Source organism: Phaenicophaeus curvirostris, chromosome 2 (assembly GCF_032191515.1).
Source record: "Phaenicophaeus curvirostris isolate KB17595 chromosome 2, BPBGC_Pcur_1.0, whole genome shotgun sequence".
NCBI classification, from domain to species: Eukaryota; Metazoa; Chordata; class Aves; order Cuculiformes; family Cuculidae; genus Phaenicophaeus; species Phaenicophaeus curvirostris.
In genome coordinates this window covers 28,202,495-28,490,852 of record NC_091393.1, presented here as the reverse complement: position 1 = coordinate 28,490,852, position 288,358 = coordinate 28,202,495, and the positions used below count along the sequence as shown (strand labels likewise).

The 288,358-nt window shown below is 42.9% G+C and overlaps 6 protein-coding genes across 9 annotated transcripts; 2 read left to right on the top strand and 4 right to left on the bottom strand.

Moving 5' to 3' along the window:
- Nucleotides 1–60,365: 60,365 nt before the first annotated feature.
- On the bottom strand, nt 60,366–137,513 carry RNASEH1 (ribonuclease H1). 2 transcript variants are annotated; one of them, XR_011336935.1, is made up of 9 exons: nt 137,372–137,513; nt 137,166–137,272; nt 135,929–136,123; nt 135,242–135,341; nt 134,700–134,754; nt 133,622–133,706; nt 131,753–131,877; nt 130,797–131,010; nt 60,366–60,375 (listed from the first exon to the last, which is right to left on the bottom strand). XR_011336935.1 is itself a non-coding variant. In XM_069851602.1 (8 exons), exons 1-8 carry the CDS (start codon nt 137,479–137,481, stop codon nt 130,924–130,926), a joined length of 864 nt encoding a protein of 287 aa, XP_069707703.1. In that variant the 5' UTR covers nt 137,482–137,513; the 3' UTR covers nt 130,548–130,923. The 2 variants fall into 2 exon arrangements, 1 of the variants encoding a protein (XP_069707703.1); XM_069851602.1 differs by lacking the exon at nt 60,366–60,375 and having other exon boundaries at nt 130,548–131,010.
- COLEC11 (collectin subfamily member 11) lies at nt 67,408–110,222 on the bottom strand. Of its 2 annotated transcripts, none has more exons than XM_069851603.1 (7): nt 109,953–110,222; nt 90,629–90,784; nt 84,017–84,088; nt 72,958–73,029; nt 72,184–72,237; nt 70,374–70,469; nt 67,408–70,226 (listed from the first exon to the last, which is right to left on the bottom strand). In XM_069851603.1, exons 2-7 carry the CDS (start codon nt 90,756–90,758, stop codon nt 69,817–69,819), a joined length of 834 nt encoding a protein of 277 aa, XP_069707704.1. In that variant the 5' UTR covers nt 90,759–90,784; nt 109,953–110,222; the 3' UTR covers nt 67,408–69,816. The 2 variants fall into 2 exon arrangements, with proteins under 2 accessions (XP_069707704.1, XP_069707705.1); XM_069851604.1 differs by having other exon boundaries at nt 67,408–70,208.
- On the bottom strand, nt 118,870–127,772 carry RPS7 (ribosomal protein S7). The gene is made up of 7 exons (XM_069851607.1): nt 127,651–127,772; nt 126,072–126,153; nt 125,445–125,516; nt 123,110–123,253; nt 121,527–121,591; nt 119,589–119,739; nt 118,870–118,985 (listed from the first exon to the last, which is right to left on the bottom strand). Exons 2-7 carry the CDS (start codon nt 126,144–126,146, stop codon nt 118,908–118,910), a joined length of 585 nt encoding a protein of 194 aa, XP_069707708.1. The 5' UTR covers nt 126,147–126,153; nt 127,651–127,772; the 3' UTR covers nt 118,870–118,907.
- A 1,279-nt stretch (nt 137,514–138,792) lies between the features above and the next one.
- On the top strand, nt 138,793–145,415 carry ADI1 (acireductone dioxygenase 1). Its single transcript, XM_069851536.1, has 4 exons — nt 138,793–138,929; nt 140,024–140,143; nt 141,914–142,093; nt 144,061–145,415. The coding sequence occupies exons 1-4, from the start codon at nt 138,810–138,812 to the stop codon at nt 144,193–144,195; spliced, it is 555 nt and encodes a 184-aa protein (XP_069707637.1). The 5' UTR covers nt 138,793–138,809; the 3' UTR covers nt 144,196–145,415.
- A 9,768-nt stretch (nt 145,416–155,183) lies between these two features.
- Nucleotides 155,184–199,830, bottom strand: TRAPPC12 (trafficking protein particle complex subunit 12). Of its 2 annotated transcripts, none has more exons than XM_069851587.1 (12): nt 199,777–199,830; nt 197,353–198,569; nt 195,109–195,225; nt 189,169–189,282; nt 188,177–188,315; nt 180,668–180,780; nt 174,678–174,750; nt 170,276–170,349; nt 160,171–160,269; nt 158,090–158,190; nt 157,237–157,324; nt 155,184–155,530 (listed from the first exon to the last, which is right to left on the bottom strand). In XM_069851587.1, the coding sequence occupies exons 2-12, from the start codon at nt 198,562–198,564 to the stop codon at nt 155,288–155,290; spliced, it is 2,373 nt and encodes a 790-aa protein (XP_069707688.1). In that variant the 5' UTR covers nt 198,565–198,569; nt 199,777–199,830; the 3' UTR covers nt 155,184–155,287. The 2 variants fall into 2 exon arrangements, with proteins under 2 accessions (XP_069707688.1, XP_069707687.1); XM_069851586.1 differs by lacking the exon at nt 199,777–199,830 and adding an exon at nt 198,752–198,770.
- A 96-nt stretch (nt 199,831–199,926) lies between these two features.
- On the top strand, nt 199,927–278,822 carry EIPR1 (EARP complex and GARP complex interacting protein 1). The gene is made up of 9 exons (XM_069851592.1): nt 199,927–200,027; nt 213,221–213,304; nt 219,585–219,717; nt 239,344–239,500; nt 251,531–251,630; nt 256,843–256,979; nt 261,657–261,824; nt 263,620–263,787; nt 276,783–278,822. The coding sequence occupies exons 1-9, from the start codon at nt 199,986–199,988 to the stop codon at nt 276,955–276,957; spliced, it is 1,164 nt and encodes a 387-aa protein (XP_069707693.1). The 5' UTR covers nt 199,927–199,985; the 3' UTR covers nt 276,958–278,822.
- Nucleotides 278,823–288,358: the final 9,536 nt, after the last annotated feature.

Here is a 288,358-nt window from a genome sequence, read left to right as displayed (position 1 = left end):
GCCATGAATAAATCTACCCAGTGGGACACTGGGACCTTGCACATCATCTGCATGGAAAAAAATGCAGTTTTGAGGCTCTGATTCAGACTGATATTGCACTTCCTTTTTTGCTTATTCTTCCAGCTGTGAAGCTACTCTCAAAAAAAGCTGCAGAACAGCATCCTGATGCATAATCTGAGCTTTAGCTCCTGCAGGGACTGGTGTTTCCTCACTAAATGGGTTTGCATAAAGAGATGTTCCACTTGGGCTTTTGGGTTGGCTTCTGGTTTTTAACAGACAGGATGCTTTCTAAGGTATCCAGTGTGAATTAATGGGAGAAACAAGTCAGTTATTTTTGGAGACCATTAGTGAAGTCCTTGGTTAAACAGGAGGAGCTGCATGTGAAACACAGAAAGTCTGTGGTGGGTGATAGATGGGAAGAACATTCAGCACATTCTGTGGAAGAAAATACAGAGCACTATCTATCAAAACTCACGCAAAATGCAGCTCAGACCAATGGCACTACATGAAATTTGTTAGTGGTAAGGTATGGTCACAGAGCATGGAAAAGATTAAATGGAATGTCATTTCTATATTATTTACTTTAGTTTTGAGGGCTCCCAGGCAGACTGCTGCTCTTCCGAGACTCACACTCTTAGTCCTGGTTAAATCTCCGTGAAAAATGCACACAACCCCTGGCTCATACCTTTCCTGCCCTTGAAAGCTTCCTGAGAAGTGAAAAGATAACTCATCCCTGATTCTATTTTGAGCTCAGAGAGTTTATATATACTTGCTATAGCCACAAGAGAATTTTTAGAATAATGTGGACTAGAATAAACCTTTAGTTGGTCATTAATACATTCACTTCCTCCATCCTGTCAGTGGCAATTACACCATTCCAAAAAGAAGATTCCTCACCTTGCCCACCTCCTCCCTCCTCATTAAACTGCTTGTTACAGTTAATTTCTACCAATTATAATATTTAGCCTACATATTTTCTCTATGGTTTTAAAACTTTTCTTCTTCAACCCTCATCTGCTAATGGGAATAATTGATCCTCACTCTCTTCCATGCATTCTTACATGCTTTGTGACAGCTGTGTTTCTTCCCTGGTTATTTATTCTGAGGTTCAAAGACCATAACGAGTAGAATATCCTGACAGGGAACACTAAATCATTAGTATTGTGGAAATCCTGATTAAAATACCAGTCCTGCAAGGTGTTGCATAACTTCTACAACAGGTAAAGTGCTCCCAGCTCTCCTTCCACCTGTCTAGGAAGATTTAGAACTGTTCTCCACCAAAGATATTTTTCTTCTATTCAGAAATTTTTTATATATCTGTTCTGCATCAAGAATGTCTTTCCAAGGTTAGGCTCAAATTTATATTTATAAATTTTGGGGCATCTTTGATGATCTTTTGATGATGTGATTGAGAGCGGCCATGCAGAGAATGACTTGGGGTGCTGGTTGATAAGAAGCTTAACATGAGCTGGCAATATGCGCTTAAAGCTCAGAAGTCAAACTGTGTCCTGGGCTACATCCAAAGCAGTGTGGCCAGCAGGGTGATGGAGGGGATTCTGCCCCTCTATTCCTCTCTTGTGAGACCTCATCTGGAGTATTGTGTCCAGTTCCGGAATCCTCAGCATAAGAAGGAGATGGAGCTGCTGGAATGGGTCCAGAGGAGTATACAAAGATGATCCAAGGGCTGGAGCACCTCCCATATGAGGACAGGCTGAGAGAGTTGGGGTAGTTCAGTTTGGAGAAGAGAAGACTCAGAGGAGACCTTTTACGACCTTCCACTACCAGAAAGGGGCTACAAGAAAGGTGGAGAGGAACTGTTTACAAAGGCTTGCGGTCGTAGGTTGAGGGGAAATGGCTTTAAATTGGAAAGGGGAAGATTTAGGCTAGACATAAGGAGGAATTTCTTCACCATGAGAGTGAGACACTGGCCCAGGTTGCCCAGAGAAGCTGTGGCTGCCCCATCCCTGGAGGTGTTCAAGGACAGGTTGGATGGGGCTTGGGCAGCCTGATCCAGTTGGAGGTGTCCCTGCAGATGGCAGGGGGTTGGATCTTGAAGGGCTTTAAGGTCCCTTCCAACCCAAACTATTCTATGGTTCTTTGATTCTCTGATCTTGCAAAATCAGATTAATGGATTCAGATAGATGAACAACGCCTATAGTGATCAAAATCACTAATAATTAAATGAAAATATAATTCCCATGGCCTTTCTTCAAGCTAAAGAAGTGTTTTCACAGACATTTATTGTGATAATCATTTTTTAAAAACTAATTGTTGTGGCAGGTTGCATAAGAAATATTCTCATGTTTAAACAATCTCAGTATTATGAGATTCAAAATACATTTTCAATTTGAAAACATAAGCAGGAAATCTGTAAATTTTAAAATATTAACTCAGAATAAATTGTGTTTACAAATTTTAAAAATCATTTTGAAACAGTTTGATAATGAGCCCTTTTTAAATATATCAAAAAACAAAACAATTCTTCCATGTAGCATTCTTTGTGGAAAGAAAAGGTTTTCATCCAGACACGTCAGAGCACTGTATTCAGAGTAACACGTCACCTCTCAGATAAGGTACTCCAAAAGACCATTTATTCAGAAATCTTTCACGATTTGTGGTGAGGTGGTGAAGCCCTGGCACAGGCTGACCAGGAAAGTTATGATGCCACATCCCTGGAGGTGTCCAAGGCCAAGTTGGATGGGGCCTTGTGCAGCCTGATCCTGTGGGACGTGTCTGTACCAACGGCAGGGGGGTGGAATTGGAAGGGCTTTGAGTTCCCTTCCATACCAAACCATTCTATGATTCTATAAGTTCCTACAAAATCATTTAAGTTTATTAAAATGGCATAAAAGAAACATAATACATCATAGAATCTTAGAAGTCCTAGGTTGGAGAAGACCTTTGAGATCATCAAGCCCAACCGTACCTGTCCACTACTAAATCATATACCTAAGCGTTTCACCAGCCTGCTTTCTAAACACCTCCAGGAATGATGAATCCACCACCTCAGTCACTCATCATCATATAGACAACTTCACAAACCAGCCTCCTAGACTCTGTTCAAAACCAGCCTAACTTATGACATTATTTGTAGTTTGCTTATGTTCTAGACCATGGAATTATTCTGCATCTGTATTAAATTTTACAGTAGTTATCAAATTGTTGGAGTACAATTGGAGTTGGAGTAACTCAGCCTTGTCATCTATTCTTGTACATGTGCTGTGACTGGAGCAATTCATAGCTACTTATTAATTGCAGCAATTAAATCATTCTGTGTTGGTTTAAATGATCCCAATCTACTGTATGTCACAATATCTGAACCATGTTTGTTAATTAACAACAGAAAGAAAGTCAGGATGCTAACATGACCACAAGCAATGATCAATCTCACATTAAAAACACACCATTTCTTGAAATCTGTCACAAACCCCAGAAAGTTACATAGTTATTTGGATTTTAAGGGAGCTCTGAAGACCCTCTGGTCAATCTCTTACTCAAAGAAGTACTAACTTTGACAACTGATTCCCAAAAACACATGGGAAAGGACAGAGAAGCTTTGTAAAATCATACAATCATGGAATCACAGAATCATAGAATAGTTTGGGTTGGAAGGGACCTTATAGATCGTCCAGTTCCAACCCCCCTGCCATGGGCAGGGACACCTCCCACTGGATCAGGGGCTCCAAGCCCCATCCAACCTGGCCTTGAAGCCCTCCAGGGATGGGGCAGTCACAGCTTCCCTGGGCAACTTGGACCAGGGCCTCATCACCTTCATAATGAAGAAATTCCTCCTTATGTCTAGTCTAAATCTTCCCCTTTCCAATTTATACCCAGTGCCCCTCATCCTATCACTACAAGATTTCGTTAAATGAATCAACCCAATGTATTTTATCCCAACTACACAGGAGTAGGGGAAGAACCTGAATTATTCTATCACTCTACACCTTGACTGTCTGTTAGCAGAAAGGCAGTGGGGTCAAGCCAGTCTACCCAAAGGGACTTTCTTTCTTCAATGGAACTTTCTTTCTTCAATGGGACTTTCTTTCTTCAATGGGACTCACCCAGGACAGATCTTTCAGCTGGCAAAAGGGGCAGGCTGGAAGACAGCTTTCAAACTAGTCTCACAATATTATGTGTTCCCTCCATACAGGAAACTGAAAAACAAATTGTTTAGAATACTTGAAAATTGTAAAATTATTTTGAAAAGCTGTATTTAAACACTACCAGTACTTTAAGGAATGGGGATACTATCCCTACTCTTGTCTTATAATGGCTCTGTACCTTCAGGCCTGTCACAACGGTCCTGGCATCCACTTAGGACCCAGGAACTCACGTATTGATTCCAGTCAACAACACAGGGTGACAGGTTATGCTGTAAAACTGCTTCAAACGAGTTTCTAAAAACTGAAGAAAACAATCAGGTTATTTGGCATGGATCTTCTGTCCTAATATCTGCAGATAAACAAGAAGCATAACATGGTAGCCCAGTTATTGAAGGTCTTTTTACAATCTTTAGAAATAAATGGAGATCTTCAGTGAATGATTTAAATGACCTAACATCCAAATCCTTCTTTCTTTTTCCACAGACATGGTGTTTCTGCCCCTTATTTAACTGAGACACCTGAAAGCATAGGATTAGGTGGCGTGATATTATTATTAGGCGTGATAAGGACTTTGCATCTATCCCTGAATTTTTATGGGAGTTGTCTCCAAGCTGTTATTGTTATTACAAGACAAGTTAAATCATAATGTTGATAATGTAACAAGCATTAACATAAAGATCTCTGAAAAGAAGATACAAGAAAATCATTACGAACTTAAAATATCCTCTGGAAGAGTCCATGCCTCCTTCACATTTTCACAAATGTTTTCAGATCAGCCAAACATTTTGGCTTCACTGGGATTTAATTGATCCTCCTTTTGGTGGGCAAAGCTCAGTGCAGTATTCTCCAGCCTGCAGGATCATCGCTGTGTCATGACAGCAATCCTGTGAGACTGATTGCCATTGCTTTCACTGCAGAATATCTCACACTGTGACTGCAGAACCACATTTACCCTCTCCCCTTCACCTTATACCCCTACCAAGCTTCACCGTGTAAACCTGTTTCAGCTGTGGCTGCTAGTGCAAATCTCCTAATTGAGTTATATAACTAAATTACAGAAGAAAAAAAAAAAAACTGAATCTTCCATAACACCTTCACTTTTCTACCTGAATTTCCCTTCCTAAATGAAACTGGAGGGATTTCTGTAGAAACTAGAAGCAGGAAATAATGCAGTGGTAAGCCAGGGCAAAGAAGTAAGTAATTTGAATCATTATATATTTAAGGAATTAAAGAGCCCATCATGCACCCCAAGCTTCCCCTACACATGTAGCTTTTGCTATTAGATATTTTATTCCAAATGCAACCTAAACACAGATGGAAAACCTGGGATTGATCTTTAGTGCAGGCGATAAAGACAGCTGGATTGACTTGCATCATGTTAAAAAACTGTTAGTTTTCCTTTAAGTAATTTGTGATGGATTTCTCTCCATAGCAATGGTACCGTGGTGTGGAGGCTTTAGTGCCGAGTACTGCCATGAATAACTACCAGAGTAATTCCAGGAGATATAAATTATTACTAACCCCAGGCTACTATAATTAATGAATTCTAAAGCTTTTTAATTTAACATGCATATTTTATGTATTTGAGGATGAAAAGCACCCTTTTTAGACTGACTCTGTTTTGATTTACACCCTTAGGACCATGACTGAATTCACACACAGAGGGATGGAGATCATGACTGAATAGTATAAATATTGTATATATTGATGATCAGAAAATAGATGGGTTTTTTTTACATATTATGTATTCCTATCAGTGCACAACTTCAGATATTTGATAAAAAAATACTAATTGAAAAGAGTATAAGAGGCAGTTCAAGATACAACATTTATATAAAATTATTATGACTAAGTGCAAGAGGTATAAACTTGCTTTTGTAACTTGACTGAATGCTAATGTTAAAATATGCCTAAAAACAATGCCTTCCAGTCAGACGATGATTGTATATGGCGCAGATGTTGTGAAAAAAGTCCCGATTACACCAGAAAAATGTATCGAGGTCATTCAGATCGCAATAAATTTAATTGACTATGATTATTGTTTGGAAGGAAATAAAGCTTTCTGCCATGAGAAAATTTCTACTCCAAGGTAGTACAGGAGAAGAATTTTTAAAGTATTTAGAAGTAATTTTTTTTAAATCTTTACAATTTGTAGGGTTTTATTTAAGTCAACACAATAATCAATGCTTCTATAATAAACACCACCCAAGTTCTTTATACAAAATGCCTGAAAAAGAATGAGGGATTGTCCTCAAGCTGCTCCAAAGGAGGTTCAGATTGGACATCAGCAAAAACCTCTTCACTGAAAAGGCACTCAAGCACTGGCAGAGGCTGCCCAGGGAGGCGATTGAGTCCCCATCCCTGGAGGTATTTAAAAGACTGACAGATGAACTGCTTAGGGATATGATTTAGCATTCGGCAGGTACAAAGGCAACCCAGGAACACCAGAGACCTATCTTAAATGTGGACTGAGCTCCCACTTCTTTCACATTCTTCCCCAGCATCCAAGCAGAAATCTGTGTAATTCCAACACAATTTCTTCTCAGCCTTCAAACGTAACAAGGACTTTGTTTTTCCACCGTGCAGGGTTGTTATTTCCATAACAGATTTTCACCATGACTTATGACTTCTTTGAGAGCAATGAAAATATCTTTCCATAGCAGAATGAGACATGTTTGCATTTGTTGTAAAGTGGATTAACAGCTTGGTTTATGGCTAGTGGTTTTAAGCTCTCCAGTCACAAATACACTATTTTGATAGCATCCTCTCTTCTGTTCCCCTATTGATTGTAATAGCTTTAGACAACACACAAAGTCATCAGAAAGAAAAAGGGAAAAAAGCATTATCTGTCAGGTTTTGATGAAAAGAAGTTGTTGATTGCAAAAGGACTTGCAATAATTTCATTCTTTATCTCAGTAATGCCAATGTTCTACATCCTGCTGAAACAACAATGGATGATCCAACCCATAAAGTGGGGAAAGAAACATTCAGGGGCTTCAGTGTTTAAATCTGGGTAAAAATAATTCAGAGATAAGCATGCACAAAATGTCCTTGTGTTCTGCAGTTTCTCAAATTACCACCTGTCTGGAATAAGGACCGTGCCTTTGTTGTGGTTTTCACAAAGCATAACGGCACAGTGACACTGAATGAGGCCTCCAGGCATGTAATTTTATTTAAATATAAATCACAATTAAACTTATGATGGTGATGCCTTTCACTTTTTGAGTAAATAGCTGAAATGAGCTCTATTCTTTACCTGACAATGGATTACGACATTTCATTTAATGCAACATTGTGCTACCCCATCCTCGTGTTTCTGGTAATAGGAATCACAGAATCACAGAATCACAGAATAACCAGGTTGGAAGAGACCCACCGGATCACCGAGTCCAACCGTTCCTACCAAACACTAAACCATATCCCTCAGCACCTCGTCCACCCGTGCCTTAAACACCTCCAGGGAAGGTGACTCAACCACCTCCCTGGGCAGCCTGTTCCAGTGCCCAATGACCCTTTCTGTAAAGAATTTTTTCCTAACGTCTAGCCTAAACCTCCCCTGTCGGAGCTTGAGGCCATTCCCTCTTGTCCTGTCCCCTGTCACTTGGGAGAAGAGGCCAGCACCCTCCTCTCTACAACGTCCTTTCAGGTAGTTGTAGAGAGCAATGAGGTCACCCCTCAGCCTCCTCTTCTCCAGGCTAAACAACCCCAGCTCTCTCAGCCGCTCCTCATAAGGCCTGTTCTCCAGCCCTTTCACCAGCTTTGTTGCTCTTCTCTGGACTCTCTCCAGAGCCTCAACATCCTTCTTGTGGTGAGGGGCCCAGAACTGAACACAGGATTCGAGGAGCGGTCTCACCAGTGCCGAGTACAGAGGGAGGATAACCTCCCTGGACCTGCTGGTCACGCCGTTTCTGATCCAAGCCAAGATGCCATTGGCCTTCTTGGCCACCTGGGCACACTGCTGGCTCATATTCAGTCGGCTGTCAACCAACACCCCCAGGTCCCTCTCCTCCAGGCAGCTTTCTAGACAGACTTCTCCTAGTCTGTAGCTGCTCAGGGTTGTTGTGCCCCAAGTGCAGGACCCGGCATTTGGCCTTGTTAAACCTCATGCCATTGGACTCTGCCCAGCGGTCCAGCCTGTTCAGATCCCTTTGCAGAGCCTCCCGACCCTCCAGCAGATCGACACTTCCACCCAGCTTAGTGTCGTCTGCAAACTTGCTAAGGGTGCATTCGATGCCTTCATCCAGGTCATTGATGAAGACATTGAACAGGGCTGGACCCAGCACTGAGCCCTGGGGAACCCCACTTGTCACTGGCCTCCAGCTGGATTTCACACCATTTCCCACCACTCTCTGGGCCCGGCCATCCAACCAGTTTTCCACCCAGGAGAGTGTGCGCCTGTCCAGCCCAGAGGCTGACAGTTTCTCAAGCAGAACGCTGTGAGAAACTGTGTCAAAGGCTTTGCTGAAGTCCAGGAAGACCACATCCACAGCCTTTCCCTCATCCAGTAGCCGGGTCACTTTGTCATAGAAGGCGATCAGGTTAGTCTGGCAAGACCTGCCTTTTGTGAACCCATGTTGACTGGTCCTGATCACCCGGTTCTCTTGCATGTGCTTCATGATAGCACTCAAGATCACCTGTTCCATGACTTTCCCTGGCACTGAGGTCAGACTGACAGGCCTGGAGCTCCCTGGGTCCTCCCTGCGGCCCTTTTTGTAGATGGGCACAACATCAGCCTCCAGTCCAGTGGGACTTCCCCAGTCTTCCAGGACTGTTGGAAGATGATGGAAAGGGGTCTGGCCAGCACATCTGCCAGCTCCTTCAGTACCCTAGGGTGAATCCCGTCCGGCCCCATAGACTTGTGACTGTCCAGTCGGGCTAGCAAGTCTCTGACCACCTCCTCTTGGATCATGGGAGCCTCATTATGCTCCTCTAGCTCCTGGGTTTGTACACAGGCGGAACGACCCTCCTTACGACTAAAGACTGAGGCAAAGAAGGCATTAAGTACCTCAGCCTTTTCCTCATCCCCTGTTACTGTTGTCCCTTCTGTGTCCAATAGGGACTGTATGGTCTCCCTAGTCCTCCTTTTATTATTTATATATTTGTAGAAAGATTTTTTGTTATCTTTCACTGACTTGGCCAATCCAATTTCTAGCTGAGCCTTAGCCCTTCTGATTTTTTCCCTACACAATCTCACTTCCCTCCTGTAGTCCAGCCAAGAGGCCTGTCCCTTCTTCCAGAGGCCATAAACATTTCTTTTCTTCTTGATATCCCTCAAGATCTCTCTATTCAACCAAGCTGGCTTTCTCCCCTGCCGGCTTTTTTTCCGGACCACGGGGATGGCTTTCTCCTGAGCTGCTAGGACCACCCCTTTGAAGAGCTCCCAGCCCTCCTGGGCTCCCTTGCCCTTGAGTACTGTCTCCCATGAGACTTCACCAACCAGCCTGCTGAAGACATCAAAGTCTGCCCTCTGGAAATTTAATGTTACCGTCTTGCTAACCACCCTCTTCACTTCACCTAGAACAGAAAATTTTATAATCTCATGGTCGCTTAGTCCTAGGCGTCCACCTACCGCCACATCCCCTACAAGGCCTTCTCTGTTCACCAACAGGAGGTCCAGGAGGGCACCTTCCCTGGTTGGTTCATTCACCAACTGTGCAAGGAAGTTATCTCCCACGCACTCCAGGAACCTCCTAGACTGCTTCCTTTCTGCTGTGTTGTACACCCAGCAGATATCAGGCAGATTGAAGTCTCCCACCAGAACGAGAGGCATCGATCTAGAGATTGACCCCAGCTGTTTATAGAAGAGCTCATCAGCTGCTTCTCCTTGGTTGGGTGGTCTGTAACAGACTCCCATCACAACATCTACCTTCTGGTGGGCTCCTCTGATTTTGACCCACAGGCACTCAACCTCCTCATCTCCACAATCCATCTCAGTGATGTCCAAGTCCTCCCTTACAAAGAGGGCTACCCCACCTCCTCTCCTACCCTTCCTGTCCCGCCTGAAAAGCTTATACCCCACCATAGCCGTACTCCAGTTATATGAGTCGTCCCACCACGTTTCCGTGATGGCAACAACATCATAGGCCCCTTGCCCTATGACAGCTTCCAGCTCTTCCTTCTTATTTCCCATGCTGCGTGCATTGGTGTAAATGCACTTCAGCTGAGCTGCCGAGCCTTCAGCCCTCCTAGAGGGAACAGGGTTCGTTCCCAACTGCCTGGTAACTGGAGTAGTTGACACCAGAGTGCCTGCATCTCCCTTAACAGCCCGAGGTGTGTTCTCCCCCACTTTTTGTGCGGTGAGGTACTGGTGGTCCTCGCCCGCGCACCCTCTCCCAATCACCAATTCCCCACATCCAGGCTCATTCCTGTCTAGCCTGGGCTCAACCCCCTCCCCCTTCACATCTAGTTTAAAGCTCGATTTATGAGCTTGGCTAGCTTGGAAGAAAGTCTTTACTGTTTAAACAATATCAAATGTGAGAAATAGAACGTAAGCATATGTCACAAGAGGAAAGGAGGCAAGGATGGTCCCTTGATTTCATAAAAAAATAAAGACGTACTTTCACAAAGGTAGTTATACACTTCCAAAGGCAGTTAGATATCTAATTTTCCTTGTAAAAAATGGAAAATACGTCAAGTATCTTTAGTAACCTGGGGTTGACCTGAAAGCCTCATGACTCTGCTGTCAGCTGTGACTACTTCTACTGAAATGGCTGGGGCTTGTTTAGTACAGCCCGTAAGCCCCAGTTCAACTAATGGTCTTGCTGAGTTACTGTTGAATCATAGAATCATGGAATGGTTTGGGTTGGAAGGGACCTTCAAGCCCATCCAGTTCCAACCCCCTCTGTGAGAACCGGGGACACCTCCCACTGGATCAGGCTGCCCAAGCCCCATCCAACCTGTCCTTGAACACCTCCAGGGATGGGGCAACCACAGCTTCCCTGGGAAACCTGTTCCAGTGGTCATTCTCATACATGGCAAGCCTAAGATTAGAGCTAAAAAAACCTATATCTCGTCATTATATACTTTAATGAGGTGAAAAGCACGAATGCACCACTCTACTTAGTGTCGTACCCTTCTTTAGCAAGGAATAAATGACAGCTGCATGAATAGCTAGATACAACCCTGACTTGAAGGTGGCCCAAGCAGCAGACTCAGCTAAGACAAGGGACAATCACTACAAGGGTCAACAAGAACCTAGACAACCTCCTTGTATGTTAAGGATCTGCCCACAACACAGTCAGTGCAAGGAGGCCACGCTGCATTATAACAAAACATTGTATAAGAGAAAAATACCTCCTGCAAGCACTCGAGCCTGGTCTTCCTAAGCCCTGGTCTGCAGTGCAGCTGTGTCTCATGGTCAACTTGTTTTGCAATGGAAGAACAAAAAATCTGAAGCGCGAACTTATTACACAACAAAGAATCTATGTTGGAGACAAACTTTGATGAACGAGTGGGTTTGTTGACACATAATAAAAGAATTAAGTTCAACGGAAGCTTTTCCTTGCCTGGGAGGCTACCAAAACATGTAGGGCTTCAGTGTCTTTGAACCATACTATCCAATTTACTTGAAATTAGCTATTGAGTAAGGAAGCAAAGGCAGAGGAACAGATGTGAAGACATCACAATCACATGTACTTTTTTCTACAGAAAGTGAGGCTAACAAGCATAACAATCCTTATGAATTTGCTTTTTTAAATAAATCGTTGCATTTTCCTAGTGTAAATATTATTTTTAATATAAGTCATTATCTATTTACACAGCATGAGTTATTCCCAGAATTTTTCAAAAGGGAAGAGTAAAAAGCTGAGCTGCTGTGCAATAGATAAAAAAATATTTCAAATGTTTTTCAGTATATTGATTTTGCCTTTGAAACTGAGAAACACAGTTTATGAGGATCTGTCTATTAATTTGAATGTGGAAATAAGAAAAATGTCTCATGATTCCCTCTCCCCATAAACTAAAGTATAACCATGAATTTCTGAGATGCAGTGTTTTATATCTTGATTTCTTCTAACAGCCACCTACTTCAGAAATCTTATGAAAGCCTCCTAACAAAGGCTAACCTACAGATTTAATAGGGTAGTAAACTTTACAGGGCAAAACCGTTAAAAAATTACAAGACACTATAATTTGATATTATTTCTCTATAACACAGTTAAGCACATAGAATCTATCTTGGCAGCCTCGCTAACAACCATCATTCATTTCATCACGCATAATAAAACTAAACATGTGAAAAGCAGTCTAATTAAAAAGCTTATGCTCTTTTTAAGCTGGCTGAGCTCTTAGTTTCCAGTAGTGACTGGAAATTCATTCCCATAAATTCCCAGAATTAAAAGGAAAGCAAACAGTCATGTAAATTACCTAAAAGGTCATAGAATCATAGAATAGTTTGGGTTGGAAGGGACCTTAAAGATAATCTAGTTCCAATCCCCTTGCAGCAGCCCACCCGGGACAGTCACCCCATCTTCTACACCTCTCCTCTCATGGTTAACCAGGAGCTACAGAAAAGTCTCTTGGGCACACACAGCGCTGCACTCAAACAGTGCTTGAAACACAAATATAAGTGAAGAAGTCAGTCTTTGCAAGGAGCTTTTTTGTTTATGCAAAGTAAATGAGCAATGGTAGATCAGATTTAAAACTAATATAACCGAACTCCCTTATTCTCAGTAGTGCTTCCCTATATCTACAATGAAACAGCATCTGACTTTGCCCAATGCTGCTGCCCAAAACTTCCAGGTCTTCTTACTCTTAATTCTGTGATTATTCTGTTTCAAAAAGGTTTTATACAGCTACTGTCACTATAGCATCTAAATACTGTCTAGGGAGACATTTAAACAACATTAATACTTCCTCTAACATACACTTTGTTCCTTTTTTCAGTGTTTCCTTGGGATAAGAATTGTGTTCAGTTTATAGTGTTTGGGTTGAGATCTGGTTAGCAGCATATACTGCTAAATATTTGCACTGAAGAGGGCCAGTCAGCTTCCACTTTGAACAAAAAGGTGCTAAGTATTGGGTCGTTAGTTACATACCCAATTTCAACACACCTTTCTCTAATTTTACCAGAAATCATTGTTGTCACACTTAAAACAAACCCTTTCTTCACAGGAGTTGGACCTAGACAGTCATCCTTCACAAAGGTCTAGCTGCATGCATGGCAAGTTCAAAACAATTCTTTACTCTTTTATTTTCAAACAGCATTGATACAATATGCTGAATATTTTGAAACTTTGAAAAGTGGGATATAAGTGGAATATTTTGATTTAAGCTGAACTACAGTTAATTTTCATCTAAGCAGTTGTGGGTATTTTGACGGTCAGACGGGATGTCCCTCTGATAGAATGTTTTCTTTAAAAAGGTTTTTGCAGACATTGTTCTTTGAAGATGCTAATGCCTTGTGTGAAGTATGATCTGTGCTGAACACTTCTCTCTTCTTCTGCAATCATCTTTCTGCAGTACTTCCTATCTTAAAGCCAGGCTCAAGCAGAGAGCTGGAGCCAGCTCCAAATTAGCACGAGTTTTGACTATTGTAACATTCCATAACATTAAAATTAGACCTTGGAAAGTAATAGAATATGCATAAGATTTCTGGGAACATTTATACACATGCATGTAAGTGGGAAATACATTCTGTACCCAGCCTTTGTCTTGTGGCACATGATTTACGGAGATCATTCCCTCAAGTTGCCCAAGCCTAGTAAGGGATACTTGATTTCTAAAATTCCAAAGCAAGTCTTGGAGAGTTTTAGTTGCCAGTATTTTGGTATCAGTATGGATTGCCTGTTATTCTTTACAGTTCTGCTGTGTGATGAGAGATTTTTTTCCCATCAAAACATTATGTCCTTTAGATCCTGTATTTATCATAGTCCCACTTCTAAACATCATACGACAAAAAGAGGGGGTTTTACTCCCAGCAAAAGGGTTAAAGGAGAATTCGTCCAAGTGGCCCAGAATTTCTTCTTCACTTGTATAGAATCACAGAGCCATAGAATATTTCAAGTTGGAAGGGACTGGTACGGATCATTCAGGCCAGCTCCCTGCCCCTTGCAGGACCTGAAGCATATGACAAAGAACATCATCCAGACCCTCAACTCTTGACAGTGTCAGTGCCATGACCAATGCCCTGGGGAATATATATATGTATGTATGTAAGTATGTATATTTGATTAACCCTCCCCAGCTGGAGAATCTGGCACTTGTTCCTTTTAAACTTCATACAACTGGTGATTACCCAGCTCTCTAGCCTATCCAGATGCTTCTGTATGGCCTCTACCCTCGAGGGAGTCACAACTCCTCCTAAATTACTATTGTCAGCAAGCTTACTTAACCTACATTCAATTCCTGTGTCCACATCATTTATATAAACATTACAGAGCCCTGGCCCTGTAATTGAGCCCTAGTAGGTAAAACCAATCTGGTACTTTTTTAATTTTGTCCTGCGGAAGGGCAGGCTTTTGATCCCAATTACATTTTCTTTCTTTGGGGTGTTTTTATCCGGTGAAGCCGTGACAACCACAATAAGCCACAAAGCACCGTGCCAGCAGTATTTGACAGCAGAAGAATGAAAGGCTTATCCAGTAATTCTTATGTAGGCAAAACTCCTGTGTTGTGCAGCAGAACCTTAGCTTGAGTGAGGGGTCATGGCTTTTATGAAAAGCCCACTGTAGACTGTGGCATCTCTTCTCCCAAGTGATAGATGATAGGACAAGAGGGAATGGCCTTAAACTGCCTCAGGGGAAGTTTAGACTGGAAATTAGGAAAAATTTCTTCACTGAAAGGGTTCTTAAGCACTGGAACTTGCTGCCTATGGAGGTGGTTGAGTCCCCATCCCTGGAGGTGTTTAAAAGAAGTGTAGATGAAGTGCTTAGGGATATGGTTTACTAGTGCACAGGTGTGGTTGGGCTTGATGACCTCAAAGGTCTTTTCCAATCAATGATCAGCACTAGTGAAGTGAATGAGGGTTTAGCCACACCCTCTTCAAGGAATGGAGCTGAAATATATAAACCTAGTCAGATCAAGACATACATGATGCAGAATCAAGGGTTTCTTCTTTTGTATAGCTGAAGTTGCTACACCGTGTGTACCAAATATGCTCTGCCAGTAAGAGAAGTAGAATGATTGTCTAAGTCAGTGACTGAGGCACTCTGACTTAAATTTCATTCCATATCCCAGTAGATGTTTAAGAGTTTGTGGAATAGTTCTGACCAAGGCTGAACCATTTTACCAAACTGTTTAAACACCCATGCCATGGTTTAGCCCCAGCCCAGGGAAATTTCAGCAGCTAAAAACAAACAGTTGGACTCCCATTGTCCTTCCCACCACACGCCTAGGGAAAGAGGAAAGGGAAATGAGAGGAAAAAATGCTTGTGTATTGGAAAATAAACTAAAAAAGTTTTAATAAAAGAGTGGTAATAATAATAAAGAAAGAAGAAGAAGGAGAAGAAGGAGAAGAAGGAGAAGGAGAAGAAGAAGGAGAAGAAGAAGAAGAAGAAGAAGAAGAAGAAGAAGAAGAAGAAGAAGAAGAAGAAGAAGAAGAAGAAGAAGAAGAAGGAGAAGAAGGAGAAGAAGGAGAAGAAGAAGGAGAAGAAGAAGAAGAAGAAGAAGAAGAAGAAGAAGAAGAAGGAGAAGAAGGAGAAGAAGGAGAAGAAGGAGAAGAAGGAGAAGAAGAAGGAGAAGGAGAAGGAGATGAAGAAGAAGAAAGTAGTAAAATATATACAAATATATACAAGTGTATAACATCATGTCCCCACCCCACCTCTTCATGACTCTACGTCACCGCCGATGCTGCAGAGCCGGTACAGGGCAGGTGATTGGCAGGAGGGAGGGGGACCCAGGAACTGGACTCAGGAACACACGGATCCAGAATCAGAGGCAAACAGACGGATGAGGACCTCACTGGACATCAGCAACCACAAAAGAGAGCAAGACCCTTGTGATCTCTCAGTTTTACACCAAGTATGACAAATACGAGGTGAAATATTCCGTTGATCAGCTTGTGGACACCTGTCCTGTCCACCCTCCCTGCAGGTGTGACCCTTCTCTGTCTGACTTACGGCCCTCCACCAGCTCAAGGATGACCTTGGTTACTAAAGGAATAAATACAAGCATTGGTCTTTCTGCATCCCAGTGTCACACGTTATCACTTCTAGAGAGAAAACGTCTGAAAAACATGCTATTTACTTCCAGAAAATGAAGTTACTTAGACGAGACTTAACTGAAGTTAGAAAACTGATTCTACTTTAGGTTAAGCCACAACAACCTATCAGATCACAGGTTTGAGAAAAGGAGAAATACCTGGGCTCTAGGATTGGATAGGATTTAATGGGCATGGCTCTTGGGAGCAGATACCCAGGTGCCTGTTCAATTTTATGAATAAAAGCTTTGTTAGTTATAGCAGCTGGGAGGTTCCGAGAAGCTAAACTTGCAGTTCTGAACCAATGTAACTACAGTCCCAAACCGATTTGCTTAGAGTCAGATGTGAAGCAGGTAATGGACCTAAAATCTTTCAAGACAGAATTTAATGCCCCTGCTACCAAATTATTTCCTCTCTCTAAACATTTACTGCACGTAGTATTGTTAATCACCCTTTGCTGTAAAGGCATGACTAATCGCTTCCTCTGAAAACAGTAACTTCTCTCAAAAACATCATAATACATACAGGACATGTGGAATATGAGAGAACTGTGATTCTTCTAAATATACATTTCTACATTTCTATTATGCCTCGACAGACCATCTGCTAGGCCAGATGCAGCCATCCACTGCTGTTTCTCACATGACAAATCACATGGCCATATATATTATAGATGAGCTGGTATTTTTAACTCGCTCTGCAGGCAAAACTCATAGGTGTACACACAAAGTTCCCCTCGCGGCTTTGCAAATTATGCAGATACCAGGTATTTTTATATATAAGAGGCACTAAATATTTTTCAGACAAATAGCTTCCTAGTTAGTCATTCGGATAGCTAACTTTAGTTTAAGGAGAGGAATGACACGTCTGGTGCTTGAACCTAAAGTAAGGATTATTTGAAGCCTTTCAACTAGAAAGGAATCCTTCCAGTCTAGTTCTATATCTGCATTATAACTTAAGTAATATTTGCCTCTTTCACGGAAGAAAGCTGAATATTTGTAATATTTCAAAGCTGACTTTTCCTATCAATTTTCAGTGCTAGTATTTCATGTTCTTTGAAAGATATTTGGCATCGATGACCCAGAAGGCTGAATTCACCCTCCTTGGTATAAATGTTGCAGCAGCAATGCAGGCTCCTTCATACTACTATATAAATTCATTGGAGTTCAAGTTAAGAGAAAAGCCATTTTTCAGAGGTTCACCTGAATACTGGCAGTAAATTGGTTACCCTCACACTAAGATTTGCCAGAAAAGCAAAAATTTGTTCAAGGTGCTGACAGGTGTGGTAGTTGTTGGGGGGGAGGGAGTTGTATTTTTTTCTTCAGCAGTATTTTTGTCCACCCTGATCTATACTGTTTGTTTTGTCTGTGATTGAGCTAGAGATCTTGTTATAAGTATGCAATGATGTATCTGTCCCTAGTCGCAGACTGACAGGGTTCTCAGTCACAAAACAGCCCATGTTTGAACTGAGTTAAAATGAAATACACATCACTGAGCAGGACCTCTTGTATGTTCCACTTCAGTGGCTTTATCATACTTGAGATTAATTGGCCATTTGTTGAACTCAGTGTAATAAATGAAAATATCTCATTTCCCTATCTTTTCTAGATAGCAGTAGCTCCTCTTTAATTTAACTAGGTAATTGGTGACTTATATGTTTGTTTTGTCCCTTTACTATGCAATATTATTAGAACATGGCCATCTTGGTGTGTCTGAGGAATACATCCATTCATCATTGCACCCTTAGCAAGTTTGCAGACAACACTAAGCTGGGTGGAAGTGTCGATCTGCTGGAGGGTCAGGAGGCTCCAAAAGGATCTGAACAGGCTGGACCGCTGGGCTGAGACCAATGGGATGAGGTTTAACAAGGCCAAATGCCGGGTCCTGCACTTGGGGCACAACAACCCTGTGCAGTGCTACAGACTAGGAGAAGTCTGTCTAGAAAGCTGCCTGGAGGAGAGGGACCTGGGGGTGTTGGTTGACAGCGACTGAACATGAGCCAGCAGTGGCCCAGGTGGCCAAGAAGGCCAATGGCATCTTGACTTGGATCAGAAACAGCGTGACCAGCAGGTCCAGGGAGGTTCTTCTCCCTCTGGACTCGGCACTGGTGAGACCGCTCCTCGAATCCTGTGTTCAGTTCTGGGCCCCTCACCACAAGAAGGATGTTGAGGCTCTGGAGCGAGTCCAGAGAAGAGCAACAAAGCTGGTGAGGGGGCTGGAGAACAGGCCTTATGAGGAGCGGCTGAGAGACCTGGGGGTGTTTAGAATCATAGAATCATAGAATCACCAGGTTGGAAGGAGACCCACCAGATCATCGAGTCCAACCATTCCTATCATTCCTATTAGCCTGGAGAAGACGAGGCTGAGGGGAGACCTCATTGGTCTCTACAACTACCTGAAAGGAGGTTGATTCACCTTCCCTGGAGGTGTTTAAGGCACAGGTGGACGAGGTGCTAAGAGACATGGTTTAGTGTTGGATAGGAATGGTTGGACTCGATGATCCAGTGGGTCTCTTCCAACCTGGTTATTCTATGATTCTATGATCATATGCACTGTGATGAGAGTTTTCTATCCCTACTTTTTGCTAATGTCTCCAAGTTAATATGAAGTTGCCATCCAATGTGTTTTGTGACAATGGCAAACTACCAAATGAGAGACTTTCTCACTGAATTTTGTGAGAATAAAGAAGACAATTATACCTAATCTAGTCTATCAAGCTTCTGCTCAGAAATACCTCCAATCTCTGAAGACTGACTGTTTCCTGTTAATGCTATAAGTCAACTGGGCACATCGCTTTTAATTTGTAGCCTTTACAATGCATTAGAATTTCAAAAGGAAACTGAAGGTTTAGTTCTAACGCATTCTTAACTGCAATAATAACCACATACCAGTATTTCAAGTACAATGAATATAATGGGAAAAGATGAGACTATATGAAAAAATCCTTTGCCTTAACTACAGTCAAAGGATTCGGATTAAAAACTGTAAAGGTTAAGAAAGTATAGTAGTAAGGACCTTCAGAAGAACTCTTATTTCTCTAATGCAGAAATAAGATTTTTGCGTATTCCACTCTAGAGGAAGACCTAGTAGTTGCTGCACTGAAATACAGAACACAGGTAGCCCTGGGAATGAAGGAAGCTCATTACAGTGAAGGAGGACCAGAGGACTCACTATCCCATGGTCTAACACAAAACAGAATCTCTGCTGCAGATATTTCTGCCTTCTAACTAACCAAAGGAGTTCATTTACCGCTAGAATTTCTGCTTGAGGGGGATCCATTTCATCCCCAAGAACACCGTGAGAGAGCTTTCAAACACAGATAACCCCAAGCACAACCTAGAATCGGATTTAATTTCTCTGCATATTCATGGGTATGAGTAGGAACAAACAGGTCTTGCAAAATTATTTTGTATTAAGAGAGCCCTTTTGTATTAGGAGAGCCCTTTGAAGAGCTATGACTTCATCTGGATTCAATTTATTAACACACAGGGAGAGCTCCTTATGCCCTTCTACTGTTTTTCCTTATTTCTACTTTTAAAAGTTCATGTCTTTTATTATGGTCTAGGTTCTTTTAAAGGTCTTCCTGCATATTCATTATACTATAATGTATATTTTTCAAAGTCAACATGCCATTTCCCTCAGCACCACTGTGCTGCTGTTTCCTCTTCCCTGAGTATTCTTTTATTCAATAAACATGAAATAGTTAGCAGGACTGTCCCTGTTACAGGCATTATCAATAGCAGACGCAGGGAAAAAGCATACAAAAAACAAAGCAGAGTAAAAAGCTTTGATTTAACTAGTTTCAGAAACAGTCCAAGCTATCAAAATCAGAAAATCAATGTGCAGTTCTGCAGCTCTTCATGTCAGCAGTTCAAAGTATTTCATTCTAGAGAAGTAACTCAAGCAGTGTGTGTATTAGGAGCGAAGAACCTATTCTACGTGATATCTCCAGATTACAGGAGCTGCCAACCTTTCCCCACGTGGTTTCAGTCACTTCTGACATTCTGTTCCGTAAATCACACTCCTAAAAGACCACTGTCTACTCTGACATTTTCAGTTAAAAACAGCAGGAGAAATCTAATCTTTGAAGAAAAAGATGAGTCTGCAGATTCGGACTGTGTGAAGTCACCGTTCTCATTGCCCTAGTTTGACAAATATTTTAGAGTTATAGGATTACCAGAGTCCAAACTCCCTAGCATCATTGTGAGTACTAGACTTAACTGCTATTTGAACATAAAATCATACAATCATAGAATAATTAGGTTGGAAAAGACCTTTTAGATCCTTAAGTGCAATCGTACCTGCCCACTACTAAATCATATCCCTAAGCACTTCAGCTACCCGACCCTTAAACCCCTCCAGGGATGGGGACTCAACCACCTCCCTGGGCAGCCTCTGTCAGCACTTGGGAACCCTTTCAGTGGAGAAATTTTTCCTGATGTCCAATCTAAACTTCCCCTGGTACAACTTGAGGCCATTCTCTCCCATCTATCACCTGTCACTTAGGAGAAGAGACCTCTCTGCAACCTCCTTTTAGGTCATTGTAGACAGTGATGAGGTCTCCCCTCAGCCTCCTCTTCTCCAGGCTAAACACCCCCAGCTCTCACAGCCGCTTCGATTGTTCTCCAGCCCCTTCACCAGCTTCATTGCTCTTCTCTGGACTTGCTCCAGAGCCTCAACATCCTTCTTGTGGTGAGGGGCCCAGAACTGAACACAGGATTCGAGGAGCGGTCTCACCAGTGCCGAGTACAGAGGGAGGTTAACCTCCCTGGACCTGCTGGCCACGCCGTTTCTGATCCAAGCCAAGATGCCATTGGCCTTCTTGGCCACCTGGGCCAAACTTAGTGACATCACATAAACCATGTAAATGGTAATTGTAGTTGTAGGGATGAGCAATCCCAATGTAAAACCCAACAGTGGGTGTCAATCTATAAATTACACACTGACTGTATGTACCTATATCCATTTTTCAAGTGTATTTTATGAGGTTAGAAAAAAACATTTATGACTGCCAGGAAAACACCGTCATTACCACATGTGTAAAAAGGAGCCAATTCGTCATAACCATTATCCCAATTTCTAGCAATGCCTGCTATGCTCCAGGATAATCCTAGGCAGAGGAAGATTTAAGCGTGAGCAGTCACATCTTTGAATGAAGCATGTCAATAATTGGCTGCAAGGTCATGCAACTGAAGGGACAGTTTTTCTGCCATTCTTCCTTTTTTGTACAGCACATCAAGCCTGAGCTTTCACTCACATCAAGTCAGACAACAAATGAGCACTGAAAAGAGCAAAGGTAAAGTGTACAAGCTTTCCTCACAATTAACTTTTCGTGACTGATTGAAGAATTACGTAAAATGAGGGCCTATTGTCACTGGGAGTAGGACTTTAAAGCTGACTATAATATATGCTATAATATATTGAATGGTTGGACTCGATGATCCGGTGGGTCTCTTCCAACCTGGTTATTCTATGATTCTATGATTCTGCAGAAAAAAGGCACTTGTGCAAGCCCTGAATAAGTACTGCAACATAACACGAAGATGGAATGATAATATGACCTGCTTTGTTTTTTGTAAGACACTTCTATTTCTTTCTGGACTGGAAGTTGCTCTAAGGTCTCCTCGGAGTCTTCTCTTCTCCAGGCTGAACAATCCCAACTCTCTCAGCCTGTCCTCGTATGGGAGGTGCTCCAACCCTCTGAGCATTGCTTGGAAATACGGTATAAAATCCCTTTCTGAGGCTCAGAATCAAAGTCCACCAGTCAGAGAAATTCCAAAATCCATTTTTAAAACTACAATTTGGTTTAACAGATTATTTATTTTGGAAATTAATTTTTTTCTGAACTTTACTTACCAAGGTGCTGGCAAGCACTACACTGAGGTAAAAAAATTACTATTTCCACCAGAGAGATTTTCTGCCATGCACTTCAATCTCTGTGACAATCTACACTATAATCAATTTTTCAGAAATCTCTCGTGAGATGCCAGCCATACATGCCAAGGACTTTTTTTTTGTATGTGTGTGTGATTTGCAGCTCGTATTTGCATGATTTTGCACTTAATCTATAGTGTAGGCTGTGAAATGGAAGCTGTAACTCAAAATTACCATTCTGAAAAGCTAAGATTCATTAGAAAAGCTGAGAAATCAATTTAAGGTGTCTCTCATGGAAGATGAAGTTTACCTTTCAAAATGAGCTCCTCTGAGCCCAGCAAAACATAATTTTATAATTTTAATAAGTGTGTCTTGACATACACCTGCATAGTTGTTTGGCCTGGTTATTCTCAGGTATCTACTACTTCTATGGCAAATAGAAGTGCCCTTTGTCTTAAAAATCTGGAGGTTTCTAAGTATTAGTGTATTTCAAATTCATGAAGCATTCAAAAGGCATAAAAGTCTGTCTGTACTTCAAAAGGTGACACGGAATAAACTTCTTCCATTCTAAAACACTGGGTGGCAAGGGGTTGGGACTGGATGGGCTTTAAGGTCCCTTCCAACCCAAACTATTCTGTGATTCTATGATTCTATGAGTAAGAAAGACTTTAACTCCTCTGGTACACTCGAGATGTTATCATAGATATTCGTGACACTGTCACTAGAAACTAAAATGATAACATCTAAGAAACAGCATAAGATAAAACAGCATAATTTAAAACAATAAATACTGAATTACAATAACTGAAATGCTAATTATCAGCGGCAATGAAACACAATTAAATTATGTGATTAAATGGCATTAATTAATTTCATTAAATTTATGAAACTAAATTATTGTAAAATAATTATCTATGCCTTTAAAGAGCTGTTCTCTCTTAGCATTTAGAAAGAAACACAGGAAGAGTAAATAAAAGGGACAAAATCCATATTTTTCTGTTTAGGCAGCTCATCCTGAAGAGCAGAGTCCAACCACCACTCCCAAGATCATTTCTGGTTTTAACACTCAAAAAAATTATTAGAAATGCAGATCTACACATAGCACCTTAAACATTGTACCTTCAAAATGCTGTGTTAATATTATCAGTTTTATTTGTGATGTTATCGCCAAGCATCAATGGGGCTGTTTTTTTTAAAGGTCATCAAAGCACAACAAAGGATGAGTATGTCATCCTGGTTGGGTATGTGAATGTTATGGCTTTATTCTATGTAATTTAATCATCAAACTTATTCATCTCATGAGATGGTAATTTTTCTCCAAGTGCAATTATATTTCACACTATGCCTGCTGATTAGGCAGAAACAGAAATAATTCATCAGAAAATTACAAAAAGAATTAATCATCACTAACATGTAAAGTAAAAATTGCGCCATTCAGCAGCCACTAAATAATTAAATCTCTTCATTTCCAAATGTATCCACCAAAGCTTAATAGGAAGCATGTACATATGTGCCAATAAAGATCATATAACCACCCGTTCAGGGTTTACATTTTTAATTGTGCAAGAAAGATGAGTAACTTATTGCTTGTTTCTGTACAAAGCACAGTTTTAATCGATGATGTAGAAGATAGCCCCCGTGTAGTATACATATGTATTGTATTGCAAATTGTCTCCGCCTGCAACATTAATATCTGAAAATGAAAAATATGAAAGAAGAGAGGTAGGAATTTCTCAAATCCATGAGAGATTTTCTCTTTTACCCGTTCCCAAGATGTTCATCACAGAAATATTGTTTCTGCTATAGAAATAACAGAAATGTTATATAAAAAAAATTTTTTTCTGGACAACACTAGACTTTTCACTAGTGATTTTTGTGTTTGCAAATGAAAAAAAAAAATTAAAGCATGTGAATGGCAATAACATTGGAAAAGCAACACTGGGTCTGAATCTGATCTCATTAGCAACCTCTATAGATAAAGTGTACATTCCAAGAAAAATTTAAACTTCATTCATTGTGTTTTATAAAAAGTTGTACAATTTGTTAACGGTAGGTTTTGGATTACTTAGAGGTCTTGATTTTCCAGCCTCCTGTTAATTTCTCTGCACAACAAAGCCTCGTAGAAAAGACTAAAAACACCTCCTCTTCTCCATCCAGCACGCTTCATAGTCAAATTGCACCATAACAAAGATATATTCCTGTTAATAAACTGCCTGATAATATCCAGAAAGCAACAAGAAAAGTAGAAGCACAACAAATCTCAGGCATGCAACAGGAATGAAGGAGGAAAAATGGGAAGAATACAATTCATTTCACTTCAAGGCTTTTTTTTCTGCACCGTGGAAGTGGCTATCAAACTAGACAGGATTTAAATAGCATCAGGCCTAATTCAAAATTCCAAAACTCAAAAAAGTCAATGAAAATGTCAATGCAATCAGTTCTTTCATGAGCTTACACTGATCACAAAACTGTTTTTTCTATATCTGTTGCATCCACGGACGTACCTGATTTACTGAAATAATCATCAGCAATTAGGAAGATAACCTATATTAAATCTGAAGAGGCATTAAAAAAAAATCACATTTTTCACTGCGATGAGATACCTTTGCCAGTTTATAAAATCACGTGACAGTGTGAATTTACTTTTTATGTTGACAAAAGCTCTTGTGTAGCTAATTGAAATCAGCAAAATACCCTTAATTACCCTTACTTGCTTCATTTGTGAAATCAGTACAAACTGTATCTAAAAAAAAAACCCATACTCTTTCACTAGTATAAGCCTTGCTACAGTTAGAGGTGCATCTAATACGGATATTCCAAGAAAGAGATACAGCATCAAGACCTTTCTAGAACAAACCACATACATTTGTACAGAGCTGTTCAATTTAAAATCCTCAGCACTTCGTTCTTTGAATTATCCACCTGACAAACGTGATCTGAAACTGAGATTAGACTGGATACATTTTGGAAAATACTCACCTGCAAATGCAAAGGGGAAAAAAGGGCTCTGCTGGTCTGTCCATACCTATTGTTATACAAATAATAATCAGTAGGAGCACTCATACGCAACATTCCCGGTATACTTATTGAGTTAATTATGAACAGATTTTAATAACTTCTGCTTCATATATCAGTGCAAACATCACAAAACTACTTTTATAGAATCATAGACTCATAGAATAGTTTGGGTTGGAAGGGACCTTAAAGATCATCCAGTTCTACTCCCCTGCCACAGGCAGGGACACCTCCCACTGGATCAGGCTGCTCAAAGCTGCATCCAACCTGGCCTTGAACACCTCCAGGGATGGGGCAGCCACAGCTTCCCTGGGCACATATGGGAGGTGCTCCAGCCCTCTGATCATCTTCGCACCCTCCTCTGGACCCGTTCCAACAGCTCCATCTCCTTAGGTAGAGAACTGGACACAATACTCCAGCTGAGGTCTCAGAAGAGAGGAATAGAGGGGCAGAATCACCTCCTTCACCCTGCTGGCCACACTTTTGATGCAGCCCAGGACACATGTGGCTTTCTGGTCTGCGAGCTCAGGTTGTCAGCTTATGTTGAGCACCTCATTCTCTTTATACCAGGACTGAAATTTAATATATGGCATTGCTGTACTACACGTTTCTGTAAGAAAAGAAGTATAAACTGAAGAAGTAGAATCCAAAACACTTCTCTTTTTCCTATATCATGTAATCAGTCCCCAAGTTATACCACCCATTGTGTTACTTCCTTATAGGAAAATAATTAAAATTGCAGTGTTACAACTTAGACTAATTGCATTAATATGTAACAGCCTAAACCACAGTCTTTGAGCTACATCTACACTTCAAGAAGGGCAAGCAGGAGAACTGAAAGAAATACAGGCTGTTCAGGCTATTTCACAAGACATGACAGACAAAAAGATGACTATAAACAACGCACACGGATTTATCATAGAATCATAGAATCACCAGGTTGGAAGAGACCCACTGGATCATCAAGCCCCTGACCAATCTGATTGCCTTCTACAATGAGATGACCGGCTTTGGGGACAAGAGGAGGGGATTAAATGGGTTTTTTTTTCATTTTAGCAAGGCATTTGATACTAACCTCCCTCATCAACCTTATAGCCGAACTGGTGAGATGCATATTGAGTAAGTGTATATTATGTCCCTGCCCATGGCAAGGGGGCTGGAACTGGATGATCTTTAAGGTCCCTTCCAACCCAAACCATTTCATGATTCTATGATTCTATGATTCTCTCATAAAACATATGTATAGTATAATTTTATTAATCTTACTGCAGTCAGTGTTAAAACACATTAATCTGAGTGAAGCCAGGATTTCTGCCAGGGAACTGGTCACATGGACCCTAAGAGCTGCCTTTTCTCTTACAATACCATTAAAGAATGAATCAAGTCTAAGTCAAGTTTGTAAAAGACCAGGGACTTTTTGAGGTAGAATGAAAATAAACACATTCAGGCAAAAGGGCTTACATAAATAAACTTGTTTCTATTGCTTTCATAGGTCTTCAGAAGAAAAATCACATGTGGTTGTGCTGCATTTTAATTTTTGTTCGTAAAACAAAAGGGAGTGATGTTTGTATCCACAATTAAGTCAAATGGAGATAATTTTCATTTAAGGCTTATTCAATGATACTGCAATTCCATACAATGACAGAAATCTGATTACTGAATCCTATAGGATTCTCACTGTCTTTGAATAATACAGATGGCCCAAGGTAAATGGTTCAGTGAAATTTTAGCCACATCAGAACCAAACAAAATAAATCTAGCTAACGCAAGTCTCCATTTCATCCCTTAATCAAAACTAGATTAATTGGTTTCATGTTCAGAGACAAATGCAAAATGTTTTACATTCAAAATCTAGCTTATATTTAAAATATGCACAAATTCTCACTTAAAAAACAAGGAAATCAAACCTCAGTCATGGTGCTGCTGGTATGTGCTGTAACTTAATCTTGAGTATTCATAGCTGGAACCTATTGATAAATAGGTAAAAAATATATAAAAAATAGATAAAAAGCAAATCAGCTCTTCTTAATTTACAAAGTTTGTGTAACAGTCACTAAAACTTTCCTTATTCCAGTTTCATTCTGACTTTTATCATTAATTTCAACTTATCATCTTTCCTTAATTTTACCTTATATTCAGTGGTAGAATGCAAAGAATTAAATACTAATTTGCTAATTTATGAATCAAAATATATACAAAGAAGTATTTATGTATGTATTAAGAAACAGGAGTTCTGGTATGAAGACATTTCTCAAGTCAAAATTCTTTTTTTTTTACTTCAGGGAGACGTACAAGCTTGAGTAAGGTTTTTGCTAATTAAGAGCTGGAAGATTTGGCTTAAAAGAGTAAAATAATGAATTATGATCATTTCATATTTGCAAAGACATTCAACTCTTATAAATAATTTAGCCAAATCAAAATTACTCTTCATGTATGAAAGTGAATTAGAACAACCATAGGGAACAGAAGTATCATAATTATAACATTAAAACTATTATAATATTATTCCACTAAACTGAAAAGACTAATATTTATCTTATCACAAGGTTATTGAGAAAAAAATTTACTTTAAAGAAGTAAGGCATTAGAGTGGTGGGATTTGATGTTGTTTAAATTTACAGGAATTTAAGCAAGGACTGTTTTGGATTTGTGACATCTTCACAAATAGAAACCTAGACAAGTTTTTTCCTGTATTTTTTTTTTTAAGGATTTTAACATAATTAACTGTCCCTTCTTACTCTTCTCCTGGCACACAGACTAAGGATGATGGACCTCATTCAGTTCATATTTTTCATATTCATTTTTAATATGTAATTATCACAACTTCATTTTAACTAGCAGAGGTCAATGAAGAGCAGACTTTTGTCCGGTGTCCAAATGGTTAATTTCCCTTTCAACATTCCACTAAACCCTTATCTGTAAAAATACAGAAGTTTTACTTCTCAAAGAAAAAAGCAAATATGTTGGATTTGATAAAAAGGGTTTACACACAAATGTTCATTGAACACACTGCATAAAAAGGATAAGAGGCAGAGAAATTAAAATAAGCTAGAAGGCTTTGTTTGAGAACAATGCTGCAACACTTACAGAAAAGTACAGGAATCTTAATGAAATTAATAAAATAAAAATATGGAAACTACACAACTAAATACAATCCAAGGAAAGTGTCATTAAAAGTAAAGGAGTAACATTCTAGCAATGCAAAATAGCTCTCTTGAAAGACTGAACGTATGCATATTGGTTCTCCAAGCAAAGGAAAATATTGATATAGCCCCACAGCTGTTTACCTTATACTGAAGAAAAATTAGCATCATGATTTTGTATAACAAGTACACTCCAAAAATGAACACACATTTTCACACAAATATTTATCATAGCCCATTATGCTTACTTAATATTCTTTATTTTGTTTTTCACTTGTTTCTATTTTTTCCTCTTTGTCTCCTGGGGTCTTATTTTCCATTTCTGAATTGCTTTAATGTCTTCAGCTCTTTTTCATAGAATCATAGAATCACAGAATCATAGAACAGAACCATAGGATAGAATCAAGGAATAGTTTGGATTGGAAGGGAGCTGAAAGACCATCTAATTCCACCCCCTTCCATGGGCAGGGACACTTCCCACTGGATCAGGGGCTCCAAGCTCCATCCAACCTGGCCTTGAACCCCTCCAGGGATGGGGTAGCCACAGCTTCCCTGGGTAACTGTGGTTACTGTGGTTTTTTTACATCTATGACCTGCAGTTCATTATGGAGCGAATGTAAATTGCCAAAGCCAGTGTGAACTTCCTGGTAAAATTTTCAGTCCCAATACTACTTCATGAGTTGCATCTGTTCTGTGAATAAACACAAGTTCACCTTTCTGTGCTGTCAGTCTGGCACCTTTCCCAAGCTTTGAATTCCCCTGAAAATACAAAAATAGAGATTTTGATGTCAAAACAGGTTTGGCCTGACAGGTGAATTGAGTGAGAGATATCAGAGACGGTGATAGTTCATTGCCCTTCAGCAATCTCTGTTTCATCCATGCTGAAACTGGAAGAGACTTGCATATTTAATCAGATGTTTTTGCAAAAAATAAAAGAAGAAATATAGAAGCCATCTACTATCTCTCCAAATATAAATAAAGGTAAAAGAAAATATTACATTATCCTGATTAGTACATTCTCCTCTTTTCTACCACTTTTTGAAGCATCTGCTGCTCCATTTCTGCCTTACAGCCTTGGGAACATATCAAATATAGTGCCACTAAGAACAAAATAGCTTTGAGATTTTTTTTTTATTTTTTAAATAATATGGATCTAATGCAATAAAAATTACAAAAATTCGTTTATCTATTTTAATTATAAAAATTACTAAGATGTGAATATGTACAGGCATAGGAAAGCCTCATTAATTAACTTAAATATCATAGACTCATAGAATAGTTTGGGTTGGAAGGGACCTTAAAGATCATCCAGTTCTACTCCCCTGCCACAGGCAGGGACACCTCGCATGGGATCAGGGGCTCCAAGGTGCATCCAACCTGGCCTTGAACACCTCCAGGGATGGGGCAGCCACAGCTTCCCTGGGAAACCTCAGCCAGGGCTCCACCACTCTCATCATGAAGAAATTATTCCTTATGCTGGATCTGAAGTCCTCTCAGCACTTCCCTTTTTGCTTTTTCCATAAAAAAAAAAAAAAATCTGTTTGATTTTTCATTTGCTGCTTTTGTATTTGTAATGGACTTTTCTGGAGGAATCCTTGGTGCTTGGCTTTCCTGACTAGTGAAACACAGAGAATGTCAAAACGGAGACTGAACAGTTTTGCGATATCAATAATTATACCAAAATATATTGTTTCCAAACATGAGTATTAGTGTAACACATACTGACGTTCAGATTTATTACAGCCATGATTCCTTTCACTTTAGTTCCTTAAGTTATTTTGACTTTGCAAAAGTTAGAGATCAACTGCAGCTCTTCTGCATTAGTTCCCACATTTATGTTCCAGTGTAAAATCAGCCACTGCAGCTACAATCACGGATTGCATTAGTGAAGGTCAGACTACTTTAGTACTTAAATATGCAAAATCATAATGCATTATGTGATCATAACTGCTCTTACGATTTCAAAGAGCAAGCCACTAACAACTCATCATCACTCCTCTTAAAATGAAGGTAGCGTACTGATTACACAGCATTTTTACCTGCTTATTCTCCATTTTGAGAAATATGTATGTGCTTTAGACTCCAAAATATCTAACCGAGTGTATTTTTCATACTATATTTATTTTCTAGATTTTATTTATCCTCATCCCCAGTCGCCACAGTACTTAGTTTTCTCACATTGAATTCATTACTTCTCTGATCCGCACTATAGGAGATTTATTAATTTATAATCAATGTATAATTAATTTATTAATTAATATTTAGCATTTTAATATTACTTTTTAGAAGAGAAAAAGATGTTATTATTGCATTCCTTGAGTGTGTTTCAAGCTAGGGGAAAAGATGATTCTTACTCTTTTAAATTTCTCGTTAGACTAGTGAGCAAGTCAAGGGTAAAACACCCTGATCATGAAGTTTCTAGATTCCTGGTGTCCTTCTTTCTTACAGATATCATAAATGTATAGAAAAAATCTGTTGGAAGTGATCTTGGGCAGCCTGGTCCAGTGGGAGGTGTCCCTGACCATGGCAGGGGATGGAATTGGATGGGCTTTGAGGTCCCTTCCAACCCAAACTACTCTATGATTCTATGATTAACGCTTATGGAGTTGTCACGTGTAACATATCTGTCATATTAGGAGCAGAAAACAAGAGAGAAAATAAAATAAGAAAATGGCAAATGCACAACATAAAAACTGATGGGAATAAAAATCCCACTGAAGGTAAAATATAAAGGAATTTTAGTCATGAAAATATATTTTTATTTTCATAATACCATCTTTCACAGGAAGAGAGATTTTAAAGAACGTAGCTGTGAATTTAGGCACAATACAAACAAAAAGGATTATAATAAAAGCCTATAAAATAATAAGTGCAGCACAGATGGCATTCATCTTAAATCTTGAACAGCAGAACAGCCAATAAAATTACAACACTGATAGAAACAAATGTAATTTTTATTACATGACAGATACTCTCCACATCATTCTTGCTGTCGGAACAATGAATACAATATCTCAGTAACATTTAGAGAATAACTGCACTCATGTACAGTTACATTAACCTATAAACTATAAAATTTATGAGATAAATCCAGCATAAAAATCAAACCTTGACTGACAGCATTAAGGGGAAAAATCCTTTTTAAATAGTACTGAGCTCCCTCTACAATTACACAGGGATAACAAGGTGGGGTGAAGAAGAATCTCAGGCTCAAATAGTTTATGGCCTCATCTCAGGTCACTGAAGTACACGCTGAGGGTTGAAATCCTGGAGAAGAGGAGGCTGAGGGGAGACCTCATTGCTCTCTACAACTACCTGAAAGGAGGTTGTGGAGAGGAGGGAGCTGGGCTCTTCTCCCAAGTGACAGGGGACAGGACGAGAGGGAATGGCCTCAAGCTCCACCAGGGGAGGTTTAGGCTGGACATTAGGAAAAAATTTTTCACAGAAAGGGTCATTGGGCACTGGCAGAGGCTGCCCAGGGAGGGGGTTGAGTCCCCTTCCCTGGAGGTGTTTAAGGCACGGGTGGATGAGGTGCTGAGGGACATGGGTTAGTGTTGGATAGGAATGGTTGGACTCGATGATCCGGTGGGTCTCTTCCAACCTGGTTATTCTATGATTCTATGATTCTATGATTCTAAATCCATCCAGCTAAGAAAAGATTATGAACTCAGGCCTCCTGTTTTGCACTTAAGTCCTTAGATGGCTAAATAGTTTATGAAAATTACTTCTATCTTCCATACACAACCCTTTCCTTTTGTAAAGGTCTGGTTCCCTATACCCAGGCAGCAACAAGGACACGGACACCTAAGGGACTTTTAAACCCTGAGTTTCCATTTCTAAAAGGTGATGTTTTCCGGGTTTCATGTCAGTAGAAAATTCTAGGAAAGTAACAATATTTCCAAATACCCCTTTTGTCAGTATTCATTTCTAGCTGGTTTATGCAGTGCTGCATAGAATCATTGAATCGAAGAACTGTAGAATTGTTAGGTTGGAAAAGACCTTTCGGATCAAGCCCAGCCGTACCTGTCCACTTCTAAACCATATTCCTAAGGACCTCATCTACCTGCCTTTTAAATACCTCCAGAGATGGGGACTCAAACACCTCCCTGGGCAGCCTGGGCATGCTGTGTCAACTATTATAAATACAAAACTATGGAATGCATAATTTTACACGTCCTCCTCCAGCAATAGATGCACTGCTTGCAGTGGATAACCTTTAATTCAAAAAAATCAGTTGTGATAAAATAGTAATAAAACCTGTCTACTATGAATGAAAAAAAAAACCTTGGCAGGTAGAGATAAGGTGGTAACTCATTCAGGAGAACAAACCAGCAGCAGGAGCAGGCTGGGAGTAGCTTTGCTACACAAGAGAGTGACTAATGCTCTGACCTAGGTGTGTGTCCAAAGCCAAGTCCAGATGCGTTCACTGGCTCTGTCCCAGCTCCACACCATCAAATGATCCAGACACACACAATCCTGTGTTCAGTTCTGGGCCCCTCACCACAAGAAGGATGTTGAGGCTCTGGAGCGAGTCCAGAGAAGAGCAACAAAGCTGGTGAAAGGGCTGGAGAACAGGCCTTATGAGGAGCGGCTGAGAGAGCTGGGGGTGTTTAGCCTGGAGAAGAGGAGGCTGAGGGGAGACCTCATTGCTCTCTACAACTACCTGAGAGGAGGTTGTGGAGAGGAGGGAGCTGGGCTCTTCTCCCAAGGGACAGGGGACAGGACGAGAGGGAATGGCCTCAAGCTCCACCAGGGGAGGCTCAGGCTGGACATTACGAAAAAATATTTCACAGAAAGGGTCATTGGTCCCTGGCAGAGGCTGCCCAGGGAGGGGGTTGAGTCACCTTCCCTTTAAGGGCTGGATGGACGAGGTGCTAAGGGACATGATTTAATGATTGATAGGAATGGTTGGACTCGATGACCCGGTGGGTCTCTTCCAACCTGGTGATTCTATGATTCTATGATTCTATGATTCTAATCTCAAAAACGCATTCACACCTTGCCCTGGTTTTCTTATGAAAGAGAAACGAACATACTCAGTTTAGAGGACAACCAGCTAATCAAGACGCACAACGGATCATCTGTACTCACTAGGGAAATGCAGCACCTCGAGGTCTAGCTCTTCTCAGTGAACAAAGAAATTAGAATGAGCAATTTTAAATTTGATTCCAACATGCAGACTCCAAATTTTTTTCCTTCCTTGATTTGCATGTCAGTGTCAAAAGCTCTGCCTGACTTTGTGCCAGAAGGGGTTTTTTTGAGGATAAATAAAAATAATAAGAAAAATACGTTCGGTAAGTTTTTTTCAAGTTTAAAGCACATAAATATACTTTAATAACTTTCTACATTTTAATTTCTTAAAGTGCAGATATTTACATCTGCTCAATCTGTATTCCAGCATAAATTACAATCAATCCATTACCTTGTCCATTATTATTGTAATGCTCTTTTACAGTTCTGACAATATTTTTTTTATAAAATACCTGAAACACAACCTAGCCACATGTTTGAAATGTATATTTAAAAATCATCTTTTAACTTCCTCTTGTGCTTTTTTACATAGGTCTTCTGGAAGATGCTTATAATAATGCTAAAATGGAAAAAAAAAAGTAATTCATCAATTTTAAAAGGTATTACAGTGAAAGCCCATTTTTTTTTCTATCTTTAAACAGAAGTAACAATGCTAATAAATAAATAATAAATCCCTTCCACCCACTGAGCAGTTTTAGCAAGGAGAAAGTATTTATAATGGAATATGGGATTGTATTTAAATAGGAATTCTTTTAGATGCACTCTAATTGTTTACTTTCTATATGAGTTGTTGTCCCTTACAGATGGTGGATAATAAGGAACTACTAAGTGATTGGCTTATAAAGTTAAGAAACAGATATAAGAATTGTATGAGAAAGGCATTAGCCTAATAGCCAGACTGAAAACAACATATATTTACAGACTCTTATTGCAATAAAAACACCATTAGCTAGTATTTTCTGTGTTCCTTAGGAGTCACAGCAGAAAAAGATACATTCAGAATATTCATTTGCAAGTTTGATTCTTTGAATCTCAACCTTAAGACACAAGAGAAAACAATGTATTTTGATCTTCCGTGATAGCTCTAAATCCATCACAATCTGAATTATCACTGAATACCATAGTTGATGCAGTTACAAAATTATTATGAGCAGTGATACGAGATCTGCTTAATTTATTTCACAATATCATAATTTTTTGAGCAAAAGTTCTCCCACAAGACAACCAGCATAATTTTACTTAAGTACTAACATTAGAATACACATCAACATGATGGAATTGTTATCCTTTACAGTAAAATTTTGAAGAAATCAAAGAAATTTCAATTAAATCAACAGGGTGTCTTGTGAAGTACCTAGGCACTGCTGTGAAGCATTTTCATAAAGTATTTAGACACTGGCAAATGGTGTGAACTCATCAAGTCACTTGATTTAGATCCCCAGAGGCTTCCAAATGGTATCAACATCTGCCTGCCATAAGTCTTGTCCAAATTTGCATTCCTATGTTCAAGATGCTGAAGTGTTACAGTGCAAATCGCCTTGAATTATCAACATTCAATAATTATGTGAATTCATTTCATAGACTCATAAACTAGGCATCAGTTTTAAAATAGACTCAATACTTATGACAGTCCTATAAAAATTCCATTATGATAAAAATCATATTACTTATGCATTACTTCTAAAATCAGAGGAATAAAATTGTCTTACAAGCCATTTTAAATCCAACTCGAAGCATCAAAAATCATAATGTGTTTTATAATTATTCAATTCAAGTAAGCACTAACTAATAAGTAATTATGTTTATGCAGTCTACTTTTTATACTACAGGTATTTGTGTACAATTTTATTAGTACTTCTATTTTCTGTGGGACTCTAATCCTTCAGGCAGCAGTTTTTGGAGCCACACTACATGACGTTGTGATGGTATCATAAATTGTTCATGAAGGTACATTAAGAAAAACTGGGAAGATGTAATATATAAATAAAAGAATATGGGATTTGTCCTTTTCACATTAATTGAAGTAGTTCACAAAATTAGAAATTTATTTGTTTGATGATTCATTATTTGCAATGCAACCAATTACAATATCAATAAAAGAGAACTGTCAAAACAAACTTCACTTTCCAAAGAGAAAACATTAGGCGAGCTAGCAAGAATTATTACTCACAAACGGAAAGTTTAACAGGCTGAGCAAAAATACCAACCACATCCAATTAAAATTGCAATCAAACTATAAAGGTGGAACATATGCCAACTGCAAAGATTTCTGCTCTCAGTAACTGTAAAAGCAGCAACAATGTTGTGACAAATCATATTACAGAAGGAACACAGCACCATGCAGGTAATAAAAATACTATCACTAAAGGAAGAAGCATGTCGTTCTGCATGAAATCATGGAATCATAGATTCACCAGGTTGGCAAAGACCTCTTGGATCATCGAGTCCATCAAAACAACTGCCTGAAAAGAGCTTTCAAGCAGTAAGGGAGTGGTAAGTTGGAATGTGATTCATCAATACATCATAGCCGTAAGTCTTAAAAATATAGAGAATATCATAATAGAAGATCTCCATAGAAAATATAACAGTTAAACCAAATATTTTTGAAGAACCATTAGTCAGCATGGCCTGAAGGCTCCTTTATAACAGCCTACTAAAACTACAATGAAGTGCATCTATGTTTGATCCAAGAAATCTAGTGGCTTTATTAGATTAATTCCTGTTTAACTGGTATCCCCCTCAGGCTTTCTTTTACTTAAGGCTGAACAAACCTGGTTGCCACAGTCTGGTTTTGTACATTATGGCTCCCCAGTCCTTTGATAAGGCAATCTAAGCAAAATGGAACTTATTTACTTACCCATTCTTAAAGCACTGTTTGATAATCATGGCCTCAAGCTGCACCAGGGCAGGTTCAGATTGGACATCAGGAAAAACTCCTTCACCGAAAGGGTTCTCAAGCACTAGCAGAGGCTGCCCAGGGAGGTGGTGGAATCACCATTCCTGGAGGGGTTTAAAAGGCAGGTAGGTTAAGTGCTTAGGGATATGATTTAGTAGTGGATGTGTACTGTTGGAATTGATGATCTCATAGGTCTTTTCCAAACTAGGGGTTCTATGACACTATGTGATCTTGACTTTAACTCAAGAACCCAAATGGGAACAAGGGGGTTTGTGAAAATCTTGCTTCTTTTCAGTGTAACAGCAAAAAAAGTCTCATTTATTGCTTATTTATGATAAATATTCACCTTAACAAAATTAGACTAAGGAATGAACACTACTGGAGAAACATATTTTTTTGTAAAAGAAAATAATGTAACAGTTTAGGTAGTAAATTATTACGTTGATATAGCAGTTGAACCAAAAGCTATAAAAATCATTATCTGGTATCAAGTACTTAATGGCTGTCTTGTCCTCTGGAAGAAATATATAAGGGTCGCGTCTTTAAGAAAGCCCCAGGATTTGGTTCTCTGCCTTACTGATTTAATCTCCTCCAAAAGTAAATGAAATGCCAATGTAAGTCATTAATTAGCTGCACACCAAGACACTGCAAACTGTGAAGGATTGCTTTATGTTTAAATTATGTCCATGAATTTTAAAACTGTGTCTAAGAACAAAAGTGGTCTGATTAGATACAATATCAATTGTAAACAATATCTGGTGTATTCTTATGCATTAATTTCCAGTTTAGCAACACTATTATATTTGATCCGTGAAAAAGGAAAAGGAAAAGGAAGGGAAAAAGAAAAAGAAAAAGAAAAAGAAAAAGAAAAAGAAAAAGAAAAAGAAAAAGAAAAAGAAAAAGAAAAAGAAAAAGAAAAAGAAAAAGAAAAAGAAAAAGAAAAAGAAAAAGAAAAAGAAAAAGAAAAAGAAAAAGAAAAAGAAAAAGAAAAAGAAAAAGAAAAAGAAGATATCAAAACCCTGAAAGAACACATAGAAATATACTGTTACAACTGAAAGATAATATTGTCATCGTAACAACTGAATTAAAGAATATCTATGAATAAATTCAGGCTAGAAATCATGATTTAACCACTAGATTAATGAAAATCTGGAATCAAAGCAGCAGAGCAAAACTAACACATTTTTCTTAAAGTGAAGCTTGACCATTTCACAGAAAGGATGTCTATGACATGATTTTAAATAACAGCAGAGAACTGGTAACACTTGTTACCACTGGTTAACAGTTGGATGTCTTCCCACTTGCTTTGGCTCAGATGAGAAGCCCATACCTGGAAGTTTCATTTAACGCAGCATAAGATCTGTGTCTCCTAATGGCTCTGCCCAGGCACCCTATTTAATCATACCAATATAACAACTACTTAAAGAATTCTCTACTTAAAGACTTTAAGTAATTATTTTGTTAATAAAGCAGTTCGAATAATGGATATGAAAAGTTAGTACAATGCAGTGTTGCTTGAACAGTATTTTCATAAGAGTTTCTGCTTTAGAAAAGACCCTTCATGAATGAAGACATTCATTTGTTTAGTTCAACTAAAGATAAGGTTTGGAAGAGTGGTTTGAATTGCTAAAATAGTCACACACCACTTCGAAGAAAACCTAGCTGGCTTCCATCCATGCTTGGCCTTACTAAAGATTTTTAGATTTTTTATAAGTTTTGGAAGAACAAAAAGGTTTTCCTCAATAGGTGTATCTTCTCAATATACAGAAAATGCATGAGAAAACAGATCTGAGGTGAGTTTCATCTAAAGGTGAGTTATGACTGGGTCATAATTATTTCTCACTGTGCTTTCATAGGTAAGAATAACTGGCATTTTGACAGATATAAGTTTCTTCACTATGGCTTCACTCTCTGCTCAGTGCAACTGCCTAGAAACTTTCAGAATAATTTCCAAAGTCAGTGTTCTAAAGTAAGTAATAATTGTGTAGTCGTAGAAAAATATTTTATTTTACTTCCAACTGGACATAAGATTGAGTATTTTCATTAAAAACCTAGTATTGAAACAATTATCCATGTATCTGGCTAGATCAGGATTATATCTGTATGCAGAAGTTCTTCCACAATCACTCAGCAGCCTCGGCTAGAGCAGAACATACCAGCTTATCATGTACTAAACATATTATATCTGCGACTCCCTATTCTGTGATGCATGGCAATTCAATTCCAGACAATTCTAGATGATAATCACTTTCATGAAGGCTAAATTTAACATTACTACTATGCAATTACTGTATTTGTATAAAAACCAAACAGCCTCAGGAACTGCTAATAGAATTTCAAAGCCAGCTAAAAGCAGATTATTCATTTATCGGCTAGATTTAAGTCCAACATTACACTCAGATCCATGAATTAATCAGCATATTTTTTTCAGATCAGACAGTATCTAAATGCTAGTATTATAAGATGTTGAAAGCCAGTTCTTTCTCCAAAGCTACCAAACATACGACTATGGCAACTTTCTGGTTTGGATGGGGCTTAATATTATAAAAATAAATAATATATATTGTTCTGTCATCATATTGGATCTGTGTTTATTTCTTTTTATCACAAAACTGCATCTCCTAACTGGAACGTCAATTTAATAAATAAATAAATAGAGAGGAATTTTGATAAGAACATACCAGCTGAAGACATCTTTTTCTGCATCAAACCTACACAAAGTCTTTCATGCTCATTATTTAATTTAAGTGAGCAATCAGAAGTCATGCACTGTCGGTTAATTAGCCATTAAAAATAATGATCAAGGAACTGCGTGAGAAGTATAAAGATGAAAATGAAGCCGCAAAAATAAGAGAGGTTAGAAGGAAAAGTGACATTTTGCCCAGTGTAATTTAAACAGTTCTGCAATAAGGATAAAAATTACTGATACTTTAGTTTTCTTCATGTCATGACCCAAACTCAACACATAAATAGCAGTAGTGAGGGCTTTTTGAAAAGAACGTTTTTTCTAGAACGTTTGCTAAGCCTGCACACTCTCTTCTGAAATAAATACCCAAAGGAAATCTGTATTTGATCTGGTGGCTATAGAGTTAATTTACTTCATAGCAGCTTGTATGGTGTCATTTTAGAAAGGTGAGCAAATCAGTTCTGATAACACAATGGTGTTTTAGCTGTTGTGAAGCACTGTTCGCACAGCATCAAGACCCCCTCGGTTTCTCACCTCGAGCAGTCTGGATGAGGGCAAGAAACTGGGAGGGAACAGCTCCAGAACAGCAAAACCAAATGGAGCAAAGGAAATTCCATGTCATGCTCAGCAAAAACAGTTGGAAAGGTGTTTTTCCAAAGTAGCAGTTGTTTGGGGACTGGCTGGGCGTTGGTCTGTTGGTCACAAGTGCCTTTTTTGGGGTGTTTTTTGTTGTTTGAGGCAGGGATGGACATTAAAGTATTGGTATCTAGACCCACAAGTCAGGTTTTTTCCTCATTTTTGCCCATCTAGTCGTCCAAAGCGGTTTAGATTGGAAATGGCAGAGGAAAAACACTGTGTAGTTTGAGAGATAACCTGACAGTATCAAGCCCTGCTCTCTGTCTCTCAGTCTCACGCATCTTAGGGGTAGAATTTGTTCCTCCTTCCATCAATATTATCACAGAGATGGTAGAAAAATGGTTTGTAAATACACACATCCTCATTGAAACAATGTCCCACAACACAGACCTCTGCAGGCTCCAACGGCATCGTTTAATAAAGACTGACTCTCTGAAAGACAACACAAGCATTCGGCAAGATCACATTTATTAATGGAGCTCTGTAGATGTCAATTAATGATCTATCAGTCTAATCTATAGAATCATAGAAAAATTTGGGTTGGAAGGGACCTCAAAGCCCATCCAATTCCACCTCTCTGCCCTGGGCAGGGACACCTCCCACTGGATCAGGTGCCCAAGCCCCATCCAGCCTGGCCTTGAACATCTCCAGCGATGGGGCAGCCACAGCTTCCCTGGGCACCCTGTTCCAGGGCCTCACCACTCTCATCGTGAAGAAATTCCTCCTTATGTCAAGTCTAAATCTTCCCCTCTCCAATTTAAAGCCATTGTCCCTAGTCCTATCACTCCAAGCCTTTGTAAACAGTCCCTCCCCAGCTTTCTTGTAGCCCATTCAGGTACTGGAAGGTCACTCTAATGTCTCCTTGGAGCCTTCTCTTCTACAGGCTGAACAACCCCAACTCTCTCAGCCCTCGTACAGGAGGTGCTCCAGCCCTCTTATCATCTTTGTAGCCTCCTCTGGACCCGTTCCAACAGCTCCATCTCCTTCTTATTTTGAGGATTCCGGAACTAGACACAATGCTCTGGGTGAGGTCTCATAAGAGAGGAGTCTTGAGTTATGGCTGAATGAGCCTTACTTAAAAAAGGGTGGTGTTAGCTTCCTCATAACACATCTCACAGTCAATTATTCAGCAACAAACAATTACTTAGGTCCTTTGGCAACAAATATGTAAAAAAAACTCTTTAAAAGAACTTCTGTCAATATTAAAAAATAAACTGTTCTAATAACCAGAATGCACTAAGAAATTTTAACTGTGAATCTAATCTCTGTGGCTTTGGAAAAAATACAGTCAAATTAGTTTCTCCATTGAAGTAAAAATTATCTGCATGAGAACTCAGTAGAAGTTCTAGGAGTAATCATTTTCTTTAAATTAAAAAAAAGACATAGCATAACAGTTCAGATGTCTGAAGAGTCTGAACATTCTTGATCTCCTAGATAAAGTAATTGCTACCAAAACCAAACACATCACATTATCTGGGATTTTCCCATTAAGAAAATTAGCACTCAATTTATATCCCATTATGTACCAGATTTTTTACCTAGTGGAAATATTGTTGTAATATTTGTCATAAGCCTGCTAGTTACAGAACATGAGACTGCATAAAAACTTATAAAATGAGATTAATTCCTAGTAAACTAGTAAAAATCTTCAGATCAAATAAATTACGTAGCATGACAAGCAGACAAGTTAATCACTGTGTGTCATAAGAGAAGTTAGGAACCTTGACTGTTTGGATTGAATGTCGTCATTTGTAAGGATATATCTAACTACAGAAGATCAATTTTTCAACTCTCAGAACCATCCAACATCCAAGACATGATATGAAAAGGACCAAAATTTCAGTTTGGAAACTGGCTTACATGTGTTGTCCAGCTTCTCCAAAATCAACCTTTGAAGGTAACATAAGCCGCTGTCGATTCTAATGGCTTGTATGTAGAACAACATGGGATTAAAGAGCTCTGGCATCCTTCTGTAAGGATGCTCCATGCTTACCTTAACTCCAAAGTCCTCTTTCAGTGTAGACGATCAAATGGAAAGATCTGACAGAACCAGCATGAGAACAAGCCTCTTGAAAGTCCACAGGTGTGAACTAATTTCTCTTATGAAGTCATGTCATTTTGAAAAGCATGCAAATTTCTAAAATCCAGAATCAGACTCCAAGTTTGCTTTTTATCCCGGAGATCAACTATTGTACAACCTGCTTCCTGTACCATCAGTTCTAGAAATCTCTTCCAGAATAAGGTGTTTTGATCTGGAGATAGACTCGCAAGAGACTGGAGTCCACGTATGGGAGCCAAATGCACCATAATAATAGGCAAGGAGCATTCTGAAGGTTATGAACTCAGGCCATGCCTGCAACAGGTTGTGTTGGCTCATCAGATCTAGAAGGAGACTCGAGAGCTTCCCTACAGTCACACTTACAAGCCTCAGTTGCCCAATTGCTGACATCCAGTACCCTTTCAGATACCTGAAAGGAACCTGAGACTCACAACGGGGAGGCTACAGGACTTCTGGAGCTTCATCTCACTCTGCAGCACCTGGAGGACAAGTAGGTTACACTAGAGGATTTCAAACAGCAGTAGGTGTCTGTAAGAATCTAATCTCAGAAGTCTATCCTGGAAGCAATAACAAACTGTTCTGATAAAATGCTCAAGATGTGGAAAGACATCTCAGTAGCAAAAAAATAAAGATGAGAGTTTTACACCACAGAAAACACAGGAGAGCAGCTTGATTCAGCCAATTGACTGAGGGGAACTGTAAGAGAAGTGTGTGCTGTGCCTCATTTATAGTAGCATAAATATAAACCTCAGGAACAGGTCTAGTGCTGGGGGCGTGTTCAAACTGCATTCTCCACTGCCTGTGCTTAAGGAAATCGTGGCAAGAAATAGAGACATACTCAAACTGCTTGCACCTAAGAAGGGATGATGGATGTCTGAGGCAGGGGACTTAGAGGCTGTGCCTGGGCTTGATGGAAAACTCAACAGGAGACAGAAAAAACCCACTGTGACCTAGCTGTGATGTTGAGAATAAAAGATGGGAGCTGAGCTGCATAGTCTTTTTCACACTACATGTGTAACATATGGAGGAGATGGAGAAGAAGTTCATCCCAACAGCAGCTGCTAAAGCTAAATGCTTCAACAATTGCATGTATGTACATTCTCTCAAAAGAGAAATAAATTGTCTGAGACAAATAGACGATAACGGAGCGTAAGAGTTGGTGGGTTTTCAACGTTTCATAAAACTGTGATCCAAAAATCCAAAAGGGATGTATTAACATGCTTGTAAAGCTCAGATTCCAAACTAAAGAATTAGTATAACAGGGGAGCCTGCTCAACTTGCAAAGCCTTGAACAGCAGGTTCTCAGCAAACCAAGAGAGAGAGCACAATATTTTAAGAATAAAATATGCTGAATTTATAAAATATTTTCTACAAATAAGAAAGTAAAATTTTCAGTGGCAAATGATGTGCTGGTTTGCAGTCCGCAGTTCTGAACTCTTGAAATATCATTATCAATACGGAAGTAGGAAACATAAATATCATATAAAATATAAATAAGCTTAGGCCCTGAGACATACATGTGAAAAACAAAGTAACAAAATTCAGTGTAATGGCATTTTTTATTTGTAACTTTGAGGAACATTTCAGCTGCTGATTGAATACTTTCAACTTTTTTAAGGCACGGGTAGACAAGGTGCTAAGGGGCATGGTTTAGTGTTTGATAGGAATGGTTGGACTCAATGACCCAGTGGGTCTCTTCCAACCTGGTTATTCTATGATTCTATGATTCTATAACATATGGACACATCTGAACAGAACAGTTGCTCAGGAAAGCAGAGAAGGATTTATTGAGTTATTTTGAAGTTGAGGTAAGTGAGAAGGACATTTTTTCGGATCCCTATAAGATTTTTGTTTCACTAAGACTTTCCCAAAAGGGCCCTCTGAAGTGTAAAGATTCTGATCCTTCAATAATTAAAGATCACAAACATAAAGAAAAAGATATTTTATCATCTTTGACTTAGATGGAAGATTTCTGAGCACAAAAGAAATAAACTTACATTAACAAGCTGGGAAAAGAAGAGCTTTGACTAAATATGTAGAGCCCATTTCTTTAATTTTACTCTATTTCTCTGATGATACATTATCAGTTTGTCATGCGATTACCCTCTTTTTTTTACAAACTGAAAATAATCAAAACCAAATAACAATTAATAGGAACAGTTGATTCAAGAAGAATGCCAGGAGAACTTATATCATCTATCTAATCAGATGTAATTTTAAATCCTTTTTCACACTTGAAGCATCAGTTAATCTTGTCTTTACTAATTAACATTTGGCCATTTTATTTTGTTTATTTATCCTCTGCAGCTGTGACAATCTCTCCTTTGATTCCTATAGCATTGTACGCTAGTTATTGCATTAAAATTGGACTTTATTAGGACACCAATTTCTTAAAGAAAAGCATGGCCTAAAATAATGTTCTAAAAAATCCGATCAACTACCGAAAAATAATGTCAAATCTCGATACAGAAAGTCATGTCTTCTTGCTCAGTGTGATACTGGGCGTATTAGTTAACATCATGGTTCTAGCTGGCTGGAAACATGAACTCAATGTATGATTGACTACACTGAGGCTACATCCATAGCAGAAAATAAAGTGCATATTTTAAGGAGTTTTAACTCAGACATTTGAAAAAAATCCTCCTTTTGATAACAGGTAGTTCTTCATATATCATATTCGCAAAATAAACATCATCATCTGCTGCGTGCTATGTATGTGATCTATGAATAGAGAAATAAACTGCCAGATTCAGCAATTTTACTAGCCACATTGACCTGTCGATAGGTTCTTTTACTTGTGAACAACTGCTAAATGAAGAAAAAATATTTAATTAATTATAGTAAGATTTTTGGAGTAAACCTCAATATGAGAAATGTTATAGGTGACTGGATCATCTCCACATGCGGGAAAAAACAACCAAGAGGCAAATAAGGTATTTTTCTTTAGTAGAGAAAATAATAAGCACCAAAATTCAATGACTTGACCAAATTATGTTCATTATTAGTGCTGCCACTTGGATTTCAATAGTTCATTTTAAATCTTACTCTATTTCATTAAACTTTAAAACTTATACATAAGAATAATGGATCATATTCTTAATGTGCCTGTCTGACACGATAGATGAGTCAATGCTGAAATACATTGTCCTTCTGACTTCAGCTGCATTCTCTTCACGTTGTCCAGAGGAGGCTACAAAGATGATCTGAGGGCTGGAGCACCTCCCATACGAGGACAGGCTGAAAGAGTTGGTTTTGTTCAGCCTGGAGAAGAGAAGGCTCCAAGAAGACCATATAGCGACCTTCCAGAACCTACTTAAACGTAAGAAAAGACCCTTTTTACAGTGAGGGTGGTCAAACATTGGAACCGGTTACCCAGACAGTCTGGAGAGTCTCCATTCTCAGGGATATTCTGAACCTCACCAGGTGTGGTGCTGAGCAATCTGCTCAAGTTGACTCATCTGTGAGTAGAGATTTGGACTGGATGACCTCCAGAGATCCCCTTCAATCTCAACAATTCTCTGATTCTATGTTATTTTTTTATCAATGCCAATTCTCTATACCCATATCTTATTTTTCCTATGTTTCCTTCTCCCTGTTCTCCTCTTTATTCTACTTTTTCTTTCCCTTTTCCACATAAAGTCTTCTCCTAAATCCAAATTCCACTAGAGCAACAGAAAAAGACTTAGATTGTTTCATCTTCCATGTCACATACTACAATACCCCTTCCAGCAATTATATTTTCTCATTAAAAAAAAAGAACTGGTAAAGCTGCCTTCCTTATCCCCTGGCATTACATACCCTTTCCCCCTTAAACTCCTCACTTCTTCTCATCACTCCACAACTTGAAGTTTCTTTTGTACCTTCTGAAGCTTATTCCTAACCCACAACTCATTCAAACATTAAAATACTTCCCTTTCCTAGATTACTGATAACAATCTTACTCTTTAATTTTCACTCATTTTTCATTTTTCACTCATGAGATCGTTTTGCTTTTCTTTATATTGCAGCTCTACTGGAAATTCCTTGCAGTGGCACCTCTTACATTCTTACCAATAATTTCCTTGTATCCTTTTTTTATTTTAAAACTAGAAATTACACAACAAATTTATATGTTTACATTACATATAAGCATTTTCAGCATCTTCGCACTATTTATAAGAGTTATCAAGAGTTCAGTCTTATGTCCAGTCTCTCACTCAAAATAACAAAGAAACATAGAACCTGATGTGGCTCATATGAATGTGAGTAGAAATGATTGTTCTGCCTCGAGCCCAGGATTTTGAGCCCAGGTTGCCCTGCCTTGCAGCATAAAAAGGGAATTGAGCAGAAGGCAGCACTTAAAAAAAAATCGAATTAAAAAAGCCCCTGTATTAAAAGAGATTTTTTCAGTCTCGGTTTAAATCAGCCATTCCATGCTGACAGTGAGTGGTGCAAATCTGCTCTCAAATGCCTTCTTCCACAACAAAGTAATTTTTAATAAACCATCTCTATATATCAAACAGGAATTTGAAGCTGCTTGTGTGTAACATAAAGGATCTAAGATAATTCAGACAGCATCAAAATTAATTCATTATTAATCTAGCAATTATTTATGCAGCTAGGATTTAAATGCTCAATATTGAACAGTGATCTTCCCTACTTTTCTTCTTTTAGTGTGTAATGAAATAATACACTTGTTGTAACATGTTGTTTCAAGACCAAGGGAATACATTTTAATCACCTGTTTAGCTTGTAAGTGGTGTAAAACAATTTCCTGTACAGGTAAGAATACTGTGGCAAGAAAAAATGCTTTCCAGGAACATGTATTCATTTTTTAAAGCTTTTTTTTTTTAAAAAAAAAAAAAAAGCCTGGGGCAAGTCTTAGCACAGTGTGTCACGTTTCAGCCAAGAGCAAATATTTATGTCTGCATGCCACTTTAAAAAAACATCTTGAAATAATAAAGGTTGCATTTGGAAGAAGTTTGGGGCCATCTAGTGGATCCTGCAGTCAAATCAAGTAAAACCTGGGGTCACGTACACTTGTTTTCTAGAAGAGGGTGACCTATTCTTCATTTTTAGCAGATTTTTTTCCCCTTAAATATATTGTGGAAGTTGAAACGACTCTTGTTGATCAAATTTAAGAAAAAAAATGTCAATCAAAAGAACTTAATGCAAAATACAGCACTGCAGATCCCCTGAGGGTTGATTGAGAAACTTCATCCCTGGAAATACAGGGCAGATAAGGAAAATGGGAATTAACTAGATAAGAATTGTCTTCATTGCTAAATTCTGTTATTTTAATCTGCCAATGGAAAATACAGTGTTCAAGTATTATTCAGTCACATAAACATAGAATCATAAAATGGTTTGGGTTGGAAGGGACCTCAAAGCCCATCCAGTTCCACCCCCTGCCATGGGCAGGGACACCTCCCACTGGATCAGGTGCCCAATGCCCATCCAACCTGGCCTTGAACATCTCCAGGGATGGGGCAGCCACAGCTTCCCTAGGCAACCTATTCCACTGCCTCATCATGCAAGTTTATAGTTTTTACCTTAACTATTTTTTTTTTATTATTATTATTATTATTATTATTATTATTATTATTATTATTATTATTATTATTATTATTATTATTATTATTATTATTATTTGGCATTGGGATCACGTGTGATTGCTTCATTACAGAAAAATGAGATATTTCAGCATTAGCCTGATGATATTTCCTGCATTGCATCAGCACTCTCAGTGTCACCTCAGCTTTGTATTTATTTCTGGGTGCAATTTAAATGCTATTAGCCTTACTGTGAAAACCTTTCTACAGGATTTACTCTGATTATTTCAAAGATCTCCACCGTACGGTCCCAGATAAGATCATATAAGGCTTTGGGGTTAACGTTCTGCTTAAATGCAGAGAGAATATACACCATTGACTATTGTCTTCAGATGCAGAACTAATTTTACTGCTGTCAGAATCCAAGTCTACCAATTTTCAGTTAATAATGAGAACACAGTCATTTTAACTGAGTTTCTCCTGTGATAGACAAGTTTGTAGGCAGAGGTAATATAAAAGGTCATATAAAAAGAGTTTAATTAAAGGATGACCCCACAAAATCCTCAGAGTCTTTTGATCTCTCTGATTTTGTAACTTGTTAGAATTACCTACTGTATATGCTCTCACAACAACAGCTTTAATTGTTAGGAGTTAAATTGAAATAAAATCTAAAAAAACTTAGGTAGCCAACTTTATTAATTTCTACTTGTAGCCCTTTGTTTTATTACACCACTTTGAATGCTCATCATTTTAAATAATATCTTCTCCACTAAATAAGTCTTAACGTGAAGCACAGAGAAACAAGGTTTTATTATCTTTTCTGCTTTGTATCCAACACTTTACTCCTGTGTTTTTGCACAGTTGAATTGTTATGATCTTGCTGCATGGAAAGCATCAAAAGTCCAAAGAAGGTGACTTTACTTGAATTTTGTCACACATGTTAATTGAATAATGGAACTTATTGATAAGGACCATAGCTTTGTGCATCGCCCAGGCAAGGTGACCAAAGGCACATGGAGGATAAAAGTGGATTATTATTGTCTTTTATTATTCAGCTTTATTAAAGGAAGTTTATGGAATATAGGACAGAAATCTATTGAAAATCAGGCTTCATTAACAGTTTACAGAATCAATTGGTCAAATCCTCCACTCATAATACTCCACTGTTACAGAAATCTCTATGCTGTTTTGTGATTCTGAGGGATTTTCCTAGATAACTCTTGCATTAAGTGTCATTTAGTCACATCGTCTATGCGATATACATGTTGAAGCATATAATTTTTCCAAATATTATATAATGATTTTTCTTTGTATTTCACTAAGATAAAATACACTACAATGTATTGCTACTCTCAACTTTTTTCATTCCTTAAAAACACTTTGGAAAAATTAATCTTCCTGTCATGCCATACAAATTTAATTTAAATTCATAGTATCTCAATCGAGTGAGAAATTGACTATTTCAAATCACACCTGGTTAACAGAGTTTCCCTATAAACATTTAGATTTTAACTGAATATAGATATCAGGTAATTGATAGAAGAAAAAACTTAAAACCAGAAGTCAATGTCTGATCTTCTGGGACGTGTCCTTGGTCTAGTGGGAGGTGTCCCTGCCCATGTCAGGAGGGTTGGAACTAGATGATCTTTAAGGTCCCTTCCAATCAAACTGTTCCAGGATTCTATGATTCTATGATTTATGACATATTTACTTCATCTTATGTGACTTATTATAGATAAATTGCCATCTGGAAGGCACGTGGGTAGTACTATGAATTACTGGTTTAATCTGCAGAAAAAAAGAAATCATACTTCATTAGCTGATGAAAGATGTTTAAAATATTTTCTTCACAGAAGTATTCCTTGAATACAAACACTCATTCCAGTTTCATATACTATCTTTGTTCAGTGCAATATGCAATTTGTCAGTGTTTTTGGAAATCTGTCGTACTTGAGGAATCCCAAGGTTTTCAGCATTTCATGTCTTCTGGTCTCAAAAACCTGTGTCATGTTCATTCACCACTTGTCCCAAAGACTTCTCTGTTCTGAAGTGGTTGACACAAGTTAATCAACCAGACAACTCTCTGTCAAATGCCCTGATAAGCTCTGTCCCCTGAGAAAATAAGCTGCCACCACAGCATTTCCAATAGTTGCTAAGTCAAAAAGTGAAACGTTGAGACTTGAAATCAAAAAAGGATTTCCCATACAGGAACCCAAAACAGAATAAACCACCAAGAACCAGTGTTCCCAGATACAGAGGTCATCCACTGTACAGTCACTTAAAACTGGGCTCCCCCTTTCCATCTATATGCATGAACAGACAGTATTAGTTTCTAAATATGATTCGTTAGAGAGAAAATAATAAAATATAGCAAAAGGGTCACTTCCACTGTGACATTTTGTAAATTCTCTCTATTGACAAGGCGTTCCTATAAAGTATGTCACAAACAGCCACACAAAGAGAAATCACAGAATTGTTTAGGTTGGAAAAATCTTTGAGATCGTTGAGTCCAATTCTACCCCTAACACTGCCAACTCCATCACTAAACTGTGTCCTTAAGCACCACATTTAAATATCTTTTAAATACCTCCAGGGATGGTGACTCAACCCGTTCCCCAGGCATCCTGTCCCAATGCTTCATAACACGCAGTGAAGAAAAGAAGTCATTTCATCTCATTGTACCACTTGTTACTTGGGAGAACAGACCAACATCCATCTCACTACAACCTCCTTTCATGTAGTTGTAAAGAGCAATAAGGTCTTCCCTCAGCCTCCTTTTCTCCAGGCAAAACAACCCCAGTTCCCTCAGCCTCCCCTCATAAGATTTGTTGTCCAGCCTCTCCACCAGCTTAGTTGTTCTTCTCTGGACTCGCTCCAGAACTTCACTGTCTTTCCTGTGGTGAAGGGCTCAAAACCAAACGAAAAATTTGAGATGCAGCCTCACCAGTGCCTTGTCCAAGGGCAGAATCCCTTCCCTGCTCCTGCTGGCCACGGTGTCTCTGATACAAGCCAGGATGCCTTTGGCCTTCTTGGCCACCTGGGCCACTGCTGGCTCACGTTTAGCCATCTGTTGACCAGCACTCCCAGGTCCTTTTCCATCAGGTCATTTTCCAGCCACTCCTTCCCAAGCCTGTATTGCTGCAAGGGGTTGTTGTGACCCAAGCAGAGGACCCGACACCGCCTCGTTGAACTCCATTCGGTTGGCTTCAGTGAAATATTACTGTTGGATTTAGACCTAAATGTTTGTTTCATAAAAATAGCTTTGATAATACAGATCCAAGAATATAAGTTTCCTGGTGTTTTTTTCTTTCACAGTACATAAAATGTTAACATTAAAATGTTTTACTATGGCATTTCACAAACTTGTAGTTTAAAAATTTATATTGAGTACATTTCAAGGGGATAACCAAAATTTTAAAATATGTATTTGTTATGTTAAAGTTGCTTGAGATTAACTTTTTTATTATTATTTGTTTTTTTATTCTCATTAAGAAGGGTTTCGATTCAGTGAAACTAATAGCCTAGCCCAGCTCATATTGGTTATGTTTTATTAAGAAAGCCATGGCAGAGGCAGAAAATAAGTACTGTATATCTCTATTGCCAATCAAAATCTGATTCAGATTCCAAATGCAGAAATTTGTCAAAGTCCTTTCCCATTTAACTGCTATGAATCCAAACCTGTTTGACATCAGCACCATACGAGAGAATGCAAAGATCCCATTCAGAATGATACTGCCAAGCTCTGACTGGCTAAGCATTCCCAAAGGAACTCTGTGCTGTGCAGTCTCTATCACTTTGAGTAAGACTACACTATACAGTGTATATGGAGCAAGACTGGACCAGAATCAAATAATCAGTGAGGCAGGATATATATCAAGTCATTTAGACTCTGCCTTCTCTGCAGAGGAAGAAGACTGGAACACCTCTCGCAAGCCAGAAGGCCAGTCGTGACCTGGGCTACATCAGAAGTGTGGCCAGCCGGGCGAGGGAGGGGATTCTGCCCCTCTATTCCTCTCTTGGGAGACCTCAGCTGGAGGGTTGTGTCCAGTTCTGGAATCCTCAGCATAAGATGGAGATGGAGCTGTTGGAACGGGTCCAGAGGAGGCTACAAAGATGATCAGAGGGCAGGAGAACCTTCCATACGAGGGCAGGCTGAGAGAGTTGGGGTTGTTTAGCCTGGAGAGGAGAAGGCTCCGAGGAGATCTTATAGCAACCTTGCAGTACCTGAAAGGGACTATAAGAAAGCTGTTTACACAGTCTTGTGGTGACAGGACTACGGGCAATGGGTCTAAACTGGGGAGGGGCAGATTGAGACTGAAGGTTGCCCAGGGAAGCTGTGGCTGCCCCATCCCTGGAGGGGTTCAAGGCCAGGTTGGATGGAGCTTGGAGCCCCTGATCCAGTGGGAGGTGTCCCTGCCATGGGCAGGGAATAGGAACTGGATGGGCTTTAAAGTCCCTTCCAACCCAAATTATTCTATGATTCTACAATTCTATGATTCATTATGTTAAATTTTGCTTTCAATTCCAAGTATCATAAGTTCATTTGAATCACAGAAATAATTTTCAACCTTATTGTTATGCCTGAGTTCTGATTACCGATTAGTACCTTTCAGATGTTGTTATTACGGCAGTAATGAGCCAGCAATTGAATTAAAGCTGTAATCAAAAAACCAGAAAGTTGTGTAATCATAATCAAGCTTGTACAAATGTTTTTCTCCTCTGGAAAATCAGCCATAAGCCAGCAAAAATATGTCTTAGAAGGTACCTGAGCATTTTCACTAGTATGTTCACTGTAAAACCTACTTTATAGTCACTTTCACAAGTATAAATGAGGGAAAAGACATTGTAAAATGAGGTCCTTTGTTTCCAGACCTCCACTACATGCTACTGCACTTGGTGTAATGTGAAGCCTACATATCTTATCGCTTCATTACATAAAAAAAAACAACTAAAAAGCACAAATGCAAAGATTTTTACTTGTTTTTTAGATGTAGAGCTTATCAGAAATTTTGCAGCAGCAATCAGAGAAGAGTGGCTTTGACAGGCTCAAAGCATTCTGCAGGGGTATGCCAATTATCTCGCAACCTTTGAAGAAAATCTACTCATTTTTGACCACTCTGCCCCCTGCCCATCTCCTGGGTGCTTGGCTGCTAAAGCTCTTTATCTAGCCAACTCCTGTGTTGCTTAATCTCTCGAGCGGTTTGGGGATTTTATAAACAGACTGGTTGGCGGAGTTCTCAGCCACCATCCAAGCTTGTAAAAGCTAACCAGCCCCCTGGGCAGCTGGAAATCAAGATAGTACAACAACAAAGATGACCTCTCTGGAGCTACTGCCTCACTCTGCTGCTCCAATACTCCACACCAAAGGTGCTACCTGAGCAGTCTCCCAGATGTCTGAGCTGCGTGGGTAACGATGACATCCTCAATGCCTCTGGATACTCCCAGTAGCTCCCTTTTTCAGCTTTTCATCCTCCTGGCAACACTGCTTCCCAGAAGCTGTTTCACTAGGGGGCCCGTAAAGCCAGGGGTTCACGAGATGGACAAAAATTAAAAAAAAAGTCTTTTAATTCTACCTACTTTTTCTCCTAGAAATAGTAATAATTGCGTTTCTGAAATTTTGTCCCAGAGTTGGATATGTTTTTTTTTTAAATGGAAAAAAAGTTCATTGCAAGGGCTTTCCATTCATCTGACCATCTGGAGGTTGGCTTTCATCATGAAAACTCTCCCATTTCATTGTTTCTCTCATTTTCACCTCACAATTCTCAAAGGATATGACTGCACTCAAAAAGTCAAGGTGAAGGGGCTGGAGAACAAGGATTATGAGGAGCAGCTGAGGGACCTGGGGTTGTTTAGCCTGGAGAAGAGGAGACTGAGGGGAGACCTCATTGCTCTCTCCAACTACCTGAAAGGAGGATTCAGAGAGGTGGGTGTTGGTCTCTTTGCCCAAGTGGTAGGTGATGGGACTAGAGGGAGTGGCTTCAAGCTGCACCAGGGCAGGTTCAAACTGGACATCAGGAAAAAATTCTTCACTGAAAGGGTTCTCAAGCACTGGTAGAGGCTGCCCAAGGAGGTGGTTAAGTCACGATCCCTGGAAGTGTTTTAAAGACAATTAGATGAAGTGCTTAGGGATACGATTTAGTAGTGAACAGGTACAGTTTGACTTGATGATCTCAAAAGTCTTTTCCAACCTAGGGATTCTAGGATTCTATGAATATTTTTAGCTGCCTTCCTTGTCCAAAAAAATAAGAATTCTGCTGAAATACTGTTATTACCCAAAAGAAAACAGGCATGTTGCATGATCACTAGAGGTTCCGAGCTTGCCGTGGAGCTCCAGGATGGCCTGTAATCTTCAGGAGGGCGAGACAGCTTAGAATCTTAAATCATAGACTCATAGAATCATTTGAGTTGGAAGGGATATTCAAGATCATCTAGTTTCAACCCCCTGCCAAGGGCAGGGACACGTCCCACTATAAAAGGCTGCCCAAGGCCCATCCAACCTGGCCTTGAACCCCTCCTACCTCTGTTTATAGAGAATATGCAGAGTTCAACCAATCTCACCTGGAAAGTTGAGATCCAATAATAACAATCACGAGAGGTAAAGGAACATGAGTACAAAATCTAAAGTTCATTGTACAATTGCCAGCTTCTGTGTAATACCAACATGAAACTAGACACGTGAACTGCCCCTTTGTTTACGCACATCATGATTGCTTTTGCTCTCCCACACTCCACTGGATGTATTTGTTTTTTATAACATGCAAGTATTCCAGTCTTGGGCACATCAAGCATCAGCCTACTGTGTCTTTAAGAGATTTTTCTGAAGGAACAAAAAGCTCCTGTGGTAAAAAATGTCTGTTAAAAACAATCATAGAATAGAATCATAGAATAACCAGGTTGGAAGAGACCCACCGGATCATCGAGTCCAACCATTCCTATCAAACACTAAACCATGCCCCTTAGCACCTCGTCCACCCGTGCCTTAAACACCTCCAGGGAAGGTGACTCAACCCCCTCCCTGGGCAGCCTGTTCCAGTGCCCAATGACCCTTTCTGTGAAGAATTTTTTCCTAATGTCCAGCCTGAACCTCCCCTGGCGGAGCTTGAGGCCGTTCCCTCTCGTCCTGTCCCCTGTCACTTGGGAGAAGAGGCCAGAAGAAACCAGAAACTTAATAGTTCATGAAAACTTGTATACCAAACTAAAAAAAAAATGCACCTACACTTCAGCTTCCATTTACAACCAAGCACTTTTTCCTTTTTAAAAAAATCACCTTTCTGTTCCTTGTGTTCTTGATGTGTAAAAGAAAACTACTCCTGAAGAGCATCTGCAAAAGAAAAGCTCCATGAAATCAGTTTACAGAGGAAATGTTAATAGCCATGTTTGAGTGAGTGTTGCTTGGAGCAAGTGCTCAGACCAGGTGACCTCCAAGGGTCAGTCCAACCTCCTCTGCAGTTCTGCATCTCACTGCCAAGGGCACTCAGGGCATAGCACAACTGCCATTAGAAAAACAGCATGCCTGATAGCTTCTGTGATGGGGTCACTGCAGGAACAGGGGTTGAAATAGCCTCTGATCTCCAGGCTGGATGATGGGCTGGTAAGAACATTACCACTAAGGCTCTTCCCCTCATCTTTCTGACAGAAACTGCTGTCATTATCCCAGCAGCAAGAGAGCTGGATGCACTTCCACACTTCTGTCACCCCATTTCCGTGTTTTAATCCCATCCATTGTGAAGACAGAACTGTGTTAGTACGCAAGGTGTGACCAGCAGTGGGTGAAGTGCTGCAACCCATCCCATTTTTCCTCTTCCACTAAGTGGTGGCAACCTCTGTCAGAAAAATACTGCAGGCAGAAGATGAAATGTTAGATGCTGATGTATCTAAATCTGTCATAGCCTTTTCACAGGTTTTTGAGCATAGACAGGAAGGGTAATTTCTAGCCTGCAGTCTCAGAGATGCATACATGTTTTCTCCTGGTCATGAACTTCTGTGTGTGCAGGTCCTGCTTCTAATACAGTTATTTCACGTGATATTTGCAAGTAGTTCAGCTCCAGGATACAATTCTGCCTGCAACAGCAGCCATCTGCCCTTTCTCTGGCAGATACCAACTAGTCTGAGTTCTCCTCCTTTTAATTTATAAATTATGCAGTAAAGCATCATTGAAGCAACCTTTTAATTACCACTGATTTTAAAGAATATAGTTTCTCTTCTTTTGTGTAACTGAACGTGAGAATTTTCAGAACATAAAGCAATTCAGCAGGATGTTTCTTTCATCTTTTCATTAATAATCTCTCTCACTTGACGTACACAACCCCATCCGGTGGGTCTCTTCCAACCTGGTTATTCTATGATTCTATGATTAACTCCAAAAGTACCCAAACCTCAGATTACGCTACTGACTTACAGCAATTTATGCTGAAGCACAGGGAAGAAAGGAGGAGGTTTTGATAAACAAAAAGTAGATTCTTCTTTATGAGCTCTGCTGTAGACTGTCCGTTCCCACCTTCAGGAGACAGGAACCTAACTCCCAAGCTTTCCAAAGATGCAATACATATTTCAATGACTGACTTTAGCAGAATTTCAACCTGTACATCTGCTAAAACTCCTGAGAAACAGTACTCTTGGGAAAGAACTTTAATTAAAGCAAAAGACTATGCTGAAGAGTTTCAAGTTTTATTCAGATCTTCATCACAGCCTTGCAATGATATGGTTCATAAATCTGATGATTTTTTGTGCCTTAGTTTCTCCCATATGTAAAAATAGCTCGTTATCTAATACACAGGAATGTTGAGAACCTTAATTTTTAGTCTGCAAAGCACTTTTTCATCTTCACCTAGAAATAGAAGTCTAATATTTTCTCTGTACTTTCAGATGTTAATTCATTCAGATATAGAAAATCAGATGCTGATATTTTTTTTCTGCTTTGAGATGAGAAAAGAGTTAGACATGATTTGTTTAGAATGTCCACATTTTTTTTTCAGTGCTTTCAGCAGCCAAGAAGACTAACATGCATGGAATTAGCTGTTAGTTTCAAGAAAACAATTTACACATGTACCCTTTTAGTATGTATATGCTTTAAAATATGCACATACTGAAACACATAAAAGACATGTAGTAGGTGACACAGAAATGTAGAATTTAATTGTTTTAAAAGTTGTGTTGCCCTGAAGGGTGTAAGGTAGGGATATACTTATGTTTTTATTGCTGAGTCATATTATCAAACTATATGCTCACCGCAATTATAATTTTTGCTAGTAAGGATGATTTTCAGATGCCTTGACAAGATAGAAAGCACTGAGCTAGAGCTGCAGGGCAAACAGGGGGCATGTCCTGCATGATTTAGACTAAGATGGCACAGTTTTGTTCTAGAAAATATTCTTTTGCTGGTGTAGAACATGGTCAGTGTCAGAGACACAATAGATAATAGGGCCCCTCTATTCCCCTGCTGCCCCTCTATTCCTCTTTCTGCCCCTCTATTCCCTCTATTCCTCTCTTTTGAGACCCCACCTGGAGTATGGTGTCCAGTTCTGGAACCCTAAACATAGGAAGGGTGTGGAGCTGTTGGAACGGGTCCAGAGGAGGCTACAAAGATGACAAGATAGGAGAACAGGCTGAGAGAGTTGGGCTTATTCAGTCTGCAGAAGAGAAGGCTCCGAGGAGACCTTATAGTGACCTTCCAGCTACTGAAGGGGCTACAAGAAAGCTGGGGAGGGACTGTTTACAAAGGGATGGAGTGACAAGAATAGGAGGAATGGGTATAAACTCTCGATGATTGTGTGTGTCTTTTCCAACCTCGCGATTCTCTAATTCTGCGATTGTGTGATTTTTTCCTGTGATGCCCTCAGTGTACACTGAGAATGATCAGTTATCATCACTTTTATAAAAAAAAAATTCCTGTACCATAGACTTCCTTACTTAGCTCTTTTCTAGATTAAATGGAGCTTTTATTCTTACTTCGCAAGTCATTATCTAACTGCTGATCGGTTTTGTTATTCCACCTTTGGGTTCCCAACCTTTCATCCATATCTACTGCTCAGAAGTGAGCCCAGTATTCCAGCTGAGACTGCACCTACACAAGGGAAAAGAAAATAATTCCCTTGTATGTCTTTATGCATGACTATACATCAGAATAAAATGTCTTGATAAACCATCCAATATTCAAATCTTTGGCAGTGTAGGATTGATGTTAATTTTGAAACCTCCTCATGTTTTCTGTCTTTCACATATTTTGCAGCTTTTTTTTTTTGTTACGTACAATAATTTTCCCTTTCTGTTATTGTATTTAATTAGTTGATATCAGGCAATTTTCCAGTGAGTGAAAATCAATTCTAAACATGATCCTGCTTTCCAGAGTTCTTGAAATCCTCCTGACTCTCCACTGTATCATTCAAAACATCAGTATAAATACCAAATAGAATGGTATAAACCCCACAGAACTCTGACTTGAAACGTCCTTTCATTTTTACCCCAGAGCACTGATAATGTTTCCTTGACAGCAGTTCTTCAAGCAGTGCCCTCACTTTCTGGGAATTAATCAAATCTATTCCCTATTTGGCATCAAGAAATACGACACTTTACCAGTTTTCTTAATCTACTAGATCAGCAAAGAAGTCAAAACATGTAAAGATGTATTTGGCTTGATTTGTTCTGGACAAATCTACAATGACTGTCTCCATCACTTTATCATCTACTTTGTGCCTTTACTTAGTTGTTTCACTCTTTGCTCTGGTATCCCAGTTAAGGTGCTCAATGTGTTACTTTATTTTAGTTTTTCTTTAAGCACAGATACTATATGAAGGCTTCTCTAGGGCTCTGAGACCTCTTGATCCTCCATAAATGTCTGAAGATGATCACTAATGGTTCAGCAATTGCTGTGGCAACTTTCTTAAGTATTCTGCACCGAGTTTCACCTGACCCTGCTGACTGGAACATTTCTAATTCATCTAAATATTTTTCAGCCTTCCCTTTCTCTCTTCTGATCTGTGATTCTCTTCCCTTGTTAAAATTAATTGCACCAAAGATTTGATTGCAATTAACCTTGAGACAGTAAGTCTTTCAGCTTTTCCTATTTCATCACAGCAGACAGAAGCTTTTGCCATCAAATTAAAAAGAAATACATTGTCTATAGAGTACCAGAACCTCACTAGAGCATTTTCATGATGCACCACAAGATGTTTGTCCTCTGTGTAGTCCATATGCAGATGTGGTCTCCAGTGATGTTGGATTTTCAGGCCTGACCCCTCTCTCAACTGATTGGTACTGACTGTTGTGCCAGAGCCACTTGACCACACAGCCACAGAACCACAGAATGGTTTGGGTTAGAAGAGATCTTAAAGATCATCCAGTTCCAACCCCCCTGACATGGGCAGAGACACCTCCCAGCAGACTGAGTTGCTCAAAACTCCATCCAACCTGGCCTTGAACATTTCCACAGATGGGGCAGCCACAGCTTCCCTGGGCAACCTGTGCCAGGGCCTCACCACCCTCATCGTGAAGGATTTCTTCCTTATATCTAATCTAAATGCACGCTCTTTCAGTTAAAATCCTTTATCTCTTGTTCCATCACTACATGTCCTTGAAAAGAAGTCCCTCCCCAGCTTTTCCTTAAGTCCTGGAAGGCTGCTGTAAGATGTCCATGGAGACTTCTCTTCTCCAGGTTGAACTCTTCCAACCTGGTTATTCTATGATTCTATGATTCTATCTCAGCTGTCTCAGCCTACTTTGATAGGAGAGGTGCTCCATCCCTCTGAGCATCTTCATGGCCTCTTCTGGACAAGCTGCAACAGGTCCATCTCCTTCTTCTGTTGAGGGCTCCAGAGCCGAACACAACACTCCAGGTGGCATCTTCTCATCTCCCCATCTGAATTCACTTTCCATGCAAGAGGAATCTCTCTCCTCTGTTTCCTAGCTCACAGGTTTAGATGAAGAGTTGAGGAATGACTTTTAAAAACCCAGTACAGTCCTACCTGGAGGTGGATGACTGGAAGATGTTTGATTTTACATTTATAAACCTTTTTAACACTGAGTGGGGTATGTTCCCCTGCAGGTCACACCCACAGGGTTGCTCTGTCAAGCTTTTGCTGCTAAAATGAGTCAAGCAAGACACTCTGTGCACTCAAGTCACTGAAATGGCCTCTGCTTCTGGTTTCTTCTCTCTGCTGCCCATTACCTCTCCTGGGATGCTATTTATTGCTTTGCAGCAAAGACTAGACAGGAAAGGCACACATCACGGGTGGCCAGGAAGGAAGAAATAATCCCAGGCAACCATTATTCTCTATTTCTTGTGCAAGAGAGAGATGCAATAAGATGTTCACCTTGCCTACTCGTACAGTGATCATAACTGCCAATTTGGGAAGGGGAGAAAGGAGAGTTATTTTCTGCAGGCAGAGCACTGGGGTTTTTTTTCTGTGATTCATAAGCCAGTATCACACTGGGCTGTGTCACAGAAGGGACAACTGAATCCACCATGTGATAAAAAGTCACCCGTGGCAGGTCATGCTCTTCTAGTGGAGATCACACCTCCTTCGCTGCCTCCTATATCCTCTCTTCATAACCTACATGACAAGCACAGCTGGTCAGCAAGGGAGACGTCTGAGTCTCTCTATAAGGGGGATTTGGGGGTGAAATCTCCTGAGATTTGATGGGTGGGATCCATCTGATCAAAGAGAAATGTCTGCATTTCAGCTTGTCACCTTGGTCTCACCTTAGAGCAATGGAAAGAAATGAGGAGTCAGAACAAGGAACGCTCCCATCCAAATTTAGACGTGAAATAGGACAGATGACTCATGCCCTGAATACGTGTATTTCTCCCTACAGAGTATAGCGAGAGAGACAGGGTGACTGGCTGAGATGCTGATATCTACAGAGCTGGTTTTAAACTAGAGGAGTTAACTCCCATCCAGCAAACCAGAACCAAGTGTCCTGGCAAATCAGGAGCGGTCACAGGGGGCAAGGAGGTCTAAACACCTGAAGCTGTGGTGTGAGAGAGGTGATTCTGCCCCCTATTCCACTCTTGTGAGATCCCACCTGGAGTATTGTGTCCAGTTCTGGAATCCTCAACAGAAGAAGGAGATGGAGCTGTTAGAACAGGTCCAGAGGAGGCTACAAAGATGATCTGAAAGCTGGAGCACCTCCCATACGAGGAGAGAGAACATGCAAAGTCACCTGTTTAGAATAAGCTGAAAAAGTGCCTGATTTGAAGGAAAATTTTTTAAAAAAATCAGTTCAGTGTAATTAAGGGTAAAATAGGCTCAACAAAAGCCCCAGAAGTAAGGAACTACCCAGTTAATTATGCCCCATGGTTGCATTCCTTCAATCCTTTTTTACATGAAATATTCCTGTCTTCTTTTCTAGACTAGATTCATACGTAGTATCTTAGTTAATATTGATTTCCACTGTGTATTTGTCTTTGATTTCTTTTCATTTTCACCTAGCAATAAACCTAGTCTGCATAGTCATTATAGTACTCCTTAAGATCTTCAAAGATTTTATAACAGGCTTAAATATTCCTCTCTGTAATTTTATAACAAATGATTTCTCTCTCTCAGTATTAAAAATGGAATTCTGTGGAGGCATTTATCTGTAGCCTCCAATCACACATATACATCACTTGTTTAAATAGCAGAGAAGGCTATTTTTTTTTTTTGCCTATATCGCATCTCAGCATAAACAAGGCAAATAGTGAATGAAGCAAAACACAGCCAGTGGGAAAAAGGCATAAAACATTGCATAAATGCAAATATAAAGCATGCAGTGTGCACCCAGCAGATAAAGTGGGACATATAGGACTCTATATTGACTGACTCTGCTCCCAGGAGAGCCAGAAAAGCCCCGAGTAGTTTTGAAATCTGTACTCGTTCCTGGTTAGTGATCTCGAGAAGGGGAGAAAAAAGCATGGGATCTATGTGGGATTAAGTTAAAAAAAAAAAAAATCATAGAATCATAGAATAACCAGGTTGGAAGAGACCCCCAGGATCATCGAGTCCAACCATTCCCATCAATCACTAACCCATGTCCCTCAGCACCTCGTCCACCCGTGCCTTAAACCCCTCCAGGGAAGGTGACTCAACCCCCTCCCTGAGCAGCCTCTGCCAGTGCCCAATGACCTTTTCTGTGAAAAAGTTTTTCCTAATGTCCAGCCTAAACCTCCCCTGGCGGAGCTTGAGGCCATTCCCTCTTGTCCTGTCCCCTGTCTCTTGGGAGAAGAGCCCAGCTCCCTCCTCTCCACAACCTCCTCTCAGGGAGTTGTAGAGAGCAATGAGGTCTCCCCTCAGCCTCCTCTTCTCCAGGCTAAACACCCCCAGCTCTCTCAGCCGCTCCTCATAAGGCCTGTTCTCCAGCCCCTTCACCAGCTTTGTTGCTCTTCTCTGGACTCTCTCCAGAGCCTCAACATCCTTCTTGTGGTGAGGGGCCCAGAACTGAACACAGGATTCGAGCAGCGGTCTCACCAGTGCGGAGTATAGAGGGAGAAGAACCTCTGTGGACCTGCTGAATCAAATATCATTTAATATCATTTACACCTAAATCACAGTAAAGCTAATGCACCCTTAGCAAGTTTGCGGATGACACTAAGCTGGGTGGAAGTGTCGATCTGCTGGAGGGTCGGGAGGCTCTGCAAAGGGATCTGAACAGGCTGGACCGCTGGGCAGAGTCCAATGGCATGAGGTTTAACAAGGCCAAATGCCGGGTCCTGCACTTGTGGCACAACAACCCTATGCAGTGCTACAGACTGGGAGAAGTCTGTCTAGAAAGCTGCCTGGAGGAGAGGGACCTGGGGGTGTTGGTTGACAGCCGACTGAATATGAGCCAGCAGTGTGCCCAGGTGGCCAAGAAGGCCAATGGCATCTTGGCTTGTATCAGAAACGGCGTGACCAGCAGGTCCAGGGAGGTTATCCTCCCTCTGTACTCGGCACTGGTGAGACCGCTCCTCGAATACTGTGTTCAGTTCTGGGCCCCTCACCACAAGAAGGATGTTGAGGCTCTGGAGAGAGTACAGAGAAGAGCAACAAAGCTGGTGAAAGGGCTGGAGAACAGGCCTTATGAGGAGCGGCTGAGAGAGCTGGGGTTGTTTAGCCTGGAGAAGAGGAGGCTGAGGGGTGACCTCATTGCTCTCTACAACTACCTGAAAGGACGTTGTAGAGAGGAGGGTGCTGGCCTCTTCTCCCAAGTGACAGGGGACAGGACAAGAGGGAATGGCCTCAAGCTCCGACAGGGGAGGTTTAGGCTAGACGTTAGGAAAAAATTCTTTACGGAGAGGGTCATTGGGCACTGGAACAGGCTGCCCAGGGAGGTGGTTGAGTCACCTTCCCTGGAGGTGTTTAAGGCACGGGTGGATGAGGTGCTGAGGGATATGGTTTAGTGTTTGGTAGGAACGGTTGGACTCGGTGATCCGGTGGGTCTCTTCCAACCTGGTTATTCTGTGATTCTGTGATTCTGTAATTCAAAGAAACACATATGGAAAACATTCTCCTCTAGGATGAGACATGATCTAATGGTGCCTCTTCATCACAGCCAGCATGGCCTCAACTGGACATCGTAGAACAGGCAATTTGTTCTGTGAGCACTGGGACTGAGAAAGGCTGGTTTCCTGTAGCATCTGCCACTATTATCTAAAGTCTTCCATGCCTAAAAATGGCAATTTCTAATCAAATCTTTTCCTGGAGTTAGGACTTTGTATAGTCTGCCTGCAAGGTAACTCTTTGGTGTTTAACAACAGATGAACTCATACTGCTGCCATTTCCCAGAAGGAACTGAGGGAAATCTTTGTCCATTGCCCACTTACATCTTTACACAAAACATTGCTCTCTACAGCTACCTGAAAGGAGGTTGTGGAGAGGAGGGAGCTGGCCTCTTCTCCCAAGTGACAGGGGACAGGACGAGAGGGAACGGCCTCAAGCTCCGCCAGGGGAGGTTTAGGCTGGACATTAGGAAAAATTTTTTACAGAAAGGGTCATTGGTCCCTGGCACAGGCTGCCCAGGGAGGGGGTTGAGTCCCCTTCCCTGCAGGTGTTTAAAGCACGGGTGGACGAGGTGCTAAGGGCAATGGTTTAGAGTTTGATAGGAATGGTTGGACTCGATGATCCGGTGGGTCTCTTCCAACCTGGTTATTCTATGATTCTATGATTTAAAAACTTCAGATCCCTACGACCTTCTGTCAGTCCTGGTTGAAAATGACTAAAACATTCAGAAGATACTAGGAGGAAATACGGAGTGCAATCTCATTAGCCTTGTTCTTCGAAAACCAGGCTAATGCTGAAGATGGAAGGAGCAGCCAACACTGAGGCTGGCACTGCTGGAAAACAACCTGCAAATGGCACCAGAAACAGAGATTTGGGCCCGTGTACAGCTGGTCAAATGTAAGGGCCATGAGAGTAGGTGTCCGTGGTGTCATCTAACAGTGGATGTGCCTCCTGTTGGCTAAACCAGGCTCAGCTTTATCTGAACTATAAGATCAGTGGATGCTGACTTCTCATCTGTCAGCAACCAGACCACTTCCATCTCATTTAAAATCATGAAGCAGTTCTGCCTCATGGGTTAGATTTGTTGATCTGCTATTTACTCTAAAACAAAAAAAGCATCTGGACTTCAAAAAGATTTGTCTTAGTTAATAGTATGAACCATATTTTCAAAGAATCTGTTTTAAATTGCTTGGGATTCAAAACCACCGCACAGGCAAATCCATTTCCAAGACAGCACAGTATGGAATATATAATAAAAGAATATCATTAACTCCTGTCATGGATATGACTGAGGGGCACAGTTTAGTATCTGATAGGAATGGTTGGACTCGATGATCCGGTGGGTCTCTTCCAGCCTGGTGATTCTATGATTCTATGATGAGATGCAAAAGAAAGAGAAGTTTTAGCAAGAAAACTGAGGAGATCAGGACAGTCGTCTCAAAAATTACTTTTTTTTTAAATAGATGGTTTACTAAGTGTTAGGCACGGTGTCAACACATCAGCTGAAATGTGTTTATGCTTTTGCAGTGCAAGGTTAAGAGATACAGAATTTATCTTCTGCTTTTGGAGGCTTTTGAACAGTAAGACATAGCCAAAAATCAGCATGGAAAAGGAATTGCTGACATCAAGGTTAATTATAATCATTTCTGCTAATCCAGCTAGGGGTATTTAGAAGAGACGTTGAAATTCATCTAAATAAGCCAAAACTTACCCTACTAAATTTTTTTTTTTATCGGAAGGAGAAGGGAAGTGATGCCAGGAAAGAAGCAGGGAATGGGATTAAACAAAACAAGATGAGATTTATATACACAGGGCACATCATAATAAGAAAGGTAGCAATTTGCATTTTTACAGCTTCTTCTATTTCAGTGTGTATTAAAAACACAGTGAATTGAATATATTGCTCACTTTGCCTCTTGCAGAATGCTTGTCTGTCATTATCATTCAGACCATACTGAAGAATGAAGTGGGAATGAAGTTGGATTTGTGGCTCTTTAGATCTGCAACAAATCTTTTCTTCACTAGATGGCACCCAACTACTCCTGGGAATCAATGTGGAGTATGGCAAAAAGCAAAGGTTTAATTTTCATACAATATAAAATAATAGAAGTCTTACTCTTTATGTTGAATACTTTTAGGGCTTCTTTATGTTCTGCATCATACACCTGATATACTTCCAAGTGTAAAGTGCAGCAACATACATCTGCTTCAACTATTTTTCATTTAATATTTGTGTCACAACTGATTACAGCCAGAAATTTCCATGAGAGATGTTTCCATTACACCAGATCAGACTTTGAATAACAGAGGTCAGAATAAACTATAAACATCAGAATACCTCTCTCTCTCTCTGAAGGAAGCATAAATCTGAACTTATGAAGATGCTGTGCCAAATCCTCAGCAGGCATAAATCAATTTGGCTTCCCAGCAGTTGATTGACGCCCCGTGAAGATCTGCACCTGCAATGTAGATGCTGGCCTGCAGAGCACAGCTTGACTTGTTTTCTGTTCCTGAACTCCAAGGCATGATAAGTGAACTCATTTGGGCACACTTCTCGCTTCTTAGTCAAAACTTCCACCTGGTCATGGGACTTAAAATCAGCCCTCATCTCTTTGTCATAAATCAAAATAATCTTTTCACGGAAAAGAGACGAGAGCTGATTACTTCAGAGCTGGGAAATCAGTTGTTCAATTCCACATCAGAAGTTGCATTCAATATCACGGGAATCATAGAATCATAGAGTAGTTTGGATTGGAAGGGACCTTAAAGCCCATCCAGTTCCAACCTCCCCTGCCATGGGCAGGGACACCTCCCACTGGATCAGGTGCCCAAGCCCCATCCAACCTGGTCTTGAACACCTCCAGGGATGGGGCAGCCACAGCTTCCCTGGGAAACCTGGACCAGGGCCTCGGCATTCTCATCATGAAGAAATTCCTCCTTATGTCTACTCTAAATCTGCCCCTCTCCAGTTTATACCCATTTCCCCCAGTACTATCATTCCAAGCCTTTGTGATCAGTCCCTCCTCAGCTTTCCTGTAACCCCTTCAGGTTCTGGAAGGTCTCTCTAAGGTCTCCTTGGAGCCTTCTCTTCTCCAGGATGAATCCTGACCCAAGCAGAAGAAAACTACTGCTCAGCTCCATCCTTTTGCCTCTTACTGCCACTAGATGATACTGTGGTAACACACATGCAGTTCAGCTGCACGCCAGGCATTCTGTTGCTGAATTCTTGGCAGCATTCACACTTTCATATGTAGAGAATATACAGGAAGGCATCAATACTACATATCTAGCCTTTGAATAGCAGTGCTTAATTATATCCCCAGTGATATCATGCATTAATATACCCAAAGAGCAGTGGATGTTATTATTTGGTGATAGACCTAACCTGGGCTTTAGTTAGACACAAGTATTACGCTAAACTTGTCACCTCCCTTTATGTCTCTTGTTACCCATCCAGAGCTATAGTGAGACATTTTGATGGAAAGGGCAGGATAATTATATTTCTCTAGCAGGAAGCAGGAGAATGGCTGGAGGTAACATTTACATTCCGCCTCATGAGCATCCCACTCGCTGCTGGTTCTGAACATCCACTCACCGCTGCTCCCGTCTTTTCCGTTTCATGCTCTCCCTCTTGAGAGGACTCCCCTTCTCATCCAATTGAAAAGCTCACTGCTAGGAGGAGGCACGAGTCTAGAAAAGCAACTTGAGCACACAGCTATCACCCTCTCCATGAACTCTTCCTCTCCCAATCCACATGGTTTGTGCTCTCTTAACATGGCAAAACCTAAAACAAACTCATGAGCAGCTGAGGAACTGGGGTTGTTCAGCCTAGAGAAGAGGAGGCTGAGGGGAGACCTTATCACTGTCTACAAATACCTGAAAAGAGGTCGCAGAGAGGTGGGTGTTGGTCTCTTCTCCCCAGTGGCAGGTGATAGGATGAGAGGGAATAGCCTCAAGCTGCACCAGGGCAGGTTCAGATTGGACGTTAGAAAAAACTTCTTTAGGGAAGGGTGTCTCAGGCACTGGCAGAGGCTGAGCAGGGAGGTGGTGGAGTCCCCATCCCTGGAGGTGTTTAAAAGGAGGGCTGATGAAGTGCTTAGGGATATGATTTAGTAGTGGACAGGTACGGTTGGAGTTGATGATCTTAAAGGTCTTTTCCAACCTAGGGACTGTATGATTGTTGCTTCCTTAAAATGCAACAACATGGCCCTTAATTCAGAATTAAATAAATAAGGGCCATGGGGAAATATTTATGAGAAAAATTATCCATAAGTAAAGAATATAAGTTCACCTCAGTGCATGTTTGCCAGACGGACGTGTCCCGAAGTCTTACATCGAGTCACACAAAAAGAGTAATGTTATTACAATTCAGGGGCTTATGCACATGGAAAATATTCCAAATAAAAGTAAGTTTTCATTTTTGTTTTTCCTAAAACATTAGCTCCAAATTCCGCTGAGAGTAATGTAAATCTTACCATGCGCACCAGCAAGCTTTGTGCAGACTGAGCACTACACGCAACATTGATTTCTGCCTCCAGCACGCGTCCACCTAATCTGGGTCAGCAACTGGAGGGTGAAGGAAATGATGAAGGGCTCATTCATTTCCAATCCCTCCATCATTTCTTGCTCAGTTCCTCGCAGGGGTTTATATCAGGTATGCAGTCTTTGCTCCTTGCAGGACAGCTGGAGACCTTCTCTGCCACCCTTGCTCCCCTCACCAAAAAGGTGAGATAAGGGCTGTTGCAGCCAATGGACACGGCTCTGATAATACAGTTAATTTCCTTCCTATACCATATATCAAGAGCTGCAAAAATATATTGTGAAGAACACGAAAACTGGGGGAAGTAATTTTTTTTTCCATTGCCTTTATTTTTCATCTTAAATTTTAATAGAAATTGAGACTGCTTAAATGCTTCACCCATCAAGGCAATCTTTATAAATGCGGTGTGACTTCCAGCTAAAATAGGAGCATTTGGCATCTGAAAAAGCTTTTAACCTCCTGAAAAGGCCTCTTTTCATGTTTCTGAGGAAGTCAGAAACAGAGATTTTCAAAACCTGAGTGAAAAATACACAGTTAGCAACTTCAGCACATGCATAATGAGGAAGCTCCAGATATCTGCAACTCAGGTTTGGACTGTTTTGATACAGCTACAAAGATTCCACAAAGCTATGTTGGAAATGTAAATGGTTTCTAAGGTTTTCTATAGCTGGCAGGAAACAATCATGATATTCAAAAGGTGCTATTCTAAAGAAACAATTTGCTGTGCTGGAATTGTTAGCTCCCTGCAAATTCTGTAAAAGGTCTTTGAATATTAGTGTGGAAACATTCACATTATTTAATAGATTTCAATATACTACCATTACTAGAAAGAAAAGCAATCAAAGGACCGTTCATCTCTTAGAGAAATTGTTCTGGAGCTGGGCTGCTATTCACATACTGTAGGAATTTGCTACTTATCTTCAAAATTAATAGCAAATGTGTATATATAGATATATGTATACATAGGATTCAAACCCACAGAGTAAATACAGCAAGCAAAATGATTTGTTTCCTTACATATAAAATAATAGCATCGCATCAAATATTGTAAGATTTTGTGGATATTAACAGAATTATATGATCAGTGATTATTTACACATCATGGCACTGTAGAGTTGATATTAGTTGGTCTTCCCTTGCTGTAGGGAAAACTCTGGGGCCACACGCCACATCCACTGTGGATATTCTGTAGACCAATCTCCCATAACAATCAGATAAGTATTTTGATTACTATGTTATAGAAAGGATCATTTCTTCTTAAAAATCATCTTAAAACGCTGTGCAAGGTATTCCTGATGAAACACAGAGATTTTGTAGACACCTTTCTATGCCTATCAGCAACATAAGATAGTGTGTACCTGGCTCCAAGGAAGATCATAGAATCATAGAATAGTTTGAGTTGAAGGGACCTTAAAAATCATCTAATTCCAACCCTCTGCCATGGGCAGGGACACCTCCCACTGGATCTGGCTGCCCAAGGTCCATCCAACCCTCCAGCCCTTGGATCATCCTTGTAGCCTCCTCTGGACCCTTTCCAACAGCTCCAAAATAACAACTTCAAAGTAGTACATCAATTGCTTTGTGAAATTATGTTGGTTTTTAAATATACATCACATTTTCCATCTCATGCAATTGTAAATTGGGTACATAATTTATTTGCACAAAATTACTTATTACGGCTATATACATAATCAGGAAAATTTTGGAAACTTGTGCTGCTTTCAGGGGGTCACCCTTAAAATCTGAGTAAACATGCCAGCTGCTTTCCCACCAAAAGGAACCACTAAATGAGCTTTTTTTATGAGAGTCATTGCCTATTTATGAAGTCTGCCTGCCTTAAATTGTGCAGGGCTGGTATTTTGTTTGTTTTGTAACAAGATGCGCCAAGACCTTCTTCTATGAAGGTGAAACGTATTCACTTTAAGAAATTATTTGGTGCCTGATACAGTTCATGCACTGAATCATTTTCTAAGGAAACAATGCAGAGAACCAAAATCTTATTTTTCATTTTAGCCAACCCCAGAATACAAATCTGCCTGGGATTCCTCTTTCAGTCCTTAAATTATAAAAACTTTGTCTTCCCTCAGCACTAAAACTCAGCTTACTTAAGTGCCTTCTTGTTATACATCTGCGGACAGTTTAATAAAGGAACGTTACAAAATTGGTGGGACTCCTGGTTTGTTGTTTTGCTTTGGCTCTTTTTCAAAAAAAACGTTGTAACACCATCATATCCAATAAACTGACAGTAATATTTGTACTTATTCACTGGAGTATACAAAAAATTTGCCTTGTTACTGAAATATCCCTGTGGCACTACAAGCAATTAACATTTATAACTACAAATTTTGCTAAGATAAAAGAATATCAGGAATCTACTTCTTCAGGAATAATCATTCTAACAACCAGAGGCCAAATTCTGCCTTCCCTTACAGCCAGGCAATCGCATTTGTTACCACTTGCAAGGGCAGAATGTAGCCCCCCAATCACGTTTTCATCTGAATACATGTATTTTCCTATAGAAAAAAAAAACAAGCTATGTCTTGTCACTGCTCTTCCCTTCTGAAGGGTAAATACTGATATTTGAAATACCTAAATTGTATTTACAGCTGTACAACACCAATACTTGCAAAATAGCACTTGTACTCTATAAACCTCAGGTAACTTGTACAATCAGCTTAAAAACTTTTCTTACGATAAAGAAAGAGCAGGCAAGCTTAGACATTTTCTTTGTCAAATTCACACACGAAATACATGGTAATGTGACAGGCGACATCGTTCCACCCTCCAGACGCCACCATCTCCACACAGTCCTCCTCGTCATAGGCGTTGTTGGGCTCCCCACTGCGCCACTTGTTGAAGGTCTGCATGGGCGATCGGTCAGAATAGACAAAATTTCCCTCTTTCTCTAGGTCGTTAATCCCAATGAAGACCCGGGTGAGCCCAGCTTGGTTGATGTACGAGGCTATCAGGTTGTTGGCGGTCTCATCCTTGGGCATGCTCAGTGTCCCTCCTCTCCCGTGGCAGTAGAGCTGGGCTTCCTTGTACCTTTTCTCCTCCTTCACCAGCAGATATATCTTATTATCTGTCTCACGCACACCAGCGACAGCTGCGGGGGAGGGCAGTGCTGAAAAGTGAGCACTCGCGTTTCTATAAACCAACTTACTGCACACCCCAAAAATAGCTTCACAAGTCAGATGTGGGGCAGTGATGCTCTCTACGAGCAATTCCACCGGCAATGAGAAAGGCAAACATTTATATAAAACCAACCTACCATTTTTTATGAACTTTAATTCTGTGGTCAGCTGGGCCACTTGGATATCCATTTCACCGATAGCTTTCCTTAGCTGGCTGCACTCACAGGGGATGCCTGTGAAACGATGCAAATACACTAAAATCAAAAATCTGTCTCATTTCAATAATTATGTCAATGATTTTAAGAAAAAGCCCAGCCTGGCAGCACTGGAGTTAGTGCTACCTCACTATAAAGGCCAGAAACCTGTAGCCTTTGCTGCCCTTCATCATTATATGCTTCTTAGGGGTGTCTGGGCTTATGCAGAACAGCTGACTTCCCATGAAACCTCAGCCCTGCATGATTAGTGCTAACCCAAACATATTCCCTGCAAAAAAAAAAAAAAAAAGATTTTTTTTTTCTTTAAACCGTTGTTTTACCTATTTTGAATAAACTATTTTCAGTCTTCTCCAAGGAGCACTTTTTCCTGCACAGTGTGTTGTTCACCTGTTCCACGTGAGGAACATAACAGAGCAGATCCAAAAGGCTAATGTTCCAACCGTTTCCATCATTACCTGAGAAACGTAGTTCTGTACTTTTAGAAGTACAGAATTTACCGTACTTCTTCCAATAAAATAAAACAATAGAAAAGCATGTTTTAACTCTAATTAATATTGGCTTGACAAAGATAATCTGAATGAGAGTGCTAAAAGGACAACAGTTACACCTATGAGCTCTCATCTCAAAACGAGGATCAATTACAGTTTCCAGTTCTGTGTGTAGTTATTCAAATCTGCATTTGACTATCTAAATACTCAGCTTAGGTGTCTAATTCAGCCTAAGCACGGGGTACTTACACTGCAAAGCTGTGCTTGATGACAAGGTATACGGTACCCTGGCTCAAGAATTAGAGCAACAAATTATGTTCTTAATCGGTGCACCTTTAATGCTAGAAAGGGATGGTTTGGGCAAAATCTAACTCTGTCACTTTTGTAAGGCTTATGCTTCTTATGCCAGCTTCCCCCTTTTTCTCCGTTGGATCTGTATTCCTGGTCATCTCCTGCTCCTATAGCATTAGTACCTTGAGGGGCAGGAGCTCCCAATCGCTCCTTTGTGTTGGTGGGGAATGCAGAGATGTCCTTTTGCACTAATGATGAATGATACGCACAGAGGCACTTCAGTTCCTGCTAGTTAGCTGGAGTGATCAAACCTTGGAGGAGCTCCGAGACATTGTTTTAATAAATACACAAGTCTAACAACTAGAGCAACAAAGCTGGTGATGGGGCTGGAGAACAGGTCTTACGAGGAGCGGCTGAGAGAGCTGGGGGTGTTTAGCCTGGAGAAGAGGAGGCTGAGGGGAGACCTCATTGCTCTCTACAACTACCTGAAAGGAGGTTGTGGAGAGGAGGGTGTTGGGCTCTTCTCCCAAGGGACAGGGGACAGGACGAGAGGGAATGGCCTCAAGCTCCACCAGGGGAGGTTCAGGCTGGACATTAGGAAAAAATTCTTCACAGAAAGGGTCATTGGTTCCTGGCAGAGGCTGCCCAGGGAGGGGGTTGATTCACCTTCCCTGGAGGGGTTTAAGGCACGGGTGGACGAGGTGCTAAGGGGCATGGTTTAGTGTTTGATAGGAATGGTTGGACTCAATGATCTGGTGGGTCTCTTCCAACCTGGTTATTCTATGATTCTATGATTCTATAAATTTAAAACTATTATAGTGAAATATTACAGTGCCTATACACCTATTTAGTTGTTCGTGATTTCCCCCAGTATGCAAACAGACATGTATTTTTGGTGATTATGCATGCGTCTCGTAAAATCCTTCACATACACAAGGTGTGTCAGGGTTTACCTGGGTCCCCATTAGGACCTGGTGGCCCTATGTCACCGTTATCTCCTTTTTCACCTAGAAACATGAAAAAGAATATCAATTTAAGGCAGCTTTTGGTCAAGAGTTCATCTAGCACTTGTTTGTTTTTCTCTAGTAGCATTCAAATTTGGAAAGTAGAAATACGCCCAAGCAAAAATAAAGATTCTTCTAGCCTAGATGTTCCACAACAAAGGCCAGTCAAAGCTATGAAACTTGAACATAAAGAATATGTGCTAATATTCTTTTTTTTACATTCATGAACTTCATAGAATCAATAAGTTCAGATGCTGCAGAGGGAAAAGGGCTAAATTTGCTACACTGGAGCCTAAATCTATGTTCACAATCTATATTCATAATATAAGTAAATATTGTTCAAAATGACTTAAAGAGATTCACAGAGGGAGCCTATGGTGTTGGCAAGATGAGAATTCAAGTCCTTCGGCTCTTAAAAGTCGGTGAAAATACAGAGCATTTTCCCATCTGCTTCTCTTAACTGCCCACACTTGTGTGATGGTGCACAAAGTTCATTAATTAGCCTTAAACCAGGATTCTCACGCTGCTTTAAGGATAAATACATACTCATCAAAGTGAAAGGAAACTGGCTGAGAGATCTCAGTCATCTGGCTGGCAGCTTCCTATTACAGAAACTCTGTGACCTGTTAACCTTTTTTCCAGCCACTAAACTTTTCTCGAACAGAAATAATCACAGATTTTTCACCTGAAACACAAATGGAGAAACAATTGAACTAAGCATACCTTTTGAACCAATAGGACCGATTTTTCCATGCCGTCCGATGCTGCCTTTCTGCCCTTTGTCCCCCATTTCTCCTGTACATAACAGAGAGACAAAAGACTCAAGGTAGCAACGTAGTCTAATTCATTCAGATTCCCGCGTGTCACCAATATCAGTTTTTACAATGAGAAAAAACACATCATATCCCAAATATTCACTGAATTCCACTTCACTCCTTGTGAAGAACTTACAACAACCGAGACAACAACTTCATCTTTGCAAAGCAATTAACATTAACAATGCGCGCAGATGTAAATGAGAATGGATCTTGGCTGAGAGGCATTGGATCACTGGATTAAAACTACCATGGAGGTGAGAAGACTTAGAGTTATGTTGGAAATGAGGAAGATTCCATCCAAACATGGATCACTGGATTAAAACTACCATGGGGTTGAGAAGACCTGCAGGATCCAAGCACAGACAACAATTTCACCTAACACTGCAGCCCCACCATAACTGAGGGCTGAATTGGGCTTAATGGCTTATTTATACAACATAAACACCATGGAAACAGTCACATCCTCAGTCTTTGCTCTTGCATTTGAAGATTATATTAATCAAAAATGAAAATTAATGGATTTCTTACACAGACACACACACGTATATACACAGACACATGTACTTGTTCATATAAAGTCTGATTCAAACCAGCGATGTTGAATGTTACTAATTTCAAAGACAGTCCAACAGAATACTTCAAAGCTCAGTTGTAGCAAAGAAGCTGCTAAAAAAAATCATTTTCATTTTGTTTTTACAAATAAAAATTAACTGTCCACATCTTAAGGTCAATTGAAACAGAAAGGGGCACTTCTCCACAGCCAAGTCTCCATAGCAGATAACTCTCCACAGGACAAGTCTCTGTGGGACAACTCTACATGGCCGACACTTCACAGGGACAACTCTACGTGGCGAGGCTTAGGGTTAGGGTTGGGATTTGCAGCTCTCTGCATAGATTTGCCCCTCGGAGAGTAGGCCATGTAGATTTGTCCTGTGGAGAGCTGGTTGTGGAGCGCTGGCCACAAAGAGTTGGCCACAAAGAGTTGGCCACAGAGAGTTGTCCTAGGTACCAACTGAAATTGTCAACAAATCTGCATGAACCAGCAACTGTCACCTATCTCTGTCTGTCCACGAAGCATACTCAGAAATTTAATATAAGACAGCTCTATGCACTCGGTCTGACTGACCTCTTTTCTCTAAGTTGTACTTTCCTGAGTGATATAAAGAGAGCATTAGAATGGCTTCAGGGGAAACAGAATTTGTGCTGGAACACGCAGTTTCTTTGCCATCACTGTCTTCAGAAGCCAAGCTGAAACACTGTTACTAATAAAATGTGTGCCACAGTCCAAGTATTGATGTAAAAGATCTGAGGTCCTCCAGAGCTCAAATAATAAAACAGATGAAATATGCCTGTTATGTCATACGGCTTTTCTGGATGGCGTTTCACAAACCTTACGAAAAATAATTAACTTTGTGGTGTGAATTTGAGAGAAGAACTTTATCCTGTAATAGCAAAGCCTTCTTCAACCCCAATAGCTACAATACTATAAGTTTAGAGGCTCAGCAGCTGACAGACATTCATAAGCACTAGTCACCTACTGGAGTACAGCAGTCTTGCACATAACTGGAAGGTTTGGCTTAAATTAGGCTATTTATGATCACTAAACTCTGTGAGATCCTTAGCTGCAATTAGCTCTTTGTAGAGATTTAAAACGACATTTTGCTTCTGTCATTGGTTTAGAGAGGATCCCCTGATTTGTTTTACAGAGACATTCTGAAACCTATGAAATGAGACCTGGCATTTTGTTACTCCCACTGTGCAGAGAATGTGGCAGATCTCCTGATGCTGCAGCCCCTACGGCCCGAGGAACCTCCAGAAAGTATACTGCATCTCGATGTACGTGGGTGGTGCTTTTTCCTAGGTGCAATGTCTGAGGATATTAATGAGCTGCCATCAGATTTAGGGCTCTTTATATCATAATTTCAAGGAGAAATGTGGTCTGGAGGCAGCACAGCTGCACAGCTATGTTATATGAGATAGATTTCCTACTGTATCACATATTGATGGAAAAGCAGGTATGGAGGGACTATGGGCCTGAGAAGCCAAATGCCTTCCTGAGGCTCCCACCCTGCTTAAATCCAAGACAGAGCCTACTTTAGGAAATACTAATTCATTTTTTTTCCATGACTGTCCCAGTCAAGACTGCTTCTTTGCTCAAAGTACCACCTCCTATGCACTGTCCTGCTATACAAGAACAAGGAATCTATGAAGCAAGTTGGGAGGAAAAATCTACCATAGGGATCCAGTAACCGAACCTGTGAAAACTGCCACAACTCAGCTCCAGCTGTGGATCTACAACAACTGAAGGTCTGTTGTCTTCTGTTGTTACTGCAGCTGGGCAGGCAGTCATGCATTCCTCTATAAATTTTTAAAAGCTGGATAATTTTATGACTGATTTCATCATTATCTATAACTTAAAATGCAATCAATGACAAGTTTCAGAACGTAAACTGACCACCACTGGGCAAAGAGCTATCCTCTATTGCTCCATGAAGTCTCAACCATCTTACTTCTGACATCATGAGTCAGGAAGAAATAACTTCTTCTGAACCAAGAATCATAGAATAACCAGGTTGGAAGAGACCCACCGGATCATCGAGTCCAACCATTCCTATCAAACACTAAACCATGCCCCTTAGCACCTCGTCCATCCGTGCCTTAAACACCTCCAGGGAAGGTGAATCAACCACCTCCCTGGGCAGCCAAAAGAGAAAACAAACATTTGTGGTTTGTTGGTCTAATTAATTACTAGCAAGTACTACAATCAATTATTTTTCTTTGTTTCCAATATGCATCAGATTTGGTCACTCCTGGAGGTGGACTCAATCAGAAAGTTTTACAAGAAACCAAAAATACTTTTCTCTTATGCTATATATTCCTACAGGAAGAATGGAAGTAATCCACTCAGCCAGCCAAAGACCTACTTTATGGAACATAGCTTCAATTTCAGAGCAGATTCATGGCTTAAAGACACAATTCACTGGGCTGTGCAACTTACAAAGCTACTGATGCTACCATTGTATGTTTATACAATACAGATAGTATGTTGAAAGAGTATTTCCTTGAAAATCTCTAAGTACCAGATTGTAATGAGTTTATCAAATTGCTCTGAAAGTGACCTTTCTTCTTGTGGATATTTATGAATTGGGATTACTCTAACAGATTGTCATATGTTTGAATGCTTTCTGATGTATAATAACTCTTTTGAGGATGCTACACCTGAAATTAAATAAACATACAGATATAACTCATAAATAAAATATAATATACAAAATTACTTAACTTTCTTTCTCATAAATGTTGCCCAGAAAATGAACTGCTTCTCAGTAACAGCCAGTAAAAGCTACGTGATCTCCTCAGAAGTGTGTTATCTCAAACAATGAAGACATACATTAAGTCTCCTGTGCTCATTAAAAGAACTGTTTGGATTTGTATTTCCCTTACTGAGACTAACCCCTGCTTCTTCTTTAGGGGCTTGCTTATTCTGCTTCTTCTGCAGAATAAATCACAGGGTTCCACAAGAGACCCATCTGCCTTGAGGGCTTCAAAAGTTTTAATACCTTTTGTAAAATCCTTTTTAGTGGCCCTATGATTGTGAACAACACAGCCTGAAAATCGTAATGAAATCAGGAAGTGACAGCTGGGAAGAAATAAGGACAATGAAAGAACTTAAATCTCCGTAGACCAGAAGTAGGAAATTTAACTGAAAGTTTGAATGGAGAATATGAAGTAAGTAATCTGTCATCTCTCAGATGAAGGTGATATGCACTGAAACCAATTAGAAGACTTAAAGGATTTTGGAAGGAACTGAAGAGAGGAAACTCTAAATTATCTTCTTGGTAGAGTTCTGAGGCCCACAAAGAAGAGAAGAAATAAAATACCAGAGATCAATAGTGGGCTGGAGAACCAGAGGTAAAATAAGGGCTTTGGCTCTGCACTACACTATAAATGGGGGTCTTCATACAGTATGGAGAATCTCCAGAAAGGATTAACTGGAACAGAAGATAAAAAAACCCACTTAAATAAAAGAGAAAGGTGTCAAAATGACAAATCAAGCAGAAACAGAAATTTCCTTTCTCACAGACAAATTGAATTCTGCCATACAGAAGAAGAGAACAGTACTTTACTTCCCAAACTTAAGGGTTTGAAGATAAATCCGATGATAGAAATTCTTCATGGTTTGACAGAGTGGACATTATGGACACAAACATAACAACGAAAGTAGAAGTGTACCAAACCAGACCAAGGGCCTGTTGTCTCGAGTACCATCTTTGGCAGCAATAAGCGGAGGATACATAGAAAAAGAATGTGAAATATAAACCAATCTTACAATGTTTTTCCCTAATGTACCTCCATAGTTTTGCAGCAGTCAGTATTCCAAATGAAAATATTTAGCCTGACTTTAAAGGATTTAATAACAATTAACTTTTTAAAACTATTAGCAACTAACTGGAAATCAGAAAATTCTGAGTAGAGTCAGCAGTGGCCCAGGTGGCCAAGAAGGCCAATGGCATCTTGGCTTGGATCAGAAACAGTGTGGCCAACAGGACCAGAGAGGTTATTCTGCCCTTGGACTCAGCACTGGTGAGACTGCAGCTCAAATACTGTGCTCAGTTTTGGGTCCCTTGCTACAAAAAGGATGTTGAGGTCCTGGAGCGAGTACAGAGAAGAGCAACAAAGCTGGTGAAGGGGCTGGAGAACAAGTCTTACAAGGAGTGGCTGAGAGAGCTGGGGGTGTTTAGCCTGGAGAAGAGGAGGCTGAGGGGAGACCTCATTGCTCTCTACAACTACCTGAAAGGAGGTTGTGGAGAGGAGGATGTTGGACTCTTCTCCCAAGTGACAGGCAATAGGACAAGAGGGAATGGCCTCAAGCTGCACCAGGGCAGGTTCATATTGGACATTAGGAAAACATTTTTCTCTAATGTGCAGATGAGGTACTTAAGGACTTGGTTTAGTGGCAGATAGGTGTGGTTGGACTTGATGATCTCAGAGTTCTGCTCCAATCTCGTGATTCTATGAGTCTATGATAGCCTATGGTACTGCTTTACACTAAATAACCTGAGTTATCCATGCCCCTGAAGGTTGGTGATAGGCTAGGGAATAGTGGTTACAACACAGCTGCATCTTATATGAACAAACAATGGATAATCCTAGGTGGTAATTTATGTAGTTGGAGAAAATTAATTTCAACCAGCATTTGCCACCTGAAAAGGTTTGAAAGTGCTACAAAGTTTTTTATCATATTCTTTCCCCATGATATTTTCAAATTTTGGTAGTTCAGAAACTTATAATGATCCAAGGGCTGGACCACCTCCCATGTGAGGACAGGATGAGAGAGTTGGGGTTGTTCAGCCTGGAGAAGAAAAGGCTCCAAGGAGACCTTATAGTGACCTTGCAGTACCTGAAGGGGATACAAGAAAGCTTGGGAGGATCTTTGTAAAAAGGCCTGGAGGGATAGCACTAGGGGTAATGGCTTTACATTGGAAAGGGGCAGATTTAAACTAGATGTAAGGAGTAACCTCTTCATGATGAGGGTGGTGAGGCACTAGAACGTGTTGCCCAGGGAAGCTGTGGCTGCCCCATCCCTGGAGGGGTTCAAGGCCAGGTTGGATGAGGCCTTGGGAGGCCTGGTCCAGTGGGAGGTGTCCCTGACCATGGCAGGGAGTGGGAACTAAATGACCTTTAAGGTCCTTTTCAACTCAAACCGTTCTATGATTCTATGATTATAAATATTAAAACCTTCTGGTGCTTACTGAAAATAAAACTGGTTCTGAGTGGCCTGATGTTTCAGGGTAACATAAGACATCCTGATGTCTTTGGGCACTGATTAAGGTTAAATTCCACTTATCTTCCTCATTGCTTTTAATTAATTGTATAGGTCCATTATGATGCAGAGCATGTCAGCAGAATTTAAAACTGTGTTGGCCTTATGTAAAGCATAGACTGCTGGATCAAGTGAAATGGCTGATTCAGACAAAAGTAGAGAATACGGCACTGCAAGTTTTGGGTTGTGAAGTTAGTAAGTCTAACTTCCCTCACTTGCCCTGATTGTTGCACTGTGCACTCCCATGTTGAGAGTGAACTCAATTATTTGACTAAGTCGTGATCCCATCTATGAAGCCGAAAATTCCATGTGCACAAATTTCAACAACAATACAATACTGTGAATATTCCCTGAGCAGCATGTATCATCTAATTCCAAACCCGCTGGACAAGTCTGCTAAAGACTCCATCCAACCTGGCCTTGAAACCCTCCAGGGATGGGGCAGCCACAACTTCCCTGGGCAACCTGGGCCAGGGCCTCATCACTCTCATGGTTAAGAAATTCCTCCTAATATCTAGTCTAAATCTGTCCCTCTCCAGTTTATACCCATTGCCCTTCATCCTATCACTCCAGGCCTTTGTAAAAAAGTCCCTCCCCAGCTTTCCTGTAGCCCCTTCAGGTACTAGAAGGTCGCTATAAGGTCTCCTCGGAGCCTTCTCTTCTCCCAGCTGAACAATCTCAACTCTCTCAGCCTGTCCTCATATGGGAGGTGCTCCAGCCCTCTCATCATCTGTGTAGCCTCCTGTAGACCTGTTCCAGGAGCTCCATCTCTTTCTTATGCTGAGGATTGAAGAACTGGACATAGGACTGCAGGTGAGACCTCACAAGAGAGGAATAGAGGGGCAGAATCCCCTCCCTCCCTGCTGGCCACGCTGCTTTGGATGCAGCCCAGGACACAGTTGGCCTTCTGGGCTGTGAGTGCACACTGTTGGCTCATGTGGACCTTCTAATCAATCAGCACCTCAAGTCCTTCTCCTCAGGGCTCTGAATCACATCATCTCCCAACCTGTATTAAAGCCGCGATTGCCCCGACTTATGTGTAGGACCTTGCAATTGGCCTTGTTGAACCTCATGAGATTCTCTCATTCTGGGGCGTGGAAATCAACTGACTCCTGTGCCTTTGCTGGGCTAGCACGTTGCCTGGCACCGTTTCACCTTGTGCCAGTGAATGCTTTCCAATACAAAACTAGAGCAGATTTTGGGAGGTAACGGAATGAACAGCTTGCAAGTGATTATCCTGGTTTGAAGAGTAAGACAATTTAATATTATGGAGGGTACCATTCTTGGCCACCTGGTTTCCACTGCCAGGGAACAGTCCCAGGCATTTAGTTTACTAGTACAGGCAGAGCCTCTTAAGTGTGAGAGAAGATTCATTAATTTAACTGGATTGGAGCCAGAGTGCTCAGTCATTTGTATAATCAAATTCTAAAGAGAGGTAATAATATTTTAAATTATATTTTAGTATTACTGATTGCTCATTAATATGTAATCAATCAACCCTTTAAATTTCTGAGTCAACTTTTACATGAATTTATTGCTCACTAAGGAGTGCTTCAGGCAGGATTCTATATAGAAGTCCTGACATTGACAGTTGTGGATTCACAAAGTGGGTATCTGGTTCAAAAGCATCTTTCATTTCCACCTGAACTCAATGGCATTTTGAGAAACCTGTGTTAAACTGCGTGGACAAAAAGACAGCAGATGGGCTTCTGTGTAAGTAAAAGTATTGCCTAGGGACATTAAGAATAGATAATTTAAACCGTATTTACATGGTGCCAAAACAAAGACCTGTCACTTAAAACTTCAGAACTGCTCTGAAATCATTAGCAGCACCCCCAAAGCCCACAAAATGCTGCCCATCATCAGACAAGATACCAAGGACAAAAGGAAAGCTCATTTTTGCAGGTGATTTTGCTCTGTGTAAAAGCCAGACACGGACCTGACATAGGTGTGGTTCTGGCCTCTGTCTCTCAGGAAGGACACGGGAGACTGGAGGAGGGCACCAGAAACATGAAGAAGATGGGGGAGCTGCCTCATAAGGAGAGGAGAGCTGCCTCCATACTCACCTGTATGGAGGAGTCTGAAGAGGATATGATCAAGGCTGCAGGGTCAGAAAAGCAGTACAGGTAAGGCAGCAGTGAAAAACAGACCATGGATAACAGGGGAACTCTGCTAAGAAGGAAGATAACCTAATGATGAAGGACACTGGAATGGCTAAAGTACTTAGTGCTTTCTTTGTCTTGGTCTTCACTGGCAAGATCTTCTTTATGGTCTCCCAGTTCTTCATGTGTGGTAGCAAAGATCTGAGGAGAACGTGCTACTCATGGTGGAGGAGAATCAAGTTAGGGACTACTTCACCTGGTTGTACACAGGTCAATAGCGCTCAATGGCATTCAAGAGTACTGAGAGGGCTAGCTGATGCGGTTGCAAGGCTGCCAAAATCTAATCAGCAGCCGATAACAAGTGCCATTCCTCAGGAACCAGTCCTTCATCAGTGCCAGAGAGGAAGAAGTGGAAGGATCCTTTGTAAGTCTGCAAGAAACCTCATGCTGGTAGGAGTGGTTGGTGCACTGGAGGGTAGAGCTGCCAGTCTGGAGGAGCTCAACAAGCTGCAGGAGCATGTTGACAGAAACATCATGAGTTCAGCCTGATGCTAAGCTCCTCATCTGCAATGTGTTGGCACAGACTGGCCAATGGCTGGCTAAAAAAAACTCCTTGAATAAAAGAACCCAGAGATTTTCATGCCCTCGTACAAGACAAGCAAACTGGAGTCCAGCTGAGGAAGATGGTTTTGTTTAGCCTGGAGAAGAGAAAGATAAAAGGGGACCTAAGTACAGTCTTTCATTATCTCAAAGGGGTTTGTAAAGAAGATGCAGCCTTCTTTTAGAAAAGACATTCAGCAAAATGGACTGGAACAGGCTGCCCAGGGAGGTGGTTGAGTCCCCTGCCCTGGAGGTGTTTAAGGGACGGGTGGATGAGGTGCTGAGGGCCATGGTTTAGTATTTGATAGGAATTGTTGGACTCGATGATCCGATGGGTCTTTTCCAACGTGGTGATTCTGTGATTCTATGAAAAGACAAAATGTGAGGATCACAACTTACAACAAAAAAAATATCAGTTGGCCACAAGGAAAAGGTCTTTCACGATCACACTGTGAACAGACTTATCAAAAAGGATGTAGAAACTCCCTCCTTGGAGATTTTCAAAAGTCTGCTGGACAAGACTCTGAGCAACCTGATCTAAATTTGAAGAGTGCCCTGTTTTAAACAGGAAATCGGACTAGATGAGCTCTTTATGACCTTTTAACCTAAATTATTCTGTGGTACTTTAACTTTTCTTCATTCTGTGTTACCTTGCAAGAGTTGAAATTTTAGTTTCCAATATTTTTTATGAGAGTCCTTGAAGAGTACATCTCTGTAAGTGAAATAACATGATTGAACATGCAAACACCTCATGGGAGTTATAATTTTTTCAATGCATTGCAGGGGGGAGAGCTTTAGCTACGGATGTCGGTGCCAGGGAAAACTGCAGGTATCATGCTCCCATGATTGTCTAAAAGAACTGTATAATGGATCATGTGTCATCATAAGGAAGCGTAGATTACTACTGGGATTGCTTTGAAAGGAAGCTTGTAAATTCAGTTTAGTAAAAATAACGAATTTCTTCATTGTGACGACAGGAATGTCAATTGTTCAATGTCAATATTGAAATAAAAGCTTTTGACTGCTCCTACCGTGAATTTTTCAGAATCATAGAATCATAGAATAGTTTGGGTTGGAAGGGACCTTGAAGATCATCTAATTTCAACCCCCCTGCCATGGGCAGGGACACTTCCCACTGGATCAGGTGCCCAAGCCCCATCCAACCTGGCTTTGAACCCCTCCAGGGATGGGGCAGCCACAGCTTCCCTGGGCAACCTGGGCCAGGGCCTCACCACCCTCAGTGTGAAGAATTTCCTCCTGATTTCTAGTGTAAATCTTCCCCTCTCCATTTTATAGCCATTCCCCCTCATCCTATCACTCCATGCTCTTGTAAAAAGTCCCTCTCCAGCTTTCTTGTAGCCCCTTCAGGTACTGGAAGGTCTCCCCAGAGCCTTGTCTCCTCCATGCTGAACAACCCCAACTCTCTCAGCCTGTCATGTGCAACTCCTGGAAAAATTATGAAGGTTACATTTCCCCCATGCTTCAGGAGAAAACCAAATGTGAAAAGGCAGAATTACCTGTTAGACAGAAATGCTACATTTCAGCTGTATAAAAACACTACTGAACACCGTCCCTCTCAAGAGTTCCAAATATTTTTGAACTACAATGCAAACAGCCCTACCACCATCTTTCCATAAATATTACTGAACTGCAATGAAAGAAATGTGGAATCATTCATGAGCATCTCAGTGTATTCTGTCTTATTGCCCTCGTTCGTGGTTTTTATTAAGGTATTGTGAGCATTCACATTAACTCAAATGAGAAAAAAAGGAAATTGAGGCTCATTACTTTTTCTTTCTTATCTGATATGAGGCTTTAATTTGCAGGAGGCAAATTATGATGGAGACATTATGTCTTTCTTCACCGAGATCTTTCTAAAACATCACAAATTTTTTTTTTCCCTAAAATAAAACTTTTTGACCAGAAAGCAAAGTTAGTCTACAAATGAGTGCATATGGTTGTACTGATCTGGGCTAGAAAAGAGTTAATTTTCTTCACAGTAGCTGGCAGAGTGTTACGGTTTGGATTTGAGAACAAAACAGTGTTGACAACACAGGGATGTTTCAGTTATTGCTGAGCAGTGCTAACACAGCACCAAAGCCATGGGGAAGTACTGAATGAATTCCTTGTTTTGCATTGGCTGCACACACAGCTTTTGCTTTACCTGTTAAACTGTCTTCGTCTCAACCTACAAGTTTCCTCACTTCCACCCTTCCGATTGTCTATCCCATCCCACTCAGGTGACGGAGCGGCTGGGTGGGGCCGAGTTGCCTATCAGGGTTAAACAATGGTACCTAAAAAATACCCAAGGATGATTTAATCACACAGGAAAAGGGGAGAGGAGCCTCACCATCATCATAGCCTCACCAAAAAAAAAAAAATAAAAGGCAGCATTTGTTCAGGAATGGCTTTCAAAACATCTTCTTTAACAAAGTTACCTTTTTCTCCTGGAGGTCCAACTCTGCCTGGACGACCTGGAGCACCTTTCTCCCCCTTTTCTCCAGCCTCCCCTGTTGATACAAGAAGAAACAAAAATAAGAATCATATTAAACCAAGACTATTTTCTGTTGAAGGCAGTGAGAAGACTGCCATTCTCCATACAGAAAATAAAAAACTACTATAAAAAGAGGGAGGGAAAATAAAAGCAGATGGGGTCTGATTTAATGGCTTTACTTGATGTGTGGAGAACAGTTTCCCACAATTGGCACAGACACTGACAAAGCCAAAGTCAATATATTACTGAATTCTCATGCAATGGGTCTAGTTCTGTGGAAGTTATTCATATCATCAACCTCCCAAAAGCCCAACAATGCAATTCACTTAGCATAGAATAAACTATTCCACTCAGAAGTGACCTGCAACAATCATCCAGTCCAACTGCCTGACCACTTCAGGGCTGCTCAAGTTAAAGCATGTGGTTCAGTGTCCAACATAATGTTTCTTAAACACTGACAGGCACGGGGCATTGACCACCTCTCTAGGAAGCCTGTTCTGGTGTTTGATCATCCTCTCAGTAAAGAAATGCTTCCTAATGTCAAATCTGAACCTCCTCTGATGCAGCTGTGAACCATTCCCACGTGTCCTATAACTTGTACCAGCGAGAAGCTCAAGTAGAAGCTTCAGAATTAAGCTCCAACAAGCACATAAACTTCTGTTTCTGTGTTCACTTAACACTTCCTGAGTATCTGCTAAAGACACGCTTAAGTCTCTGGTGAAAATGGCTTAACAATAATATCAAATTAAAAAAAAGAAAAGAAAAGAAAAAAGTTTATGCCATTTACGGAGTAAGGATGGATCAGGCCTACAGGAAGGCATTGTTACGTCCTACATCCCTCATTTAAATTATCATTTTTAGTATCTCCTAATCCATCGTCTCAGTTACATACTGTGCCTTTTAATCTCTGTGGAACGAACCACTGTGCCTTGTACTTGTCTGCATGTGACTCATGGTGCATTGATATTCAGCGTATTTAAACACCAGTTTCTGTAAATGTTTGCCCCTTGTGCCTTTCATTGGCAATTTGGGGATGTTTACTTTGTTCCTCCCCCTACTGTTCCAGTTTGCCATTGACATAAAACTAAAATCTGTTAAACAAACAGTTTAGGGAATGATTTACATAGCCATCTTTACAAAAAAAAAGGCATGTGAAGGAGAAGGCTCTGTGGTTTCTACAGAAAAGAAAGAGTCAGGATCTAATAGCCAGAGCCAGCAAAACTCACCTGAAGGCTCAATGCTGTATTTCTACAAGAGAGAGTGAGCGTTAGCAGCTCTCCAGGAAGCTGAAGGGAGCACCACAGTAGGGAAGTCAACAGTTCATTGACTCATAGAATCACTAGGTTGGAAAAGACCTTTGAGATCATCAGGATAAACCGTATTTGTCCACTACTAGGTCATATCCCTAAGCACTTCATCTACCTGTCTTTTAAACCCCTCCAGGGATGGGGACTTCACCTCCCTAGGCAGCCTCTGTCAGTGCTTGAGAACCCTTTTGGTGAAGAAATTTTTCTTGATGTCCAATCTGAACCTGCCCTGGGGCAGCTGGAAGCCATTCCCTCTCATCCTATCATCTATTGCTTGGGTGACAAGACCAACACCCACCTCTCCACAACCTCCTTTCAGGCAGTTTTACACAGTGATAAGGTCACCCCTCAGCCTTGTCTTCTCCAGGTTAAACAACCCCAGTTCTCTCAACTGGTCCTCATAACCCTTGTTCTCCAGCCCCTTTCCCAGCACTGTTGCTCTTCTCTGGATGTGCTCCAGCACCTCAAAGTCATTCCCTTGACTGAACAAGGGATTCAAGATGTAGCTTTGGTTACCATGTACCACTTGAGCTCTGCTCTCTGGTGTAGATCAAGCTCTGCTTTCTGGCAATTGTGCTTCAGAGAGGGTCCACAGCGATGCTGCGCAAAAACATGCTGAAACATGGTACATTGCAAATATGCAGCTCCCAGCTCTCTCTCTCCTTATTGCGGATGCAGGCGGCTGTGAGCTGAACTCCATCTCTTCTATTTTCATTCTCCAGGCTGCCAGCAGGCTCCAGCCCATCTTCCCTGCCTTCAAACATGCAAAAATAGGCCATTCTCTGACCTTAATGAGGACAAACTTCACATAATCCCCAGCGAGTAATATTGTTAGTATGAAACAGGCTATTATTTGGCACATTTGGGAATGTCACTTTTTTTATTATCAGGTAACCAATAGGCTTTGTGTGATTGCCTTTCCCCCTTAAGGCTGGTTATGAGTTCTTCGCTTCCCAAAGATAAATCCTGACAACGACTTTTCCCTGCTCCCTGGAGGCTGAGCGCAGGCTATTACAGCCGATTGCTTTACACGTTCTTCAGAGTGAAAGCTGTGCATTAGGGATCAATAAAATAGATCACTCTTGCTTCAGGCCATTACACTTGCCTGCATTTATTCTGATAATAAGATGACACTGCACTCCTCAGCGTGGGCGCTTCAGAAACTTTCTCTGGGAGGAGGTTACCCCGGTACAGGCCCAGCTACAGACCATTTTTGTTGCTGTCAGCTCTTTTAAACAGCAAAACCTTGGCCAAGAGGGACCGACTAGTGGTCCAAGTCGGCTTTGCTGTGTCTAAGTCCCTGGTTCTGCTGGATGCACCCTGAGCACTGCGCAAGCTGGGGAAGCAAAGCCTGTGCGGGTGTCATGGGCAACAAAACTGTTTGCTGCCAAGGAATACAATTTAATTTATAGCCAATTAACACTAGCTTTTAATTTTCCATTCCTGAATTAAGGTGAAAAACAAATGAATTTAGAGGAAGACATCTCTTCATCTCTCTTCTGATGTTCAGCCCTTGTACCACATGTCACATCTGGTCCTTTCAGAGCAGGAGGTTGGGATCAGTGCATCATGGTCCAACTGCTCCTGCTCCAGCAGCCACAGTCCCTTGTACTCAGTCTCCTCTCCATCCCAGGTGGCTCTCCTTGACTCCAGCCCTACTGCAGGAGGGAGCACCTTCTTCCTCAGTGCAACGCAGCCCCTGGTCACGCAGCTGAGATGGGGCAAGAGGTATCCAGCCGTGCCCCACAGAGCTGTGACAGCCCACAACCCAAAGAGATATTTAGCCTGAGTCCCAAACCGAGCTACAGCAGGGTCACAGGTATCAGACACAGCACTGACACTACTACAAGTTTCTTGCCCTGTCGTGCCTGAGAGATTTTGATCATTCAAATAATGTATCTTAACACTGCTGTCAATCCTTCTGTGAATTCTTTGGGATTATGTTTGAATCCCACCTGCCTTGAGCTGTGCCATCTATTGTAACGAAATAGCAAACCAAATGGTAACTACATCAACATATTGATGAGAATCTCTGCATGAGCCAGTAACGTGTGCTCGCAGCCCAGAAGGCCAACGGTGTCCTGGGCTGCATCAAAAGCAACGCGGCCAGCAGGACGAGGGAGGGGAACCTGCCCCTCTATTCCTCTCCTGTGAGACCTCACCTGGAGTATTGTGTCCAGTTCTGGAATCCTCAACAAGAGGATGATCCGAGGGCTGGAGCACCTCCCATATGAGGACAGGCTGAGAGAGTTGGGGTTGTTCAGCCTGGAGAAGAGAAGGCTCCAAGGAGACCTTATAGTGACTTTCCAGTGCCTGAAGGGGCTACAGGAAAGCTGGGGAGGGGCTGTTCACAAAGGCTTCTGATAGGACAAGGGGCAACAGGTAAAAGCTGGAGAGGGGCACATTTAGACTAGACATAAGGAGGAACTTCTTCACGATGAGAGTGCTGAGGCCCTGGTCCAGGTGCCCAGAGAAGTTGTGGCTGCCCCATCCCTGGAGGGGTTCAAGGCCAGGTTGGATGGGGCTTGGAGCCCCTGATCCAGCGGGAGGTGTCCCTGCCCATGGCAGGGGTGGAATGGATGGGCTTTAAGGTCCCTTCCGACCCAAACTATTCTATGATTCTATGTGAGCTATTAAGCATTCTTTGGCTGGTGATAACTTTCTTCCGTTACTCAGATTCCCTGTGTGAGTAGACACAACAAGTGTGGGTGTAAAAAGATTGGGTTTATTCTATTTATGTAGCATCAACTTTTTTAGATATGGTATGTTGCTGAGACTATTAAGACAATTACTGCTTTGGATCCTAGAAGGGAGACATAACAAAGCAGAAAACCAAGAATTCAAGCTTTGTAAGACTGTTACACGTTAATTTTTCCCCTCAATAGTAGTAACTTCAGCCTCATAGGCCTATCAAGAGGAACAGGACTTTAGGAAGAACATGAGTGAGCAACGCAGAGAGGTTTCATCATCTACCCCTTCTTCACACACAACACAGTTTTCCCACTATTAATATTGTTGTTTTTCTAAAATACGGATGACTGCTGTCTGGATTCTCAGAGTCACGTTATTTTTCCCTTCTGCATTTCATCTTATGCCTTTATTCTCCTGAGGTTATAAAAAAAAAAATAAATCAGTCCCTAAGACCTAAGCTGCTGACCTTAAACTCATTTGTGCCTTTTTCTATTCTTAGTGTCTTCACTGGCTTTCTTCATCTTTCATTTCCACCTGCATTCTCATCTCATCCCCCTTCCGATACCCCTTTTTATTCTGCGGGCTCCTAATTGGCTTTGTGTCATTTTCTTATTTCTTCTTTTCTTTTATTTTTAGTTTCCAGTCTCTCCTCTCAGTCTCATTCTTTGTGCTTTTCTTTTCTCTTTTCCCTTTAGCTCTTCCTGTTCTTCTGACATTTCACCATCACGCTCCCCTGCTTTTGGGTACTTTTCCTTGGTGTCTTTCTCTTTCACCTCCTCATTTGGGCTCCACTTTCTGCACCACCTCTCCTACATTTTTTTCCCTTTCACGCATCCCATGGTCTCCTTCATGTCTTCCAATCATTCCGTGTACCTGTTTTATCCCAAATTCCAACTGACTCATGCCCGGGTTTGTGTTCTTCCATCACTGGAGATGTTTCCAGCAGCACAGAGGACGAGATGGGGAGGATCTGAAAGCCGCAGTAAACGAATCGCACTGTGTGGGAGCTGAAACTTGGGCACCCAGCCACAAATACGCTCTGCATAAAGGAAGCCTTGGCCACCAAAATGGGTTGGAGTCGTGCCAGCGGAGGACAGGAGAATCTCATTACCAGTTCTCTGAGCCAGTGACAGCCCTCTGACAACGTAGCTGGAGCACTTACAGCTTTTTAGGGATTTCACATTAGCTGGGGCTGTATCAGGACATCTTGTGCTTCACCAAATTTGTACATCAATCTCTCTCATTTTTGCATTCTTGAAGTGCAGTGAAATCATTAATACATGATGGTTTTCAGGCCTTTTTTTTGTTTCCTGGCTTGGGGTTGCCTTCTGAGTAAGGGCCAGGCTGCCTTTCTGTTTATACATTTTAAAATAAATGGGCAAAGGAGGGGATTCTGCCCCTCTGTTCCTCTCTTGTGAGACCCCACCTGGAGTATTGTGGCCAGTTCTGGAATCCTAAACATAAGAAGGAGATGGAGCTGTTGGAACAGGTCCAGAGGAGGCTACAAGGACGATCCGAGGGCTGGAGCACCTTCCCTATAAGGATTTCCATCCAACTTGGCCTTGAACACCTCCAGAGACAGGGCAGATACAACTTCCCTGGGAAACCTGTTCCAGTGCCTCATTGCTTTCATGTGAAGAAATTCCTCCTTATGTCTAGTCTAAATCTGCCCCTCTCCAGTTTATACCCATTGCCTCTCATTCTATCCCTCCAAGCCCCTCCCTGGCTTTCTTGTAGACCCTTCAGGTACTGGAAGGTGGCTCTAACATCTCCTCGGAGCCTTCTCTTCTCCAGGCTGAACAACCCCGACTCTCTCAGCCTGTCAGATGTTACGCTTCAGCACAAATAGCAGAGCCTCCGTAACAAGTTTCTGTTACTGACTAAACAGGCTAGGATTTCACACTATACTGGAAGCTACCTCTTTAAAATGTTAATTCCTCCTAGCCGTTGATTTCATCTCTAATGTAATACTTTTTTGCTACAGAAAGATCAATAATTTATTATGCCTCTTTTTTGGGCAATAGTTTAGGTGCACATTTTGTAAAAGTGTTGCTTTTGTAAACAGAAACTATAGAAATGTCAAAAATCTAAATTAATTTTTTTTTGTCTTCTAAAGGGCATTTGAACATTTATAAAGGAAGGGAAGACAAGCAGACTAGAAAATACAAACTAGTTCGCATTAGTACTTCACAAAATGGCAGTTGGAAACCTTTCCAGATATAAAGTAAGGTTTGATTTTACAGTCTTTGTGTCTGTGCACCATTCGTGAGCATAAACACAGAAAGCAACCAGGCAGCGTGTCAGAGTACCAAGCACTACTCAACAGAAGCAAGTCTGGGAAACTTTGGCACACATTCTCTGATCTGTGCTCATTTTAACAGGCTGAAGTTCATCTTAGGAACCTTAAAATTCTGATTTTAAGGAGGCTACAAACAGACAAATAAGAGGACAACTGAAAGGCATCTTCTTTGTCTCAGTTAGAAACAGTCAGCGGTGCAAATGAGCCTGTTAGAAAGAAAGGATTAGTATTTGAATGATGGAGTAGATTTCCACATTACCTTTGAGGCCTGGAACAAGGATTTGAACAGAGCAGGACTCCTCTGCAATATGTTGAGGATATCCAGACTTTAGCAGTGACAGGAAGGCAAGGCTAATTAGAGTCACCAAGAAAACCAGATCTCTCTTCATAATGAGCACTTGCAGGTCACTGACTCCTAAACAAAAGAATGAATAAACAGTTATAAGAATTCCAAAGACTTTCAACAGTTCTGAACATAGGCAGCATCCTTCTACAAATACAGCGTGGTTTTGTGTGTCATAACCCGCACGGCACGAGAAGGACACGTGCAGGTCCTCTGAGCAGGTTGTGCGTTCCACAGGCGTACACGAAACACGCAGCAGCGCATTCAGCAGTTTGTTTTGACACTGGACTGGGTAAAATTAAGCTCAGAAGATATTTAGTCATGGAGATTAAGCAAGGCTAATGACAGGCAATCCTGCATTCACAATTTCTCATTGGAGGCAAGGATCGGGAAAGGCGAAGGGAGAAAATATAACACATGGGCTTGCACTGAAAGATGTTAGTACTAAGCTGCCACTTAGAAAGAGTGGATACTGCTCTAAAGAGGCAATTTAGCAGACAATGAGACCAACCTAAAAGCCTAAATTTCACTTCCCATCTACCTGAGCACTGAAACCTGTGCCCAGTAAATTGCCTGATACAATAGCCATCATGCAACTCGTTGAGGGTTGGGAGGGAGGTAATATTTCACAATACCATGCAATGAAGTTACATCAAAGTCCTCAATAAATCGTCAAAAGATTCACCTCTGAAGCATAACCCTTGCCTAAGCCCACAAGTGAAATGGCTTGCCTGATATTAGGTTCTGAAGAGAGATCTCAGAAAACCATAGCACAGAAATAGAGTTTGAGTGCAAGGGCCATCAAACGTCGATATGTAGGGGGCCTGTAGAAAAACCCTTTGACAATAACATTATTTATGTACTTCTGATAGGTTTTCCCAGTCCTTCTTTCACCTCGGCTCTGTACTACGCAAACAAGCTGAAAGTCATACCAGGGTTTCAAGAAAAAGGACTTGTATATCATCTTTTATAGCTACGACACAGACACATGCATTTTACACCTAGAGCAAAAAGACTGGGATATATTACTCTCCACTCCTTGGTTTCCTTCAAAAATAAGGCAAGTAGGATTAGGCACAGGTACGTGGGTCTGCAAGCTGGGGGCCTAGGATGGCAAATCTATTATTTTAAGGATGGCCTGAAGGCATAACCGCGTTTCATCAGGGACAGGAGAAAAAGGAGCCTCAGGATGAGAATGAGCTGGTGCAGTGGATACCAAAACATAAGGAATGGGTAAAGAGGAAGGCAAACTTCCCTCCACATGCAGTAAAAGTCAGTTTTTCTGATACTAGTAAAAAGCATCGCTGTAATTTGGAAACCCATCATCAACTCTGCTACATTTGGTAGATATCTTAGCACCAAGGCTACGTAGATTAGTTTAGAGCTGGAGGAGCAAATTACCCCTCTGAATATCTGTCCAGTAGGTGCTTCCATCATCCTCTAGGAGACAAAATGAGTAGGCTGCAGCAGTGGGGAGCAGATTTTGTCTTCTTCTTCACGTGAGGAGGGCATGGTATGAGTTATGGTAGAGATTGCCTTACAACACTCTCCCTACACCACCCCAGGCTACGACTATACTGAAGGGCTGGGGGGCTTCACAATACACACCCCAGTTCTCACTGCTCATCCAGATTTGGGGTGCAGGCTGTGAGCCCTTTTGACTCAAATCTCTTCCTCAGCTCTCCTTCCAAAGGAGAGCAAAGTACAGCAGGAGGACCATGACTGAAAAGAGCAGAGTGTATGCGTGGACCTGGGAAGAGCTCCTGGGTCAAGGGATAACTTGATACAGTCACCCTCTAACGGGCTACAGCGAGAGCAGAAAATCATCAGTGTTGGGCAATCCTCCCATGGAGCAAGGGAGGAACATGGACCATGGTTGGACTCGATGATCCAGTGGGTCTCTTCCAACCTGGTTATTCTATGATTCTATGATTTATCAGGGGATTTTCACATCCCCAGCCTACCACACTCCTGGAACAGAACAGCCCTGAAACACTTCATACACAAGCTCTGCTAACCAGAAAGAAGACCCAGGACAGCATGGACCGAAATAACACAGTTTCCACTAAGCTGTAATGTAACCATTTTATTTTCAAGGCCTCTGTCTCAATTTCCTATCACCTTTTAGTCCAGCAGATCACAATATAATCTTACTAGAGATGCATTTTGCACTGTCACAACATTCCTGTCAGGCTGCTAAGCAGTAATGTCATCTACAAAATATGAGACCGTAGGGTGCAGGTTCTGGAGGGACAATACTCCATCATAGATGCTTATGGTTGGTTTTTTTTTTTCTCCTGTCAGGAGCATTCAGCTCTCAAAATTTTGCTTATGCCGCTACAACTAAGATGACTGCAGCTCATATGTATGTCAGCTTTAAAATATCTAGCTCAGGTATTGCTCGGAGCACAGAAACCCACAGAAGTACAAACCTCAGCAGAGGCTGCTCAAATATTTAAGCCACGTTAAGTTCTGTCACCGTTGCAGCAACATCACTCAAGATTTACAAGAGAGCGGGTAAAATTGAATTTTGCCACCCTGAGTATGAGGAACGAGAGCTGGAGGAGGAGGAGGCACATCGCAGAGCTGGATCTAGAGAGCAGCAAGAGCTGGAGGGAAAGGCAAGAGTAATGGGAATTTGGATGTAAAGCTTCTACTGCCATGGAGAAGCAGCAGCCATCCCACCTCACCAGGGCTCTGACAAATGAAACCAACAGGTACATATTTGCTGTGTTCCTGTCCTCTGCTTTCTCAGGCTGCTGCGTCCTTCACCTACGCACAGAGCCAGCCCTGACTGCCAGAAACCACCTCATAGCCATTTTCTAAGGTTATACAATGTACAAGATCACCATCTTGATATAGTTTTGACACATCTGATCTCCGTGACGGTGCTTTTTATCCTCAGAACCTCATGTGCTTATTAAACGAGTTATTTCCCATACATTAAGCTTGAACCTGGCCGCACCTCCCCAAAAGGAGATTCCTAACCCCAGAGTACAAGGCACTGTGTCTAGGTCACGTTGCCAGGTTTTGTGGCAAAAAGAGACAAGGCTACCCATGATGGATACCACGAGCTCTGCTTTGTGACCTAGAGGAGCTCATGGTACCCACTATGGACTCGATGATCCAGTGGGTCTCTTCCAACCTGATTATTCTATGATTCTATGATTCTTGCCAAGTCCATGATTCACAATCAGTGAGCAAAAAGGCAAGCAATAAAAACACCAAGAAGGAAGGTTGAGGAGAAAGGTGTTCCTCCAAACCTTCCCTTCAAAGGCTTCTAGGGCTGGATTTGGCACTTGAATAGTCAGTGCTGGCAAACTGGAAAGCAAGAACAGGCTTTGCAGTGTCAAGTTAGGAGTAAACACTCCCTACACGGGAAAGCAGTGAGTAGATGTCACCTCAGTGAGCAGCTGTCACCTCAGTGAGCCAATAGGACATGGCAGGAGACTGGGAAACATTTCCAGTGCCTGGAAGTCTTTTCCAGACACATGAATGTTCAGCCCTCAGCAGTGGCCACCTCTGAGTGGTCATCCTGGATGACAGACACACCGATACTCTGTGGGCTGAGCAAAGAGAAGGTGAGGGTTCTGCCTGCCTTAGCCCGCAGCTCACACCCACAGCTCTGGAGAGCACCTGGCCACCAGCCCGCAGGACGCTCAAGGCAGAGCATCCCACCTTTTCTTTGTAGTGGGGGCACTTTGAGATCCAGAAGAAGATCAGACAAAGAGGCTTTCAAACCAAGCGGTGCAGATATACAAGTAGAAGCTTGGGAACCAGGCAGTTTCAACATGAGCACCCAGCAGGCTGATGATAAGGATTCTTGACAAATGACTTGGTGAGGGGAATGAAATAGCCCGAGACAGAAAAACGGTTTTAATTTAGGAGGGAGCTCCAGTCTCTGCATTAGGAAATAAGAAGGCAGCATCACCTCCTCTGGTTGCATTTTGGGAAGTTTTAGATGTATCTAGACTACCGCTGAAAGATCAAAGCCTCCAGGTACATTAAATATTAATCTGCCTTTGCAAACTCCTACACAGCTCAGAGGCGAGACAGGCATTGCACAGCAGAGAACTGTCAGGGCTGTTTGGTGGCTCTGCTCAGCAGCCAGATATGAAGGATTTTCTGGGGAAAACAAAACCTCCAACGAAGCTTCATCGCATTCCTCACCGCCTGCTGCTGCTGCAGGGCTTACAAGCCCCGGAGACACAGGGGATGTATCCCAACCTGCCTCGTGACAGCTCAACTCACAGAGAAAATGGACTCATTCTAGAAAACAGAGCTTCTTACTGTCAGTCAGGTCACAACACCCAGACCTTTGATCTGAAAAAAGCCACTAATAGAGGAAATGTCTGAAGAAGGTGCAGACTAAATATTTTATAGAGCCTGCAGCTGCACTAAAGGGACACATTAGCAGCAGAAATCCAACCAAAACCACTTTGGGTATCACTTTCTCCACGTTTTCCTGCTTAAAAAAAAAAAAAGCTTTTCTTCTGCAGCTAGAATTGCTTCATATGATTGAAATGAGTTTGATCTCCAGATATGTGCTACTGGAGCACCTCTTGTTTTAACATCCTGGAAAATTCCTTGCTTTTCTGACCTACCTTCAAGTCCTTTCAGGCTCAGATTCAAAAAGGCATTTAGAAAGCGAAATCCTACTGAAATTGGGCCTTAGGAACAGAAATGCAGGTTGATGCAAACACACACACACCATCAATGAAAGAAGAGTTGGTGTGCAAACCACTACAGGAGCTTAACCTCTACAAATCAATGGGCTCTGACACTACCCACCCAGGAGCGTTGAGCTGGCTGCATCACTGAGAAGCCACTCTCCATAGTCTTTGAGAAATCATGGAGATCATGGGACGTCCCAGAAGACCAGAAGAAGGCTAATGTCACCCCTGTCTACAAGAAGGGCCTAAAGGAGAATCCAGGAAATTATGGGCCCATCAGCCTCACTTCAGTCCCTGGGAAATTATGGAATAAATCCTCCTAGGGGTCATCAAAAGTCCAACGAAGCAAGGGAAGAAGGCTAGAAGAGTGGACTAACAAAAACCTTAAGAATTTAAGAGTTAAGATCTTACACCTCATAAAACAAAATACAGGCTAGGATCTACCTGACTGGGAAGCAGCTCTGTGGAAAGAAAGGGACCTGGAAGTTCTGGTGGACAAGAAGTTCAGTATGAACAAACAGTGTGCTGCAAAGAAAGCCAATGGGATTCTGGGTTGCATCAATAAGGGCACCACCAGCAGAGTAAAAGGAGTCATTATCCTGCTGTACTCAGTGTTTGTCGGGACACATCTGGAATATTGTGTCCAGTTTTGGTCCTTTTTATACAAAAAGATGTGGACGGAGGGTCCAGAGAAGGGCCACAAAGATGATCGAAGGACTGGGAACTCTGCCATAGGAGGAAAGGCTGGGAGAACTCGGTTTGTTCAGCATTGAGAAAAGAAGGCTTAGGAGAAACCTTATCACCATGTTCCAGTATTTAAAGAGTGGATAAAAAAGAAAATGGGGACCCTTCACAGGAGAAGTCGTGGGGAAAAGACAAGAGGTAATTGGCACAAGTTACCTCTGGAGAGATTTTAATTGGACACAGGGAACATTTTTCACAATTTGAACAATCAGCCATTGGAATAACCTCCCCAGGGAAGGGGTGGATTCCCCAACACTAGGAACTGAAGATTCAGCTGGAGACGGTGCTGGGCCACCTTGTCTAGACCGCTCTTTTGACAAGAAAATTTGGACCAGATGATGCACCTTCCATGAGAGGACAGGCTGAGAGAGTTGGGGTTGTCCAGCCTGGAGAAGAGAAGGCTCCGAGGAGATCTTACAGTGACCTTCCAGTACCTGAAGGGGCTACAAGAAAGCTGGGGAGGGACTTTGTACCAGGGAAGCTGTGGCTGCCCCATCCCTGGAGGTGTTCAGGGCCAGGTTGGATGGGCCTTGGGCACCTGATCCAGTGGGAGGTGTCCCTGCCCATGGCAGAGGGGTTGGAAAGTAATGGTCTTTAAGGACCCTTCAACCCAAACTATTCTATGATTCTTGAGGTCCCTTCCAACCTGGTATTCTGTGGTTCTATGGTCCTCAGGAAAATGTGTCAGCCTATTTTTTCAAACACACTTGTAGTCCTGGTATCTGAGTATCTTCAGTGTTGGCAAAACCAATGCTAGAGAGAAACCTAGAGATGTTCATCACTTGTAAAAGTATGAATTTTTTCTCACTGTCTGCCAGAGGTCAGGAGTCTAATTTGCAGGCCATTAAATCAACGTAAGCTGAAAGATTTGACAAAAAAAAATGAGAGGAGGAAGAAAAGGCAGCACTTACATGGCCTTTTCTTGAAGAAAGAAAAACAAAAATAGCCAATTGTCTCTATTCTCATCAGGAATGGAAACGCAGCAATTCGACCAGTGCAATAATTCCAAAACAACTTTTGAGACCCATCAGCTTTAGGGAATCTGCCTCAGTTGGCAAGAGAGAAGAGGTTTATTAAGCCAGGCTTCAAGTGACAAGTCCTTGAGAGGTCATTGGAGAATCCCCAGGGCACCACCGACTTGCGCAAAGCTGCTGCAGGACCAGCCAAGGCAGCTGGCACGAGCACTCCTCGAGCTTCCCTGCTTTCCCCTGCAGCTCTGGATGGAAAGCTTGGAGATGGCTCATGCGTGAAGCCCCTGCATCTGCCAGCAGCGGCTCCACAAGGGCTGGTGGCTTATTGCGTGTCAGTATGTTGGACCTAGGAGCAACAACACAGAGATCTGCCTGCTTGAATCCAAACGGATGAGAAATGCAGAAGGAAAATGATGCTCACAGGCTCTAACGCTCAGCCAGCCAGCAGCTCCGGGTGGGCGGCAATGCTCTGAGTAATCCTAGGGACTCCTCGTTGAGCTGGTTTTATTTTAGCATTATTTTTCAAACTCTATTTCATTCTCAGGGCTCTGAGCTGTGTTATCTGGATTCTGAATCGAGTCTGTTCCCGGTGCAGGCAGAGCCCCAGCCGCCTTTGATGGGTGATTTTCCCAAGCAGGTCTGAGTCAGCACTACCAGCACGTCAACAGCTTTTACCAGTTCTTACTCCTCTGACTTTTTGAGGGCTCATCATCCACATCCTGACACCCCCTAGAACTATCTGGCAGACTGCGTATCCTCAAACGCCCCGAGCCGCATCCTAACAGATGTGACACATGCCCACAAAATCATGCCAGTGAAAGGCCGGGCTGTGACACAGACCTCACACGACTGCAAATCTACTTTTTTTGAACAGATAAAACGCCAACCAAACAAAAATTATGAAGTCTCAGGGCTACAAGGGCAACACCAGGGTCCAGCACATCACAGATACATTTCTGAGGGAAAGCAGAGAGAGCAGAAGGGAGAAGCCTCCAGTGCTGAGTGTGCAAGCTGCTTTTCACCCCTTGGACTGAGGGCTGCAGATCATTCCCTGGAGATGTCTTTCACATTGAAGATGGAACCTGTGCTACTGACCTCTCCTTTCTCCATTACAGCTCTGCTGATCTTTGATACAGGATGGTGGATGATGTGACTGAGAGCAGCCCTGCTGAGAAGGACTTGGGGTGCTGAGAGATGAGAAGATCAACACGAGCTGGCAGTGTACACTCACAGCCCACGTCCTGGGCTGCATCAAAAGAAGTGTGGCCAGCAGGGTGAGGGAAGGGATTCTGCCCCTCTACTCCTCTCTTGTGAGACCTCATCTGGAGTTCTGTGTCCAGTTCTGGAACCCTCAACATGAGAAGGAGATGGAGCTGTTGGAACGGGTCCAGAGGAGGCTACAAGGATGGTCAGAGGGCTGGAGAACCTCCCGTACGAGGACAGGCTGAGAGAGTTGGGGTTGATCAGTCTGGAGAAGAGAAGGCTACAAGAAGATCTTACAGTGACCTTCCAGTACCTGAAGGGGCTACAAGAAAGCTGGAGAGGGACTTTTTACAAGAGCATGGAGCAATAGGATGAGGGGGAATGGCTATAAAGTGGAAAGGGGAAGATTTACACTAGAAATTAGGAGGAAATTCTTCACACTGAGGGTGGTGAGGCCCTGGCCCAGGTTGCCCAGAGAAGCTGTGGCTGCCCCATCCCTGGAGGGGTTCAAGGCCAGGTTGGATGGAGCTTGGAGCCCCTGATCCAGTGGGAGGTCCCTGCCCATGGTGGGGGGAGAGTGGAAGTAGATGATCTTCAAGGCCCCTTCCATCTCAAAACATTCTATGGTTCTATGGCTCTAACCTACAGATATTTCATGCAGCTTTGCTTTTACTGTAAGCATCGTTTCGTTTGTCCTCCCAGTTCCCGCATGCATTACCTTGGCTAATCAAGAGCTTACCATTCAGCTGGAATATAAAATCAGAATCAATGGTAAAGCTGCTTAAACAATGGGTGATCATTCTGGTAACAATGCAATGTTCTCAAGTTAAAATCTACACTTTGATTTAAAGGTTAAAGCAATGGGCTTGAAAGGTTAAAAAAAACAAAAACTAAATGTTAATACCATAGAATTGCAAAAATAAGGATGATAACTGCTGCAGCTATGAAGGCTCCGTGAAATCTATGGAGCATGGAGGAGCATAAAGTAGGGACATAACACATTCCAGGTCCTGATGATGCTGAAAAAGCAGTGAGGTTTGCTGCAGAGGACAAAAGAGTGAGTCTAAGCTGATGGGAAGCTAATATTACCTGAAAACCCAACTAACAGCAAGTCATTAGTTACTCCCCAAAGTACACTTAATTCTGGCTCAATAAAGCTATTTCCTCAGACAATATTTGTGAGGTGTGAGGGGCTGCTGGTTCCGATGGTCCAGCGCAGGTGTCCTTGTCACATGTAGGAGTAACAGCCTCACATTTCACCAAGAAGCATGTTTTTAAAAATTGAGACAAATCTCTTCGTGACGCGTCTCTGCTGAAGGCAATGAATTCATATCAGAACTAACTTAGTGTCATTTCTGCTGAAAACATAAAATCAGGGCTTCAGCAAGGGTGAGACAAAAATAGCACCAGAAGGGGGCAAGTAGGTTTTCAAAATCATTAACTAGAAGGAGATGGGACCCACGTGTCACATTTCTCACAATAGCTGTGTGTATTTATTAGATGGCAGGAGATAACACTCAAGTGGAATTTTATCTTTGTGTAAAGTGTTGCTCAGAGATAACTAGAAATATGAAACAAAATTCCTTCCACGATGTTTTAATCAAAGTCTCTATTAGATGAGAAGATCTCTGCTATTGACTTGTTTGCAGCTGTAAATTACAGAAACAGCGTGTGATCTTCAGGGCCATACTAGATGTATGACAGATCAAATTTTCAGCATTCTTAAGCACCCCAAAAGCCAAAAAAAAAATAGAGGGTTCAAATATAGGTGTCAGTTCTTCTGCAACCTGGTTCTGGATTGTCTCAAGAGTAATAGGGAGGCACGGTGGGACTTGATGGTCTCAGAAGTCTTTTCCAACCTAATGATTCTATGATTCTAAGTCTTGCTTCTATAAAGCATCCACATAAGAACTTGATGCTGTCCCCACACTCCTGTCCACTGGAACTAAACCACCAAAGAACCAGTGAATTATTCGGAGAATGATGCAGGTATATGTCTTGACTTGTATAATTACATAACATTTATATATGCATTTGTCATCTTATTTCTGAAGATTTAGGGCACCACTTTTCAGCCCTTCACATCCAGAGAGGCTTAGGACAGGCCACAGAAGCTGGGATGTTTGTGCAGTATTTAAGTGTTTAATGCCTATTCCATCAACTTAGGCTTTCCAACACATTCTTGCCTTCCAGGAGCTTCCAAGTGGACCTGACAGTTGTCTTCTTAAGAGCACTGGACAGGCTTGGAACGCAAACTTAATCTGGGTAGGGTGGTACCAGTTCTCCAGCTACAATCTCAGAGGTGCAGAGATCATAGAATCGTAGAATCACTAGGCTGGAAAAGACCTTTGAGATCATCAAGTCCAACCCTACCTGTCCACTACTAAATCATATCCCTGAACACTTAATCTGACCATCTTTTAAACACCTCCAGGGATGGGGACACCACCCTTGGCAGCTTCTGCCAGTGCTTGAGGACACTTTAAGTGAAGAAATTTTTCCTAATGTCCAAGCAAGATGAAGCAGAAAGGTCTATAAAGGCTCCATCCAGCCACCCCACGCTTCAGCAGCAGCGCAAGCCTTTTGCATGACAGAAATGACACTCAAATATTGATCCAAAAGTTGAGAAGTATCAGCTATGGAACATCCTGAAATTTAAAGAAGTTAAACCCATGGCTCCAGATCTCCAGATGAGAGCAATTGCTTCCATTGGATAGACACAGTAGCCAACATTAGATTACACTCAGCGATGCCACATCAAAGGATGGAAGGCAAGCAGGGAAGAAGCCAGCTCAAGCCTCGTGGCAGGACCCCAGATCAAAAAGGAGCAAGATGAGTGTGTCCTCTTCCCTTCTTTCTCTTTTTATGTTCCACAGCTGTCGTATGGACGGGTCAGGTGTGCCCAGACAGAAAACAAAAACCTAAGCAAAGCACTTTACAGGGCTAGAGGAAGAGTAAAGACAGGAGACAAGACAAGACATAGGTTCTAGACTACTAGTGGGAGAAACACAAAGCAAAACTGGAAAATCAAAGAGACCTGACCAGGGGAGAATGGCAGAGAAAGGGAGAAATGGCACCATCCCAGAGCGCAAGTGGATGAGAGAAAGGTTTTCTGTTGCCCCTGCATCCTTCTCCTCACTGAGGAGAAAAAGCACAGAGCAGATTTTGCTCCCATACTCTCACACGTTAAATGTGTGACAGCTGCATTTAAAGGAGGCTCTAAGAATGAAGGGAAGCCACTGGTCTGCTGCCCAGTCCTTCCCAGTGCTGCAAGGATGACATCTGAAAAAGTGAACCACAAGGCAGAGCACAGCCAGCACTAGAATATGCTGGTTAAACAGAGCAACTTCAGATCCAGGTCTCGAACTACAGACGTTATGGGCAGACCCTTGGGTTGGATTCAACTGTTGTGGATTAGGTGCTCACTCTGAAAAAGTCACCCTGATCTCCCTGTGTAACCTAGTCAGAGAAAGGCAACTTCGTGTGGCCATTCATTTCATCCTAAAACAGGACAATTTACTCTGGAGGTACCTCTTCATGGCCCAGTATGACCAGCTCGGCCTTGCAGGTATGTGAAATTAGGTGATGGGACTCCCATCATCACTAATTAGCTAATTTAACCTACAGGAAGGCTAACAGCAGCCTGGCATCCTATGGCAGGGGTGTTGGAACTAGATGTGTTTTAAGAACCCTTCCAATTCAAACCATTCTATGATTCTTGCAATGCTGTTTTTCAGTTGACTTAGTTCCTTGGCTCCTGGTGAGGGTAAAATAGCCATCGTTCCCATGAAAAATGCTGCCACTGAGGGAAATAAATGCCCTTGGCAGCTGCTGAGGTGGCCTCCAGTGTGTTACAAAACCACCTCCCCACCTGCTAGTAGCGTACAGAAAACAGAGAGATGTGTAAATGAAAGAATAAAAAGAACAAAAATCACCAGGAAAAAAAAAATCAGCACATAATTAGAATGGGAACATTCTAAAAGGAGGAAAGATATGGCAAAATACCAGGCTGCAATGGAAAATAATATCCAAGGAAAGACTCGGAGCACAGGAGATACAACGACATGAGGCATTTTGAAATAGCATTCAAGCCACCAAGAGTCATGGAAATGATCCAAGAGTGTTATCCTCAAATGACAACGACACAGTTCTCAGAATGATATCCTCAATATAACAAAATACCACGGTACGTAAGCACGCCTGATCAAAATCCTCCATTTGACCTTGGACAATAACTGGGGGCAACAGCTGTAAACTGGAGAGGGTCAGATTTAGACTGGACATAAGGAGGAATTTCTTCACCATGAGGGTGGTGAGGCCCTGGCCCAGGTTGCCCAGGGAAGCTGTGGCTGCCCCATCCCTGGAGGTGTTCAAGGCCAGGTTGGATGGGCCTTGGGCACCTGATCCAGTGGGAGGTGTCCCTGCCCATGGCAGGGGGTTGGAACTGGATGATCTTTAGGTTCCCTTCCAACCCAAACTATTCTACAATGCAATTTCAACAAAAAGGTTATTTTTATTGTCAAACCAGAGATCTCCAGAGACCAAGTAACACTCAACATGCAATTCTATACTGAACCTTTCATATCAGCTCCCAGGAGCCTGTTAAAAGGAGGGAAAGAAATTATATTGGTGACACAACAACCAATAATACTTTCAGTACAACGGCCAAGCCTCAGTGCAAGAGAAAACTTAATAACATCAGAGTAGAAAATGACCTTCACAGGAAATACAGCTGCATATCTTTACTGGACAAGTGGAAACTTGCTAGCAATAACACTGTTCAATGTCCTTCACTTCTAGAGTCCTAAAACACCTTTCCAAGTGCAGATAAGTGAAAGAAGACAAAAGGAAGGGGAACCTACCCAGACTAAGAGAAAATTTCCAGATAGTGTTTAGAGATGGTTGTAGAAATGAAATGCAGTGAGGAAAAGAAAACAGGCTTGTATAGATCTGATGTGATTGAGTAAAAGCATGCGCAAAGATTCCTGTAGACAACGAGAAATTAGTGAAGTTTCAGAAGTCAAAGCGTTCTCACTAATCAGTCTATATCACTGGCAACAGACATGATCCTACTTGTAAGATCAGCCAAAAGGAAACCAGACAAAATAGTATCTTCCAGTGGTAAAACATTTCCCGGAGCAGTTCTCACATCATGACCCGCATGCTCGAAATCCTTTGTCACGTACAATGTACTTGTCTACAAAGATTTAAAACTGTTAGGAAAGAGAACAAGTGATTGCTTGCGTGTCTGAATGCTTTCGACAGACTTGTCTCATTTTGAAATAGAAATGGGAATTCAGAAACAGGACGTGTAGAACATGATTTGCAAACAAGGGTGTTCATCTGAATTCATATAAAGCGAAGGTGTTACTTCCCTTATCCATATGCCAAGATGCTTCTACTACCAAAAGAGTCTTGAGAATGACAACTCCTTTTGATATTTTGTTGTTAAAGACCTTCCATCTAACCAAGCACACCAAAAGATTTCATTATTTTAATAACGCACATTTCTAGGGAAGAATATAACAAGCCATGTTAAGTGATAACTGGTGGCATCTCCATCTCACCCAGAAAATTCTCTAACAATAGCTGCTGACGCATCTTTCTCCCAGCTCAAACATGACCAGTTGCACACAAATTAAGAAACTGCACATCAGCTAAGCAGTGACCACTTGAATCTCAGTGTGTATCTGTTCACCATTTACACAGCATTTATGGGAGCAAAACCAAATGCTACTGCTCTGAGTAAATAGAGGTAAATCCAACTGAGGCCTTTCCCTTTTGTCCCATCACCTGTCACTTGGGAGAAGAGACCAACACCCACCTCTCTACAACCTCCTTTCAGGCCCAAGTGACAGGTGATAGAATGAGAAGAAATAGCCTTGAGCTGCCCCAGGGCAGGTTCAGACTGAACATCAGGAAAAACTTCTTCACTGAAAGGGTTCTCAGACCCCGGCAGAGGCTGCCAGGGAGGTGGTGGAGTCCCCATTCCTGGAGGGGTTTAACAGACAGGTAGACGAGGTGCTCTTGGATCTGGTTTAGTAGTGGGCAGCTACGGTTGGACTCGATCTCAAAGGTCTTTTCCAGCCTAGGGATTCTATGAGTCTATGATTGAGAGACATTTTTCTTCTCCTATGTAATAAGACATTCTTTGCTGTTTCCTGTGCTGGGCCTTCCTTACATTCCTGTCTGATGTTTTTATTTTGATTGGCTCTAATTACCATGCCATCCAATATTGCCAGTTCATGCAAATATTATTTTTTAAAGCTCTTTGTTTTAATTCCCAAGCATTAGATGATCTTTCATAAGTTCTTCTCTGATGATAACCATAAAGTTCTACTTGTATTAAATAAAGTCCTTACAAAAGTTGTGGCTTCCTTGTCCTTGGAGGTGTTTAAGGCCAGGTTGGATGGGCCTTGAGCAGTCTGGTCCAAAGGGTGCTGTCCCTGCTCATGGCAGGGGGGTGGAACAGGGTTATCTTTAAGGTCTCTTCCAACCCAAATCACCCTATGATTCTATGAAAAACTTCCATGCTTTCTTGCCTTCCTTTAACTCCAACGTAATCAGCAGCCACTGATGTAGAAGGTTCATTTAAAGGATGCAGCATTTGTGAAGCCTTGAAGCCTTTTAAAATGGATGTGAGTTATTTTGGTGTGTTCTCTAGTGAAGGTGAATGATTTATGAAGCCATCAGTCTCTGCCCAGTGCGCCCTTTAGCCAGCCCAGCACTACTTCAAGCCCTTGCAGCATGGAAACAGGCACAATGCCCTGAGCACACAGAGCAGGTGGAGACCAAATCAAGCCTTAGTCTGTGGTCTCTTGGAAGCCCATAGACTATTTCTAAGGAGTCCACTAACGATGAGAAAATGCATCGGTATTTTCAGCAAAGTACAACCTCTGCTAAAATCATCAGCACCATCACAGGAGAATTTGAAGGGATCCAAAAATAAGCCTGAAAATCATTTAAATTAAACTGAAAGTCTTAGATTGCTGTCTGTAGGATTTCTTCTTATTTTGATGCTTATTCTACAGTGAGCGAATCACGTTATCTGAGAGGAGGTTGACGGGGGATCTTATCACTGCCTAAAACTGCCTGAAAGGAGGTTGTAAAGAGGTGGGTGCTGGTCTCTTCTCCCAAGTGACAGGATAAGAGGGAATGGCCTCAAGCTGCACCAGGGGAAATTTAGATTGGACGTTAGGAAAAACTTATTCACTGAAAGTGTTCTCAAGCACTGCAACAGCTGCCCAAGGATTTGATTGAGTCCCCATCACTGGAGGGGTTTAAAAGATGGGTAGATGAAGTGCTTAGGGATATGGTTTAGTAGTGGACAGGTACAGTTGGACCTGATGATCACAGAAGTCTTTTCCAGCCTAGAGATTCTTTTCAGTACTAAGAGGACCAAAAGAAAAATAATCATAGAGCAAGTCGTGCTGAAGACCACACAGACAGGCACCAGGAACCTAATCACAGCTACAGACACTGCTTCATTCTTCAAGGTCTCCACTCAAAAACCAGCTATCATTGAAGCAGTTTCGCTTTTCGCTTTCCATCCTTTGCCCCCACTCTTCACCCCTAAACCTCCAGATGAGAGCTTCCTAAGTCAACACTAGCGATACAATCACTGAATCTTTATCCATGAGCTCTTCCCAAGTCGAAAAAAAAGCTTTCAAAACCACCTTCTACCAATCCAACCACCTTAAGAGGCAGGAGGTGCCTGTGATTTTGTCAGAAAAATTACCTGGGTTCCTAAACATTTCTTAGTGCACAGACCAGAAAGAACCAACATCTTCCCTGAAGAGAGTAACAAGATACTATCCTCCCACCAAGCCCATTTATGCCCATCAAGGAAACGTGTCCAAACTCCTTCAGTCTCCTCTAAGCACAATGTAAGCAGGAAGGTTAGTAGAAAACACTGTCATTCCCTTCCAAAACAAGGTGGGGAGGTGCCTCTTTCTTGCAGACCAGCTTCTTATGGGAGTGCTCATGACAAAGGAATAGTTCCTTGGACTGCTCAGGCTTTCTCTTTTATGTTTTCTAACAATATCAACATCAGAAGCTGTCTTGGGAGTTGTGGAGACCAGTCAGTGGTCCCAATACTAAATTACTGTGACTGTTAGTGTTAAGGAAAATGAGAAAATATAAATACATCCATGGAGGACTTTGATATTATTGATAGTTGATTACCATAAATAGAATATTGTATTAAGACTATAATTAGAACAGGTGTTGGAAATGGATCTTTATGTCAACTACAAGAATACTGTTCAATTGTCCCATTAATTAAGGGATGAATGGACGAGGTGCTGAGGGACATGGTATAGTGATTGATGGGAATGGTTGGACTCAATGATCCGATAGGTCTTTTCCAACCTGGTGATTCTATGATTCTATGTGCAGCCCCGGTCCAGCTGAATCAACAGATTGAGTAAGAAACGTCAGACTTGGAACGTAGGGATTCGATTTGGTGATAATCGATGATTAAAAGGTCAACCTAGAGATAGGTATGACTTAATGGAACAGCATGAGGTTTTTCTTTGAAGCTTAAAGGTGAATAGATGTGTCTCAAGAAAGAAGATACGTGACTTTTGTGACCAGAGGAGGAACATGACCCATTGAAGCATCCCTTCTGAGGGAGAACTGAAATAAGACAGTGGAGATGAGTTATCAAGGTGGACTTCTGTGAACATTCGAGTTAATGAAGAATAAAGAACTAGAAGCACATGGAAAAACGCCAAGAACTTTTCAAAGTAACTACCTGTTGTATAATGCCGTGTTAAAATACATAAATATCTGACGATTTTGTGGGTGATGGCCCAGCTCTGAGTTCTAAACAAAGCAAATCTAAAGTCTGGTGAAACCACTATCTGGTGAAAATCCTTTAACAGTTAGTGCTGCTTGCAGCTTCCCAGGTAAGTGCTCATGGCCAGTAGATGATTACATGGTAGCTGAGTCTCAGCAGTCCATTTTTGAGAGAGAACTGTAGAAAACTGGGGGGTTTAGGGTCAGTTTTCAAAATCTCCATGCCTGAAAGGCAACTGGGCATGCACATTCAAAGTGAAGCTTCAGCTTGTGGACCTCAAGATCCTGCAGGCACTTGGCACTAAAGGTGGTGAATTTATCCACTCTCACATCCAGCAGAGGGAATCCTGGAGCATCTCCCTCACAAACATTTTCCAGATGGCTGATGTGACCATCACACCACTTGCTGGCTGTGGCGAATCACTTTCATTAGCACTTAAATCTCAAGCTTTTACTCCATACATAGCATATAAATATCAACTATTCTTGGTCTGGAGCCAGGTATCTAACCTGCAGCACTGTGAAACTGTTTATTCAGGTCAACATTTCATTCACATGCTTTATTGTTGCACTAGATGATCTTTAAAGGTCCCTTCCAACCCAGATTGTTTTATGACTTAGTGCAGAAGGAAAGCAGAGTAAACCCTAAAACTCCTAACCATCCGTCTTATAGCTCTGTTCCAATCTGAAGGACACCCTACGGGCCTCCTAACCAATCTCCTGATACAGTTTAGAGGAAGCAGCGATCCTTGGATGCTAATAAACAAGTAGGAGACTGATCCAGGGATGAAAAACTCAAGTAAACCAACTTCCCTTCTCTTCTTGCCTACAAACTTCTTCTACGATAGGGAAATCACCCAGGACTAAATCTTTCTGAAGACGTGCTTAGATGGGTGAGATGAGACCTTGTTGAATTTTCAAAACCACCTCTTCCAAAAGCTTCAGACTCCTAGTAGGTTGTTTTCCTCTCATCTTAAGAGTTTACCTAGCTTTTATAATCCAACCGTACTTCCTTGCAGCTTTCACTTCCAAATATATAAAATGGAGCACTTCTAGTGCAAAAAACAACTTCCGAGGCTTTCTAACAAAGGCTTGTGCAATGCAAAACACAAACTACACTTCCCAGGAGATACCATGAGAATATCTTTGACTGAACTCTTTTGGTTTTCAGCCAAAATAGTTTGACAAGAGAAGTAAACTCTACCCCAGAAAATTGACATTTTTCCTTAAAAAGCTCCTTTGCCAAAAAGGCTTCCCACTTCAAAAGAATTCTGGTTCAAGAGTTTTTGGACAGCCCTAAAGATGACTAAAGAAGAGATTCAGAAACAGTGTGAAATCATTCAAAAGTAGAAAAAACAACATAATGTACAATTTATAAATTCCACAGTAGATTTCTGCTGCCTCCACAGTGCAATTCTCTGCTGACCCTAGGACCACACCATGCTCAAAATGCCATTTTTGACTATGAATTTAAGTTACATATTCTCTTTCAGGTATTAATGAAAACATTTTAACAGATGCATCTAAGAATTTCATGAAATACAATCCAAACATTTTTAAAAGGAATACTCAGCTTGGAAGCATTAGTTCTTGTCTACAGCATCTGGATCACTTATTTATGCTACATCAGCAGCGTAACAAAATCTTAGGGATGCATCTAACAAGTTGTCAAGGATTAAAAGACCCTAATGTTGTTATAAGGGAGACCTTTAAGTCGGTGTTTATTTATGTTCTATGATGCTATAATAACTTAAACATTCATTATAGTGTAAATGATCACATATAGATGAAATACCAAAGATTTTAGCTACGAAGAGTGAAACGTAAGGCCATAGTTTTTACATTTGCTACGTTTTAAAAAGAATCATAGAATCATAGAATAACCAGGTTGGAAGAGACCCACCGGATCATCGAGTCCAACCAGTCCTATCAAAGCTTTCAATACTGAAGGATCAAAGCTGCTGGATTTCCAGAGGCTTTTTCTGTTTCACTCTACAACTGACACTGGGTATTTTGGTTCTCCACACTGATTTGATTTTGCTAGAAATAAATATATTGAGCCCTTAAGTGGGTCCACACAGAGGGCAGAAGGGAGGCTTGCAAGAACCTTTATGAAATGCATTTTTCATACCTGAAGAGCAGGCATGTGGACTTTTCGTTACTGAGCTTATTCTCTTATTCCAGCTCATTTAGACTAAGATTTTATGTCTTTAAAAATTCTTAAATTCACTTATGGATTCCTGTATACAGCTGCTTCCAACTTGATTTGGTTTTCACTGAGCTTGCTCCTAATGATCCACTGGTGGAATTCCAGCCCTCACTGGATCTCCTGTCATCTGTTCCACTTCTGCAATACCAGTTTTCATTCCCTGCTTCGCAGCTGTACTAAAAGTTCACTTTTTAAAGCAGAAAGCAGCCAGCTGCTTAGGAATGAAACTCAAAGGATGAAGAAAAGCATTTAGCATTTCAAAATTAACCTGATATTGATTATCCGATACCAGGAATTGCAACCCATTCATGAACCACAATGAGCTTCAGTCGAAGGAAAAGTTGGAATCCACACACTGTTTTGCCATTCTCCGCTCAGAAGAAAAGAAGCTCTTTGAAGGGCATTGGTACATTTTAAACACAACCCCCCCACTAACGAGGATTTCAGTGATCGAACGCACATGAGTGCTTCTCAACAGAAAGGTCCCACGTTATCTGATAGAATCAAGCAGCAAACTCTTAATTTCCTCACCTTCCCCTGCTAATTGGGGATCATCAATCACATCCCTCCACTTACGAGGCATCCTCCTAACAAACACCCAGACTTCTCCCCTCTAAAAAGTGAAAATACGAGACTCCTACCTTACGGTTGCTGAGCAAACGGGAACTGCGGGACGCTCTGAGGCTGCTGGGACACTGCACAGATGAACCTCATTGCTGCTGTTTACAGAAGCCTGACAGTTTTTAATTTGAAAAGAGGTTGCCTTTTGCTTTTCGACAGTTCAACAAATCAGACGAAACAGTTGCAAGTGTTATCTGTAAACAGCTTCCTGTTTGAGATAGATCAGCTGTCCTGCAGGACAATAATTAGGAAAGAAGTGTGGGAAAGCTGGAGAGGTCCATGATGTAAGCTTTTTATTTTGGGAATGTACTTTTTTGGGAATGCACTCTTACTCTCCCCTCCTCCTCTCTAGCAGAGAACCCCTTTTTAACCATTTCCATCTACCCAGCTCTGAGCCCTGCAGCACACGCTGCCCCAGCACGGCGCTTTTGCTTCTCAGCAGCTACGAAAACACATGAAATGCAGCCCCGAGTGCGAGCATCGGATGTGGACAATTAACACACCCTCCCCTTAATTAAATTTTCTCTACTTTTGCACTAGCCTGTGGCATTCCTGACTTGAGTAAAACACACAACTCTTTCAGAGCCGAGTCTCCACACTCCACAATAACGTAAATGCTAAATTATCCACTTCTTCGGGATACTTTAGGGGGTTTAGTTTTTTTTTTTAAACACCATTTTTCTATCTGCTTTTTGCTTCATTGGGAAAAGGAAGAAAGCAGACAGAAATCCTTCGCTATAGTTTCCATGTAGCAGTACAATTCTGGGTTTCCTCTTAAAGAGCTGAAGTGGTTTGAGCCCTGGGTGAGTCGATGTGCTCATGTTCTGGCAGGAAAAGACCAGGGCCAGCTGACTGTGGGATGTGGGACTTTTTGAACATCTCCCTCTCACTGTTAGAGCAGTTTCAACAGATATTTCAGCATTTCAACAGATATTCCTGGCTTCACCCTCGCCTTCCAGGGCAAACAGTGAGTACTGCTTATGATTATATCAAATAATATCGTCTAATTATTAATGATATCTAATACCCTCTAAGTGTTATAATCTATCTGTAAGGCTGTACCCTCCACTAAACTTATTCAACAAAAAGAGGCTCACAAAGTATCTGCCTGCACCCCTGTTGATGCCACTGTTCCCCTCCTGGTTTCTCCAGCTGGGGTTTGAGAGGTTGCACTGTAGGCGAGCACCCAGAGAGACAGGAGCCTGGATAACTCCTGGTACGTGACCTCTTGCTGGCTGATCAGGATGGTACTTAGGGAAGTAGCGGGAGGTTCCTTTCCATCTTAGAATGGTTTGAGTTGGAAGGGACCTGATAGATCATCTAATTCCAACCCCTCTGCCATGGGTAGGGGCATCTCCCACTGGATCAGGCTGCTCAAGCCCCATCCAACCTGGCCTTGAACACCTCCAGGGTTGGTCTCAGAGCTGCAGAGGGAGCGGTGCCTCACCCTCAGGACTCACTGTGGACCCCCTCATAAAGGCAGAGTCCTAAACCACCTTGTTTCCACATTGAGCTGGAACCTACCTACCCCACTCTGTTGATGTAAACCACTATATTTTAACACGCACACATGATTTAAACTGATTACACTTCCAGGGAAGTGGTAGATTCCTCTACACTGAACACTTTTAAGGCCCAGCTTGACAGGGTGCTGGGTCATCTCATCCCCAAGAAAGACACTGAGGTCCTGGAGTGTGTCCAGAGAAGGGAATGGAGCTGAGGAATGGGCTGGAGAACAAGGGTTTTGAGGAGCGGCTGAGGGACCTGGGGTTGTTTAGCCTGGAGAAGAGGAGGCTGAGGGGAGACCTCATTGCTCTCTACAACTGCCTGAAAGGAGGTTGTAGTGAGGTGGGTGTTGGTCTCTTCACTCAAGTGAGAGGTGGAATGGCCTCAAGTTGCGCCAGGGGAGGTTCAGATGGGACATTAGGAAAAACTTTTTCATTGAAAGTGCCCTCAGGCCCTGGCAGAGGCTGCCCAGGGAGGCGGTGGAGTCCCCATCCCTGGAGGGGTTTAACAGACAGGTAGATTAAGTGCTTAGGGATACAAGTTAGCAGTGGATAGGTATGGTTGGGCTTGATGATCTCAAAGGTCTTTTCCAACCTAGAGATTCTGTGAGTCTATGATTTAAAGTGTGTATTACCTAAAAGGTTGGACCAGACGATCCCTGAGGTCCCTTCCAGCCTGGCATTCAGTGATTCTGTGAACACAAGAAAGGACCAAATGGTAGAACATGAACATAACTGTGGAAGGACCACAGAGCTCTAATTGGAAAGTTCAGTTCTATGCATGAGTTCTCTGGGAGCAGAAGGCAACTAGCAGGATTGGACCCTTGCAGCGCTCTGCCGGCAGCAACTTGGGGAGAGAAATCTTTGATGTTAAGAATGCAGCCAAGTGACTGCAATCCAAGCCTTTGAAGATCATATTACAATGGCAAAGGAAGCATCCATTTACATACAGACCTACTCCCCCTGTAAACACAGGCAAATAACTTTGAGGCCAGGACCAGAATTCAAGGGAGAAGTAGAGCCATTTGAGGGAAATTTAGTAGAAAAGGTAGGATTAAACACTGGGGAAACAGAAGTGAAAAACATAAATTACGAGTTCAAAAGGAAAGGGCAAACACTATAAATGTAGTGGAATCCTTTTCTCCAGGGAAAGGGAAAACAGGCAAGTACGTGGTTTTCTTTCACCTAAGAGAGGAAAATGTGCAGTCCCCTTACAGAAAGGCATAAGCATCCTTCATCCACTCAGGAAGCCAACTGGAAGCCGCATTGGTGCACCACCTAAATTAGGCTACAAAGCACAAACTGGGGTATGGATGTGTGGATGACACAATCTAAGCCATCACCAGGTCGCAAGAGCTGTTGGGAGTTAAGCTGGAGCTTTTTTTCTGTATTAATACACTTGTCTGAGAAAAAGTAGCACTTCAAGAGCTGACCCACAGGTCTTTCTTCCGCTCTTGCCAGACAGAGAGGGACAGTCTTCAGGGTCGAGGATACAGAGCAAGAAACACCAGTAACCTTGGCTCGACCCACAACCCAACACTCACCCAGCCCTTTAGCTCAGGTTAAACACCACGTTGATACAACTATAGGTAGAAGGCTTGGACTGAAACCAACCAAAACCACATGGACAGAAGCAATTTGTAACAGGACAAGAGCAGGTCTTACTTTAGAAAACAGGAAAAGATATATTTATACGTTCTAGGTGCCTTCAGGCAAATTCATCTACGCTTTCCCTAGGCTGTTGGCATTATCCTCGTGTCTGTAAGAGGATCATTGAATGATAGAATGGTTTGGCTTGGAAGGAACTTAAAGCTTATCCATTTCCAACACCCCTGCCCTGGGCAGGGACACCTCCCGCTGGACCAGGCTGCCCAAAGCCCATCCAACCCTGCCTTGAACACCTCCAGGGATGGGGCATTAAACATAAAATCTCTTTAAAAACACAATGCCTATTTAAAAATATTGTTGTTATGAGAAGATAAGGCCTTAACTCTCCCTGGGTTTGGCAAAACATCCAGTGGTATCAGCCACATCCTCAACCAGGTTTTGCCAGGTGATTAAAATTGTCAATACCCAAAGTCCTTAAAACAGTATCCGACCGCGACTGCTAGAGCTGATCACCTCTTCTGCACACTGTGCAAGGTACATGGGGGGAAGGGCCAGTGCAGAAGCAACAACATGGGTCTAACGTTGCATCTGTGTAAATTCTAGCCTTCAACTTCACGCCCAGTTCATGAATCCCCAACACAAGAATATGGAGCTGTTGGAACGGGTCCAGAGGAGGCTACAAGGATGATCCGAAGGCTGGAGCACCTTCCATATGAGGGCAGGCTCAAAGAGTTGGGGTTGTTCAGCCTGGAGAAGGCTCTAAGGAGACCTTAGAGCAGCTTCCAGTGTTGAAAGGGGCTGCAGAAAAGCTGGGGAGGGACTTTTCTACAAAACCTTGTAGTGATAGGATGAGGAGCAATGGCTTTAAATTGGAGAGGGGAAGATTTAGACTAGACCTTAGGAGGAAGTTCTTCATGATAAGGGTGTTGAGGCCCTGGCCCAGGTTGCCCAGGGAAGCTGTGGCTGCCCCATCCCTGGAGGTGTTCAAGGCCAGGTTGGATGGGCCTTGGGCAGCCTGATCCAGTGGGAGTTGTCCCTGCTCATGGCAGGGGGGTTGGAACTGGATGGGCTTTAAGGTCCCTTCCAACCCCAAACCGTTCTATGATTCTGTGATTAGTGGCGCTGCACTTTGTCTGCATAGATTTCCGAACAGCACTTAACTGCAGTACAGAAACTGCTTATTCTGTTACTCCACATCATAGAATCATGGAATCATGGAAATCATGGGTTGGAAGGGACCTTAAATCCCATCCAGTTCCAACCCCCCTGCCATGGGCAGGGACACCTCTCACCAGGCCAGGCTGCGCCAGGAGCAGAACAAAACTAAGACTGACGTGTCGGCACGATATCTGATAACAGAAACCACCATCTACTCATCATTTAGCACCACCCAAGCAGCAATTGCTGGTTGCTGAGCTGATTTTCCTGACAAAAACAGTGACTGGAGGGTGGAGGAGGGGACACTACAGCTTGCAGACTGTAACAAACCTGACAAACTTCCTCCTCTTGATCACAAGACATAAAGAAGAACCTTCAGACGTTGCTCTCTGCAGGGAAGAGAGCACCAGTACAAAGAGATTCTCGTGTCACTTTTTCCTCTGGCTTTTCACATGGGTGCTCTCGAGGCACAGCACAGCTGCTTCGTTATCAAGGGACCAACCCTTCGTGCTGATCAATGCTGCAGTCGGGCCCGTGCGGAGGGCAGGAAAACTCACACTCGCTCAGTCTCACCACAAAACTTCTTTTTATGAGGCTTCAGGACTTTCTGTAATCACTGGATTCTTTTTTCCTGGCATTCTGAGACCCAGAAAGCACATCTGACCCAGAGGAGAAGGTGCAGCTTCTTGGCATTGCTCGAGTTTTTAGATGTAACAGAGAAACAGAGGCCTTGCACTTGGAAAACTTAGGAAAAATGAAGGCATAGGAAAGAGATTCCTTCAGTCCATAATGCAGGAGTGACAGGACTGCCCTTTTAACACAGCTTGGAGGGGGACCAGCTGCCCGCTCTTACACTTAGGAGGGAATAATCGGACACTTGGGACGGTCGTCACACCAGAAGGATGGGATGTCATCCAGAGGGACCAGGACAAGCTGGAGAAGTGGGGCTGTGGGAGCCACATGAGGTTCAACAAGGCCAACGGCAAGGTCCTACAGCTGAGAGTTCCTAAAGGGGCTCCAGGAAAGCTGGAGAGGGACTGTTTACAAAGACCTGGAGTGATAGGATGAGGAGGAATAGCTTTAAATTGGAGGGGGAATATTTAGACTAGGCATTAGGAATAAATTCTTCACACTGATAGTGGTGAGGTCCTGGCCCAGGTTGCCCAGGGAAGCTGTGGCTGCCCCATCCCTGCAGGGCTTCAAGGCCAGGCTGGATGGGGCTTGGGCACCTGATCCAGTGGGAGGTGTCCCTGTCCATGGCAGGGGGTGGAAGTGGGTGGGCTTTAAGGTCCCTTCCAACCCAAACTATTCCAGGATTCTAATCATGCACCAAATCATCACATCGATACAAGACAGGGCAAGCACTTACAACCCAAAACTTCGAGCAAGTTCTGCTGCACTAGGATCATAACATCTACACACTTTTTCAAAGGGATATCAACAAGGATCAGCTTTCCTCACAGACTAAGATATTTGAAGACATTTGTGAAAGGATTCCTAGGGAATAAACAATGAAAGCTCTACTGTCAGCTGCAAGTCTCAAGAGCACCTAACAGATGTAAATAGAGCCCTTGCTTCTTATTGGTCTTCTTTAATTGGCCTTTTCATACTCTTCAGTATAGAATTATAGGATTGTAGAATCCCTAGGTTAGAAAAGACCTTTGAGATCATCAAGCCCAACCGTACCTGTCCACTACTAGATCATATCCCTGAGCACCTCATCTACCTGCCTTTTAAACCCTTCCAGGATGGGGACTCAACCACCTCCCTGCGCAGCCTCTGCCAGTGCCTTTCGGTGAAGTTTTTCCTAGTGTCCAACCTGAACCTGCCCCGGCACAGCTTTTCTCTTCACATTGATGCTACCCACATCCTCCGGCTGCGCGTGGTTGTGGTACAGAATGCCACATTGCTTTTGTGCACAGATCAGCTGATAAAACTCCCGAGGATTCACATGTTCAGAGTTCAGCAGTGACAGCGCGTGAACAGCACAGGAAAAGTCTAGCATCATCTCACATGGAGTCAGCGTAGGTTAAGGTAACATTTGACACCGCTATTGCAGCAGCCTCGTTAGCACCTGACCAGATGGCATCGCCTGACTTTCCAGGCAGCTACGCTTGTCAAGGGACGCAGGGAGTTGTCGGGCTGTATCGCTGACACTAACACACAGGGGAGTCCCTGAATAAAGGTAAACTAGGACCAAAGCCCTTTGCAAAGCACAAAGCCTGGTAATTTTTATGCCACGAAAATCCCCCTTTACTTGCAGCTTCGTTGATGCAAGAACCATAAATGGCTTTGACAGTGTTGTCCTTTCACTCAAAGAATTTGCTTATGGGGCCACCATGGGCTTTTGCCTTTCATACAGTTCAAAGGGCTTGCAACAAGAGCCAAGAAAAATCTACAGCCGGCCGGCAATGCCTGGGAACATTTGGTGTCCAGAACCGTCAGGATCATAGGATCATAGAATCCCTGGGTTGGAAAAGACCTTTGGGATCATCAAGTCCAACCATACCTGTCCACTACTAAATTGTATCCCCGAGCACCTTGATGATCTCAAAGGTCTTTCCCAACCTAATGATTCTGATTCTTCTTGCAGAGGTTACACAGCTCCAGCTGACTCACCAAGCTCTAACTAAAGGCAGGTAACATTGGGTGAGCCTCCAAATACTTCCCACGCTGCTTCTTCCAACTCACAACAGCAAAAAACCCTGTTTGCTCGGGCTACCATCTGTGATCGCTGAAGTGGGAAGCTTAGTAACACGTCTGACTTGAGACTAGAATAACTTAAGGGAGGGCCTGGGGGTGGTGGCGTTTCAAACCTGAGTAATAACATCCATTTAATCAATCAAAACTTGCCTTGTAAAGTTCTAGCACTCCTGCTAAAAGATCTTTAGGCATTATTAGGACTGAAGCCATTTGCAAAGCACACAGCCTGGTATTTTTATGCCACAAAAATCCCCCTTCACTTGCAGCTTAGTGGATTTAAGAACCGCAATTGAGAACCATGGTACTCTCCATGCAAGGAGGATTTGGGATTACCACATACCTACTCTCCTCATTTAATTCTATGGGAAGCTGATGAATCTGCTTCATCCAAGACAAACAACGAAGAGCTGATGAATAAATAAGAAATAGTAGGAGACACAAGTTTGAAAAGGAGAGAAAAAGGCCTTAAGGTAAGCAATCATCAAAGACAGAGCCTGCTTTTTCGTGCATTCGAAACTTATCTGCAACTAGCCGGAAATTAACTACTAATTGCAACAAGGCAGGTGTGTTTTCCTTCTCTGTTTGCACTGTCTGAAACAAAAGTAACAGCACACAGCTACCCGCCCTGCCCTGCTAAACACAAGTTACTGCATGACTCAAAATCCTTCACTTTTTCAATGCAAAAGCCAAGCAGAGCTTATTTTAACTTCTTATAGTTCTTCACAACTGAAGAAAGGAGGCATCGAATGGGAAGCAACCAAACCCACAGTACAAGGGAAAGGGAGGTAGGGGTACAGAGACCCCCAGTAAGTGGCGCTTGTCCTCCATCTGCTCTCAGGCAAGAAGATTCAAGTTAAGAGCTCCTGGAACACAGGCTGTTACCCGCTTGCTCTCCACCTAATAGGCTGTCTCTGCAATTATGTGCCTTTCACTGTACTAAGCACTTACTCCTAAGTAACAGAATGGCCTGTTCAGGGCAGTGAAGAACCAAATTCATAGAAATTGCTCACAACACTCAACAGGTCCAATTCCACGCTCCCCTCTGAGCTGGAAAAAATGTTACTTGCCTAAGGTGTTTCTAAGCAGAGATATCAAAGCCAAAAAAGCAATGTTTTCAGGACACCCTCATGTAGTCGTTGGCTGCTGTGATATGGGGGGAGGTGGGAGAAGGTTCAGTATGTTCTGAACTCTGTTAAAACACCTTCTAAAGAAACGTCATCCTGGCAGTCAGCGCTTCATCCTGGCACATCTATCCCTGCCCTCAGTAATGTGCCACGGGAAAGATTCCCTCTGATACACAGACCAACACACCTCCAAGATACGGAGATACAAAAATCTATGATTTTGGAAAGCAAGATCAGCACCTAAAAAAAGTTTTTGTCCAGCAAGGCGGTCAAACACTCAGAAGTGAAAACACCTACCTCCCAGTTTCATTCTGATAAAGGTGAGAAGCTGCATGACCTGCTTTTAGGTAAGAACTGGTATGCCATTTTGCCACTTAAAGAGCAAGAAAGTTGCTACAAATTCAAACTATACCTCCCTGCAACGTATTCCCCAAAAATCAGGTCCTGGTTCAGATGTCATCGCTCCATCTTTCAGAGGCCGCATCACCTGCAATGCAAACTTCTTCCAGTGCAAGGAACACGCAGGTCTCCAACTGCTATTCCTACGTGCAAAACTCGGGAGCTCCACTGCCCTACAGTTATTATCCACATTCTCCCCAAAAGGTGAGACTCAACATAACTGTGATTAAAAAATAAACTGAAGTGCAGACTATAGATCCTTTAGTCCAGAGCTGCGCTGCGACAGCGCCAAGAACAACCTAAAAGAGCTACCATTAAAATGCTGGTGACTTAGTATTTTGCTACACAAACGTCACGCATAATGACAGCAGCGAAGTCCCGTGAACCAGGAATTCCCCACCTACGTTTATGGAATCCGAAATGTAAATGAAATTACTCTGTTATAGGAATAGATGTTTATTCAGCCATTTCTTGCACTTTACAGCTGGAATTCTGGAAATTCAAACACCACATCTTTGCCTGTGAGCTTTTTGTAGACACCAGAAAATGTTTCCACCTGTGGAGACAAAAAATCTTCATTACACACAGGGCATAAAGAAGTAAAATCTATGTTCACATATTTTAGGTTCTACCATTTCCCACTGCATCTGCACTCTGAAACGAGCCCTGAGGCTGATTATTCTCTCCTAGATTCAGGTAGCTGTGCATTTACACAAAAGACATGTTTTCTGGAGAGTAATTGGAACCACAGGAGACTCCGAGAGCAGAACTGTGTTAAATGCATCCCCACAGAAACAAAGTAAGCAAAGCGATGAGGGACTTCAGACTCTACCAAGCACATCTGTTCAAGGTCAAATCTAAGCGCTTCACTAAAAGCAAACAAAAAACCCCAAGAAACCAGTGAAACCCTAAGCAAACAAAAAACCTCAAGAAAACACTGTTCCTATGAGGGAGCCAGTGTAGCTACTTTACAATCCAGGGAGTTTGGAAAGTTGAACTAGAGCTTTAGTTCAAAACTGCCTTGTCTCATCTTCAGCATCTTACTCCAGACACTAACAGAAGCATCTCCATCAGCACGAGGCAAAAGGCAGCAGCCTTTTAGCTGGGTCAGAATCTCACCCCATCCCGCATGAGGAATTAAAAGTTTCTTTTCGTTTACCTTGTGTTCAACATTGTTCTGCTGTGCTTTGTCCAAATGGACTTTGATGAGCCTGCTGCCGTCCAGTTTTACGCGGATTCTCTTGCCCACGATTTCACTGGGGAAGACCAAGTCTTCAAGAATGGCGTCGTGCACTGCAGTAAGCGTACGGCTGAAATGCCACATTTGTATCGTTAAAACACATCCTGCTGCCACATTTTCCAGTTTGTCAAGGCTAAAATGTTCCACAGCACGCTTCAGCTGAAAACTCAGTGGTGTTCCATTTTAAGGGGTTTTAATGCTCCAGTGTGACAATGCCACGCGTTCTCACAAGTCATGCAAAAATAGAAGTTAAATTCTACATCGAGTGCAAAAACTTAAAAACTTAATGAGAGGAAAAACTCAGTAGCCAGGTTACTGACCTTTTAGCTCACATGTTGCTTTGCAGCAACAATCTTGAAATGTTCTCTTACTTCTATCCATTTAAGACTTGATTTAAACCAGAACCACGTTGACCCGTTGGCAATTTCGCCAGAGACACTCACTGGAAGAGTTTCAGCCTACAAGTATCTTCAACCACCTTCCTCGGCAGCCTCTGCCAGTGCCCAATGACCCTTTCCATAAAAATTTTTTCCTGATGTCAAGCCTGAACCTCTCCTGGTGGAGCTTGAGGCCATTCCCTCAGCTACATAGAAACACTTGGTTGGAGAAGACCTCTGAGATCATCAAGTCCAACTGTACCTGTCCACTACTAAACCAGATCCCAAAGCACTTCATTTGCCTGTCTCTTAAACACCTCCAGGGACGAGGACTCCAAAACCTCCCTGGGTAGCCTCTGCCACTGCCCAGGAACCCTTTCTGTTAAGAACATCTTCCTAACGTCCAATCTGAACCTGCCCTGGTGCAGCTTGAAGCCACTCCCTCTCTTCCTATCTCCTGTCACATGGGAGAAGAGACCAACATCCACCTCTCTACAATCTCCTTTGTGGACAGTGATAAGGTCTCCCCCAGCCTCGTCTTCTCCAGCCTAAACAATCCCAGTTCTCTCAGCCGCTCCTCCTAAGACTTATTCTCCAGCCCCTTCCCAAGCTTTGTTTCCCTTCTTTGGATGTGCTCCAGGACCTCAATGTCCCTCTTACAGCAAGGGGCCCAAAACTGAACCCAGAAGGTGAGGTGCAGCCTCACCAGTGCTGAGTCCAGGGGCAGAATCTCTTCCCTGCTGATACAAGTCAAGATGCCATTGGCCTTCTTGGCCACCTGGGCCACTGCTGGCTCGTGTTCAGTCGCTGTCAACCAGCACCCCCAGGTCCTTCTCTGCCAGGCACTTTCCAGCCACTCTCCCCAGGCCTGGAGCTGCTCAGGGTTGTTGTGCCCCAGATGCAGGACCCGGCACTTGGCCTTGTTGAACCTCATCCCGTTGGCCTCAACCCATCGATCCAGCCTGCTCAGATCCCTTTGGAGCCTCCCTGCCCTCCACCAGATAAACACCTCCTCCCAGCTCAGTGTCATCCGTGATCTTACTGAGGGCCCATTCAATCCCCTCATCCAGATCATTGATAAAAATATCAAACAAAACTAACCGGACAAAAATTAAAAGAGCAAATATAGCATGAGTACCAGGAAACTGTAATTTTTAAGTCCACGCCTCAATATCTCAAAATACAGTCATAAACATGGCAGAGGTGTAATGCTTGGAGAAGCTGCAGGGATACACCATGTGCCACAAAGAGGACAAACCTCTAAGACACAGGGTATATAATGATACAATAAGATAGAGAATAAAGATGGAGCTGGAAGCAATGCAACACAGCATTCAAAGCCTTCTACTACACCCTTTAGCAGTCAAATGACAGAGAAAAGACAAGACCACCCAATCACTGGAATAACTTCCCAAAAACCCAACTAAACTACCACTTAACAATGGAAAGCCGTCTTACTGAATCAGTATTATTTGCTTACCTCCTGGGACGCTTTTGCTTGTTTTTTGTGCGGCTTTTTCTTGTTGGCTTGGGCAGAATTCTTCTCTGTTAAGGAAAACGAGGCATTTCTCAGTATCTGGTGTCCACAACCATTACAAAAAAATCCCATAACATGTGGGTTTTTTTATTTTCACTAGAAACAGATGCATAAAACACTAGAAAGGGAGACTTAAGTATGCCTAAACCCGCAATGTTAGAACCTGGTACTATTTCCAGAAGACGAAGTACTGATATTGTTTTACTTCTTATCTATCAATCCCACATTTGGTGCACTGACATAAACATTTGTATTCCACCCTCCTTCCCCAGTTCATAAAACCAGGGTAGTTTACTATGACATATCAGCAATTTGAACACATTTCTTTGGGAACAGAAATCTCTAACAATTTTACAGGTTGCTATATTGAGCTCACTACTCTGCTTCACACCTGAGGCTGTCTCAGTCCCACAGACAGCTAGGTGACATCTGACATCAGAACACCAGTTCGAATTAGATGTGATACACAACCCAGATGAAACCCTGGATTAAACAATCTGTTCTAAAAGCAGCATCTACAGGTACTTAACATTTACTGATCCAAGCCGGTATATTTTTTACTTCTCTATCTGCAAGGGTAGATCTTTTAAAACACCAAGTTTTGGATGCACTTGTAGCCAACTGCAGCATTTTCTACCAACCCATCACTGCTTCTCCATGACTGAATTTACGGTGAGGTTACTGTAATATAAACTGTGTCTTGTCATCTTCAAATGCAACAGTATTTCATCTCCAGCAGAACTGCACACATTCCCTTCTAAAATATGCATCACTTCACTGACAGGGAATTCTCAAGTATTTTGTTTGCATGAGCCAGAGGCACTTTGCTAAAAGAAGTGCTCTTGGCCACGTAATGATCCAGAGTTAGGTGCTCTGGCTCTTGAAATCACATTAGAAAGAACCGTTGCTAAAAGAATCTTCAGTCTAACCCCTAACTGTTCCCTCTGCAAACAGATCTCCAGTTTGTCCACCCCTTTGTACTGCCCAGAGCCTTCCTATCACCTCATGGCTCAGCTTCTTCCAGAAATTCAGAACTCAAGCCAGGTTTATTTCTTCCACTCCTGTTAACTTGAATTTTAAGTGCCTGGATTAAGTGTAGTAAAGCTACTACTGATATTTGCTCTTTTTTACTTCCAAGCGTTGCTTCTCAAACTTCTAAAGGACTAAGAGAGGCCAGGAGAAGAAAGTTGTATCCTACTCCGAAAAGTTTCACATCTCAAGTTTACAGAGCCATGGCTGCTAGCTGAAATAATTTCAGCTTACATCCACAGAATGACAGGCATCACTCTCTGGCACAAAAGTACGTGTTATATCATTGTTACCTTGAAAGGACATGACAATAAGGGCAGAGAAGCAGCGAAACAGGCTACCCAGATAGGCTGTGGAATCACCATTCTTGCACGTTTTCATGATTCAGCTCGATCTGATCTCATGCTGGCAACAGTCCTGCTTCATGCACGAGGCTGGACTAGAGAACCTCCACAGATTCCTTCAAATCACCATTTTTATGTTTCTGAGTGTTTTACCTGAGCAATGAACACCACGTGCTTTCCGCTGAACTTCTTCTCCAGCTCACGAACTAGCCGCACCTGAATCTTCTGGAAGGATTTCAGCTGAGGAACCGGTACAAAGATAATGATGGCTTTTCTGCCACCACCCACCTCAATTTCCTGAAAGAGAGCAGAAAGTAAACATAGGGGTTGAAACGCAGTGTTCAGTTTGATCGTGAATTCTCTGAATACAAGTATTTGATAGTCTTGCCTGCAACTTTAGGGAACAAAATAGCATTAGAGAGAAGTGCCTGTTTTAATACATTTAAGAGCGATAATTAAACAGAAAAACCTCAGTCAGAGCACTTGTTTGTCTGTAAAAGAACGGCTGGGCAATAAATCCCACCAATTCAAGTCACATCCTCTGAATAGCAAAGCTCATTCTTTCTGCAGGATGGGACTCAGGCGCTCAAATCCTAACTACACCAAATGCCTATCAGGGCATCGGCAGTGGCACTTGCACATTGATATAAAGTTTCAACTACTATTTGCCTCTAATGCAGACTTTAAAGAAAATTTACAGTAATAAATCTCTTTATTTCTTGTTTCAGTAACAAATCTCTACAACTACCTGAAAAGAGGTTTTAGTGAGGTGGGTGTTGGTCTCTTCTCCCAAATAACAAGTGACGGGACAAGAGGTAATGGCCTCAAGTTGCACCAGGGGAGGTTTGGATTGGATATTAGAAAAATATGTGTACTGAGAGAGCAGTGAAGCACTGGCAGAAGCTGCCCAAGGCAGCGGTGGAGTCTCCATCCCTGGAAGAATTCAAAAAACATGGCATTCTGGAACATGGCTTAGCAGGCACGGTGGTGCTGGGCCAAAGGTTTGACTTGATCTTAGAGGTCTTTTCCAACCTCAGTGATTCTAGTCCATGGATTTTTAACTACTATTTCACGGAAATCATTGTCTGTCTACCACCTGCCGAGGCCTGGATCACTAATCAAACAAAACATGTCCTTCTCAATGGAAGAATTCCCATCCCTGTGGTTTACATCACACCAACATGGATTACTTTGCCCCTGGTTTGTTTCTCCAACAGTTGATCAAAACCAGAAAAGTCTGCGTAGGCTTACAAAGCGCTTCTCCCATGAACCCAAGTGCAGAGACATCCTCATTCTCAAAGAGGATGACAAGCAGAGTTGTTTCATGTTCCCACATGAGCTAACTCTGATGCCCACCCGAGTTTTCCCTGCAAATAAAGCCAAGCAGCTAAACAAACAACAAAGACATTTGTAAAAACTCCACACCGAGGACAGTGCACATGGCTGTCCTTCAGCAGCAAAGCAGCTCTGAAGACCCCTCAACTTGCATACCAAGCAGACTTGGAATCATAAAATGGTTTGAGTAGGAAGAGACCTTAAAGGTAACCTAATTCCACCCCCCTGCCATGAGCAGGGACACCTCCCACTGGATCAGGTGCCCAAGCTCCATCCAACCTGGCCTTGAACCCCTCCAGGGATGGGGCAGCCACAGCTTCCCTGGGCAACCTGGACCAGGGCCTCACGGCTCTTCATGGTGAAGAATTTCCTCCCAATGTCTAGTCTAAATCTTCCCCTCTCCAATTTAAAGCCATTCCCCCTCATCCTATCACTACATGCCTTTGCTAGAAGTCCTTACTTAAGTTTTTGAGCGCAGCAACCAGCTTTGGAGGCTCCACCCAGTCTCCAAGGCTGACAAATTTTAACACCAATTTTCTCTTTCTCCTTTTCTACTAATTTTCTTCTTCCTCTTCTTTATAAAGGGTTCAGTTGCCTTAAGAAACTAAACCAAAGATTTGCAAACAGGGTGACCCAGTCAGTCTACAGCCTCAAACCTCCTCCTGTCTATCACTTGGTGCTTAAGAGGGCTTCAGACAAATTGATTTTATAAAGAGTTGACACTGATGCCTACGTTGCCAGACAGCAGCCACACTAAGTCTGTTTCAGACCAGTTTGCAGAGACAGAAAGTACAACTGCCACTTCAAACACATTTATGCAGAACACAGAACTATCTGAGTTTTTACAATGACTTCAGATCAGCTCCTAAATAAAAATAACTATTACAAACCGCTGCATATTAACAGCAAAGATAAACCCCAACAGCACATAGGAAAGTAACCACAGGCCACAAGAAATGGCTAACGACACTCCACCTGGGACACTAACATCCACAAAAATTAAACACCCACCCTCTGAGTGAAAAACTTTTTCCTGATATCCAACCAAACCCTCCCGCAGCACATCTCCCAGACACTCCTCGGGTCCTGTCATTGCTCACCAGAGTGAGCAGCGAGCCACCAAGCAATTCTTTGTGCAGAAGGTCTGGCCTACCTTAGCCGCTGTGATGTTCAGCTCCCGCAGCTGAGCCTTTAAGTCGGAGTTCATTTCCAATTCCAGTAGAGCCTGGAAAAGCAAAGTTATGGAATAATCAGTTACATACGGTTTGATCTGGAAGAAGCCTTGAGACCAAAGCTTGCCCACAGAGCCAGAAAGCTGCTCCGCACTTTTAACCACAGTCAATATCCAAGACTTAACTCTTCTGGCAGAGAATCATAGAATGGTTTGAGTTGGAAGGGACTTTAAATATCATCCAGTTCCAACCCCCTGCCATGGGCAAGGGACACTATATGGAAGGTCACTATAAGGTTTCCTTGGAGCCTTCTCTCCTCCAGGCTGATCAACCCCAACTCCAGCCCTTGGATCATCCTTGTAGCATGCTCTGGACCCATTCCAACAGTTCCATCTCCTCCTTATGTTGGAGATTCCTGAACTGGACACAGGACTCCAAGTGGGGTCTTACCAGAACGGAACAGAGGGGCAGAGAAGCAACAAGCGCAGTTGGTGGGAACACAGGCTGACTGCCCCAATTCCTACATAAAACTAGGGAAGAGCGCACATTTAGACACCACCACCCGTGAACTTTAAGCTCTAGACAACTGTCACAACACTGACCCATACCTGGGATATACCAGACTCGAACTCATCCGGCTTCTCGCCATTTGGCTTCACAATCTTTGCACTGGAGCTGAACATGGCCTTCCTGCAAGGCAAAGGGACAGCTCAGTGGCCACCAGGCACACGCCTTCGGTTACAAACACAGCGGAGACTTTGCAATCCACACGCAGCAGGGTGGAACCAGAGAGAACCCACAGGCCACGCAAGCCCCAGTCACGCTGTTCCAGGGGATGCCGACCATGGGAAAGCCACCCTGGGGAAGCAGCAGCCTGCACACCACGGCAGTGCCTGCCAGTGCCATCGAAACCGGGAAAAGAAACTTCTTAACAACAATTGGGGGTCTTAGGAAGGTGGCATTATGTAATACAGGGAGATTGAGCCTCCTACTGTACATGCCAGTGACTAAAAGTAGCAGGTTTTTACACACTGAATTCATGGTTATGTATTATATTTCTCATAAAAATCATGCATATTAATCATATTTCCCAATATTATAGAATCATACAAAGGTTTGCGTTGGAAGGGTCCTCAAAGCCCATCCAGTTCCGCCCCTGCCATGGGCAGGAACACCTCCCACTGGATCAGGGGCTCCAAGCCCCATCCAACTTGGCCTTGAACATCTCCAGGGAGTAATATTAATTATAAATAGTGTCCTCCACTTCTCACATGCTCCCCAGAGTCCTTTATTGAGCCTGAATTCACAAGGCAGCTCCCTACTCTATTTCCTTGACAATTGGGCCCTTCGAAGCTTCCACATAAGGTTCAAAGTAAGGCTTAGCTTGATCTCCTATCTCTTTTTGGCTCCTGAGGTGCTGGCTAGATGCTGGTCTTCTGCAGACTTCATTGTTTTATTCCTTAAATCACAGAATCATAGCATGATTCGGGTTGGGAAGGACCTTAAAGATATCCAGTTCCACCTCCTGACACGGGCAGGGACACTTCCCACTGGACCAGGCTGCTCCAAGCCCCATCCAACCTGGCCTTGAACACCTCCAGGGATGGGGCAGCCACAGCTTTCCTGGGAAACGTGGGCCAGGGCCTCAGTACTCTCAGTGTGAAGAGTTTCCTCCTAATGTCTAGCCTAAACCCTCCCCACCAGCAGTGTAAAGCCGTTCTTCACCACCCTACCCCTCCAGGCCCTTGCAAACAGCCCCTCCCCAGCTTTCCTGTGGCCCCTTCAAGTACTGGAAGGTCACTGTAAGTTTCCCTCGGAGCCTCCTCTTCCCCAGGCTGACCAGCCCCACTTCTCCCACCCCGTGCGGGAGGTTCTCCAGCCCCGAGGCCGCCTTTGAAGCTCCTCCGGACCCGCTCCGCCAGCTCCATCCGCGCCGAAACGAGGCTTCCCCCTCCCTCTCCCTCTGTTCCCAGGGCCAGACCGCTTCTCCCAGCGGCCCGACCCGGGGAGGCGGCGGGGCGGCCCTCACGGAGCCGAGTCCCGGCCCCGCGCGCCCCGGCGGCCATCGGGGCCCGGGCGGGCGCTAATCGGGAGCATCCCGGCCCCGAGGCCGCGGCGAGGGGCGCCGCGAGGGGCTCGGGTCGGTATTGAAGAGGCGGCGGCGCCCACCAGGCCCCCAGCACCCACCTCCGCCTCCCGCTCCGCGCCGGCCTGGGAAAAGGGAGAGCTCTCGCGAGAGCGGCCGAGGTCGCGGCGCTCGCCCCGCCCACGCGCGCCTGAAGCCGCAACCGGAAGAAGGGCAAGGCGGGCAGCCAGCCAGCTCCGCCGGGCCGGGGGGACTTCCGGTGGGTGAAGCCCAGACGGACGCCGAGGAGTCCTGGCACGGCGCGTGGCGATGACGTCAGCGACAGCCGCCGGAGGGTCGCGGGCGCCTCTGTGCGCGTGCGCAGGAGGGGAAGCGGGAAACAGCCAGAGCGACCCAGGATCGGGGGGAAAGCGGGGGGTGGGGTGGGGGCGGGGACGAGAAATAGCTGTATGAGAGGTGATCCAGGGCTGCAGGAGAGCTGGGGAGGGGCTGTTCGCTAAGGCATGGAGGGATAGGGCCGGGGACAACGGGTATAAACGGGAGAGGGGCAGATTTAGACGGGACGTAAGGAGGAATTTAGAATCACAGAACCACCAGGTTGGAAGAGACCCACCGGATCATCGAGTCCAACCGTTCCCATCAAACACTAAACTATGTCCCTCAGCATCTCGTCCACCCGTGCCTTAAACCCCTCCAGGGAAGGTGACTCAACCTCCTCCCTGGGCAGCCTCTGCCAGTGCCCAATGACCCTTCCTGTGAAGAATTTTTTCCTAATGTCCAGCCTAAACCTCCCCTGGCGGAGCTTGAGGCCATTCCCTCTTGTCCTGTCCCCTGTCACTTGGGAGAAGAGCCCAGCTCCCTCCTCTCCACAACCTCCTTTCAGGGAGTTGTAGAGAGCAATGAGGTCTCCCCTCAGCCTCCTCTTCTCCAGGCTAAACACCCCCAGCTCTCTCAGCCGCTCCTCATAAGGCCTGTTCTCCAGCCCCTTCACCAGCTTTGTTGCTCTTCTCTGAACTCGCTCCAGAGCCTCAACATCCTTCTTGTGGTGAGGGGCCCAGAACTGAACACAGGATTCGAGGAGCGGTCTCACCAGTGCCAAGTCCAGAGGGAGAAGAACCTCCCTGGCCCTGCTGGTCACGCCGTTTCTGATCCAAGCCAAGATGCCATTGGCCTTCTTGGCCACCTGGGCCCCTGCTGGCTCATGTTCAGTCGCTGTCAACCAACACCCCCAGGTCCCTCTCCTCCAGGCAGCTTTCTAGACAGACTTCTCCCAGTCTGTAGCTGCTCAGGGTTGTTGTGCCCCAAGTGCAGGACCCGGCCTTTGGCCTTGTTGAACCTCATCCCACTGGTCTCAGCTCAGTGGTCCAGCCTGTTCAGATCCCTTTGGAGCCTCCCTACGTATGATCACATTCAGCCCCAGTTTTACTAGCTGGGAAAAGTGCCAGTGAAGGTTATGCAGATGATATTTAGTGGACTTCAAAACAAATCTTTCATCTGAGCTCTGCTGTTGGTCATGCCAGCGGGAGGGTTACTGTTCAGTCCACGTAAAGTAGATGCACGTGCCTGTCTGTTCATACAGAGAATTAATGAGCAGAACAGAAGGTCTTTTCTTTCCCCATCACTCCCTGATCATTGCTCTGTTATCTTCCCCAAAGAAGATGACGAGTAATATAAATGTGTAAACCTGTAAGGAATAAGAAATCCATCTGCTGTAGAAAACCGTAATTAAAAGAAAAGCTAACCAAGAACAATGAAACAAAAATACACAGGCAGGAGGAAGTGAAAAGCCCAACAGTCTCAGCAGAAACCTTTACGGGGATAATGATTGTAAATAATCTTGATCTGAGAAAATCACATGTAAGCATTTTGTAAGCAAGAGTAATACAGAGGCTCATAAATACATTAGAAGCAAAAAAAATGCTGTAATTATAATCCAACCCTCTCTGTCTTGTCTCTGCATCACCAAGGCCTGTCAAATGCTGAAGATCTTTGTTTATAGAGAGAGAGAGGCATCATCTAACTGATAAACACACTGATGCTGAGCCTAACAAAGCTTTTGCAATGGAAGGCAAAGTTAACAGAGTTTCACGTTCCTTGCATTTTCCTAGGCCCTCTTGTCGTAGAATCCCTAGGTTGGAAAAGACCTTCAAGATCATCAAATCCAACCGTACCCGCCCATTACTAAACCATATCCCCAAGCACCTCATCTGCTTGTCTTTTAAACCCCTCAAGGGACAAGGACTCCACCACCTCCCTGGGCAGCTTCTGCCAGTGCCTGAGAGCCCTTTTAGTGAAGAAGTTTTTCTTGATGTCCAATCTGAACCTGCCCTGGTGCAGCTTGAGGCTGTTCCCTCTTGAAGTCAAACACTTGATACCCAGAAGGCCTGAAGAAGCTGACCATATTCTAGTTCCATTTCAGAGAAAATGGCCAATTATCACCTTTGGGACAACTCTAAGGAGGAGCTGACAATGCTAATGAGAACCAGGATGCATGAAAATTACTTAATGGAAACAGGAAGCCAGAAACAGGTTGCCCAGGGAAGCTGTGGCTGCCCCATCCCTGGAGGGGTTCAAGGCCAGGCTGGATGGGCCTTGGAGCCCCTGATCCAGTGGGAGGTGTCCCTGCCCATGGCAGGGTTGTTGGAACTGGATGGGCTTTAAGGTCCCTTCCAACTCAAACCCATTCTATGATTCTATGAAACAAAGTCCTCTCTAGAGAGGATAACGGTTAAGAATTCATTGTTCAAGTTTCCTTTTCTTTTCAGTCTGTTCATGCTACCTTGCAAAGTAACACTAGAAAGCGATCTAGAGATGTTGTAACCAATGATACTGCGAGGCACAGGTGAGGGTCACAAGCCTCTGCAGAGGTTACTGCTCATACCAGAATACCAAACCATACAAGGGACATCTGAGTTCCATCACTGACCTCTTACCAAACCAAGAACCCCACAGTTCCCTTGCCCCCAACTCTTCTGAGCTGTTACTATTTACCTCTGTATAAAAAAAAAAATCAATTTATTTCACTAAAAGGAAAATACAGAACACTTAAGAAGAATATTAAATCTTTATCCTAAAGTCTGTCTTTACGGTGAAGTCAGAAGTCTACAGGACATCTGAAAACACTGACTGCGGCTCTTCAGTAAGATCTAGACGACAAAGCAAACACTCCGCTTCATCAACTAAATATTGACTCGATTGCAAAGCAAACATATAGAAAAAAACATGGGTTTTTTTCTCCGCAGAAGTTGGTGTACATTTAATACTTCAGGCCAAAAAGAAGCACAGTTCAAAGTCCAGCTCTGAGACCATTACAGCAGTTCAATTTGTCACTGTGATCTTAAGTCTTTTTCCTTCCAGTCACTAGCCGGAGTCCATCACGACAGTTGTTTACTGGCTCCTTCTCTTGCTAGTCTATCAGCTTCTTCATTCCCTCGAAAGCCAGCGTGACCGGGAATATGCATCTAGCAAAAGCACACGAACATTAGATACGCAAGAAATCAAGAAAGCAGAACATCATAAAATCTGATCACGCAAGATCCTTGCATTCGTAGCACAGCAGCACCTCCTCAGAGGTGCTCTCCTCACACTGAGTCCATACGGGTTCCTCTCAGGCATGTTCCAGGTCTCCCTAACTGTGTAGAAGTATTTTACTTCTTTACTGAAGAGTTGAAAAATTTAAACTTAAAAATGAGTATTTGAAAAGACCTTTCTGTGCACAGTCTCCTTGTAGAAAACACTGTTAAGGTATAGAAACCTAGAGTCAGTTTATTTGGGGTTGTGCTCTCTTAGTTTTCCCAGTTCAGAGACACTCATGTGATTGAATTACATCAGTAAACCACCATCTGAACTGGAGTTCTGAGAAGCAAATTCAGAAACTGAGCTATGGCTCAAGCAGACAGAGTTCTCTTTTAAGTTGAGATTTTATCTAACAGCATTAACAAACTCAAAATAATGATCACAGGTATCTCCAACGAGATAGCAAACACATACAAACATGCTTTTTTAATAAATGAAATACTGGTTCCAAGAACCTATGTTACGTGGCTTATTTGCTTTAAATAATACAATCAGCTTCATTGTATTTGTGGTTTTATTGTTTTAAAATAACATTACGCTCTATGAAGTTTAGTTATGGTTACACTTGTAAGTCTTCATAGGAGACGTGTTTAAGATGTCATTCAGAATAAGAAACAAGGTGCTCACCCACTGAATTTCTATGTCTTTCGACAGATTATCGAGTCTTTGAAAATCTTCTTTATTTATTACACTTGCTCCTGAACTTGTTCTCCAGCCGTTTGTCTTCCAGTTGTCAACCCAGCTCGTAATACCTAGGCAAAGGGAGCATAAACATGATATAAAAGAGGTCAGCAAGGATCAAGATGGAGCAAAGAGCCTTTTAATGAGACTAACTCTGTACAAAGTCGCAGGCAAAGACACTGGAGATAGAAAAATTCTTGTTTTGTTCTCTACTGCTGCCTTTCAGGGTTCTATTTTTCCATTATTATTTGAATTGCCCAATCATGTTTTCCTGAGCAAAACTAATTTAAAGACTACGACCTTACCTACATGTTACACACAAAAGTACAACGTGAACTTCAATAAAGCGAAGCTAAGGATCTCCCTGATGGTACACTAAGCCGGAACAAGTCTATAGCTTTATTTCTTTTGAGAAACTGAGAAGCACATTCTTAGAGGAAAAAACAGATGGCCCACTCCTACAGAACGATATATTTTTATATATATATATATATATATATATTTTAAAAAGTATCTTTGTGGTCTTGACAGTATAAGAGATTCTTCCTGCTTCATACCTGAACTAAGGAGGGAATCACTGACCTTGCACACAAAACCTCCTGAAAACCAAACCACATCTGTTTGCTCCTCACTGCAAGCCTCCTCCTCTGGTACTCTGAAAAATTACTCCTAGGCACATTTACAGAATAACCCTGGTTAAAGAAATGTGGAAACTGCATCAGTGCCCCAAAATGCAAGAGCAAACTGCAAGCAAAAACCAAAGAGACTACAGTATCATATCCAAAGATGCTTATTTTCCTCCCTCACACTTAAATCTTACACCTGCGTTTAACGGGAATTTTATTCAGTGCAGAAACTCTGCCTCCTTTGTCCCACCAGTTCCACAGACAAGATGGTATTGACTTTTCTCTCACAAAGATGTTACTTTGCTTCTTAATATTTCACACAAATTATGCACTTGCATTCTACTGACCAGCATGCAACACCCAGAAGAGCATAGACATTTCCTTTTATTATCCCCTTTTTCAGAATGCTTCTGGCAGAGTCTAAAAAAAACCAACACGAGAAAAGCCAAACCCTCAAAAAAATCAACCCTCCAGAGGGATGTGGAAATCACTAGCATGTGCAGTCCTGTAAAAGTGTGAGATACAAATACTTATGGAGTTTGGAATTGTCACAGAAGTAACATTTGCAGATCTAGGGGAAAGGGGAAGAAGTACTCAGAAATTAAGTCCTACTGGCTCCTTCATGTGGTACTTCTGTGAAATAAAATTAGATTTTGCAAATCTCTGCATGAAAGCAAAACCTTAAATACACAGCCTGAGCATGTATCACCTCTGACTAGTCTTCTAGTCTAACCTGAAAGTTTGGAAGCCTAGTTTGCATGCAGTAAGTAAGGAAACTTGAATATACTTCACCTTCATGTATTAAGACAGCCTCTCCAATCCAAACAAAAGCAAACCAAAACCTACAGGGCTGCTGCACCAACTTCCGAGCACTTTCCTGCACACAAAGTACACATGAACAACATTTTTTCTAGACTTTGCACCACACTGAATGCCTGAACAGAAAAATCCTTCCGCCGTTCTTTACTGTAACGGGCACTTTGTCTCCAGTTGTATTTCATGCTGTTTGCAGGTGATCCCTGTAAGATTCTGAAGGCTTTCCCCAAGCAGTCACAAACACTGAAATAAGTTAAGCATTCTCTTCTTTACAACCCTCTCCCCAGGCCTCAGTGTTTCCTCTGGGCCTCATGTAATGCAATTGTGTGCAGATCACCTTTAAGAATCAGGAAAGGTAAAACCATTAGCTTACCGTTAATAGTGAACCGGCTATCAGTGTAGATGATTAGTTTCTTGATGTTCTGACTCTTTGCTTGTTCTATTGCTTTGCAGGCTGCCTTAGGAACATTAACATAATCAGTTCAGAACAGGATTTTAAACAAACGCAATTAAAATACCAGTGAAGTGTCTGATGCAAATACAGAAACGCCAAGAATATTACTGCAATCTCTCCATCAGTGAGGACCAACACACTTTAGAGCAGAGATTCCCAAAACTATGCATGCAGTCAACTTAAAGTCAGGCAAATAGAAGCTTCACTGACAATAAACCCCACCAATATTCTGATGCTCAATTCTGTACTTGCAGGAGCCACTTTCTGCCCCATTTCCTAACTATCAAAGCCTCTATTAACCGTTACGCAAGTTTTAAGCATCTCCTCCATCACTTTGAGGAAGAAGGATTCATAGCAGTTCCAGCAGTCTGGAACCCCTAAAAGGGATGGATTTTTTTTGTGCTATGTGGTTGAGTCTTGACGTAGAACTGAAAAGATCTCCAGTGACACATTAGACCCCTTGCACACCACTATCTCATCTGCTTGTCCCTCACTGAAATGGGGGATTGCTCATCTTATCTCCAAACACACAGTGCAGGACGGCAGCAGCACCAGGATTAAGATGAGGTGAGAAGCAAAGATTAAATCTGCTGCTGCCAACAGAAGTTACTCCTGAGAGCCTAGTATTGTTATATTTATTTAAGGAGTATGATACTTTGACCCTATGACAACAATAAGCTGATTCTCCTCTAAACCACCGCTCAGCAGCTCTCACCCCAAGGTCTCAGATACACGCATTAAGAATGCAAAGGACAGCATCCAGATTTGAAAACCAGGCTTTCCGAATGCAAGGTTGTTTTAAATAGCTGTGCCCTTGGTGATATCTGGGGATTCTCACAGTGAATTACCTTGTTCAAAACCAATAAAGATCAATAAAACTTGAAGAGAATGAATCGCTTCAAGTCTTAACTCCTGATATTTTGTGCGCTTCCCCGCAGCTCCATAACTAGCTTCTGTAGCCTACGCATAGAAGCATTTTAGGATATTTAATACTTACATGTATTTCAGCTCTTTGATTAGTCTGTCGTCCAGGAAGTCTTTCACTGGTATTTCTGTGCCCAAGGAATGAACACTAAATTAGTTATCCTAAATATGCAGAGTGGCGTATAATGAGTACACATCATAAAAACAAACAGGAGAGCTACTCTTCTTTTTAGAAAGGAGGATGAATAGACATTCTAGCTCTAACTACCACCTGCATAATGCAATCTGCATATTTGGACCTGCCACCAGTACACAATTACATTTGTTGCCATCTGTGCACACCTACAGCTATTTTCAAATCTTCTGTATCACCTGAATCCTAGCTTCAGCCCCTAAAAATATTATTTCAGTCGATTTTCCCCCCATTTGTACTTCCCAGAGAAGCCGACTTCTCTCTTCCTTTCAGTAAATCACTGGTCTCACAGTGCTGTCACGAGTCTCAACAGCAGGGGTCTGTATTCAAAACGCGGTGGTATTGTAAAATCACACAGAGAACAAACAGGAACACACTAAAAAGGAAAAAAAAAAACACAAAAGAATAATCCAGCTACTTACAAAGGGTGGCCTGGCCCCCAGTAGACGCCTATTCCAGCACGTGCCCTGTTACGTCCATTGCCTGAGCAACAACCGTCTGTATAAACGACTGTAAAGTCGCCTAGAAAAGAATGACCAAAAGCACAAGTTCAAGCTCTCCTTCAAGGATGTAGGCTCTTTAACCAAAAGTAACTGTCTGTCAGCAAAGCAGTCCCCAAAACGTCCCTCCCCAGAGAGCCCTTCCAACTCTTAACTCCAGAAGCCACATAAATTAAGAACGCCCTAACCAGAATTCCCACTGCAGCTTCACACCCTGAGCAATGTCAAATCAGCCAGCCTCGAGAAGCACCTCTGCCTCAAGTTCCACTCTCACTACTGTTCCCGTCTTCTTCAGTTAACACCAAACCTTCCCAGCTACCTCTGTATATTTACACACAGTCCATCATCCAGACACATACAAAATCACACCCATAACAGTTAAATTATGCTGCATGTTAATACCAGTTCAAACAAATCAGTATCATGCTGAAAGACCATGTGAACAAATGTTTCCCAGCTGATATTTACATTTCAAGAAGAAACAACATCATGCTGGGTCTGACTCTGCCATACAAAAACGTCCCTAAAAGTTTCCTAGTAATCACACTTGTTACTTACGGAAGAATGGAAAGAACCCCAAAACATTAGGGAAATAATGAAAGACCTCACCCATGTATGAAAATTTATCTTCACTGACTGTTGGCGCCGGCTGTACTTCTTCGTGCTTTACACGCTTTGCGATGTGTTCTTCGTTTGTGGGCTGTTCAAACGGCCTTTTGCATGCATTGCAACACGAGGAGTTTATTTCTGCTTCCTCGCCCTGGCTACCACTTTCCTGTATTACAGCTGGAGGATTGGGTGTCCCTTCAAACAGAAAAAGTTCAACTCGATAAGAGATCATATTTTATTTGAAATAACTGTTTCTAAAGCCAATTCTTGTTATCACCTATAGCAATTTGGGATGAGAGGGATTGCGCCAGGGCAGATTCAGACTGGACATCAGGAAAAACTTCTTCACCCAAAGGGCTCTCAAGGTTGGGGTTGTTCAGCCTGGAGAAGGCTCCAGGGAGACCCTAGAACCTGAAGGGCCCACAAGAAAGCTGGGGAGGGACTGTTTATAAAGGCTTGGATAGGAAAAGAGAGAATGGCTTTAAACTGAAGAAGGGAAGATTTAGATTAAACATGAGAAAGAAATTCTTCACGATGAGGGTGATGAGGCCCTGCCCGGGTTGCCGTGGGAAGCTGTGGCTGCCCCATCCCTGGAGGTGTTCAGGGCCAGGTTGGATGGGGCTTGGCCACCTGATCGAGTGGGAGGTGTCCCTTCTCATGGCAAGGAGGGATTTGGCTGGAACTGGATTGTCTTTAAGGTCTCTTCCAAACCAAACTACTCCCGTTACTCCATGACTCTACAATCTTTAAGGTCCCTTCCCACACAAAGCATTCCATTTTGATAGGAATGGTTGGACTCGATGATGCGGTGGGTCTCTTCCAACCTGGTTATTCTATGATTCTATGATTATTGTACGGTCTTTAAGCTCCCTCCCCACGCAAACCACCCCGATTCCATAACCCTTGAAAGTACCTTCCAATGCAAACTATTGCCTGATCCCATGATCTTTAAAGTCTCTTCGCACACAAGCCATTCCCCGATTCTATAGTCTTTGATGTCATAGAATCATAAAATCACCAAGTTGGAAAAGACCCACCGGCTCATCGAGTCCAACCATTCCTATGAAATACTAAACCATGTCCATTCCCACACAAACCATTCCGTGACTGCACGATCCTATGATCTCCAAGGTTCCCATTCCACGGTTCCACGATGCTTAAGGTTCCCACTACACGATTCCACGGCCGCTCAGCTCCCTTCCCACCCCCTCCACCCCACGGCTCCACGACCCCTTACCTGCCGCCTCGGGCCGCTGCCGGACGAAGGCCCAGGCGTCCTCCTCGGTGTTGAACTTCTTGAAGGAGGCGGCGGGGAACCGGTTCACCTGCTCGCGGCACTCGGCCCTGCGAACACAGCGGGCTCCGGTGAGGCCGAGTGGGGCCGGGCCTGGCCGGGCCCTCTCCCCGCGCTCCTCCTCCCGCCGGGGCCCGGCCGCCGCTTACCACGTGCGGTACACGCCGCTCCGCCGGCCCTTGCGCACCGCGTAGAACATGCTGCCGGCCCTGGGGGCGAGACACGAGCGCCTCAGCACGGCCGCGATCCAGCGCAGCATCGCGCCGCCGCCGCCATTCGCGTCCCCCCTCACCCCTACCCCTACCCGCTCACTTCCGGCGGCGCGCGCACTGACGTCACGGAAAGCGCGCCGCCCCCTCAGCCTCAGGAGCCGCCGCGGCTCCGTTGCGCATGCGCCACGTGCCCTACGGGCCGCGGCAAGGACCAAACTTGCTACAAGAGCGCGGCCTGCGGCTTCGCGGGCCCTTCTGGGGTTATTTTGTTTTTTTTACTTGGTGTCTTTTTTTTTTTTTCCTCTCCACAACCTCCTTTCAGGCAGTTGTAGCCAGTGATGAGGTCTCCCCTCAGCCTCCTTCTCTCCAGGCTGAGCAACCCCAGTCCCTCAGCTGCTCCTCATAACCCTTGTTCTCCAGCCCTTTCCCCAGCCACTCCTGGAGCCCAGCTCTCCTCCTCTGTGCACATCCCTGCGGGGCACAGCACAGCCCTGCTTTGCCATGTGGTTGGACTCGATGATCCCGGAGGTCTTTTCATAGAATCATAGAATAACCAGGTTGGAAGAGACCCACCGGATCATCGAGTCCAACCATTCCTATCAAACACTAAACCATTCCCCTCAGCACCTAATCCACCCGTCCCTTAAACACCTCCAGGGAAGGGGACTCAACCCCCTCCCTGGGCAGCCTCTGCCACTGCCCAGTGACCCTTTCTGTGAAGAATTTTTTCCTAATGTCTAGCCTGAACCTCCCCTGGCGGAGCTTGAGGCCATTCCCTCTCGTCCTGTCCCCCATCACTTGGGAGAAGAGCCCAGCTCCCTCCTCTCCACAACCTCCTTTCAGGTAGTTGTAGAGAGCAATGAGGTCTCCCCTCAGCCTCCTCTTCTCCAGGCTAAACACCCCCAGCTCTCTCAGCCGCTCCTCATAAGGCCTGTTCTCCAGCCCCTTCACCAGCTTTGTTGCTCTTCTCTGGACTCTCTCCAGAGCCTCAACATCCTTCTTGTGGTGAGGGGCCCAGAACTGAACACAGGATTCGAGGAGCGGTCTCACCAGTGCCGAGTCCAGAGGGAGAAGAACCTCCCTGGCCCTGCTGGTCACGCCGTTTCTGATCCAAGCCAAGATGCCATTGGCCTTCTTGGCCACCTGGGCCACTGCTGGCTCCTGTTCAGTCGCTGTCAACCAACACCCCCAGGTCCCTCTCCTCCAGGCAGCTTTCTAGACAGACTTCTCCTAGTCTGTAGCTGCACAGCGTTGTTGTGCCCCAAGTGCAGGACCCGGCATTTGGCCTCGTTAAACCTCATTGGGCATTGCACAGCCCAGCCCTGCACGGCCCAGCCCATCCCATCCCATCCCGTCCCGCCCCTCCAGCTCGGCCATGCTGCGGGCCTGGTACATGGACCAGGAGCCCGGGGAGCCGCGGGCCCCGCACCGGCAGCGGCCGGACCGGCCCGTCAGCCCCGAGCGGCTGCGGCGCCTCGGAGTCACCCACCGGAGGGTAACGGGGGGGGAGCGGAGCCCCTTCCCGAGCGGCCCAGGGGACCCCCCGGCACGGAGAAACTCCTTCTACTGCCTGGGCTAAGCCTTCCCTCTCCAATTTAAAGCCGCCTTCCTCTCCCCATCGCTCCGAGCCTTTGTAAACAGTCCCTCCCCAGCTTTCCTGTAGCCCCTTCAGGTACTAGAAGGTCGCTCTGAGGTCTCCTCGGAGCCTTCTCTTCTCCAGGCTGAACAACCCCAACTCTCTCAGTCTGTCCTCATATGGGAGGTGCTCCAGCCCGCTGATCATGCTTGTAGCCTCCTCTGGGCCCATTCCAGCAGCTCCATCTCCTTTTTCCTGTTGAGGATTCCAGAACCGGAGACAGGACTCCAGATGAGGTCTTGTACCACACAATGAAAGGGTCATTGGTCCCTGGCAGAGGCTGCCCAGGGAGGGGGTTGAGTCCCCTTCCCTGGAGGGGTTTAAGGCACGGGTGGACGAGGTGCTAAGGGACATGGTTTAGTGTTTGATAGGAATGGTTGGACTCGATGATCCGGTGGGTCTCTTCCAACCTGGTTATTCTATGATTCTATGGAAAGGATCTCGGGCTACCGGAGTGTCCAGAGGAGGCTGCCAACTCGGCGAAGGCTCTAGAGCAGCTGGAGTCACTGGGTCTGCCTGGAGGAGAGGAGGCTGAGAGGAGACCTCACAGCTTCCTCGCAAGGGGAGGAGGATGAGCAGGCGCTGAGCTCTTCTCTCTGGTGACCAGTGATGGGACCCAAGGGGATGCCAGGAAGATCCCAGGAGAGGGATAGGTTGGATATTAGGAAAAGATTCTTCCCCAAGAGGGTGGTGGAGGCCTGGAACAGCTCCCAGAGGAGCAATCATGGCACCGAGCCTGACAATATTCCAGAAGCCTTTGGACAAAGCCCTCAGACGCAGGGTGTAAATGTTGGGGTGTCCTGTTCAGGGACAGGAGCTGGACTTGATGGTCCTTGAGGGTCCCTTCCGCCTCTGCCCCACCACCGCCACTCCCGACAACTCACCTTTTCCCACGTTACTGTCCTGAATTGCGTCTGAACATGCTGTTGTTTTCTTCCCTGCCTAATTTTCAGTTGGATGCTGATAACTACGAGACGGATCCATGTCTGAAAGAGATCCGGAGAGCGGAGAATTATACTTGGATGGATATCGTTACCATACACAAAGACAAGCTTCCAAATTATGAGGAGAAGGTATGCGAGTCTTTGCTTTCAGTGAGGATCTGTGCGCTCGAGTCTGTGCAGCTGGCTTCTCCACACCCGCACACCCCGAGCAGGGGCACAAAGAGGGGCAGCCGTGTGTGAAATACAGCCTGTACCAAAGTCCTTAACATTTAAAAAGTAGTTTTGATATTATTTTAAAAATAGTAGAGGCCTTTTGCTTCTGTAGGTTGGAAAAGAGCTCTGAGATCATCAAATCCAGCCATACCTACCACTCCAGGCCTTTGTAAACAGTCCCTCCCCAGCTTTCTTGTAGTCCCTTCAGGTACTGAAAGGTCACTATTAGATCTCCTGAGAGCCTTCTTTTGTCCAGGCTGAACAACCCCAACTCTCAGCCTGTCCTCGTATAGGAGGTGCTCCAGCCCTCTGATCATCTTTGTAGCGTCCTCTGGACCCGTTTCAACAGCTCCATCTCCTTCTTTTGTTGAGGATTCTGGAACTGGAGTAGTTGCTAGATGGCTTGTACATAATAACAGGGTTTTTTCCAGTTATGTCGCTATTCTAGAGGTTATTCTTCCTCCGTACTCGGCACTGGTGAGACCGCTCCTCGAATCCTGTGTTCAGTTCTGGGCCCCTCACCACAAGAAGGATGTTGAGGCTCTGGAACGAGTCCAGAGAAGAGCAACGAAGCTGGTGAGGGGGCTGGAGAACAGGCCTTATGAGGAACGGCTGAGAGAGCTGGGGGTGTTTATCCTGGAGAAGAGGAGGCTGAGGGGAGACCTCATTGCTCTCTCCAACTACCTGAAAGGAGGTTGTGGAGAGGAGGGAGCTGGGCTCTTCTGCCAAGTGATGGAGGACAGGACGAGAGGGAATGGCCTCGAGCTCCGCCAGGGGAGGTTTAGGCTGGACATTAGGAAAAAATTCTTTACAGAAAGGGTCATTGGGCAGTGGCAGAGGCTGCCCAGGGAGGGGGTTGAGTCCCCTTCCCTGGAGGTGTTTAAGGCACGGGTGGACGAGGTGCTGAGGGATATGGTTTAGTGTTTGATAGGAACGGTTGGACTCGATGATCCGGTGGGTCTCTTCCAACCTGGTTATTCTGTGATTCTGTGATTCTGTGAAAATATTTTTCACAGAAAGGGTCATTGGGCACTGGCAGAGGCTGCCCAGGGAGGGGCTTGAGTCACCTTCCCTGGAGGCGTTTAAGGGATGGGTGGATGAGGTGCTGAGGGACATGGTTTAGTGCTTGATAGGAATGGTTGGACTCGATGATCCGGTGGGTCTCTTCCAACCTGGTGATTCAATGATTCAATGATTCTACCCTCTCCTGACAGACCCAGTCCTGCAATGTGAACCTTTACCCATCCCTCTCACAAGTGGGTGTAAGCGCTACTGTTTTTCAGAGCCTGGTTACATGCAGCTGTAGCTGCTGGTTCTTGGAGGAAAGGAAATGCGTCAGCTTGCTTAGAAATGTCCTGAGACAGGGTCCGGCAGGTTGGCTTGGCCATTTTAACCACTTTGGTCTCATCTGTTTGTTAAATTGCTGTGCAGTTGCTCTTTAAAATCATAGAATCATAGAATCACCAGGTTGGAAAAGACCCACCGGATCATCGAGTCCAACCATTCCTATTATTCACTAACCCATGTCCCTCAGCACCTCGTCCACCCGTCCCTTAAACCCCTCCAGGGAAGGTGACTCAACCCCCTCCCTGGGCAGCCTTTGGAAGTGTTTTGTGTGGTTTGCCATATGTTTCTACCGGATTTCTTCTCTGTTCAGTAGCTTTAAGAGACACTTGCTCTTCCTAGATAAAAGCATTTTATGAAGAACATTTACACCTAGACGATGAAATTCGCTACATCTTGGAAGGATCTGGCTATTTTGATGTTCGAGACCAGGATGACAAATGGATCCGGATTTTCATGGAGAAAGGAGACATGATCACTCTCCCCGCCGGCATCTATCACCGATTTACACCAGATGAGAACGTACGTTGGTATAGATTACCGTAAATTTTCATGACAAATCCATGTGAGTGTAGATCACATTAGTAACTCCGTGGCCCAAGACTCGCAGTTCATTAGCAAAACATATTAAATATGAAGTAGGGATATGAAAAACACTAAATAATTCACGGCATCCGAACCTTTCATCTCCAGGTCACAAATCCAGCTTCCTCTCATCAGCTGTAACCGCAAGTCATTGCCGCGTGATATTTGTAGCACGTTTTATGTGAGAGCCAAGCCCTGCAGCTGTGCTGCCCCTATCGCCCCACTGCTAGTTGAGGTGGAGATGGTGGAGATGGGTCCTTCTGTGTTGTCTTGCTGTGCCTTTTTGTGGGGATAGAGCCTGTCTGTATCCAGCATTTTTCATGGGCGCTAAATTCTCCTTCAGAAGAGGAAGATTTAAGGGTCCTGAGCCACTACTTGGAGCTGGCATGTGCTGGAGTGGATGCTGCTTTCAGAGAGTGACCTGCTTTCAGAGAGTGTTCCTGGCAATGGGACTGTGAGCTTGGCACATAGTCCTTATCTGTGTGTCTGTTCCTGTGGGCTTTTATATTAATAGATTTGTAAGCTCAGCCTTACCCCTGGAAAACTGGGAAATGCGTGCTGTCTCCTGTGTGGCCAAAGCCCGTCTCTGGTGTAGTCTGGAGGGTGGTATCATTTTCAATCAGCTGCCCAGATGGCTGATCTCATCTATGGAAAAATGGGAGATCCTGTTTTGGTGAAAACAACGACTTTTCACATCTACATTTTGAGATCCGCAGTGAATCAGCTACAGTTGCTAGGTTAAGGCTTTTTCTTTACATGGAAAAAGTGTCAGGGGCTATGGGCTGATTCCACAAGAAGTCTTAAACGTCTGTCCACTTCAGAAAATTTAGACGTGCCATCTTCAAAGGAAATTTTTTGGTCCTTCTAGGCTTCTGCATTTTGCAGCCGTGTTCTTTAGATACCAGACTTTATTCTTGACATTGCTGAGTGCAAGATAAGCACTTAGCAGAGTTTACAAAATAGGTGGAGTATCAACCTGTAGCCTAGTTGACAGAAGAGGAGAGTTCCCCGTGACTCAGTGGTTGGAGCACTTCTGCAGGATATAAAATCCTATTTTCTGCTGCCACAACTGTACCTCACAGCAGGCATAACTTTTGGTTAGATGGTGGCAGGAGTTCATAGAATCACTAGGTTGGAAAAGGGCTTTGAGATCATTGAGTCCAGTCGTCCCTGTCCACTACTAAACCAGATCCCTGAGCACTTCATCTGCCTGTCTTGTAAACCCCTCCAGGGATGGGGGCTCTGCCAGGGCCTGAGAGCCCCTTCAGCAAAGAAGTTTTTCCTAATATCCAATCTGAACCTGCCCTGGTGCAGCTTGAGGCCGTTCCCGCTCATCCTGTCCCCTCTCCCTTGGGAAAAGAGACAAGCAGCCAGCTCTTGTTGCTTTTCCTGTTGGAACCTGGAGACTTATCAGTTCCTGTATCATTATTTTTGGTTGGTTTATGTGCTTCCCTTTCAGCTTTTATGGCTCTGACTTTGGAGCTTCAGGTGTTCCTCTAAAACACTTTGTAGCCACCTTGGCTATTCTGGTTGCTCTTGTTTAGTTAAGCAAGTAGGATTTAGGTGCTGTGTTGCTCAGCATTGTGGGGTTCAGTGGATCCAGAGCAAAAGATTTGCATAGGACAGGATTCTTTTTGTTTCTTTGAAACAGAGAAAAGTACTGGCTCTGCCTAACCTAGAAGCAGTGATTGCGACACAATCTATCACTGCGTAGGTGCAAAATCTCCCCCTGCAGTAGCTGGAAGCAGGAGCAGCAGCAGATTTGTATAATTTTCTGGAGCACATGAGGCTTTTAGTTCATCTTGAAATGGTGCCAGAAATTTCTGCAGAAGTGGAGACTTCAGGACAACGATCCCATGGAAAAGGAGCTCTTAAATGACTTGTCACTTCTTGCTCTTTGACAGAATTATGTGAAGGCAATGCGCCTGTTCGTCGGAGAACCCGTCTGGACAGCCTACAACAGGCCGGCTGATGACTTTCCTGCTCGGAAACAATACCTGAAATTTTTGGCTGAAGGAACAAAGGAACAAAGTGCCTGAGACCTGACAGATGGAACAGCCCGAAGCCCTGTCAGAATATACGTGTCTGGTGGCTTTTCACTGATTAGGCTTCTTCTATTTACACATGTGATTGGAATCACAGAATCTTAGGAAAAATTAGGTTGAAAGGTCATCTAGTCTAACCCCCTGTGAAGTCTGAGGCTAACTTTAAAGCTTGACCAAGTTGCATGATACCTGGAGGTTTGGAAAACTCCAGTGGAGGAGGTTCCACAGGCTGTCTGGGCGCCCATTCCAGCACTTAACCGCTCTCACAGGCAAGCGTTTGTTCTTCGTGGTCTGCTCCTTGGTCGTGACTTGCAGTTGTCTCTTGCCCTTTCATTGAATGTCTGAGAAGAGCCTGGCTCTGTCTTCTTCCAGCAGGAGGTTGTAGTTAGGTCTATCAGCCTTCTCCTCTCTGGGCTAGACAAACCAGTGTCCCTCGCTGGGTTCTCTTCCATCAAGGAAGATGTTCAACAGGTTTTGCCCTAGTTTTGTCTGCTGAGGAATGTCGTAACCAGCTGACACCAACCACTGACTGTTTTAAGCCTGATGTTCCAGAAGTTTTTCACCCTCCTACTGCGGGGGACAATGTCGAAAGCCTTGCTGTGGTCAAGGTGAATGACATCTGCAGTTTCCCGTCTCCGTTGTTGCCTCCTAGACAGCAGCCGGTAGGCGCCCTCGGTAAATTGGCGCTGACTGGTTGTTTCATGTGCCTGGAATGGCTCCTGTAGTGCCTTATTCTGGAGTTCTGGGGAGCAGCGTGAGGCTGACCAGCCTGTACTTCCCCAGATCTCCTCTCCATCCTTTCTGGGGGTGGCAGCAGCATTTACCTTTTCCCAGTCAAACAGATTTCCCTGCTCACTGTGACCTTTCAGAGATGCCAGCAGCCGATTGCATTTACGATTGCTCAGAAATCCATTTTCTAACCTTTTTTTTTTCCTTGATATTTCTGGCAGGTGGATTCGGGAGAGGTGGGCTGCATTAATATTCATTCTGTTCTGAATCCATACTAATGAACTAGGTAGGATTCTGGTTTTAATTAAAGAAGATAAACCCTGCTTCATTCTTGTCTAAAAATGTTCACAAAATAAATTTGCATAATCAGCATTTTAGTGTGCAGCTTCCTCAGTTCTGCCTTGGTACATAAAGCTGGGGGTTTTGCTCAGTAAAATGTAGCGATTTGCTCTTGTGATTTTATTAATAAAATCACTTTGACTCGGCTGTGGGTTCTTTTTTCCCCCTTGTACTGACATTAAGGACAGTTTTTGTTGCTGTAATGGTTGATCAGCTTTTATTCCTTGCACTGCAACTGACTTGTTCCACAACACAGGCAAATAATTCACTGGGTGCCTCAGTTTCGTCAGCTGCGAGATGGCAAAGAGAAGGCTCAGACACATCGGTTGGGTTATCAGTCAATGCTCTGCAGGGTGTGCAGCTCCTCAGCAACGGGCAGAGCAGCATTTTGGTGTGAATTTACCCTTTGCAGTAACGAATTCTGCCAGCTGGGCAGGTGTTCTCCTTGCTCCGACTCTCAGCGGATGGTGGGAGCACGCGCTCTGCACCCTGTCGCCCGGCTTGTCACGGTTTATCATAGAATTATAGAATCACCAGGTTGGAAAAGACCCACCGGATCATCGAGTCCAACCATTCCTATCCAGCACTAAACCATGAGCCTCAGCGCCTCATCCCTTAAACCCCTCCAGAGAAGGTGACTCAACCCCCTCCCTGGGCAGCCTCTGCCAGTGCCCAATGACCCTTTCTGTGAAAAAATTTTCCCTAATGTTCAGCCTGAACCTCTCCTGGTGGAGCTTGAGGCCCCAACCAGACAAATTTGGCAGCTAAAACCGTGCAGTTGAGCCTCCAAAAACCCTTCCCCCCCCAGCTCCACAGGGAAAGGAGAGGAAAAAGACTTATGGGTTGGAAACTAAAGTTATACCTTTAATGAATTGATAATAATAATAAAAAAAAATAATGAAATAATAACATATACACAAATATATAAGATTGTGCCCCCACCCCTTGAGGGTCACCACAGACAGGAGGGAACGGATCCATGGCCAGGAGGGAGCTGAGCTCAGGAATTGGATTCAGGAACACATGGATCTGGGACCAGGAACAACCAGGCAGACATCCTCACTGGACGTTGGCCATCGCAGAAGAGAGCAGGACCCTTGCGATCTCTCAAATTTATACTAAGTATATGGGATGGAATCCTCTGTTGGTCAGTTTAGGGTCACCTGCCCTCTTCACTCGCCCCTTGCAACTGCGCCTCTAATTCCACCAGCTTGAGGACCACCTTGGCTAAGTACAACCCCTGGCCTTTTTGCACAGCAATGCCCTGTGTGATCACTTTAGAGAAGGACACTGTCTCAAAAACATGCAGTGAGCTTTCAGAAGAATGGAGGTACCTACAGCCACTGAGTTAGTCACAAAACTGACTCTAATTTACCTCAAACTACAACAGCCAGGTCCAAGCTCCTGCCTTGCAGTTTCCTGAATAACAGGACTCTAGAAAGGGAGTTGAAACTTGGGTTTGCCTGAATGCTCCTAATGGAGTGGACAGTTGATGACTGAACTTTCCCACTGTTCTTCCCTGTGGCTGTATGGCAAAGCCCTTCTGGAATCCCCAGCACACAAAGCAGATGGAACTGTTGGAACGGGTCCGGAGGAAGCCACAGAGATGATCTGAGGGCTGGAGCACCTCTGCTATGAGGACAGGCTGAGAGAATAGGGATTGTTCAGCCTGGAGAAGAGAAGGCTCCAAGGAGAACTTAGAGTGACTTTCCAGTGCCTGAAGGGGCTACAAGAAAGCTGGGGAGGGACTGTTCACAAAGGCTTGGAGCGATAAGACAAGAGGCAATGGCTTTAAATTGGAAGGGGGCAGATTTAGATTAGAAATTAGGAAGAAATTCTTCGTGATGAAGGTGGTGAGGCCCTGGCCCAGGTTGCCCAGGGAAGCTGTGGCTGCCCCATCCCTGGAGGGGTTCAAGGCCACGTTGGATGAGGCTTTGAGCCTCTGATCCAGTGGGAGGTGTCCCTGCCCATGGCAGAGGTGGAACTGGATGGGCTCTAAGGTCCCTTCCATCATGATTCTATGATTCTAAGTCTATCCAGACAGACAGGTGGGTTTGCACGGATGCTGGGCCATGTCCTGGGTCTCGCCCAGCCAGGGATGCGTGTGCCACTTGCCTGGAAGCAGCATCCCGTGTCCTCTTGACCAGCATCCTGGTTCCAGAATAAACTTTAGGGATTTTTTTAAAGCACAGCTACAGGAATAAATGACAATTCCTGCCTGTGGCAAGTTTTCTTTCCACAACTTGTATGCCACAGAGTACTGTGTTTCCGAATGTAAAATAAAATGACTGCTTTCACCTGGCGCTGATATCAGTCCCTGGGATCCAATCTAATTCATCCTCCTCCTGCTTTCGTTGGTGTTTTTTTTCTGGCAGAAGTCATAGAATCATAGAATAACCAGGTTGGAAGAGACCCACCAGATCATCGAGTCCAACCATTCCTATCAAACACTAAACCACTAAACCATTTTGTACAAACCAAGTCGATACGAGACTGCCCTTACCTCCTGGGGCCTTTCATTTTGATCTCTATCTCTCTGCAAAAGGAGAAGTGGAGGCTGTGCCGCCAGCTCTCAGGAGCCCCCATTGACAGCACGAGCATCCCAGCCCAGACTGGGGGAGCGACTGGGAAGAAAGGGAGGGTAACGCACTCTCCTTGGGAGCAGCCCTGCGGAGAAGGACTTGGGGTGCTCACTGATGAGAAGCTCGACACGAGCCAGCGATGTGTGCTCACAGCCCAGAAGGCCAACAATGTCCTGGGCTGCATCCAGAGCAGCGTGGCCAGCAGGGCGAGGGAGGGGACCCTGCCCCTCTGCTCCTCTCTGCTGAGACCTCAGCTGGAGTCCTGTGTCCAGTTCTGGAATCCTCAATGTAAGAAGGAGATGGAGCTGTTGGAACGGGTCCAGAGGAGGCTACAAGATGATCAGCAGGCTGGAGCATCTCCCATATGAGGACAGGCTGAGAGAGTTGGGGTTGTTCAGCCTGGAGAAGAGAAGGCTCTGAGGAGACTTTATAGCGACCTTCTAGTGCCTGAAGGGGCTACAAGAAAGCTGGGGAGGGATTTTGTACAAAGGCCTGGAGTGATGGGGTGAGGGGGAATGGCTTTACATTGGAGAGGGGAAGATTTAGACTAGACATTAGGAGGAATTGGGAGACAATGGAACACGTTTCCCAGGGTTCAAGGAGGGGTTCAAGGCCAGGTTGGATGGGGCTTGGAGCCCCTGATCCAGTGGGAGGTGTCCCTGCCCATGGCAGGGGGTGGGACTGGATGATCTTTAAGGTCCTCTCCAACTCAAACCATCCTATGATTCTGTGATTTACAGGCTGGAGGCAGCGGTGAGGGATGGAGAATCAAGCGGCTGCCGGCAGCGATTGCTTTCAGCCCCTCGCTGATGTCGGATGTGACCCGGGAAGCAGGACTGAACCACCTTGTTTTGTTGCCTCTCCAGAGGAATATATACACCCGGCAGAGCTCCCATCTCCTGGCTGTCAGGAATAACACACGATCTCCCCGCTGACGATCGTTCATCATTTTCATAGCTCAATGCATCCTGGTGCTGGGTGGCGGCGGGGGCCGGGGGGGTCTCGCTGTCAAACCCTTGGAGTCCGTGCCCTTGAGTGCTAGAGGTGTCTTTGAGAGGGTGAAAGCTTTTCTCTCCAAAACGATTCTTTGTCAGCCAGCAAAAAAAAAAAAAAAGCAATTTGGGGCTGGTATAAAGATTCGACACCTGTGAAGAGATTGCATGGGAGATGACACTGGGAGGAAACAGCTGGGCAGACAAAAATGTTAATATTAATAGAAAACACTCCAGAGAGTGGAAAGGAGGAGGGAGAACGCGCCGTTCCTTCAGATGAAAAATGCAGCTTATTTTCGTGGTGATTTTTTGTGTTTGTTTTTTTTTTTTTCTTCTTTTTTTTTTCATTCCGTGCATCTGCAAGTGCAGAGTGAAATCGATTTTTGGTCCAAAGCATGAGCCTGTTTTACTGCAGTTAGTGGAAGATCTTGGTGCATTGATGTGCTATGAAAATTTATGTAAGTGGTTCCAGCAGCATCCTGTGGGCAGCATTAACGCAGGCAAAGAGACTATTTCAACAGCTTTAGGATCAGAGGATAAAAAAAGAAAAATAAAGATAAGAGAAATGGTACTGAATTGGGGGCTTGAAGATAGCTTTGTTGGTACCTATGTTTTATTTTCCACTTCAATCCAACCTTCTCCCAGGTGGCCTGTACCTCAGCTTTTCATAGAATCATAGAACAGTTTGGGGTGGAAGGGACCTCCAACTCCATCCAGTTCCACCCCTGTCACGGGCAGGGACACCTCCCACTGGATCAGGGGCTCCAAGCCCCATCCAACCTGGCCTTGAACCCCTCCAGGGATGGGGCAGCCACAGCTTCCCTGGGAAACCTGGGCCAGGGCCTCACCACCCTCATGGTGAAGAAATTCATAACCAGCTTGAGAGAGCAGTGGCCTTGGTTTCTGCAAGTGAATGGTAAGGAAGTTGTGGATGGTTAGTGGACTTCTTAATAAATTATACAATCACAGAATCCCTAGGCTGGTAAAGAGCTTTGAGATCATCATATCCAACCGTACCTGCCCACTGCTAAATCATATCCCTAAGCCCTTCAACCACCTGTCTTTTAAACCCCTCCAGGGATGGGGACTCCACCACCTCCCTGGGCAGTGATTCCAGTGCCCAATAACCCTTTCTGTGAAGGAATTTTTCCTGATGTCCAATCTGAACCTGCCCTGGTGCAGCTTGAGGCTGTTCCCTCTCATCCTGTCTCCTGTCACTTGGTAGAAGAGACCAACACGCCCCTCTCTACAACCTCCTTTCAGGTAGTTTTAGAGAGTGATAAGGTCTCCCCTCAGCCTCCTCTTCTCTAGGATAAAAAACCGCCAGTCCCTCAGCTGCTCCTGTTAAGGCCTGTTCTCCAGCCCCTTCCCCAGGTCCGTTCTCTTCTCTGGACTCACTCCAGAACCTCAATGTTCTTGTAGTGAGGGGCCCAGAACTGAACCCATGATTTGAGGTGCAGCCTCTCCAGTGACGCATCCAGGGGCAGAATCCCCTCCCTGGCCCTGCTGGTCACGCCGTTTCTGATCCAAGCCAAGATGCCATTGACCTTCTTGGCCACCTGGGCCCCTGCTGGCTCATGTTCAGCCGCTGTTGACCAACCCCTCCCTGGTCCTTCTCTGCGAGGAAGCTTTCCAACTGCTTTCCTCCAAGCCTGGAGCTGCTCGGGGTTGCTGTGTCAAATTATTTGGACAACCAGAGGGCTTCACATTCTGTGATGCTGCCCTCCCTCGTGACGTGTCTTTGGCTGTTTGTCTTAATGCGAAGACATGCCTCAGCTGATTATTTAACTCAACCAACATCCACACCAGACATGTAGGGGTGCCTAGAAATGGGGGAGGGGAAATGCTGGCGGCGAGGGGTGTCTCACCCTGGGCCTCCTCGCAGCCGCCTGTCCTGGTTGCTGGACTTGACAAGGACAAAATCCTCATGCGCTCCGAGCACCAGGTGCTCCTGGCAGAGCTGGTACGCTCCCGCCTGGCTTCTGTCTCAAGGATTTAGCTGGAATAGGAGTTTATGTGCTAGGAGCCTGTGCGAGGCTCGACAACTACATCCTCTGTTTGGGAGTCTTCCCTGTGAAAATGAGAGAAATTCTCAGTTTCCTTTCCCTCTCCCCTGAAAAAAAGGTCACTGCCAATTGTCCTCTAATTCCTGAAGCCAAATAGTGTTATGATTTAAATATTTCTCAAAGATGGAGGTTTGATCCAATTTGCTGCACTCATTGGGTCTTTAAAGCTCAATACCCAAAACATTTTGGGCCTTTACAGAAATGGACTCTGCTATAGCGGCAATTCGAAAAAAAACTATTTTATATGTCACTGAATCATTATCCTTCTTTTTTTTTAAATTGTATAAATATACAGATAAGACAAAAAGCAACATTTCAAACCCCAGAATGCTCTAATGGCTATAATGGGTATAAACTGGGCAGAGGCAGATTTAGACTAGACATAAGGAGGAAATTCTTCACACTGAGGGTGGGGAGGCCCTGGAACAGGTTGTCTGGAGAAGCTGTGGCTGCCCCATCCCTGGAGGGGTTCAGGGCCAGGTTGGATGGGCCTTGGGCACCTGATCCAGTGGGAGGTGCCTCCTCTTCTATAGGATAAACAACCCCAGGTCCCTCAGCTTCTCCTCATAACCCTCATCCTCCAGCCCCTTCACCAGATCACAGAATCACAGAATCACAGAATAACCAGGTTGGAAGAGACCCACCAGATCACCGAGTCCAACCGTTCCCATCAAACACTAAACCATATCCCTCAGCACCTCGTCCACCCGTGCCTTAAACACCTCCAGGGAAGGTGACTCAACCCCCTCCCTGGGCAGCCTCTGCCAGTGCCCAATGACCCTTTCTGTGAAAAATTTTTTCCTAACGTCTAGCCTAAACCTCCCCTGGCGGAGCTTGAGGCCATTCCCTCCTGTCCTGTCCCCTGTCCCTTGGGAGAAGAGCCCAGCTCCCTCCTCTCCACAACCTCCTTTCAGGTAGTTGTAGAGAGCAATGAGGTCTCCCCTCAGCCTCCTCTTCTCCAGGCTAAACACCCCCAGCTCTCTCAGCCGCTCCTCATAAGGCCTGTTCTCCAGCCCTTTCACCAGCTTTGTTGCTCTTCTCTGGACTCTCTCCAGAGCCTCAACATCCTTCTTGTGGTGAGGGGCCCAGAACTGAACACAGGATTCGAGGAGCGGTCTCACCAGTGCCGAGTACAGAGGGAGAAGAACCTCCCTGGACCTGCTGGTCACGCTGTTTCTGATCCAAGCCAAGATGCCATTGGCCTTCTTGGCCACCTGGGCCCCTGCTGGCTCATGTTCAGTCGCTGTCAACCAACACCCCCAGGTCCCTCTCCTCCAGGCAGCTTTCTAGACAGACTTCTCCTAGTCTGTAGCTGCTCAGGGTTGTTGTGCCCCAAGTGCAGGACCCGGCATTTGGCCTTGTTAAACCTCATGCCATTGGTCTCAGCCCAGCGGTCCAGCCTGTTCAGATCCCTTTGCAGAGCCTCCCGACCCTCCAGCAGATCCACACTTCCACCCAGATTAGTGTCGTCCGCAAACTTGCTAAGGGTGCATTGCCCTTGCTAAGATCCATTGCCCTTCGCTGGACATGCTCCAGGACCTCATTGTTCTTCTTGTGGTGAGGGGCCCAGAACTGAACACAGGATACAAGGTGCAGCCCCACCAGTGCTGAGTCCAGGGACAGAATCTCCTCCCTGGACCTGCTGGTCACACCGTTTCTGATCCAAGCCAAGATGCCATTGGCCTTCTTGGCCACCTGGGCCACTGCTGGCTCATGTTCAGTCACTGTCAACCAACACCCCCAGGTCCTTCTCTGCCGGGCAGTTTCCTGCCACTCTCCCCAAGCCTGAAGCTGCTCAGGGTTGTTGTGCCCCAAGTGCAGGACCCGGCATTTGTCCTTGTTAAACCTCATCCCATTGGTCTCAGCCCATGGGTCCAGCCTGTTCAGATCCCTTTGAAGCCTCCCTACCCTCCAGCAGATCCACACTCCCACCCAGCTTAGTGTCACCCACAAACTTGCTAAGGGTGCACTCGATGCCTTCATCCAGGTCATTGATAAAGACATTGAACAGGGCTGGACCCAGCCCTGAGCCCTGGGTCACCTTGTCGTGGGAGATCAGGACAGTAACAATCGTCCTTCCCAGTTCACTGGCTGAAGTCCATTGTGGAGCCTCAGATGCCTCTGCGCTTGCCTTTTGGGGAACATCTAACAGGTCCAATGCAGAAACTGAGGCACCAGCCGCAGGGGCACGGCGGCTGGTTAGGGGGCTGCAGTTAGGTACTAGACACAGCAGGCAGACACTCGAGTCCTTTTGAGGATCAGGGTCTCTGTGCACAACGTCATCTGAATGTCTGCAGCACGGCTTCTGTGCTCCTCTTTTCATAAAAGAGGAAATTTAAATGCAAAACTTCTGTGAAGGCGCATTAAGCTTTAAGACTTGACTACAACCATCAGCTCGTTCGGGCTCTCCTTTCCGCAGCTCTTCTCACTTAGCCAGATGACACTCGCACGCTGCGTTTTGGAACCGAGCTCTGCCCTCATTTACGCCAGGAACACTCATTAAATCCAGCTGAATTCATTGAATTGAACAGGATTGCTTGGTGTAATTAATGTTTTGAGGACAATTTTTGTCCTTAGCTTTAATGCTTCACGTACAGCATCCAGATGCGTCACTGCCTCAACACAGGAAACACGTAACTTGTACATACGTATAAATCCAAACCATAAAGCGACACTGACATTTTTCCTTGCGTTTTATAAACAGTTCGCATCCACCCAGCAGTGATAACAAGCCTTTGCACTGAAATTTTAATTATTCTGCAAGTCTACCAGGATGTCACTTGTTTAATGCCTCGCTGAGCTTAGAGGTCACACACTCCAAGTCTCCTCTACTGGTGTTTTTGTCCAAGTTAAAAGCTTCTCCTAATAAGAGCACAGCAAACATAGTGAAGTGAGACCTATGAATAAGGAATTTAGAGAAGCTTGGAGGACAGGGGATTATATTCTTTCCAGGGTGTTTCTTTTTTAATAGTTATCTGACTCTGAGTGGGATCATAAATTTTTATTCTCTAGTGATCAGCAGCAAGTTGTCATTTACCCGTGCAGGGAGTATAAGGCGCTACTGAACCAAAAATGAAGCATTTTACTCCTCAGCTGCAAAGAGGCAAGTGGTTTTGGCATACAGGATGACGGTGGGTCCTCCTACTTTCATTTAGGATTGGGAAAGACAAATCAAACTTTCTGAAACAAGGGTATAACGACATAGCACAACCCCTGGCTTTCATCTCTTATACTCATCTATATATCACTGTAAAATGCTTTAACTGGGACCACACAATGGTTTGGGTTGGAAGGGATCTTTGAAGATCATCTACTCCAACCCTGCTGCTGTAAAAGCAGAGACATTTTCCACTAGACCAGGTTGCTGAAATCATAGAATCCCTAGGTTGGAAAAGACCTTTGAGATCATCAAGCCCAGCCGTACCTGCCCACTACTAAACCAGATCCCTGAGCACCTCATCTGCCTGTTTTTTAAATGTCTCCAGGGATGGGGACTCCACCTCCTCCCTGGGCAGTGATTCCACTGCCCAATAACCCTTTCTGTGAAGGAATTTTTCCTGATGTCCAGTCTGAACCTGCCCTGGTGCAGCTTGAGGCCATTCCCTCTCGTCCTATCTCCTGTTCCTTGGGAGAAGAGACCAGCACCCACCTCTCTACAACCTCCTTTCAGGCAGTTGGAGACAGTGATAAGGTCTCCCCTCAGCCTCCTCTTCTCCAGGCTAAACACCCTGAGTTCCCTCAGCCGCTCCTCGTAAGACTTATTCTCCAGCCCCTTCACCAGCTTCACTGCCTTTCTGTCAAAAACTCTTAGCTGATTAAATCAGCTCATGTGATTTACTCACTAATTACTGAAAAATTACAAGACAATCATAGAATGGTTTGAGTTGGAAGGGACCATAAAGATCATCCAGTTCCAACCCCCCTGAGACAGGCAGGGTCACCTCCCACTGATGAGGTTACCCAAGCCCCATCCAACCTGGCCTTGAACCCCTCCAGGGATGGGGCAGCCACAGCTTCCCTGGGCAACCTGGGCCAGGGCCTCATCACTCTCATAGTAAAGAATTTCTTCCTCATGTCTACTCTACATCTTCTAATATGAGGTCAAATTCATTTTTTCTTATAAAAGGAACCTGGGTAATTGTCTGTGTGCACGGACAGTACACTGGAATGAAGAAGAATTAAGCAGTAATAGACTTAGGGATGGCTCCAGGTCAGCACAAAGTCTTCACAATGATAGGACTGTTAACGACAACAGATTCTGTAGTAATGCCGACTGAATATTCATAATTGAACAGATTTTATTTCACATTTACACGTTAGCAAGAGTATTTACAATTTAAAACCTTAGCCTTGCTGGAAAGAAATAGTTGGACATGATCTACCCTAACTTGAGACACTGCGTATTAAAGCTATCGCCCTCTTTGAGAGCTACAGCCTCTAGAAGCGCCTGCTTCTTCTGCATACTGCGCGATGACTCCAGTTCATACATAGTCGTCAAGTTGAAGAGAACACTCTCATGCAGGTAGTGCTTGGGGTCCTGCTGAACCATCCCTTCCAACTGCCGGAGGGAATCCTTCAGTTTTCCCAGGTAAAGAAGACAAACAGCAGCATTGTTATTAGCCTAGAGAAAAATATATTGTAAATAAATAAGTATATAAATGTATGTATCCACGTACTTACGAGGAGAGCGAAGGAGAAAAAACAGTTTAGTGTCTGGAGTGACAAGTGATTTACTGCGTGCTAGGAATTACTATTGTGTGTGTCTGTACGTGTGCAAGTAACTAAGATACATTATCAGTCATCCAATCCAATCCAATCCAATCCAATCAAATCCAATCCAATCCAATCCAATCCAATCCAATCCTTTTCTTCTTGCTACTCTCAAGATTTACCTTGAGCCAGCAGGACTTGCTGGCTTCTAAGAGCTGAAACTCTAAAAGACAGAGTCTAAAATGGCATATAAATAGTGTAGGACATTGGTTAATTTTAAAAGTCGACTGAAACAGATTTCAGACACTCCTGGAGCCTCTTCACACTGTCATTTGCATTGTGCTTTTTTAAGGACTTCACTATATCTTCAGACTTGCTTTCCTCTCTGGCTTATAGAAGACCCACACTAGCGGCAGGGAGAAATTACCTTATCACAAGGGCATCTACGACTGACTTCAAGTAAATTCAGTAGAGAAAGAAGTCTAAAAACATCCTGAATGATCAAGTCAGGTTGCATTTCCTTTTCCACACAAACCAGGTTTTAAGAGTTACCAAAAGATTCCAACAGTATGAAGTCACAGAGCATGTTTAGCAGCAGAAACTTTCATGCTTTCTGGAAGCTGCAGATAAAGGATGAACACAGCCTTGTCTAAAAAACTATTTTTCTCTCCCTTCAGGAAACCTTACTGATCTCGTGCAGTTTAGAATATGTACTATTTTGCAGCTTCCAAAATGATGCGATTTACGTGCTGCTTCGACTCAGTCCCCTCAGCCTGCAAACAGCCATGGATCAGGCTCCTGCAGGGAAGGTGTCTCAGCTCTTAGGATGCTCTTACAGGACCACGCACTGAAAGCTGCCAAATACAGAAACCCCAAAGAAACCAAACAGCTCTTCCTCGATCTCCTCCTGTCACGGGAATCCAAGGCTTTGATATGCAACGCGTTAAAAATGTCACGTTTAAAATTACAGCATCATAGAATCCCTAGGTGGGATCCCTTTGAGATCAAGTCCAACCGTACCTGCCCAGTACTAAATCATGTCCCCAAGCACTTCATCTACCTGACTTTTAAACCCCTCCAGGGATGGGGACTCCACCACCTCCCTGGGCAGCCTCTGCCAGGGCCTGAGAGCCCTTTAGGTGAAAAGACTTTTCCTACTGTCCGATCTGAACCTGCCCTGGGGCAGCTTGAGGCCATTCCCCCTCGTCCTATCGCTTGACACTTGGGAGAAGATCTGCTCATCGTTTAAACACCTCCAGGGATGGTGACCTGGATGGATCTGAACCTGCCCTTCAATGCTGTGTGAAATCATGTTTATCTTACACACGCTGGCAGCTGCCATTTCTTTTTCTGACAGGGAAGGCAAAAAAATAGTGCAAGATCCCCTAAAACATCATGTTTTGGGATTTCTGCAGGTGTGCCTAAATATTCACGTCCTTCGTTTCCCACCCCATTTTGTATCCCATCCTTCCGCACACTAAAAACCCTGTGGCACGTGTCACATCCCCATTTTCTATAAAGCTCTGAGCATACTCTGGGTACTCATGAAATCCACGCAAGAAGCATTACAAGAATAATTTAGGGGTTCATTATAAATGTAGCAATTTGGAGATTTACCACTGCGTTTGATGAGTCGATCCTTAAAATTTCGGTGAAAAATCGATGAGCTTCTGCAAAATTATTCTGACCAAGGTGGAGAAACGCTCTAGAAAGTAAGTGACATATGAATGAGCTCTCCTCAAAAACCCAAGGTGATAATAGATTTTAAAAAGAATGGACACCATTTTTTATTTTCCCTGTTATAGATATGAGAGTTTCTGACATTTGCTCTTCACGGTGTAATTACAACCAGCAAGGAGACACTGATTTACGGACAAATGGAATGACAACTTGGATCAATTGGCTATTATATCTTCTGCCAAGCAAAGCAACAGCCTTCATTGTGTTTTTATTAATTTAAATGCAGATACTTTCTTCCTGGAATTATTTCGCTTCATGAAATTAGCCACACTATATAATTTTCAGAGGACTTCTGAACAGTATTTTCTAAACATATTAAGTCAGTGAGCTAACCACTACAAGCTGAGTTCCCCCAACACGCAGCTCCATTTACTACAACGTGTTCCAGAGCTGTTTGAATATACCAGGTGGTAACTTTGCAAGCAGATCTGATTGTAGGATAAGGGCCCAAAATAGCTTTTCCTCTCCTAAGAGTTACTTTATACAAATGTATTTTGAAAAAGAAGAGTGAAAATATGCAATGCCTTGAAGAGAGAAAACTTTGTAAACAACCCAAGGATCTCAATTTCAATCCAGGATAATGTAATTCAGATTTCCTGGGACAACATTCAGATGCAGTTACATAAAACACAGAAAGAGAATGGGATTGTCTCAAGGGTAGTTTAAAGCTCATAACACGTATGTTGCAAAACTCTGTTTTAAAGTTTCGTTTAGCTATTGAATTATCTACCTGTTCATTAAAATCATGATTTGGCTCTGCAGTCCATCCAATTTGTGAGCCGCTTTCTCAACGTCTTGAAAGTATTTTTCTGCAGTTTTTATGTCTCCAATCTAGGCAGTAAAATCATAAGAACGTTAAAGTTACTGTGAGGAGAAGAAAATAGATGATTATGTCTATTACAAAGAAGAAGATGAAAAGGTATCAAAGTCCACTGTCTAATTGTATAATTGTGTAATATTAATTGTGTACAATTGTATAATTGTGCCCCGTCTGTCCTGGATTCTGTCTGTGTGTTTCTGAATCCAGTTCCTGAGCGAGTCCAGCTCCCTCCTGGCCTCGGATCCTTTCCCTCATGTCTGCTCTGCAGCATTTTTGGATACACAGAGACATCGAGGGGTGGGGGCGCGTTCTCATATATTTGCATATACTTTATTACTTTCTAATTATTATCATCATTTCATTAAAGCTGTAGTTTTAGTTTCCAACCCACAAATCTTTTTCCTCTCATTTTGCTTTCCCTTTTCCCTGGGGGTGGGAGGAAGGGAACTGGTCAGGGCTAACCTCAAACCATTCTATGATTCACAAGGATGCTTCTCATTTCATCACACAAGCTCCTAACCAAAAAAACCTCCCAAATGCTGCAAACCCTAGAGATTCCCAGCAAGTGACTTTCCAAGAACAGTTTTCAGACCAAGCAAACATCCATCTTAAGGTTCCATCTAGACTCCTTCCCAGTTTGCTCACCGGACTCTCCTCGTGGCAGCAATCACAGCCCTGCCGACACCACTAACCCAACAGATATGGCTTCATCTCTAACCACAAGCCCTCTCCCTTGACAAGAGAAAGGAATTATTCTTCTTTGCCTTTAGTGGATGATCCAGTTGAACGCTGCACTTAAAGATGGAACCGTCCATCTACAACAGCATTTAGGGAATGCCCGTCAATATCCGACTTAACGAAACAGGGGCATTTCTTCCCAGTGTTATGTGGACTCAACCAAAACAACCATTATCCTTTCTAAAATCTTAGACATTCAGTTTTAATAACAAAAGATAACAATTTCTCTATAAATACCACTAAAGGTTTAAACCACTGAGAAAATAATTACATTTAACTAAAGGATAATGTGGGCACAGGGTAAATGAGTGTGTCCTTGAATATTTTTAGCCTGGAAATTAGAAGGAAGCCCCTAACCATGAGAATAATGAATTTCTATAGCAAACTACTACTTTGCTCCACTGGGAGCTTGATGAGTCCAAGGGTAATATGCTCTGAGACTAATCACGCTGTATTTGTGATCATCAAGACTTCTCATTCTTGTATCTTCTCAGCAAACGCCAAACTTTTGATTCTCATTTTTTTCCACCGAGGGGAAACAGTTTCCTTTTTTTTTCAGCAGAGCATTTGTAAGAAATAATTAGTTTTAATTAGTCATTAAAACGTTAAATATTTAAAGAAGTCTTCATCACTTAATTTTATTTAACTTAGTTCAGAAAACGTGACTCCAGTATCTAATAATAATTATGAAATGAAAATGAAAATTCATCTGTTAACTTCAAATAATCATTTCCTCTAACATGGAGCCGCCAATATATTATGTGCTTTACTTTGTTGTTTGTCTGGTCCCTGTCTTTCCAGGGATGGAATGTGGACAAAAGAAGGAAACTCATTTTGTTTCTAGACCCAGGCAGCAGTTATACAATGGGACTGAGAGCTGCGTGCGGTCTGAGGCAGTGAGAAATGAGACTGCTACTGAAATTCTGGCTCATTAAAGTCATTGGGAGGTTTACCGTTCGCTTTGGGCAAAGGAGAATGTTGCACTTTGATTAAATCGTTAGCATTATTTTCTACAGCATCTTCTTTGCTCACCAATGTACATACATGTAGATTTAATATTACAGGTGCTTTACATTCCAATCTATTTAATATCACACGGCAGAAGGTTCTTTTCTTTTGAGCACTGCAATGCTTTTGAGCCCCACAATGTGATACTTGCCCTTTATAAACAGCTACAGTTTGAAATGCAGTGATCATTTGGGACACAGCTGTCAACAGAACAGGACCTAGCAGTTTTAGAATAAAACGCATACCTGAAGGAAAATCCTTCCAATTCCACTCAGCAGCTGAGGCTCTTGCTGTGGGTAGTATTTGATGACGGTGTGATACGCATCTACAGCGAGCACGTAGTCCTAAGGGGTGAAAAATGCATGACCAGATGTTTAAGTTGAGCTTCTTTAGTCTTTATAGAAACATAGAATCACCAGGTTGGAAAAGACCTTGAAGAATATCGAGCCCAACCATACCCATCTGCCACTACACCACATCCTTAAGCACCTCATCTACCCGTCTTTTAAATGCCTCCAGGGATGGGGACTCCACCACCTCCCTGGGCAGCCTCTGCCAGTGTGCAAAGACCCTTTTGGTGAAGAATTTTTTCCTAATGTCCAATCTGAACCTCCCCTGGTGGAGCTTGAGGCCATTCCCTCTCGTCCTGTCCCCTGTCACTTGGGAGAGGAGCCCAGCTCCCTCCTCTCCCCAACCTCCTTTCAGGTAGTTGTAGAGAGCAATGAGGTCTCCCCTCAGCCTCCTCTTCTCCAGGCTAAACACCCCCAGCTCTCTCAGCTGCTCCTCATAAGGCCTGTTCTCCTGACCCTTCACCAGCTCCGTTGCTCTTCTCTGGACTCTCTCCAGAGCCTCAACATCCTTCATGTAGTGAGAGGCCCAGAACTGAACACAGTTACCTTGCCTTCTTTTAAAAGACACATAAAGAATTAAAGAAATTGCAACTTGTCCATGGGTGCTAAGGAAAATAGGGAGCTATGATCAATATAACGATGTAAAACTTAGATATTACCGTTAGTGGATTGTGATAAACAGAGTGTTGTGTTACGAGTACAACCAGAACTGGCGTTGGGCAAGTAATCTTTATGGCAATTATAAGAAGACTGTTCAATTATGCAAAGCCCTTTCTATGGCTGGTTTAGAGCCCAGTCCAGCTGAATCAACAGTTGTGCAAGAAATGTCGAACCTAGACTAGGTATTAATAATTAATTAATGAAGGTTAAAGGTTAAACTACTTTGAGTATAGGCATAGATTAAATATAAATATAAGTTATTGGAACTGCTTGAGGTTTTCTTTAAGGTTTTAAACAATAAATAGAAATGTCTCAAGAAAGAAGATGAGCGATTTTTATGATCAGTGGAGAAACATCAAGCATCACTGTTGAGGGAGAACCGAAATGAGACAGCAGAGATGAATTATCAAGGTGGAACTGAGAGTGACTTCAAAGAAGAACAATGAAAAACAGAGAACTGAGAGCTCTGAGGGGAGACCTTATCACTGTCTACAACTGCCTGAAAGGAGGTTGTAGAGAAGTGGGTGCTGGTCTCTTCTCCCAAGGGACAGGTGATAGGATGAGAGGGAATGGACATTAGGAAAAACTTCTTCACTGAAAGTGTTCTCGGGCACTAGCAGAGGCTGCCCAAGGAGGTGGTGGAGTCCCCATCCCTGGAGGTGTAGCTGGGTAGATGAAGTGCTTAGGGATAAGATTTAGTAGTGGACAAGTACGGTTGGGTTTGATAATCTCAAAGGTCTTTTCCAGCCTAGGGATTCTATGATTCTATAATATGCCCGCTCAAGGCATAGGGCAGCCGTACCCTCCAGGTAAGGACCAGTGACAGAGGATTAAGCAAAATCACAGTCCCATTTTCCACAGGAAAGAGATGCCCATGTGACTGGTTACTGCAGTTCACCTGCTTCATGGTTAAACTGCCATAATTCAATGATCTGGGTAGTAAATGACTTCTAGACCCTGGCTACGTGGTCATGGAGGTGTTCAAGGCCAGGTTGGATGGGGCTTGGGCAGCCTGATCCAGTGGGAGGTGTCCCTGCCCATGGCAGGGGGGTGGAACTGGATAATGTCTAAGGTCCCTTCCAACCCAAACCACTCCATGATTCTATACACAAAGACAGAAGACCCCGTGTGCTGCACTTATTTGGTGCTTCCTGACAGTCCTGCCCTTCAACTTAATACAAGAAATTGTAGTGGGTGTTTAGAAGCAAAAGACATTAAAGAATAATCTTTCAAACTGCCCAGACACCCTTGGATATTCTCTAACACTCCATTTTTCTTGGTGAAATTATCTGCTCCTCTAACTTGTCCCTAATGTGATCCCAGCTACTGGTGAAGGTACTTTTTCCTCATCTGCTGCTTAGTTCCGAGGAGGCAGCGTGCCCCAGGTGGAATGATTTTTTCTTGAGGTCGTACTTAAAAGGACTGAACCCTACTTGATCCATACACCGGGTCAGCATTCCGAATATAATAATTGTTTCATAGAGGCAAAAGATCAAGAGAAGTCTTTGGAGTCTGATCTGAATATGAGAGAAATTCCATGTCCTATAATAATAGAAGCTGAGTGAAACAGCCCAGGGAACGCTTTGCAGGATCTTTCTTTTGTAAACAACTTGTATACTGTGGTATAATGATTAATTCTGAACAGCTAATTATTAACATTTAGAATTCACTCCAATTCTAGGGAGCCACACCACATTCATGTTTATTACTGGTAATGGAAAGAGTTAAGAGCAAAGTCTACAGGCCATATATACGAAAGTATATTTATTTAAATTCTGATTTATCGACCATTCAGAACTCAAATGTGATAACGCTTATGCTACTTTTTTTTTCCATAAATTTATGACTTGAGAAAAACTCAGTTTTCACTGTAAGAGCTCTCACTAAAAGACTTCATTGATCAGAGTCCTGCTGTGTCAGATAGGCATAAAAATCTTGGAACAGGAACCCTCTGAACTGGTTCCTTAGAGGAACTCCATCCACATCTGTGCCCATTACTAATACACCCAAGGGTGTCGTTTGTAAAATCTGAAGGATTATCTATGACTCTGCATTTTATCCCTTCAATCATAAGATGATCTCGCTGGAGAAATAGTTTTAATTAATCAAATTCTAGCTTTTGGGCTCCATGTCTTCCATTCTGTGGTCTAAAGCTGCCCCTTTCTAGCCAGCACAGTCTCACGCAGGCTCTAAGGCTCGGGCTACACAGCAGAGATGTGCAGCATAGCCACGAGAGATCACAGAATCAGAGAATCCCTAGGTTAGAAAAGACCTTTGAGATCATCAAGTCCAACAGTTCCTGTCCACTACTAAATCGTATCCCTAAGCACTTCATCTGCCCATCTTTTAAACCCTACAGGGATGGGGACTCCACCACCTCCCTGGGCAGCCTCATCAGTGCCCAAGAGCCCTGTAGGTGAAGAAATTCTTCCTGATGTCCAACCTGAACCTGCCCTGGTGCAGCTTGAGGCCATTCCCTCTCATCCCATCACCTGTCACTTTGGAGAAGAGACCAGCACCCACCTCTCTACAACCTCCTTTTAGGCAGGTGTAGACAGTGATAAGGTCTCCCTAGCACAGCACTCTAGGTGCTCTCTACCCCACACCCTGCAGTACTCACCACAGGAATGGGATCTGTTCCTTCCAGGAGATGACGAGAGACTGTGTTGTATACATCCAAAGCCACCCCAAGGATGAAACCAAACATTACCACAATATCCAGGCATGCTTCTGAAAACAACCTCATTTTGTAGTCACTTCAGGATCCTGCAGTGAGTTTTGGATGCATTTACTCTTCTCCCTTCTCTCATGGAAGCAGCAGCAGATTTCTAGAGCATGCTACATGCAATACAGACTACTATTCCATATTGAGTTATAAAAGCATCTTATCTGACCGTTGCTTCTGAAGCAGCATATTGTATAGAGGATGAGATGTACTTTGATTTACTCAAGACTTGGTTTTCACTCACAGCTTTGCTAGTGGTAGGAGAAAAATTACCTTTGAGAACGATAAACCAACACCCTCCCAGAGAAGGGAAGTCTTGGTTGATACAAACTGCAGTTGTGAGGAGGAACACAAATTCAGTACTGCCAGTAAAAACCCCAATGACTGCAGCTTGTGATCTTAAAGATGAGGGTGAGGTATTATGGTTTTTAATTTCTAAAGATTGCGAGCCATCAATTTTTGCACGCCTTCCTAAAAAATCCCCCAAGAAGGGCTGAAGTTACACAACTCAGAATATGAATGAGAGTTGGCCTAATGTTTTAGAATTCAGTATCGATTTTACTGTGAATATTTGGAGCTAACATTAAATATATTAATCCAAAATAGTTCTCATAAGTCTAGTAAGTTCTAGTTTGTCTGTCAAAAAGAAAATGGAGCAGGGAGGTGATCATGCAAGTAATGCAGGCCCTTTCACAATTATCAGAGAATTCTAAGAAAAAATTGTGGAAAAACTCCCTGGAGGGGTTCAAGGCCAGGTTGGATGGGCCTTGGGCAGCCTGGGTCAGTGGGAGGTGTCCCTGCCCATGGCAGGGGAAGCAGAATTAGATGATCTTTAAGGTCTCTTCCAACCCAAACCAATCTATGATTCTATGTACTTAGAAATGAGCATAAATTTTACCATGTGTAGACTACTGAGAGTAGGTTCGACAAACCCTAGACTAAAAATCAGCATTAAAAATCAGCAAAGTGTATAGTTGATAAGTACTATCTCTTAGGAAGAGAGGACAGGGAAAACTTACCCTTCCTTTCTATCTCGTGCACTTGTGGAAGGGTTATGAAAGCAGAGACTCACAGTGTTAGGAATCCAAGACACGATGATTCGTGCAGTCTTTCTCCTTTAAATCATGGAGGAACCAAAATCCTTAGGCATCAGTCCCTCGTGTCATTAGTTCAAGCTGTTACCTTCTTCTTTGAAATGTTTTAATTGTATTAAGACCCAAATCAAAATCAATTCTAATGCTTTTGTTTTTACGAAGTGCAAGTTCTACAAAAGGAAACACTAAAAAAAATCTAAAAAGTGCAAAATGTGCCTTTAATTAGAAAGCATTTATAATACATATGGAAAGTACTTAAGTGTTTATTCCTCAGAGAGGTAAAAGTCTGGTAAGATAATGTCAAAAGCAATTTTAGCTGAGATGAAAAGAACTTAAAAAGTTTTCAAGACACTTCCAAGGTGATTTAGTAAAATGACAGATGTTTTGTGATTTGGTTGTTGAAATGAAGCAACGCACATCATCAGTTGCATTTTAAATGAGTTGCTCATGCTGCTGTATTCAGGTTACGCTTTCATAGTGACTTGGGCCCACAGTTCTTGTACATGAAAGTCTATGGTGACACGGTATGTGGCCTCCCCTTCCCTTCCTGCTGTATCTCCACCTCCTCCTTTTAAGCTGCCCCTTGTTCTCAAAAAGTGGAAAAAGCCAATCACAGGCACCCTAGGTTGGAAAAGACCTTTGAGATCATCAAGTCCAACTGTACCTGTCCACTACTAAATCAGATCCCTGAGCACTTCATCTACCCATCTTTTAAACCCTTCCAGGGATGGGGACTCCACCACCTCCCTGGGCAGCCTTTGCCAGGGCCTGAGAACTGAAAGGTGAAGAAATTTTTCCTGATGTCCAATCTGAACCTGCCCTGGCTGAGCAGCTTGAGGCCATTTCCTCTCGTCCTATCTCCTGTCACTTGGTAGAGGAGACCAACACCCACCTCTCTGCAATCTCCTTTCAGGCAGTTGTAGACAGTGATAAGGTCTTCCCTCAGCCTCCTCTTCTCCAGGCTAAACAATCCCAGGTCTCTCAGCTGCTCTTCATAACCCTTGTTCTCCAGCCGCTTCCCCAGCTCCGTTCCCCTTCTCTGGCCTCGCTCCAGCCCCTCACTGTCTTTCTTGCAGTGAGGGACCCAAAACTGAACCCAGGATTCGAGGTGCAGCCTCACCAGTGCCAAGTCCAGGGGAACAAGCCCTTCCCTGCTCCTGCTGGCAAACTGAGCCGATAGGAATGAGATTCACTATTTCTTTGGGTTTTTCCCTTGTTGAAGTCCAAGATTGGCGCACAGAATGGATCCAGAATACAGTTAAGAAAGGTTGCACAAAGAAAAGGAGATGAACAGGGAAAGAACATATAGTGAGACTGCCTTAAACCGCATCATCGGTCACGCAGCTCAATTTGACGCAGCGGGTCAAATGCGGTACCAGAAAGATGGTCCCAGGGGGAAGGAGACGTGATTAAATTCCTGTTCCACTACAGTACTCAACTACAGTTGTGGATAACTGAAGGAGATGTAAGTTGATATTGGCCCAACATCAAAGTCTCTTTTTGTTCTCAAGATTCAATCCTGGCAAGATTACTCCCTATTAAATACAAATGAAATTTTTTGGCCGAAGGAAGATGTTAGTAACAATAAGATAATCAGGTTTTATTTTTTATACCAATGCCACATAGGTTTACTTTAATAAATTGTTATAATTATTAATCTACTACTATTACAAGCTATTCCATTCACCTCAGAGTACCTGGGCATCCAGTATGACCATAGAATAGAATCATAGAATCACACAATAGTTTGGGTTGGAAGGGACCTCACAGCCCATCCAGTCCCAACCCTGCCATGGGCAGGGACACCTCCCACTGGATCAGGTGCCCAAGGCCCATCCAACCTGGCCTGGAACCCCTCCAGGGATGGGGCAGCCACAGCTTCCCTGGGCAACCTGGGCCAGGGCCTCCCCACCATCACTGTGAAGAATTTCCTCCTTATATCAAGTCTAAATCTGCTCCTCCCCAGTTTATACCCACTGCCCCTTGTCTTATCACCATAAACCTTTGTAAACAGCCTCTCCCCAGCTTTATTGTAGTCCCTTTCAGGTACTGGAAGGTCACTATAAGATCTCCTCCAAGCCTTCTCTTCTCCGGGTTGAACAACCCCAACTCTCTCAGCCTGTCCTTGTATGGAAGGTGCTCCAGCCCTCTGATCATCTTTGTAGCCTCCTCTGGACCCTTTCCAACAGCTCCATCTCCTTACATTGAGGATTCCACAACTGGCCACAGGACTCCAGCTGAGGTTTCGGAGGAGAGGAACAGAGGGGCAGAATCCCCTCCCTCCCTGCTGGCCACGCTGCTTTTGATGCAGCCCAGGACACAGTTGGCTTTCTGGGCTGCGAGCGCACATTGCTGGCACATGTTGAGCTTCTCATCCCTCAGTACCCCAAGTCCTTCTCCTCAGGGCAGCTCTCAATCACATCATCCCCCACCATGCACTGAAATCAGGAATTGCCCCGACCCAGGTGTAGGACCTTGCACTTGGCCTTTATGAACCTCATGAGGTTCCCACAGCCTCACTTCTCCAGCCTGTCCAGGTCCCTCTGGATGACATCCTGTCCTTACTGCAATATTGTAAATGTTCACTAGATGGCAATGGATGGCACTGACTTGGAGAATTATATCACTTTGGTTTGTTTTTGTTTTTAAAGTGCATACACTTGAAAGACGAATAAAAACAAATGCAGGTTTCAAAGTGTGTTACACAACAGCAGAAAAAAATATGCAAACTGCTCAACTAATGTAATTGTTCATGGGAGAATTAATAAACGTGTGTTTATAAATGATTTCAAGAAACAATTTCATACCGAATACTCATAGAAGGTGAAGTTGGTTACACGATTCCTGCATGTTAGACTGGTCTTTAAATTATTAAATTCATGAATAACCAATATAAATTTCTCAGAGAGGGTCTGTCACAGAAGCAGAAGAAGTAACTTCCCATACTGCTCTCACTTCAGCTGGAAAAAACCCTTCGTAAAGCCTCTCTACTCCTTCATACAGGATCCTTCTGAAAATGGAGAGACTCCCAACTACTCCAGAGCCAACGCACTGACACGCAATTGTCAGCTGGATGTAATTCTGCATCAACACACAGTTCTGGGTCATCTGGGAGCCGTGGAACCATAGATTTCTAACTTAAGAGCTGTGAGATAGGCCCTAAATCTTGAGGATTATCTGAGCTGTGGTATTTCTTAAGTACTATTTGCAAAAGGTGATAATTGGTATCCACAAATGTATTTCTACGACTAGAAGAAAGCATTAACAGGACCAAACCAGGAGGTAAGTAGGAACCATGCAGGCATATGGACTCGTGTGCACACAAGAAGGAAAACACTAAGTGTTAAAAATACCAGTCAAAAGTAAAGCAAACTCCATGGAAAAAAATATATTACCAGCATTTTCTGATTTATATAGTCTGCTTTGCTGGGATGGCAACTCATGCTTTTTTTCCCCTTACTCTTTGGAAAAGAAAGTTCATTAAATCAAAGCTATGTCAAGTACCTGCTTTCAAAAAAACAGAAACGCTTACGAATTCTTAAAAATACCTCATGGTTTAACGGTCTATCCAAACCAAAAATGTTCTGGTTGTAATATAATGATACTGAATAGAACAACGATATGACTACAAATTTCTTTTTTTCCTAATTCTTATAAAAATGATATTCTGTTTCATATAAAGCAGTAAGTGGAAAATGGATCTTGCCTAAAAAATGCAAGCTTTTTGAATCATAGAATTACTCGGTTGGAGAAGACCTTCGAGATCATCAAGTCCTACCGTACCCATCCACTACTAAACCACATCCCTGAGCACCTTATCCACACGTCCTTTAAGTACTGAGGGACTGTAATATTAAGAACGGAATCCTGTTTGGGAAGTAGCTAAGGAAACATCAGAGGGTCAGGTTCATCTTGACCTTGGACAATCAGAGCAGGGAGGAAGAAGCTGAAGGAGTGCCTATGAAGATTATTCTGCTCCAAAGCTAATTGATTTGTGAAGTACAGTTAAGCTGAGGATAATAGCAGCTTGTTGCAAGCTCAGAATGGCAATATCCCCATTTCCCTGATCATGAAGTCTTACTTCTGTTTCCTGAATACAGGGAGAAACTAAGCGTGGCACCAAAGGTGGGTGGTGCAGTTGCCACACTGGAAGGATGGGATGTCATGCAGGGGGACCTGGACAAGCTGGAGAAGTGGGGCTGTGAGAACCTCATGAGGTTCAACAAGGCCAAGTGCAAGGTCCTGCACTTGGGTTGGGGCAATCCCTGATTTCAGTACAGGATGGGGGATGATGTGATTGAGAGCTGCCCCGAGGAGAAGTACTTGGGGTGCTGGGGGATGAGAAGCTCAGCATGAGCCAGCAATGTGTGCTCGCAGACCAGAAAGCCAACTGTGTCCTGGGCTGCATCAAAAGAAGCATGGTCAGCAGGTCAAGGGAGGTGATTCTGCCCCTCTATTCCTCTCTTGTGAGGCCTCACGTGGAGTCCTGGGTCCAGTTGTGGAATTCTCAGTGTAAGAAGGAGATGGAGCTGTTGGAACAGGTCCAGAGGAGGCTACAAAGACGATCAGAGGGCTGGAGCACCTTCCATACAAGGACAGGCTGAGAGAGTTGGGGTTGTTCAACCCAGAGAAGAGAAGGCTCCAGGGAGATCTTATAGTGACCTTCCAGTACCTGAAGGGGCTACAAGAAAGTTGGAGAGGGACTGTTCACAAAGGCTTGTGGCGATAGGACAAAAAGGAATGGCTTTAAATTGGAGAGGGGCAGATTTAGACTAGACGTAAGGAGGATGCCCCATCCCTGGAGGTGTTCAAGGCCAGGTTGGATGGGGCCTTGTGCAACCTGGTCCAGTGGGAGATGTCCCTGCCCATGGCAGGGGGCTGGAAATGAATGATCTTTAAGGTCCCTTCTGCCCCAAACTATTTTATGATTCTATAAAAATGGAGTAGGGTTGCTTAGAAAGGTGAGGAATCAAGGGAAGAACCCTCAACACTGGAAGGCAGTTCTGCTTTTATACCTTTCTCTTCCACCCCTACACGCCAGCGACGTTTAAACTTGAAAGAAGATCTCTCACAATAGGGACAGGCTGAAAAGGCAGGATGTATTTAGACATTCTGGATCTTCATCACATACAAAGGCTACGGTATTCTTAATCCTCACAAACAGAGCAACGTTCCTAGCGCACGTTTTGAAAAAGACAGAGCGCATAATTGCTTTTAATTGCAGCATTTAGTTAAGTGTTTGAAAAATTCAATTTAAAAATGCAAATTCTGTATTGTTATTGCGTGTTCTCCGGGATGATTTGGGGAGAAATAAGCACAGATATGCTCCCAAAGAACATTACTGCAAATGGCTCTCTATTAAATAGGACATTATTAAGGCTAATTAATTCCTCACTAAGCAAAAAATCCATGTACAGTCAGGTAGTCTTCCCTTATCTATGCACCAGTAATTCTCTGGCGCTCTCTCTGACATTCTCTTCTGGAATATACGGTACCTCTGCAGTCGCTGCCACCCACGTACCTTCATCATTAGCAGACAGTTTGCCATGGAGTACATCACCCGGCCCAGACGTGACCTCCACAGCTGAACAGAGGCTGCAAAATAAGAGCAGCTTGTGAATTTGCACAAATAAATTAGAGGTTCTTTCTTGCCATCAATTATTGGTCCCGCGAATTACCATTTTGAAAGATCTCCCTCATTAACACCTCTGGGTTTTAGCCTGGAATTTTTAATTCTCTGCCACGCTGCATCGCCAGAGAGGAAATTCTGCCTCTCTCCGAGGGAACCGCTCAAGCAGCTCTGGGGACCAGACAAGATGCAGCAACGCTGAGGCACAGGCAGCCGCTCAGCTCTCAGCTCAGGCCAAATATTAAATACTAAAAGAAGCCACGTGTTTGCCAGTAGCAGAACAAAAGGTGCATAAAAAGATTCCAGTGATAATGAGCATCAGTTTAAAGCCACGTAATCTAGAGCGTCACATGGGATAAAATAAAAAAATCAAACATAGCTAAAATGTCATTTTGGAGCCAAAACACGCAGGGTGGGAACTGTCTGAGTCTGGGACTGTTTGTGATGCCTCTGGCTCAGAGATAGCTAGAAAAATCTGCCAAGCCTGGCAGATCCGGTGCTCCTGGAGCTCGCAGGCAGGAAAAGCTGCAACAGCAGATTTCTCTCCCGTGCTTTGCAGACAGACTCCTGATGTTGTAAGAGAATAGTTCGCATAGATCCTTATTTTCTCTTGCCTTACAGGACCACAGATCAACGCTAGAAATAGTCCTCAAAAATAAGCGTAAGGAAAATTAAGTACGTTTGGAAATGAAATGTACCAGTCAACCTGCTGTCAAGGTCACTGTGATGATTTCAAAGAGGGGGGAGCAGAGGCAGAAGAGGTGGCTTCAGTGAGATTGTGATAATGGAGATCAGTCATTTGTATCAATAATGTGGCCTCTGATGAAAACATGGCAGGTCACAGAGAGAATTCTTTCAGCACACATAATGCCATTAAAAATAAGAACAGAGCTTGGTGAAACGTCTGCTCCTCTTCTTATAAAGAAAAATCCCTTCAGTCCTCTCCAACAACAAAACAAAACCCATGACCCATGAATCACAGAATGGTTCTGGTTGGAAGGGACCATCCAGTTCCACCCCTGCCATGGGCAGGGACACCTCCCACTGGATCAGGGGCTCCAAGCCTCATCCAGCCTGGCCTTGAACCCCTCCAGGGATGGGGCAGCCACAGCTTCCCTGGGCAACCTGGGCCAGGGCCTCAGCACCCTCAGTGTGATGGATTTCCTCCTCACATCTAGTTTGAATCTACCCTTCTCCAATTTATAGCCATTCCCCCTCACCCCATCACTCCAAGCCTTTGTAAACAGCCCCTCCCCAGTTTTCTTGTAGCCCCTTCAGGTACTGGAAGGTCACTATAAGGTCTGCCTGGAGCCTTTTCTTCTCCAGGCTGAACAACTCCAACTCTCTCAGCCTGTCCTCGTATGGAAGGTGCTCCCATATTCCCAAATTATCTTTGTATAATGTGGGGCCCAAAACTGAATCTGGTATCTCATCTACCTTAAAATCACTCGTTACTTCTAGCTTTTGTTTTAGACATTCCCCCGTGACTACACATTCCCACTGCTGTTAATGGAGAAGACGCTCTAAACTGTAAGCAAATATTCTCTGATCCATTTCTGTTTTTCTTCCCTTGTGGGTTACTGTAAAACCCAGACATAAATAACTAATTCTCCTTTATTATTTCACTTCTGTTTATCTCTACTTTTTACTTGCCCTCATACTTTGGTAACCACATTCAGCTTTCTAGGACCTAGGTGACAACAAATTAGATCTCGACTCCTGCAGAGTCTAAGCTTCCTGTTAACAACTGGATGGTGCCAGCTAGAGGTCTCAGGATCATAGAATCCCTAGGCTGGAAAAGACCTTTGAGATCACTGAGTCCAACCGTACCTGCCTACTGCTAAATCATATCCCTGAGCACTTCATCTGCCCATCTTTTAAACCCCTCCAGGGATGGGGACTCCACCACCTCCCTGGGCAGCCTCTGCCAGGGCCTGAGAACCCTTTCTGTGAAGAAGTTTTTCCCTGATGTCCAATCTGAACCTGCCCTGGTGGAGCTTGAGGCCATTCCCCCTTGTCCCATCACCTGTCACTTGGGAGAAGAGTCCAACACCCACCTCGCCACAACCCCCTGTCAGGCAGTTGGGGTCAGTGATAAGGTCTCCCCTCAGCCTCCTTTTCTCCAGACTAAAAATCTCTCTGCCTGTTGAGAAACTGGCAAGTGAGGGGCTCTGTTCCAGACTCGAGGAGATGTGCACAGTGAGTCGACTGGTGTGGCACCTTCTTACACCAGCAATAAGGGAATTACACGCTAAGCGTAATCCCATAATGAATTAAGGCCATCTTCACGTAGAGTTAATAAGGATTGCTTCAGCTCCTTTCACATGAAAAAAAACAAAGCCATTACCAAAGGCAGCGAAGAAGCAGAGAGGGAGCAGACCTGGCTGACCTCCACTGACAGAAGCAGTCAACAGGCTCTGCAAAGCTCCCATGGGCTTTTTGGCAGTTTTAAAGCCGCAGGCACCTGCACAGCAGACGTAGGAAGATCCCTCCAAATGTTCAGCAGCCTTGTCATAGAATCATCAGGTTGGAAGAGACCCACCGGATCATCAAGTCCAACCATTCCCATCAATCACTAAACCACGTCCCTCAGCACCTCATCCACCCATCCCTTAAACCCCTCCAGGGAAGGGGACTCAACCCCCTCCCTGGGCAGCCTCTGCCCAATGACCCTTTCTGTGAAGAATTTTTTCCTAATGTCCAGCCGGAACCTCCCCTGGTGGAGCTTGAGGCCATTCCCTCTCATCCTATCCCCAGCCCAGCTCCCTCCTCTCCACAACCTCTTTTCAGGTAGTTGTAGAGAGCAATGAGCCTCCTCTTCTCTTGCAACTACTGGCTGCTTCTTTTCTACCTACACCTCCCCCAAGCTCAGCTCAAAAGGAGCAGCAGAGAGGAAAAGCCAGAATCTCACGAGTGAGGCAGACTGCAGGACGCAGGATTATGACACAGCCACGAGAAAATCTTCGTACCTTAAAGGGGGTCAGTGTCTCGGTTTTAAAGGGGTAAAAATGAAAAGAATGCAGGGATAGTAAAGGCAAAAATGATGTCAGAAAGGGGATAACAGGGAAAAGTAAAAGAACAGAAGCAAGCAGAATAGTAGATATTAGGAGAGAAGAACAGAAACTCCTGAAGCGCTGTGGATAAATCTTCAATATCAGAATATTTCTCTTTTTCTTAACGTCTTTGAGAAGAGTAGTAATGTATTCATTTGGCTGTATTTGCAAATGCCTTTTTATACGTGCTGCTCATATGCATGTTCACTTTTTTTAGGACATCTCTAGGAGGCATATTAAGTCCTGTGCAATAACACATTGATGCTTTACATCCAGGCAGTCTTAAGACCAGGTCTGCACCCTTCCATGTAGACACTGTTTTATGGAACTGTTTACAATAAATTTTGAACTCGGCTAATAGCTCTTCTTGGCCTTTTCTTACCTCAGAGGCAAACTTCTGTGCAGCCTCTGGGCGAATGTTATCCTAGAAAGAAGCTGGTCAGATTCCTTAGACTGTTAGTTGAAGCAGAAAGGTGTTTGTTTTCCTGGTGTGATGGCTTTAACCTTCCAGGCACCATGAGTGGTTCCTATAATCCATAACAATGCCTAAAACATCACCTCTTGTCCAATTCTTAAGAGTAGTTGACCTCATTAGTATAAATTCTGTTAAAAAAAGAGATGCTTGGACAAGCGTTTGTCCTGAAGACCCTTCTTCGTGCAGCGATGTATCCTACGCTATTGCGGTTAAACAACTAAAATAAAAACTGCGTATGAAATTGTGAAAACAACGATGTAGATTAACATAATCTAAATCTTGTTCTAAAAAGTGACTTGTGTGTTTCAGAAGCCTCAGTACCTTGCAGCTACAGTGAGACTCAGCCATCGCACCCCAGGCCAGCGGAGCCCTTGTATGAAGGCAATTCTAGCTAAAAACCTTTCATGGCTTTCAGCCACGAGGACCCAGAGGAGCCACTCAGCCCAGGCTTGAGATGAAACATCCACCTAGCTGTGACACTGACCCACTTCTCTACTCATTGCGAAAGGATCGCAGCCACGCTCTTTGTTTCTTCTAAGCAGGAAAAAAAAATGATTTAAGACATCAGTTTGATCAAAGGTAAAACTGTGAAATTAATTCCAGCACATAGAAGTATGAGGTGTATAATTTCAGAGGCTGAGTAGGCTGTGAGATTACAAAAGTAGCGATTTAACAGCTCTGGGGCAGTCTCGTGAAAACTTCTGCCGTACTTAAGCAAACGATAAAAATGCACCGTCTGTGAAAAAAGTGCTTAAAGAACACCTACCTTGTCTGTTCTCCTGGGTAATGTTAGTCATACTCCCATCTTCCGCTAAGCCGTGTTCCAAATTTTCTAATATCTGCAGTAAATTTTTAAAAGTAACCAACATGAGTTGAAACAGCTCTATATATTTAATGGAAATTATCTACAATCGACAGTCTGTATGTAAACCAATTCAGGCAGGGCTGCTTCATCTAGACACAGCTCAAAATTATTGATTATTACCACAGCTACATCATTTGCACCAAGTAAGAAAGCCATTGTACGGTAGATGGATGCTAGAGATCACGTTGATGATACTTACAGAACATTAAATGTCAGCACACTCTAGGGACACACACACTTTGTTAAGTAAAACACGAAATATGCTTCACCAGAGAATGAAAGTTAATGACCACAAAGAAAGTCAAACGGATCCTTCCTAGAAAGCCACTGCCTCTTGACTCCCGCACCTTAAGTATGTGCTCTGGTTTCATCCTTCTGTTCTTAATGAAGTTCTCCTCTTAGTTCTTACTGCAATTACCTTTTCAAAGTTTGGGGTTTATTGCTTCTTTTTATTTAGTAAAGATTTTAAATCATGAAAATTGTTGAGTAAATGGAACACTTGTATTATCGGAAGAATAAAAATGTATACTTAATGAAGCTTGTGTCTTAAGGAGTTCTAAAATATGTATGCAAGGTTCCATTTAAAATGCAAAGCAACTTTCCCTTTTCTAATCCCATTACAGTTTCTCCCAATTGGTTTTCCGATTCTCACTGATCACCCCATTTTCCCCATTACAGATTTATCACTTTTGGTTGCAGAATAATGCTTGAGATCTCCTTCAAAAATGCACAAAGGCTGCTTGCTCATAGCCAGCCGCTGCAGATCGATGATTATGGAGATATGAGGCGCTTCCTCTTCCAGGGACCGGGTGTGCTGCTCAACACGAGCTCTCTGCTTCCACCAGCGCCAGAAGGAACTGCTTTTTCCTACAGCAACAAAGTATTCCAGTTGTGCTCAGTGCTTTGTGAGCAAGCACTTCAAAACACAGCAAATCCTCCAAAGCAAAGACATGTAACATTAATCTTGGCCTCAGAGAGCGGTTCATGCTTCTACACCCAGGGAAGAGCAAGCGGTACCTCCAGGAAGCAAGTTCATGACACTCGTTTTAGCCATCTGAAAGTGGAAGGAATTGCCCTACAAGAAACCAAGCTCTTTTCACAGAGCGGACGGAAAGCTGGAAGTTCGGTGCCATAAATTTAGTGACAAGGAATTTAACACCAAGGAGAAAAAAATGATGAAATGACAGCAGTTACCACATGCCAGCTGAGCCAGGTAATTTTCCCGGTAAGAACTGCTAGCCTGTGACAAGTACATGGTGTTATGATTTGCTGTAAACCCTATTTGCAGAGGGCCAGGCTGAGTGGCCTCATCTCATGTTCTGAGAGGCTGTGAGCACACATCGATAGATCACGGAATCACAGAAACATAGAATCCCTAGGTTGGAAAAGACTTTTGAGATCATCAAGTCCAACTGTACCCGCCCATTACTAAATCATATCCCTAAGCACTTCATCTGCCCATCTTTTAAACCCCTCCAGGGATGGGGACTCCACCACCTCCCTGGGCAGCCTCTGCCAGTGCCCGAGAGCCCTTTAGGTGAAGAAATTTTTCCTGATGTCCAATCTGAACCTGCCCTGGTGCAGCTTGAGGCCATTCACAGAATCACAGAATAACCAGGTTGGAAGAGACCCACCGGATCATTCCTCTCGTCCTGTCCCCTGTCACTTGTGAGAAGAGACCAACTCTCATCTCTCTGCAACCTCCTTTCAGGCAGTTGTAGACAGTGATAAGGTCTCCCCTCAGCCTCCTCCTTTCCAGGCTAAACAATCCCAGCTCTCTCAGCTGCTCCTCATAACCCTTGTTCTCCAGCCCCTTCCCCAGCTCCGTTCCCCTTCTCTGGACACACTCCAGAGTCTCACTGTCCTTCTTGTAGCGAGGGACCCAAACCCCAGGATTCAAGGTGTAATGTCACCAGTGCCAAGTCCAGGGGCAGAATCCCTTCCCTGCTCCTGCTGGCCACGCTGCTTTTGATGCAGCCCAGGATACAGTTGGCCTTCTGGGCTGTGAGCGCACATAATGTGAAAAGAATTAGGTATTAGCATAAAATTAGACTACTACATTAATCATTTTGTGACATTACTTGAGGATGTCTAGCTGTCACCTCAAGCTCAATGTAATTAAAACAGAACTCAGTGCAGATTTCAGGCTAATTGGTTTAGTCACTGGGTTTATCTCCTTTTGCACTTCTGAAGTACAGGAACATCATCTGCAGTTTTTCAGTATTTGGGTGTTTCCCCAGTTTTCCAAGAATGGTTTATGTTAGCGATTCGGGTAGTTGCCAGGGTACCCAGGGAAGCTGTGGCTGCCCCATCCCTGGAGGGGTTCAAGGCCAGGTTGCATGAGCTTTGGAGCAACCTGGTCTGGTGGGAGGTGTCCCTGCCTGTGGCAGGGGTGGGACTGGAAGGGCTTTGAGGTCCCTCCAACCCAACCCGTTCTGTGATTCAATGAATTTGGCAGGTTAAAAGGAGATATCAAATAGGGAAACCACAATTACTTTAAGGAAGAGAAACAAAATTGCAAGACAAATTTTCTTATGATAAGAATGCATCAGCATTCACCGGGAACCGCTTCCCAGGGGACGTGGCCTCAGCCCCACAGGCTGGCTCATTAAAAATTACAAAACAACCTTGCATTGCAGAGAGACTGACTAGGTGAACTAATAGGTCCTTTCTCTCTTGCAGGTTTTATGACTCCGAGATCATCTCATTTACATAATCACTACTCGTACGCCCTTCTGTAAATACTGAGGACCAAAGATTATTTTTCCACTTTTGAAAATAGGGAAGTAAAACACCGGAGGCGTTTGGCTGGAAGCTCCCCAATTAATTCTGTTACAACCCAAAGGGTTCCCAAGTGCCATATACCAATATTAAGACTAACGAGCGTACTTCCTTGATGTTATTTTCTTTGTTATGCCATGGGTTTTCTTAACTGTTTGCACTTTATTCTTGAACATTCCAGGTGAGATAGAGATTATAGACCACATTCTATAAAAAAATCTAACTGTGTCTCTAAATGTTTTGTGTCACTCAAACCTGACTTCAAATGGTTAGATTATCATCGATTTACAACTGTTTTTTAAAAGCATCTTTATCTGGAGATCAGGAAAAACTTCTTCACTGAACAGCTCTGAGGCATCAGCAGAGGTGGTGGAGTCCCCATCCCTGGAAGGGATTAAAAGATGAGGTGCCCAGGGATCTGGTTTAGTAGTGGACAGGGACGGTTGGACTCAGTCTCCAAGGTCTTTTCCAACAAAGCGATTCTATGATTCTCCAGCACATCCACTTTCCCTTATTTAAACAAATCAACAGCCTTGTTCAAGTTTAAACAAAACCTTGCATTGCAGTTTAAAGGCCTCCTTGGTACACTGGGTGTTCTCTAAGTATATGCACTTTGAGGAAAGGCTTTCAGGCACACAAAAGTTTGTAGACGACTTAAAGGTCTTGTACAAAAGCTGGGGGACTTAATTTCCTTTTCTTTCATTAGTCTGTTTACTGATAATCTTTAATCTGAGGAGAATTGTGGCTGATGACACTAACCAAGTCATGGCCATTTCAATAAACTCAGATGGCTGACTGATGCCCTGCCCCACTCAGCAGTCACTTACTTGCTTGTTCACATTCATACAATTTCCTCTCTTTGTTACAAGATAAAGGAACTTATAAACCAGTTAAGTTTTTGGAATCTAGTGGCACCCTTGCGACTGAGGGGAAACAAAGCAGCACTTAATAACAGATCACATTAAAATAAGATATGAAAGAGCAGATCTGCTGCAGACCAGGGCAGGCAAATGTCAGTAAGCACTATGAAATCCTGCAATAGAGAAAACGATATTTCCTAGAAGAAAGAAATTACTTCAAATTGAAGATGACTGGTTATGAAGGAAAAGGTTAGAGACAACAACCTGCGAGTAGTAACGAGATGAGATGGCCGTGTGCAGGTAACTGCATTTGTGAAGTGCTAAAAGCAGCACTTCTTGGCCAAGTCAGACACCTCTCTCAACTGTTTTAAAAAAAATTCTTCCCAAGTCTATAACAAATGCCACATTCGTCTTTTATTACCTAAATCTTCCCTCTTTTTCTCTCATAATGAGAGAATCTCGACATGAGCTGGCAATGTGTGCTTGCAGCACAGAAACCAACCGTGTCCTGGGCTGCATCAAAAGAAGCATGGCCAGCAGGGTGAGGGAGGGGAACCTGCCCCTCTATTACTCTCCTGTGAGACCTCATCGGGAGTATTGTGTCCAGTTGTGGAATCCTCAATGTAAGAAGGAGATGGAGCTGTTGGAATGGGTCCAGAGGTGGCTACAAAGATTATCAGAGGGCTGGAGCACCTCCCATACGAGGACAGACTGAGAGAGTTGGGGTTGTTCAACCTGGAGAAGAGAAGGCTCCAGGGAGACCTTATAGGGACCTTCCAGTGCCTGGAGGGACTCCAGTAAAGCTGGGGAGAGACTGTTCACAAAGGCTTGGAGTGATAGGATGAGGGGCAATGGATATAAACCAGAGAGAGGCAGACTTAGAGTAGACATAAGGAGGAAATTCTTCACCATGAGGGTGGTGAGGCCCTGGCCCAGGTTGCCCAGGGAAGCTGTGGCTGCCCCATCCCTGGAGGGGTTCCAGGCCAGGTTGGATGGGCCTTGGGCACCTGATCCAGTGGGAGGTGCCCCTGCCCATGGCAGGGGGTTTGGAACTGGATGGGGTTTAAGGTCTCTTCCGACTCAACTATTCTACTATTCTATGATAATACAATGAACTGTGTTTTCTACCATAAACATTTGGTTATCAGAGACACTACTGTGCTAGAAGCAAGTTTATTTTACTAATACAAATGAAAAGCCATTACAGCTATAGAACTGGCAATTATCAAATCCTTTCACTTCTGTTACCCAAATTACTTTCAGGTGTAAAATAAGAAACCTGCAACTAATAGTCAAAATAATAAGCAATCACAACTATTTATCTTACATACACTTATAAACTTCGCAGGGTCACAGAAGAAAAAATAATGCTTCATTTCTTCTAGAGTTTACCCCATTGTTTGAAATGCTTTCAACATTTGAAGTCACTGTGGCACCAGAACACTGGGTAAAGATTTATGTCAAAGGATTTAAGGATGAATGCTCAATAGTCAAGGCATTTAGTGGATAAGATTAGTGCTCACAACACCACCATTCCACTTTTGGCACCAACGAAGCCCACATTATAGTTTTGGCCATAATTTTGTATTCTAGCACTTGACTAAAGGAAGCAAACACTCCAAACTAAGCTCAGTGGGTTGCATTTATATTCCCAAATACTGTTTTTTCCAAAACTGGCTATTCAGACGATTTCTGAAGGATCAATATAGAATCATAGAATCAAATCATAGAACAGTTTGGATTGGAAGGGACTTCAAAGCCCATCCAGTTCCACCCCCTGCTACAGGCAGGGACACCTCCCACTGGATCAAGCTGCCCAAGGCCCATCTAACCTGTCCTTGAACCCCTCCAGGGATGGGGCAGCCACAGCTTCCCTGGGCAACCAGTTCCAGCGCCTAGCCAGGCATTAACAACTGTGTTTTGAGCTAGCTGGATGCAGCTGAGCGAGGGAAGGAAGCTCTCCTACTTGCCCTTAAACACATCCGTTCACTGTCCTTGTGTGTCTTATCTGGCAAAGGCATGACAGCAAAAGAACTCTGCTGTCCACTGTTCTACTGTTTTAGTTAGAGCTCCCACAGAAGGATGTCTCCTAAAATGGAAGAGGCACTTCATTATTTCTATTAGCAAGTTCCTTATCTGTATTAAGATAAATTAAAACAATATCTTTGTGGAAATGTAGTCCTTTCTAAAAGGACAATAAAAATTATTTCATAAACATTAGGAAATGTTGGTGCGTAGAGAAGCTGTTACCTTGGCGCAGATTATCTTCATGCTGTGCAGTCTGTCAAGCGATTCCTGAGGTTTCCCTATGTACTGAGGGAGTTCAGCATGTAAAATCCGCATGGAGAAAGGAACCATGGAACCTAGAAACAGAATGAAGTTTATTAAAAGTGTCTGCTGGAACCATCAGTTTGTGATTTGTCTACGTTACACAAGGTATTTCTCAGGGGTGTATATGACACAAGGTCCATTTTACATTGGTATCTCTTTCTCCTCCTGGTGAAAGATGTGAAAGGTGACAAAATAGCAAACTTTTTCCTCAGCGATAGCATGTAACATATTGTAAAATGTTTTAAATAGGTAAATACACATGTAACCATTCCCGAGAAGGCGAGAGAGAGGCGTGGATAACTCCAATTTTCAAAAACAAGTTGTGCATGGAAGTACATTTCATGAAAGTAAATTTCATTTTCATAACCTAATTAAAATGAAGGATTAAAAAACCTGAAGTTTACTCAAGTTGCAGCTACAATATTACAACCAACATTTAATAACTAAGCATATTATGCAAATATATATATATATAAAAGGAATATATGGGCCATGAAGATGATGTGAGGGCTGGACCACCTCTGCCTTGAGGACAGGCTGAGACAGATGGCATTTTTCTGCCTGGAGAAGGCCCCAAGGAGATCTTAGAGCAGCTTCCAGTAGTGAAAGGGGCTACAAGAAAGCTAAGGAGGAACTTTTTACAAAGGCCTGGAGTGAAAGGACACGGGAGAATGGCTTTAAATTGCAGATGAGAAGATTTAGATTAGGTATTATGAGGAAATTCTTCGTGATGAGGTTGGTGAGTCCCTGGCCCAGGTAAGCTGTGGCTGCACCATCCCTGGAGGCGTTCAAGGCCAGGTTGGATGGGGCTTGGAGCAACTGGATCCAGTAGGAGGTGTCCCTGCCCACGGCAGGGGGTGTGGAACTGGATGATCTTTAAGGTCCCTTCCAACTCAACCCATCCTATGATTCTATATTTTATAATCAATGGAGAAGAAACAACATGGAATTTTTTGCCTTAAAAACATGCCTGTGGAAATTATATAACCAGGGCAGCAAACCCCCTTCTACACACTCCTTTTCCAAATAAAGCTGATATAAAGGGTGCCCACATTACAGAAATCCACAGCTTCCCTGGGCAACCTGTTCCAGGGCCTCACCACTCTCGCTGTGAAGAAATTCCTCCTTACGTCCAGTCTAAATCTGCCCCTCTCCAGTTTATACCCATTGCCCCTAGTCCCTAGTTCTGGTTAATGACTGTGTTCCAGTATTTTCAACTCAGAACAAGCTTGTATCGTTACATTCTCTTGTAAAATGTGGCAAAAGGTCAACTCAATAAATACTCATACGGCAAATCTGAATTGGTAAGAGAACAGCTCAACAGAGAGAAGGATGTTTAATGGAGCGCAGATGAAACATTTCATGTTATCCATTTGTAGAGAATTTATATAATGTTTTGTAAAACACTTTTTGGGGTTGTATATTTTGTGAAGTATCGATCTTGCATATTGCTGAAGGAACCATGTGAGCAGAAGGAATAACCCATTACCAACCCACAGCAGCAGAACTGGTGCTGCGGGGTGTCAGAATGATGAATGCGACTCCAGTCCAACTGAGACTCCATAAGAATCTGATTTATTTCCTATCACAACTCAGACTTCAGTTGGAACAGGCATTCAGAACTGTATTACGTTCAAATGTAGTTTATTTATGTATTATTTCTCAACCACTTAGTATTCCTTTCAGAGTGTGTGGCCAAAAAGCATTCCAGTGTGATCCTTACTAGGAACATCAAGTATGATGACAAAGCCTCTCACACAAACCCAGAAGGATGCTGCCCCACCGTGCAAGGACTTGTCAAACCACAATTTATATTACGATTTCATGCAGGACAAACTCAAACTCTATGTTTTCAATATACGATGGGGAATGACGTGATTGAGAATGACTTGGGGTGCTGAGGGATGAGAAGCTCAACATGAGTCAGCAGCGTGTGCTCGCAGCCCAGACACCTGCCCCTCTATTTCCCTCTCGTGAGACCTTATCTGGAGTATTGTGTCCAGTTGTGGAATCCTCAATGTAAGAAGGAGATGGAGCTGTTGGAACGGGTCCAGAGGAGGCTACAAAGATTATCAGAGGGTTGGAGCATCTCCCATACGAGGACAGGCTGAGAGAGTTGGGGTTGTTAATCCTGGAGAAGAGAAGGCTCCAAGGAGACCTTAGAGGGACCTTCCAGTACCTGAAGGAGGCTCCAAGAAAGCTGTGGAAGGATTTTACAAAGGCTTGGAGTGATAGGACTGGGGGTAATGGGTATAAATTGGAGACAGGCAGATTTAGACTAGACATAAGGAGGAAATTCTTCACTCTGAGGGTGGGGAGGCCCCAGACCAGGTTGCCCAGGGAAGCTGTGGCTGCCCCATCCCTGGAGGTGTTCAAGGCCAGGTTGGATGGGCCTTGGGCAGCCAGATCCAGTGGGAGGTGTCCCTGCCCATGGCAGGGGTGGAACTGGATGATCTTTCATGTCCCTTCCAACCCAAACTATTCAGTGATTCTATGATTCTACCTGTTTCTTCTCTTTCTTTTTGAAACTCTTGATACAACAAGTATTCCACGAGAAGCTTTCCTCTAAGCATCCAGCAAATCTCCCCAGTGGATTTCTGTTCCTTACTGCTCGTTAAACAGGATGATAACTTAAACACCGTTTCCGCCCTCTTCCTCAGTTTCCTAGTAATCTGAATGGCAGATATTTTTGGGGGGAGAAAGCACAACACTGTACGCGTACCCTCACACAAGTGTGGCAGCTGGGCTAAACAGAACAGAAAAGAGCTTTTGCCACTGGTAAGGTCGTCTTACCACTGCATACAAACAGCATTTTGTAACTTCAGGTGAAATCAGATGAGCAAATATTGCTCATAAAAACCCACAGCACTTATCCAAACCACTTATTCAAACGTGTTCCTTAAATATCCGTTTATGAAAAAGAAACTGAGATTTTTGATTAAAAGAAACAGAGATTTTAGGTTAAGTACATGTCTCTGTCTCCAACTAAGCTTCTTTTTAGTTAAACGATATGAGGTATGGAAAATACATCAAATTCAGTTCCTAAATTAATAAACTGATTTTCTGTTTTTTTAAAAAAAGAAAAGATCATTGATTTACTTTAGATTTGGTAAAGCTTTCAATGAGTACTATTTCTATAAACTGCTAATACAATCTCTCAGGGAGTAACACATGGCAGTGATGGAAAACAGACACGAAGAGATCTATTCACCAAAATAATTCTCTAACGCCTGGTTCAGGTGTGCAAAAACGCCCCCCACACCCTGGGGACTCTATCACTGTACTGTCTCCAGCATTCTGAATCTTAATCTGTACTTTTCTCAATTTAAGAAAACAGAGCAGTCATATTTGAGCTTGTTTGAAACAAAAATGTCAAGGAAGAGGCAGAGAGAAGCAACAGCAAGCTACTAAAAGTCTTTTCACAGGGTCGATGGTTATGAACCTTTGTTCTCACAAAGTCAGCAAGATGACTTGGGACACAACAGCCCTGTGCGCTCCTCCAGCCCTCGGATCATCTTTGCAGCCTCCTCTGGACCCGTTCCAACAGTTCCATCTTCTTCTGTTGGGGAGTCCAGAACTGGACACATGATTCCAGGTAAGAAGTATTAATAAGATTATGAATTGAAACCAACATATATTACACTTAGATGATTTCTAGATATATTCCTCCCTTCTGAGACCTTTGGCACATCTTTTTGGAATCAAATACATGCCCTCTATTATATTCCACTCAGTGCTGAGCTTTAGAAGGCCAAATATCAAGGAAATATTTAAAAAAAGCAGCATATACCATAATTAAAATGTTTACTTAGGAGCAGAGGAGGATGGATTTTGGTCTCTACTTCATGCTTTGTATTTCTAAAGAAGTAATGCCCTCTACCACATCAAACCCACAGCAAGTATCTTAGATGATTTATACAAAAGGTAATACCCTACCATTACTGGCATGTATCCAATTTTTATTTTTACATTAAATAAGTCTTATTGTAGCTTTATGTTTTACAGTTGCTCCTCTTTATGGGTTTCATAAGAATTTTATCTATAAAAAATCCGTAACAGAAAAATGGTTTATTTTTAAGATAATTCTTTCCATATAATCATAGGATCAGAGAACAGTTTGAGTTGGAAGGGACCTTAAAGCCCATCCAGTTCCAACTCTTCTGCCATGGGCAGGGACAAAATGCAAAATTAAAACGTGGAAAAAGGTCTGCTGAAAGGAAAAGAAAACCAATATTCCAAAAGCATGGGAACAGATGGAATAAAAGTAAGATCAGGTAGAATTTTCTATGACCACAGATTTTAATGTCTGTTTCTTTATGAACAGCTGCACATTTTCATAACTGTCATAACACAAACATCACCTCATGTCAATCACATTCAAACTGCAGATGCATCTACAGCCCCTACAGAGCAGAAAAAAGGATTCAAATGTATTCCCTTATTGCAAAACCAGTGACAGAAATGCCTTCTGATCTACCTTCTATGGGTTACTCAACAAATCTTCAATACCAAAAAGCAGTAGAAGGGCAAATAATCATTTACTGAAAGCATATAATGGGATATAAAAGGATGATCCAGGGGCTGGAGCGCCTCCCACACGAGGACAGGCTATGAGTGTTGGGGTTGGAGAATAGAAGGCTGTCCATGGCAGGGTTGGGACTGGATGGGCTTTGAGGTACCTTCCAACCCAAACTATTCTAGGATTCTATTTACACAGTTGGTCACTATGTGAAAAAATATCCTGAAACCCATTAGCCACAAGAACAACAACAAATATTCAGCCTTCTCTACCTCACAGAGTACAGTGCAGATGTGCAGGAAGTAAGCTGGAACAGAGCTCCTGACCCAAGTACCTGGCTATTACAAACCAATTATACGGAAAATCAGATTTTGTGGCTTCTCTCCAAAGAAGATGAATTTAGGAATTAATCTATAACCGCATATTTAGACTTTACTAGGAAGTGAGATTGTGTTACTCTCTGCACTCTATCAAACAGCAATCGACTTAATTAATTCCACTGGTTGACATAAGGACCCAGCAGATTCCATCCCCTGAGACGGCGCCCACCACTGGCAATGGGCTGCAGAAACCAGGAAAGGGAGATTACAGAAAGATCTTACAGCCATGAGGATGTCAACACTCAAGAGATCCGCACACAGCACAGCTGCAAAAGGCAAAAAGGGGCTTAGTAGCATTGCCAAAAGGAAAAGAATCTCAGGAGAAGTTCAGAGGAAAATTAAGAGGACCGTACTGGTCAGATTAAATTAAATTAATGGATAAAATATCTTCCACTTCTCATACTTTTACTTGGAATTTCAATTCTTTGAGGTGGATTTCTCAGTGATTAATAGATGAGGGACTGCCCATGCTGCTCTAGAAGCTCAGGTGTGTAACCCTTCCATGCTTTAAGCACAGAAAACACAAGAAATGTCATAAATCAGAAAGTTTTCCATTATGAATATTTTGAATACAAAGAAATTATTCAAAATATCTATTGCAATTAATGCGTACATTATTTATATCTATACTCTCATTTGCTAAATTGATTTTTAAGCGCTTACTCCATTTATATATCATGAATCAAAATTAAAACGTTGAAACAAACCCCTTCCTTTTATGCTTGTTACACCACAAAATGAGAAGTAAAATTACCAAACAGCAGTGGATTCATGCTAATGTATTTCAACCAAAATAGATGAATGATTTATATCTATTTTATTATTTAAATTAGCAGGTTAACGATGCATGCATTCTGAATTTCTTTATCCATAATCCAGCACTGTGTAGTTTCATGCTAGCCAGAAGACAACTGCTTGCTCTTTCCTACATCCTTGAAACTACACAAGGAAGGTTTAATAGCATTTTCCACATCTTAATCATGTTGTATTTATATGAAATTTCTACAATCAGTAGGTCAGCTTCATCAAGCCCTGATCTTAGGGGTCAGGAGGTTCTGCAGAGGGCTCTGAACAGGCTGGGTCAATGGGCTCAGGCCAATGGGATGAGGTTCAACACGGCCAAGTGCTGAGTCCTGCACTTGGGACACAACAACCCCGAGCAGCTCCAGGCTTGGGGAGAGTGGCTGGAAAGTGCCTGGCAAAGAAGGACCTGAGGGTGCTGGTTGACAGCGGCTAAACATGAGCCAGCAGTGGCCCAGGTGGCCAAGAAGGCCAATGGCATCTTGACTTGTATCAGGAACAGCGTGACCAGCAGGAGCAGGGAAGGGATTCTGCCACTGGACTCAGCACTGGTGGGGCTGCATCTTGAATCCCAAGTTCAGTTTTGGGTCCGTCACTACAGGAAAGACATTGAGGTCTTGGAGCGTGTCCAGAGAAGGGAACGGAGCTGGGAAGGGGCTGGAGAACGAGGGTTATGAGGAGTGGCTAAGGGAGCTGGGGTTGTTTAGCGTGGAGAAGAGGAGGCTGAGGGGAGACCTTATCACTGCCTACAAATGCGTGAAAGGAGGCTGTAGAGAGGTGGGTGTTGGTCTCTCCTCCCCAGGGACAGGTGATAGGACGAGAGGGAATGGCCTGAAGTTGCACCAGGGCAGGTTCAGATTGGACATCAGGAAAAATTTCTTCACCTAAAGGGCTCTCGGGCACTGGCAGAGGCTGCCTAGGGTGGTGGTGGAGTCCCCATCCCTGGAGGGGTTTAAAAGATGGGCAGATGAAGCGCTCAGGGATCTGGTTTAGTAGTGAACAGGTACAGTTGGACTTAATGATCTCAAAGGTCTTTTCCAGCCTAGGGATTTTATGATTATTTTTCCTTACAGATCATCAGATTATGATCCTGGTTGGGATGTTCAACTGCTAAAACTGAACTAAAACATATAATAATGAAATAGAATATTTTCATTATGCTCAGATTTTAGCACAGACACATTCAGAATTCGTAAGGTCAGAGGCGCTTAACCACAGAATGGCAGGGCTTGGAAGTGACTTCTGGAGATCATCTAGGCCACCCTCCTTAGATATAATATAAGCATTGATAAGACCAAGGCCTTAGATATAATATAAGCATTGATAAGACCAAGGTCTCTCAGCATTGCCTTATAATAGAGTTTCCACAAACTCTTTCATCTCATCACTTTTCACAGCCTGATTCTGCCTACATTAAACTATTATAGTTTGGAGTTTAATTTCAATATGCTAAAACTAAACTATTTAATTATAATTCCTCTTTCAAATGCATCGTGAAATACTCTGTCTACCTGCATTGTGATGCAGTAGTTTTAGCCCTTACTCCTTACTGCTACTTCCATAACGCAAACAACGCTGACTTACTACTTAATCATGTTCCTCTGGGGAAAAAAAAAGAAATAATCTGAAGTTCAACAATGCTTTAGAATTAAAATAACAAATCTGTTACTTTACAGTGACCAGTAAAATGGCAAAAATAAAAAGTGTCTTATAAATCAAGTATCTTACCTTTTCGTCCAGGGTACACGTGAGGGTAATATTCATAATAAAGATCAGGCTGGTCTAAATTTCCAAAGGGTTCAAATTCCATTTCTGCATTTTGGAACAGACTCAGTTTTACCAGTAGCGCAAGTCTCACAAACCACAGCTAAAAATTAATACATAGAAAAAAGACAAGGTCTGTCATCAGCCTCAATCAGAAACCACATCCAAATACAATTTCAACGTGTTTTTTCTGATAAAGCTGAGCTAAGAGTTTCCATGTTCCTTGCTTATAAGAATCAGGGTTTATATCTACATGCTTTATAACAGAACACTTTTCGTAAGATCATTAAAACAAAAAGCAGAGGACTGATGTTTTAATTGGCTGTAAAGATACTGAGATTTTGAAGATGAAGTTAAAAACTAACCTGCATCAGAATTAGAATATCTCTCCTTAAATGGAGTTGGCACGTGAGAATTACAAATCTAATTCTTAATTGCTTCTTCCATTTTATGCAATTCTAAAAGTCCATTATGATTTTGGTGAAATTCCATGAGCTTTATAGTTACTAGGGCTGGAACCATGGCTTGTCATCCAGTCACATTTTGTTCACTAAAACACTTGTAATCATTCATGAACCTGTATCAGTTTGGGTTCTTATTTTCTTATCATCATGAAACATACTTCTGACACTTGAAATCTTATTATGAAGCCCACACTCAAGGTACCGTCCGCGAACTTCAGCACAGGGAGTCTTCCAAAAGCAAAACATATTCCTTTTTACTAATGTGATTAACTTTAAAAACATATATTTAAGATAGAATTTTACTTTAAAATAAAATTGTTTTAAAGAAGATCTACTTTACAAAAAGAAATGAAAAAAAAAAAGACTTGCTAAAATGCTTTAATGAACTCAGTTTTCAGGTAATGATTAGGGAAAGAAGTCTGACCATGTTAAAAAATGCTACTGTGAATATCGCTGGAAAAAAAAATTACAAGGGCGTATCTTTAAACTTACTTGTAAAGAATCTGTGGTGTGGTTAGTAGGTAGCCCACTTTTTTTATAGCCTTGACCATGCGCAGTGAGAAGCCGCCCACACAAGTCAACTGCTGCCCTCCAGTTTTTACTGCTCTAGGAAAAAGAAGAGATTAAGTAGCAAAGTCATAAAACCCCTAAAATGCACAACTGTTTATTTTGCCTGAAGCAGCTACATGTTCTCATCAGTAATAATGACAAGGTCAGGAGACCTGGCCGGTGAGAAGCACAATGTCATTTGTCAAAGCTGCAGGTCTAATTAGGCAACAAGTGAAATCAAGCATGAGAGAGAGTTAATATTATCAGATCAGTAAAACGAAAGAATATACAACACCATATGGGGTTCTAAACTTAAAGCTGTATCATAGTTACTACTACACCAGAATATACTGTAATACCACAATTTTGTTTGCTCTTCAAAAGCAGAAAACAATTCCCAGCCATACTTCAGTAATAACATCCAAGTTACTCTATTACCAAGTATTTTAACGTCTATTGCTACCTCACTGACTTCAGTATTTCAGATTATAACCCCTAGTGCCGTTCCTGTAATGAAAATACTTTCCTAACATTGCCCAGAACAAAGGCCAAGAAACAACACAAAGCATAAAATGATAAATTCACAATAACAACAGCTTCACCTACAATATGCAAGCATTTGAATTTCCATTCCATGGTGAACTTAAAAATATTCTTATACGTATTTCTTTATTCCTAAAACAAAACCATTCCTTGTTAGACAAGTGAAACTGTCTTGTCCCACTATCATCCTCTTAAAGCTTCTGCTGTGTAAGTGCTAATGCAGCCACATAAACAGCCAACGCTACCAAAAACCTAAAACACAAACTAATGCTTTACAGGTTTTAAGCGATCAGACTTTTCTAGCATATAATGGACTTTTCCAAGAGACATATATACAGCATGTCATTAAAAGCCAAATTGGTTGACAGTGGCTGAACATGAGCCAGCAGTGGCCCAGGTGGCCAAGAAGGCCAGTGGCATCTTGGCTTGGATCAGAAATGGCGTGACCAGCAGGGCCAGGGAAGGGATTCTGCCCCTGCAAAGATGCAGGGTAGAAAGGAATTCCAGTGACTGAAACTAGCATGTTATTAGTTCAAATACACAAACAACCCTGAAGATGTTCTGTTTTTTAGATTCAGAAGTGAAGAAAACTTCCAACTGAGTAAAATGGCCCAAAACAAGCTGAAACTCTAGCTTGACTGGAAAAATATATTTTACATAGAATCACAGAATGGTTTGGGTTGGAAGGAACCTTAAAGATCATCCAGTCCCAACCTCCCGCCATGGGCAGGGACACCTCCCACAGGATCAGGGGCCCAAGGCCCATCCAGCCTGGCCTTGAACCCCTCCAGGGATGGGGCAGCCACAGCTTCCCTGGGCAACCTGGGCCAGGGCCTCCCCACCCTCAGTGTGAAGAATTTCCTCCTTATGTCTAGTCTAAATCTTCCCTTCTCTACAATTCTTCCTTTTCTAATAAAGTGCCACAAGAACTTTAATTACTGAAGTTTTCACTATATCTGAAAGACTGTTTTCATTCTATTATGAAGACACTCAGTGATTTGGACTGAAAAAATACTACCACACAGCTAAACACCAGTCGCACATACACACTTGTTCCTTGGAACTCTCCTCACACAGCTCAATTTTGGTTGATTTTTCAGATACAGTCGACCAAATGTGTTAGAATTATGATTGTAGAAGGGTTTTTAGTTCTCCTTTGTACACAATACCATGCATTGTTTTCCTGAACAAAAGCAGTGAATCTCAGGTGATGGAACAAATACAGGGAATGCCAGGTGGAATTCCTCTGTCAAGCAATGAGTCAGGCAGACTGGGTGTCCTCAACATAAGAAAGAGATGGATCTGTTGGAATGGGTCCAGAGGAGGCTACAAAGATGATCCAGGGGCTGGAGCACCTGCCATACAAGGACAGGATGAGAGAGTTGGGGTTGTTCAGCCTGGAGAAGTAGAAGGCTTGGAGGAGATCTTATAGTGACCTTCCAGTACCTGAAGAAGCTACAAGAAAGCTCAGAAGGGACTGTTCACAAAGGCTTGGAGTGACAGGACAAGGGGAAATGGTTATGAACTGGAGAGGGGCAGATTTAGACTAGACATAAGGAGGAAATTCTTCACTGTGAGGGTGGGGAGGCCCCAGCCCAGGTTGCCCAGGGAAGCTGTGGCTGCCCCATCCCTGGGGGGGTTCAAGGCCAGGTTGGATGGGCCTTGGGCAGCCTGATCCAGCGGGAGGTGTCCCTGCCCATGGCAGGGGTTGTAACTGGATGATCTTCAAGGTCCCTCCGAATCCAAGCTATTCAATGATTCTGCCACTTCTACAGAAAATGTGCTCAATGAAAAGGCAACTCACCTGAAAGAGGGAGAGAATTTATAACTGCATTCAGTCTCTCAAGAACAAAAATTGGAGTCAGAGGTCAGCCACTGAAATTTTATCCAAGAAATGGATGTTTTTTATTGTAGAAATGCAACCTCACAAGCCCCCAATTACTGTTTGTGCCACCTGTGCCTCCCACCTTCTCCCAAATCAGCTACAAAAATGTTGGAAATTGCTCACTGATTTAGAAATAAAGGAACACTCCCCCCCTATTTTTAAGGATAATTTCTAGCTTATTAAAGGGAATATGTATGCCACACCACTGCATCCCAGTTTGTTATATTAGAGAATATATGTAAGAGCACAGCATTAATCATGTGCAAAAGTAACAGTATATGATTTTTTTTAAAAGTAGACTCAAAGGGAGTCATTAACTCTACATGTAACACCATTAAAGTGATTAAAATGTCCTCCTCCACTAGCTATGACATTCTTCTCCCCTTTAAATTACATCGCTAATTCCCATCAGTTAAGAAAATGTAGCTAGTAACCCTTTCCTGGCCTCATAGCTGGAAAAAATAACTGCATACTTCGAGCAAACACTGAGTATTTATAGTGGCAAGATACAGCAGGGGTTTTTAGCTATGACAGCCACAAAAGACAATTTTTCTATGGCTGCAAACGGCTTCCAACTCCAAGTATCGGAAAGGTGAGAAACTTGTTCAAATGAGGATGAAAAATTAATGCAACATACGGAATAACAGGAGCTAAAAGAATTAGAGCTTGCACCTTATATGCCGTAAAACAAACCAACACTGAAGAGAAGCTCCTGCTTAAGCTTATTTGCTCTAAAGATAAATGCATGTTCCTATACCAGATTAATAACTTACAGAAAATGAAAACTCAGATCGTCTGTTTTCAGTTGAAAGACACAAACATGCAGCACCTACAGATGTGCAACTCCATTCACAAGTTATCACTTCAATGAGAAGCAGACAGATTTATAGAATTACCTTGCTGGACGGCTCCAGCGCTCCAATAGCTCCTTAAAAGCCTCAAAGCTGTAAAACTAGTTTAATCGCGCAACCACCCTATCAGGGAAGCACTTCCAGTTCAATAGTAGAAATTCCCCCTAGCAGAAATTTTAATTGTGAAATCACAGAACCATGGAATCACTAGGTTGGAAAAGACCCCTAGGATGATTGAGTCCAACCATTCCTATCTGCCACTAAGCGATGCCGCTGAGCACCTCGATGTCCCTGAGCACCTCATCCACCCATCTTTTAACTCCCTCCAGAGATGGTGACTCAACCACCTCCCTGGGCAGCCTCTGCCAGGGACCAATGACCCTTTCTGTGAAAAATATTTTCCTAATGTCCAATATGAACCTCCTCCAGAGGAGCTTGAGGCCATCCCCCTTTGTCCTGTCCCCTGTCACTTGGGAGAAGAGCCCAGCTCCCTCCTCTCCACAACCTCCTTTCAAGTAGTTGTAGAGAGCAATGGTCTCCCCTCAGCCTCCTCTTCTCCAGGCTAAACACCCCCAGCTCTCTCAGCTGCTCCTCATAAGGCCTGTTCTCCAGCCCCTTCACCAGCTTCGTTGCTCTTCTCTGGACTCGCTCCAGAGCCTCAACATCCTTCTTGTGGTGAGGGGCCCAGAACTGAACACAGGATTCGAGGAGCGGTCTCACCAGTGCCGAGTCCAGAGGGAGAAGAACCTCCCTGGCCCTGCTGGTCACGCCGTTTCTGATCCAAGCCAAGATGCCATTGGCCTTCTTGGCCACCTGGGCCACTGCTGGCTCATGTTCAGTCGCTGTCAACCAACACCCCCAGGTTTTTCTCCTCCAGGCAGAAAGTGCAGACGTCCAATAATCCAACTATCCATCCTTGGGTCACTGGTACAAATTTCACTCAAATCAGCTTGAGACCAAATTAACACTGAAAAAAACCCTTTTTGTTAGCAGAGTTGAACCATCCGAGTTCAGTTCCTTGGTGAACAACTTGTCTTAGCAAGGACGCTGCTGTAGGGAGTCTCACCACAAAAAGTCGACCTTTGGAAGTTCAGTTTCCTACCTTCTTGCTAACAGCTTTTTCTGATAACTAATTGTACCTGAGGAAACTTCTGCAGACTGTTGGCACTATGATCTCCCAAAAAAGGACTTTAGTCTCTGATGTTCTTTGCTGTGAGCACCAACATCATCTTACTTATGCTGTAATCAATCCAATCTAAGATATTCTTTGGTGACCCCGGTGGACAGAGCCGGTGTTTGCATTCGCAGATGCAATCTAGCAAGCATTTTAATACATCTAAGACCACATGACTGAACGGAGATCTGATGACTAACAATACTATGAGAGTAGAAAAGGTAAAAAGCATGAACATAGAGTTATGTAACTGGCCATATAACATGTTAAGTTCTAGACAGCGATAATCAAAATCTGTTAGCTTCAATTGGAGAAGATTCTCAGAAGAGCTACTAGGATGATAGTGAAGACATCCATGATGGGACAACTAGAAGAGTTATTTTTGCCTTTAAAAAGAAAATCTGAGAAGTGGCAAAGTGGCTACTCTCTACCAATACAAAATAGCAGGTGAGAGGAAGCAAAATTTGGTAAGAGAAAATGACTTAAAAATCAACATGAGAGCAAAATATTTAAATTGCTGAAAATAACTTTATCCTTGATTATTAAAAAAGATTTTGAGAGAGGACTGATTAGAATTCCTTTGATTAACCACCAAAGAGATGATGTTCTGGAATAGCCTTTCAAAGCTATTTTTATTCTTTCTTTTCCAACTTGGTAATTCTATGAATGTAATGCAATTAAATGGAAAGATGTTAAATACTAAATACAGGCTATCCTATTACTTCTAATTTCTCACTGCTCAGGAAATTTTCATCCATTTTTTCAAAAATAAAAAATGTCTAAAATATACTTAGTAAAAAGTAATTTTTACTTACTTACAAATTAAGCAAGGCTCAGACATGTAATAGTAACGAGTTTCATACAGGAGCGTAGCGGTTGAAAGAACAAGGCAAGATTCACAAGGCAGCTGGAAGCAACTACTTCCAAGTCTGAAATATTTACATTAAGGAAAGGATTTCAACTCAGAGAAAATTATGCTTTCCATTGGAAGTGATTTAGTTGCACTGAAATAAAGAATTAAAGCAGTTGAAACTATCTCATCAGCTTTGCTTACCTTTAAGACTGCGATGCCTTACCTTTTCTAAAATACTATAAGGTGAAAACATAAATATTACAAATGCAGATAAGCCCAAAAGCCATTAAAATGTGTTTTGCAACAATTTAAATTACAAAAAAAAAACCAGCTGGTAAAATTCACATTAACTTAAAATTACTTTTGCTTTTTTTTCTAACTTTTGCATTTAAAAAAAATTACTTCTTACCTCGTTTAAACCCCTGTGTCATTCCCACTAAAAACTACTGTGCTTCCCTGTATTTTGCAGGATCATGAATAGACAGGACAGAGAGTTTTGAGTTTCTCCCCACAGTGAGTGGCTCTTGAGGGAAGCACGGTACTTAATACACACTGAATTACAAAGACTGTTACTTACAATGAGTTGTTTCAAGCCTACAAATGACTGCTCTACAGAGTTGGCATTTAAAACTTGTCTCTTCACCGCAGCTTGTTCCCCCAGGAACCGGAGCATTAAATCTTTTACGGCATCTCCCTTGGTGTTCATGGAACAGAAGAAGAAGAAACATAACAAGACATTTTTAAATGTTATTTTAGCAAAAAACCCCGTTGAATTAAAGTTGAGCAACAGCACAGTTTTTCTCCAGGGGAAATTCTTATGTGAAATTAGTATCAATTAATATATACTTACAGCATTTTAATGAAAATATATAGATCTACACCACATTATTTGCTCTTTTTTCAATGTTTAGGTTTTGATTACCATAAAAACATCCAGGCTTACTTACACAAGGACTCTTATTAATACTCGCATATTATATTTGAGGACAGGCTGAGAGAGTTGGGGTTTTTCAGCCTGGAGAAGAGAATACTCTAATGAGAACTTAGAGCAGCTTCCTGTACCTGAAGAGGCTACAAGAAAGCTGGGGAGGGTTTACAAAGGCTTATAGTGATAGGATGAGGGGGAATGGCTTTAAATTGGAGAGGGGAAAATTTAGACTAGACATTAGGAGGAAGTTCTTCATGATGAAAGCAGTGAGGCCCTGGCCCAGGTTGCCCAGGGAAGCTGTGGCTGCCCCATCCCTGGAGGTGTTCAAGGCCAGGTTGGATGGGGCTTGGGTGCCTGATCCAGTGGGAGGTGTCCCTGCCCATGGCAGAAGGTGGAACTGGGTGATCTTTAAGGTCCCTTCCAACCCAAACCATTCTATGATTCATTCTACAATCTTTCATGATATCATCTAGAGTTTTCTTTTTAATTTTGGGGTTACCCCTCCCCAGTAGCTTGCTCCAGCACTCTCTCTTTCCTACAGCTTGTATCCTTCTGCTACTTACAGAAGATATAAACGATGCGATTCCAGTCAGCATCAGTGTTATTAAAAGCACTATGCACATGAGTGAATAATGTTATTTCCCACTTGGTTGAACAGCAAATTCCACAGGCAAACAAATCTGCCTGCTTTCAGACTTCATATATTCCAAATGCAAGCACTGCTTTACAAACTAGGAGGATGAGAAAGTACTGAATTAATCAAAAATACAACCAGCTGTGGATTCTATGGAAACTGTCAACATGGATTTTCAACACATCCAAAAAACTTCACTACGAATACATCAGATCTGGTTTGAGCCCCTTCAGGTATGAGTAGGCAGGGATGCTAAATTTTCTAATAAGGACTGCAACAAAACACACAGGGTGATCATCAGTACCATCACGGCGCTGTCACCCGTCAGAAGCGTTGATCTCCATGATGCTGGGAGGCTCTGCAGAGGGATCTGGACAGGCTGGGTCAGTGGGCTGAGGCCAATGGGATGAGGTTTAACAAGGCCAAGTACCGAGTCCTGTGCTTGGGACACAACTGCTCCCCGAGCAGCTCCAGGCTTGGGGAGAGTGGCTGGAAAGTGCCTGGCAGAGAAGGACCTGGGGGTGTTGGTTGACAGCGGCTGAACATGAGCCAGCAGTGGCCCAGGTGGCCAAGAAGGCCAATGGCATCTTGGCTTGGATCAGAAACGGCGTGACCAGCAGGAGCAGGGAAGGGATTCTGCCCCTGGACTCAGCACTGGTGATATTACACCTCAATTCCTGGGTTCAGTTTTGGGCCCCTTGCTACAAGAAAGACACTGAGGTCCTGGAGCGCATCCAGAGAAGAGCAACAAAGCTGGGGAAGGGGCTGGAGAACGAGGGTTATGAGGAGTGGCTGAGGGAGCTGGGGTTGTTTAGCCTGGAGAAGAGAAGGCTGAGGGGAGACCTTATCCCTGCCTACAAATGCGTGAAAGGAGGTTGCAGAGAGGTGGATGTTGGTCTCTTCTCCCCAGTGACAGGTGATAGGACAAGAGGGAACGGCCTCAAGTTGCACCAGGGCAGGTTCAGTTTGGACACTAGGAAAAACTTTTTCACCAAAAGGGCTCTCAGGCACTGGCAGAGGCTGCCCAGGGAGGTGGTGGAGTCCCCATCCCTGGAGGGGTTTAAAAGATGGGCAGATGAAGTGCTTCGGGATCTGGTTTATTAGTGGACAGGTACAGTTGGACTTAATGATCTCAAAGGCCTTTTCCAACCTAGGGATTATATGAATACAAAGCACTATACTACACAGATTATTGACCAGCTCTTGCATAACGTTTCTAAAATGCAACGATTCACTAAGATACTATAATAGACTCTTACCTGGATGTTATCAAATTTTAATCCAGGCATAGTGAGATTCTCTTTATCAATGAACATGGTGCTGTACTGCTGCGTGGCAACTGAAATTAGAACATTCCTGGTTTCCTCACTAGGAAGCCAAGCATCATTTCTTCTATCCAGTTCACTCATATTTAAGGCTGTGGCAAATGGGTCATCACTCCCAGCAAAAACAGCTTGGATTTGTGAGAACGGCTTAGGGGATTGAGTTATTTCTAGAGATGATGGAGGACCACCTGCTCCAGGTCTTCCATTCCCCACGGAGAAAGTAGGGTTAGATGAAGCAGAAGAACCGTCTCTACCATTTGAAAGAGAGGACATTTGCTCTGGAACTGAAGAGCTTGCGTTGGGGTTACTGACAGAAATAAAATTGGATGTGGTAAAGGAATCAAAAAAATCCGAAGCTAAAGTGTTAGTGTTCACGGTGTCGCCGAAGAACTTGCTTAAACTAGGACTTGGTTGCACCACCTGCGGGTTGGACTTCACTGGAGTCTCAATTATACTGCTAAAGCTGGGAGATTTCACCATCTGAGGCTCAAAACCATCAGGCAGAAACAACTGCGGCTGCGTATTAGCACTGTTTGCCTGGCTGAAGATGGTGCACACGGGAATAGGCTCAGCCTCAGGAGATGGTTTGCTTGTGCTGGGTGATGATATCTGGCCCTCAGATTTGCTTTCATCAATATCATTTGGTTTCTTTTCAGCAGGAATGTTGCTTCCCAACTTTGGCTCCTCCTTCACTGCTTCCTGAATTGATTCTTCCTTTAAAGACACCTGATCATCTGTACCAATCTCAGAAACGTCTCTGGGTGTTTCTTCATGTTCGGTTTCACTCTCGTTACTTAAAAACTCTTCTTTATCCACTTCTGCTTGTGTTTTTTTATTATTTTTACCTTCCATTTGTTCTACCATCTCTTGCAGACAACCGAGTTCACCTGTATCATCTTCACTGTTGTTGGGAGAATCCGATATAATGACACTCTCCATCATTTGTTCATTAAGTTTATCCACAAAGTTATTGGAATCCTCTGAAACAGTTTCGTTCCCTTCAGACTCAAATTCATCTCCACCGAGATCGATGGTTTCCTCATGAAAGAGAATTTCTTCACGAGTTTTCTGTTGAGCTATGTCTCTGCTGTCATCTTCATCCGAGGGGCTTTTCGCATCCTTAGCATTACTTTCTTTATTCTCCATGGTAGCTGAAGAGGGAAAAAGACCCCCAAACAAGTATTAGTTTTATTACTCAGGTGTCACCCCAAAACTCCTCAGTACCAAACAATTACTAAAATTCTTGCTCTAAAAATGCAGTCACTTCTCTATTTGGTATCTTGCATCTATCATCCACCCACAGAATTAACCCCCCAAAAGGTTTTCTCTTTACCCATTCTGCAAATCACAAAATATATCAGGATTAAGGGACAAACGACTCCCTCTGAACACAGACAAAATGATATTTGCTTTTCTGTTCCCAAAGACTAGCTGGGTCCTGGAAAAAGAAAATGAAGAGGGGGGGAAGGAAAGGAGGGGAAGGGGAAGGAGAAGGGAAGAGGGATGACGGGGCGAGGAAGGGGGGATGGTGGGGGGAGGAAGGGGGGTGATGGGGCGAGGAAGGGGGGGTGATGGGGGGAGAGAGGAAAGAGGATGATGGGGGGAGAGAGGAAAGAGGATGATGGGGGGAGAGGAAAGAGGATGATGGGGGAGAGGAAAGAGGATGATGGGGGGAGAAGAAAGAGGATGATGGGGGGAGAAGAGGATGATGGGGGAGAGGGAAAAGGATGATGGGGGGAGAGGAAAGAGGATGATCGGGGGAGAGGAAAGAGGATGATGGTGGGGAGAGAAATGAGGATGATGGGGGGAGAGGAAAGAGGATGATCGGGGGAGAGGAAAGAGGATGATGGGGGGGAGAGAAATGAGGATGATGGGGGATAGGAAACAGGATGACGAGGGGGAATGAGGATGATGGGGGTGGAGAGGAATAAGGATGATGGGGGGGAGAGGAAATCGGGTGACAAAGGGGAGTCGTGGCTGCCCCATCCCTGGAGGGGTTCAAGGCCAGGCTGGATGGGGCTTGGAGCCCCTGATCCAGAGGTAGGTGTCCCTGCCCATGGCAGGGGCTGGGACTGGGTGAGCTTTAAGGCCCCTTCCAACCCCAACTATTCTGTGACTATGATTCACAGGAGAGAGAAAAGAGAAGGAGAAGGGAAAAGGGAAGGAGAAGGGGAAAGGGGGAGAGAGAAGGTGTGGGGGGAGAGGAGGAGGCGGGAACAGGCGGAGAGGGACGGGGGGGTGAGAGGAGCAGGAGAGGGGGTGTGGGGGGGACCTGCCACCCCTCCTCCCACTCGTCCTCCCCCTCCTCTCCCCGTCCCCGTCCCCGTCCCCGTCCCCGTCCCCGTCCCCGGGCCGCACCTCCCCGCCCCGCAGGGCCCCGCTCCGGCTCCGTTCCAGCTCGCGGGGGGCGGGGCCGCGGCGCCCGGAAGCGGCGGGCGGGGCTACGGGCAGCGCCGAGGGACAGAAAGGGCTCTGGCGCCGCGCGACCCGGAAGCGGCGAGACTACGGGCAGTGCCGAGGGCCGCGAAAGGCTCGGCGGGCGGGCGGCGCGGAGAGGGGGGGTCGCCATGGAGGACGACGCGCCGGTGATTTACGGGCTGGAGTTCCAGGTGGGTGACGGGGAGAGAAGGGAGGGGGGGCGGCGGGGGCCGAGCCTGCCCCTGGGCAGCGACTGAACGTGAGCCAGCAGTGGCCCAGGTGGCCAAGAAGGCCAATGGCATCTTGGCTTGGATCAGAAACGGCGTGACCAGCAGGGCCAGGGAGGTTCTTCTCCCTCTGGACTCGGCACTGGTGAGACCGCTCCTCGAATCCTGTGTTCAGTTCTGGGCCCCTCACCACAAGAAGGATGTTGAGGCTCTGGAGCGAGTCCAGAGAAGAGCAACAAAGCTGGTGAGGGGGCTGGAGAACAGGCCTTATGAGGAGCGGCTGAGAGAGCTGGGGGGGTTTAGCCTGGAGAAGAGGAGGCTGAGGGGAGACCTCATTGCTCTCTCCAACTCCCTGAGAGGAGGTTGTGGAGAGGAGGGAGCTGGCCTCTTCTCCCAAGTGACAGGGGACAGGACGAGAGGGAATGGCCTCAAGCTCCGCCAGGGGAGATTTGGGCTGGACATTAGGAAAAAATTCTTCACAGAAAGGGTCATTGGTCCCTGGCAGAGGCTGCCCAGGGAGGTGGTTGAGTCACCTTCCCTGGAGGGGTTTAAAAGAGGAGTGGATGAGGTGCTGAGGGACATGGTTTAGTGTCTGATGGGAATGGTTGGACTCGATGATACAGAGGGTCCTATTCAACCTGGTGATTCTATAGAAGAAGACACAGCTGTTGATCTGGGTAGTGGGCAGGTACTTGATGATCTCCGAGCTTGTTTCCAGCCAAGTGACTCCATGTTTGCCAAGGATCATACAGAACGCAAGACGTTATAATTGCAAAAGAATGAACAGCCTAACAGTGCCTGCAGAGGCACTATTTGAAAAAAAAACAAACCACATGCCATAAAAAGCCCCATGCTCCCACAGGGACATTTTGTCTAATTATACATCAGGAAAAATTTCTTCACTGAAAGACTCTCAAGCACTGGCAGAGGCTGCCCTGGGAGGTGGTTGAGTCCCCATCCTTGGAGGGGTTTAAAAATATGGGTATGTGAGGTCCTTGGGGATACGGTTTAGTCGTGGCCAGGTACAGTTGGAGTTGATCTCAAAGGTATTTTCCAGCCTAGGGATTCTATGATTCTGACTTTCAAAAAAGTATTGTTACTTGGATGAAATCTTAATGCTGCTTCAGTTTAAATCAAAATATTCTACTTTTTGTAATGGAAGCTGCATTCTGTATCACTGCCAGCAGCCCCAGTGAAGCCTTTGGCTCTGGGGTGGTAGGGAGAGACCAGCAGCTGTGAACATTTCTTGTGGTTGCTTCTTCTTCTTTTTTAGAATTTAAGAAAAATAAGATGCTTCTATGAGGGGAGGGCATGAAACTGTTTCTAAGTTGTAAATATTAATTGCCTTTCCTATCTGTAAAGCGGCCTGATGTTTGTGGGGTCTTTTTGTGTGTCTTGTGTCTGTGCAGTTGTTACAGAGGACAAAATTTGTACATTGCATTAGAGTTTATGTCTATATGGAAATAAACCTGCTACTGGACTAACCTGGGAACTTAGTGATCATCTTCCTAGAGGAACATGTCTTGTGTTTAATAAAGCTTTGTACTAGTGCTGGGGGCATAAACAGCCTGGTGTGCAGATGGCTGAGAAGAATCCTGGTTTATGGTTTTTTTTTCCTGCTACAAGGGTGTTGCTTAGGTGTTATGTGTTCTTTTTGGCAACAGCTGGCTCATCATCACTGCTATCATAGCAGTAATACGCACTGTGTTTCTTCTGGAGTTAACACAGCAATATTTTCAATCTTCAGAGGATGCAGCGAGATAAGATGGGCTGAGAGAGTTAGAGTTCTGTAGCCTGGAGAAGAGAAGGGTCTGAGGAGATCTTATAGAGACCTTCCAGTACCTGAAGAGGCTACAAGAAAGCTGGGGAGGGTTTACAAAGGCGTGGAGTGATAGGATGAGGGGCGATGGGTGTAAACTGGAGAGAGGCAGATTTAGACTGGACGTGAAGAGGAATTTCTTCACAATGAGGGTGGGGAGGCCCTGGCTGAGGTTGCCCAGAGAAGCTGTGGCTGCTCCATCCCTGGAGATGTTGAAGGCCAGGTTGGATGGGCCTTGGGCAGCCTGATCCAGTGGGAGGTGTCCCTGCCCATGGCAGGGATGGAACTGGATGGGCTTTGATGTCCCTTCCATGATTCTATGAAATGCATTTCTTATTTAGTCACCTTTACCAAATTGTTCATGGAAAGGAACACATGAAAGTTCTCTGTTGGATTTGGATGTCCTGGCTACCGAGCTCTGTGACCCTGATTATACCAATAGATCTCTCTAGCAAGCTGTTTATTTGCTTCGTTTCCTTCTTGCATAGGAGCTAGTGTAGAGTATTCACTTAATACTAAATGTTACATCCACTGAAGTCTCATAATACGCTATCATTTTGTGATTTGCTTTAACTCATACTTCAAAGTTAATACAACTTAAATCTCTTCAGCTGAATCCAGTACTTAATAAAATTCATAGCTTCTTTCTAATAAGTCATACGTAATAAGCTTTCCAGAAATTCTGGGAAGCTGGCCTGTGTTGTCTGGGACCTCCGTGGACCTGTGCCTCCCTGAACTGTACATCTCATATGGACCTCTTGTCTTCCTTGGCAATTCAGGTGAGAAGGCTGTCTGGTGGGTGGATAAAGAAAAAGGACAAAGAGGAATCAAGAGGAATTACAGTTAACACAGATTGTGTAAAGGGAAGGTGGGGAAGGAAAAGGTGGTTTACAGCTAAGTCTGAAATGAAGATTCGGTTTCTGATCTCCACTAACTGCCAGGGTGCCTTTAAAGCAAATTGCATCTCCCTGCTTTCTGGAAAAGGCTCTGGTGGAGAGACTTAAACCTAGAAGTGGTGTGGTTTTCTCCACTTGCATCTCCAAGGCTAATAAGAAAGATTATTATTCTTTCTAAGTCTGGTTTGCTAGATAATAATGGCTAGCTGCATCATCCCAACTACTGCTTCTTTCCAGTGTGTGTTGGAAGGACTGTAACTGAAACCATTTCTTCAGCTGAATTTTTAATGAACAATTACATGTTTATCTTTTTTTTGAATCCTGTTTTCATCAAAAAAAGTCCTGCCAATGCAGGGAAATCTTACTTGTTTAGAACAACCACATCGCTCACAATTCTGACCTGAGAATGGAAATTAAAGACATGAATCTCAAGCTCTTATACAGCCACATGTAATGACTGTGCAAAAAGTTTTAGCAAGTGACAGAAATAGTTTCTACTTCGTTTTTTTTCTTTTCTGGGGTGGAGTGGGGAAGCTAAACATCTAACAGCAAAAGAAGGTTGAAATTACTGATGCCTGCATGATTAGTTATATTGTTTGACCTGATTGACTGATGGCTGCAACTCTTCTTTTGTGCTGTTTATGATGCTCATGTGACCCCCAAACCACTGTTTCGCAGAGTGAGTTTTTTTCCTTTTGAATGTCTGTGAGCTCTTCCAACATCGTACAGACATGCAAAATATGTTGGAATTTTAGAAGGTGTGCTTCTTCCTGTGATTTTCTTTAGAGACAGTATCCCTCCCATAGGTGCTCTGAGCATCCAACAGTAACGAACATGAGAAAATTGGAGCGGGTGATGAGTGAAGAAGTGAGACGCTGCTTGAATCGAGGGCTGGGTAGTGTCTGTGGATCACGATGAATGTAGGGCAACAGCAGCAGCTGCAGAGCATCTCAGAATGGAAAGGTTGTCCTTCTAAAAGGAGCCTGGGTAGACTTCACAGATATCCTTGATTGTGAGAATGTCGTAAATGGGGCTCAGGGGGTATCACCAAGTGCTGGTTTTTATCAGTGAGATTACGTTGTTCTCACTTGTCCAGGGCAGAGCTGAGCTGTTTACTATCTAACATAGACTACTCATTATGTTTATCTTATGTTGGATATGCTTCATTTTCAGGGATTCACAATTTCCCCCATCCTCTTCTTTGTTTAAACAGGGATGTTTCGAGTAGGTGTTTAAGCACTGCTGAACGTCTTGAAACACCGTGTTAGCCTTGGTTTCGGGGTAACTGGATGATGCCTAAAACCTTGAAATGAGCTGTGGGGAGGGGTGCTTTCCAGGACAGCTGTTCAGCACCTGGGTAGCAGACCCCAAACCCAGGATTTGAGCTGTAACGTCACCAGTACCGAGTCCAGCACTGTGTTGGACAGTGTTGGAGAATAAGGGTTATGAGGAGCAGCTGAGGGACCTGGTGTTGTTTATCCTGGAGAAGAGGAGACTGAGGGGAGACCTTATCACTGTCTACAACTGCCTGAAAGGAGATTGTCTTGAGGTGTGTGCTGGTCTCTTTGCCCAAGCCGTAGGTGATAGGATGAGAGGGAATGGCCTCAAGCTGTGCCAGGGCAGGTTCAGATTGGACATCAGGAGAAATTTCTTCACAGAAAGGGTTATCGAGCACTGGGACTGCTGCCCAGGGAGGCGATTAAGTCCCCATCCCTGGAGGTGTTTACAGGACAGGTAGATGAAGTGCTCAGGTATTTGATTTGGCAGTGGGCAAGTATGGTTGGGATAGGTGATCTCGAAGGTATTTTCCAACCTAGGGATTCTATGATTGTGAGTGTAAGGAGCAAGAAGGAAGGATGATAGAAGCCCTGCTTGCTGACAGCAGGGCTTTACTGCACAAGGGCAACTCCAGCTGCTCTGTGAGATGAGGTCTGGCTGAAGCAGCCTTAAAAAAAGTGCACCAATGCTTTATCAGCTTGTGCACTGCTCTGTGTTCCTGCCTTCCTCACTGAATAAGCAGTAACCAGCCCACATTGTGTTTTCAGTTGGTTGCTAACAGGTTTTATGAATCTGAACAGAGTCTATTGATTTTTTAGGGCTTCCTTGCCTGTCTGCAAGAGTAAGGTGAAACTTGAATTTCCCTAGAGCCAAATGTGACTTCTTGGAATAAGAACCTTGAATCAGTGCAAAATACTGACTGAAGCAGATTGGTCCCAGGTCTCCTGCTCCATTTGTGTATGAATAATATCAGTATGTATTGAGAACAGCTCAATTGACCCACATTTGATGGAGTGGAAGGCAGGGGATGAATTGTTGGGAGGAGGGGGGAAAGAGGACTTTAGTTAGCTGTGTGCCACTTGTGCTGTACCCAGGGAAGCCTGTGCTGCCTCTGGGGCTCAGCTGTGTCCCGGGCATGGGACTGGAGCCGATGCAGAGCCAGTAGCTCCTCTTAGCAATTGAGTTCTCCCTGGGATGGTTTTTTTGGTCTCTTGGGGGCTGAGAGAGTATGGCCTAAGCAGAATGTAAATATTAATTTTGGTACAGCTTTAGGAATGTCTTCAGAGGATTTATTTTGAAAATTGTACCAGTTCAAGAAACCGCATGATAACCATAGAATCATAGAATAGTTTGGGTTGGAAGGGACCTTAAAGCTCCTAGTTCCAACTCCCTGCTGTCGGCAGAGACACCTCACACCAGACCTGGCTACCCAAGGCTGCTTCCAACCTGGCCTTGAACACAGTCAGAGAAGAGGGCTTGGCCTTGTTGAACCAACTGAGGTTCTCACAGCCCCACTTCTCCAGCTTGTCCAGGTCCCTCAGGACAGTGTCCCATCCCTCTGGTATATCAGCTGCCCCACTCAGCTTGGTGTCATCTGCCAACTTGTTGAGGGTGCACTCGATCTTGCTGTCAGTATCATTGATGAGGCTATTAAACAGCACCCGTCCAGTACAGACCCCTGAGGGACAGCACTAGTCATGGATCTCCATCTGGACAGCTTGGTAGCTGTTGACCACTAGTCTCTGAATGCGACCATCCAGCCAATTCCTTATTTACCAAACAGTGCACCCATTAATCCATATCTCTCCAATTTAGAGAGAAGGATGTTGTGGGGGGCCGTGTCAAAGGCTTTACAGAAGTCCATATAGATCGCATCCATTGCTTTTCTGGTGTCCACTGCTGCGGTTATCCCATCATAGAAGGCCACTAGGTTGTTCAGACAGGACTTGCCCTTGGTGAAGCTGTGCTGGCTGTCTTGAATCACCTCCCTGTCCTCCATGTGCTTTAGCAGAGCTTCGAGGAGGATCTGTTCTGTGATCTTCCCAGGCAATGTCTTCATGAAATTCCTCACCTTTGTCTCAGTCCTTTTTTCTTTTCCAAGATTACTTGCCTTGTGAGTGCCAGGCCTGCGTATCTTAATCCAGGCTGTGTACGCATTGTTTTCATATCTACCTCTCTTCAGGACCCTTATTGGGTTTAAAAACTTCTTTACTGTGAGGGTGACAAGCACTGGAACAGGTTGTCCAGAGAGGTTTTGGAGTCTTCTTCTCTGGAGATATTCAAAACCCACCTGGACGCAATTCTGTGCAACCTGTTCTAGGAGAATCTGCTTTAGCAGGGGTTTTGGGCTAGATGATCTCCAGAGATCCCTTCCAACCCTGACCATTTTGTAATTCTGTGAGGATGGCATTTGAGTTGGAAGGACTTCTCGGGGGACTTCCATCTAACACAGGTTTAAAGTTTTACCATGGTGGGGGAAAGAGTAGATGAGTGCCAAAATTTTCTTAACTCATCTTCTAAAGATCTTCATAATGGATGAAGTGAATCGAGTAGAAACTAATTCTTCTAGTACCCTCAGGCAATTCGAATGATCTTGATAATACTGGATATGATACAGGCTAATGATAGCATGAAGATGCTGCTCTGTGAACTTGAAGAACCATTAAAAGATGATTGTGGTTCATGATAAAAATGATCATTGACGGTGTGAAAGCAGGATTTCTAAGGATGTTTGTGCTACGTGAGTGTTTGAGGGTGGCTTTTGCTGCTGTGAGGGTTTACAGAATCTGTCAGCCTTTGAAATAGGGTCACTGCACAAAATACAGCAGTGGCAGGAATTCTTGTGCTGTGAAAGGCTTGTAGAAAGCAGCTGTCTGAGAGCACTGGAGATCACCTGAGCATGTGTGCTGCCAGCCTCTTCCCTGGTAGAATCACCGCAGCTTTTTACAATGATAGAGGGTCCCCTCCTGTGGTGGGAGGAACAAGGCTGTCCTACCCAAGTAAAATCAAAGTGTACCTACTTGAAAATGGAAATTATGCTGGAAGGCAAAGAATAATATTCATGACATTATCAGTGTGGGGCTTCTTAGAATCATAGAATCACCAGGTTGGAAAAGACCTACCGGATCATCAAGTCCAAGCATTCCTTTCAAATACTAAACTGTGCAGGGGTGGGGCAGGGAACTTGTATTTTACCTCCGGAATGAGGCATCAGCAGAGCCAGCCCTTCCCCCTTCTCCTCCCCACCCCTAGTGCAGCCCATGATTTCTGGTTTTCAGCATAAGCAGAGAGTCAAATAGCTTTAAATTCATATTTGGGGATTGCAAGCCAAATACAGCGTCCTTCACATTTTATGTTGCAAGTTCACTGCTTTTTAGCACAGAGGATTGTATGAATTTAAAACATTACGTAGGCTGCAGAAATTCTTTTGGTTGTATTAAATGAAACAAAAATCTTCAAGCATGGGAGTCGGTGTATTTTTCTTGCTTCCGGATAACAAACTTGCGCAATGCATCAGCGAGACAAAATATGTATTCAAGAATACTGATCCTTTTTTCTTTGTTTATTAATGCTCTAAATAGTAACAGCCTAATTAAAAAAAAATTGATTGGTTTTTATTGCGCTGGTATTTCAAAAGGCGTTGAAAAGGGAAGGTTTTGGGAGAACTCACAAACAAAGCGTAGAGATTCAGTGCGTTACAGTTCCTAAGCACGCTAACTTTAAATGAGCTTTTATCATAGAATCACAGAATGGTTTGGGTTGGAAGAGACCTTAAAGATGATCTAGTTCCTGGGGTTGTTTAGCCTGGAGAAGAGGAGGCTGAGGGGGGACCTTATCACTGTCTACAACTAGCTGGAAGGAGGTTGTAGTGAAGTGGGTGCTGGTCTCTTCTCCCAAGTGACAGGTGATAGGATGAGAGGGAACAGCCTCAAGCTGCACCAGGGGAAGTTTAGATTGAACGTTAGGAGAAACATCTTCACTGAAAGGGCTCTCAGGCCCTGGCAGAGGCTGCCCAGGGAGGTGGTGACGTCCCCATCCCTGATGGCGTTTAGAAGACTGGTAGATGAGATGCTTAGGGATGTGACTTAGTAGTGGACAGGTACGGTTGGAGTTGACAGTCTCAAAGGTCTTTTCCAGCCTAGGCATTGTATTATTCTATGAATAATCATGAGTGCCTGTTTCTGCATCTCTAATACCTCAATGCGCATAGTAAAAGAGGAACTTGTTCTCTGGTAATAAGGAAGACAACGTTTGCTTTCTAGGTACGTCTGCATGGGCTACAGTTTCCATGATAGGAACAGCAGCAGGATAAGAAGTTTGGGGGGTTTTATTAATTCATCCTGGCTAACACAAGATTTTAATAATAATTTATTCTGTTTATACATTAAAATTTTTGTTTTCTTTTCCAGTTAAACTTCCTTCACTCAGCTTTACGTGACTTATTACCACCTCCACCCCTCCTTTTTTGATTTGTGTTACTCCTTTGTTGGTGGTCTTCACTGTTGGGGTTAGTTTTGCTTCCTTTCTGCTCTGGTGAAGTATAATGTGTGTTGGAAGTTCGTGAGGAATTTGTGATTCTGCTTCTCAAAGTGGGTCAGCTGCACTGTCTTGTGAACAGATGGTGCATTGTGAACGCTTCTTTAATTTTTATTTTTCCATGCATGCATATGGTTATTCCTCTCTAGGTGTGTAATTTATGATTCTGCAAAGTACTTCAGGATGCAGAGAATGCAAAGTAAAAGGAAATGTTGGTTTCCTTGGCTGGATTCATGTTGGTTTCCTTGGCTGGATTCTGTCTCCCTGACCCAAATTGTCAGCATGACCATTGTTACAGACTATTTAGTTTTGTGTGTCTAAGTATGAATTCACAACTTCTTTCAGAAAGCTTAAAAAAACCCAAAAGACAACACATTTGAGTTTTAACTGTGCTGTAGCAGTCTATCATGCTCTTTTTTTTTTTTTTTAGAAAATCTCTTTTGAATATAGTATGTGGAACGGAGTGTTTCTCATCAACACACCAAATCCAGGTATTTAAGTACATGAAATTTGCCTGGTTCTAGAGTCCTAAGACTTTTCTTTTTCCTCTTCCTGCCTCAGCCTTAACTCTTCTTCAATTTGATTTTGTCATCTTGAAAGGCTCAAGGTTCAAGTGTGGGTAAGAGCATCTCGCCTCCTGGTGTATAGAGTGCTGGTCAGAGATGCCTTTGGAGCACAGAGGATGCATTTTCTGTGTCTCTGCAGCAGTTGCTCAGTATCTATTGCCACCCATAGTGATTTTTTTTTTTCCCCCTGAAATGCAGGGATGAATCAGTAATTGGTGCATTCCTTCAGTGTTCTGTTTTGTGATTGTGTGCAACCTCTGGTTTAGTGGATTAAATGAGAATCAGAGAAGCTACAGACTGCAGTGTGGAATACAGATTTCAAAATCCTGTAAGGGGGGTGGTTCATTCCGGTGCCTTTGCAGACTCGTGTGGCATTAAGCAGGATTTGGTGTTTGCTTTCCAAAGGCAGGATTTCTTGTGTTAGCCAAGTGGAGTTTTGATTGCGTATTTATAAACTTCCTTCTGGACGGTTAAAATATTTGGTTAGAGCATCCATCAAAATCAAATTGCTTCTTTATCACCCCTGTTTTATCAAACTACCAGTTTTAAACCAGATGCGCTTCCTGAGAGCTGTTGGTGTGTGTGAAATTTGGACATGTAACCAAAAGGTTTGTTGTGGTTCATGATGTTTTAGTTGTTGCTTGCTAGCAAGTTTGTCCAGATCTTGGGTGTTCCTTAAGAAAAGAAATGATATAATTACATAAGTTGTTGCATTGTCAAGCATTATCGGTTCAGTGGGGCTTTCACCGTCACAGCGTGTGCAAGGACAACTTGTTTTCTCACTGTTCACATCTCTGTGTTCTGAATGTTTTCTATGCATCACAGTAACTTTCTTAGTAAACAATACTTTAAAATCTTGGATAAGAAACGCTTTTTGGGGCTGTATGCAGTTCAGTGTTCTGTGGATGCTGACATTTTATAAAAAATAATAAGCTCTATTGGTTTAGATTAATCACTATTCCTTTTACTATGCTTTTTGTTTATTTTCTCCGCGGCTGCTTTTGTGAAAGATGTTATTTGCAACCTCCTCTGACAGGTTGCAGTACCAGATTGCAAACTTGAGGCACTCTTCTTGATCTTGACTGTACTCCAAATTAATTTGTTCTTCATCACAAGGGTTACTCAGTGTCTTAATCTGTTGAAGTAACTGTTGCTCCTCTAAAAGTAACTCAAAGTAGACAAAATAAGATGCATTTTTCTGTACGAGGCAACTGGAAGTCCATTATACTCTGATTTCAATGATGAATCAGATCTTCCAGATTTATAAAGACTTGAGTTTGAACCTTGTGTTCTATGGATGTCATAGTCTTTTATGCCAGAGAATGAGCAATCGTGTTTCTTGTGAAATGCGTCTAAATATTTTTCTCAGACCATTGTTTGTTTGTTTTTTTTTTTCTGCAAAATGGGGAATAACTTAAAAATAACTCAAAGAGGTATAGACGAGCTGATGACATAAGTGCTACCAGGTAGTAACACAATTTCGTGTTGGACAATTTGTATCTAACCTGATGCATTTTTTTCAAAGCAAGGTAAGACCTGCTGGAAAGGCCCTAATAGGGAGGTAAAAGGGAAACCCCCTTTTATTTCTTCGGAAATCCGTAGGTCTCTTGAATTGCAGAAACAACAGAAGCTTGATGAATGAAAAAGGTGCAGAGCTGTTGCTCTATTTCTAGTTTTTTTTCTCCAAAATAATTGAAAGCAAATCTGAAATGAAAGGGAGCTCTCGGCAAAGATCTGCAAACATAAATCATAGATTCATGGAATGGTTTGAGTTGGAAGGGACATTAAAGATCATCTCATTCTGTTCAAGACAAAAAAAAAAAAGCTTTTCTGCAATATTCTTGGTGAACTTCAGTTGCTTCTGTCAATCATAAACACTCTTTAGGCTTTTCATAGGCAAGTGCCATATAAATAGGAGAGTACAAACAAATCTGTAAGGATTCATGCTGAACTCTGGTCTGCATTTGAGTATGTTTTGAACGCAAACTACTCACTGAATCATCTTCTCTGGTGCTTTCTTTCAATAGAAATGTTATGCTACTAGTTCACACTTACTAGGGTCGTTGCATTTTTTAACTCTATGCTAAATATTAAGCGAAATAGTACATTGAACTGCACATTTCAGATGCAAGGTAAGAAGTTCGTGCTCTGTAAGAGTTCAAAGCTTATTCTGAAAAATCATAGAATCATTTTGCAATGCAGGCTTCAGTGTCTGAAGAGTTCTGAACTCTTCTGTGCCAAGTAAGATGGGAACTGCAAGGGTTTGCTTTTTTGTTTTGACAAAGCCTTTCTATTAAACAATGTTAATAGGGGTGTTTTGCATGGGGAAGTAGCGGATATTTCTCACGGGTTTGCTAACAGTTGCTAAAAGTGCTGTGGAGTGTTGGTTTACCTCCTTTTTACTCAAAATGAACTAAGAGTATGTACTACTGACTACTGCAAACTAGCAATCGGGGTTTTAGTTCCAGCAATACTTTATTTCTCAGTGTTGCAAGCTGAATAAGGAAGGCAGAGTCTATCCAACTCATTAAGACAACAAAACTAGAAGATTATGACAAAATATTAGTATGTCAATAAATTATTTCTCTTGTCATTCTGCCAATTCTTATTTATAGTGGCCTAGAGTGGAAAAGAAGGGCTTGTTTTAATCATTGTTCTAAACTTGGTGGTTAGTGGTAACCAAAAAGAATCATTTTTTATGCAGGCATCTTCAATCTGAATGGTTTGAAAACTTCTGTGAGAACAGCCTCTTTCTTGGATGTTTTAGTGAACGCCAGTGACAAGTGGGGTTCCCCAGGGCTCGGTGCTGGGTCCAGCCCTGTTCAATGTCTTCATCAATGACCTGGATGAAGGCATCGAGTGCACCCTGAGCAAGTTTGCGGACGACACTAAGCTGGGTGGAAGTGTCGATCTGCTGGAGGGTCGGGAGGCTCCAAAGGGATCTGAACAGGCTGGATCCATGGGCTGAGACCAATTGGATGAGGTTTAACAAGGCCAAATGCCGGGTCCTGCACTTGGGGCACAACAACCCTGTGCAGTGCTACAGACTAGGAGAAGTCTGTCTAGAAAGCTGCCTGGAGGAGAGGGACCTGGGGGTGTTGGTTGACAGCGACTGAACATGAGCCAGCAGTGGCCCAGGTGGCCAAGAAGGCCAATGGCATCTTGGCTTGGATCAGAAACGGCGTGACCAGCAGGTCCAGGGAGGTTCTTCTCCCTCTGTACTCGGCACTGGTGAGACCGCTCCTCGAATCCTGTGTTCAGTTCTGGGCCCCTCACCACAAGAAGGATGTTGAGGCTCTGGAGAGAGTCCAGAGAAGAGCAACAAAGCTGGTGAGGGGGCTGGAGAACAGGCCTTATGAGGAACGGCTGAGAGAGCTGGGGGTGTTTAGCCTGGAGAAGAGGAGGCTGAGGGGAGACCTCATTGCTCTCTACAACTACCTGAAAGGAGGTTGTGGAGAGGAGGGTGCTGGCCTCTTCTCCCAAGTGACAGGGGACAGGACAAGAGGGAATGGCCTCAAGCTCCGCCAGGGGAGGTTTAGGCTAGACATTAGGAAAAAATTCTTTGCAGAAAGGGTCATTGGGTACTGGCAGAGACTGCCCAGGGAGGGGGTTGAGTCCCCTTCCCTGGAGGTGTTTAAGGCACGGGTGGATGAGGTGCTGAGGGACATGGTTTAGTGTTTGATGGGAACGGTTGGACTCGATGATCCGGTGGGTCTCTTCCAACCTGGTTGTTCTGTGATTCTGTATTTAAGAATTTTCCGCTGTTCTGTGGAGTTCTGTCAGCTGATGAAGGAGAATTGGTTTGAAAGAACTACTGTAATATTTAATGTTATCACTGTTCTAATAATGCCTCATAATGTGTTTAGCACCTGTTTGTTCTGTGCACCTCCTAAATATGAAAAACTGCACAAAACCTGTGATAACTAAAAGAAAGATGTAAAGGGCAGGAAAATTTGCAGATTTTAAGGATGCAGTGCTTAAAATAATTGATACGTAAGCTCCAAGACTTTTTCTGCAATTAATAATTGTATTGTATCTTCTAATGGATTTCTTCTTCCCCAGGCACGAGCTCTAACGCCTCAGACAGCAGAAACGGATGCAATAAGATTTTTGGTTGGAACACAGTCTCTTAGATATGATAATCAGGTAAATTTTTCTTTCAAATGTCAGCTGTAATTTTTTTCCTGTTTTTTAACATTGTTCCAGTATCTTCCCTTTGCCTTTCTCCCTGTGTTAAACTGGAATATGAAGTAATAGTCAAATCAAATACTTTGAGCAGAATGGAAATATGTTGGTAAGAAATGTAGGTGAATGAGAGCTGTGTGGATTTTCAGAAAATTAAATTATTCTTCTGAATTGTATGGCTATGGAGTTTGTTTAGTAAAAAAACTGCCATATTTTTGTTAATTGAAATTTATAGATTCTCTGGAGCTCTCTCTTCTAGTGGGAGGTCCCTGCTCATGGTAGGGGAGTGGAACTGGATGGGCTTTAAGGTCCTTTCAACCCAAACTAATCTATGATTCTATCTTTAAACCACAGAAGAGATGCAAAATAAAACGGAAGCCTTTAAGCATTGATTCTCTCTAATGAGACTCCTGGTACGTGCATGGTTCTGAGTGTGTGAAGCTTCATACACTGGATTTTTCATTATTAATTAGTGACAGTCAGCTATGTCCTTTCTGATTACAAGTGTGACAACACTTTAGACTAAAATGAGTGACTTGTGGCTTAGTTTTTCTTGGGCTTTTTCTTCTGCAATCGAGAGTACCATACTTGTACAGTGCTTTTAATTTTTGTGACTAAATTTTTCAGTAAATGCACTCATACTGAAGGATCTTGAGGCCAGCAGAACTGGAAGGCTCTAGTGAGTGTGGGGCGCAAGGCTTGGGGAGCAGAGGGGCTGCAGTGATGGTCTCTGAGAAGAGGCCGGGGGTTGCTCGTGCCACATGTGGCTGGTTGCAATGACCCTGCTGCAGCCAGCCTGGTGGCAGCTCTGAAAACATTTATTATGAATTATTATTGAATAATATATAACTTATTATGAAAACATAAAGGAGAGGAAATGCTGGAGGGAAAGAGGAGGAGGGAACAAAGACGGAGAAACAGTTGAGGAAATGACAGAGGTGAGACCAAGGTCAGGAGGAAAATAGGGTGCTCCATGGTAGAATCATAGAATGGTTTGAGTTGGAAGGGACCTTAATGTGCATCCAGTTCCAACCCCGTCCATGGACAGGGGCACCTCCCACTGGATCAGGCTGCCCAAAGTCTCATCCAACCTGGCCTTGAACACCTCCAGGGATGGGGCAGCCACAGCTTCCCTGGGCAACCTGGGCCAGGGCCTCACCACTCTCATGGTGAAGAAATTCTTACACACATTAATTAGTTTACCTGAGTCAAGTCTACTTTGGCTGCAACAGTAATTGGCAAGTGATGTCCCTGTCTTTAGCCTGGTCCATGAGCTTTCTTATTCCTGTTCTTCCTATTTTCTCCACCTGGGGAGCAAGTGGCAGGGTGGGAGTTGGGCTAATAGCCAACAGAAGCCCTTAGAATGGATATGGTCACGGACTCTTATGAAATGAGTGTTACGGACTACACAAGACTTAAGTTGGAGCTATAGCTCTGGGAGATGTGAGCTATCAATTCCCAGTGAGGCTTTGAGTTTAATGATGGTATGGGATGAGGCTCAAGGAAAAATAAATATTCAAAGTCTTAAGGGGGCCTGGAGTATTCAGTTTCTTTATGTTTCAGGTAGTACTTGTGAGACCAATAACAAAAGAGGTGGCAAACACACCTAGTTAAAAATACACACAATTATATTTTTGGTTATGCTGTCTCAGGTCTTCAGATATTTACTTATAACATGGTTTTATACTGTGATTTCTACACGGTTTGCTGCTGAGTTCAACTAACTAGTTAAATCCTGACACAAAATAGTAGTTGGAGAATGATTCTCACTTACCAGTTGGTATGCAGCAGATCTTCAATAATTAGATGCTCTGATTTAGGCAAGTTGATTTGGTGTATACTACATATTTTAGAAATATTTACACATATTTCAACTTTAAGTGTACTTTTCTTTTTCCAATGTGCAACATTAATAATAGAAATTCAGGATGCTTCCTAGGGTATTAACAAATGTTTGGGGCTTCTTGCCCTTTAGCTGTGCCTCAGGCCATCAGCTCCTCTCAGCTAGTTGCTAGTCCCCAAGAAGTGCCCTGGGCCTCAAGTCATTATTGCTTAATTCAGCACTAGGTTCTCTAGATTTGCTTATAAACTTTTTTTGTTGCCTGAACAAACTTATGAGTGGGTTTGCAACCTTTAGTAATTGAGCAAGAGCTTCACAGTGAGAGGGTTTTTTATGCAGGGCCATCACATGCAGTGTATTTCTTCCCTTCTGATCATGGAGAGGTGTGATGCAAATGAGAGCAGACCCGCTGAAAATGTTTTCCTATTAGCACTATTATTTCAAAGCAAAGGAAAACATTTATAGGAGTTTATATTCCATCAATATTTGAGATATTAACAGTGTGTAATACTTGGCATTTGGCCCTCACAGCTTACTGGGAATTCTTTAAGTTGTCTGTCTTTGCACTGTGTTCTACGCAGTTTTGGAACTTATTCTCAATGCTTTCATAGTGGCTAAGCAGTGGCTTTTTAAATGTTGTAGTTGGATGTGTTTTCTGTGCTTTGGAATCATATAAAGGAAATATGTCACTTATTCTTTTCTCGTCTCATTCTCTGCACTCCAAGTTATTTTCAGTCTTGTGTTTTCAAACCTAAAATGCAGTGTTCATGGTTTGCCTTAATACACAGTGTTATATATGCACTAAACCAGTTCTCCAGCCTCTGCTGCGCAAGAGTGCCTGACGAAAGAAAATCAATTATGGAGATTGCATAACTGAAAAAAAGACATAATTTGTGTCAAAGTTGGTTAATTTTTGTTTCTTTTACTTAGTCATTTCCATAGCAATCAGTAATTTATCCATATTTTGAGGAGAACTAAATAGTTATTTGTTCTCATTCAAATCTTGCTACTTTGTCCTCAAAACTTAGACTTGTGTTCAGTGGGAATTTTTCCAAGTGTAATTAGAGTGGATTAGTAACCCATTTGTTTAGAAGCAACTGATTTTATGACCAGTAACGAAGAGGTGTGTTCCACGCAAGTTACAATTACGCGTATCATTAACCATTGCACTACAGTCATGTTGAAAATCTCCTGTGTGGACTTGGCTTGCTTACACTGAACAGTTTTCTGTATCCTAATCGATGAGGTCTGTGTGCTGCACTATCTAATCCACGGTAGAACATGAGGAAAGGTCAGAAAGATCATGATTCAAGAACTCAAGGATAACTCCCTACAGAACTGAAGTGAATCTGGTTCTGTCAGACAGTTGTTACAGGTGAATATTTCTTTCTGCAAATATTTGTCTTAATGGTACCTCACTGGTACGCTATTTGCTAGTAGTATATTTTTGATGAAAATTCTTCTGTCCTTAGTATTTAGTTAACAATTTCATATGGTAAATATGATTTATCATGTATTCATATTAATGTGGTCAAGAAGATCCTTAGCAGAAAAACATTGGAGGAACTTCTGCAATTCTTTGTTAGGCTGATCAGCTGTTTCTGGTAGACTTTGTGAAAGATGTCATTTTTCAACTCAGAGGGCTATAAACAATATCCTTGCCTAAGAATTAAATTCCACGTTTACTCAAAGTCTCAGTTTGGACCTTATATTTGCTAACCGTGTGTTCCAGCAATTTCTGGATATCCATGATGTCAAGTGAAGCAGAAACATAACAGCAAAAGAGAAATTAGTTAACTTCAAAGGGCTGCCAGTGAGGTAAAGAGCACTCCCTTGGCTGGAGTGCTGAGTGACCCTCTTAACCTGGTTAGTGTAGGCACGAAATGTAAGTGATTGCACTAAATCGGATTTAGATTTGTGGTTCATCTTCAGGGACTTGGGTTGAGCTGCCAAAGGAAGCTCCAGTGACTCCAGTAGAAGGTTGCCTTCCTCTGCTTTTCCTTTATTGAGGTAGTAGCTGAAAAGGAGCAAATTTAGCAGATCTGATTGCACCTTCCAAGGTAAACTAAAATAACTTTTAATTTTTAAACTGTGACAGATCTTCACATATTTCATACTGTTTGTGTTAAATACCCGATTCAGTAAATTTGAGATCTCCCCTTCTCTGTTATGCTAAAGTCCATTATCAGTATTTTGCAGAGTAAACATAGCAAGAGTTACTCTTCTTGCCACCAGTCTGAAAATGTTTCACCTTGTCAAGGTGTTGCTGTTCTTTACCTTGCAGTTCTTTGCTTGTAAAGTTGCTATTTGACCTGTCAGCAGTTTGAGTTGTAAGCTTATTCATAACATCAAAACGTATCTGCTAAGTGCAGCATTGGAGGCTGAATAGCCTTTCAACTTTTTTTTTTAAAAAAGCACAACAAGAAAACAAAAGATGACGTAGAAACATAGAAACACCGGGTTGGAAAAGACCTTGGAGGTGGAGTCCAACCAATCTGGTAAACCACATCCTTAAGTACTTTGTCTACCCATCTTCTAAGTACCTCTAGGGTTGTGGGGACTCTACCCCTCCCTGGGCAGCCTCTGCCAGTGCCCAGTGACCCTTTCCATGAAAAATTTTTTCCTAATGTCCAGCCTAAACCTCCCCTGGCAGAGCTTGAGGCCATTCCCTCTTGTCCTGTCCCCTGTCACTTGGGAGAAGAGCCCAGCTCCCTCCTCTCCACAACCTCCCTTCAGGGAGTTGGAGAGAGCAATGAGGTCTCCCCTCAGCCTCCTCTTCTCCAGGCTAAACACCCCCAGCTCTCTCAGCCGCTCCTCATAAGGCCTGTTCTCCAGCCCCCTCACCAGCTTCTTTGCTCTTCTCTGGACTCGCTCCAGAGCCTCAACACCCTTGTTGTGGTGAGGGGCCCAGAACTGAACACAGGATTCAAGGTGCTCTCACCGGTGCTGATCTTTAATGATGAAATGAGTGTGAGCGTTCTGTATAGGCAGAAGCTTGTGAATTGAGATACAGGGAACAGATGAGAGAAGGGGATGTATGGAAAGCCAAAATGAAGTGAAGCAAAAGGTAAGTGTAAGTGATGTTACTCTGGAGGGTTTTGAAGGGCTGGGTGGTCACTGTTTCAGCTGGACAGGAAGACAGAAATGCAGTTGGTGAGGTGATGGGTAGGGTCCTGATTCCCAAGTAGATTTATAGGTTCAGGGCAACAAGTCAGAAAAGTCTGTTGGCTGCAGAGGTGCTTGTATGCTTTATATTTGAAGCTCCAGCTTTATATTTGAAGGAGGAGTTGGTGATGACTCTGGAAGAGAAAGAAAAATGTAACGTCTAAACTCAGCCCTTGGCTTAGTCTAAGCTGAGACCTTTTTAGCAGCTCTGGTATTTAAAGAAACTCTTCTGTAATACTTTATAGGTAAGATTTTTTTTGCAATGGTTCAGTAATTAAATAGACTTAATTAAGTCATTATGATGGGATGCCTCTCTGGGTTTTTTCTTCTTAATTGCTCGCCTAACTTTGCAAATGGATTTTTGATGAGGATACAATTCTCTAGCAATTGTGGGTCTTCTAGAATTTTTGTTCTGTTGAGTGTAGTGGTATGATATTGAGCTACTTGTGTATGTTCTGCCAGGCTAGGAACTTTCTCAGCTTCTATTTCTGAGAAGACTGTAAAAACCAATAAAAATAAGGAGGAAAAATGAAAGTAACACAGTCTTAACTAAAAAATAAACACAAACAAACCCCCACAACAAACAAAATCCCGTGCTGCAACAAACAAAAATCAAAATTGCAAAAAGCAAACCTACCCGTATGTCTCTTAAAAATCTCAGTGTTTAAATGTGTAGATGTTTTTTCTTTCAGCTCAACGTTTTATTTTCCCATGTAGTAGGGAAAGTATTATATCTTTATATGTATTTATATATACAAAATATGTGATTGCTGAAATGACCTCAAGAAGTTTCTCGCTGAGTTTACAGTATGTTTCAAATGAGTCCTTTCCCTCCCTTGCTTTCTTCATAGGATCCTTTTTTGATGACTTGGATGCAGAATTAGTGCAAACATTTTGACTAAGGATTGTAATGTTAGATCTGTTTTTTGTTATTAGAAACATTGAATTGCATACGAGTGGCTTATTTACAATTAGCCATAACATCAAAACTCGCCTTCAAGCTTTAAGGTGCAAAATTCAGAAAAGTAAACATAGTATTTCCTCAAAACAAGGGAATTGCTTGTGCTTTTCTACCAATATATAAATATATATCCTGCATGAAATCACTGCTCGATGAAATTGTTCATGTACAATAGATAGAAGTCTCGTTAGATTGTTCTGTACGGTCATTGTGTATAACTAGGAACCACAGAAAAACATTTGAAGCCTTAGCATTCTCTTTTATTGTATTTGCAGGTTCACATCATAGATTTTGATGATGAAAATAACATCATAAACAAAAATGTTCTCCTTCATCAAGTGGGTGAAATCTGGCACATTAGTACCAGTCCTGCAGATAAAGGTGTGCTAGCAACATGCTACAATAAAAGTAAGTCCTTTCTAACCATTTTAAACTTAAGTGTTTTGATGTTTTGGAATCTGCAAAGATGAAACCACGTAGCTCCAGTTTAGTGTTTACACAGAGCTATCAACACAGGTGCTTTGCCAAAAAAAAAAAAAAAAAAGCTATACCTCTACATATCCCTCGTTTGTTTCATGTCCTTGAGTCATCCTGGTTAGAAGTCTACTTTTGCATTCTGGTCGAGGAAAGCACCAAAAAAAAAAAAAAATATTTCTGGCCTGAATGATGTAAAGCATGGGAAACATAACCTATTCTTATTATTTTAGGCTTCATTCATTTTGTTCTAGGTGTTTGCTTTTAAAAATGGAAAGGAATGTAATTTTCTGTCTAGTTTCAGGACAATATTTGAGAAGTTTGGCTGAAGTCTCTTTTAAAAAAAACCAGAGTGAGTTTCTAAGTTGTGCTGCACAGAATAGCGTGGAAAATTTTAAAGAATTTATGCAGTTCTTTTCCCTACTTAACTGAATAGCAAGGTAACACAAGATAGCTTAAAAAGTCCAGCAATGTGTAATGTACCATTTAATATTAACCAGTCTTAATTTATTCAATTTGCATCCATTTTTGAGCTCAAATGTTGTTCTAGAAAGTATGGTAGAAAGAAATCATTTTATACCCTTTTCTCATGAAGAGCCTATATTTGGTTTATGGCCTTTATAGCATGTTATTGCAATTCCTTATAGCTATATGCATATTAATTGAAAATCCTCTTAGAGGGAGCTTACTGAGACTGCTAGAGTTGAGCTTCTATTCAAACACTCTAAATTTCTGTGAGGTTTTGGTTTTCCTTAATTGAATGTGTTAATTCATATGCGTGTTTTCTGTGTAGCTTCCTTGTGTTTTGTTTATTTTACTCTACCTATTTTCTGAACATTGAGCTTTGTTTGGACTTTGTGCATCTTCATTTAGAACCATCAGCTGTAAACTTTATGAAGAAAATAAGATCTTAATTATTATTGATGACTGTAAGTAGCAACGTATAGGACAGAGAACACAGCCTAGGGTTTTAATAATAAGGAATACTGAATTTAGAGAGTTTATTTCAAGTAATAAAGCAACAGAATTAAGCATCTGAAACCTTTAAAACGCTTTTATGTATTGCATTTGTTTTGTTAGTCTAAAAATACTCTTAACTCTTTTCCTCATTGAAGTACCAGTTGAATGAGATGATGCTGTCAGGGACATTTGTAGATATTGTGACCATCTCTTGTGTCTGACCAGCCTTGACAGTTGTTGAAACTAGGAGATCGAAGAACTCTGCGTCCATTATTAGTAGCTATTTTTTGAACTTGCTTAAATAAGTGATGAAATGTGGCATTGAAGAAAAGTGGAATTGTGTATGTTTTGCATTTCATAGCTCCTTGAAGTAAGTTAATGGAATAGAGTGAAAACTTTGATTTCCTGTTTTGTGTTGGGTGAGATATTGAGTTTTCTTTTAATTTTTGACACATAGCATAGTTATTTTGTGTAACTTAGATAGCGTAACCAAGGTATGGATCTCATTCAAATGGTCATCCGGATGTAGTCAAATGCATGATAGAAGACTAAATGTTTTTTTTGATAGAATATTAGAACTGATTTAGTCACAGGCAGTGTTTTGTGAGATTAATTTTGCATCTCTATTTTAATAAATATGATTTTCCTGGGTTTTTAAACTTCATGGTGCTGGAGGGGGAGATAGCAGCATAGCAACCTGTGAACCTAGTGGCTTTCCTGTTTCTTTGTAGCATAATTGGATCCTTCAGATCTACTGTTTCAAATAAATAAAAATATGTCATGAGCTACCTCTTTTGGGTAGTTCTCACAGTGAGAAGTAACTTATTTCAAATGCATTTGGTAGATATTTGCTATTGTGAGCTCTGTAAGAGTTAGGAATGCTGTATTTTATCCCATGTTCCCAAACTGAAGGGAGAGAAGTTCATAAATACATGGAAGAAGCTAGGTAGAAGAGGGAAAAGGAGGATTAAAATGGGAATATCTCGGGGACAGGGAAAGAAGGCTTTGAAATGAATACTTGAGATATCGAGATTATTTTATGCACTGTTAGTTGGTTTTGTGATGTATTCATGCACCGTTTTCCCCCCCCTTCTGCATCAAATCAACTGAATTAAAATAGGGGATGAGTTTGTTTTTTTTCTTGGAACAGAGTAAGATTGTTACTGACAGCTTTCAAGTAGGTAAGAATTAAAGGGGGGGAAAAAAAGCATTTGGTAGTCTTCTAGTTTTAGAAATTAAATTAAATTGTTAAAGTTCAGTATGCTACAGATTAGCTCCATCCCTGGAGATGTTCAAGGCCAGGTTGGATGCGGCTTGGAGCAACCTGATCCAGTGGGAGGTGTCCCTGCCCATGGCAGGGGTGGAACTAGATGGGCTTTAAGGTCCCTTCCAACCCAAACTATTCTATGACAAAAGACATTCTGCAAAGCAATCAGTGAATTACAGGGAAACATGTGAGTACTTAAGAAATCAGACAGAAGATGTGGTAAATACGTATATGAAATCAATCAAGATATGAAGATATGATCAAGAATTTCTTTTCTGCTGATCTCAACGGCATGATTCTGGTGTGCAGCGTTTTCTACAGAACTGAGAGGAGACTTGAGAGATAATTTGGTCCTTCTAGAGACAAGGATGTTTTGTAACAGAGTTATCCTTTCTGTATAGCATTTACACAGCATCTAGTGCTGTGGGGTGGTTGTGTTGTGATTAGGATTGCTAGGTATTGTGCAGGTATGTCTTAAAGAATGCTGATGAATTAAAGAGAAAGCTTCACAGTTTTTAATTTGCCCTGAATGTTTAATTACTGGCTGTTAGGTGCACGCATTCATTGAGGCAAAATGTGTTTTAACAATGATAATCATTTAACTTGTCTTAGCTCTTGCTTCTGAAGAGGCTACTTTTTCTTTCTAGCTTCTTTGAAATACTAAAGCCTGAATTAGGTGTGGACCTGAGCTCTTTGCCGGCATGGCAATTCCGGAGTTTATAGAAAGGTTCCATGTAATCTGAGATTTAACAAATGTTCCTGTCCTGACTAATTAAAAGGGAGTAATTCAAACTCTTAAATAACGTCAGTCAATTATATGAAATATACTAAAAAACTGTCTTGGGAATTGCTTGTGATTCTATCACCTGTAGTTTTCATCATTGAATGGTCTGCAGCTGAACTTTGAGAGAGATTATTCTATTTTGTTTTGGGTTTTTTTGGTGGTTTTGTTTTTTTTTTTTCATTTTAACCAAAACAAAACACAGACACCCTCCCCCTACCCCCAAACCCAACTGAACCATGATACAACTTACATCTCTTGTTCTTGATGACAATGAGACCACAGGCAGTCCTGAGCGAAGCTGCTGGTATCATGTGCTGCCTGTTGCCACCTTCATCCTTGGAATTCAGTTTCATCAAGTACAGGTCAATGACAGCAATTCTGAAGGAAGGCAGTTTGCCCCAGGATGCTTTATCTTCTGCTGCTTGGACAAGAATGGTCAATGGTTTCTCTAAGGGTTTTCTTAAACCTTTATGGAAACAGAGGATGAAAGACTTGTTAGGCACAGCTACGCGTGGAAATGCAAGGCCTAAAAGAAAAATGTCTGTTCTCAATAGTGTGGGTTTTTTTTAAGCTCAGTAACAGACTTTAATGTTAGGAAGATTACTTGTCACCTTGTTCTCTGGGTGTCTTGTGTAGTAGTTAATGAAGGAAATACTTTTATACGTTGCTTATGTATCAGCAGAAGAATCAACCCTAAAGTCTTTAATGCCTGTTGATATCTAATTACTCTTAACTGCTGCTGGAAATGCACAATCAGGTGAAGGCAAAATGAAGGTTCAAATAGTTTAACTTGTATGCTTTACCTGACACCGCACTAACTGTCTGGTGGTGGTGTACAAACATGTGTTTCCAAGCATTCAATTTAGGACTTTTATTCCTACCTTGCCCCACCTTAAATCTGTAATGTGTTCTAGCTCTATCTGCTACAATTTACTGATAAAACGTAACATCTTTAAAATGTTTTTATTTCTGAATTTGCATAAACTTACTCCTATGGAGCTCTAAAAATGTGCTGAAGGTTCTTTGTTAAACTCTTGCTACTGATTTTAACAGTTTAAACAGCCAAAAAGCATTAATGGTTTGAAAATTCCACTTTCTAACTTGTAAATTAAAATTGCTAATAACCAAGAAAATGCCTATCCAAGAATGCATAAGGTCTGCTGTGGTAAGGCCTGGGGTTTTATAAATACATCACTGCAAATCATTTCTTTCAAACTTGATGTCTTTTTTTGTCTCGCAGTTTCACAGATGTGAAGCAGATCACTTCAAATTTTTAACAACTATGAAATAGGTAAAGCATGTCTTTTTATCCAAGCTATAATTGCCAGCTGTGAATACAGAACCGTGTTGGGATGGCTTATATTTTTCTCTATATGCATTAACTAAATTTTTGCATACAGAGAAGCTTTAGCTGTTGCTTTCTTGACCATCAGGTTTTCTGGAATCCCTCAGTTCTTGCCTTTGGCATGGTGTGGAATTACTTGAGAGTGATAATTCCCATAAGGCTGAGAGTTGAGGCTGTGACACTAATAGTGCTGTTTGGGGAGCTCACAGTGAAATGCTTCTTCTGGTTTTAACTTTAGCCTTTCGGTTAAGTCCTTGTTTTAAATCCATGGGATAAAGCTAGATTAATTCCTCTCTCTAGGAAGAGGAAAAATCAAATTTAAAAGCAAAATCTCAATCAAGCATAACAACATGAAGAATTTTTTTTGAAGTCGGGTCGTTACCACTGCAGCAAAAAAAGATTCAATGTGTGAAGTTAGTGATTAAGGAAAACAGTGCTCTTATTAAAAAAAAAAACAAAACAAAAACACAACAAACCAACAAAAACAAACAAAAAACCCCACAAAAACTTTCCCAGACCATTTTGAAATTAAATACTTGAAAAAGTAATCTTTTGTGTTGCTGCATTCAGCGTTTGTGCTTGCCCCTGCAGCTCTTAACAGTTCATTTTCTTATTCAATCCATAGAAATAGAGGTAGAAATGGATATATTCTCCCAGTGCAAATGTGGTTTTCAACAAAAATAGATCCTGCCCTTCCATTATGTGTAGGGACATTCGAAGCCACCAGAGGGCAAAAGAAGGTGTGAATGGAGAAGGCTGTTAGCTGTGACTTTAACACATATAGGAAGGCACGTCTGCAAACACACATCGTGATTTTCTATTTTCTTTCTGCAAACAAGATAGGTACCACTGTGCAGTGGTTATGAAGACTCAATAAATAGCTTGGGTGTGTAGAACCAGACTATAGAGACACGCAAACACAAAACTACTGTTTATTTTGGATTAGAAAGAAAATAAAATTTGCATTTAGAATGTGTTAACTTGAAACCATGAAATCTGCTATGAATTGTGGCTGGCTGGCCCTTTGCGCTCATCACACAGTAAATTTCTGTAGGGATAAAACTCCCCACAGAGAAAATTCGTCACTAAGGGTATGGAAAATAATGCTGCTGGTGATGCTTTCAAGTGCTTAGTATTGAGGACAGCAGGTGCCACTGACTTCACTGGTTTTACTTCCCTTTATTGTGAAGAAAACATCCCATGTAGGGAAATCATTGGTGTAGCCCTGTGAAAGGCTGCAGCCACTCAAATGGGGAGGGAAGCCGAATGCATCTCTAAATATTCCCCAGACCTCTTCTCTGTGCTGGCAGAATGTACAGAAGGAAGTTTATTTGTGTAGTTTGAGGGAAGAAACAAATGTGCTTGGTGTTCTCTTGGTGTTTTGTAGCTTGTACCTGTGGTTTTTCTAAGAATTCTAGCTGTTACACGTAATTGGTACTGTTCCCTTCAAGTATTCTTCAATTAGTTTATCAATTCATTCAAAACTGATCTGATCCATATGATGACTGCCCCATCCCTGGAGGGGTTCAAGGCCAGGTTGGATGGATCTTGAGCGTCCTGATCCGGTGGGAGATGTCCCAGGGCAGGGGTGGAACTGGACGGGCTTTGAGAGGTCCCTTTCAACCCAACCCGTTCTATGATTCTATGGAAAATGACTACAGAACTGGTGAATGGCTTGAGAAGTCCTTCCCTGTTAGTTGCTGTTCAAGTTTGAAGGCCTCTGTGCACTGATGTATGTTAGATTCAGTCCAAAGGACAAGTGAAACACCTGTATTATTGTAGTCCGTGCTATCATCTTGTTCATATATGAAATTGCTGTAGCAGTCAAGCTTGGCAGCATCTCAGCCTGTGTAGAAGCAGATATGTAGGAGAAAGTTTAAGAACAGGGGGAGCGTATATAATATAATTAACTTGAAGGACAGATGCTTGTTGTCCTTTTAGTTAGGATTTAATCGTTATTTGACAACCATTATCAGGATAATTGTAATGTTTGTGCTATGAAGCAAAATAGAACTAATGTCAAAAAGAAGAGGGAGGGGAGAAAATGACTAAAATTGAAGTGTTACAGGATGGTCATGATATAGAAAAGAAGGCTTCTGAAATACAGAAAATGGATAAAACTCTTCTGAATCAGAACTCTCATTGGGAGATAATCTGAATTATCAGGCTGTTCTGCCCTTCAACATTATAAAGTTTCATTTTCCTCCTAGTTTTGGGGTTTTTTTTGAGATTAGAACAAGAAAAATGGTTTTCCTTTTCCAATTTCAAACAGCTTTTAACTCAGAATTTTCAAATATTGAACTGAACTAGCATAAGCTGAAAGAGAATGTGTTCTTTCTTCATCTGCGGTCATCGAATCATGGAATAGTTTGGGTTGGAAGGGACCTTAAAGATCATCTAGTTCCACCCCCTGCCATGGGCAAGGACACCTCCCGCTGGATCAGGCTGCCCGAGGCCCCATCTAACCTTGTCAATGCAGTTGTTGCAGTAAATCACATTTTGCAGATACACGAGTCTTATATCATGTGCTTGGGCACTCTTGTCCAACTAGCTTGTTAAAAAGTGGAATTCAGCAGCTTGCTTTTCTCTGGTTTGTGTTAGACTTCAGAGTTCTTTCTGAACCATGCAAGTGAAACCAAGTATACTGTGCAAATTACTTCCAGTAAATGCTAAGACATTTTGCGACTTAATTGTTTTTATTCCATTTGCTATGACTCTCTTTCTGTTCTGAGAAGATAGCTTGGTTTAGTTTGCCTGTATCCAGTCTTGCTAAGAAAGCTGGAGAGGCTGAAGGAGAGTCACTTGCTTGATGGCTCTGAAGAGGGTGCTAAAGATGTGTTTTCTTCTTCTCCTGCTGCCTTATACCCACACCACAACTTGAGTCCTAACCATGTCCTAAATACTTAGCTAATTGATACGTTTTAAGTAGGAAATGTAGTCACCTACATCAAGCTGCAAGATCTGTAGCGTGTTCCATTCTCTACAGTGCTTACATGGAAGTATGTTAAAAGATTTTGAAGACCGCTAGAACTTGAGGGCTTTTCTTAACTTGTAGGTGATAGTTTGCAACCTTAATTATCTTGTGTGAATATTTTTTTAAGGGGAAACTGATTCTGTTGACCACATGCGGTATCAAACAAGCATTGATGTTTCTGACTATGCGGTTTAGTCCCATCCCTGGGAGTGTTCAAGGCCAACTTGGATGGGCCCTTGAGCAGCCTGGGAGGTGTCCCTGCCCATTGCAGGGGGGATGGAACTAGATGATCTTTAAGGTCTCTTCCATCCTGAACCAGTCCATGATTCTGTGATATCAAACTGCAGAGCCATTGCAGATGTTTCTGCTGCTGTCACTGCTGGAGTGACAGATTGCTGCGGGAATGATGAGAATTTGAGGTAAACATTTTATGTGCCTTTTCTTGTTTTGTGACAACTGTTTTTCATCTCAGGCTAGTTCTGCCGTGTCCATTGGGGGTGCACATGCCATCTGGTAGACCAAGCACTTCTCTACTGTTTATGAATCATAGGATAACTTGGGTTGTAAGGGATGTTGAACTAGAATTCAACCTCCTACCTGAAGAAGAATCAGCAATGATATCAGGCCAGGTTATTTACAGGGCTTTACATGTTTTTATTTTCGTGTGCTGAAGGGGTATTTATCTTTATTTGAATTTGTGCTTATGCTTCTTAGGCTGTCACTGGGTGCTGCTGTGAGAGTTTGACTTGGTTGTCTTTACTTCACGATATCATTAATTACTCACATTAATAAGACTCACCCTGTGCTTGCTCTTACTGAGTCTCCAATCCTATCGTTTCTGCGGCCACTAAAATCCCTAGGTTGGAAAGACCTTTGAGATCATCAAGTCCGACTGTACCTGACCACTACTAAATCATATTCTTGAGCACCTCATGTACCAGTCTTTACACCTCCAGGGACAGGGACTCCACCACCTCCCTGGGCAGCCTCTACCAGTGCCTGAGAACCCTTTCTGTGAAGAAGTTCTTCCTGATGTCCAACTTAAACCTCCCCTGGTGCAGCTTGAGGCCATTCCCTCTCATCCTGTCACCTGTCACTTGGAAAAAGAGACCAACACCCTTCTCTCTACAACCTCCTTTCAATTGTAGGCAGTGATAAGTTCTCCCCTCAGCCTCCTCTTCTCCAGGCCAAACCACCCCAGTTCCCTCAGCTCTGCCTCTTGTAAGACCTGTCCTCCAGCCCCTTCCCCCGCTCCATTCCCTTCTCTAGGACCTCACTGCCTTTTTATGAAGGGCCCAAAACTGTACCCAGGATTTGAGGTGCAGCCTCACCAGCTCTGAGTCCGGGGCAGAATCCCTTCCCTGCTCCTGCTGGCCACACTGTCTCTGATAGAAACCAAGATGCCATTGGCTTTCTTGGCCACTTGGGCTGTTGTGGTTCCTCTGAAGTCAGTAATGAATATGGCATTCTCTGAGGTCATCAATGAAGATGCCAAACGGTATTGGCCCTGCTGCCAGTCCCCGGGATACCCAACTAGTGACTGGTTTCCACATTAATTTCATGCCACTGATCACAACTGTTTGAGAATGGGAGTTCAGCCACTCTTCAGCCTAACATGTTGTCCATTTATATGTAGCCTGTACTTCAGCAGCTTGTCTTGAGGACGTTATAGGGAACTGTACCAAAGGCTTGTTAAAGCGAAGGGAAACAACATTAGCTCCTAATGTTTACCAAACCTGTGTTTTCATTTTAATTTTCATTGCAGATCACAATCGTGTTGGTCTGTCATGATGTCCCCTTCATAGATCTGTGCTCAGTACTCCCAGTCACCTGATATTCGGAAATGTTTTCCGAGTTCACTTAATCTACCACCTTCCTGGGGACTGAGGGGAGGCTGGTTAGCGTGTAGATCCTCCTTCTTGTCCATCTTGGATAGGAATGACATTTACTTTTTTCAAGTCCTTAGGAACTTTTCTTTATCACCATGACCTTGCAAATATAAATGGAAATGGCCTCATGGTTACACTGGCCAGCTTCCTCAGCTCATGTGGGTGCATCCAGTCAGGTCCCTCTTGTTTAAATATCCTAAATAAATCCTCCTCTACAGAGTGTGAGTCTTTACTGTTTTGCACTTTCCTGCTGGTCTTGAGGGGCCTGGAATTCTTGCATCCTGAGGGTATTAAAAACAAGGATGAAGAAAACATTCCGTACTTCGGACTTCTCAGTGTTCTCTGTGATGTCACCTGCCCCATTCGGCAATGGGCTCACACTTTCTCTAATCCTCCTTTGGCTGCTGATGTACCTGTAGAAGCCCTTCTTGTTCTCCTTTGTGGTGTGGAAGCCAAAATTCATCTGGAGTTCAATCTGGCAAGAGACATTCTTACACAGTGAAGTATTGTTTTCATAGTCTTCTCAAGACACCTGTCCCTTCTTCCACCTCTTGTACGTTTTATGTTTGAATTTAGTCAGGAACTTCTTGTTCACCTATGCAAGCCTCCTGCTGCTTTTTTCACTTCTTAATCATCTGGATGGACCGTTCTTGAGTTTGGAGCAGGTAAACCTTGAAAATCAGCCCACTTTCCTGGATTCCTTTTCTTTCCAGGACTGTCTTCCACAGGATTCTTCAAAGCTGATCACTGCCCAGGCCAAGCTCTGCTCTCCCTGAAGTCCAGGGTGATGTGTGATTCTGCTTTTTGCCTTGCTTTTTCCTGTCAGGGAGCAAGATGAACTACTCCTCACGATCTTTGTAGCAGAGATTTCCCTCAGCCTTCGCATCTCTGACTGGTTCTTTGGTATTTGTCACTGTGAGGTTCAGTGGAACACCTCCCTGTTGCTGGCTCATTGATCACCAGTTTTGGATACTTTTATCATTGTGTTACAGGAAACTCCTGTATCTTTCTGCATTTCCTTTCAGGAGATGCTGAGATGGTTCAAGTCCTACATGAAGACCAGGACTTATGAATTTCCTTCTTGTTGTCTCTAGGTCATATTATATTTTACTCCATTCTTCCTGTAGCACAAACCCACTGCATTGTCACCATGTTGGTCTACCTTCTAATCCTAAACTGCGAGTTCTTAGTTGGCTCCCATCCATTCCTTCACAGAGCTCCATGTGTACTGGTTGTTCTTGTTAATAAAGGGCAATTCTACCTTTTCACCTTCTTAAAGACGCCGTGTTCATCCGTGCCTCTTTGTTCCCAGTGCAATAAGATTGCGTGTTTGGAGTAAATGTAAGGCATATTTGGTCAGTACAAGCTCAGAAATCACGTCCCATCTCTGAAGATTTGAGTGTGGGATGGCTTAGGGCTTAAAAATCCACTACATCTGTTGCAAGGCTGTTTTTATTTGGTTGTTTACATGTTTTTTTTCTTTATAGGCTATACACTTTTTTAAGGAAGAGCTATGTGTTTCTCCTCTCTAGTGCAATTAAAAACATATGGTGGCACGTGGGAGATGTGGTCTCATAGGAGAGCTATGAGCACTTCTGAGCTGTAAACAAGTGAAAACTAAACAGTACTTGGTAGCAAAGAAAACAATGTTTTCTTTGCATGCCCTAAGTTCAGAAGACTACTAACAAGAATAGGGCAATATTTATTCTTTTTCTTTCTCTAGACTTCCTAGATGTACTTGGTGTTGGTATCTTGAGGTGTCAGGTAGGTGGAATTAAACTTAAGAATGTGTCATGAGTAACTTAGGCTTCTTGTGTTGGTGAAAAGTACTGTGACCAGTTCTGGAATCCTCAGTGTAAGAATGAAATGGAGCTGCTGAAACGGGTTCGAAGGAGGCTATGAAGGTGATCAGAGGGCTGGAGCATCTCCCATAGGAGGACAGGCTGAGAGAGTTGGGGTTGTTCAGCCTGGAGAAGAGAAGGCTTCAGGGAGAACTTAGAACAGCTTCCGTTACTGAAAGGGGCTACAAGAAAGCTGGGGACACGCTCTTTTATTGAGGGGTGTAGAGATAGGATGAGAGGGGAAGATTAGATGTTAGGAAGAAATTCTTCACACTGACAGTGATGAGGCCCTGTCCCAGGTTTCCCAGCGAAGCTGTGGCTGCCCCATCCCTGGAGGGGTTCAAGGCCAGGTTGGATGGGCCTTGGAGACCCTGATCCAATGGGAAGTGTCCCAGCTCATGGCAGGGGGGTAGGAACTGGATGGGCTTTAAGATCCCATCCAACCCAAACTGTTCTACAATTCTATATATCTGAGGTATCAAATGGGCTGTAAGTTATTGATGTGACTTATGAGATCTGGTTGCATGAAGTGTCAGAAAGCAAGCACGCCTGTTTGTGCTGCTGAGCAGCTTTTACGGTGTTGCAGCCAAGTTCTGCCTGAAGAGCAGGGTTCCCCCCATCAATAACGCTGTGGCTGCCATTCTTCACTCGGGCTGTCCCCATACGGTGCAGTTCCAGAAGTGCAGTCAGTAAATTTTGAGTTCCCTCAAATACAGCTGTATCTGCTGAGCTTGTCCCCCAGAAAGGTATGTGCAGGAGCTTTCTCAAATTGCTTCTGGATAGCATAAGAAACATCAGACTACTGAAAAAAAAAAAGGCAATTTCTGCCTTTTCCAATTTTTCAGCCTGCTGACTTCCTGCTTTCTGCAGTTTGTCTCCAGTTTCCATATGACATAATGGGTTTGGCCACCTCTGTTTCATACCCCACTCTACACAGTCTTAGGTTGTTCTTTCTGCGTTCTTGTTTGGTGTGTGAGGTTTTTAAAAACTCCTTAGACATCTGCAAACATCAGAGCCTGTCTGGAGTCTTAAGCTCTATCTGTTTTGTTGAGCAAAATGGGAATGGAGGGTTACCTGTGATCACCATGCTGACAAGAAAGCTGCTGCTTATGCAGCTCTTTCCAAGTGTTGGAGTAACGAGTCACGGAGTGACCTGAGTTGCAGGAGGTCCACAAGGATCAAGTCTAGCTCCTATCCCTGCATAGGACAACTTGCAAAATTTACACCCTGTGTCTGAGGGCTTTGTCCAAATGCTTCTGGAATATTGTCAGACTTGGTGCTGTGACTGCTTCCCTGGAGAGCTGTTCTAGCGCTCCACCACCCTTTGAGTGAAGAACCTTTTCCTGATACCCAACCTAACCCTCTCCTGACACATCTTCCTACCATTCCCTCGGGTCCTGTCATTGGTCACCGGAGAGAGGAAATCATGGAATGGTTTGGGTTGGAAGGGACCTCAAAGCCCATCCAGTTCCACCCCCCTGCCATGGGCAGGGACACCTCCCACTGGATCAGGTGCCCAAGGCCCATCCAACCTGTCCTTGAACCCCTCCAGGGATGGGGCAGCCACAGCTTCCCTGGGCAACCTGGGCCAGGGCCTCAACACCCTCATAGTGAAGTATTTCTCCTCCTCCTCCTCTTGTGAGGAAGCCGTGTACTGCTATGAGGTTCCCTCCTTCACTCTCCCCTTGTCCAGGCTGAGCGGACCATTTCACTTCAGCAGGTCCTCATACAACTTCCCCTCTAGACCCTTCACCAACGTGGCCTCCTCTGGACGCTCTCCAGTAGCGTGAGATCCTTTTTATACTGCAGCGCCCAACACTGCACCCAATGCTCAAATCAACAGCGAACTATGGAAGATCCCGTGTGTACCAATGTCTCTTCTATTCTATCCTACTGATTTGATAGTAATTTTTTCTATTTTCAGCTCCACTTGCAAGTGTATGTCTATTAGGATACAGAATGACCTACTGTGCTACGTTTCTGCCCTGTTAGCATGTGTGTATTTTTTGAAAGTCAAAGGCTGTCTTTGGGTAGCTAAAAAGCGCGTTGAAGTGACAGGAAGAAATTTAACTGCCTACAACTCAATTTTTATATTTATCGAGCCTTGTGTAGTTCAGAAAAATGTAAAATGAAAGAGTACACAGGTTTTTAGCACACAAATTGAATTCCTTAACCCAGAAAAAGAATGCTATGTTGTTTTTCCTCTCTTCTCTTCTTATGCCTGTGAAGGGCGTTGAATAAATAGGATAAGGTTTATCTTTTTATGAATTAAGAGGAAAGATTACAAGGTTGTTATCTTTTTAAAAGATGCATACTTGAATAATTTTGTTTTTCTTCTCTTTATTAAACTAGGAGAAGGATGTTTACATTGATTAATAAGGCTGAGCGCTAACTCTGTTTATCAGTGGAAAGAAGGAGGTTGCTGGCTGCTTGTTCCTGTCACACGGGAAGCGTTAATGGGCACCAGCTGGGCTGGAGCTCTAACAGCTTCACCACTTCAGCCTTGCACAGCGAGAGATGCTGCAGAAGGGCCTCCTGTGCAGATTTAGGAAGTCTACACTTCAGTTGTTGTTCCCTGGGCAACAGAATAACTGCAGCCAGCTGGCTTTGCACCACCTGAGCTGATCAAAGAGCAAACCCTGTCAGGCGCTGAGATTTCGGCTCCTCCGGCTTCAGCGTGCATGTCTACAGGCAGTGCTGTAGGAAGCATTGTCATTTGGGTTTCAAGGTTAAACACGGGGGAATGAAGTAGAATGACAGCAGAAAATAAAATGAAAACATTGCTCCTGTAGATACTACCATGTGATGGGTGTAGCTACTGATTATAGGATTTTAAAATACTGGATTACTAATGTACATATAATGGCTTTAAATTGGAGGGGGAAAGATTTAGACTACACGTTAGGAGGAAATTTTTCACAGTGAGGGTGGTGAGACACTGGCCCAGGTTGCCCAGGGAAGCTGTGGCTGCCCCATCCCTGGAGGTGTTCCAGGCCAGGTTGGATGGGCCTTGGGCACCTGATCCAGTGGGAGGTGTCCCTGCCTATGGCAGGGGTGGAACTGGATGGGCTTTTAAGGTCCCTTCAACTCAAACCATTCTATGATTTCATGATTTAAAATGTATTTTGAAATAATTCAAAAATAGAGCAGGAGACCAGCAATTACCAACTTGGATATATTCTTTTGGGAGAAGGAATAAAAATCAAGGGTGATTTATTATGTGTTTGTCAGAAAGACTGTAAAGAATGATTGAACCTGAAGGTTCAAGTGCTCTGTGAAAGGATATCTTGAGGGAGGACTGAGCAGAGCTGGGTCTGCTCTGCCTTGGGGTTACTGCTGAAAGTTTCTGACAGGTCAAGACAGCAGTTGTGTTTCAGGGGCGTGGTAGGTTTTATTCTGCAAGTTGTGTCAGAAAGTGAAAAGCCAGGTGATTGAATGGCAGTGAACTGTAGTGTTGGCTTGTGTGGACCTGCGCAACTGGGGTCAAAATCCACTCAAGTCTGGTTCGGACGGGCAACTGGTAGCGTTTCTGTATTTTCTTGTACGTCTGTATACAGAGTCATAGAATCACAGAGTGGTTTGGGTTGAAAGGGACCTTTAAAGCCCATCCAGTTCCAACCCCCCTGCCATGGGCAGGGACACCTCCCACTGGATCAGGTGCCCAAGGCCCCATCCAACCTGGCCTTGAACCCCTCCAGGGATGGGGCAGCCACAGCTTCCCTGGGCACCTGGGCCAGGGCCTCACCACCCATGTAGTGAAGAAATTCTTGCTAAAGTCTAATCTAAATCTTCCCCTTTCCAGTTTAAAGCCATTATTTAACTCTGTTCCCTGTATTTTTTGACACCTCATTAATGCTTTAGAGTTGGGGGAGAGAGGTTTACTCCTCACAAGATACCAACTTCACTTTTGAAGAAATGAGACCGGAGAGTGAATACAGAGAAGTGATGGCACTTGCTGACTCTTACCAAGTTCTGGGATTGCTTCAAGCCACACCTGAAAGAGGGAGGCAAATGGGACTGGTGGGTTTCTGTATGTAGTCAGACCTCTTATTTGCTGGAAATGCAGAGTATTGATTATCATCCACACTCCTGATGAGGATTTGGGTTTTATATGCCATATATTCTTTGGTTTTCTATTTCTTCTTTGTTTTAATAATATTTGACTGATGGAAGTCTCTCCAAAGTAGTTTCGGGTAGGGAGATTGTCACTTTTATTTATTAAAACTTAAACTGTCAAACTTTTAAGTAGAATAGTTTCTGTAGATTTCTTACAAAAAAGTATTTGAGGAGGGTGAGTTTCAGTAAAGAGATTTAGTGTGAGAAAATAATGAAATTACTGGGTTGTTTTCACTTGGAAAATCACTTGCATCTCCAGCATAACAAGTATGGCTTTTTGTTCTCAATAATATGAAAACTAATAGAGGTCTAAATGAGAAAACTTACTCTCTGCAGTGTCAGAGCAGAGTGCCTAGTGCGTATCTGTTCTGATTTATTGCATCAGTCATCCAGATATCAATTGATTTCTTAGCATTTTTACTGGGTTTATATCTTATGTCCTTTTTAAAGCTGTTATTTATTAAAGAGAATAAACTGTATCTTTCAGGAAGTCTAGGAACAGATTTTTTAATGACACCTGATGTTCACTTGAAGTCTTTGGAGTTTTGCCGTCTGGCATTTTCTGAAGCAATCTTCATAATAATTCTGAATGTCTTCATTTTAGGGTCTTCTGTCTGAATCTTGAGACATGAGAGAGAGCTCACTTATTTCAGTATTTAAGTTTTCAATTGTAGGAATTGCAAAGCACAATCCAGGGTTGTGTGAAGTGTGTAGACAATCCCTTCTAGCTTAAAAATCTGCAGATTCATAACAAATGGAGATTTTCCACGAGGGCAGGAATGACTTTGTCATGGGCAAATGTGTTGCCTCTGCAATGTGCAGTCTGTGTTCTTATACCCGCACTTTTCTGTTTTCATCTCTGCCTGGAATGATTTTATGTAGTTAATGAATGTCTGCTGGCTGCTGCGTTCCAGCGGCAACGGTGCCAGTAATTGCCCCGTCGGGTGGGACGTAACTCCAGAACCACGAGTATCTGTTACTCCTGTACTGTTAGATGTGTGTTTCCTTTCAAATTCTCATTAATATCTTCCCGTTACGCTTACTATTCAGGCAAATTTTGTTTTTCCAGGCTTATTTCTTTCTCGGTGGTTATTACTTGAAGCTGGAGCAGCCCTGCAAGGGAAGCGGTGTTTGGAGGAAGATAAACAGGATGCTTCACTTGTCTACAACTTCTACTTTTTTTTTTTTTCTGCAGTGAAATGGCTGGTAGTGGAAAGCTGAAAATTGTCATGGAAATAGCTCTCATTGAGAAGTCCTTTTGAGTGCTGCAGCGAAAATTGATATCGATTTGACCAAGTTGTGACCCTTTGCAAATAGCATGCTCTGCATGCAGAGAGTTTTTGCACTTGCTCAACTTGTAAAGTAGGCATCTAAAGATGACCTCGTGCTCTAGCCGTGGTTATCTCTCTTAGGCTTTGGCTGAACTCACCAAACTTTGTTTCCTACAATTGATTTCTGAGCCCTCGGAGCTGCCAGCATTGTGGGTAGATAATTCCTAACTCCACAGTGTCAAAATGTATGATTATTTGCGTATTCTTTGAATTCTTGTTTGCTTGGTTTTAAGGTTGGGTAATTGCAACAGGAAAAGGTAGAAGAAACTGGGCGTGCATAGACAGTCTTGCAGGTCTGTGAGTGTGATATCTTCTGCTCAGGACATAGTGCTGGTGACCTTGGGGAAACAGTCATAGAATCATAGAATGGTTTGGATTGGAAGAGACCTTAAAGATCATCCAGTCCCACCCCTTGCCATGGGCAGGGACACCTCCCACTGGATCAGGCTTGCCAAGGCCCATCCAACCTGGCCTTGAACATCTCCAGGATGGGGCGGACACAGCTTCCCTGGACGACCTGTGCCTCAACACCCTCATTGAGAAGAGTTTCTTCCTAATCTCTAGTCTAAATCTTTTCCCTTCCTATTTAAAGCCATTCCCCCTCATCCTATTACTCCATGCTCTTGCAAAAAGTCCTTCCCCAGCTTTCCTGGAGCCCCTTTCAGTACTGAAAGGTCACTATCAGGTCTTCTCGGAGTCTCCTCTTCTCCAGGCTGACCAACCCGAACTCTCTTAGCCTCTCCTTATAGCAAGAGTGCTCCAGCCCTCAGATCACCTTTGTGGCCTTCTCTGGACCCATTCCAACAGTTCCATCTCCTTCTTATGTTGAGGATTCCAGAACTGGACACAAGACTCCAGGTGGGGGTCTCAGTACTTGTGCATTCTAAGTTCTCTGCTTGAATTTCAATTAGTTTTTCTCTTCCCTCTGTTTTCTTATCACAGGAATGACCAGTTTCTCTTGCTGTTTTCACCTAGCTACTGGTGGTTTTTATTTTGTATTTCTGCCTTTAATTCCTGTCTGCCTTCTTGTATTTTGGGTGTATTTATGGTATATCACTGTGTATCTGTTGTGTTTTGTCCTATTCTCTGTTTGGGTGCCTTTTGATATGTAAAATATCAAATTGGTGACCTTTATAATGAAGAATTTTTCCTCCTGTTTAATGTCACTTCAGCCTAAGGTCTTTTTCTGATTTAGCATCCTGCCTTTTGACAACTCTCATTGCAGTTGTTCTTGTTTTCCTTTCCACTGATGTAAGTCGGTTGTCTCTGCTCATGGCTCTAATTGGCACTCTGCACTGAAATCAGCTGAAATGTACTGAGAGACAGAACTGTGAGAAGGAGGCATGCAAAACGACCTCAGAACAGAAAACATGTCATTTATCGCTGCTTATTGTCTGGACTCCTCATTTAACACACCTTCCAGCAGGTGGTCGTTCCCCTGCTTTTACCTAACATCATGGTGGCTGGTTACTCTTTTCCTGCTGTAGTGGATCACGCTGACCTCCTCATCTCCTGTTAGCCCTGCCCCAGCAGCTGGAATAATCATAGAATTGCTTGTTTGGAAAAGACCTTTGAGATCATAGAATCACAGAATCACCAGGTTGGAAAAGATCCACCGGATCATCGAGGCCAACCATTCCCATCATTCACTAAACCATGTCCCTCAGCGCCTCGTCCACCTGTCCCTTTAACATCTCCAGGGAGGGTGACGCAGCGCCCTCCCTGGGCAGCCTCTGCCAGGGACCAATGACCCTTTCTGTGAAATTTTTTTTCCTAATGTCTAGCCTGAACCTCCCCTGGTGGAGCTTGAGGCCATTCCCTCTATTCCTATCACCTGTGACTTGGGTGAAGAGACCAACACCCACCTCGCTACCTTTCAGGGAATTGTTGGCAATGATAAGGTCTCCCCTCAGCCTCCTCTTCTCCAGGCTGAACAGCCCCAGTTCCTCAGCTGCTCCTCGTAAGACTTGTTCTCCATTCCCTTCTCTGGACACTCTCCAGCCCCTCCGTGTCTTTCCTGTTATGAGGGTCCCAAAACTGAACCCAGGATTCAAGGTGTAACGTCACCAGTGCTCCATCCAGGGGCAGAATCCCTTCCCTGCTCCTGCTGGCCACGGTGTCTCTATGACAAGCCAAGATGCCATTGGCCTTCTTGGCCACCTGGGCCTCTGCTGGCTCATGTTCAGCCACTGTTGACCAATCCCTCCCGGTCCTTCTCCTCCAGGCAGTTTCCAGCCGCTCTCCCCAAGCCTGGAGTTGCTCCGGGGTTGTTGTGTCCCAGGAGCAGGACTCGGCACTTGGCCTTGTTGAACCTCATTTCCTGCTGTAGTGGATCGTGCCGAACTATTCATCTTCTGCGAATCCTGCGCCGGCAGCTGGAATAATGTGAACATACGCGGTACTGCTCCAGTTTCCTCTCATTCTGCGCTGCTACATTGTGCTGTACTGGGTGATGGGCAATGCCCTGTGTGCATAGACCATACGTTATTTTCTCCTCGTCCTGTGATTGGCTTGTTCATCATAGGTTGTAATATTTAGCTTTATTCATGCAAGTTCAGGTTGTCTTTTGGAAAGTGTGGAAAACTTAATTTTGCAGTAAACTATTTTTGGTAGTAAAGGATGTGACAATGCTAGAGATTGAACTGAAGGTACCTCTTGAAAGGAAGATGTTTAAATGATGTTGAACTTGTTAATGTCAAGGAATTGAGCTGTGTAACTTGTACGTCATTTTCATTAACGTCAATATGGAGAGTGAAGCTTGGAGATCTGGCTTCCTAAAGAGATGGATTTTCCTGAGCACTTAAGTTTGTGTTTAAGCAGGGAGGTGCGAAAAATGTGTACTAATTAAGAGTTTTGCAACAACTTGACTGCTAACTTGAGGTCTCTGCCTGTATCTACACTTTACACTCTTTGAATGCATCTTGGTATAATATTTTTCAGTATTTTAAACAAGCAGATGTGCATTGCTTATAGATTTGTGTGAATGTTGATGCGCTGTATACAAAATATGCCTCTCGTACAGTGATCTCTTGACATTGTTCTCTGTTGCTTAGCTTCAGACAGTAAAGTCGTGACATGTGCTGCTGTTTGGAGGATGCCGAAGGAATTGGAATCAGGCAGTCATGAATCCCCTGATGATTCATCAAGCAACACTCAAACCCTGGAGCTACTCTGTCACCTTGACAACACAGCCCATGGCAATATGGCCTGGTAGGATTCTGCATATTTTATACTCCTAGAAAAAGCCTAAAGGATAGACCTGTGCTGTGAGTTTTATGCAGATTTATACGGTAGAAGCCATGCTAGACGCTTTAAAACTATTCTGCCTTTAAAAAGAAAAGGTACAAATTGGATTTTCAGTCCCAGATGTTTCATAGATTAAAAACATTTATTATCGTCCCAGAAACACATATGGAGTAACAGCCTGTGTACGGTTTTAATGTGTTTCTCCCCACCTGCCCCCATCTAAAACCTTTGTTGCACGGAGGTATAACACTTTGCATTTCAATCTTTTTATGGAATATGAATTTGATGTTGTGCTTTGGTCTTTGTATTTCAGTCTTCACTCAACTGATGTGGTATAAATACAAGTAATTTATTGTTTGTTAAGGTTAAGAATTTATTGTATTATGTGATGCCTGTTTAACCTCTCTTTTCTGTTGCTTAAGAAATGACAAGGAGAGCTATGGTGCTGCAGAGCTTTGGGGTTTTTTTTCCCTTATTTTAAAGGAAACTAAATTTATCCATTGTGTATTTCCAAGACTTCTGCTTTATGGGGATGATTAGGACGCGTTCTTGCTGCTTTCTGCAGGACAAACAGATGTTGATCCACTCAGTTCATATCTTACTAACCGCAATGTTGTTTGACATCATTTTGGGGCCTCTTGACTGTCTCTCAGTGGCAGGAAACATTGAAACCATAAGAATATGGTCTGTTGCAGTCCCAGAAATGTTTGTCTGTCAGAAACAATATGGAGTAGGGAGGTGATCATGCAAGTAATGCGGTCCCTTTCACAATTTTCAGAGAATTTTAAGAAAAAAATCTGGAAAACCTCCCTGGAGGTGTTCAAGGCCAGGTTGGATGGGGCCTTGGGCAGCCTGGGTCAGTGGGAGGTGCCCCTGCCCATGGCAGGGGAAGCGGCATTAGATGATCTTTAAGTTCCCTTCCAACCCAAATCATTCTGTGATTTTTGGAAATGAAACATGAGAATTCTAAAGTGAAAATGCACAAGGACAATGTAATATTGGTGTTGGATGTTGCTGTGTCTTATGTGAGAGTGAAAAGACCCTCTTCAGTTTCTGTGTTTGGGCTCCTGGTGTGTAATGTATCCATCATAATCTCATTATACTTAATAAATTCTAGTAGAAGTAATTTTAAATTATACCAAAAGGGAACAATCCATAAAATCAGTCTCAATTCCTTTTCAAAAATCTGGCTGCGTAACAGTTTCTATTCATTAGCTAGCTAGTAAAAAATAAAGTAGAGTTTAGAAGCGGTAGTTAATTTAGTTGATTTTTAATTATGTCATGCATCCTACCGTAAGTATTAAGCATCTACTTCTAGCCACTGATTTCTAGTTTGAGCTTTGGAGATAAATTTCAACTGGAGACAAAAGCAAATGGTACGTAGTACTTACTGGGTGGTTCTTGAACAAATGCCTCCCATTGTTCAGCCTGGAGAAGAGAAGGCTTCAGAGAGACCTTAGAGCATTTTCCAGTACTGAAAGGGGCTACAAGAACACTGGGGAGGGACTGTTTACAAAGGCGTGGAGTGACAGGACTAAGGGGCTTTAAACTGGAGAGGAGCAGATTTAGACTAGACATAAGGAGGAATTTCTTCATGATGAGGGTAGTGAGGCCCTGGCCCAGGTTGCCCAGGGAAGCTGTGGCTGCCCCGTCCCTGGACAGGTTCAAGGCCGGGTTGGATGGGCCTTGGGCAGCTTGATCTAGGGGGATGTCCTTGCCCGTGACAGGGGGGTTGGAACTGGATGGGCTTGAGGTCCCTTCCAACCCAAACTGTTCTACGATTTGGAGATTCAGTGATTAAAGGAACTTGCCATTAGGTATCTCCTAAGAAGTAGTCCCACGTATGGTCTGGATGGGAGAATCCAAGGAAGCAAGACAAGGAGTTAATGAGGTTTTGATCCACTCTGACTGCAGCTTGGAAGAATCCCTAAAAATGCATCAGTTAGAAGGCCTAGATTACAAGAACCATACTGTTCTACCTCCTCTATTTTTCTACAGACTTTTTTGAGAGTAGACTCGATGGGATAGTCCTCGGAGGAGGCTGATACTACAGACCGTGAGAGAAGGTGTAATCTGTGAGATCTTGAATTTAGAGCTTTTGTCAGAAGTGAAGGTGTAAAGCCAGAGTTTCTCCTTTGGTATCTGCTGGAAGCAGGGTTGCCTTCATCTGGTTAACATCCTACTTTTTGCTTTTGAGGTTTGGCAGGTATAAAATAGGGTAGGTGCTGCTCAGTAGCAAAGTACGTCTTTCAAAAGAGATGAGGAACAAATGAACTAAGCTGGATGGTGTGCAGTGGAATGAATTTGCAATATCGTAAAAGTTAGAAGGGAAATGTTAGATCAACAACGTAGGTACAATTGTAAAGGGAAAATGAATGGAGATTCAACGTTCAGATTGAACATTAATAAAACCTTCTTCACTGAAAGGGCTCTCAGGCACTGGCAGAAGCTGCTTAGGGAGGTGATGGAGTCCTCATCCCTAGAGGGGTTTAAGAGACAGGCAGATAAAGTGCTCAGGGATATGATTTAGCAGTGGACAAGGACAGTTGGACTGGGAGATCTCAAAGGTCTTTTCCAACCTAGGGATTCTATGGTTCTAGGATTACGGAAACAAGAAAAGTGAGAGCCCAGTTATGGGAGGCCTTAAAGATGAGGAATGAAGAATTCAACATTTCAAATAGGAAACAATAGCCAGCTGCTAAAAGCAGTTGGAAAGGGATGAATAAATCAGGAGCAACGATGGATTACTTCATTAAGCTTTTCTACTTGCTGAAGCTGACTTTTTTTAGTGTATGCCGCTCAATCAATCCTAAGTATGGACTGCAAATATTGCCACATCTAAAGAGGAAGACAGGTTATGATTTTTTTTTTTAAGTCATAATATTTCAAGTACTTGGGGATCTTTATCATTAAAATAGTAACTAGGATTTTGAATTCACAAAGGAGAAAATTACTATAAATGAGCTGTTCCCACAGAATTTTTCAAGCAGTTACACTTTATTTGGTGTTTCATCTGAGGTCTCCAAACAGAGTAATAACCAGTACCAGCTCCTTGGCTGTGTGATTACACGCTATGGAGTGACCTCGTTAAAGTTTGCTTTCTCCGTATTACAAGTTAGCTCTGATGGTCCTTGTAACTTGAATGGAAGTTCACTTTATTTAAAATATATAAGATACTATGCACAACGTGTTACTGCAATTTAATAATGATCATTGTGTTAAGGAACACAGATATCTGATGAAAGCTAAGCACACGTATAAGCAATGCCCTGAGGACTGGTGAGTGAGGTCTGGAACAAACAAAAACAGAACAAAACCAACAAAAAAACCTAAACCCACTATAAAACTTTGTTTCAAAAAAAAAAAACAAACCAAAAAGCACCAAAAACCAACCAAGAAGTAAGAGAGTCTGAAACTCAAGAGTGAAAATGGTGTTTTTAAGAGCTCTGATGCTTTCACACTGCATTCAGTTAATGATTTTGTTTCATTTCATGATGTAGGTGATGTTAATTCTTCTATTCTACCCCTCTGTTAGGCCTCAGGGTGTGCATATTAAGGTCCCTCCGTAGTCTAATTAAAAAAAAGCTCAAAACAATTTAATGGTCTATATGTAATGAATATAAACCTGAAAGTAACATTTCTTTCAAGAGGATCATATGATCTTCAATATATGATGTTATATCTGCTTTACAGGTGTTTCATGAATGCAGTCACAGCTTTTTGGTCAGCAAACTTTCTCTTATTCTAACGTTTCATATGTCCTATGACTATGCGAGAAACTCACGAGCCGAATAGGTAAACTGAGGCACGCATCTTGCGAAGCAGCATGAATTACTTACTAATTTGTGATTACAACTGGGGCAACGCCTCCTCCTAACGAGAAGAAAAGTGCTCAACCTTTGTCAAAGAAACCCACAATCTTTATAGCATTCATCTCAAAGCCAGACCACCCTCTACCAAAATTTACGACATATCCCAAAGCTATTACAAGGCTGTTACTATGCTAATTTTTACATATTAAATTTCTTACCCATTAAATTTCTTACCCAATCTGTTGTTTATAAGTCCTTACATTCTTACACCTTTCTTGTACTGCACCAGATGGGTACCAGTTAATATTTCTTAACTATTTTTTCCTACAAACTACTCGTTCAGCCATTTCTTAGTGAAAAACACCTTTTCCAGTCATGTTGTGCAAGAGTGTTTTAAGTTTAATTCAGCAAGGGCCACCTTAGTACTAAAACTTCCATTTTGCAAAAACACCAGTAGTCAAACTCTCACAACCAGGAGTATAATTGTGAGGAAGGAGAACCCTCTGCTATTTCTGTTGAGGTTTCTCTGAGAGCATCGAAAGTGCTGATGGCGTGGGCTGGGGTGTAACGGGAACCCCAGGGGTTTCTAGGGTTTTTGGAACAGCTGCCAAGCATTGTTGGTGTCAAAGGCCTTTAAATTTCTTCACATAATGCACAGAATTTTAGAGCTCTTGGGAGCCACGTGTCGGTGAAGCTGATAAATTACAAACAGATTCAAAAAATCATCAGCACTTAAGAATAATTTTTGCACACCTGGTTTGTTCCCGTGCATTTACGTTCTCAGTCAATCACCTCTGCTATTACAAAGAAGCAACGTAAAGCCAGGTGTCCCTGCCCATGGCAGGGGATTGGAACTAGATGATCTTTGAGGTCCCTTCCAGCCTGAACTATTCTATGATTCTATTCTATGATTCAAAAAAACTTGCTGTGTGACAAATGTTTTAATTTGCAATGTGCCTTAGAGCTCCTTTTCAGTACTGTTGCTTGCCTTTGTATTCTGATCCTTTCTAAAATGGTAAAAATTTTACCTTTTTCTTTCTTCTTCATTGATTTTGTGTGATGCCCTGAACTCTTTACAAGATTTTTGCTTTTGAATCTTTGATTATCCTTTATTGTAAATAAATCCATGTATTGCATAAATCCAAATGCTCAACCGTTTATTGAGTTGTTTTCTCGCATTTTGTCTTTCATTTTTCCCTTTTAACATCCTCTAAAACGTATCTGGAACCAGCAGAGCAATTTAAAACAACCGCGTCTTTTTCATTCCCTTGAATGTCTTTCTAAATTTGAGTGGTTACCATTGTGCAAGTTCAAAACTTCAAGCTATTCAGCTTAATCACGTACTAGGGAATATTTGTGATTCATTAATTGGATAGCGAAATAATAATTGAGCACCTAACACAATGTTTTGTGTTAATTTTTGATCAGAATTTGACTCTAGTTTTGTCAAGTTGAGGGATACTTAATGAAAGTAAAATATGTTATTGCAGGAAACAATAAGGGAAAAATATGCTGTATTTCATGTGTGTGAACTTGCTCGATGGATTCAGTGGACTTCTGACCACTTCTGATAACTTCAATAGATTTCACGTGCTTAAAATGAAAATTAATTTTGTTGAAGTCTTTGCAGTTGTTTTTATCTTGATTTTTGTAAACCATGATACAGAAAGTAGTACGAAAATTGTTACTCTACAAGAAAAAATGATGGGTTTGTAGGGTACTATTTCAGTTTTCCTTCCAAACTTTAAAGTAGTTTTTCACTTCATTTCTCACCTTGCTGTCATATTCCCTAGTTTTGTGGCCAATTCATTGAGTGTTTCCCCACTGAAAGAAAACTGAGCTATTTTTGAATTTTATTTTTTTTCCTGTTTATAATGTCACTTGAGCTGATCGTAGCACTGAAAAAAACAAGGTTGCAGTTTGCCTCTGCTCGTTTTGCAGGTTAAATAGATATTGGCTGGTTTTATTTTCAGTTTTTAGTGAATTACTTAAAGTTGGTGGGAAATTTTTCACTTTAAAAGAAGTTGAACTGTGGAAAAAATCAGTTATGCAGGAGAATTTTAAATGTTCATGAGGAACGAGGTTTTTCTTGGTCTCACAGTCCAGTTCACTCTCCAAAAGCTCATTAAGTGCTTGCTAGTCAGAGTATTTGCTCCTTGGAGTAGAATGCTTTTGTAGTACAATATTCCAGGTTGATTATAGATGAAGTAATGCTGCTGCAACACTTGCTTACGTGGTAGTTAAAACTGCAGGGCTCTGAAACATCTTTTGTATGTCTGTTGGATGATAAAATTGTTCCTTGTACATTTATAATTAAGTGTGTCTGTTTTGTAAAGTGCGTTTGAGAGAAAAAGGGTGCTGAGCAGCCTCAAACAGTCCAAGTCCAGTGTTGAGTGTCGGGAAATGGTGATGGAGAGGTTGGTTGGTGAGACCTCACTAGCTAGGGTACTTCTTGCAGTCTGTTCACCTCCAGTTCCTGCCAGCATCCACAACCACTTCATTAGGGGTGTTGGACCTGGCACAGGTTCATGTAAATCTTTCTCCTTCTTGCTTTCACTGTTCTTTTGGATGGAAGGGATGCTATTGGCATTGCATGGCCTCGCAGAGCCTGGGCAGGACTCTTACCTGCGGACTCCCTATGCTTTCTCACCAAGCCTGTATATTGCTAAAGTTTTTCTTAAATTGATCTTTTTCACTGGTCTTTGACAGGTAAGTCAGTTTTATGCTTCTTTGAGGACAGCTACAGCTTTCCTGGGCAACCTGTTCTAGGGCCTCCCCACCCTCCTGGTGAAGAATTTTGTCCTAATGTCTAATCTAAGTCATCCTCCTTCCAATCTAAACCCATTATCCCTTGTCCTACCGCTCCAGACCCTTGTAAAAAGTCCCTCCCTGGCTTTCCTGGAGCCCCTTTCAGCACTGGAAGCTGCTCTGAGGTCTCCCAGGAGCCTTCTCTTCTCCAGGCTGAACAACCCCGACTCTCAGCCTCACTGTATATAGGAGTTTAACCCTGGGTGACAGCAATCTGTTGTCACTGATTATGTGAAATGTGTTACTCCTCCTTGTTTTGAAACTTTTTTTCCTTTCATATTGAGAAAGAAGGTGAAAACAGCTTTTAATACTCACGGAGATCTTTAAACTTTTCAAACTGTTCTTATTTGACTCTGTTTCTTATCCAAAACAAGTTGTCCATCGATTCTTTTTCGTGTCAATAAATAGAAATCACCTCCTGAGTGAGTTGTTGCTAAAACTGCTAAGAAGATTTGCCTGTGTAGCACTATCTGCAAATAAGCTTTATATGTAGGAAAGTGCTTTTTCTGACATGGGCTGCAGAGTTCAACCAGTATTGTGAACTGAGCTGCCATAATACTGCGTTTCTACAGTAATTTTACTGCATGTACTTTAGACCTTTTGTTTCTGTAGCTGTGTCACCAAAAACCCTCACCTGTAATGCATTCTGCCATCTCAGCACAAGTATGCCCTGTGGATTTGTTCCTAAAATGCTTCCAAAAAGGAAAAAGCGCTTCTAAAATGCTTTAAAACAGTCGCAGAGTCCACAAATATTTGTGCTATCAGTAACAGCAGGATAATTAAATTGTCCTCACTTTAAATCATGAATGTAACACTACTACTGGAATGTAATAGTTGTTCCTAGTGGCCAGGAGGTCAAGAGAGGTGATTCTGCCCCTCTATTCCACTCTTGTGAGACCCAGCCTAGAGTCCTGTGTCCAGTTCTGGAATCCTCAACATAAGAAGGAGATGGAGCTGTTGGAACGGGTCTAGAGGAGGCTACAAGGATGATCCGAGGGCTGGAGCACCTTCCATACGAGGACAGGTTGACAGAGTTGGGGTTGTTCAGCCTGGAGAAGAGAAGGCTGTGGAGAGATCTTTTAGCTACCTTCTAGTACCTGAAAGGACTACAAGAAAGCTGGGGAGGGACTTTTTACAAAGGCTTGGAGTAATAGGACAATAGTGAATGGCTTTAAATTGGAAAGGGGAAGATTTAGACTAGACATTAGGAAGAAATTATTTATCTTGAGGGTCGGGAGGCCCTGGCCCAGGTTGCCCAGGGAAGCTGTGGCTGCCCCATCCCTGGAGGTGTTCAAGGCCAGGTTGGATGGGGCTTGGAGCCCCTGATCCAGCGGGAGGTGTCCCTGCCCATGGCAGGGGAGTTGGAACTGGATGACCTTTGAAGTCCCTTCTGACCCAAACTATTCTATGATTCTAAATTTGCATCATTTTACTGCAAAGAAGCAAAGATAGTTGAGTCTATAACATGATTTTTTCTGATGGGCTACATTGAGGAGGCAGAATGTTCTGCCGAATTACTGAATGTTTGGGTTTATTTTCCATTTCGTATTGCATGAGAATTTTCAGTCTAGCAAGATTTTTCCACTTAAAGAAATAAACGGTTGTCACTTCTATAATAACAGTGAAGCAGTCGTTAATGCTTGCTTTGTCCAAGGCGTTGTGGCTGCCTGCGACTGCCGTTCACGTCTATGAAAGCGTTTGCATGTCGCTTTATTCTTCTTTAGTCTATAATGGAGAACTCTGAATTGTTCATTTGTAAAAGCTCAGTACGTTAATAAATGATGGTGTTAACTATCTTTTCAGCATAAAACACAGATAATGAGTCCTTTTATGTGTGCATTTGAGTGAATATTTTAAAGTCTCTTTTTTCTTTACTAGGAAAACATTCTCCGTAGGATTTAATTTTTTTACCAAACTGGCTAGAAGCTAATTTGAAGCATCAGGAGTCAGATGATAACAAAACGGGGTAGAAGGCAACAAATATAATTGCTTGTGTGCTGTTTATAGATTATGTAAAGAGCAGCCATGAAGTTGACACTCAGTTTCTGAGTGGCAGCTGTGAATTCGACAATTATCTTGTCCGCTCCCAAAAACTGTGAACATCAGCAACTGTGGGCACGCTCGGGAAAATGGTTTATCTTCTTTTTTCTTTTCTAAAAGATTATCATCACCTCTTCTGTATCTGAAAACTGCTCGAAATGAAAACTTCAGGTTTTGTAAAATATATTCTTGCTTTGAAAGCCAGGGTTTTTTTTTTGCTCACCAGTATTTTTGTCCCCTTTCTCCATGGAATTTCATGTGTTTAAGGTCCTGAATCGATAATAAAGAGTGAGGTTAGTAACCTTTGCTTAGTTGTAAAATCTGAACAATTGCTACAGCCACACCCATAAAACAGTGCATTTTCATGGAAGATAAATTAAATAGAAGGAAAATGAGCGTCTTGCAAGGATTGAGTAAATACCTTTTAATTCCAAGGTATGTCAGCTGGGTTATAATTGGCTTTAATTAGCGCACTGCATTCAGCTATAAAAATTCTTTGTCTGGAAACTCAGTGACACTCAAGGATACGAAATGTCTTCCTATGTTGAAAACAAAGAGCGAGCTTCCAATCTAGCTTTTTAAACCAAAAGTTTGGTGGTCAATGCACGGAAGGGCCAAATACATCAACGTACATCAATGAAGGATACTGATATCTGGTTAAAAGAACTTAAATAGGAGTTAATTAGTCAAATCAGATTTCATTGTCAATAGTTAAAAATATATCTTTATATTTTGACACCAGATGCCATTTGCAGTTTCAGTGATGTGTAAGAAAAATGATGGACTTAAATGTGATCAGAATCAACATGAAGATTTTGTAGTTACCCATTCAGTAGTGTGATGGCCCCGATGTCTTTTAATGTCACTTTAGAAGACCAGATTGTGGAAGGTTTGCTGTGCTCACATAGTCCATTAATTGTCTTTATCCCATTATTCATGTTCATATCATGTTTTAATCTCTTTGAAGGATCTATTTGATGTACCTTATACAGCAGGACTAAAATTCTGGAATCTCCATGCCAGTGCCTGTTGGTTACTTGTTATTACAGGCAAAAGGATGGTTGTACTTCCAATTGAAATTGTTTCAGTATTTTTGTTATCAACACTTATTTTCAGTTGCTTATAAGTTCCTTCTAAGTTGTACCACACAACAAGAAACTCTTTTGAAAGTAGGATTGCGATACCACAGGCAAACCAGCCCTATTTGAAGCACAGAATTGTTCTAGTCCTTGTTAAAACACATTTAAAAACATGATGGTAACTTAATATGCTAAATGAAGTGGGTTTGTCCTAATACAAGAAAGCTCAGTACAAATTAACTTTTTGAAATAGTTAATTCCCACGGATTGACAATGAGGTTGCGGGTCATGGTTCCAGCAGAAGACAGATGCAGAAGCCGGTCCTTTCTTTGATTTGCTCCTTTGCCTTAGGGAGAAGTTCAGTGAGTGAGGAGTTGGCCAATACACCCTGAGTCATAGTTCCAGCTTTTTTGCATCTGCTTGGTGTTATTTTTTTTCTTTTCTTTTGACGTATTTCTATTTTTCTCTACATAGTTTGGATTCTCCATAACAGCAAAAAGGTGCAATCATCTGCCTAATTTGTTTTACTAGAGGTACAGGTCAGTTAAACTGTTCATGAAAGAAGCAAGAGGATTTTGAGTTGAAGGGATCAGCTGAGGATATCTTAGGTTGTATTTAATTTATGGTGTGCAAAACCAACACTATCACCTCTTTCTTTTGCCTGCAACTTCCTGTTTTTCTTTCGAGTCTTATGCTGTAAGATAGATCAAGTCCCATGGCCAGCCAGGTCATCCCCACTGTCTTAGGAAGACAGGAATAATGCAAAATTAGGGATCAAATAGGAGTGTTGTAGGGTGCAGTACCAAGTTATGGAGGTAGCAGCTGCCTAATCTTGGGTTCGCTTGTCTAAGGCTGCATCTATTTGTGCAACTTTCTTTCTTCTCTTCAATCCGGGTAACAAATCGATTCATGCAAAAAGCTAAACAGACTTGAAATATTACATGCAGTGCTGGGCTTTTGATAAACCTCAAGAGATTCCTCATGTATGCCCTGAGGATGAGCACAACGTATCAAATGCCTTTGGATAACTTAAGGGATTTTGTGGAGAAATGGGAGTAAGATTCTCCATGTAGCTATTGATAGTGAAGTTGTGCACAACTTTTAAAAAAGGGTGCTAGGTAGGGAAGCCTATTCTCATCAAAGGTCAAGTATTATTCTTTTAAACTTACTGCTAATCTCCAGCAAATCTGTTGTAGAGCATATTCTTAGCTGCTCTGATTGACCTGAACGTGCTGCTTCTCATAGGCAGAACCGGAGGCGAGAGCTGATTTCTTGCATTCCTTCATATTTAGCACAAAACTGGTGTATCCAGGTAAACAGTGAATGTTGATTCTATGGTCATAGAATCACTAGGTCGGAAAAGACCCTTGAGGTCAGCAAGTCTAACCCTTCCTGTCCACTGCTAAACCAGATCCTTAAGCACCTCATCTACCCATCTTTTAAACCCCTCCAGGGATGGGGACTCCACTGCCTCTCTGGGCAGCCTCACCAGTGCCCGAGAACACTTTGAGTGAAGGAGTTTTCCCTAATGTCCCATCTGAACCTGCCCTGGCGCAGCTTGAGACCGTTCCCTCTCGTCCTGACAGTTGGCTTTTGAACTGGAAGAAGTTTGTGTCAAAACTCTGAGGCTTATTATTTTTGATGCACCTTCTAAAAGGATTCACAACGTTACATATAAAGAACTTTGAGGTTTAAAACTATAGCAGTGAAAAGTAAATGCACATTGAGGTCTCTGATTTATTTTCTGTGTACGTATTCGGAATGACCACGACAATGAGATAATCAGTGAGGTTTCTGCTTGATTGCTCTGTGATTCAGTATTCAGGATGGAGGGCAAATGGACCAGGGTTTTTGAGGAGCTCTCTTACAGCTGGAGTAGCATCTAGGGAAGCTGGATGGCATTCCTTTTTTGGACAGATTTGGATGGGATGTCAAAGGGCACTCGAAAACAAAAGTATGTGTACATTAGCAGCAGCTAAAAGATTCCATAAGGAAGTCTACGTTTGGTATCGCACACCTTTTAAGTAATTGATGCTGCAATAATGCTCATCTAGGATGAGTCAAAATGCGAGTTTTCTAGTTAATGGCAGAATTTGCACTTAAAACGTGGGATGGATTTCAGCCGAAGGAAGCAGTAAGGAATATGGTTTCATATGTTTTGGAATAGATTAGATCCACAGAATTAAAATGGCTTTCTAATGCAGATTCTAGTTGATTTTAATGCTAGGCTGTTCTTTTCACTTTCTGTTTTACAGCGTCATGTGGGAGCCGATGGGAGATGGTAAAAAGATTATTACACTGGCTGATAATAACATATTATTGTGGGATTTGCAGGAAAGCTCATCTAAAGCTGTGGTAAGATATACATATTTTTTTTTTTTAAGTAAGTCGTGATGTACTTGAATATAGAGCAAACAACAATATTCACTAGCCTAGAATTTGCTAATCTTTTAACTGCCCCTTCAGAAATATTTTGTTGCATTTAACATGGGTAGGGGAAATTAATAGTTGTCTGGAATATGTGCGTTTAAGAACAGGCAACTTGGAATTTTATCTGTTGCCAGTGGTTTTAAATATTTTCCTTTTTCTAGAATTGCCTTTCCTTTCCAATGAATTTTACGTTGAATAATCTGAAATATTTTGCAATGGATAATCTAAAATAAAGCAACGCTAGTTTTGTAAATGTGTATGAGAGCAAAAATGGTGATTGGGGAAGCCAAAGGCTGCAGTATTCAGATAAGAGTATATTAACTCATGTTGGTTGATACCATGCAGCCCTTCATTTAATTTATTTCCTTTGTATATATAAGCATAATAGAAATTTCTTTTTGTGCTTTCTACTTTGAGTTCTCCATGTGAGACTCTTGGAATGAATTCCGATGCTTTATTTTTTACTCAAATTATTTTACTTGGGATTTATCCACTAAAACTTTACATGCTGTCTCTTCCTGCTACTATCACTGTCCTCAAAACTAACCACCTCACTGTCACAAATACTTGTGAATGTAAATTACTTCCCTTTCCTTTTCCTCCCATTGCTAGAGTTGAGTTCTGAGTAATTTTGGAGAGCACTAAGCTCTTCACCGGACTACGTAATTTCAGCATGATTTTGAAAATAGATATTTCTGTTCTCGAAGTAATATTCAGTTTACTGATCCCTTCAGTATTTCAGTTAGTCTTCCTTGCCTCAAATATCTTTTATTCCGTACTTTTGAAATACGTCAAATATTGCTGGCAAAATAAGGCTTTCAGAAGGGCATAGTAAGTGACAAAGGAATCAAGGGGATATAACCTGTGATGTTTGCCATATGCCTATAGAATATTGTTTTTGATAAAAGGAATCAAGAAACAACAAAAGTAAAATTCTGCATCAAAAATCTCCTTCACCTAATGAAGCTAAGACTATGAAAGTAGATGTATCAGCACTTGACTGGCATCTTCAGATAGGAACGTTTTAAAATGTCTGCTAAAACCCCTAGTTTGCAGAAGTTTAGATTTTACAGGTTCTTGGGCGACGTGATGGAGAATTTGTTTGATTCTCTGTATTTCTGTCTAAAATAATCTAGTATGCGATGTGAGCATGCTATAAATTAGGTTTGGTTGTGATTAAAATTTTACCTGGAAATACCTATTTACTGTTACCTATCTTCTGCTCCAGCAATTTGTAGTTCATTTTGGATGATATTTGCTCCATCATCAAGTCAGTGACTGCTTTTAAAGTGAAGTTTATTAGTGAAAGTCCATGGAACTTGGCTCTGGGAAAACATGTTTTCAGGCATCTAAGCTTAAGCCAAGTGAATCTCTTTGAAGATGACTGGAATCGTTGCATTCCTGTTGAATTTTTATCTGCAACATGTTTGAGTCAGACATGTTTGTGGGTTCCTTAGTTCACCAGAGTCCAGCTGAGCAATACTCTGTGGAAAGCACGAGCATCTCTCTGAAATGCCTACCATGGACTTTCTAGTAATTAAAATGATGACAACCTAAAGTCCCAGTATCATAGGCTTTTCAGGCCCAGAACAAACTCCTGTGTTTTTCTGAAGTCTTCAACAATTACTTTCTTCTTTACTAACTTGTTTATCCATTACAGTATTTAATACAGGAATATTTGCATTAAGATAAGCTTCTCCTGTCCTTTTGATCACTCTCTCTATTATTGTTTTGAGGACATTACCTTCTGGCGTGAAACTAATCTTAGGCTCACTGCATCATTACCTTTTGCAATTAAATTAGCTATTCTTTGCCATTTATAATCATTAGCTGAACCCAAGAGAAGCTCAACCAGTCCACAAAGTCTGGATAGATTCTGCTGAAAAGATGACAGTTAATATTTTCATTCACAGAGTTTAGGATCTAGGTCACCAAATCACCAGAACTTTTCCTTGGGTAAATGTAGTGTGTTTGGAAAGGCAGGTGAGTGGAACATAGTGAAATGAAGATGTTAGAATACAGATATTTTTCAGTTTACGTTATGTTTTCATGAAGGGGAGGAATAGAAGTGTGGGTTTGATCATTTTTATCCACATGGTTAATTAGATTCATTTGAGGTTTCTTGTCCCTTCTAGATTCTTTAGTAGCATTTAACGTATGGATGATGTTAATTCAGAACAATAGGCAATACCTGGCAGTGCCATTCCAGGCAAGATTCCAGGTCTGTCTGGATCAAAGTAACGTATTTAAGTATAGGAGTATGTTAGGAATAAGCATGAGGTGCCTTCTTGGCAAGTTGGCTGCTGTTCCTCAAGTCAGGAAATACATCATGGACCTTAGTGGAGAACTTTGCAGAGTGCTCTATAATTACTGCAACTACAATAAACCTAGTTAATTAAAGGAGGGCAAAAACTGAAGAAAAAATGAAAGGAATTACTGGATCAGAAAGAGGTTCTGTTATGGAACATGTGTAAAGTTTGTGTGAAGTGTCAAGGAGTCCATTGGATCATAACCCACTTTCTTTTGTTTGCTGTTGAATCTGATTTCTACAGGCTTTATCTGATGGCCCATAGAATCAGCAGGTTGGAAAAGACCCATCGGATCATCGAGTCCAACCATTCCTATCAAACACTAAACCATGTCCCTCAGCGCTCATCCACCTGTCCCTTAAACCCCTCCAGGGAAGGTGACTCAACCCCCTCCCTGGGCAGCCTCTGCCAGCACCCAATGACCCTTTCCATGAAAAAGTTTTTCATAGCTCTTGTTTTGGAAGGATCATAGAATGCCTAGGTTGGAAAAGACCTTTGAAATCATCAAGTCCAACCATACCTGTCTGCTATTAAACCATGTCCCTAAGCACCTCATCTACGTGTCTTTTAAGTCTCTTCAGGGATGGGGGCACCACCTCCTCCCTGAGCAGCCTCTGCCAGTGCCTGATAATCCTTTGGGTGAAGAATTTTTTCATAATGTCTAATCTGAGCCTGCCCTGGTGCAGCTTGAGGCCATTCCCTCTTGTCCTGTCGCCTCTCACTTGATAGCTGCATGTCAATGATTAGTTCACTGTCTTTGCTTCTTGTGATTTGTCTAGATGACTCCTCTTCCCTCTAGAGGTTAAGATATGTTAGGCTTGGTTTGGTTTTTAAGGATACTACCTACCGTTTCGTCTTTTCACATCAGTCCTTATAATATCAAAATTTGAAGCAGAAAGGCATCTTAGTCCTTACTGATGTTTTGATAAAAGTAAGTTCATAGAATCACCAGCGTGGAAAAGACCCTCCGGATCATCGAGTCCAACCGTTCTTATCAAGGTTGGGGTAATTGATGTTTTCGTTTGAAGGTAAAGAGCAAAATACAGAAACGGACATGGGTTTCATATACAAATTGATTTAATCAGGGTTGTATTGTCAGGGCATTTTCCTCTTGATGTCAGTTAAAGTTTAGGTAAGCAATCAGTATGTTTTAGTCTTTCTTTCATCCAAGTGTAATATCTCTGCTGAGAAATATTTAATTTAATAGAATCTTTTATGATGTGGTCATATTTTGTAAAGGAACCAAGTGACCCAATGACTTCCAGATGTGCTTTGAAATCCTTCTTAATAAAAGATTTTGAAACATGAACATTATGTGCAAGACAATCAAACATGTCCGCTGTCTGCTTAGCCGCTTGAAATTTGTATAAATTTTAGATCTGATTAAAATGCAAGTGTTTTGGTTCCCCCCTGCCGCCTTAGATATTAGACAATCTGTTAAAGTGATTAGAAGTAAAAGTAATTTGCAGTGTCTGCAGCTTCGTTTTGTGCTGTGTTCACCTGGAATTGGAGGATAACTTCCCGTGCGACTTCGAAGAGAAAGTTAACTGATTTGTGCCTTCTTTTCATTATCTATGGAGATGCAGAGCTATCTGCTCCTTGACATGCAAGCCTGGTTTTGGAACTGAGACCTTTAATTCTCACACACTGTAGGTTAACGATCGAGTACCTGCTATTAATTTATTAGGCCTGTATGTGATGACATGGGCACCTGGGCCTTGACTTGTATATTTTTGAAAGCCGCTATATGTTTATTAGAGTCTTTCGTAGAATCATAGAATCACCAGGTTGGAAAAGACCTCTGAGATCGTAGAGTCCAACCGTACCTATCTGCCACTAAACCATATCCTTATAAACTTCATCTGCCTGTATTTTAAACCCTCTCAGGGATAGGGACGGAACTCCCTCCCTGGGCAGCCTCTGCCAGTGCCCGATGTCCCTTTAGGTGAAAAATTTTTTCCTAATATTTGATCTGAATCTGCCCTGTTGCAGCTCGAGCCCATTTCTCCTTGTCTTCTGTCACCTGGGAGAAGAAACACCAGCACCCACCTCTCTGCAACCTCCTTTCAGGCAGTTGTAGACAGTGATAAGGTCTCCCCTCAGCCTCCTCTTCTCCAGGCAAATCAACCCCAGCTCTCTCAGCTGCTCCTCGTAAGACTTGTTCTCCAGCCTCTTTATCTTCATTGCTCTTCTCTGGACTCGCTCCAGAGCCTCAACATCCTTCTTGTGGTGAGGGGCCCAGAACTGAACACAGGATTCAAGGAGCGGTCTCACCAGTGCTGAATCCAGGGGCAGAATCCCTTCCCTGCTCCTGCTGGCCACCCTGTCTCTGATCCAAGCCTAGATGCCATTGGCCTTCTTGGCCACCTGGGCCACTGGTGGCTCAAGAGTCTATGACACTAGAGTTCTGTTGCTGCAGATAAAATTTGATGTTTTAACATGGGAAAACAGTCCTGTAAGTCCATTTAGCCACTTGAAATTTGTGTGAAATGGGTGTGTTAGTTCAAGTCAGCTACAAATGTGTGAACTATGTTCATATTGCGTATCTATTGTTTCAACAAATGATCTAAAATTGTTTATGTTGATTTCTAAAGTAGTACAGTATTTCTAATATTTCTGAATGCATAACACTGCATAAGCCTTTGTAAAAAAAAGTACTTTGTGAGATACAGAATTGGTTATAGCTTTTAATTTTTTTCATTTTTTATCCTAGGATTTTGGTAGCCTGTTGGAATAATAGCCTATTGTGTGGTTTCTGTCTTCAGTAGAACTAATTTCCTTTTAGCTTTACATTTAGAAAGGTTGCCAGCTTTGTTTCATTATTTTAGCTCTCTAGTTCGACAGCCTTGGAAGGGAAAGGACAATTAAAATTTACTTCTGGAAGATGGAGTCCCCACCACAATTGCACACAGATTGCAACAGCCAATGATACCACTGTTCGAGGATGGGACACACGAAGTATGAGGTAATGAGGAATTGCAACCTTGATCTCTAAAGAAGACAATCTCCTTTGGAGATGGATTTTTTTTTTCGCTGCTTCTAACCTAGTTTTTTTGTTCTCTTGTTTGTTTCTTTTCTTCAAGATAGAAATGTGGCAAAGCTATCACTTATAAAAGGAATGATTTTCCATGCACAGCCAAAATATTCACAATTTAGTAAAGGATTGTCTCTGTTTTTTTAATCCTTACTTTCAATTCTAACTTGCATATTGAGTCTTACCAAACTATGTACCAGTTTCAGTGAGTTGTTCAATGCGTGGGAATTACCTGAATGAAGCTGTTACATAATTCAACTTGAAAATGATTTAGCATCGGTCCTGACTAGGCTATGAACCCTCTCCATAAGTTACTATTTAAAGGTAACTTTAATCTCTGAAAGTAATTCACAGGGTAAGTTCACTCTTTGCTGTTCTGATTGTAACAAAATGTACGCTGTATCACAGTAAAGGTTGGAGGATGCTAGTTATGGGAATCTACTGAGCCTATCAAAACCATTTCCAAATCAATTAAGGCTTTGAATATACCTAATAAGGTGTTTTTCCTCTTGCTCACTTGTGATTTTGATAAGCAAAGGAGTGATGTTGTGCACATCTGTTGCCATGACTACTACAGCCTGTGAAAGCTTTTTTTAAGATACGCTTTATCCCCTTTGCACGTAGTAATTTATCACTAAACCGAGAAGACTGATGTCTTGTAATAACTTTTGTTGCCTTAAAGGGGGTTGAAATTCAGTTCTGTGGTTCGTGCCAGCTTAGGGGTGTAGCAATAAATCCCTGTGTTTGCCAGCCTTATGTGGTTTTGCCAAAAAGGTTTATTTAATTTAATAAACAAAAGTTGAAAATACAAATGTAATAATTAAAAGGCTCTCCCTGTATGCCTGTCATTGGGTTTGAAAGTCCTACCTCATGCCCTGTAAAAGGGTATATAAAAATCTAACTTTGTATATATGCGTATACTTTAATTTATGAAGACTTATTTAAATGAAGCATATAAGAAAGGAAAAAAATAAAAGGTCAAAAGAGAAGGATTTTCTTAAACCACCTTTTTTTGTGTTAGAAAAAGCCCCTCTACCTTACATGAAATGAATACTCTGAGTAACTTTGAAGAACAGACAATTCCAATATCAACAAGAACCTCAATGGAAGAGTGGCTTGGTTCACGCAAACAAATCCTACAATTCTAAATACTCTCAGTGAAGCTCAGGTTTAGATAGTCCTTGAACTAATTCATGAGTACTAGGCTACACTAAAGGGCTGTTTGCGGTGTACTTGAAAAATATGTGCAAGAATAAATCTCATCTGCAATTACAGTGTAATATGCCTAGAATGCTCTGAATGTTAGATAATGAGTACCCAGGCTAGAGGTGGAGTTTAAAGTCAGGGCAGTATAAACTCTGGCATTGTAAGAAGCGAAAAATGAGGTGGAGGGGGGAGATAAAGGACAGAAAACTGCTGTAGCAGCAAAGAATGAGAGGAGAGGTATTAAAGTAGTAGCTAGAATAGCTACTTCCCATAGAGTGCAATTGTGCTAACTGTAAGATAGAGGGAATGAATGATTTTGGACACAGCAAACAAAAAAAAGAGGTGGAAGAAGGTTGGTGGGAAGATTCCTAGACTAAAGTAGGAAGCAATCTTGAGTCAGAGGAGAGCTTGTGAAGCAGAGGAGGCGGACTAGGCTGGAAGGATTAAGCGAGGTAATTTTATCAGGAAACTTCAGACTCCAAGAATAAATTGTAAAAAATGGAAGTAAAAGTATGAGAATGTGGAGCTAGGAGTGGGAGACAATGTTCGTGATGTCTGGCTTCAGTCTGTGATATTAAGTGGGAAATTCAGTGTAGGTAAATTTGCTGTAGACAGGATGATAGAGTGAAGGAAAATAATGTTCTTATTTGGGGAGGAAAGGGATCAACTGGTAAGAGTAACAGTTAAGCTGGAGTAAAGACTTTCACCGTAAGCCCTACAATGGACAGTGGTGTTTCTTCTTAAGCTCTTATACACATCTCCATGAGCAATGCAAGAATTGCAAGAAAGAAGTGAAAGGTCCAAAAAAAAAAAAAGAAGTGTTTTACTGCTGCAAGCATGTTTGAGATTTAAACTTTTTTGCACAAAGTTATTTCTAGGAACTCTGAGGAAATGTTGAGTTTGGATTCCATAATACCTGGTAGAAAGGCATTTTTGAGTGATATCCTCAATCTTTCAAACTCTGAGTGTTGACGTTAGATATAGAATCATAGAATGGTTTGGGTTGGAAGGGACCTCAAAGCCCATCCAGTTCCAGCCCCATTGCCATGGGCAGGGACACCTCCCACTGGATCAGGGGCTCCAAGGCCCATCCAACCTGGCCTTGAACACCTCGACCTGCTGGCCATGCTTCCCTGGGCATCTACCATAGCTTTAACGATAGGGCTTAACATAGGCCTGGTCTACTTGGAACCTCTCCTTATGGACATATTTTGCTTTCTATTAATAGTTAAGGATTAACAGCAAGACACTTCTCTACCTTCTCTACAGGAGGACATGTATGCAGTGCAGGAAAAACAAAGTTTTCATAGAATCATAGAATAACCAGGTTGGAAGAGACCCAGCGGATCATCGAGTTTGGTCAGTTTGTGTCTCTGAAGAGAATAATTTTTCACTTAAAAAGTAAGAAAAACGCTCACAGTGTTGACAAGTTCTAGTGAAGATGGTGGACACTCAAATCTAAGCAGAACTTCAGTAGATGGTGGCTTTGAGAGTGGACATGGGAACAGATGCAGCCTTTTCATAAAACTGGTAATGGAACAGTGGAAACAAACAAAATCTCAATTTTGAGGGGCAAGTTAGGGAGACAAGCTAATGGGAGGTGTTTTGAACAAGGATGCTGAGTTGATATCTAAAGGGTGGGTGTCAAGAGGATGGGGCCCGACTCTTTCCAGTGGTGCCTGGTGAAAGGACAAGGGCCAGAGGGCACAAACTTGGAGGGCCACTTGAATGTGAGGAAAAACTTCTTTACTATGAGAGTGCACTGGGACAGGGTGCCCAGAGAGGCTGTGGAATCTCCTTCTCTAGAGATACTCCAAACCTGCCTGGATGCGCTCCTTGCAACCTGCTCCTGAAGAACCTACTTAAGGAGGGAGTTGGACTAGATAGAGTCATAGAATCACTAGGCTGGAAAGGACCCACTGGATCGTCGAGTCCAACCTACAAGTCTTTTTCCTCTTGTCTCCTTTTCCCTGGGGAAGCGATTTGGGAGCCCAACTGCTTGGTTTTAGCTGCCGCAATCAGCCAGGCCAGGGCTAAACTGTGACATTTCCTTTCTACCCTTACCATTCTGTGATTCTGTTGTTAGCAGTGCTACAAATGTTTTATGGTGTAAATTAATGATAAATGCCAGAGCACAACAAGGTGGAACAGCACTGGAAGCACTGGAACAGGCTGCCCAGGGAGGGGGTTGAGTCACCTTCCCTGGAGGTGTTTAAGGCACGGGTGGATGAGGTGCTGAGGGATATGATTTAGTGTTTGATGGGAACAGTTGGACTCGATGATCCGGTGGGTCTCTTCCAACCTGGTTATTCTGTGATTCTGTGAAGGTAAGTTATAAATCAAGCAATAATAAAAAGCTATTGTTTGTTGCCTCCTGGCATCCCAGCCTTTCATACAGGGAGAAGCAGATATCTTAAATCCAAAACTGTTGTAACGACCTAGGGGTTGAGAAGCTTTTCTCTAAAAATATTGTGCTTTAGTAGCAGACTTTTTCATAACAGCTAGAGAGCTGTGCTAAAATCTGTCATGACTGACCAGAAGGCCAATTGTGTCCTGGGCTGCATCAAAAGAAGCGTCACCAGCAGGGTGAGGGAGGTTATTCTGCCCCTCTATTCCACTCTTGTGAGACCCCACCTGGAGTCCTGTGTCCAGTTCTGGATTCCTCAACATAAGAAGGGAATGGAGCTGTTGGAACGGGTCTAGAGGAGGTTACAAGCATGATCAGAGGGCTGGAGCACCTTCCATACGAGGACAGGCTGAGAGAGTTGGGGTTGTTCAGCCTGGAGAAGAGAAGGCTCCAAGGAGACCTTATAGCGACCTTCCAGTAACTGAAGGGGTTACAAGAAAGCTGGGGAGGGACTGTTTACAAAGGCTTTGGAGTGGCAGGACAAAGGGGAATGGCTTTAAATTGGAGAGGGGAAGATTTAGCTTAGGTATTAGGAGGAAATTCTTCACCATGTGGGTAGTGAGGCCCTGGCCCAGGTTGCCCAGGGAAGCTGTGGCTGCCCCATCCCTGGAGGGGTTCAAGGCCAGGTTGGATGGGCCTTGGAGCCCCTGATCCAGTGGGAGGTGTCCCTGCCCATGGCAGGGGGGTTGGAACTGGATGGGCTTTTAGGTCCCTTCCAACCCAAACTGTTCTATGATTCTATGACTGTTTCCTTTTAGTTCCAGATGATCCTAATGCAAATAAGGAAGGAGCAAAGCTTCAAAGCCAGCTGAGAGGTCTTATACAAGTCAGTGTTGTTAACAGCTGGGATTTCCCTAAACTATGCACTGGCAACAGGAACTCTTAGGTCTGCGGGTGCTGAAGGGATTATGCAGGTTTCCAGGGAAACAGATTCCTGTCAGTGGAGTGCAGTTAGCTTTTTACAGCCCATTTAACTTTTTTAATGTCTTTTACAGACAGATATATTGCATCGAAAATGCACATGGACAGCTGGTACGAGACCTAGACTTTAATCCCAATAAACAGTACTACCTGGCTAGCTGTGGAGATGACTGCAAGGTGAAATTCTGGGACACAAGAAATGTCACTGAACCAGTGAAGACGCTAGAGGAGCATTCCCACTGGTAGAACAAATTATCTGCATGCTGTTTTGTGGGTGGATGGCTCATGTAATTTATTCAGCTAATTATTTTACTGTTTAGGAACAATGCAGGCTAACTGTTTGCTATTGTGAATAATCATTTTTGTGCGTGGAGGAAAGATATCAACATCTGAATGTTCCTCGCGTGATTGTAATTAAGAGTTTAGACAATGTTAATCTGTGTTGGACAATGTTGGAGAACAAGTCCTATGAGGAGCAGCAGATGGAACTGGGGAGGCTTAGCCTGGAGAAAAGAGGCTGAGGGGAGAGCTTTTCACTCTCTACAACTGCCTGAAAGGAGGTTGCAGAGAGGTGCATGTTGAGCTCTTCTCTCAAGTGACAGGTGATGGGACGAGAGGGAATGGCCTCAAGCTGCACCAGGGCAGGTTCAGATTGGACATTAGGAAAATTTTCTTCACTCAAAGCACTCTTGGGCCCTGGCAGAGGCTGCCCAGGGAGGTGGTGGAGTCTCCATCCCTGGAGGAGTTTAAAAAATGGACAGATGAAGTGCTTAGGGGTATGGTTTTGTGGTGGACAGGTAGGGTTGGGCTTAATGATCTCAAAGGTCTTTTCCAACTAAGGATTCTATGATTCTAATTGACAAGAAACTGTTGTTACTGTTGTTGGGACATAGGGTGCACCTTTGTGAAGCCCAGAACTTGAGTTGTAGGGGCCAGCTGGGTCACAAGGGTGCTGCCTTTGCAAACTGAACCTCATCGGCTGCACCTCATGTGCAGAAAAGCCCTTGAGCTGTTTTGGTTACAGCTGCTGCCATCAACGCTGCAGTTGGCCAACGGTTGAAATGCTCACTAATTCAGCCCCACTTTTTTCATGCTCTTTGCAGGTCTTAAGCCAGAATATGTGAGTAGTTTTATTCTCTGAGATAATATTTAAAGCCTGTATCTACAGCTCTGGCCTGTGGCAGGAGCAAGGAGAGAATCTTGTCTGATGTTTGTAGACTTAAGTGTTGAAGTCTAGATGCTTTGGTTCATATTTTATAAAACTTGAGTTGGAGTAATTCTCGCATAATAAATGTGGACCCTGAAGCTACTTTGAGGGGAATGAAGATGTGAATTAACAAAAGCAGCATTTATACTTTACTTCCAGAAGATTAAAAGAAAAAAAATCAAACGAGAGCCATAAGACATTTGGTGTTAACTTGATGTGTAAAAATTGAAATATAATCCTACTTTTGTTTTAAGGTCTATTTTAAACTATATTGTAAGAATGCTGTGAGACTTTTGTTTTAACAGCTTATTTCTAGTCTGCCTTTTGCTGTGGGGCAAGTTTTAGATTTAGAACTTAAATATTTATCTGACCTAGTAACTGATGAATTGGCCTGTACTCTCAAGGAATGACACTACTGAATGGGGGCTTTTTTTATTTGGATTTTTATTTTTTCATAGACTCCCTAGGTTGGAAAAGACCTTTGAGATCATCAAGTCTAACCATACCTGTCCACTACTAAATCGCATCCCTGAGCACTTCATCTATCCACCTTTTAAACCCCTCCAGGGATGGGGATTCTACCACCTCCCTGGATGGCTTCTACCAGTGCCTGAGAAACCTTTTGGTTAAGATGTTGTTCCTAATGTCCAATCTGAACCTGCCCTGGAGCAGCTTGAGGCCATTCCCTCTCATCCCATTCCCTGTCACTTGGGAGAAGAGACCAACACCCACCTCTCTACAACCTCCTTTCAGGCAGTTTTTATTAAAAAGTAATCTTTTAACACACCTGCCAAGAATAACCTGTTGTTCTTTCTGATTTCATTTTTTAGGGTTTGGAATGTCAGATACAATCATTCCCATGACCAACTGATCCTTACTGGAAGCAGTGATAGCAGGGTTATCCTGTCTAATATGGTATCCATTTCTTCTGAACCCTTTGGGCACATGGTAGATGATGATGAACTAAGTGACCAGGAGGACCAGCATCCAGAAGAGAAGTATGAAGTTTCTTGAGTTTTATGTGGGTGTTTGTAGTTTGTCTTTTCAGTGTAATGGTTAACGTGCTCTTCTGTTTTGCTGATTAGGATTTTTGTATACAGGCCTTTCAGGTAAGTGCTTGGAATTCCTACTCCATTCTTCTTTATTCAGTCTTGGGTAAATCTGATTCACAAGACCACTAGATGTTCACTGGTAAGAAGGGAATGATGGTGCTGAGGACTAGTCCTAAAGTACACTGGATCAGTGAGAAGATTCCATTTGAGAGCTCTGGAGCAAATCAAGCGCATTCAACTCTCACTCAATCCAGATTATTGAAAATCTGCTTTTTGCATTTTCTGTGTATGTGTCCTAACCTTTAGGAGAAGAGGAAGCTGAGGGGAGACCTCATTGCTCTCTACAGCTACCTGAAAGGAGGTTGTGGAGAGGAGGGAGCTGGGCTCTTCTCCCAAGTGACAGGGGACAGGACAAGAGGGAATGGCCTCAAGCTCTGCCAGGGGAGGTTCAGGCTGAACATTAGGGAAAAATATTTTCACAGAAAAGGTTATTGGGCACTGGCAGAGGCTGCCCAGGGAGGGGATTGAGTCACCATCCCCAGAGGGGTTTAAGGCACAGGTGGACAAGGTGCTGAGGGGCATGGTTTAGTGTTTGATAAGAATGGTTGGACTCGATGATCCAGTGGGTCTCTTCCAACCTGGTTGTTTTATGATTCTATGAAACATCGCCAGTTTAGTGGTGAGCTGCTGCAGCGGTGGAAGAGAGGCAGTAGAAATAGATAGTTATGGCCTCAAGTTGTGCCAGGGCAGGTTCAGGTTGGACATCAGGAAGAATTCCTTCACTGAAAGAGTTCTTGGCCCTGGGACGGCTGCCCAGGGAAGTGGGGGAGTCCCCACCCCTGGAGGGGTTCAAAGACAGGCAGATGGAGGTGCTCAGTGATCTGGTTTAGTAGTGGCTAGATACAGTTAGACTCTGATCTCAAAGGCCTTTTCCAACCTAGCGATAATTCTGTATCAATACTTGTAAACCTAGCTTTTAATATTGCAGACTGCTCTAGAAACCCTTAACTCATTAGAGCTGTTTCAAGCAAAACAGAAGTTTGATTTTTAGCTCTCTAGAAAATAATTCATGGTATTGCATGCGTTTCTAGACACCATTCCACTGGGGTGTGGGAAGGTTCATGTATTCTGCATGTCTATTGGATGGATGGGATTTTTCTATTAGAGTTAAATGAAACACTAAAATAATAATATTTCATCCCCACTTTATCTGCTGCCATCTTGTTCATTTTGCAATATCTGATGCTTGTTTTCCTCTCTGTACTTCTTTATGCATACATATATATTTATATAGGGAGTTTGTACATCTAGTGCGAGCTGGGGATTTCTACTCTTACTACTAGCTTACATGATCACTACAAAATGAAGATGATACTGAAACTCATTTATTTTGAGACTAACAGACTTCAGTATGTATTTTTCTATTCTTTGCAGCTGTGAATATTGATGTTCTACAAGTCTGCGCTGAGCAGACATACATTTGCTAATGTATTTTAGTACACGAAACTGTCTGCAATGAAACAGATCACCTACTGACCCATCTTCTTAAATGAAGAATGGTCAGATGGGCTGAGGTACAAGGATGTTACAAAAAGAGCCCACCAATTACTCAGCTGTGTTTGCTAGATGTTAGGGAGATGGTTTAGTATTGGACAGGTACAGTTGGACTTGAGGATCTCAAAGGTCTTTTTCCAACTTAGGGATTCTATGATTCCATGCTTCAGTTAAAATTCAAAATAGTTTAGGTTACCTGTCTACTTGCATTTTTAAGGTTACTCTTGCACTTTTATTTTATTAATAGCAATGTTGTTTTGTTCCAAATAAGTTTGACATTTTGGCTTCACATAAAGGACTTGGAAACCAATTTTTTTTATATTGAATAAAGAAAATATACCATATATAGAAAGGATTAATTTTAAATGTACAAAATGTCTCTAGGAGCAATAGTTGACTGTCTGGGAAATGAACGTATCAAATGAAGTAGCTAGAAAGTTGCTCGCATCAACAGTACATATTTACTTTTTAGAACCTCATTTAACTACAGCATTTTAAGTCTGAGGTATCTGTGGCTGGGCATTGTGATTTGTTCTATTGTGGATGGAAGATAAATAGCATTAAAAGAAGTGAGAAAGAGACTATGGTTTCCTGTGTTGATAACGGTGGGAATGGGTTAACGTAACTAATATTGCAAGCAAATAATATTGTGGCACGTGTTGTCTAATAGTTTATCTGGAGTTGTGAATTTGATTGTAGGCAGTGAAGGTTGCCTCATTAAAACACAAGTGATCGTTTCTGCAGTAGGAAGTTTTGAAACCAAAAATATACAGACAGATGTAACATGGGTTTTCCTTTGACTGTGGGATGGATGTAAACCACATCATGAATGACTTGTATGGTAACATTGTAGAGCCCTTGCCTGTTCCCAGAGGCTACAAGAGTATCAACACCGCCTTTGCCTTTTCAATATCTGCTTTTCAGCTGCTGGTCTGTTTGCTGTAAGACCTGGGAAAGTATATTAGCTTTTGTAGTATTTACTTGGTACTGTGAGAGTCTTGTCTTGGAGTTCCTCGCTGCCTCTTGTTGTGACCTGAGCTGGAAGGATGTTTGCAAGGTGCTCACCAGCCTTGAACCGTTACCACATGAACGTATCTTCAAAGCTATTTTATTTTTCCCTACTTGGCAAAAATCAACATGTTTTAAGATTGTTGACCTGTGATACTATTCTACAGAACTAAGGCTTCAAAGGTCCTTAACCCTCGTGTTAATTTTCACTATACTTTTGGAGTAAAAATTCCAATATTTATTATATTTCTGAACCAGATTATTCCTCTCTTGTAACACCCCACCTGGAGTCCTGTGTCCAGTTCTGGATTCCTCAACATAAGAAGGGAATGGAGCTGTTGGAACGAGTCTAGAGGAGGTTACAAGCATGATCAGAGGGCTGGAGCACCTTCCATACAAGGACAGGCTGAGAGAGTTGGGTTTGTTCAGCCTGGAGGAGAGAAGGCTCTGAGGAGACCTTAGAGCAGCTTCCACTAGCTGAAGGGGCTACAAGAAAGCTGGGGAGGGTCTTTTTACACAGGCTTGAGGTGAAAGGATGAGGGGAAATGGGTATAAACTGGAGAGGGGAAGATTTAGGCTAGACATAAGGGGGAAATTTTTCACCATGAGGGTGGTGAGGCCCTGGCCCAGGTTGCCCAGGGAAGCTGTGGCTGCCCCATCCCTGGAGATGTTCAAGGCCGGGTTGGACGGGCCTTGAGCAGCCTGATCCAGTGGGAGGTGACCCTGCCCATGGCAGGGGGCTTGTAACTGGACGATCTTTAAGGTCCTTTCCAACCCAGACCGTTCTATGATTCTATGATATGTCAGTTTAACCTTCCATTGTGCAACCTTGCAGAACTATGCATGAGTCCACCCACTCATTTATCCTTTCCACATTTTCTGTAGTAAATGCCTATTTTTTAAAGGTTCAAAACTGAAAAATAATTATTTGAATATATTTTTTTTAAAGCAAAGAATACAGATTCACTGAGGAATGAATATACAACAAACCAAAAGTTACTGTTTTCTGTTCTTGCTGTAGATTTATTTCTTGAGGGTCCTCCTTTGTACACTTGTCCATGTATATGTTGACATCTTAGGAGTATATATGCTCCCATCTTGAAGACCAGGAGATGCTTGAATAAGCAATAAAACTAGGACTAATGCACAAGGATCTATCTCTTGTCGCAGCCGAGTGACCTTCAGTTCCTCTTAACTGCTGATTCATATCAGAGCAAGTAGTTGGCTTATTTTCCCTGCTCTGTAAGTGCTATTGTTGTTGTTTTCTCTCATCAATCATATAAATGTAAGAGCAGCCTCCCTATATCATATCAAAGGTCTCCCTAGCCTGTGTCACATCTCTGATAGTGGCTAAGAGGAAATACTGCAGAATATTGATACTTCCCCTGGGTTTGCTTCCAGCCCATGACTGCGGCTCAGGGACCTTTACTGCTTTTTGAATCATCTTTGGAGTCTTCTGGTACTTCTCTTTAGAATTTTCTTTTGTCCTTATCTTACTCTTGAGTTTATCTCTTCTTGCTAACTGTGGTTTTGTTCCAAAAGATGCTGGCTGTGTGCACGCTGCCTTTATGAAATGTGTCTAGGAGAGACTCCAGCTGTGTTTGCTTTCTTGCATGGTATAGAATCATAGAAGCATAGAATGGTTTGAGTTGGAGGGGACCTTAAAGATGATCTAATTCCAGCCCCCCTACCATGAGCAGGGACACCTCCCACTGGATCAGGCTGCACAAGCCCCATCCAAGCTGGCCTTGAACACCTCCAGGGATGGGGCAGCCACAGCTTCCCTGGGCAACCTGGGCCAGGGACTCACCACTCTCATCATGAAGGAAGTCCTCCCAACGTCAGGTTGAAATCTGCCCCTCTCCTGTTTATACCCATCGCCCCTTGTCCTGTCACTCCAGGCCTTTGTACAAAGTCTGTCCTCAGCTTTCCTGTAGCCCCTTCAGGTGCTGCAAGGTCACTCTAAGGTCTCCTTGGAGCCTTCTCTTCTCCAGGCTGAACAACCCCAACTGTCTCAGTCTGTCCTCAGATGGAGGTGCTTCAGCCCTTGGATCATCCTCGTAGCCTCCTCTGGACCTGTTCCAACAGCTCCATCCCCTTATGTTGAGGATTCCACAACTGGACGCAGTACTCCAGATGAGGTCACTCAAGACAGCAACAGAGGGGCAGAATCCCCTCCCTCGCCCTGCTGGCCACGCTGCTTTTGATGCAGCCCACGACACGGTTGGCCTTCTGGGCTGTGAGCACACATTGCTGGCTCATGTCAGGCTTCTCATCAGTGAGCACCCCAAGTCCTTCTCCTCAGGGCTGCTCTCAATCACATCATCCCCAACCCTGTATTTAAACTATGAGTTTTCCCAACCCAGCTGTAGAACCTTGCTTTTGGCCTTGTTGAACCTCATGAGGTTCTCACAGACCCATTCTCCAGCTTGTCCAGGTCCCTCTGGATGACATCCCATGCTTCTGATGTATCAGCTGCACGTTGTTAATGAAAGAAGGAAGTAATAAAGAAAGGCTTCAGTGCTTTCACTTTGGAAAGCCCAAAGTCTCTGTCAGATGGAGGTAGTCTAGAAAGAAGATTGAACTATCAACACAGAGGAGGTTTACGTGTGGAGCTAAAGGAGAGCTATGATGTATTCTGGTCAAGTCCCTGTTCAAGAGGATTTAATGTGCAGTTCAAATAAGGCAAAAAATTAGCTGAGAAATGGGGAATGCAATGCTGTACTGCTAGCTTCAGTTCTCACACCTTGATCTGGAGGTAAAAAAAAGTGTACAAAACCAATGACAAGAGAACAGATGAGGTGAGTGTTTGGGGTGTATTTTAGCTTTCATCCCTAAAACAAAGCCGACATGCCTGGTTAAGAACATAGGATGTGCTTTTTGATGCCTCAGTTCGAACAGAATGTGTAAAACGTAGGGTCATTGCACTTGTATGGATGCATCCAATTAAGTCAGGCTCATACTTGGCCTCTATTTCTTTAAAGGTTTTGCACTCATGTGTTGCAAGGAATTCCTGCCAGCAACGCTGAACTTGCCTTATTCCAAAGCTCCTGAAGGTGTCTGGTTTCCTTTTAAAGCAGCAGAGGGAAAATATTGGCTGGAGTCTCTGTAGAAAGATTTCCTTCCAATTTCCATCTCAAGGAAGTGGTGATTTCTACTTTTTGTGGTAGAAATGTGGCTTGGAGCATTTTGAATAGTAAATCGTGGTGTCACGAAAATACAGGTGAACTGTGTGACCTAACATTACACATCCTGGAGCTGTCTGTTGGTTTCCTTTTAGACTAATGCAGAGCAGAACTGTCTGCCCCCAAAGGGAGGTGGCGACTGTCTTTAACTTCTTTCTTCATTCATCGGCCATCCAAAATGTTATGTTAATGAGTGAGTCCTTGTTTGGGTGACTTCTGTGGCCAGAACTGTGTGACAAGGCTTGATTGATAATGGGGGACTTGCTTTTTTTAAGAGAAAAAGCCTTTTCTGTATCCATACCAATGAAAAGATTTATCAAGTCAATAACATTTTGAGCTAATGCATGAATCTTGAAAAGGAAGCCATCCTTAAACTTTAAATTTGCAGAATGAGCTACCAGCTGCCTTGGCTCTCTTTGGGGTTTAGGGGTTTGAATGTCTGCTGTGTTTTCGCTGCAGAATTGGTTGCTGAGGTCAGTATAATGACTTCTCCCTTACGCTCACATTTTTTGGCAATATGTTCCAAGGGTATCATTATCACTGTTATCTGTTGGAGATTGTATCAGAAATAGAGATAGAGAGATGCGTTTTGTGGTGTTCTTCCAGAAGTCTCATGTTTCCATCTTTTTCACCGTAGATGTAAGCAATGCTGTCCTTTAACGCAAACAGAACAAGATCTAGAACAAGGTGTTCAGGGCCAGGCTGGATGGGGCTTTGGGCAGCCTGATCCAGCGGGAGGAATCCCTGCCCATGGAACTAGCTGATCTCTAAAGGTCCCTTCCAACCCAACCCATTCTATGATTCTATAATCCAACACAAAGACTTCTCACCATTTTGCTTTTAAAGCTGAGATGTAAAGGATTGGTCCTTCCAGTACAGAGTATTTTAAGATAGTGAAGGTTTTAAAGAGATTTTAAGTGTAGGAACGTAAGAGAAGGCTCCAAGGAGACCTTATAGCAACCTTCCAGTACCTGAGGGTGCTACAGGAAAGCTGGGGAGAGACTTTGTACTAAGGCCTGGAGTGACAGGACTAGATGGGATGGCTTTAAATTGGAGAGGGCAAAATTTAGGCTAGATTTTAAGAGGAAATTCTTTACAATGAGAGTGAGGCACTGGCCCAGGTTGCCCAGGGAAGCTGTGGCTGCCCCATCCCTGGAGGGGTTCAAGGCCAGGTTGGATGGGGCTTGGAGCCCCTGATCCAGTGGGAGGTGTCCCTGCCCATGGCAGGGGGTGGAACTGGATGATCTTTAAGGTCCCTTTGGACCCAAACCATTCTATGGTTCAATGAAGTCTTATGTTTTCATCTTGTTCACCGTAGATGTTAGCCGCGCTGCCCATCAGTACAAACAGAACAAGACCTAACACAAACACTTCTCACCATTTTGCTTTTAAAGCCAAGATGCAAAGGACTGGGCCTTCCAGTACAGAGGATCTTAAAATAGTGAAGATTTTAATGAGATTTTAAGTGTAGGAATATCTTCAGAATGGACTGGAGAGAAAATAGTGGCTGATGTCTCTGTAGAAAGATTTCCTTCAGAATTCCATCTCAAGGAAGTGGTGATTTCTACTTTTTGTGATAAAATGTGGCTTGGAGCATTTTGAATAGTAAATCCTGTGGTGTCATGGTAATGCAGATGATCTGTGTGACCTAACAGAACACAGTTGTGGACACATCCAGACTTCAGGAGAGTAAATTGCCAGAGCTAATACTGTGAAAAGTATTTGCCAGACATTGATGGTAAGGCAGGCTTTCAGGGTGTTGTCACACAGCTGGCAGTGCTGTCTATTTTGATGTTTTGCTTGTGGTATTTATGTCTTGGGGAAATCTAGAAATCATAGGATTCTGCTGTGGAATCAACCAAAAGACTCAATTAATTAAAGCGACTTAAATAGTTTCTGTTTTGGGGAATGCTGGTATTCAGGACTTGATTTGACTGGATGTGTAACTCTGCACCAAATGTAGCATGGCAGCATTTTCTAATTCCTAGACCATTTTGCTTTAAAAATGTGCTTTTTCCCGTACTATTTTTTTTTAATCTAACTCTCATTAGCTAATATACATTTAAATTATTTTGTGTATTAGGACAACTATGAAACCTATTATATTAAAATCTGCATTTCTTCTTTTTAAAGATGGCATTTTCCTGTAGGAGGAACTCAGAATGCTATTTTTGAGTAAAAATAAACGGTGATGCTTACAATAATATGAGTGGCCAATCATATTACATAAAAATCATATTCCAGTAGAAACATACTTGAATTCAGATTTGCTTAAAAGACTGAAAAAGGTTGTAGTGTGTTGTCTAAGCTTCCCAGAAACAAAACCTTCCAGTTGCTAAGCTTTCTCCTGCAGTTCAAGGGGAAGGATGTCCGTAGGGCTTATCCTGGAATCCAGTGGCGTGCTTTTCAAGATGCCTTGTGGACGCTGCAGTACGTGTTGCTCTTCTGTTGAATCACATCTATTTCGTAGTAATTTTTGGATTAAAGAGGATTTAATTTTGGCTGTGATAAGGAATTAATGATTTTTGGTGATTCCGAAAAACATATTTTATCGAATGTTATGGTGACAAAACACAATTGCAAGCACTGGAAGCGTAAGTGGTTGTTAGCGTGAGAAGTAATTGGAAATAACAGCTCTCTACATGAAAACAATTACCCAAGGCTTAACAGGCTTCTGTCTCAAGTCTGTAATACAATTAACCTCAACGTTATCTAGTAGAATGAAAGCTCTTCTCCTTTCTTAGGAGAAGCTGGTAGAGCTCGTGCTATAAGACTACAAAGAGAAAGCAATCCAGTTTCAGCTCCACAGGGCACAGGTCTTCAAGCTATGTGGTCATAGGTGGAGATTACCTGGTTTTACTGTGAGTTCTTGATGACAAAAGTTGTCCTGTTAGCTGCTGCAAAGCCAGAATGCATGTAAGGAGAGAAAAAGGTATTTTAGTCTGGCCACAAAAAGGCATTATGGTAGTACAGGAAAATGAGAAACTCGAAGGGACAGGGAGGTATAAGGCAAGGATGAAAAATAGCTTGCTAAGCTTGCCAGGCGTAACAAGTGATTACCAAGTATGCCTGTCAGATATTGCTCTGCTGTAGAAAGTTTAGTATCTACATTTTTACACCCATAACCTGCAAGCTTTATGTAAAACCAGACTTGTGTTGTCTGTTGTGTTTTGGCAGCAACCTGAATTACACAACTTAGTCACATAGAAGAAAGTTTACTTCATCTTCACCTCTGTACAGATACCCGCGGTGTTTCTGAACCTTCTCTAACTAGGAAGAAATTTAAGGTTCAAAACTCTCCTTTGCATTCCAAAACCTGCCGAATAGCTGTTCTTTATTCAGCTAGTGGAGTCGTTCTGTGCTCATTATCAACTACATAATTTAAAGGCTAGGCTGTTTTCACTCATTGCCTTTGTAAAGGATGCTCATGAATGGTTTCTTGTGGATCTTCTGTATTGTTCCTGAGGAATGTGTCATTCCGAAATGATTTTCCATCTTGATTATCCTATATAGTATTGAAATCTGTGATCATTTCCATAAGGGCTTTCTCAGATTCTCAGTTACTGTCTGAAGGCAATGCCATTGTTCCACGTAATGGTATCATAGACCTATGCTAGTTAAGAACAGAGCACCAAAAACTGAACTTGCATCCTGAAGAACTGCATGGAACACCATGCTTACTCCTTCTGGGAACGCACACCATTACTTTTTTGCCCAAGAAGGAATTTGGCGTGTAGATAATAATAAAACGCACTTAAAAATTGTAGTTATAAATGGAAATGCCAAGCAGAAGTTCATCGACAGCCTTCTTTCCTGACCCCTCATTCCCCGATGACTTCTGTAAATTAAATTAGATGAACTGTGTTATTTAAATGAAACACTGAAACAACTCGGAGCATAGGGAAAATGGTATAATCTAGGAGCTTATTTGTCCTTGTTTATCCAACCTGTGGTTAACTGAGGCTCCTGGTTAACTGAAAGTCGGTCGTGTCCCCTGGCAGCCGTGTGCAGAGCGCATTACTCCCCTGCTTATCCAGAGAGACGTTTGAAACCTTCAGCATAATGGAGTTGTGGGTAAGTGGGTGAGCACCGCGTGAAGCACATTGCCGTCTGGGGACGTGACCAACTTTCACTTAACCAGGCGTGTCAGTTAACAGGGAAGTAGAAAAACACATGGCGGGAGGTGAAGTGTCTGTGCGCGGGTTTATTACCTCTCTGCTGTTAGATGGGTTGTATCAAAGTACGTATTCAGGAGAACTGCAAAACAAGCCTGCTCTTTGTAATTAAGCAGGGGCTGCGTGTTTGTACTAGGACCTTTTTTTAGTTGACCTTAAACATAGCATAAGTAAGCAATAAAAGTCCTTGAAACTAACTATCTGAGGCAGTATCAGGCTGCTTTTGGTTTAGTCATTAAATTCAAATGGATTTTAATTGCGATGTTAAATTCTCAGCTGGCTGGGTGGAGCAGTGATACCCTGCAAGCAATTCAAACGTGCTACCAGATACATTTTGTGATCAGGAGACTCAAGCTTTCTAAGAGCAGTGGTAAAGGGCCAAGGCGGCCAACAACAGCACTTCATTTCTGTTGTAGCAGCATCTGTTTCAAGTGATTGAGTGGCATTCACAGAATCATAGAATCCCTAGGTTGGGAAAGACCTTTGAGATAATCAAATCCAAATGTACCTGCCCATTACTAAACCAGATCCCTAAGCAATTCAACTACTGGTCTTTTAAACCCCTCCAGGGACGGGGACTCCACCACCTCCCTGGGCAGCCTCTGCCAATGCCCGAGAGCCCTTTAGGTGAAGAAATTTGTCCTAATGTCCAGTCTGACCCTGTCCTGGTGCAGCTTGAGGCCATTCCCTCTCATCCTATCTCCTGTCACTTGGGAGAGGAGACCAGCACCCACCTCTCTACAACCTCCTTTTAGGCATTTGTAGACAGTGATAAGGTCTCCCCTCAGCCTCCTTCTCTCCACGCTAAACTATCCCAGGTCTCTCAGCCTCTTCAGCTTTGCTGTCTGTTAGGAGGATTGCAGCTCTTTCTGGGAGGCAGGGGGATGCTTCTGAAAGGCTGACTGATTCCTGTCAGGCAGCAATGATCCTCTGTGGGTGAAGGAGCTTCAAGGTCATCCTCTGATAACTCACCTACCCTGTAGCTACAGAATAATTTGCTGCAGTGTTGATCTGAGAGGAAGAACTGTCTCTGTGAGTGGAGGGAAGAAGGGCTGTTCTCAGCTAGCGGAGCACAATCGATGGCTCTTGGGTGATTTGAACTTCAGACAATGGCCTGAATCTATTCTTAGATGGTTTTTTTGCATTGCAAATATGTGTCTTTTTCTTACGATGCAGGTGGCGAGGAGCTTGGGTGTTGTAGTGAGAGATGAGGTATGCAATAGATGAGAATCTGGTGTTAGTGTTACTCTAGGAATGGGAGATAGAAATTAAACTGGTCAAGACTGGTGCCTCCATCTCCCTTCCACTGGTCTGGAGAGAAAGAGTCCAGGATGGCAGCACAGGAGAGACTGTGGTTTTAAGGACTGCAACTTCTAACCTACCTGCATGTCTCTAATAAGATTATAAAATAAGAATTCAGTTAGAGGGGGGAAGGAAGGGGTAGAGCATGGTGAGAGAAAAGATGGTGATAAAAACATGCAAGTGCTTTTAGATCATACCTTGTAGATGAGCTCACTTTAGAGAGATGCTTAGTGTAGGTTCTGAGACATGCACTGAAGTTGACAATAAGGGGTACTTTGTACCTGTAAACAGGTTCTTTAATGTTGACTCGACACTGCTGTGTTATCTGAAAGATAGAGCTACGATTATAGGTGAATCCAGCTGGAGGCTGGTCACAAGTGATGTCCTGCATTGCTTAGGACTGGGTCCAGTTCTGTTCAGTAACGTTATCGATGATCTGAATGAGAGGATTGAATGAACCCTAGGTATGTTCACAGATGACACTGAGCTGGGAGGAGGTGTCAATCTGCTGGAGGGCAGGGAGACTGCAGAGGGATCTGAACAGGCTGGGTCGATGGGCTGAGGTCAACAGGATGAGGTTCAACAAAGCTAAGTGACGAGTCTTGCATGTGGGGCACAACCCCGAGCAGCTCCAGGCCTGGGGAGAGCAGCTGGAAAGTGCCTGGCAGAGAAGGACCTGAGGGTGTTGGTTGACAGCGACTGAACATGAGCCAGCAGTGGCCAAGAAGGCCAATGGCATCTTGGCTTGGATCAGACACGGAGTGGCCAGCAGGTCCAGGGAGGTTCTTCTCCCTCTGTACTCGGCACTGGTGAGACCGCTCCTCGAATACTGTGTTCAGTTCTGGGCCCCTCATGACAGGAAAGACATGGAGGGCCCGGAGTATGTCCAGAGAAGGGAATAGAACTGGAGAAGGACCTGGGGAACAAGTGTATGAAGGTTGGCTGAGGGAGCTTGGGTTGTTTAGCCTGGAGAAGAGGAGACTGAGGGGAGACCTCATCGCTGTCTACAACTGCCTGAAAGGAGGTTGTAGAGAGGTGGGTGTTGGTCTCTTCTCCCAAGTGACAGGGGACAGGACGAGAGGGAATGGCCTCAGGTTCCACCAGGGGAGGTTCAGATTGGACATCGGGAAAAATTTCTTCACCTAAAAGGCTCTGGGGCACTGGCAGAGGCTGCCCATCCCTGGAGGTGTTTAAAGGACAGGTTGATGAAGTGCTTAGAGATATGATTTAGAAGTGAAAAGGTACAATTAGGCTTGATGATCTCGAAGGACTTTTCCAACCTAGGGACTCTATGATAGGCACATGCAGGTAGCTGGTGTGAAACATTTCCATTGCGCATACGACTGCCCCCTTATACTTGAGATGGGAGGTTGCCTGCCTCGGTGTTAGTGATACTTAGCATTGCTGTATGGAGAGGAGCGGATTTAGACTAGATATAAGGAGGAAGTTCTTCACACTGAGAGTGATGAGACCCTGGCCCAGGTTGCCCAGGGAAGCTGTGGCTGCCCCGTCCCTGGAGGGGTTCAAGGCCAGGTTATATGGGACCTTGGGCAACCGTATTAGTTGGAGGTGTCCCTGCCCATGGCAGGGGAGTTGGAACTGGATGATCTTTAATGTCCATTCCAATCCAAACCATTCTATGATTGCATTTTAAATCATGCGTTTTCACAGATCCTTACTATTTTCTTTTTTTTTATTCTTTTTCCTTCTATTTTAGGATTAAAGAACCCCTTCAGGACAGTGTAATAGCTACCTACGAAGAACACGAAGATAGCGTCTATGCAGTCGAATGGTCCTCAGCAGACCCGTGGTTATTTGCCTCTTTAAGTTACGATGGAAGACTTGTTATTAACAGAGTTCCCAGAGCTCTGAAGTATCACATACTGTTATAATTTGTTTGGTTTATGGTGGAGTTGTTATCTTGGTGTACATAATTGGTAGGTATTGTTTAGTGTTTTGGGGTTTTTTTCAGGATCTGCTTTTTTTAAGTATAAATGTTAAATTTTGTTAAGAATATCTGTACTAATAGACACACTTTTAATTTGTCTTTTATATTTGCTTTGGAAGACTATGATGCTTTTTCTGAAGACCATACTGATTAGATATATATATTTTTTTTTTTAAGGGGCTAATGACTTTGTGAATTATAAATTTTCTGTAGATACCAGACACTTCTGTACTATTGCTTTATTCCTTCAGCTTTATGCAAATGTAGTGGATAACAGAGGTGGTGTTCACGCTGAGATGAAACTGGGATAACGAAGGGTGCATGGAGCGGAAGCAATCTCGTTTACAAGAATATTTTCCTTCAGATAGAAGCAGCCTCCTGCTCTGAGCTGGGGCCACGTTGTGACTGTTCTGGTCATTCTTCAGTGTTTATAGCTACAGTTGGCAATGGTATTTAAAGGCCTTCTTAATTCAGTCTGATATTTTTAAGACTTTCTCTCTTGTTTTACATATCCTAAGAGGAAACGTTAATCCCGAAGGCGAAACCTTGAAAATACATTTTTCATTTGAGCCTTATGGTAGCATCAACAAAGGACCATCCTGGAATTTACAAACTGAATGCAATTTTGATCCAAGTCTTGTTATTGGAAACGATATTAGTCTTTACCGAAATCTCTTATATTCTCCTGTAATGTATTATCCCATGTGTATATGACTTAGCTGTGCTATTGTGCATTTTGAGGGACTCTGGAGCTTCGCCATAGTTCATGCCAATCTTAAAGATATGTAAGTAGTGTCTCTTTCTTATAGTTTTGGCTCTGGGCTGTTCTGCAGCGTGCTGCCGTGACGTAGCAGGCTTGCAGCTACGCACAAAGCATCCCTTGCTGGATCCTGTTCCCGACTTAGGCGCCGGCGATTCTTTTGTTGCAAACACTGAGACCAGGCAGATGCTGCAGGAGAAAACACAGATGGAAAGGGCCTGATGAGACGTGCCTGTACCTACTGACAACCCCTTCCCCTCGTGTAGCTCGGAAAGATCGATACCAGCCTCTTCCTCCCGTTGCTATGGCAGCCGCCGGTGCTGGTGTTGAGGGACGGGCTGCTGCTCACCTCTGCTTGTCCTTACCCGCTCTCGGATCGAAACACGTCCAAATGTGATTTGTTGTGTATCCACAGCTGCTTCGGTGAGAACGGGCTTTGAGCTCACGACTGAGCATCCTGGAAAGGTGGAAGCTTTATTCTCTTTCTGGCTCTTTTTTTTTTTTTTTAAGAGCTTATTTGGAAGAATTCATAGGAGTAAAGTAAGCTAATTAAATCATCTGTACTTTTGTTTTTCTGTTAACGATGCTGCCGGTCTGCTCCAGAGTGAATGCTTCGTTGGAAATTCTGAGTGTCTGATTTTCTATGTTAAGATTCTCAAGTCGTGCTATTTCAGAGAGCCTCGGTCTGTAATTAGGCGTGAGCTGAGCATAGAATCACTATATTCACCCATATTACTGTAAGAAAAAATACATTTCCAAATCAGTGCTTCAGCTGTCAGAATCCCTGCTTGGGCTGCACCTTTATATGTGGAGCTTTGTCTTCAGACACAAAAAATTGTTGTTTCCCCCCGCCACGAAAAACTCTGCAATGTCTGCAGCGTGTGGCGAAACTCTTTAAAACTTTCTTCACACTAGCAATAAAGGTGTGGTGAAACGTTACGGTCTGTTAATGCATATTGCTCGCAGTGTGAAGGTGATGGGAAGCTATGTAACTGTACGAGGGATTTAATTTTTAACGTGTAATAAATCCAGGACAGCTTTCAGGCTAATTTTGAGGTGTCTGTATTTCCTTTAATATTATAAGCTTATACAAGCTGGAAGGCTCTGCAAACAAGTAACATGAAGAAATATTTCATTCTATATGACTTTGTAGAATGCAAAATGTTAATTTATGTGTAAATATGTATAAATAAGGAAGAAGAGAGGGAATGAAGACTTGGAGGGAAGGGAGTAGCAGGTTGAATTGGAAACGTGTTACAGTAGAATTGAGGGAGCAAGAGGGGTCAAGATTTAATTGTTTCTCAGGTGTCTATAAAGCAGGATCTGAGCAGCGTAAGGCACTGGAAATGGGTTTAAATGGGAGGGGAAAGGTTTAGATGAGACATTAGAAAGAAGTTCTTCATGATGAGGGTGGGGAGGCCCTGGCCCAGGTTGCCCAGGGAAGCTGTGGCTGCCCCATCCCTGGAGGGGTTCAAGGCTGGGTTGGATGGGCCTTGGGCACCTGATCCAGTGGGAGGTGTCCCTGCCCATGGCAGGGGGTGGAACTGGGTCATCTTTAATGTCTCTTCCAACTCAAACTATTCTACGATTCTACGACCTTCAGAAAGGGAAAGCTTTTGACTAGAGTTCGTCCCAGGCTGTAGGACAAGAAGAAGAGTTCAAAGATGGTTAAGTAACCAGTTGAAAGGTAGAAAGTGGGAATAAATCATCACGTTCCATGGCAAGAAGAAATTACGAATGAGGTCCTGCACGAGTCAGTGCCTAGACCTGTGCTTTCAGTGTGCTTGTGACACACAGGAGCGCAGCAGGGTTTGCAGATGCTGTTCAGAGTAGTAAAGATGACTGCCTGGAGAGTTAGAGAAGGGCCTTGCCTCGCGCATTGGCGGGGTGATAAAATGGTAGATGAAATTCAGGGAAGGTAAAGTGTAGTAACAGCTAGGGGAGAAGGATGTAACTGTGGGGGTTCACCAGTATGTGGCTGTTACTGCTTGGAAATAAGATCTTAGAGGTTTAATAGATCTTAAAAAATGTCAGCCTTATAAAGGTTAAAATTTTAATTAATGCTGTGAATTACTGTAAAGCAAATAGAGAAGAAAATAAAATGTCGTTAACCAGAACTTACGCTTTCTTCTATCTTAAACCCAACATAGTCAAACTGGGAAAGATTTTGGAGGAGGGTGATGGGAATGATGAATAGCACACAGCACCTGCATGTGAGGAACTAAACAGACTGAAAGGCAGATGGTTGAGAAGGGATGATAAAAGTCCATAAAATCACAAGTGGCAAAGGGAGAGGATGAAGGGAGTGATTGTTCGCTGCCTTTCCTGATACCAGAACGAGAGGTTATTAAATGGAATCTGCGGGTGGTGGCTCAGAGCATACAAAATGAGGTGGTCTCCACAGGCGCACGGGTGAGCTGTGACACTCCTCTTGAACAACCTCTTCCCCCTGGAAAATAAAACAGCCTACACCCACAGAAACAACAGAAAAAAAAAAAAGTCTTATTAATGTTAAAGTTTACGTGACTTGAAAGTACCTGAACTGGTACTTGAAAGATTAATCCGTTAAAGGCTGCTAAATATAAAGGCAGCATCCCTGCCTTAGAAGATCCTTTTGAACCATGAAGTGCTGGACACTACAAAGAGTATTGGCAGAGAATCGCTGTGTGCTTGTCTTCTCTTTACTTACCTCCCTGGACATGTGCTATTTGCCAGTGAAGGTAGGAAATAGAAGGTAAAAATAATAACATATTCTCTAAAGCTTTGTTTCTAGTGCTGAGACAGCGCGTTTGATACCGTGTGTTTTGCTCTCACAACTGTTTCCTTTGGTTCTAAGTTGTGGTTTAAGAAAACACTCGTGTCTCAGATGAATTTCTTACAGAATCCCAGTTTTATTTCTGGAAACAGCCTTGTTGCAAAGCACGTCTTGGCAGTAAAACTGGAGTGAGCTGATTCCTGTGCAGCGAGGAGTCCAGCACTGCTGTGGGAATTCAGATCCTTGTCTCCGTCACAGCGCTGGGCAGCCTCCTTGTCTCAGAGAATGTTCCCTACGCAGTCGCATACCAGTGCTGGTAAGCACATAATTTTTGTGGTTTCACACAAACACCTTTTAAATGTTTTGGTTTTTTCTTTCTTTGCAGACTGTGTCCAGAAGCTTTAACGGATTTTGGGTTTGAAAAAGCTAATTATGGTATTGCTTAAAAATGGGAAGATAGTCAATGTTGTCTTCTAACTTATTTTATTCCAGATGTGGTGTTGAAAATATGATATGTTATTGCTGTTCTACAGAAAGCGAATTAATGAAGGAGAAAGGAATTGCTGAGGACTAGGGGGAAGGCCTTCAAATTGGAGAAGGGCAGATTTAGGCTAGATATTAGGAGGAAATTCTTAACAATGAGAGTGGTGAGGCCCTGGCCCAGGTTGTCCAGGGAAGCTGTGGCTGCCTCATCCCTGGAGGGGTTCAAGGCCAGCTTGGATGGGGCTTGGGCACCTGATCCAGTGGGAGGTGTCCCTGCCCATGGCAGGGGGTGGAACTGGATGATTTTTAAGATCCTTTCCCACCCAAACTCTTCTATGATTCTTTGCTGGAGATGTTTCACGCAGTGTAGTTGCTGTCAAGGTTTTGTTGATCCGTAAGTTATTAGTCTGAACTTGTAGGTTTTTAAGGGAATAAGAGTTTTACCTGGTCTTTATTCTCTTCAGATGTCAGGTTGCAATTGCACGTGTGAGCACGTTGTAGTCTGTTTCTGTGCGAAGGTGTCAGATTGGGGAATGAATTCGAGGGAGCGGGAAGAAAATACCAAGTGGGCTGTTTGAGTCCCAGTCATTAAATCTGCGTAAGCATCTGTTTATGACAGACACTGTTTATTCCTCTGCTTATGACTTCAGGGGCGTGTGCTAGTGAGAACAGCTTGAGATATTAGATGTGATTAATACAATATATGAGGCACATCCTCCTTTCCGTGCGGGCTTAGCTCGCAGCAAAAGGATTTTGAGCTGTACTTGAGAATATCTGCCTTGCTTTGATGCTGCAGCAACCCTGATTTCGTGAAGGGGTTTTGGTGGCCCAGCGCAGAAGATAGCTTTGGGGAGAAAGAGATGAATGAGTCTTACTAAATCCAGGAGCCAAGCTCCCTGCCTGAAGAACTCCTGGCAAATCTGTGGCTGCTGTTACCCTGGAGCTACAGCAACAGCTGCCAAGCAGCTGGGCTGAGCAGGGAAGACCTCTAACGTACCTTCTCAGCAACTTGTCCATTTATTCTGATGCTGCCCTGAGTTCAGGATCTTGGCAGGAGGAACAGTAGAAAAGCTTTTATACAGAACGAATTTAGAAGAGTATTGGAAACCTTGGAAAAGCCAAAGATACCACAAACTAATCGACGAGTCTAGATGAGCTGAATCCTGTGGTGGTAACAGACTTGGCAGACAAAGCCTTTGAACCGCTGCCAGTTTCTAAATATTTATAGGACTGAGAAGACAAGAAAGACTGGAACAATGGCAGGAATGGTATTGATATTTGGAGCTACTTGGAACAGCATTGCATGGAATTGGATAAGGAAGCATATTTCAGAGCGAGGAAGTTGTAGCCAAATTATGAATGCTTTATTTAGGGGGTTTTGCTTAGGTTTTTTTTATAAAAACCAGTCAAAATACTAGCAAATATCAGCAATGATGGGATTGTATCCATGCAAGAAAATGTGGATCATCCTTTGTGTGTATATATATACATATATATATAGTATACAAAATATATACAAGGTATAGTTACACAGCGTGCCCAGGTGGCCAAGAAGGCCAATGGCATCTTGGCTTGGATCAGAAACGGCGTGGCCAGCAGGTCCAGGGAGGTTCTTCTCCCTCTGGACTCGGCACTGGTGAGACCGCTCCTCGAATCCTGTGTTCAGTTCTGGGCCCCTCACCACAAGAAGGATGTTGAGGCTCTGGAGCGAGTCCAGAGAAGAGCAACAAAGCTGGTGAGGGGGCTGGAGAACAGGCCTTGTGAGGAGCGGCTGAGAGAGCTGGGGGTGTTTAGCCTGGAGAAGAGGAGGCTCTGAAAAGATCTTATAGTGACTTTCTAGTACCTGAAGGGGTAGAAAACTGGGGAGGGACTGTTTACAAAGGCTTCTAGTGATAGGACAAGGGGCAATGGGTATAAACTGGTGAGGGGCAGATTTAGACTGGACATAAGGAGGAATTTTTTCACCATGAAACTGAGGCCCTGGCCCAGGTTGCCCAGGGAAGCTGTGGCTGCCCCATCCCTGGAGGTGTTCAAGGCCAGGTTGGATGGGGCTTGGGCACCTGATCCAGTGGGAGGTGTCCCTGCCCATGGCAGGGGAGTGGAATTAGGTGGGCTTTAAAGTCTCTTCCAACCCAAACTATTCTACGATTCTATTTACCTGCACACAACTGGTGGAGAAAAACATTGAGTACTTTCAGCTAGGTCTCAGTATGTTCTTATCAGTATTTTAAGTAGAAGTTGTTTACTTAGAACTGCTTGCATCTACAGAAGAGTGAGGCTCAGGTGCACGCGTGCCTGCCAAGAGCGGCTGGTAGGTAGGTGGAGCCATAGATACCGTGTTGGTGCTTTTCTGTGTAAGTCAGTCTGGGTACAATAGGGAAAATCTGGTAGTTATGTTGTTGCACAGTCTGTTAGGAAAAGTGCAAATGAAAGCTTCTTCACAATGGGAACTGTTTAATCCTTCAGAAAGCAAATACCAGAAAGCTGCAACAACTGTTCTGACCATCTTGTCAGACGCGAGTGACAGTTACTTGGATTTGGTTTTTAGGTAGAATCCTAGAATGGTTTGAGTTGGAAGAGACTTTAAAGCCCATCCAGTTCCACCCCTGCCATGGGCAGGGACATCTCCCACTGGACCAGACTGTCCAAGGCCCCATCCAACCTGGCCTTGAACACCTCCAGGGATGGGGCAGACACAGCTTCCCTGGGCAACCTGGGACAGTGTCTCATCGTCGTCGTGAAGAAATTCCTCCTTATGTCTAGTCTAAATCTTTCCTCCTCCAATTTAAAGCCATTCCCACTTGTCCTATCACTCCAGGCCTTTGTTAAAAGTCCCTCCCCAGCTTTCTTGTAGCCCCTTCAGGTACTAGAAGGTCTAAGGTCTCCTCAGAGTCTTCTCTCCTCATGCTGAACAACCCCAACTCTCTCAGCTTGTCCTCGTATGGAAGGTGCTCCAGCCCTCGGATCATCTCTGTCGTCTCCTCAGGATCTGTTCCAACAGCTCCATATACTTATTTTGGGGATTTCAGTACAGGACACAGGACTCTAGATGGAGCCTCATATGCATGGAGTAGAGGGAGCAAATCCCCTCCCTCGCCCTGCTGGCCCCACTTCTCCAGCTTGTCCAGCTCCATATTTCTGATCTGTATTTTAATCATCTATTTTCAGTGTTTACTGCTGTTTGAATGTCTTCAAACCGTGGTTTGAACGAGTTGGATAAATGCTGTACGTTTTTTTTTTTTTTTCTGCAGTTCGTAGGCACATGCGAGGCACAGGGAAAAGCAGCTTTTTCAGTCTCCATGCTGAGGAGACAGTCTCCATGCTGAGAAGATGCTGAGGGACTGGCATTGTTTAGGCTGGAGAAGAGGAGGCTGAGGGGAGACCTTATCACTGTTGTAGAGGTTGTAGAGAGGTGGGTGTTGGTCTCTTCTCCCAAGGGACAGGTGATAGGACAAAAGGGAATGGCCTCAAGCTGCACCAAGGCAGGTTCAGATTGGACATTTAGGAAAAATATCTTCACTGAAAGGGTTCTCAGGCCCTGGCAGAGGCTGCCCAGAGAGGTGGTGGAGTCCCCATCGCTGGAGGGGTTTAAAAGTCAGGTAGATGAGGTTCTTGGGGACATGATTTGGTAGTGGACAGGTACGGTTAGAGTTGATGATCTCTAAGGTCTTTTCTAACCTAGGGATTCTATGATTCTGTGCTGCTGTATCAGGAGGTGTTCTGGTTTCTCTTCCTGTGTCTTGTACCTCACAGCTAAAATCCCAATTTAAACTCTACAAGGTTTGGATTGGTCATCGCTGAGGGCTGAGAAGAGCTACGGATGGAGCCTGAGCGTGACTGATGTGTTCATATTCATCAGAAAACAGAGTTGGCTGGAGAGAACAGGGGAGTAATTGTTGTGGTGCTCCCTCCCTTGCTGCTCGTGCAGAAAGACCTAGGCTGCAGGGAGGAAGCTACCTGAAGTTATTAAGATTAATACCACTAGAAATTCCAATCAGCTCACACAAGGCTGCTCCTCAAGGCTGTCGAATGCCTCCTGCCTCCTCCGATTCAGGCGGGGCCACATCAATTTTGAATTTCCCAACAGAGATTGCTGTGATTTATGACTTTAGGAGGCTGATAAATGTGGTTAGTTGAAGTGTTCATGAAATAATTGAATCAGAATAATTTCAGTCAGCTGTGCTCGATTTATTTTCTCTGATAACCACGGGAGGGTGCAGTCTTGGATTGGGAGCTTCACCTCAAGGATTCCTATCACAGGAAAGACTTTGTGGAACCTGGATTAAGAGCAACTTAATTTTGCTGCCAGGCCCATATGACAGTCTTCTGAGCTGGATTAACACCCTTCACAACTGGACAGTAAGTACCTTGAGCCTTTCTGATGTTCCCTGTGACAGAGGTTGAGATAATTCTGATTTATACATTGCGCAATAATATCTACTAGGAAGAGCAATGAGTGTTTGATTATTTAGTGCTTGAAAACCATTCTACTGTTCTATTGTTTTTTACCTTTGTAGTGAATTATTTTTACCTTTGTTTGTACTGAATTACTTTCAGGTTACAAGCCTTATGCCTGTTCCACTTCTGGGTTTTGTGAATTTTTCTGGAGTGGTGATCAGCGTCAGTTCCTGCCCTTGCAGTGAAGGGAGCTCTCACGCGTCGCTGAATGAGAATTTCAAAACTAAATTTATTTCTCTGATTTTAATCACTCATCTACTGTAACTTTCCCACCTCGCTGAAGAAGAATGACATTATGGATGTCCTAGAAAGAGTATTGAATGTCAAGGGTGCTGGAAACTGGAAGGTGAGCAGGTTACGGTGTTGGAATGATTTAGATTGGACGTTAAGAAAAACTTCTTCACTGAAAGGGTTCTCAAGCACTGGCAGAGGCTGCCCAGGGAGGTGATGGAGTCCCCATCCCTGGAAGGGTTTAAAATGCAGGTAGGTGAAATGCTTAGGAATGTGATGTAGTGATGAACGGGTACAGTTGGAGTTGATGATCTCAAAGGTCTTTCTAACCTAGGGATTCTGTGACTCTGAAGTGGAACAAGTGTATTACAGACAAATATCTTCCTGGTGTCATGAACAAGGTACTTGTAGTAATATGTGGGGGCTGCAGTCAGCGGAGGGTATGTGGGAAGAGGCAGTGGCTTCTACCTGTCTCTGTGATAGTTTCATAGAATCATAGAATCACAGAATCACCAGGTTGGAAGAGACCCACCGGATCATTGAGTCCAACCATTCCTATCAAACACTAAACCATGTCCCTCAGCACCTCGTCCACCTGTGCCTTAAACCCCTCCAGGGAAGGTGAATCAACCACCTCCCCAGGCAGCCTGTTCCAGTGCCCAATGACCCTTTCTGTGAAAAATTTTTTCCTAACGTCCAGCCTAAACCTCCCCTGGTGGAGCTTGAGGCCATTCCCTCTTGTCCTGTCCCCTGAAATGTCCCCTGAAATGTTTGAAATGTCCTGCAAGCAGGATACAGGTGAAAATGTACCAAGCTCCCAGGGCTAACACTAGTGTATTCCCTATGCCTGGTAAGACACCTGAAGTGAATTTTCCTGGCCAGGAAGGTGTCATTAGGTTGGAGGAGGATCGTCCTCTGTGCTGCTTGGAACAGACACTCTAGAATCATAGAATCCCTAGGCTGGAAAAGACCTTTGAGATCATCAACTCCAAGAGTTCCTGTCCACTACTAAATCATATCCTTCCTAGGGGTGTTCAAGGCCAGGTGGGATGGGGCTCGGAATAACCTGGTCCAGTGGGAGGTGTCCCTGCCCATGGCAGGGGGTGGGAACTGCATGGGCTCTAAGGTCCCTTCAACCCAAACATGGCATTCTATGGTTCAATGATCTCAGTCATAGGGGGCAAAGGAGCTGATCAGAATGTGGGGAAACGCTGTGTGGTGGGGTAGATCTTACCTTTTAGTTCCTGGAATTCAATCACAATAGTTCTTCTGTCTGTAATGGTGTTTCCTTTTGTATCCAGATAACTTGGTACCATCCCTCGCTGCTTTGACTTATTTCAGTAGGTTGTATGAATGCCTGTTTTGTATAGAATCATAGAATTGCTAGATTGGAAAAGACCTTTGAGATCATTGAGTGCAGCTGTGCCTGTCCACTACTAAATCATGTTCATGAGCACCTCATCTACCCATCTTTTAAACCCCTCCAGGGATGGGGACTCCACCGTCCCCTTGGGCAGCCTCTGCCAGTGCCTGAGAACACTTTAAGTGAAGAAATTTTTCCTGGTGTCCAATCTGAACCTGCCCTGGTGTAACTTGAGGCCATTCCCTCTCATCCTATCACTGGGGAGAAGGAATAGTTTGAAGAAGAAGAAAACTTAAAGAAGAAGAAACTTCAAGTGGTTAAAAGAAGGGGTAGTTTAAAGGATGTCCTGTGGGTGCAGGATCTCTTAGTGATCAGTATTGTGCCACTACCATCTACCCAGGAGTAGAGTAAAAGTTTTAACAAGAGAAAAATGTTTGCTAAGGTTTTACCTATTTCCCTTTCTCACTGCTCAGCAGTTCGGCAGATGCTCCCGTGAATAACTCTGACTGCATCTCGCTGAGATCTCCTTTCATGAAGTGCATGCAGGAGGGATATAGTGATAAATCTGCTGCTTGAACAGGACGTGGATATAAACCACAGGATTTTCCAAATCAGGTTTGGGTTAGCATAAAACCAGGGCACAAAATAACTACTCTGTGCGGAAAATGTTGATAGAAAAAGTCAGGATTCCAGTGATGCATTTAGTGTGGTCTGTGAGTAGAGAACAGCACAAGGCCATGTGCCTGGATGGTCTCACTAGTGGTTTTGCTTCTACTGCTGTGAAAAGTGTTTTCAATACTTGCATAATTTAGAGCATGACATTATGATTTTCAGAGCTTCAAATTGGAGTAAAGCATTTACATAATCTAATTAAATCATGTAAATGTTTTATGATAATGTTCAAGTAAGTGCAAAACTTGCTCCACAGATGCATCCTGTTCTTAAGCCGTTGGGAAAACCCAGTTTATGCTTGCAGATATGTTTCTAACCCCGCGTGCTCTGGGAGGTCAGCAGGGTCCTTACTGAATGCTCTGTTCTTAGCACGACCTCTGAATCCTGCTTTGCAGAGCATCATCTTTCCAAGAAGCTTGAAGGTAAGCTGGTACCAGAGGGAAAGGCAAAGCAGATTTAAAAGGCTACTTTCAGCCTCTTAGAATTTGAATGAAAGCAGCGCTGCTGTAGTATGTAATAAATTGCTTCCATTTCACTGAACGTTAAAATAATCCCATGGTGACCATCTCAGCAGCAGCCCTGCCACATGTAGTATCAGATCTCTCAAAGCAGGCAGCGTGCTT

Bases quoted from the DNA above. Each gene is read 5' to 3' on its own strand.
- COLEC11 (XM_069851603.1), bottom strand. From the start codon at position 90,758: ATGAAGAGAGATCTGGTTTTCTTGGTGACTCTAATTAGCCTTGCCTTC. The intron at 84,089-90,628 runs GTAATGTGGAAA...TTGTATCAACAG, and splicing joins CCTTGTTCCAGGCCTCAAAG to GGGAGGCTGGAGAAAAGGGG. The intron at 70,227-70,373 runs GTAGGTTGGTTT...CTCACTTTTCAG, and splicing joins ATTAAAGTTCATAAAAAATG to CACTGCCCTCCCCCGCAGCT.
- RPS7 (XM_069851607.1), bottom strand. From the start codon at position 126,146: ATGTTCAGCTCCAGTGCAAAGATTGTGAAGCCAAATGGCGAGAAGCCG. The intron at 123,254-125,444 runs GTAGGCCAGACC...GCTCTCTTTCAG, and splicing joins TGAACATCACAGCGGCTAAG to GAAATTGAGGTGGGTGGTGG. The intron at 119,740-121,526 runs GTAAGCAAATAA...GTGGCATTTCAG, and splicing joins AAGCAAAAGCGTCCCAGGAG to CCGTACGCTTACTGCAGTGC.
- RNASEH1 (XM_069851602.1), bottom strand. From the start codon at position 137,481: ATGCTGCGCTGGATCGCGGCCGTGCTGAGGCGCTCGTGTCTCGCCCCC. The intron at 133,707-134,699 runs GTAAGTATTAAA...AATGTTCCTAAG, and splicing joins ATCAAAGAGCTGAAATACAT to GCAGCCTGCAAAGCAATAGA. The intron at 131,011-131,752 runs GTGAGCACCTTG...TGCTTTTGCTAG, and splicing joins AAGACATAGAAATTCAGTGG to ATGCATATTCCCGGTCACGC.
- ADI1 (XM_069851536.1), top strand. From the start codon at position 138,810: ATGCTGCGGGCCTGGTACATGGACCAGGAGCCCGGGGAGCCGCGGGCC. The intron at 138,930-140,023 runs GTAACGGGGGGG...CCTAATTTTCAG, and splicing joins TCGGAGTCACCCACCGGAGG to TTGGATGCTGATAACTACGA. The intron at 142,094-144,060 runs GTACGTTGGTAT...GCTCTTTGACAG, and splicing joins GATTTACACCAGATGAGAAC to AATTATGTGAAGGCAATGCG.
- TRAPPC12 (XM_069851586.1), bottom strand. The intron at 174,751-180,667 runs GTAACAGCTTCT...AATTTACTGCAG, and splicing joins TGAAGATAATCTGCGCCAAG to ATATTAGAAAATTTGGAACA. The intron at 170,350-174,677 runs GTAGGTGTTCTT...CTTATTTTGCAG, and splicing joins TACCCAGGAGAACAGACAAG to CCTCTGTTCAGCTGTGGAGG.
- EIPR1 (XM_069851592.1), top strand. From the start codon at position 199,986: ATGGAGGACGACGCGCCGGTGATTTACGGGCTGGAGTTCCAG. The intron at 200,028-213,220 runs GTGGGTGACGGG...CTTCTTCCCCAG, and splicing joins TTTACGGGCTGGAGTTCCAG to GCACGAGCTCTAACGCCTCA. The intron at 219,718-239,343 runs GTAAGTCCTTTC...TCTGTTGCTTAG, and splicing joins AGCAACATGCTACAATAAAA to CTTCAGACAGTAAAGTCGTG.